The sequence below is a fragment of the Cebidichthys violaceus genome, unplaced genomic scaffold (assembly GCF_023349555.1).
Source record: "Cebidichthys violaceus isolate CVI_PGR_0920_01 unplaced genomic scaffold, fCebVio1.0.p SCAF_8, whole genome shotgun sequence".
Classification (NCBI taxonomy): Eukaryota; Metazoa; Chordata; class Actinopteri; order Perciformes; family Stichaeidae; genus Cebidichthys; species Cebidichthys violaceus.
In genome coordinates, this window is record NW_027176964.1 from 6,978,647 (window position 1) to 7,267,004 (window position 288,358).

The 288,358-nt window shown below is 42.5% G+C and overlaps 11 protein-coding genes across 14 annotated transcripts; 6 read left to right on the top strand and 5 right to left on the bottom strand.

The window, feature by feature from the left end:
* The first annotated feature begins 4,677 nt into the window (after positions 1-4,677).
* LOC137892747 (adenylate cyclase type 1-like) lies at positions 4,678-49,275 on the top strand. 2 transcript variants are annotated; one of them, XM_068738107.1, is made up of 20 exons: positions 4,678-5,798; positions 8,798-8,947; positions 9,227-9,345; positions 19,540-19,651; positions 32,137-32,264; positions 36,300-36,458; positions 38,437-38,578; positions 39,805-39,960; positions 42,972-43,169; positions 43,288-43,385; positions 43,509-43,593; positions 44,119-44,208; positions 44,501-44,763; positions 45,514-45,640; positions 46,093-46,254; positions 46,342-46,488; positions 46,579-46,677; positions 46,787-46,901; positions 47,004-47,128; positions 47,447-49,275. In XM_068738107.1, the coding sequence occupies exons 1-20, from the start codon at positions 5,190-5,192 to the stop codon at positions 47,855-47,857; spliced, it is 3,495 nt and encodes a 1,164-aa protein (XP_068594208.1). In that variant the 5' UTR covers positions 4,678-5,189; the 3' UTR covers positions 47,858-49,275. The 2 variants fall into 2 exon arrangements, with proteins under 2 accessions (XP_068594208.1, XP_068594209.1); XM_068738108.1 differs by having other exon boundaries at positions 46,093-46,209.
* Positions 49,276-51,832: 2,557 nt separating this feature from the next.
* On the top strand, positions 51,833-52,801 carry LOC137866227 (histone H3.v1-like). The gene is made up of 4 exons (XM_068701991.1): positions 51,833-51,857; positions 51,966-52,257; positions 52,429-52,518; positions 52,616-52,801. The coding sequence occupies exons 2-4, from the start codon at positions 51,982-51,984 to the stop codon at positions 52,694-52,696; spliced, it is 447 nt and encodes a 148-aa protein (XP_068558092.1). The 5' UTR covers positions 51,833-51,857; positions 51,966-51,981; the 3' UTR covers positions 52,697-52,801.
* A 2,175-nt stretch (positions 52,802-54,976) lies between these two features.
* Positions 54,977-56,595, top strand: igfbp1b (insulin-like growth factor binding protein 1b). The gene is made up of 4 exons (XM_068701650.1): positions 54,977-55,370; positions 55,543-55,673; positions 55,874-56,002; positions 56,116-56,595. The coding sequence occupies exons 1-4, from the start codon at positions 55,037-55,039 to the stop codon at positions 56,239-56,241; spliced, it is 720 nt and encodes a 239-aa protein (XP_068557751.1). The 5' UTR covers positions 54,977-55,036; the 3' UTR covers positions 56,242-56,595.
* Positions 56,596-58,116: 1,521 nt separating this feature from the next.
* LOC137892842 (insulin-like growth factor-binding protein 3) lies at positions 58,117-62,120 on the bottom strand. 2 transcript variants are annotated; one of them, XM_068738235.1, is made up of 4 exons: positions 61,745-62,120; positions 60,781-61,031; positions 59,884-60,003; positions 58,117-58,242 (listed from the first exon to the last, which is right to left on the bottom strand). In XM_068738235.1, the coding sequence occupies exons 1-4, from the start codon at positions 62,115-62,117 to the stop codon at positions 58,117-58,119; spliced, it is 870 nt and encodes a 289-aa protein (XP_068594336.1). In that variant the 5' UTR covers positions 62,118-62,120. The 2 variants fall into 2 exon arrangements, with proteins under 2 accessions (XP_068594336.1, XP_068594335.1); XM_068738234.1 differs by having other exon boundaries at positions 60,781-61,028; positions 61,745-62,117.
* Positions 62,121-69,248: 7,128 nt separating this feature from the next.
* LOC137892526 (tensin-3-like) lies at positions 69,249-100,745 on the bottom strand. The gene is made up of 27 exons (XM_068737734.1): positions 100,397-100,745; positions 93,832-93,999; positions 93,560-93,610; positions 93,201-93,323; positions 92,842-92,906; positions 91,674-91,757; positions 90,415-90,527; positions 89,865-89,925; positions 89,605-89,680; positions 89,389-89,518; positions 89,073-89,138; positions 88,254-88,355; positions 82,530-83,750; positions 79,538-79,695; positions 78,906-79,038; positions 78,727-78,810; positions 76,186-76,318; positions 74,916-75,475; positions 74,713-74,799; positions 74,475-74,606; positions 72,838-72,933; positions 71,987-72,064; positions 71,763-71,840; positions 71,365-71,533; positions 71,207-71,275; positions 71,070-71,099; positions 69,249-70,950 (listed from the first exon to the last, which is right to left on the bottom strand). The coding sequence occupies exons 2-27, from the start codon at positions 93,979-93,981 to the stop codon at positions 70,806-70,808; spliced, it is 4,194 nt and encodes a 1,397-aa protein (XP_068593835.1). The 5' UTR covers positions 93,982-93,999; positions 100,397-100,745; the 3' UTR covers positions 69,249-70,805.
* A 1,400-nt stretch (positions 100,746-102,145) lies between these two features.
* LOC137892477 (desmoplakin-A-like) lies at positions 102,146-116,262 on the bottom strand. Its single transcript, XM_068737636.1, is given in 25 exon segments — positions 102,146-102,970; positions 102,972-104,590; positions 105,396-105,893; positions 106,028-106,126; positions 106,415-106,522; positions 106,635-106,718; positions 107,069-107,231; positions 107,359-107,552; positions 108,368-108,506; positions 108,647-108,828; positions 108,966-109,243; positions 109,356-109,542; positions 109,725-109,851; positions 110,249-110,403; positions 110,497-110,649; positions 110,835-110,960; positions 111,047-111,142; positions 111,228-111,332; positions 111,503-111,670; positions 111,784-111,843; positions 112,017-112,142; positions 113,620-113,764; positions 114,078-114,196; positions 114,411-114,495; positions 115,890-116,262. Coding segments are annotated over 25 exon segments (5,994 nt in total). The 5' UTR covers positions 116,135-116,262; the 3' UTR covers positions 102,146-102,237.
* A 12,313-nt stretch (positions 116,263-128,575) lies between these two features.
* On the bottom strand, positions 128,576-145,747 carry LOC137892476 (desmoplakin-A-like). Of its 2 annotated transcripts, none has more exons than XM_068737635.1 (24): positions 145,380-145,747; positions 143,921-144,005; positions 143,588-143,706; positions 143,130-143,274; positions 140,812-140,937; positions 140,579-140,638; positions 140,298-140,465; positions 140,023-140,127; positions 139,842-139,937; positions 139,630-139,755; positions 139,278-139,430; positions 139,030-139,184; positions 138,506-138,632; positions 138,137-138,323; positions 137,747-138,024; positions 137,428-137,609; positions 137,146-137,284; positions 136,109-136,302; positions 135,819-135,981; positions 135,385-135,468; positions 135,165-135,272; positions 134,776-134,874; positions 134,144-134,641; positions 128,576-132,317 (listed from the first exon to the last, which is right to left on the bottom strand). In XM_068737635.1, the coding sequence occupies exons 1-24, from the start codon at positions 145,622-145,624 to the stop codon at positions 129,093-129,095; spliced, it is 6,867 nt and encodes a 2,288-aa protein (XP_068593736.1). In that variant the 5' UTR covers positions 145,625-145,747; the 3' UTR covers positions 128,576-129,092. The 2 variants fall into 2 exon arrangements, with proteins under 2 accessions (XP_068593736.1, XP_068593735.1); XM_068737634.1 differs by having other exon boundaries at positions 132,827-134,641.
* Positions 145,748-153,531: 7,784 nt separating this feature from the next.
* Positions 153,532-185,947, top strand: LOC137866211 (solute carrier family 22 member 23-like). Its single transcript, XM_068701963.1, is given in 11 exon segments — positions 153,532-153,824; positions 153,826-154,143; positions 160,593-160,696; positions 160,820-160,974; positions 172,802-172,970; positions 174,552-174,679; positions 176,359-176,461; positions 177,115-177,350; positions 178,652-178,684; positions 180,457-180,580; positions 181,366-185,947. Coding segments are annotated over 11 exon segments (3,051 nt in total). The 5' UTR covers positions 153,532-153,704; the 3' UTR covers positions 182,927-185,947.
* Positions 185,948-189,375: 3,428 nt separating this feature from the next.
* LOC137866212 (tubulin beta-2A chain) lies at positions 189,376-195,096 on the top strand. The gene is made up of 4 exons (XM_068701964.1): positions 189,376-189,574; positions 189,958-190,066; positions 191,337-191,447; positions 193,721-195,096. Exons 1-4 carry the CDS (start codon positions 189,518-189,520, stop codon positions 194,803-194,805), a joined length of 1,362 nt encoding a protein of 453 aa, XP_068558065.1. The 5' UTR covers positions 189,376-189,517; the 3' UTR covers positions 194,806-195,096.
* Positions 195,097-198,306: 3,210 nt separating this feature from the next.
* dsg2l (desmoglein 2 like) lies at positions 198,307-207,349 on the bottom strand. The gene is made up of 14 exons (XM_068737973.1): positions 207,180-207,349; positions 206,383-206,505; positions 205,362-205,517; positions 205,132-205,273; positions 204,870-205,033; positions 204,395-204,529; positions 204,112-204,297; positions 203,708-203,985; positions 203,429-203,571; positions 203,121-203,342; positions 202,270-202,500; positions 201,820-201,947; positions 201,374-201,703; positions 198,307-201,264 (listed from the first exon to the last, which is right to left on the bottom strand). Exons 1-14 carry the CDS (start codon positions 207,231-207,233, stop codon positions 200,101-200,103), a joined length of 3,456 nt encoding a protein of 1,151 aa, XP_068594074.1. The 5' UTR covers positions 207,234-207,349; the 3' UTR covers positions 198,307-200,100.
* Positions 207,350-210,781: 3,432 nt separating this feature from the next.
* On the top strand, positions 210,782-220,023 carry dsc2l (desmocollin 2 like). Its single transcript, XM_068738047.1, has 16 exons — positions 210,782-211,068; positions 211,521-211,611; positions 211,748-211,956; positions 212,046-212,147; positions 212,467-212,619; positions 212,979-213,123; positions 213,216-213,370; positions 213,493-213,627; positions 213,793-213,978; positions 214,099-214,346; positions 214,551-214,693; positions 215,830-216,051; positions 217,268-217,489; positions 217,778-217,893; positions 218,053-218,385; positions 218,769-220,023. The coding sequence occupies exons 1-16, from the start codon at positions 211,030-211,032 to the stop codon at positions 218,964-218,966; spliced, it is 2,697 nt and encodes an 898-aa protein (XP_068594148.1). The 5' UTR covers positions 210,782-211,029; the 3' UTR covers positions 218,967-220,023.
* Positions 220,024-288,358: the final 68,335 nt, after the last annotated feature.

Genomic DNA, 288,358 nt, shown 5'->3' on the forward strand with positions numbered 1-288,358 from the left:
AGAGGTGCGGAGCCTTCTCCTTTGAATTCAAATCTACGGTTCAATACTTTGAAACATCGCCCCGATGGGTCTGTATCACAAGGATTGAACTGTTGGACAGAAAGCGTTTAAACAGTAATCCACACCGTATAAAAAAGAGGAGTAAATACACCAAGAAAAAGAAACTCCTGAGTCACTTTCTTTATACAATCCCAGTATTTCCATCATAGTGTGCAGTTAAAATAAACGGGTCCATAAACACAGTATACTCCAGCTGTTGGGCTTATTAGCATTGCTGATGAGTGGAAGATTAGAGGGGCGGTGTTGTCTGTAAAGGAGGAGACGCTGATCGAGTCCCTCAGATGTGTAGGTTGATAAGCGAAAGGTTGCAATCAGCAAGCTGTCATGTGAGAAAATAGGATATCATGTTTACTGTTTAGGGAGAGGAAGGCGCTGCATCAGGATAACATTAGATGGAAATACTTTGTTATTTCTAACAATCCATACCAAGCAAGCCCTGTTTGATTTATATTTACATTCTGTATAGCCCCCCCCACCCCCCCAAAAAAAGGAAGGAGGTGTTGATTCAAGATGGTGAAGCAAGTATTGTTTTTTACTGAGGCTACTTCAAACATTGTGTTGTATTTCACACAGAATTTGCCTCCAGATCTCTTTAGTCTAACCTCTCACATATAATATCAGAAGGCAACATTGCCAAATATATAGGAAGGAAAAGACATCCGAGATAAACCATATTTTTGCACATTCCATAAATCATCCCTTGACCTCAAAAATAATGTCTTAGTCCACTGTGTGGGGACGAGTGCATTGATTCCAAAATTGAGATTAATTTAGGAAACAATGTCGACCAAAAAATAAAAAAGGACACACACTGCATATTTCCAGTTATGATGGATGCTGTTGTTTATTTCTATACACAAAGCTAAATAGTGATATGGTCTGTTAAAAGGTGCCAAATTTGAAATTCTGAGCATATCAATGCCGTGCGGCTCTCTACATGGTGATGGCTGAGCCAGCATCTAGAAGCTAATGGTGCTAAAAGCGCTAACAGTGCAAACAATGGAAACAGTCCTGAGTGGGAAGCAGAGGATGGGCGCTACGAAATTTCGGGACAGCGTTATCAGCGGTAACCATCATGTGAGTGCAATGCAGAGCGGAAGCACATGAGCTAACCAGTGGGACACGCTCACATGCACTAGCATGTACTAAAAGGCACGCAAGGCCATAATGGCTATGTAAACAAAGCAAGGAGACGGTCCGATAACAACACACACACAGAGGGACTTCATTCTCTGCTCAGGTAGACATTACTCCACTATATCTTTACATAGCAATTAGCTTTTTACTGCTATATTGAGAACCTTTAATGTCATAAACAACTGGTTTAAGCAATACAAACAGCTGAACTCCGTTAGATCAGGCTTTTCTTGTGTGACGTTTTTAAAATATACGGTCCAAACCTGTCCGATGACCTTGTTGACACTGAACTGACAAACAGACACATTATGTTTGAATCATGGATTCTGGTGTTACAAAGCTTTTGCATTTATCTGCTGGAACTGTAGACTGGTTTTGTAGAAGGGGACTAATCATTCTTTTGCTGATTGAAGTATAAGCTTGTGGATCTTTTCCCCGAGTCCAGTTGTGATTTGGTAATTATGTGTGCATTATGTTTTCAGCCCTGACAAATGGAGTTCTGCAGGCTCTTGCTCAAGGCTGGAATGGGACTAGTTTCTTTTAAGTTTATGTGAAAATAGCTTACCTGTGGCCGTATTTGATTTATTCTCTCTGTTCTATTTCATAAGTAAAGGGAGAGAAATGGATACTACATCGCCATGTTCTGAACGTAAAAATCTAATTTATATAAATAAAGCTCTCATTCCTCATATAGAGTTCTCCGTATTTTCTAATCCTTCCAACATAGAGCCGTTTCTCTGAGGAAACCAGGAGCAGCACACCTGACTGACAATCCTGAAAGTGAAAAAAAGGTGTTCTGTTTCTTAGCACGTTTTAATTAAGGCTGACATTAGCTAATTCACAGCATGCATTGCCCGTCCCTCTTGGGTCTGGCTTGGCTGTTTCATTTGCTGGTGTTGAGCCAATGTGTCTGTGATTATAAGACCAGCAATGCCTCAACCGCATCTGGACACTGGTGGGACTTGCCTTCTGCTGGGCTGTCATTACCAATGATCACTTGATGACAGCGAGTGTAAAGCAGTATTTAGACAGAGGTAGCAGCTCTGAAGAATATTTTTGAGACGCTCTGCTTTTTATCCCATTGCCCCCCCCCCCCCCCCACCAAAGCAATTGCTCTGTGTGTGTGGGTGTGAGCGATCCGCTACCAGATACAGAAACCTCCCGCTGGTTGGAGAATTAAAATCTGTGTAAATCTCTTTTCGAGAGGGAAGGAGCCATCTCCCACTGCTCAACCGACAAGAGAAGCCACATATGAGAGTCGACCAAAAGGCCCCAACACGAGACAAATTTGGTAGCAAGCAAAGATCCTTTATGTGCTCTATAGATCAGCTTTTTGGAAAGAAGCTATGCAACTGACATGTTGGCTGAGAAGAATTCAATTGCTCCGGAGAGCTTAGGCTGTTGACTCATCAAGCTGTTATTCAAATAACGATTTTGCGATGTAAATATGTCAGATACATAATCATCTGTTTAGCGCCACTTCGGATGCTCAGCTGTTTCATGTCTTTCAGTCTGAGAGGGGTTGTTTTTTTTCATGTGTAATGAAAGAGCGAGAGACAGAAATAGAAAGTCAGACGCAGAGGTATAGGAGACGTTGTTTTTTAGAAGAGAAGGTACGCAACACGGGAGGCAGGCCGCCGTCTCCTTGTCCGGCGCCCTTGGAGTGCTGCGCTGTGGTGCGAAACTCCCACAAGACCTCTCTTTGTTCTCAGAAGATGAGGGGTGGCGGAGTGTGACCGCGCGCTTACACCTGAAGCCATCAAAAGCGGAGCGAATGACACTTTTATCCCCCCCCCCCCCCCCAATGTTCCTGGTCACAAACAGGTCAAGAGGTCCCCCTGGACATAGCGCACACCTTCACACCAACGCAAAGAAAGCATCTGCCAATCAACTGAAGGCAAAAAATAAAACTCAACAAAAAATAAAAAACGAACACAAACCTGCATGTGCAGATACATAAATGGCAATCTGAATGTCAGATTGTCATCTTGTTTGAATGCACAGTTTGACATTTGATTCAAAGCAATGCGAGATGTCTTACAAAATAGAAACGCGGCAGCGCTGATTACTGAGATTAATTGAGGAGCTGCTACACAAGGAATATTGAAATATTGATCAGGGCGATGGCGGAAGATCAATGCCAGATTAATTACACTCTGGTCGACGGAATATAAATGACGACGCTGTTTTGTTTAATTTGCATATCACCTCCCTGTCACTGACGAACTGTAACAGTGTTTGTGTGTGGCGGCTGATGAAGTCCAGACAGTGACAAGGGTAAAACACTGAAACAGAAGGGTCCTACATCCTGTGTCCCACATGTCTCTGACAGGAGCAGGGACAGAGTGAGAGGGGACGGCACGGACCCCGGTTGTGGACACAACAATGTCCCGACAAATCATTCAGTGTGACGGCAAGCGTTTCTGAAAAGTTTGATTTCAAATAGCACCGGAACTAAAAATTATTTTCATTACAGATTTAAAAGATGATATTTTGAGTCATTGTTTGTCCCAAAATGACATCTTAAATGTCCAAAAAGCGGTCATATCAAACAAATAAAAGCAGCGAATCCTCACATTTGAGAATAATTCATTTTCTGTCAATGGGCTAATCGATACTAATCGTTTCAGGACTGATACGGCATTGACTCGGTTGAGCTTTTTTGTACTTCGATGTGTTCAAATGTCTTACTTTTCTCATAAAGAATGGTCTTTTGTAGAGCACTGTTGTCTCTAAATTTGGTCGGCTGCCAAATATTTTACTTCTGTAGTCAGATTAGTGGAAGTGAAGATACTAACAGCTGAGAGAGAGAGAGAGAGAGAGAGAGAGAGAGAGAGAGAGAGAGAGAGAGAGAGAGAGAGAGAGAGAGAGAGAGAGAGAGAGAGAGAGAGAGAGTGGGGAGCTAAGGAGGGGAGCAGAAGGCATGCGAGTGTCCTGCTTGCACGGTGGAGTACTGGACTTTGGCATGGGCCACCCATCTGTCACTTTCTCACACCCTGCCTGGCACCGACGGGTCATGGCGACGGCAGCAGCCTGTGACGGATGACTAATCTTCCCCTGGTAATGAAAGAGACGCCACCCCGTGAATTCCAAGAGGGTGCTGATGGTGAGGGTGGCTGCCTCGCTGGCAACACAAAAAAATATCATATGATGAATGGCATGCAAGCATGTCATCCCTCATGCATGTGCCAACCAAACACAGTGGCTGCCAGCCCATATTGAGCGCGGAGAATTTTCATGAATCACGGTTGGAAAGCATTGACTATACTACAGTTTTTATTCTGCATCTTTCTCTCCTCCTTGTGTGTGTGTGTGTGTGTGTGTGTGTGTGTGTGTGTGTGTGTGTGTGTGTGTGTGTGTGTGTGTAAGTGGAGGAGACAGGAAAAGGAAGAGCATAAATGGATCAATATATGCAAAAAAAAAGATTGCGCAGGCTTTAATGATGGAAACATGTCCTCATGTGTAGGTGGAATAGAAAAGGACATTATGGATGATGTGTCCACTGCTCTGTCACATTAGTGCGCTCTGCAGCCGCAGCAGTCACATCGTCTTGACTGTGTGTTGAGTAGCTGAGACCTGTCTTATCTTCACTTCATAATGCGCAGGCGTGATCCTATCTGAGCCTTGCAAAAAAAAAAAAAAAAAAAGCTTTAACCATCTGAACTAGACGTCGTGTGCGCTGCTCTTCATGTGGCGCTCAAACGACTGCTAAAAAATATATACATATCATTTTTTTTTTGCAGATCGCGTGGAAAATACAGCCGGGACATGAAGGTTTCACAGGTAGCTGATCTGTCCTCCGAACAACACTATTCAACCTGTGGATAGTGTGGAGCGCGTCTGCGGCCACCGGCCAGTTCTCCGGCTATATCTGGGACGCTCTGCCTCCAGCCGGCTGTCCTGTGCGCGTCTTTCTCTCCCCCTCCCCCGGTCTGCATCGGTGTGGGATCCGCTTTTCCGTTCGACCCGAGCCGTGAGCAGGTATTCAGTTTATGAATGGCACTGACATGGAGGAAATACCGTTTCAGAAAGTCAAAACCAGGCGGAAGAGAAGTCACTGTCCGACGGGCGTCCCCTTGACCACCATCGCGTGCGAGGACGAGTTCGACTGCAAGGAGCTCGAATCCCTCTTCCAGAACTACAACCTGAAGCTGGAGCAGACGTCCACCCTCAAAGCCCTGGCCGTGCTCATCTTCCTGTCCTCGACGCTGGCCGTGGTGGAGTTGCTGTCCGGCCCCAGCCTCACCATCTCCAAGGGGTCCCATCCGGTCCACTGCGTCGTCTTCGTCTCCCTGTTCATCGTGACGAACGTCAAGTACCTGCAGGTGACTCAGCTCCAGCAGATCGTAAACCTGGCGCTGCTCTTTGGCTTCACTTTCTCCTTCCTCTGCTGCCCCTTCTCGCTGGGCGCGATGGGCATGGAGCCCCCGACGTCCCCGGAGCAGGGCGTGTGGCAGCTCATCCTGGTCACCTTCGTCGCCTACGCGCTCCTACCTGTGCGGACGCTCTTGGCGGTCGTGTTTGGAATAATGGTCTCCATCTCGCATTTGATTGTGACCGCCACTTCTGTCACGGTGAAAACGCAGAAGATGTGGAGAACGGTGCGTATATGTGTGCGCTTTACACGCTGTGCTTCAGGCGCCTGTGGGCTGTTTGTATGTTGCGTGTGTGTTGTAGACTCGTGCGGTGTCAACAAACCAAGTTCAGCACCGAGGACAGCTCCCCGTGGCTGCACTTGATGGGGTTTGCTCAGGCTTTTGATCCCATTTGACAAAAGCGTAGTTCTGAAATGTTAAGAGCAACAAAAAATAAAATATAAATAAGTGTAGTTTTTGGATAAAAATAAAACAAAACTAGCTCATGTGAACTCAGCCTCTGAGCCACGAAGAAGACTTGATCAAGACAAACACAAAATGAAACTGTGAATGTCTGCTTGCTCACTTTTCCCACTATCATAACTGTAAGTAAGTCTACATATCATTTACAGAGGTTGGAGAATAGTGATGTACTGTAGGGGCCGTGGCTGTGGTGATGGTGATGCATATGTACCTGTAGGCCCCCGAAAAAAGAAAAACAATGAGCAAAAATGAATGAGCCAAGCATTCTGCTTGTCCATGACTGTTTCCCTGGGGATGTGATTCAGGCCCCAAAAGAGCCGCCCGGGAATCAGAGTGACATCCTGCTAGCACCAGAAGTAGGGCAAACAGCGGGGCAAACACACACACACACACACACACACACACACACACACACACACACACACACACACACACACACACACACACACACACACACCACTATATGCTTCAGTTACGGAAAAAGAGGGCACAGCCATTCATGTCATTTCCAAGCTGAAATAGAAATCAGTGCACCGCTCTCTGTGCGTTTATATCTTTGTAGCTTTTTATTTTTTCCCTCCCCCTATCACAATACTCACACTTCTGACTGACTGTCATCAGGTGTGAGGAGAGAAGATATGTAACATCAGTCAAACCCCTCCGGGGGTGGTGGTGGTGGTGACGGTGGCAATGGAACACGCCTGCCTCCCCCGCGCAGCATACGACGCGAAGATTGTGCATTTTGGTGGGAAGTGAAATTGAGATGTGATCGGTTCATCACGCCCTCGCATGATGACAGCGTGTTTGCGGAGGAGATTGTTTTCCGCCTGTGTGTAGGCTATACGAGATACCTGCATTGCCATGTGAAGGACGGTGCTAGCTTTACTACCAGAGATGGCTAATCCATTAAGCTTAGAGATGAGCCGTGCGGGCATGACCTAGCGCGGCCCTGGGCTTGCACCGGCCACCCACCTGGGTCCCAGGCACTCAGCCTGTGGCTTGGTCTACCTGAAATATCTTATTACTGGAGCAAGCGGAGGATATGAATTTGAAAAATAGGATACTAGTCCCCTATACTCTTCAGCTGTCACTCTTATTCTCTTTCAGTGCCACATTGTATTGGTGCAACAAAGAGTTGGGAGTAATAAAATGTCACATGGCGTTATAGTTTACAACCTTGCATGTCTAAAATAAAACTTGGGTTGGACACTGAACAATCATTGTATTAAATCCACAGCACATTCACGCCATATAGTGTCTGCTATAAACAATGTAACCAGTCCCAGAGAGTTTCTTTTTTTATTCTGCCGCCCATTAACGTTAAGCACAGCAGTGATAGCCTCAATAAAAGCCCTATTGCACAATAGAATGCTACAGATATATGTCAAATCTTTATCTTACATAATCAACGCCAATGTAGATGTTTCCTCACCGTGCAAAACCGTGAATGGATGAAATAGATGTAAGAGTGAGTCCAGCACATTATGGTCAGTTATTGGGGTTTATCGCCGTAGATAGGCGGAGGAGTGCTCGATACCACTCACTTTAGATGTCCACATTTACTTACTGGAGGCTGTGAAGTAACTTGAGCGTTGTTTGAACATGTTGATGTTTGCCAGCGCTGCTGCCAAGCACAAAGACAGACTGTTGCTGCCAAAAACGCCATCCATTATTCATTGGACTGGGAAACAAGCCTGTCTGTGGCAATGGAAGTTTGTTAAATTTGAGGATATATCATGTGAACCTTTAAGATATTTTGTTTTAATAACTGAAGTGTAAAGTCATTTGTAATTTTTTTAAACACTTGTGATGAATGGCCTACAATATGAAGAGTTTGAGTTCCTTTAATATTATCAATATACAACCACTGCCCAGGGTAACAGATTGCTGGTGCACACTGGAGGTAGATCCTGTTCGGTTTGTATACAAAGTCAAAGCCAGCTGAACCCAGTCAAGAAAAAAACAAAACAACAACTCTCTTTTCTTCGTGTCCTGGACAAGGTTGAAGCAGTCATGCTGCTGTGCATCTGCTGTGATGGATGGACCAGAGCGCTGGCTCTCAGACGCTTTAATGTTGCTAACTCCAAAAATACGGCCCCACCACCATAGCAGGATGCCACACAGTGTGTGTGTATTTTAAATGCAACAGTTACTAATGGGATGGATCATAGTGACGTTATTCTATTCAACACAACTTTATTTATCCCTTATCCTTTATTTGTCCTTTGTTTATACGTGTAAAACCTACACACACCTTAGATAAGAAAAGAAAGACACTTATATATTCAAAACAAAACTTAACAACTACATTTAAATAACTATATGTGGAATCAATAATAATAACAATAATATTAACAAATAACAACACATATCTAAATAAAAACAATCCAAAAGGATATACAAGGTAATGAAGAAAAGCATAAAAATATCTATAAGGAATTGAGAGTTCTGATTTAATACCCTCAAAGGCCCATTTCAGGTACCTAATCCCCAGTTATAGGACCTCAAAAATAGGGACACATTTTCACATATGCAAGTGTACATGCGTATGAGCAATTATTTCACTAAATACATACATAAAGCATACTGTGCGCCAAAAACACACACACACAAACTCGCAAACAGAGTACCAATCAAATCATTCTTGCATAAAGCGACGCACATCTCTTGATGATTTCCTAATACCAATGTCTTTAACAACTGTACTAAAGAATTATAAACAGCGTGTTTAATGGTCCTATTTTTTCTTCTTCCGTTTGCAGTTGGTTGCCAACACAGTGCTGTTCACCAGTGTCAACCTGTCAGGGCTGTTTGTGCGCATCCTGACGGAACGAGCCCAGAGGAAGGCCTTCCTGCAGGCTCGCAACTGCATTGAAGAGAGACTCCGCATGGAGGACGAGAATGAGAAACAGGTACATGCACCTGTGCGTTGCTGAAACTGTGGGTAAAATTAGATGTGCATCTGTTTTTTTTCTCTCTCCCCACCCCCTCCTTCTGCCGCGAGTCATTTCAACACATTATTCATTTCGGCTAGATTTCATACCTTTTTGTCTGGCACATTTCTTATCGCTGCTAACACGTTGTCCTATGATAACTTTGCTGTGTTCGACTGTATAAATGTATATTTGAACTTACTTTATCTGCTCTCTCCCTCCCTTTCTGTTCACACACACACACACACTCACACGCAGGAGCGCCTGCTAATGAGTCTGTTGCCCAGGAACGTAGCTATGGAGATGAAAGAGGATTTCCTGAAGCCCCCAGAAAGGATCTTTCACAAAATCTACATCCAGCGCCATGACAATGTCAGGTAGGATCCTCACATCGACAAAACACAGCCGCAGAACAATCCCGGTTGGTAATTAAATCCCTCTTGGATTCACTTAACCAACAGCCCTTTTAACTGTGGTATTTGGGGATACTATATTCTCCTCATGGGAGAATTTCCAGCTGAAATAGTGGAATAAATGCTGTCCCAATGCATTATGGTGCATGCTTAAAAAATAAAAGGAACTGAATAACTTGACCAAACATGTCCTTTGGAAAGAACACTGAGGGCTACGCGATGTAGTGTGATCCGACCCAACAGTGTCCTGAAACATTAACACCGCCCCAGGCTGCAAAACTGAAATATTTAATTCTTCACAGTGAATATGAAGGGTGAGCCCCCGACTCACTTGTTTGTTATCAGCCCTGATAACACGGAATCCAAAGACGCTTTCCATTTGTTTAATATCGGTGGACAATTTTGGTAGAGAAATGATTCATGGGCAACAAGGAACTAACCCAAATACGGTCATATTTTTTGCTGCACTATGGCTAATATGCCAGTGGTGCATATGCCAACTTCTAGGCCATCATATCTTGGCAGCCCCCAGGGGAAACAAAGCTTTTGGAGTTAGGGTGCCTACTGGGGAATATAGAAAGACAGATCAGGCTATGCATAGTGAGGAGGAGATTCCTCTGGCACTTATCCAGGGTGTCTCTTTGAGAAGTTACAGTAACTCTTTTTTTCAGAAGACATCGTCTTTCCTCCCTCCCAGACTTTTTTACTCCGTCCACTTTTGAGTGGACCGGCCCTTCAGCGTTTGAGCACATTTCATGTCTTTGTGTTGTTTGTTGCCATCTATATCTGCAGGGAAGGGTGGCAGTATTCAGATCCTTTACATAGAGCCAGGCGATATGGCCAAAATCCAGTAACATTTGTATCTGCAGTACACCTTCGAGCCACACGAGGGAGCCTGAATGATCGTACTGTTCTGATAATTGTAGCTATACTAATAACATTTAATCTAATATGAAAGGCACGCATACATTCTGATTGTTTGTTGTTAACAAGATGACCTGTATATGTATTCAATACCATATGCATAAAACGAAGTTGAGATTTATCAAACACATATCTCATTACATTACATTACATTACAGTCATTTAGCAGACGCTTTTATCCAAAGCGACTTACAATAAGTGCATCAACATTGGTAATCAAAAGAACTACTAGTCACCAGAAGTCATAAGTACATTTCCTTTTCCAAACAAGCATCTAAGAGCATGAAGCAGAGCATAACTCAGAGCCAAAGTACAGTACAGAAACAAGAAAAACAGTTAGTGCTATAAGTAATACGAATACAATAAGTGCAACAAGCTAGTATGAAAACAATAAGCGATAAGTGGAAGGCTCAGGGAAGCACTTCCTGAAGAGGTGGGTTTTCAGCCTGCGCCGAAAGATGGGCAGCGACTCCGCTGTCCTGACGTCAGTGGGAAGTTCATTCCACCACTGTGGGGCCAGGACAGGAAACAGCCGTGACCGGGTCGATCGGCCGCCAGGACCTCTGAGCGACGGGGCAACCAATCGCCCCGAGGCAGCAGAGCGAAGTGGTCGGGCGGGGGTGTAGGGCTTGACCATGGCCTGGAGATAGGAAGGAGCTGTTCCTTTCACTGCCCTGTAGGCTAGCACCAGAGTCTTAAACTGGATGCGAGCTCTTACAGGTAGCCAGTGTAGAGAACGGAGAAAGGAAGTTGTGTGGGAGAACTTGGGGCGATCTCTTCGAAATGGCTGTTTTACCGATCCATGATGATATATGGTGATGTCGCAATGGCAGTAAAAATGGTCAGAAACGTTCATTTATGGACAGATTCGCTCTCAGGCCTATTGTGAGCTGGCTAGCGATGGTTTGTCATTAACCAAAACTGTTTTTTTTGTCATTTGGGAAACACTGTATATATGAAATAACCTCATGGTAAACACTATTATTCTTCACTCTTGTTTGAAATAAATTCCGGCCAAATGAAAAGGATTTTCTCACTTTATTATTGAAATTATAAAGAAAGAATATTTCCAGCTGTACACATGACTATGTTTTAGGGGTGTATTGAACCGTTCGGTATGGGGCTCGCGGTTCGGTACGTATTATGAACCGAACAATACGTTTGAATAATATTAAATTGCTTTTGAAAAATAAAATATAGCTGAAATTGGTGGAGCCACTGTGCTCAAACATGGCAACCCACCCAATGTAACGCGATGTCCTTCCCTGATTCGCCACAGTTCTATCACGTCACTGGATGTTCACAAACAACAACAGCATTGATTACCGATTGACTACCACGTTAATTCAATATGAACAACTGATTACAGGCGTTGTTGACCGTGTTGTCTTTACTAGCAGCTGTTGTTCAGTTAAAGTCTGCGTTATTACAGAGGAAGCAGCTGTTAATGGAGCGATTAGTGAGCGGCGTGACCAGCGGAGGTATCAGACCTACGGAGCAGACGTCTGAAGAAATGGTTAGCGCAGGGGTCGGCAACCTTTACTATCCAAAGAGCCATTTTTCCCTATTTTCCACCAAATAAATTTCGTCTGGAGCCGCAAAAGCTATTTGATATTACAGCTTATAAAGTTTTAAATATAGTTATATTATATATACAAAAAATATAGTTAGTTGTATTTATGAAAATAGACAAAAAAGACAATTCTTGACATTGTATTGCTATTTTGCCTGTTATAACAATCTCAAACTCTTATGAAGTGAGTTTTTTCGCTCATCTCCAGCGTGATACTTTTCAGCAAATGCGGTGTGTTTGTTCTGGAAGTGTCTTTCTACATTACATTTTTTGCACATATCAAGCATACAGGTAAGCCGGCATCGTTTGCAGTGAAAGCAAATGAATATGTCCACGCAGAATTAAACTCTCTATTTTCCTCGATGACTTTTCTTTTTTTGGATTTATCCATTGATAGTTTACCGAGAGCGGGGGTCTGCAAATCATGATTAGCCACCTGCAGGGAAAGGCGCTTGACAGTGACGAAATAGGATGTGATGCACATTTTAGTTGACAAAATATTAAAACATTTTTTTATTTTCAGTGACACAATAGACGTAGACACCCGCGTTCGTTACTTGATTGGTTCTTAACAGTCACAACGTGTACTTCCCTGTTTCGTCACACCCCTATCACGTGACCCTTACCCGGAAATTCACAAACAACAGCCTTGGTTATCTATCAACTACCAGGTTAATTTAACATGGACAACTGATTACAGGCGTTGCTGACCTTGTTGTCTTTACTAGCAGCTGTTCAGTTAAAGTCTGCATGTCTGCGGAGGAAACAGCTGTTATTGTAGCGATTAGCGAGCGGCGTGTCCAGCGGCGTTATCAGACCTACGAAGCGGCCATCTGAAGTCAGGTTAGCGGCTTTGAGCAACCAATCTACTTCCTGTTTACACTGGCCCCACCCGCGTGCCCAGTGTACGTGAATAGTCACGTGATATTCGTTTTCAGGCGTTGTAGTCTGGACGGAGATCGTCTCGAAAACGATGCTGAAACGTCGCGTGGACGGAGTAATTTTATTATTATTATTTGTATTATTACTACTATAGATGCATTAGCAATAAAGTAGCCTTTATATGCCGTAGCCAGTCGAGAATACATTTATTTTACTGCTTTATAAACACAATTGTGTAATTTAACCTAACGAAACAAATCATATTTCCTAAAATGATTTTATGGTTGTTTTTTAATGTAAAATCTTAATCTGCAGAGTAACTACAGCAGTCAGATAGATGGAGTGAAGTAAAAGTTACAGTAAAGTTCATCCACCTCAGAACAGTAAATGCACTTGTTTACATCCACCAGTGCAAATCTGCAGTCTGCAGTAAAGACTTGCATTTAACTCCCGACTCCTGCAGCTGCAGTTGGCTGTGGTTGACCTTTCAACCCTGCGTCGGCAACATGACGTTCTCCTTTTCCATCACCTCTCTGAAGTCTTCTTAATGCCGCTCCAACATTCCCTTGTTTCCTTTTCTCGTCTCTTCTCCCTCCTGTCCTCTGTGTTCTCAGAGCAGCAGGGAGGCTTGAGGAGAAGAGTTTGCTTAGCCCCAGGATTACGTTGCTACAGGGGATTAAATGCAATGGAGACTAAATTCTTGTTGCATAACGGCGTGTGTGCGCGCGGTGGTTAAATATGGACACATCTCGGTAGAGCTCTGCTGATTGCTTCTGTGCCCTGAACTGCTTCAGATAGCGCCACCCCTGTGAGAGCGATCTAGACTGGATGCGGACATGATTTATGTGATTTGGGCGGACTGCAATTAGAAAGTAAACAGTGTGGCGCACAATGTACTGTTGGTTTTCTTCATTATGCTATGAGACTGCAGTATTTGATCTGATTAAAATCCAGCCATGGGGATATTGCAGTAATCACTCACGAAAAAAAAGAGAAAAGAATACGACTCCAAAGTAACAAACCTGAAGTTTATTTAACACGATGTGTGGGATATTATAGCCCCATGTTGACACACACTTTCATTATTTTGACGGTTGTAGTATAGTAACTGATGTGATAAACAGATATATAAAAATGCTCCTGAGCTGAGAACAACATGAGATTACCGTACGGGAAGATATTTATTTACAGTATTTCATTCTGAATTGTTTCCTAGTTTATCAAGTCACGTCTTATAAATTGCATTTTCCTTATTTATATGATTAATAATGTGAAAATAGAGATGAATGATGAGCATGCACCTTTTAATATCACATCTCTCTTTTAATCAAAGACCTTTCAGTCTTATCATCACTTATATAATTCCATACAACATGCATCTTCACCACTCTTCCTTTTGTAATTTACAAGCATTTCCACCGTGTCTATTTGTAACATTTCATTCCACGCCCGCACATGTAAAGCAAATACGCACAAAATGCTAGTTAGACATTCCCACCAATGAAGACATTCCCATTACAAAATAGATGTATTGTTTGCAAAGAAGTTTCACTTCATCCTTCTAAATTTTGTTGTAAACATCCTGCACACCCGTCTGCGTCGGCCCCTTTATTGGCCCGACGTCAGCACATACACAGCCCACATACTGCAGCTCCAGAGGGGCCCATCCAAAGTTAACCCATGAGTTGGCTCGTGTCTTCTGCTACGTGATTAAATTGAAACCGCGTCTGCCAAAATAGCAACAGTAATGCCTCCCACAGGGAGAAATAGGAGATAATTGAGGGAATAACTTTGAGCGAATATGTGCCATTGGAGAGGAAACAATGGATGAGGGTGTGAGGGAGGTCGAATTAGACAATATTATTAGACAAGCTGTAGTTACCACAGAAAAAATCATGTTTGTATTATGCCGCTTAATCATTTCAACTGTTTTGGCTGCTGTGGATGGTAGAGTTTACGGAGTCAGAAACTTGAGTTGGGGATGAGGTTTTGACACTTACAGTACAGTACAGTAGGTTTGGACTGACTCTTAGCTGTTGCCAAGAGTGCTGCAGCGCTTGTTTTGAAGGTTTTGCCGGAGGACATTGAAAATCAGATACGGGAGCTTCCAGTCTGCGATCCCTCTGCTTCTCAGTGGTCCAACTCACAATACAGAGAGTGCCTTCGAGGTGTGGGATTACTCACTGAAATATATTCTTAATGCATCTGCAAATTCCGTGTCAAATATCTCTGGAAACACATATTTGCATGTGTATATTTTGCATGTGGCTGTTTAAATACAGTTTAAATGATGCTTTGCAGATATATATCAAAACTAATGCAGTGGAGTTGAAAATAAGCCCCAGATGTTTGTGTTATTAACTGAATGCTCAGCACACTTCCCACATTCATATTTATCTTTATGATTTAGTCTGCCTGTCCTCGCACACGTGGACACAGTTCCTTATTACCAAGTAAGCTTATGTGTATTCCTGGATTTATGTACCTGCATGATGTGCTGAGTGGGACAAGTTCCTCATGTTGGCAAGGTATTTCATCATAAACATTTTGAACATGGAGTTACTAACATAATATTCGTGGCTTTTTATAATTTTTCAGCTTCTTTTGAACCATATTCAATATTATTTATATATATAATTGTTGTGCGCTTATTTGCCTTTATCACAGCTACAGACAGACAGGAAAGGTTGAGAGAGACAGCGGGTCGGATTGGAAGCCCCATGACCTTAACTTTGTACTTTGGAACACAGGCGCCACGTGTCGTGCATGTGTCATATAAAAGTGGACACAATAGTATCCATGTGGTTTAAAAGAGGTAAGCATGGCCAAAAATAGCTGAGTGCAGCAAAGTTCACATTGGGTTACGAGAAGAGACCAGGCACTCAATGCGATTTTCCCTGCAGCACGTTAGTGCGGTTTACTTGGGCTGGTGTGAAAGCTGTCAATCGATGCCTGGTGGGGACCAAAGAACCAAACCGAGACCTCCTGGAAAGGTGGGTCTCAGTTTGAGGTTTGAAAGCTAACAAACCAACCACACGGTATATCCATGGTAAATCCATCTACTGATTGTGAAATCTGTTCAGTAAATGATCTCATTTATCTGTATTTAAGGCAATGTATATAAGCATGTCGGCTCGGGTATTTTCCCTGATTAATAGTAGAAAAGCTGTTCTCTATTAAAAACTGTGTGACAACGATAACGCGCCTCATGCACTTGTCCGTGTGTACCCCCCAAACTATCCAATCAACGAGGTACCTGTCAGGCTGTATGACTTCATGTTTACTCTTCTGGTGTGTTTGTAAACCGTCAGTGTGAACAAGAACAGCACCAGAAATAAAATGCAACAACAAATCATTTTTTTTTAACCTTGGTCCGGACCAAATAAACCAAACTGCAGGTGTGAATGTCATACTTTCTTCAAGTTTCTTTCCAGAAAAATACCCAAAACCTTTGTTTGCCTATATGAATATGTCAAACTAAATCCTCCTCCACGAACATAACCACACTATTTACTGAAGGAAAGAAGTTGTAGCCTGTGGCTGAGCTGCAATTACGTATGTTGTCGCATAACTCATTCAATCAACTTCCAGTCCAGTATTAGTATCCAGCCATTATTCAAGTGTTTCTTTTTGCCTTTTTGAGGGACGTGGACTTGAAAGCAGTGAAGCTAGTGGAGAGCCGATTTACACAATAAGGTCTTGGGAAAGAGCACTTGATTTTAAGGCTTGCAGTCATCATGAGAATTGCCAAAACGGCACAGTCTGCTGCCTCTACATGTCGAGTAGCCACGCAGATATGAACCAGACATGAGCAGAGATATGAGGTCACATTGCAGGATTCTGTTAGCAAGCACACCAGGGATCATCCTACAATGTGTGTGCACGGCTTCTATCTTATTTTATCACATGAGAGAGAGAGAGAGAAAGAGAGAGAGAGAGAGAGAGAGAGAGAGAGAGATGCAGTGCTACTGTGCTATTTTTAAAAGCAGAGCCCTGAAATGATTAGCATAGTTCAGTCTACGTAAAGACACTCAGAAATGACTGATGATTGGCTCTCAATATAACAACAGGATTTCATAGTGTAGTTTGCAACCTTCCTCTCTTCACACAACTGCCAAAATAAATAGTCTCCTTTTTGAGAAGACGGCTGGATTTCCATCTGGCTTTGGAACGGTTACTAAAGGTGGGACTGTGAAACGATGATTCATTTAACAATCAGCTTGTCTGACTTTACATTTTTCCAGTCTTTGAAGAGAATAACAGAAGGCTGGAGACATTCAGGTGCAAATTATAATCAGCAGTTCAACTTTTAAGATGGCTCATTCAAGGCAGTATACAAGAAATAGAAATAGCAGACATGAAACAGATATTGTTGTGTTAGTTTGAGGGATTAAATAACTGGGCATCAAAATCAATTTGGTGTTTATCTAGCTCTTTGCTTTATTTTTGGGTAATTCACGGCACACGTTGAAGATGCATCGATTGCATTCGTGCACTATTTCTTCCGCGGGTATGAAATACGCTATAGTATTGGTTCAGTACTTTTCAGAGTTTCAGTGAAGTGTTTACACACTGGCACAGTGTTTACCGGTTCAAATATTTGTCAGCCACAGATGGTTGCCGATTAAAACGTTCACAAAAATGTAATCTATTTCCCCTTGTTACAGTGGCATCTGCGAGGCGACAAAAAAGACATTTAGCAGCTCCCTCCGTTAGAGATCCAGCACTCTGTCACATTGTGAAAACACCAGCCCACATGCAGGAGCCGCAGACATGCAAGTTGGACAGGACGGTCAGAGTTTGATGACTAATCCCCTTAAGAAAGTGAGCTTTCCTCCAGGACCTGTTTTCCAGTTACAATGAAGTATGATGAACAAGATAATCAGCACAAATCAATAATGGCACAGAAAAAAACAAACAGTGAAAATGTATTGTTTAAAGTCAACCTGATGTTTAAATTCTCCACACTTTTTGTGCAAGGGAATATAATCTAAAATGCAACTATTGTGCCTAATTTTCTGTCTTTCGAAAAAAGGATGAAACTGTTTTGCATTTGCAGAAACACTGTTGGAATGCAATGGAGCCTCACTTGCTAACGATAGCCAGGCAGCAACCTCCGGGTCTGAGAAGTGAAACCAATTCTGAAGTGCCTTAAACCTGTATTCTTTCTAATGGCCAGCAGGGAGCAACTCCTCTGGTTGCAAAAATAAGTCTGATTGTATAGAAGTCTATGAGAAAATGACCCAACTTCTCACTTGATTTATTACCTCAGTAAACAAAAAGATGAGTTTATGCTCAAAATCGCTAGTTTCACGTCTTCTTCAACACAGCATGATGTTTATTTAGTTTAGTTTGGTCCCATTTAGAGTCAAATAGACCATAAAGCAGGGTATGCTTTAGGACGCTTGTGATTGACAGGCTGCTAACACTGTGTTGTCCAGTCTGGGAGTTGTCCATGTCTTCAGGTTACAATGTTAACCATTTCAGAGTGTGTTTTCAAATTGCAAAAAAATATTTTTGGTGGCCTGAAAATGGCGTTCGGTTGTGCTTAGCTCCACATTCTCCTGTCACTTCTGATCGCAAAAAGCCAAGATGGCGACGTCCAAAAATGTCAAACTCGAGGCCTTGAAAAGGCAGTCCACAAATCAATGGGTGAAATCACAGTGACTACGTTGACTTCTTATATACAGCGCATAAGCACTGATTCCCACGAGACGTTAGTTTTGGTTTATGTTTCTCCATCAGCAGCTCTCACACACTCTAGCTAGAGTTAGCTGTCATTGCTCTTTCATTGTTTTTTTCATCGTCCAGTTGTGGCGACGGCAAATAATCAGACTGAGTAAACTGACAGCAACAGGTAACCTCAGCTCTCAGTAAGCTACACTGTGATTCCAATTAGAACGCTGAGTAACTAACATGTAGAGTCACTGAGCCACATACGGAGCCCTCAAGTCACAGATGGGACTAACAGCTAAAAGAGGCGGCAAACAACATTAGCCCCCCAGCCGGTTAACTGCTTGTGTGGCTGTTGGAACTGCAGCGATATCAATGACTATTTTAGTGCCCACCCACACAGATACTGGACCAATTGCATTACAGCACCGACAGTCGCAACCAAAGATTCATGCCACCTGGAGAGCATTAATGTAGGAGGTGCTATCACAGCAGAGATGTAAATTAATCGTATCGTTTCTTCTTTTTGGTAATTGCGATCCGGACCAAATCAATACACAAGTAAAAAAAAACGTGCTGATTTCACATACTTTTCAAAACATTTTCTTTTTTTATTTCAGTTCAATTTTAAACCTCAAGCACTCTCAGTTCAATGTAGCAACTGTGAAAAGGGAATACAAGTTCACCTGGTGAGGTGACAGCGCCTTGATGGTTGCAATATATCCCAGAATGGCTGTTCACCAGCTCCTAACAGGACATGTCTCCACCTTGATCCCCCTGAGAATGCTTTTGCTTCTATTTTGAGTCGCTCTGCTTGACTGCCAGTTAGAGAACGGAGCACGCTCCCTCTTGCTTGCTCTTTTTTTTTTCTTTTTGCTGCCGCAGGTCATTAATTTGAATGTTTGATTAGCTTCCTGTGAAAACATTATCAAAAGAGAATGTTCAAATTGACTTGAAGCTCAGGCTTCCTAGATGTCGTTTACAAAAACCCTGAGAGCTAATCTGATCAGGCACCCAATAATCTTTTCTCCTTTTCTCTCCTTCATACATGCTGCTATAAATAACCTGCTTTGACTGAAAAGCTTCTCTTTCTCTCTCCATCACAGCATCCTGTTTGCAGATATAGTCGGTTTCACCAGTCTGGCCTCCCAGTGCACAGCCCAGGAACTGGTTAAGCTGCTAAATGAGCTGTTTGGAAAGTTTGATGAGCTTGCAACGGTGAGTTTGTTTCCCTTCCTTGAACACACATCCCTCAATTAGAGCCACTGTTGGCATGGGAAGCTGCTATTTTGCTGATGCTCTGTCCAAACTTTGACAGGGGAAGGAAGTGTGTGTGTGTGCGTGTGTGTGTGTGTGTGTGTGTGTGTGTGTGTGTGTGTGTGTGTGTGTACTGCGTACTGCTTTGACCACAGGCCGCTGGCACATGCCACTATTGTACCAGCTTAGCATGATGTCACTGTAAATACTGGAAGCCCATATGATGCTTAATATGATTACCCGGTGCTTCATTTGAGGAAGAGTTGACAGACCTCTCTAATCTAGGCCAGATTTACCCGGGGCTCAACCTCGCCTCCGCTCATCACTCGCTGTGTGAACGAACTGAATGGGACTACTGAGTAGTCCTTGTCCCACTCTCTCTTGGGTTTGCATGTAGGAAAAAAAAGATTTCAGCTCTCCCATCTGTCAATATGTCGCTCTTTGTGATTTCCGTGCTGAAAATCTGCTCAACTTTTGCTGTGAGTTTGACTGCTGTGATTAATCTCGTCGCTTACCAATGTGACACTATCAGTGCTGGCGTTACAAAAAAAACCTTTCCTTTAAATTGTGCCAATCAGAATCAAAGCACATCTCCAGGACAGGTAGGGTATCGCTCCTTCTTCGACAATGTGAATTTGTTTGACACATATATTTACTTTGGTGAGAAGGTTGAGCCCCTGAGCACCCGCAGATCGCCCTTCCACAGCCTTATCTACATGTAATCTGGTCTCTATTACTTACACTAGACACACGCCCTTGTCAAATCCATTAATCCACAGGATTACAACTAACCCTTTTTTTGCTTTCATAGAAGGTTTTGCTTGGCCGTGTTGGGAGCTTCTATTTTTAACTTGTTTGTTTACGCGCACAAAATTAGAACCGACTAAAAAGAGAGTGTCTCTCAATTTGACTTGTTATTGTCAAATGATTGTCATTGCCTTTCCAATTAGTCTTGGATCGGTTGCTTTACCCGGCTCTTGCTGTTTTTCTGACAGCTGCAGTCTGTCTTTATCCTGCGGAAAGTTGCGTTCTGGGATTCCGTGCATGCAATAAACACTCACACAGCCAGAGACGCTCTCATTTATAAGTCAAGTGATGTCAACAAGTCGATGCACTTTCATTTTCAAAGATGCTGCAATTCATTTGGCTTTAAATGATACAGTTTCACTTCCATCTCCCGAAGTAGTTTGGCTAGAAGAAATGCAATCTTGAGCTACGTCTGTTTCCTTGCTGTTGTGATTGGATCCGTCTCATTGTTTGGGTTACGACAGAATAGATCGGTCTGATCTCAGCACGGCTTCTAGCTGGGAGCCTTGTGTTGCACTGAAAACGATGTCCCCAGCCATGAAACTTGTCATCAAATGTTCTAGCCTTGCCCTGACCCAAAGCTCCACTCATTCTGATCCACTTTGGCAGGAAGTGGTACTGCCGGTGACTCATGGCTGTGGTCACTGTGGCCACGCAGACACTTTTTGTTCCATACTCAGAGCGGGCGATGCCACATGGCCACCGGGCATCATCTCATAATACTATTCCAGCACCATCCCCACACCACCTGTCCACTCTTTGGACTTGTCAAGCTGCATGGGAAGTGGGCCAGGAACGCAGTGTACTCCTAGAGTGTTGTTGTAGTGGACCAAGTCTCCTTTCCTCTCCTCATCCAGCCAACTTTATATGAACACAAATGAAGATACAGTAAGCCTTTTAACTTCAGGTAGCAGCTTCTGAACTTGACACATTGTCACTTTTACACTTAATCTGAGACTTTAGATAAAATTAGACTTTTTTGCAATTAGGAACAGTTTGTGAGTTTTCAACCTTATCTCCATATCAATCATTACTAATGCTCACAAAAGGAACGCACTATTGTTGTTTCCTATTGTTTACTCATCCTGTGTCTAAGACACAGGCGATCATTTAGTCATTTCAAACTCAAGTAATCTATTACAGTATTTCTCCTTCCCTTATATTTTTAGTTGGATGCAGCTGAAAAAAGGTGTTAACAAAAGACTGATGTGTTATCTTCTTTCGTCGCCATCTTGGCAACGACGACACAGACTAAGTCCCGGCTAATCTAGAAATGGGCAAAGAGGCAGATCTTACGTAGGGTAGGGTGATGCAGCAAAGCAGACAGATAGCGACGAGCCACCTGGGACGACATCCACCTGTCACTCAAAGCTGCCAGGCCCTCAGTTATGCTTTTCAGCATTAATATAATTCAAAAGGGAAGTTAAATAAAACTCACCCCCCGTACAGTTGTCATAAACTAGCTATAGGGACCAAAACCATTTTTTGTTCCAGGCAGTAAACCAGTTTATTTCTGCTGTTAAGTTTGGCATCTTAACATAGGGGTCTTAGGCCGTTTGAGGAACTGTTTTTGACACTATCGCATTAGGTTGCCGCTTGTGTTACATGCAAACATGCAATGCCCAGAGAGAAAGACAGTGTACCCTCCGACTTGTTGCATTAACCTTGCAAGCTAACATTCAGCAATGGATGGAATGAGGCAAAAAGCCTCAGATAAGGTGTCAAGTTTGGTTTTCAAATTTGGTTGCATCAGTATTTATCAAGTGTGTGTCCTTGTCAAACTTTTCCTCATCACAACCTACCACAAGCAAAAGCATGTTTCTAACCAATAAAAATTAGCTAGTAATGTACAGCTGGCTCCCATTGTTGCAAGTGTCGATATGGAGGAAGTGGAAAGGAGCGCTTTGAAATGTTCTACTGTAAGTAGCTAATGGTTTCAAGACTTGAAGTTTGAGCATTCCGTGAGCTAAGCAACTTAGTGAACAGCAGCATCAATGCAGAAGTGCCTTAAATTTACATTTTCTTTAATGGCCAGCAGGGGGCGACTCTTCTGGTTGCAAAAAGAAGTCTGATTGTATAGAAGTCTATGAGAAAATGACTACTTCTCACTTGATTTATTACCTCAGTAAACATTCGCTAACATTCGCTAGCTTTAAATCTTCTTCAATACAGCATGATGCTCATTTAGTAAATTATAGTAACATTTAGAGTAAAATAGACCATAAAGCAGAGTATGCTTTAGGGCGTGGCTACCTTGTTATTGACATGCCGGTACCACGGTATTGTCCGGTCTGGGAACTTTAAGCCTTTTAGAGTTTAACTCTAAAGCCAATGGGAGACGTCCCGGTTAATACGTCCATTTCTTATATACAGTCTATGGTTAAGAGACATAACAAACAATCCCTCTTGGACTGTGACATATGAAGTAGAGGGTAGCTTGAAGATTGAAATGTACCCACACACACTGATCAGTATTTGCGGTTTGATTCCCACCACCCACGAGAACGCAAGCTGGGAGTAATTATAACTCCTCACCACCGGGCTGAGAATCTGCAGACTATGCCGCTGAGAACAAAGACGAGGGGCGCCGACATCGCAGAAAAGCTTTGAAACCGTATCCCTACTCAAACTTGGTCTTTGGTGAATTTGAGAAAATACAACACACAGAGCAGACACAATCATACAGAGTTGGAAAGACAGGAGTTTACCATAGAAGTGGTCTGAACTTGACTATAAGGAGTTGGTATTTTTTAAATACAGGTAACAAAATGTAGATATTCATAACTGCGATGTCAATGTTTGTTTTGTAAGGAAAGTAATAGAAGAAGGAGATTTATTTCGAAGGACGTCAAGAATGTAAATTAGCACACCAACCGGTCACTCTATAAACACTTCCTCTCCCTGGCTGAGTTCGCAACCGTCTGTCCGGCACTCGAAACAACAGCTTCTGTCGTGAGAGGGACTCTGTGGTTAATTTATTGTTGTTGTGATGCTATATAACATTAATAGCTCTGGACTGGTTCTACTTTTGTGTCTGAATGCATGTGTATGTGTGCGCGAGTGTGCATGTCGTCGCCGTTTCCATGGCAGACTTTCACAAAGCTTTTCATTCTTGTGTCTCTTTTCTCTCCTCTCCCAACACCTCCCTGCATCACAGCTAAGACTCCTCCGCTCCTTGTTTCTCAGCTTTTTGATTGACACGCAGCAGCCTACTTCCCTCAACTGTGTCTTTTGTGCCCCGTGGTTCTCTGCACTCTCTTCCTCTCTCGTGTTTCCATTTTTAGGATGGCTCAATGATGTATCTATCTGCTGCCTCTTGCTTCCCTCGACAAGTCAGAGTTCCCTTTCCATTCACACATGTATGACTGTGAAGGGTTAGAGAATAGCCTGCGCCGCGTGTGCAGTGCACGGATTCATGCTGGAGTTGACGAGATTCATTGCTATATTTGCATCCCGGGAATTTTTACTTATTTTCTCCAGTATTTTGAAGAGAATTCACCTGAGCATATCAGAAATGTAATACCCTGTTTATACATTATACTAAACTATATAACAACAAATACTCTAGTCTAGATAGTTGTAACCTGAGATATGGTGCAATTTTAACTGTAATCATTTTGTGAGACACTAAAGATTCCCAATGCAGTGGAAGAAAGTGAATCAAAAACAATTATATTCCCAAGGAAAGCGCAATTCTGCAAAAAGTTAACTTCAAAAAACGGTTCCAACTACTTTGTAGATGTGATCATTTGTACATCTGCCGGTTTATATAACGCAAAATCCTATGCCAAGACAAATTGAACAAAATACAACTGCTCAGGATGCTAATAAAAAAATGTATTCTTAAATTAGGCACAAGGACTGTTCAGTGCCCACACTGTGACAGCTGCCTGCCAGAAACTAAAGTCCGGGTGTAAACACAGCTCCAATAACCCTGTTTGGGTTTGTCTCACGAGCAGGTGCAAGGATCACTCTCAAGTCCTGCAGTTTCCCCTCAAACGCCTGTGTCCTAAAAACTGTGGACTGAAGTAAAACCCAAGCCAAACAAGCCAGCTTGAGATCTTGACTGAAGAGTATGGGCGAAAAAATGCTTCAGTTTGAGAAAAAGAAAAAAAATGATTAGGATGATTGGTTGTCAACATTGAAGCAGCAGAGGCCAAGACATCCAGACTTTTAGTCACTGATACGGGTCAAGCTTCATAAGCACTGGATTCTACACTTTCCAGAATGCATCTATAGCATTTTTTGTTCGCTCTCTGACTAGTACCATCCCCAGTATTTTAAACAACACACCCACAGTTTTTAATTAATGCTGGCTGTCTTGTTAAAAATGTGTATTCACCATGACGTCATCAGGGTTATTTTGTAGACTTGATATAGCATGCGTTATACAACTGTTATAGCCTGTATGTGTAAAATCAGTCAAGTAGCCCTTGGAATTTATATTTGAAAACTATTAATAAGATGCATATTTTTAATTTAAGCGAGCGACTGGTGGCCAGGTTTGCCATGGAGCCCGGCCGGGCACAGCCCGAAGTAGCAACGTGGCACCCCCTTCCTCTCCATCCTGTGGGCTCACCACCTGCGGGAGGAACCGCTGGGGTCGGGTGCGCTGCACCATGGGTGGCAGTGAAGGCCAGGGACCTCGATGGACCAGATCCGAGCGGCAAAGGCTGGCTCTGGGGACGTGGAACGTCACCTCTCTGTGGGGGAAGGAGCCGGTGCTTGTGCGGGAGGTGGAGCGCTACCAGTTAGATCTGGTGGGGCTTACCTCTAGGCACTGCATCGGTTCTAGAACCGTACTCCTGGAAAGGGGTTGGACTCTTTTCTTCTCTGGAGTTGCCCAGGGTGTGAGGCGCCAGGCGGGTGTGGGGATACTCACAAATCCCCAGCTGAGTGCCGCTGCGTCGGAGTTTACCCCGGTGGATGAGAGGGTTGCCTCCCTACGCCTGCGGGTTATGGGGGGGAAAACTCTGACTGTTGTCTGTGCACATGCACCGAACAACAGTTCAGAGTATTCGGCCTTCTTAGAGACTCTGACTGGAGTCCTCTATGGGAGGTGAGGGACTCCATAGTTCTGCTGGGGAATTTCAACGCGCACATGGGCAATGATGGGGATACCTGGAGAGGCATGATTGGGAGGAACGGCCTCCCTGATCTAAATCCGAGCAGTTGTTTGTTGTTGGACTTCTGTGCTAGTCATGGATTGTCCATAACGAACACCATGTTCGAGCATAAGGATGTTCATAAGTGTACGTGGTACCAGAGCACCCTAGGCCGAAGGTCGATGATCGATTTTGTTATCGTATCATCGGATCTGAGGCCGTATGTTTTGGACACTCGGGTGAAGAGAGGGGCGGAGCTGTCAACTGATCACCATCTGGTTGTGAGTTGGGTCAGAGGGTGGGGGAAAACTTTGGACAGACCTGGTAAGCCCAAACGGGTAGTGCGGGCAAACTGGGAACGTCTGGAGGAGGCCCCTGTCTGGGAGATCTTCAAATCACACCTCCGGCGGAGCTTTTCTAGCATCCCTGTGGAGGTTGGGGGCATCGAACAGGAATGGACGATGTTCAAAGCTTCTATTGCCAAAGCTACGGCAGTGAGCTGTGGTCTCAAGGTCTTAGGTGCCTCAAGGGGCGGTAACCCTCGAACACCGTGGTGGACACCGGTGGTCAGGGAAGCCGTCCAGCTGAAGAAAGAGGCCTTCCGGGATATGTTATCTCGGAGGACTCCTGAGGCAGTAGCAAGGTACCGACAGACCCGAAGGGCTACAGCCGCTGCTGTGAAGGAGGCAAAGCAGCGGGTGTGGGAGGAGTTCGGAGTAGCCATGGAGAAGGACTTTCGGTCGGCACCAAGGTGTTTCTGGAAAACCATCCGGAACCTCAGGAGGGGGAAACGGGGAAACATCCAAGCTGTATACAGTAAGGATGGGACTCTGTTGACTTCAACTGAGGGGGTAATCGGGCGGTGGAAGGAGCACTTTGAGGAACTCCTGAATCTGACTAATATGCCCTCTATTGTAGAGGCAGAGCTGAAGGCTGATGGGAGAGCATCATCAATTTCCCTGGTGGAAGTCAAACAACTTGATGAGATCTGTCCAGAAATGCTGAAGGCACTGGGTGTGGAGGGGCTGTCTTGGATGACACGTCTCTTCAACATTGTGTGGAGGTCTGGGACGGTGCCTAGGGAGTGGCAGACCGGGGTGGTGGTTCCCCTGTTCAAAAAGGGGGACCAGAGGGTGTGTGCCAATTACTGCGGTATCACACTACTCAGCCTCCCTGGTAAAGTCTACTCCAAGGTGCTGGAAAGGAGGGTTCGGCCGATAGTCAAACCTCGGATTGAAGAGGAACAATGCGGATTCCGTCCTGGCCGTGGAACAATGGACCAGCTCTTCACTCTCGCAAGGATCCTGGAGGGGGCTTGGGAATACGCCCATCCGGTCTACATGTGTTTTGTGGACCTGGAGAAGGCGTATGACCAGGTCCCCCGGGAGATACCGTGGGAGGTGCTGCAGGAGTATGGGGTGAGGGGGCCACTTCTGGGGGCCATCCAATTCCTGTACGCCCAAAGCGAGAGCTGTGTCCGGGTCCTCGGCAGTAAGTCGGACTCGTTTCCTGTGAGGGTTGGCCTCCGCCAGGGCTGCGCTTTGTCACCAATCCTGTTTGTGGTATTCATGGACAGGATATTGTGGCGTAGTCGTGGGGAGGAGTGTTTACAGTTCGGTGGGCTGAGGATTGCATCGCTGCTGTTTGCAGATGATGTGGTCCTGATGTCTTCATCGGGCTGTGACTTCCAGCACTCACTGGATCGGTTCGCAGCCAAGTGTGAAGCGGTTGGGATGAGGATCAGCACCTCTAAATCTGAGGCCATGGTTCTCAGCAGGAAACCGGTGGATTGCCCACTCCGGGTAGGGAATGAGTCCTTACCCCAAGTGAAGGTGTTCAAGTACCTCAGGGTCTTGTTCGCGAGTGAGGGAACAATGGAACGTGAGATTGGCCGGAGAATCGGAGCAGCTGGGGCGGTATTGCAGTCGCTCTACCGCACCGTTGTGATGAAAAGAGAGCTGAGCCGCAAGGCAAAGCTCTCTATCTATCGGGCAATCTTCGTTCCTACCCTCACCTATGGTCATGTGGACTGGGTCATGACCGAAAGAATTAGATCGCGGGTACAAGTGGACAAAATGGGTTTCCTCAGGAGGGTGGCTGGCATCTCCCTTAGAGATAGGGTGAGAAGTTCGGTCATCTGTGAGGGACTCGGAGTAGAGCCGCTGCTCCTTTGCGTGGAAAGGAGCCAGTTGAGGTGGTTTGGGCATCTGGTAAGGATGCCACCTGGGCGCCTCCCTAGGGAGGTGTTCCAGGCACGACCAGCTGGGAGGAGACCCTGAGGGAGGCCCAGGACCAGGTGGAGGGACTATATCTCCAAACTGGCCTGGGAGCGCCTCGGGATCCCCCAGTCAGAGCTGGCTGATGTGGCCCGGGAAAGGGAAGTTTGGGGTCCCCTGCTGGAGCTGTTGCCCCCGCGACCCGATCCCGGATAAGCGGTTGAAGATGAGAGATGAGATATTTTTAATTTAGGTGAAAATAGCTAGTTATTTTTATTACAGTTCCTAAGCATAGCTCATCTAAATGCTGATTTCCTGGAAAGGCAGTCCAGAGCAATACTATAATTACAGTACTCACAGCAAGTGTTCTTGAGGTGTTTATAACCTCAAGAAACCTGTTTTTAATATTGTGACAGTTTTTCATATTGTGACAGAGAAAAGCTGATTGACAAAAGATTGACAGAAACCATAAAACCGGCAGATTATTTAATGAAATTAATTAAGCTTCACAAATTCCTTTTACCATTTACTTTGATATAGGCTTAATAATCTCATAATGCATGTTAAAACCCAAATATATTTTTTTAATCTTTAATCATCCAAGAAAATAGTGCTCCTCGTTTCCATTTCCAATCAAACGTTCAGAAAAAGCAGTGCCATCTTTGTAAATAAAACACTGTTGGAGCGCCAAACATTTGTTGTTTGTTGTATCCGTCATATCTGTGAAGTAAATCTATATTAATATGTTTGCCTAACGGATCTCCAGCACCCGCTCGTTCCAACCCACCAGTTTGTGGTGGGTGGAAGAAGTGTTGATATATTATTCATTTGTTGCTGCACATAAATTATTGCTTATCAATTCAAATCAATAAAAAGGATCTGGGTGACAAAAAGAGAAATATCCAGTCAGTGCTTGCGTGTAGGCAGAGATGGAAAGAAGTCAGCGGAGCCGAGGAAATGTTGAGAGAACTTCTGTATGCACTCTAAAGATTTTGCAATGGATCACTGTCTGCCTTTATTGATGAAATTACATTAAATAATTCAAGCCAAGGTAGATTGGAAAATGTTTGTTGACTATGTATTGGCCTCATATAAAACAAATAGAATAGTGTGATTGCTTGTAGTAATTAAGAAATGTATTTCAACCGTGTGCCAACAACAATTGGCAAAGGGCAGATTCAGTCAGCTGCAAACACACCTTCCGTTTCCCTGTCTCCGCATCCCTTTTTGTCTCCCTCTTTTTGTCTCCACGTCATTTTTTGTCTCCCTCTTTTTGTCTCTGTGTCCTTTTTTCTCCTCTTTTGTCTCCCTCTCTTTTTTCTGTGCGTACTGAAGTGCTTTCTAGTTTCCATCTCTGAAAGCATATGCGTGCGCTGTATGTAAGGGTGCCTTGTAAAAAAACAACACTGCACTTTTGATGCTGCTGCTGCTCGTGCTCGCAATATATTCCGACCTCACTGAAAACATAAATTATCCAAAGCGGTCATCTTAAAAATGTATTTTGGCTTCCTTTTCTAATCGAAATTGTGAGTAGGTGTCTAAGTCTACCTGTCCCTAATACACACAGTGGCCGTCTTGACCATCCGGATTGCCCACAATGCCTCAGTCACATGACGGTGGTAATCCTTCTTGGGACTGAATCAGCCCCTAAGCCCTCGCAGTGCAGATTAGCACAGGAAAAGTACAGAGTAGGAGACTCTGTAAGTACCAGGGCTTTCCCCCTGCTTCCTGTAGCTTCAACTATGCCTCACTATAGCGCCATCTGTTACTGCTCCACCTTGGCCTCAGTCACCCCGAAGAGACCTCATTGGCTCGGTTACAGTTAAAAAAGGTTTTATTGTCAAATACAAATGAGAAAGAACCAGATCAAGATCCAGTTCACAAAATCTCAAACTTAAAGTCGATACACGCTTTGTCTTTTTCGACCTATGGAGTGAAGATATTTTGCTGTTCATTTTTAGCACTGAGCTCATTCCATTTACCATACAGGTTTGACATTTTTGCATTTTATGAAATGATAAAATAAGATAACACTTTGTTGATCCCCAAGAAACAGTCTCTTTTTGGTCTCTCCATTCCATCTATTCTTGTGAATGCAGATTCTCAGTAACGCCTGGAGGCGTTTCTGAGAATTTGGCACAAATGTCAAATTGACCTCTAGAATTTGGTGGTCAAAGGTCAAAAGTGGTGGTCACTGTGATAGACAGACCTTGGACAGACACCTGCGACGTGACTGATCGGCAGAGGCATACAACCGCGTGGCGGTAACTTTCGAGTTTTGAACCCTCATTTGAGATCAATAATTATTTCAATTTGTGATTCAACATTCGGGACAATATTTCAACCGAAAAGGTTTTTCACAGAGAGCTGCTCAACAGTCAACGCGCTTCTCTCTGTGTTGCCTCATTTCACTGCTACTGAGGGTTTTGAACACAAACAGCACATGTGCCTCCATGCCACTGAGCACTCAGACAGGCATGACCACAGCATGTAAAGCTGCACGAGGCGAATAGTTGCCTCTAGCAAGCCCTTGCTTGTCTCTCTTTTCTGAAAACTCACATGGCTCGCATGTTAAAAATAGAGCGTCCGTCTTGTCTTGTGCCCACCGATGTGCATAATTATGAGGCTTTGTGCTCTTTACATGCATGGCCAGTGATCCCATTACCTCCATGGAAACAATAAAGGGTTATGAGAAGGCGTCCTCTGTAACCCGGTCTCCCTGGTAAAATCTCTGTCTGTTGCTCATATCCTCTAATAATGGGTTGTGTTGGTAAGCCGCCTTTTCATGCCACTGCTTATTGTCCCTAAAGAGAGAGAGAGAGTGACTCACCTTATTCCCTAAAGTGAGACCGATCCTTTGATTTAGCGCTGCATTGTGGGAACCACTTTCGTGTTGGTGGGACTTCAAGGTCTCGAGAGTTTGCATGCTGTACAAATATCAGTCCACGTGGAGATCCACTGCATCGTCATGTTCTGTATGCTGTCTAACTGTTGTTGAATAACTGTCTTATTTGACTTTTTTTAATTTAATTGACTGCCTCTGTCTTCCTGATTGTGTGCCTGTATTTATTAATTTCTCCCTCACATGACGTCTCTGGGTTGGGTACTGTATATCTGTTGCCTTCAACTGTCTCTGTGATTGGTCATTGTTGCCAGTGGCATATCTTTGTGCTGTCAAACATCCTTGGTGGCATAAAACACAATCAATCCAAGAGTGTTGGCTATTTCTGTCAACAGTTCATCCATTAAGCCCCACTTCCTAGCCAGACTGATTTTCTGACTTTCTCATGTTTTTTAAGCTATAAACTAAATGGTACCAATGTACTGTGATGGAACACAGTGCTGGAGTTAATATTGACATTTCTTACCAAACTGTTTCTAATAAGCCCTAATCTCGCAAGGCCAATACTGAGATGGAGTCGACCGTTTGGGACTAATCTACGTCACGAAACAAAACGCCCTCTCCCCACAGAAACCGTTGTTTCCCCTTTTTCCATAACCACTGTGTAGCAATACAATCACTGCACAGCAATAGCATGTTCTCTCCTTTCTGTGTACGGAAAATCAAGCATCATCACATTACAACATCTGGTTAAACTGCGTTAATGACCAATTATCTCGCGAGAGCAATGTGCTGTCCTACGCTGTGACGAGAGTGTTGATGAAGCAGTTGTTACCACCATGTTTTTCTGCTAACGTTACACAGGTTAGAGAAAGGGAGTGGAACAGCGGGCTGTTGGCTCCCCTCCGCTAGGAGACTAGAGCCGGGAGGAGAGCAGACGGCCACTCGGGGTCCGTCTCCGAAACTGCCACCTGCGCTCCTCCCGGCATAGAAGTCTCCCAGTCGTGAGTAGTGAGGGGGAGGAACTGCGGATTGTAATTAGAAATTGACTAATTTGTGGTCTGTTCTGATCCTGGCCAAGAAATAGCACAACACATAACCCCACCGTGTAATCACAAAATGTTTACACTTTGTGTGTGATGAGGTAATGAATAACTCCATAAATTCATTCGACCTTGGAACTTCCAGCAATGGATAGCTTGAAGCTACATGGATCAGTTAAATGGATAAACTATAATTAAATGTCAGAATATTTAAACTGAAACACTGCTGCTCTCGGACACCAATGTTGCAACTTTGATTAAACTGAAAGAGCGATGCCCTTTGGTGCTTTTTATAGTTTTAACCACTCACTGAGCTGACCATGAGGATGCTTGTTTAGGATGAAATGTAGAGGTAAAGATGATGTTGTTTCTGATTGGCTAATCCTTATTTGGGGGAAGACATGGAATCACAATGTCTTTTTGTAATCGCCAGGAGAACCACTGTCGGAGGATTAAGATCCTGGGAGATTGTTACTACTGTGTGTCTGGACTGACCCAACCCAAGGCCGACCATGCCCACTGCTGTGTAGAGATGGGTCTGGACATGATTGACACCATAACGTGAGTGTTCACATTTTTTGTCTTTTATCTAAGTATCATTCCACTTAGTGTACAGGAATGAAATCATTATCTGTCCTTTCGCTTTCTAAAGAGGCGCGGGTGAAGCCAAAGAAATCTTTCCTTTAATCGATATTCTATTCTAAACACGCTGTTTAACTGAGTCCATGTTTAGAGATTTCCTTCGAGTAGAGTAAACTGCAGCCTGATTGGCCATGTGTGCTGTGAGTGAATTCTAACACTGAACATCTGAGTGAGCACAACTACAGTTGGCTGGGAGAGGAAAAAAAAAAAGAGGGCTTTCATGTGCTATACAAATAAACTTGCCTTGCCTTTCATAGAGGGAGAAAATCAGCTATATTATTGAGCTTGTTGTCCTCGCATACCCTGCGTAAGGCCAAAGGAAAGTGAGAGATTGAGATGCAGTGGAAGATTAAATCAGAAACTGTCATGACTTGACTGGAAGCCTGTTAATTAAGATTCAACTTTTTTCCTCAACACTGATTAAACAGAAATGCTCGACCTAGCAGTCTTTTTTGTTCTTTAGTCTATTTCTGTATGTTAGAGCAAAGTAAAGCATTTTGAGCAATGTTTGTTCCCTGTCTGCTTCCTGACAGATCGCCACATCTATTTACAAAGAAGAGTTTTATATTATTCGCCTGTGTCTGACCTCAATCATTATACATAATGTTTGAATTAATAGCAAAAATTAAATCGACAATGTTGTTTGAATTAACTCTGATAATTGATTTCCTTTAAGGTTTGTCCATAAACAAAGATGCAATGATAACAGTAACGGTCCTACCCACGATGGATCACCTGTAAAACATGTTGATCGACGACTGCTCGAGGACCATTCAATATTATGTCTCAATGTTTCAGCATGTGAAAGACATTATTTGTCGAGTTTGCGTCTATAGAGTTTAGTTTGACGGACATATGTTATTAGTATATGTATAAGTACAGTGCTTGTGTACAATAATATATTGTTCAAAGGTGGAAAGAGTACTAGAGTATTGTACTCAAGAAAAATTACTCTTACTTGAGGGAAATTTACCCAATTAAAAGTATTTAAAAACTTCTGGAAAAAGTAGGTAAGTTAATGTTATTGTGTTACGTTTTAAAGGGGGGGGGGGGGGGGGGTCTTAGATACTAATGTTAAATCAAAAAGTAGGCTACAAAATAGACTGCAATAATTGTCAATTTATAGCCTACACAAGTTATAGCTACAAGACCTTGTATGGCCAAACTAACAGACACACATATATATACAGTGGGTACGGAAAGTATTCAGACCCCTTTAAATTTTTCACTCTTTGTTTCATTGCAGCCATTTGCTAAAATCGAAAAAGTTCATTTTATTTCTCATTAATGACATAATTCAGCACCCCATCTTGACAGAAAAAAACAGAAATGTAGAAATTTTTGCAAATTTATTCAAAAAGAAAAACTGAAATATCACATGGTCATAAGTATTCAGACCCTTTGCTCAGTATTGAGTAGAAGCACCCTTTTGAGCTAGTACAGCCATGAGTCCTCTTGGGAATGATGCAACAAGTTTTTCACACCTGGATTTGGGGATCCTCTGCCATTCTTCCTTGCAGATCCTCTCCAGTTCCGTCAGGTTGGATGGTGAATGTTGGTGGACAGCCATTTTCAGGTCTCTCCAGAGATGCTCAATTGGGTTTAGGTCAGGGCTCTGGCTGGGCCAGTCAAGAATGGTCACAGAGTTGTTCCGAAGCCACTCCTTTGTTATTTTAGCTGTGTGCTTAGGGTCATTGTCTTGTTGGAAGGTGAACCTTCGGCCCAGTCTGAGGTCCTGAGCACTCTGGAAGAGGTTTTCTTCCAGGATATCTCTGTACTTGGCGGCATTCATCTTTCCTTCAATTGCAACCAGTCGTCCTGTCCCTGCAGCTGAAAAACACCCCCATAGCATGATGCTGCCACCACCATGTTTCCCTGTTGGGATTGTATTGGGCAGGTGATGAGCAGTGCCTGGTTTTCTCCACACATACCGCTTAGAATTAATGCCAAAAAGTTCAATCTTCGTCTCATCAGACCAGAGAATCTTATTTCTCATAGTCTGGGAGTCCTTCATGTGTTTTTTGGCAAACTCTATGCGGGCTTTCATATGTCTTGCACTGAGGAGAGGCTTCCGTCGGGCCACTCTGCCATAAAGCCCCGACTGGTGGAGGGCTGCAGTGATAGTTGACTTTGTGGAACTTTCTCCTATCTCCCTACTGCATCTCTGGAGCTCAGCCACAGTGATCTTTGGGTTCTTCTTTACCTCTCTCACCAAGTCTCTTCTCCCACGATTGCTCAGTTTGGCTGGACGGCCAGGTCTAGGAAGAGTTCTGGTCATCCCAAACTTCTTCTATTTAAGGATAATGGAGGCCACTGTGCTCTTAGGATAGGAACCTTGAGTGCTGCAGAAATTCTTTTGTAACCTTGGCCAGATCTGTGCCTTGCCACAATCCTTTCTCTGAGCTCCTTGGGCAGTTCCTTCGACCTCATGATTCTCATTTGCTCTGACATGCACTGTGAGCTGTAAGGTCTTATATAGACAGGTGTGTGCCTTTCCTAATCAAGTCCAGTCAGTTTATTTAAACACAGCTGGACTCCAATGAAGGAGTAGAACCATCTCAAGGAGGATCAGAAGAAATGGACAGCATGTGAGTTAAATATGATTGTCACAGCAAAGGGTCTGAATACTTATGACCATGTGATATTTCAGTTTTTCTTTTTGAATAAATTTGCAAAAATTTCTACATTTCTGTTTTTTTCTGTCAAGATGGGGTGCTGAGTGTACATTAATGAGAAATAAAATGAACTTTTTCGATTTTAGCAAATGGCTGCAATGAAACAAAGAGTGAAAATAAAATTTAAAGGGGTCTGAATACTTTCCGTACCCACTGTGTATATATATATATATATATATATATATATATATATATATACATACAACCACACCAGTGTAGCAATCTGTTAGTTCCGTGTACAGGGATATGTATTGTCCATTTAATGTGTCGCTCGCATAGACTGTAATAACTCAGCACGACTTCTTTTTACGTTAAAAAAATCTGTCTGACACATCGCGTAGTGCGCTCATAAGCAACGTTGTTGCAGCCAGAATGTGGTTGTTGAGGTTTTAATTTAGTTAGTGTTACAATGTTCATCAGTGTGTTGTTGTACTCACCTGTCGGAACAGCACAGTGAAGTCCTCCACAGTTCAGGTTCAACTTTTCTGCTTATTCATTCTCGAAGCATGATATAAACCGTCTATTTGGCCTCTACGTCCCAGTATAACCAGTCCTCTCACTCTCTCTGGTTTCACTGCACTCTTCAAATTCAAAAAGTGAATGAGGCTCTGCAGTCACACTGTCGCAAACAGCAGAAAGTCGTCACTGAAGCTAAAGGTTCCTCGGTGAACACAGAAGTCACAGCTGGAGGATGTTAGCATTTAGCATCGCATGATAACCAGACTTAGGGTGCCCCTACTGTTCAGGTCACGAACGTCGTCGGTGTGTCACTTAGCCTGCTCGCAGGATGATTCTTTAACTCACGCATTAATTAAGATATATGTTACAATTTTTTAACCTGCTAACTATGCAACATGCCAATTATATTCACAACCTGAAGTGCCCCCGGCGTCCCGTAAACTCGGCGGCACGTGAACGCAATTAATTTGAACAGTATCATCTCCGTGTCACCTCTCTCCTGCGGTCACAGACACACCTGCAGCTTCTTTGCTGCTGCAGCTGCTGATTCATCTCCTTTACTTCTGTTCCATTTTAACAGCTGCAACTTGAAATGTAGCTAATAATTGTTATAAATAGCAGTAATGGTAAAATTACCGTTTTTTGTGTGTACTTTGTTACAGTAACAATAGTAAATGTAATTCCTTACTTCCACCCCTGGAATTGTTCATGTCACTTTGTGTTATTTTTATAGATCTTCTGCACTGCCCATTTTTTTTAATGCTATTTATAGATATAAATGCAACCTCACCCCAACATTCCATGTGTTCTGTCCCCGCAGGTCAGTAGCAGAGGCCACAGAGGTCAACCTCAACATGCGTGTGGGCTTGCACACGGGTCGGGTGCTGTGTGGAGTGCTTGGCCTCAGGAAATGGCAATATGATGTGTGGTCCAATGATGTGACCCTAGCCAATGTAATGGAGGCTGGAGGACTACCTGGGTCAGTACTGGGCATTTAGAATGAAGACCAGCCTCAACAGCAATGGACACCGCACATGCACACTAATTACAGTTTAAACCAGAAGTTTACATACACTGCAAAAAGACACATAACTAATTTTTTTCTCACTGTCTGAAGCTAAATCAGACTAAACCTCTTCTGTTTCAGGTCAGTTAGGATTACCAAAATTATTTATTTTTGCTAAATGCCACAATAATGAGAGAGAGAATATTTTAGAGAATTTTTTATTACTTTCTTCAAGGTCAAAAGTTTACATACATTTCCTTAGTATTTAGTAGCATTGCCTTTGAACTGCATGACTTGGGTCAAACGTTTTGGGTATCCTTCCACAAGCTTCTTACAGTACTCTGCTGGAATTCTGGCCCATTCCTCCTGACAGAACTGGTGTAACTGAGTCAGGTTTGTTGGCCGCCTCGCTCGCACACGCCTTTTCAGATCTGCCCACAAATTTTTGATGGGATTCAGGTCAGGGCTTTGTGATGGCCACTCCAAGACATTGACTTTGTTGTCCTCAAGCCACTTTTTAACTATTTTGGCAGTATGCTTAGGGTCATTGTCCATTTGGAAGACCCATTTGCGCCCAAGTTTTAGCTTCCTGGCTGATGTCCTGAGACGTTGCCTTAATATTTCCAGGTAATGTTCTTTCTTCATGATGCCGTCTATTTTATGAAGAGCTCCAGTTCCTGCTGCAGCAAAACAGCCCCACAACATGATGCTGCCACCTCCATGCTTCACAGTTGGGATGGTGTTTTCAGGTTTACAAGCTTCCCCCTTTTTCCTCCAAATGTAACGGTGGTCATTATGGCCAAACAGCTCCACTTTAGTTTCATCAGACCACAGGACATGTCTCCAGAAGTTAAGGTCTTTGTCTTGGTGTCTTTTTGCAAACTGTAATCTGGCTTTTTTATGTTTCTTTAGGAGTAATGGCTTCCTTCTTGCTGAGTAGCCTTTCAGCCCATGTCGGTGCAGGACTCGTTTTACTGTGGATAATGACACTTTCTTACCAGCTTCAGCCATCATCTTCACAAGGGATTTAGCTTTTGTTCTGGGGTTGATTTGCACATGTCGGACCAAAACACGTTCATCTCTGGGACACAGAGCCCGTCTCCTTCCTGAGCGGTGTGATGGCTGGACATTCCCATGATGTTTATACTTGCGTATAATTGTTTGCACAGATGAACGTGGCACCTTCAAGCATCTGGAAATTGCACCCAAGGATGAACCAGACTTGTGGAGCTCCACGATTCTCTCCCTGATTTCTTGGCTGATTTCTTTTGACTTTCCCATGATTTCAAACAAGGAAGCAGAGTGTTTGAGGTGTGGCCTTAAAATACATCCCCAGGTGTGCCTTCAATTAACTCACATGTTGTCAGTTAACCTATCAGGAGCTTCAAAAGCCATGACATCATCATCTGGGCTTGCCCACGTTGTTTAAAGACATAGTACTTTTGGTGTATGTAAACTTTTGACCTCAAAGAAAGTAATATAAAATGCTCTAAGAAATTCTCTTTCTCATTATTGTGACATTCAGCAAAAGTTAAATAATTTTGGTAATCCTAACGGACCTGAAACAGAAGAGGTTTAGTCTGATTTAACTTCAGACAGTGAGAAAAAAAGTGTTATGTGTCTTTTTGCACAGTGTATGTAAACTTCTGGTTTCAACTGTATGTGATCTAGAATTGACACATGAAATCATATTGTAAAGCGAGCTGTGACTATTTCCATTATTGTCCTATATATATACATATACATTAATATTATTTTTTTTAACCACAAGTCTTAATGCTAGTGTTTTTGAAATACTGATAATTATTTTAAGATTTAGCCATAAAAAAAACAACCTTTTTGCAGCATTTTCTCCTGTAACACTCTTCTACAGATGACCTGCTTTGGAACTGTTCGTGCCTATGAGGTTGCTTGTGTATTACCCTGTCCCGTCTCCGCATGTGTTCCACAGGAAAGTCCACATCACCAGATCTACGCTGGAGTGCCTAAACGGAGATTATGAGGTGGAGCCTGGAAACGGTCACGAAAGGAACGCCTTCCTCCAAAAACATGAAATTGAAACCTTCTTTATAGTGCCATCTCACCGACGGAAGGTATCGCACTGTAATTCTGTGCTGCTGAATGTGTATTTAGCTTCTTTTTAGCAGAGTAAAATGATCACGATGAAAGCATCAGTTGTTTCTTGAGATGACACTTCCTATAAGACGTCGGCCTTAGTTGAACCTTTTATTTCACAGACAGCGTGGACACACGTATGCTAATCAGTATTAACAGACTTATGTGGTAAGTCCGAGTAGGCTAGGTCAAAAAAGCAGACTTATCTCGACCTGTCTTCACCTCTATGCCAATATGTACAGTCAAACCTTCAAATAGAAATAGGCCTATCGTGTTGACTGAACCGTCCAGCGTCATACGATGGAGCTCTCACACCCTTATTGTTGAGCTGATCTCACCTCCAGCCTGTACTGGATTGGACTGGGGCCATAAAGCTCGTGGCATCTATCATCTCAAGTCTGCACAGTCTTGCAAACTTACAGTTATACATATTAGTGTGTGTGTGTCAGTGCTGACACATAAACATGCACATCTCCCAACAGATGTGCCAGAAGCAGCTGGAGAGGGAATTTCAGTCTTGGTTTCATATTACTCTACTCTCTCTCTACTTCTCCTCTCCTCTCTTGCAGCAGGTTATCTTACGCGATGTACCGCTTGCACGTAGGTTACATGGGGCCTTGTATGAACCCGTAACACCCCAGTTGCGTGCATTTTTCTTCGATATGTGGGACACTTCGCTAATCCTCTTAATAGAGCTGATGGTTCGACTTCATCAAAGGCATGGCTCAGAGAAAGACGTTACCCTGACTAAGCTGTGTTGGATAGGCTGCTACTCACTCTCTGCTATTGTGCCTTTATTTGCTCCTGCTCAGGGAAAACGCCTTCGACGTTGTGTATCGAGCCAAACGAATATGTCTTACTGCAAATGACATCTCCTCAAACGCTTTAACTTGTGCTTAATTTTGATCAATCTTTCTAAAAATAGTTTTATGAAAGAGAAATGAGGGCAGCAAAGTCCTAAAACTATTAAAACCACCTTTGGGATTGACCTTATCTGAACCAGTTTCTAGTGAAATTCCTGAGCCTGATAATAATGATTAAGTGTGTGTGCATGAACATGTGTGCACGTGCATGCTGTCCAATGCCTGTGCATGATTTATAGACCCTTACATAATATATATATATATATATATATATATATATATATATATAACTTTGGGGTATCATGACTAAATCCTTGTTCCCGTTTCTTATCTGGTGACAGATATTCCCAGGATTGATTCTTTCGGATATAAAGCCCGCCAAAAAGATGAAGTTCAAAACTGTGTGCTACTTACTAGTGCAGCTTATGCACTGCAGGAAGATGTTCAAGGCTGAGATTCCCTTCTCCAATGTCATGAACTGCGAGGACGGTGATAAGGTATAAACTCTCAGTGTCTGTGTTGACGTTTCTGTGTTTGTTCGTGCTGTGACTTACATAAATGGAGACAAAGAGATGTACAAGTCTGAATGTCTAGAGTTTTCTGCAATAGTTCAAAAATATATTTGGTAAACGCTTGTTTGACTTACCTGGATTTTCTAAATGCCCTTAAATGTGGGCCTGATCTCTTTATTTACACCACAACCTGAATCTTTGTTGTCTTTTTCCTGGTATTGTCTAAGCATTGGTGATGAAAACTACTTTAGCAACAACACTTTCTGTAGAACTGCACATCAATTAAGAGGCATTTAAAACTTTTCTTCTTCATATTAAAATGTTTAATTTAATATATATACCTGGGTGTCTTGCAAAAAAACTATGATGTTTCAATAATGTGCTTAACACTAGGAGATGGCTGTTCCACACTGTACATTTGTATGGGCTTAAAACATGAGCTTAAGCTCCACAGGACATTATTTCAACAAAACAGAGCTGTGGATCATCCAAGGGGCAAACATTTGAGGAACTACAGCGCATGTTCGTGGATTCCTTCACAATTTACTGGCTTTCTTAATTTGAACTCTTGGATGTAGAGTAGATATTATTAGCATGTGCAAGAGACGCACACATCTACAACGCTGTCATACAAATGTTCTTTGTCACCTCATTGAACATTGTATAGGGCAGTCTTGCAGTGATGTTCGTAGCACAGCCAGTTCCTTCTATCCATCGTCTACGGATCTTTGCTGCAGACTTTAGACTCAAAAATGTATCGTTAACCATTTTGAGTTAGCTGCATATTTTGGGGCGGTTGGACAGAAAGCGAGCGGTTCACCTTGTGCTTTAGGAAGTTGCGGTGGTCACATTTTATAGATACTTATAGATAAGTGATTAAACAAGAAAACAAATGTCAGATTAATTGATTATTAGAATAATTGCCAGGTACGGCCCTTCTCTGAATGGTCTCTCTTAGATGTGACATGGAAATCATGACACCCAATATGTCACTGAATTGATGATGAATGAGCAAGTTAATTGATTCCTGGGAATTAAAAATGCTTCACAAACTCGCTCTAGCAGCTGTACATCTTAGTTAGTAAATAAATATGAGACTGTCACAGAATGTATGCTTTATGTTAAGAAGCTAGGGAATGATGGTAAGTGATGCTCCAATCAAGACCTTAGCATGTCGCTCCTGCCATAGATCAACATACCATGACACCCCCCCCCCCCCCCCCCCCCCCCCCCCCCCCCCACACACACACACACACACACACACACACACACACACACGCAACGCACACACACACACACACACATAAACTGTCAGTCATACTGGCAATCTGGCCAAATGTCAAAGAGCTTACTTGACCTTTTGTGCCTTAACAGAAATCCAGTGGCCTGGCAGCTATGTAATTCTTGCGCCAGCTGTTATAATCCAGATTTTCAGGTGTGTGTGTGTGTGTGTGTGTGTGTTGGGTATATATTTTTTCACATTTTGGGGACTAAACACAGGTCACACCATCATGAATGAGGACTTGCCTCTCCAAAAAAAGTTTCCATTAGTACAATTGTTTGTTTTGGGGTTAAGACTAAGATAAGGGTCAGTGAGGTATGTTACAGTTGTGGTTAAGGTCAGGACAAACATCCAGGGAAGTCATTTATGTCAAAACAAGTATAGCAGTGCAGATTTGTGTTTTAATCATTTTCTATGAAAGTTTGACTAAGCATCATCTTCCTGCTTTTCTAATGTTGCCCTCAGTGGCTGCATGCAGTAAACCTTAACCTCAAACTACATGTCGCCTCTTAGATCTGCATTACTGATAATGACAACACTGTTGCACTGTAGATAGAAGGCATATTAGTGTAAAATGAAAGACAAATGGAAAAGTGGTGTCAGGTTAAGTCATACATGCACCCACTACTGAAAGCTAATTTCATATTCAGACCACAGACACTTGAATTGTGTGAAAAGATATATGCATTCAAGGCACGAAGGGGAGCAATACGGATGAATAGGATTTTTGGTGCAGCAGACATGGCTGCATGATGTGTCCTGTGCTACATTGAGCGCAATATGGAATATAAGGAGAAGTCGGCATCTATGCTGCTGCCTCGTGAATAACAAAACGAGAGCATGAGGGAATCACAGAGAACTAAGGGATGGAAACAGGGAGATAAAGGAAGAAAAAAAGACTAGCTGGGGGGAGGGAAGAATGAACAGAGACAGGGAATGATGTAAGTAAGGAAAGGATGAAGCAGCAATGTGAAGAAGGAAGTAAGCATGAATAGACAAAACCATGGATGACAAGCAGGAAGAAGGGTAGAATAGATCAAAACAGAGAAGGGAAGGCTAGCTAAGGAGGAAGTAAGGAAGAATATACTGAGGCAGGGAAGGATAGAAGACTGCACGGAGCAGGAAAGGAAGGAAGGAAGAATATACAGAAGCGCAGAGAAAAGGACAGAAAGAAAAGGAGGAAAACAAGGAAGTGTCAGGTTATGAACTCATGAACACTCAGGTGATCCTTGCTCACCCTTTGCTCCCCTACTGTTCCACCGAGCCACACAATTCATTCACCATGCTCACTTACATGTACACACACACACACACACACACACACACACACACACACACACACACACACACACACACACACACACACACACACACACACACACACTCACAAACATCCACTCTGCCATGTTAACTCTCTGGCTCTGCTCCAATGCCCAATGTTTTGCAAAGCAGCTCCCTTTGGCTGCTGAAGACACTCAGCCACAGCGGGGTGCATTCAGTAATGAAGTTAAGTGTGAAGGCAATGTCCTAATTTGAAATTATAATCAGCTGCCCGTGTTTATTGTTGACTCCTTTTTTCACCCTTGTTCCTTATATGATAATGCTCCAGTAGTGAGAATACAGGGTGCTGCATTGCAGCCTATTTATCACACTGTTGTTTTTCAAGTTCTACATTTTCAGTTGAAGACTTCTTTTTTTGTATCATCTCCACCAGCGGAGGGCCATGCGGACGGCTCCACAGAAGCTGAGGAACCGTCCCAACGCAAACCAGGCTAATGTGATCCAGAGCAGCCCCAGGACCCGGGTCAACCGCTACATCGGCCGCCTGATCGAGGCCCGTCAGACCGAATCGGACACGGCGGACCTCAACTTCGTCACGCTCATGTACAAGTGCTCGGAGCGCGAGCAGAGGGTAAGGAGCACTTCAGACACTGCAGTTACACACAAACAAAACTTATGCTTGTTGTGCATTCAAGCCTCCGAATGATATTTTGTCACCCACTCTCTATCTGGTCTCTGGCATCACGTAGTACCACCAGCTTCCCGATGAGCACTTCATCAGCGCAGTGGTCCTCTCTCTGATCCTAGCTGCCTTGTTTGGCCTTGTCTATCTTCTCATCATACCACAGTACGTACAACAGAATCTGTCGCCGTCTCTTCTCTCTATTGCGTTCCCTCTCTCCATTTACCTATGTATCTTTTTAACTAACCCCAAGCCATCTTCTTCTCTCCTTTTCTTTTATCCACTCAGGGGCACAGTGGTACTTGTCCTTCTCGTCTTCTGCATCTGTTTCCTAGTCGCTTGTATCATGTACCTGCATATCACTAGAGTACAGGTAAACGCGCCCTTCTTGTCTTCCTTTCTTCAGGCACCTTTTACTCACACCTAAAGAACAGAGCTGTCTGTTTCCTCGTTTAAATTTTTCTCTGCTGTATCTCTTCTTTTTTTCGCTGACTAAAGAGAAACATGTCAATGTGTTTCACATAGGCCCGTAATAACGATTCAGTATTCATTGGCTTCGAGATTACTTTCTAAGCCCCTGTGCTGTGTTTAAACTAGTCTGTTCATTTCAGTTTTTGTTGAGGTTGATGGTCGTCCTCAAAGCTCCTGACCGCGTCAGTTTGAAAGTTGTCTTTATTTTTTTACACTTTCAAGTTCTCCCTCTCTTTCTTTCTTCGCCTTTCTTTCGATACTATTCTCACAGCTGCTAACGCACTTTGTCCCATTGTAGTCTTGCCGTATATTAACATATATAGTGTCATATATGTAGGCCTCGCAATATAAATATTAAAGATGTATCATGTCATTCACAATTCCTCATGGTGTTTTCACCTAACTTGTCTTTGTTGTTGTCTCGCAGTGTTTCCCAGGGTGCCTGACCATTCAGATTCGCACTGCTCTCTGTATTCTCATAGTGCTCTTAATCTACGCTGTGGCCCAGGCCTGTGTGGTAAGTGGGAAAGGCAAATGGTAAAAAATCATCCAGTCATCCACCAAAAATCACCCACCATACCGGGCAACCAGTAAGAAAAAATGTTGCCAAGTCTTGGACTGTAATTGTAGTTTCTCTTTGGTTTAAAAGAAAAAAGGGAGTGCTTGCATGCTAGACTGCACCTATGAGATGATTTAATGTAACAGATTGTATAAATATTGGAACATTTGTGCTTGACATGATGGTAAAGTAAATTAGGAAACCAAAAAAGCTATCATGATTACCTACCATATGTATCTGTCTCGGTCAGGTGGGCTGCATGCCCTGGTTGTGGGGTAGTGCCAATGCCAACAGCTCCATCGTCATCATCGATGTGGACAGCGGCGCCAACCACACCATGGAGGAGCTGCCTTGTGACGGCGCCCGCTACGCCTTTCTGTCCTGTGTGGTGGGCACGCTCACCCTAGCACTTTTCCTGCGGGTCTCCTGGCTGCCAAAGATGGTGCTGATGCTCCTTCTGGGGGTGCTGTATGTCACCGTGTTGGAGCTCAGCGGCTTTCGCAAGTCTGCAGGGTGAGGGGGTTCACGGCACGACATGACATGACCGCAAACATCAGGCATGCACAATCACGCACAACACCGCTTTTTTAAAAATATCGGTCGGTTCCCGGAATCACACGAGGCAACGATTGGCTGTGAACGTCAAGCAACGCTTTTTCTGTGCTTGATCCGCAGAAGGGACGGTTAACCATGAATTTGGAGGAGCATTTACATATATGTTCTGAGATGTATGCGCGTGGAGGAGTCTTTTGCTTGTCTGCAGCCCACACACTCTTACATTTTCCACCCTTTGAAGCAGCACATCTACTCATTAGTTCCAAATCAGAAGCCTGAAAGGACAATGTGGGCTGGATGATGGGAGCGCGTTAGCTGTTTCCCATCACCTCCCCACTCCCCCAGTACCAAAGGGAGCTCGGCCAATTCTATTGGAGCACAGATCATAACTGTGTCCTTGAAAAGTGATCATGTAGAATTTGATAAGGCTATTGAGATAAAGATCTCTTTTGAAAAAAGCTAATTTTATATATATAAAACATAATTTGTATGGTTCAAAGTTTCAAGCACATTTAATCGCTTTCATTTATACCTTTTAATTAATTTAAGATTTTGATTTAAAGTAAAACAAATAAAATAAAAAATATTTTTTATTTATGTAAAAAAACGTTTTGTTCCCGACGCTGTGGGGGTCCATTCAACCCTCATGTGCAGTTTTCTGTGTGGTCCAGTCCGGTGCTGACTTGTGCATTGGTCTCTCTTCCACAGTGGGGGGTCCTTCCACGTCCGGGGCTATGAGCCCATCCTGTCTCTGTTGCTCTTTGTCAGCGCCCTGGCCCTCCACTCCCGGCAACTTGACCTCAAACTACGCTTGGACTTCCTTTGGGCTGTGCAGGTCAGGAAGTGTGTGCATCAGTGTGTCCAGTGTGTCATAATATATATAGTTTGTGTGCTGTAAAAATGCTGCCATTTCAACCTTGATATATGTAAACTATCAGGGTATGAAGGTATGGAGGGTTTTGTATTTATAGGCCGCCAGCTGTCTGTTCTTTGGCAAACATGAGGGTAAGACGCCTGTTTTCGTTTGGCGCCAGGAGGGTGTTTTGCAAAGTGGGACTGCAAAAGCTGAATTTGAAGCTATCTAATCATTTAACTAGCAGCATTAGTCATGTAATGTACCCAAGTCCGTCCAACTATGAGCCACACAGTCCATGTTGTAAGGTTTGTTACTGACCCCATGTGGTGAAAATGTGGGACAAGCTACAATCCTCACGGCTGTATCTGTATATTTGTGTGTGTGTGTTTGTGTGTGTTTGTTTTTGTGTATGTGTTACATTTTGCTGTCAGGCGGAGGAGGATAGAGATGGCATGGAGAAAGTCAAGCTGGACAACAGGAGGATTCTCTTCAATCTTCTGCCCGCACACGTGGCTCAGCACTTCCTGTTGTCGAACCCCAGGAATATGGTGAGCCTCGCTAATAGACAGGCAGACAGACAAACAGACCAACAGGTAGATAAACAGACAGAAAATACCAATCAGAAGACACCAAAGGATGCGCTTGACACAGTTACACTGTATTCCTTCGTTCTGCATTAGGATCTCTACTATCAGTCCTACGCACAAGTCGGTGTCCTGTTCGCCTCCATCCCGAACTTCAACGATTTCTACATCGAGCTGGATGGCAACAACATGGGAGTGGAGTGCCTGAGACTACTGAACGAGATCATCGCGGACTTTGACGAGGTGGGATGCATTTTTTTTTTATTATTATTTTTTTTAACACAAACCTGCGTGGGATTTTAACGGTGGATTTTGTGCTTATTTGAATTGCAGCTCATGGATAAAGAGTGCTACAAAGACATAGAGAAAATCAAAACCATTGGCAGTACATACATGGCAGCCGTGGGCCTTGTCCCCACCATTGGTACCAAGGTGACGTGTCGTTTTGTGTGTAAATGGGCGTAGTGCACCGTAACGAAGACAATAGGTGGGATCGTTTTGTGCATAGACACTAACCACTCCATGTACATCTCCTCTTCAGGCCAAGAAGTCTGTCTACGACCATCTGAGCACGATAGCAGACTACGCCATAGAGATGTTTGACGTTTTGGATGAAATCAACTACCAGTCGTACAACGAGTTTGTGTTGAGAGTGGGTATGTCTACCCTTGTATGAAGCCGTCGGCACGATCGCAAAGTAAATCACAATCGGAAATCTCGGCAATGTTTTGTTTACCATGTTCTTATGTGTTGCGCAGGTATCAATGTGGGTCCAGTGGTTGCAGGGGTGATTGGGGCACGGCGACCTCAGTATGACATCTGGGGGAACACGGTCAATGTGGCCAGCAGGATGGACAGCACCGGAGTACCGGGAAAGATACAGGTATCCAACGCACCTCAGATTACAATATTTATCTAAAAGTAATCAAATAATATAAGGGTTTGCTTTCCACGCAATGCTAATAGGGAAACCTGGACAAAAAACATCAAAACTACAGAAATGAATACATCATACAAACACAAAACTAATAAAAAACAATGCATGCTATATGTCAAAGTAGACCATCATGAACCAGGACTTTAAAGACAAGTAAATAACAATACATAAATATTTTAGTATCCCGTTTTATTCTGTTTCATTTGATTGAACTTGGCTGAAACACAACAGTGTTTTCCTACAGTGGTTTCTGTATGTTTCCAGGTGACCGAAGACGTCTACCGCCTGCTGAACACCAACTACGACCTGGTGTGCCGTGGCAAAGTCAGTGTCAAGGGTAAAGGCGAGATGCTGACCTACTTCCTGGAGGGCAAGGTTCAGTGCGTGGGCACCGTTACCACTTCTTCGGTCGTGCGCTCCGCCAGCCTGGCGCGCCGGATCCACTCCTGCGGCAAGACCAGCGTCCCGACCAACCTGGGCAGCGTCTCCTCCGCCGCCAGCCTGAACGCCCACGCCAGCATGGGCAGCAACATTCAGGTGAACGCCGGCAACAGCCAAGCGACGTGCCTGCCCTCCACCTGCGTGCCCGCCGTGGGCGAGGAGGACGAGGAGGACATTGAGGTGACGGAGATCCAGATTGAGGCCGCCGCAGCTGTTGCAGATGTTGCGGTGTAGGAAGAAAGACAAACTTCACTGCGGAAAAGGAAAGGAAAAAGCCTGGTGGGAGGCCTAGAGAAGACAGGGCTGTCCAGGTGTTTCCTACAAATCCTGAGCTACTGGCACAGCCCAGAATATGCTCATTCAGGGTGTGAACTTCCGGGGAGAAATGATATGGTGATACGGGACAATCATACTCACTCGGGGGGATTTTTTAAAAAACTTCTTGCCACTCTTGGGAGGCAAGAATGCCCAGAATCTCAATTCCTCTGTTTAACATCTCTAATACTAGATGATTAGATTTGTGGCACTCCCGGGTTCCCTTTCAGATCCAGGTATAATGTGCATCTTTGTTTTTTATATCGTGCATAATCCGTGTACAGGGGATATGTGCATTGATATCCAGACAAAGACTGATCACGCTATTGCTTTTGCACTGTCTCTCCGATTATGCCAAGGATACATTGCATTATTTACCACGTAAACCGGTGTTGTTCGTTTTTTTGGCGTGCGTAAGCATGCACGTGCGCGTGTACTTGTGAGCGTGTGTATGCATGCGTGGTTAACTCTGAATTGTAAACGAAACAGCACAAAATACTTCTTTCTTTTATACTCCGAGCTCACTGGATAAAATAGGCTTTTTTGAGTCATATTTACAGTTGATAGCGCATGACTTTTTTTAAAGAGTTGACTCAGCCATAGTAACGGCACTCCTGTTGAAAGAAAACCAAAGTATTGAGCTTTCCATAGATCTTTAGTTTCGCTGCTCATATCGCCTCAACATATATGTAACAACACACAAGAGAGACGGTTGAAAAATATTTGGCATTTGGGGCTCTTTCAGATGTCATGGGAGGACTTTAACTGGAAGTTAAGTTAATGCGCAGACATATATGTAGATATCCAGGAAGGAATTCATACACACAAAGAGAGCACATACAATAAGCACACAACTTCTGCAAATGCACGACCTAGTCCTTTAGCATAAACCTTTCAAATGCTCCGTGCACATCACCAAACTTTTGGTGCAGTGTCTGGCTGCTGTTCTCTCCGAGGCATGCGTCGCCCTATACTCCAGCTTTTTTTTCTCTTGCTATATCAAAGCCACATTTTGAGTTTTCCTCAAAAGAAATATATAAATATAAGCTTTAGCACGTCTCTCAGATACAGTCTCAGAAAAGTGAGGCCCTTTCGAATATCTTTGTAGCCTCTTTATCAGCGTTGGACTTTCACTCGATCCGCAAACGTGTAAATACATGATGTTTCAAGTTTTTTGCCTTACTCAATAAGCTTACAGTGATTGCAACCTGCCTTTTTAGATATATTCACTTTGATATGCAGATCATACTTTTTGTAAATAGCCAAAAGCTGTAAACTATGTTGTATCTTGTACAGTGTAAAGTTGGGTTATTGAATATTTTGTAATAAAGACAATATTGGTGTATAAAATAATCAAACGAGTACGGCTGTGAATGTCAATGAAAGTCGGGCCGCCAAAGATATGAAGCGAATATGTGTAAGGGATTGTGGTTGAGGGAGGAAATGAAGATCTTTTAGTTGATTTTTCAAGCTATATGCGGATTCAATCTATTTACATTTTGTCCCCCCCCTCCCCAAACCTCAAACGCTCATTGGGCAACAAATATAACTTTTTACAGGCAGTCTTCCCTAGTTAGTTGCAGTCTTTAAAACTTAATTTCTCACACCTTAGTTTATGGCTCTAAGAATAACAGCTGTCACTCTACACGGCAGAATGCAGCACACAATGGTTTATTATGCCAAACGGTGGACTCCCACAACCCACAGCCAGATGAGTGTCACCATGTCACAAACACTGAGCGGGGGGGGGCAAAACTGTTTTCCCAGCGTTGACGTAGAATTTGTCTCGGGTTCACACAGTGTAACAGTTAAGTCAACACACGCCTGGCTTGCTCAAACAATTCCAGTACAGTAGCGTTTGAATTGTACCGTTGATGTATTCTGAAGGAGTTCTTGCTCCCTGACTCCAAGCTGAAGTTGACATTAAGCAATGAAGGGAATCTAAGGTGAATGATGGTTCACAAATAACACTGCCACTTGTGTCATCGGGGCTAAAAGGGGTCAAGAGGAGCAAATGAGGTTGAGACATTCGTCAATAACAGAATTTCAACAACCATGAAAACAGTAAAACTTTTCTGACACTGCTTCATTTTATAAATATGCAATTTTTTGATAATTTCAAAGGAAGTCTGCTTTAATTAAGGAACTCTGTATTTTGGAACTCATTTTAGGGGAAATAGAGATGATGTTCTGAGTTTAGTTAGTTATGGAGCAGTTCCAGAGGAATTTTCTTGCAAAAACTGCTGAGATTTAACCCAAGTAATTTATTTTTAAGGATCATGTTTTGTCCTTTTTTGCCTTTATTAGAGCAACTGGAGGATGACAGGGAAGGAGGGAGAAAGAGAGGGGACGGCACACAGGAAAATAGGCTGCAGGTTGGATACGAAACCCCAGGCCGCTATCAAGGACTCAGCGTACATGGGGGCACACCATGTACCAGGTGAGCAGAGGTCGCCCTCCCTAGTTAATATTAACTCATGAATCACTGATTGGCAAAGACTTAAAAGATGTTTCTCGTAAACAAAGAAATGTTATGCTCATATTCAGCGTCAGTTTGCGAAAACACATCATGTTTACCTACTTTATTGCAATGTTTCTTTCATCATCTTCAAGACAATTACTTACGTGAGAGGCCATTGCACTTTGTTACACTTTTTCTAGTGTATAGTTGAATTAATAAATAACAGGAAACAACTAAGAGAAACTAAAAGAACTCAACCAAAACATAACAAAACAATCCTGTTTGTCCTTGAGGTCTTACAATTGCGAATTGCATACTATTTTCCGGTGAAATATTACAGTATGCAAACACTGGAGACTACGCTGGCATAAATATCCCACAATGCAATGCGTGTAGTGACGACCACTTTCATGACAGACAATGACAGACAGCTCTGTCACGTCAAGCACGCTTCAATTTAGGTTTAAGATTCCACTTTGCTATAGCGTCAAATTATTATTTGAATTAGTGCAGACTTCCTGATTCTCACTATCACCATTTGAGATTGGCACGGGTTACCATGGTTACGCGTCTCCAACCAACAAGGAGGCTCTCAAGAAGTGGCGTGGTGATTATAGTTCGGTGCGTCAGAAAAGATTCATACTGTTTATTCACACAAAAGTATTTTGAACGAATGTACACACATTGAGTACTGCTCCATAGCACTAGTAGTCAAAAACTCCATAGGGTGCCTTTAAGTTTCATACACGTCGAATTGTATGATTGCCTGATTGCCTCTTCAGATGACTTAAACACTCTCGAGGTCACACAAGTTAGTTATTCAATTAATTTGTATTTTTTAAATAATTTGTGCCAGCTTACATAGTTTTTTTGAGGAATTTTAATTTGTATCCCCCTCCAGAGCTACAAAGCAAATTATACAACTGTTTTCACTGGAGACTGTGATGAATGTACTGAACTTTTGTGTCAAAAAAAGTGTTGTTAAGTGTGTCTTTAAAATAGTTCAAAATACATACATTGCAGCACTTACCACTTTCTTTTCTTTCTTTTTTGGTGTGCGTAAGCATGCACATGTGGGTGGACGTCACAAGTTAATGCTCCCCTTTGAGGGGTGCAGACATATATATATAAAATTATATATATATATATATATATAAAATTTTATATATATATATATTATATATATATATATATATAAAATTATATATATATATATATATATATATATATATACACACAGTATGGTATATATGGTTTCATATATGTATGTATTGCAAAAAACAGATTTGATTTTATACAACCTTTGGTCCCTGTGTCTAAAAGGACGTCCACCTGTCTGTAATCAAGCTTCCACACCTGATTTCAATAATCAACTAACGACAGCCTGAAACTGCAGGAGCCTTAAATATCAGAAGAGCCCAGTCAGCCAGCTACATAGACATTCAGCAGCAGCAACATGTAAGTTCCAAGACACTGTATTTAATCTTAATATGTGAAATTATTATTTTTATCCTAAAATTCATCACTAAATGGACCTTTTATATTAATTCTGCCCTGTACTTTAAGAATAACATAAACGTAAATGGGGGAACAGAGGCCATGTCTGGAGCCCATACAGGAAGAGTCAGAGAGGGAAGATGAAAGCAAAGGAAGCAAAACCGGAGAAGAAGAGGAGGAGGAGGATGAGGAGACAATGGAGGTGATGGCAGAAGATGAGAGCGAAGACGATGAAGACGCTCCACTGAGGGTTGTGAGACCTGGACGAATGTCTCGTTCCCTCAGCCAAAAGAGTTTTCTTCGCATCCAATCCGTCGACAATAATGGAGAGGAAACTGAGTCAGATCAGAACACTCATACGGTGGGTTTAAGTGAGGAATCTACCCCACCTCAGCAGACAAGGTTGGGAAATGAGAAGGAGGAGTTTGTTTTTCTAGGGGCTCGATTCAAATGAATTATCAGGCAACTCAAATGGGAAAACATGGTTGTTGTTGTTTTGTTTTTTGTTTTTTTGTTTTGTTTTTTTTGAAAGGTCTCCAAATGGAAAAAAAATACAACAGCTGAACTGCCAGTGCAGAAGAAGAGAAACAGTAAAGTGAAGAAGAAGAAGGAGTCTCTGGCTGTGAGTGCTCACTTCAAGCAAAGATGTTTTAACTTTAAAAATACAGATTATGACGTTAGTTTTTTGGTTCACCAATGTCCTCAAAAATATTTCCAAGGAGGAGCTGTTTCCTCGGTGGCTGGTGAACCTGATGGTCAACATTGAAGAGGCAACAACTCACCAACTGGTGGTGGAGTAGCAACACTCTCAACCAGTCCGGCCTCTGCAACGTAGAACAAACGCGTTGCGCCTAGAATGTGCCAATTTGAGGGTAGGCACTGTGCCAATTTGAGGGTAGGCACTGCCAGAGAGCAAAGTTCATGTGCAAGCCACCATTTCTTTGTTGTCATCAGTGAACATAGACAAAAACAGCTAAGCTACAATAATAAGGCATACATGAAGTGTTGACTCCCTGTCAGTGTCAAAATAATAGTTTGTTGTGTTTGTATACTCTTCAATACTGTTTTTCTCTCAAAACTCTTTTTCTAATGTCTTTTTTTTTTTCATGTCATTTTTTTTGACATGTGTGTTTCCCGTCAGAAATACTGTACGGGAAAACTTGTGCAACACAGATTGTATCCGTCTCATGATATGAAACTACAAAGAAAAAGAAACCAAAGGCAATTCTATTTGCACGTCAGTCAAATTTCTCTTTTGGGGTTTCTTTTAGATAACAATAAGAAATGCCACCACTCTAATGCACACTCTAGTTTTTCCAAAGTCTCTTTTCAGGTGGTGGTTGTTTTCAGATCCTTAGTAGAAGAAGGAATACCAAAAAAAAAGTTAAAAAATCCTGCATTAAAATGTTTACCTTAGTGAAAGTATCAAAGGTGTTATGCAGATAAATGGCCCTTGTGAGTACAGTATGCCTATATTAGATTACAGGATTATTTTTACATTAAGCAGTACTTTAATGTACAAGTTGGTCAAAGGGGGGTAATTCTCTCTATTTACTTTTGAGTATTTTGACCTATTAATTTTTATTTATTTTTTTTAATTTTTTTTTTTTTTAATAAATGAGCTCATTATCATTCTTCTAATAACTTTAACAATCAAATACATGTAGTGTAGCAAAAAGTGTAATATTTGTTTCTCACATGTGAAGTAAAAGTACAATAAAACAAAAGTTTGACACTTATTACAAAATCTGTGAGTTTCTATAATCATTGTTACTTACTTGGTCACTCCTGGTTGAAGCATTATAACAGTGCATGAATTTTTTATTTTTTTTTGTAGTTCAGCACATTTTGGGTGAGTTGGTAGTGTTTCATATTGGATAAAACAACCTAAAGCTTGGGGTCAGGTGGAGTACACAGCATGGGTGGTGAGCACGTCAGAGTAAGTCGAGGTATCAGGCCACACAGCAATGACAAATACTACACCAAGGAAACAACCAGTGCAAGTGCCATGTTATAGTGTTCAGTTTTTTTTTTTTTTACTATGTTACATTTTTAAAATGAGGAACATACAATATAATTAAGGTAATTGGTCATGTTGCAAAATATGCTTTAATGTGTGTTTTTGCCCCTATTAAGATGAAAGCTCCTCTAGTCCATCCTGCTCATGGATTATTTTGGGTTGACTCCTTTTTAATTGGGTTTAGTGCAAGTTAAGCTTCAATGGAGCAGGATGTGATCTGACCGCATATTATTGCCAGCAGAAGGTCAGTTTTTGATAGTCCATTATGTGGTATGGATAGATTTTAGTTTTCATGGAATAAACTACTTCTCACGCATTACGAGCCTCATCGTTTGGATAGCTGACCATGGAAAGCACAGCCTGCAGAGGAGCAGTCAGAACCTTTTACATCATGCAGGAAGTGGCGAAAGGTTTTTTTTAACAAGCTGCCACCATGTTACAACCATCTTTGTTCAGACAAACATGTTGTGATTCTAGCAGAGCAATCCATAATGCTGTGGTTATGCAATGCTGAAAGCGGAATGGTCTTGTTTATCTGTCTGCCTGATAACGGGAACCTTCACCAAAAGAGAATAAAGGGACAAATAGGATTTCAGTGTGAAAACGGTGTCAAAGCACAAATCGGTCAGCATTACTTCACGGAATAAGAGTCTGTCAGCAACAGTTTTCATAACCACCAGTCATTATCTCGTGGCCTATAAGCTTATTATCCAGCATTTCTTATGGTGGATGCCATCCATTACGACTTTGTTGCATTTCTTTAAACAGCAGTATCCATGTGGTTGTTTTCATAACCTCAAAAGGAAAAACACAAAGATCTGTAATTTTGTCGTATACGAAAACAGGGTTGTTTTCACTTTGTGTTCCAAAGTCAATATTGACTGCAGACCTGGTGAACCTGGAATCTACGCACGTCACGCAGGGTCATCCACCGTTTAAAGCTGCTTTGTCAAAATATTTTATATCTGAGGCGAGCGGTGTCAATCATTAACTCCTCTGGAGGCCAGACGTCAGTATAAATACTGCTGGTTCGGAGAAATCAGTTTAGAAGGAAAAGTAAAGGCCTATCGGGCAAGATTGCAGAGGCTAAGTCTAAGAAGAGGAGCGCATTTATCTGAAGATGCCCGGATTATATGAGAAGCTGACTCTCGTCGCAGCCGTCTTGGCCTCGGTGAGGTCGTCCCCGGTTGTGGGGCCAGAGCCCATCCGCTGTGCCACCTGTACGCAAGAGACACTCAACGCCTGTCCCGCCGTCCCGGCGGACTGCCCACAGGCGCTGCGGGAGCCCGGATGCAGCTGCTGCATGGCCTGCGCTCTGGAGAGAGGAGCATCCTGTGGGGTTCACACGGCCCACTGTGGTGAGGGCCTCCGCTGCACTCCCAGGCCCGGCGAGGCCAGGCCGCTCCACGCCCTGACCAGAGGACAGGGGGTCTGCACCGAAAACCTGGGCCAAGGTAGTCTCAAGAGTTTCATGTGTGTTTTTTTCTAAGATCTGGAAATCTCACAAAGAGACCTCAAACCAACACAATACATGAAAAAATGATTTAACAAATTTAGATATATTTTGAAAAAATACACAAAACAGAAATCTATTCAACATTAAAGTCAACATTATTTTCCTTACAGAGGAAGCTGTCCCTGACCCCGGATCTCTGCACTATCTGTTGGGCCTCAACCTTCCCTTGGACCCCCGAGACGAGGGCCAAGAGAGTATCAGGACCAAGGTCAACGCCATCCGCAACACGCTGATGCAAGAGGTGTGCAAAGAAAAAAAAATCAACCAGACTCAAGAGGCTGAGAATGTTGCCTTCCTTCCACTAGAGGGAGCTCTCGAGGAGCTGTGGAGATAATTGGGATTAATTTACTTATAAATGTTTTGCATGTCAATACCTAGTGTATTTGTTCACATGTGGGCGTAGTTCTCACATCGTCTGTCTTTCTTTCTCGGGACGCACAGGGCCCCTGTCACATTGAGCTGCACGCAGCAGTGGACATGATATCCAGCTCGCAGCAGAAACTTGGAGATAAGTTCACAACCTTCTACCTCCCCAACTGCGATACACGCGGCTACTACCAGGCCAAGCAGGTGAGGAGTTCAGGATGCGAAATAAACCTTACTCGACCTGTTTAAGAAAAAAAAGAGATTCATCCTAAAGCTGACCGGGCTGATTTATTCATGTGTCTTTGTCCCCCCATCAGTGTGAGTCATCTCTGGTCGGACCGCCCGCTCGCTGCTGGTGCGTCTCCCCCTGGAACGGGATAAAGCTCCCGGGCTCGAGCGACCTGCTGGGTGACTCAGAGTGTCATCAAGAAGTCACGCGCTAGAGGATGGACTCGCTTGAATAATAAACACACTTAGAGGCCCATCTAGTCACAATCAGACATGTTTCACAAAGGGAAAGTGTAAATCTAACTTTCTGATGAACTGACTTCTCTTAAGAAAAAAACCGCACAAAATGTAAAATCCTATTTCGGAAGAGGGAAATTTCTTCTTATATTATTTACATGATGTATATATCAAGTCTTATTTATTCTCACTAGCATTAACCATTTGTCATTTTTAGATTTTTTATATGTTTGCCCGTTTTTTTCTCTCTCACTCTCTTCCCGATTGTAAATAGGGCAACACTGTATACATTTGTGTTTTTCACTAAATAACTCCATTTCTCAAAACCACAAGTCCGCAGCTCTGCCAAGCCCATTTCAGAGGCTTCAGGATCTTTTTTTTTTGTATTCATTCAAAACTGGAGCTGTGCACGGCACGAAACGACACAGCCGCTCATTCATCCAACGTGTTGACATTGTCTGAATGTATCTCCATTGGCGTTTCCTCAATGGGTATTGGGGGAAATACTTAAAGTGCCGCAAGTATGTGCATGGTGGCCAAGCACAAACATATCAGGGCTCATCCCGGCCAGCGTGAGGTTTGGGATGGGCTGTTCTGCATTTGTCTACCTCTACCAGTCTCTGCAGGTCCACAGGTTTAGCCGAGGATTTCTGAGGGCTCTTCTCAGCTAAGCCTTTTTATTTTTTCGGCCTATTCTTGCATCTATTCTATTTATTATGATCTACTTGTGTGAATTCTGTTTTTGTGTCTGTTGTTGAGAGCTCACGTGTGGTGGACCAAAAGTGTTTGTAAAAGCTGCTATCCAATTATTGGTTTTGTTGAAACAATGTGTATATTCTTCTAATCTAGATGTGCGTCCCATTAAAACGTTATTTAATCATGATGGGGTGGTGTTTGAATGTGTTTTTTCAACAACAACAAAAAGTCCTGTTTCATACACAAAGCGAGAGGGCAAGATGAGGACACAAAAAAATGAAAATGCAAAACCTGGATATTTTTATACTGCCTATATTAAGTAAAAAATAGACCTCTGAGGGCTGCATTTCACATGGAAACAGCGTATTCACTTAAACCAAGCCAGGTGATGGAGATGATCACCGGCTACACAGAGATCAGAGATAACGGTTTGTGACCTTTATCCCCAAAAATTCAGCTTATGCAAAGTGACAACAAAACATTAACAACCACAGTACAGACTTAAGGAAATGTCCCTCTTCTTGTGGCTTCAGATCCAGCATCATTTTTTTCTTTTTTTAAAGTATACGCACTGTAGTATTTGAGCTGCACAGTCCAGTCCAACTTCCTGAGGAGCAGAAAGCAACCGGAAAAAAAGAAGAAATTCATAGAAAAGTAAGGCACTGCATGCTTACTCTGAAAGACATATTCATATACATACACAACGTCTTTACAACAAATCACGAGCATACAAATTATGACAAGCATGTACACATGTGCAATGCCACTCAATTGTGCGTAAATGAAGAGCACTCTCATCAATGTTGCGTGACAAACGTCTCTGTTTTTTCAGAACGAGGCCTCTGAGATGAATCACATCCTCTTCTCAGAAGTTGTCCTGGCTGAGTCAGAGACAAAAAAAAGCTTATGAGGAGTCCATCCATCGCAGAAAAGTACAGTATCTGTGAAACAGAGGCCTTTTTCTTCTTCTTCCTCTGTTCCCCTTGCTCTGCCTCATAAAAAAAGGTCCCACAGGCAACAGATAGAAACAGCAAACATCCAATCTATCGGCTGAGCAATCTCTTGACATCTCTCCCAATATCCTCAGTGTCTCCATTTGTTTACAATTCTTCTTGCTCTCACAAACCCTCCCTCCCTCCCTCCGTCCTGCCCCGCTCCTATTGGCTCTCGGAGTTGTAGTGCTGGGCGTCTCCTCGCTCCTTCCCATCGAAACCTGGCAAGGGCTGCCCGTATTTGTCCACACACCAACAGAAGCCTCGCTTTCTGCCTTTGGATGGACGGCACTGAAAGTGAAAGAAAGGGACAAGGTGAAGGGAGGGAGGAGAAATAAGGAGAGGAGGGGTGGAGGTGGAGGTGGGGGGGCGCTAAATGTGTAAATCCAGTTGAATATGCAGCATTATGAGAAGCCACTTTACTCTATGAAGTAGAACAGCCATAGTTAAGAGGCATTAATGGTCAGATTCTGCTGAGTTGACGCAGCCTTGGTCATCCGACGCAGCCTTGTGGTATTTTGAGCTGCTTTTTATGGTCTACCTCCTGTTACACACACATATAGAGAGACCTTTAAGGTAAACAGAAACCTGGTAAAATATTTGCTTAGTCCCGTTTGTGAACAACTGAGAACCAAGATCTATTTTCAGAAGCTGGTGGCCAGTGCGAATCATCTGTTGCTGATTATACCCCACAGCTCCAAATTATGGGTACTACAAATGACTTACAGAGTCTGCGGAGCTACCCAAGGGCTGTTATTTTACTGCCAATTTTACTAAAGGTCAACCTCCACTCTAGTAAAACATGCAGCCATTCTTTTCGAGGGCGCAAGCAACGGCGTTGCCGCTCCACAAACGAGTCGTAGCCGATCGGGAGGGAAGGCATCCGCATTTAGTTCAATATGTCGGCGGGATTCGACTGAGAGGACTCAGATCACTGTTTCATAGGAAGTACGAGGGGGGTTTCAACTGTAGTTGCAAGATGAACGTATCACAAATTGCATGTTAAAAATACCACAGAAATCAAAATTATATTTGCAGATTACTGGGGGGGAAAAGTGCATCTGCTTCCAGAATAACATCTGACCTGACATTTACTGTTATTAAGAGCTGTAATAAGGGACGTTCTTGCTTCAAATCATGCAAACGTCCAAATTAAACTGACCAACATGAAACGTCTGCTACGCCCTCAGCACCTCAGGGCTCCGTTCTACATAAACAAAGACAATGAGCCCGGCGTTGTGAGGCTGGTTATGAGATGATTGCAGGCCGAGGCGAACACTTCCATTAAGCAGGAGGGACTGCTATGTTATAAGAAGGGCTGCCTCGGCGGTGATGCAGGGGCGCCGGGAGCCCTAAGTGCCTCCATATGAATGCGTCAGAACCACTCATTTATTACAAGCCAATCGTGGGTTGAACCACGTGAGCGCGGGGATGGCTGCGTTCTATTTCTGTGCGCACTTCTCAAAAGTCCAGCAATTATGGGGGGAGCGCGTCGGGTGCCGGCGGCCACCTTGACGTCTGTCTCCCTGGGAGGGTTCCCGTTAAACGGCCATCGTCCCAGCCGTCAACCCCGCTGGGGTTTGGCCCCTGTGGCTCCTGTCTCCAGAGCCAGTGGCTCGGGTCTACCTCACTGGTGTGGTGGTGCAATGATGAGGCTCTAATGACTACCAATGAATGCAGGAAGACAGCTACGCATCTGTAATTGGGCTACAGGAGCCCGAAAGTTTGAGTCACTCGACTACAGCATTGGATCTTTATTAATGCAGCAAGTAAAAAAAGGAAATGTGGGTTTCCCGACCTTTCAAAGTTGTAAACAGCGTTTATCAGGTAGATGTTCGAATGATGAGTAGCTTCTCGGGAAATCAATGCACAAACCTGTGTTTCAGCGTACAGTCAATATCAAATGCTGGTTCTGTGAATGTTTTTTTTTACCTGTTTTTTCTTATAGAAGCCCTTCTTGTCACAGTTTGGTATGCGGAAACCTCTGGGGTTGAGAATGTCTGTAATCTTGAGGCTGGTGAGAATGCTCTCAATCTCTCTCCGACAGGGACCCTGCAGATGAGGGAATACATAAACAGTGACTACACTTCAACATCTCCAGCTCCAAATTCAAGAGTGCGGCTGATGCCATTAGCACAAGCTAACATTTCATTTTGCAGTGTGGTTTGGACATGCATTCTTTGTTTTTGTAAGGGGGGGGGGGATAAGGATGTTAACAAATCTGACTCAGGCTGTATCACACACTGCTCCGCGGTAATACCTAAACAATGGCTGCTGCAATATGAAAGAGGTGACGCACGAGAAATCAATTCATCCGACCGAACTGTGGCGGCTTAACGGTTTGCTAAAGCTGCTTAACACTTTACACAAGGATGGGGGAAGAAAGTGAGTTTGGACGAGCTCAAAGAGGGAGCCAAAAGACTTGTCCTCAAGTCCAAGTACTCCAGTCACTAATCAAAGCAGCCAGTCAAAGCCCATTACTGGTGTGTGTGTGCTCACTTCTCTGGCCAAAGAGAAGATCAAAATAGCAGCAGGGCTTCCCAACAGGCACTCACACAGGCCAATCCATCATCCGCTGGCTCCCAGTACGCCCGGCACGCGGACGCCTTGTGGCCAAACAACCGCCTGACCCAGGTCAGCCGCAGGGCCGTCGTACCCGCTCGCTGCCATGCCGTTCTACTGCCAACCATCGGCACCGCGACCCAAAAACATTTCATCACCCGCAATGGGAGAAAAACACCAAAACACAGAAGAAGAGGAGAAAAACATTCCTCCAGTGTGCTCTGAAAAGAGGAAAAACAAGAAAAAAAAGCTGGTTGTGGTACTTACATACTCTGGCTCCTGTTTGGTCTCTAGAGAGAAGTTTTGCTGGTCCATGATGAGGGGTCCCGGGAGCTCCTCCATTTTAAAGCTCAGGGTTCTCTTCTGCTGCTCCCGTCGGAGGACCTCTGACTTGGCAGAGGGGAATAAAGGGTGAAGCAGAGGTCTCGGGGGTCCCGTGGGCCTGTGGGTGCTGTATGAGGTCTGGAGGCCCGACCCGGTGGAATTTCGCTCCTCGTAGGAAGTCTCAATATTCTCTGCTAAAGTTTGAGGACAACACGTGTTAAATTGCAAAAGCGGTACACAAGCTTCCATTTGAGGGAGGGATTTTTAATGCTGATCGAGACAAGGAAGGAGGAGACAAGGAATCTATTACATCGTTCAATCGGTTGGGAAAACGACCACAAATGTGCAAAAACGACCACCACTACTTGATTCCAAATGTGTTAAACCTTGACTAGCTGTAATCCCAGTACCTCTCCTTTAAGAGCCCAAGATAAACAGTTACATTATCACCTTTAAAGTCAACATTTAATCTGATTCAGGGAGGCTCAGGTCTTCACACTGACTTTAAAAAAAAAATGGAAACAACTTCCTGATATTGAGTTGCACCTCTCCTCTCTTCCACCATCAACTTCTTACTAAGGCTCAACAAATCTTTCCTCCTGCTTCAACCCGTCTCACTGTCCAGCTTCTCTTTGCATGAATGAAGATAACTCACTGAGTGAATGTGGCTTTGAGCTGGATGTCTGCTCTCATTGTATGCGATGCAACTGAGATTTGATTAACACTTGTAACTACTCTCTTCTCGTCACATCTTCCTTTGGCATTTAGAAGCTCGCAGATTCAACGAGGGAAACAAGTTTTAAAAAAAGTCTGCACCGCGAATTTCACGTTGCATACAACTAATTTCAAGACCGTTCTTGGCGGTGAATAAAAACATATTGGAAAAAGATGCACGCGCAACAGTTACCTGGCAGCTCGTTGACCGGAGGGGTCGGTCTGACGGAGAGTCGTTTGTTAGAGGCGTTTGCACAGATCCCGCGTCCCTCCAGCAGCGCCTGCAGAGGTCTCGTCTCACCGGGCTGATGCTGACACGTGAGCCCGGAGCCGCATCTCCCGGAGTACACGCCGCACGGCTGGCCAAAGCTCAGCGCGCAAGTCATGCAGCAGCCGCAGCCCGGCTCGCGGACTCTCTCGGCGCAGTCCCGGGGCAGAGGCTTGCACAGAAGCCGCGCGCCCACGTCGCACGGCTCGCATCTGATGACCGGTCCGACCGCACCTGACCTCCGCGTGAACGACGCCAGGAGAAAAGTCATGCAAAGTGCGCGAAAACGGGAGTCCATTGCGGCGTCTGGGGAGCGTGTACTGGGGGAGGGGGAGGGGGGGTTGGGTGTCAAAGTGAGGAAGCAGAGCTGTCCCGCTGCGGTGACTTTCCACGCGGTAGCTTCTCTCTAATTCACATAAAGCCACCGGACAAAACATCGCAATATATAGAGCCCGGGGACTGTAGGCACACCCCCGAAGAGCTCGCGGTCTGCCGATGAATTGCCTCGACTCCGTTATTCCTGTAAAACCATCCGAGCACTACAATGGCATTTTGAAGATTGATTTTGAATAAAATAATATTAAGAGTAAATTAAAAAAAAATATTTAGCAACCCTTTGCTTTAGTTGAGGGATTTAGTTGAGGTCTTAATAGCCTGAATACATTTCAAAATGTGATGCATTTGACAAGTGATTAGACACACGCTCAAGGATAGTCATATTAATATACAGCAATGTGTTAATGTGCATCAACTCTGTTTGAAGGGCACACACACACTTGAGTCCAGACATCTGCTATGCACAGAGTCCTTCATAGGAGGCGCCAATAGAGAGAGAGAGAGAGAGAGAGAGAGAGAGAGAGAGAGAGAGAGAGTGTGTGTGTGTGTGTGTGTGTGTGTGTGTGTGTGTGTGTGTGTGTCAAGCATTGCAGCTTCCTCAACTGTGATGCAGCTCTAATTTGTCAATGATTCAGTGACACTTGTGGTGAACTTAAGAGGCCAAAGTGATTTCATGTGCACGATGAGTATATGAGTATGTTATGGCGTGTGTGTGTGTGTGTGTGTGTGTGTGTGTGTGTGTGTGCACTGATCTGCAGCCCTAGAAGCTATACCGCACATGACCCTGCATGACCTGTATACTGTAAACAGTCATAAACTGTGACCGTTCCATGCATTAGATGATGACTTCAAGCTTCGGTACAGTGTATAAGCCACAACAGATGACATGTTGAAGAATAGACTAAGTACATTTACTGAAGCAGTTGTGAGAACAATTTTGTGATACTTGTATGCCTTCCTTACCTTTTACTCTATTCTTTTTCTCACTTTATTTAAGAACTATATTTACTAGTTATCCTGCAGCATAATACTTTAAATACAAAACAAATGGTTATTGAATATTGTGCATTTTTATAGATGAAATAATCCAACAGTATGTGGAAATCTCAAACTTGTCCATTTTGAATATTAAGAGGAGACACTACAGGTGAGTATATTAAAAAAGATGAACCGATATGGACATCGCCATGAAACTTCCCAAGTTGATTACTTACATTGAGACAATTGTTTTTTATGATACAAGTTTTCTGAAAATATATGTTTGACGAGACAGCATCTTATGAAATGTGTGCTAATTTTGGCATCCATTTCCAGACCAGAAATCTGAACATTGGATAAAGCCAGGTTCAAAATTCTTGTTTAATTTTGTTGACATATTTGAGTCAAAGGTTTTTACAGAGGGGATTTCAGATACCTCATGTTTATCACTCCGTGAATCCCAAAATACTAAATAAAATACTTTAAAAAATGTTTTTTAAATGGGACGAAGACGATCCAAGAGAGGAGGTTTTACAGTAAACAGGTTCCATGTACGCCAGAGGAAAGTCGCAATACAATTCAGACACGAGATCCGTTGTGGCCGTGCAGTCTACACGATAAATGTTGGCCAAAAGATGGAAAAATACCCACAGAGGAACATAAGTCAAGGTGACCTGCCCTCCCAAAAAACACCTTGTGTATCTGTTCCTCACACACGCAGTGCAGCAGTGGTCTTCTGAACTAGTTGTTAGGACATGTGACATAGCTGGGGCTGCTCTGGCTGCTCTTCAGTGCCACAAAGCAGATATCTTAAAATAAGGACGCATACCACACATGTGAGTGAGAAAAAATTCCTGAGTAATTACATCTAAGGCGTTTTTTAAGGTCCACTATAAATGGGTTACAGATGAGAGAGGCAATACACCGACACGAAATGTCCAGAATGCCTCAAAAGAATAACAGCAGGAGAGGCGAGGTGTAGGCTCTACGGTTCCTCTTTGCTTGGAAGCCGATGTCAAATCAGTTGCCAACAACAAGCCCTGGCGTAATGCCGCCTGTTAAGAGACAGGTCTACAGCAGAGCATTGCTCAGTGGAATGCCAAACATTTGTTTCATAAGCTGAAGAAAAAAAAAGCCTGCTGATTTTGCTCCGTCTCCTTCGCTCAGAGCTCTTCGGAAGGGGGTCACTCAGCCACCTGTGCATATTCAGCATAGCAGAGCAGAGCGCCGGGCACGGGGAGCAATGCACCGGAGGAATGTCGTCCCGCGGAGCAGCCCGCACAATAAAGAGGGACTGTGAAGAATTTGCTTTTGCACACACAGGATATTACTGCACATGTGTTTTACGTGACCCGCTGTCAAAAAAAGAGGCTACACTGGGCCAACCGCAGCTGCTTGTCAAATCCTAATCCGGAGCAATTTTCCACTGTTTTATGGTGATTTGGGATGAATCAGATACGGTGGCTCGAAGCTCCGAGAGTGGTCTCGCAATGGCTTTTTTCGGCCAGTATTGCGCTGTGGCTCATTGTGCGGAATGGTGACGGTGTTAAGAATCTGCAGCGAGGGGCCAATGCTCACAGATTGAAAAAGCACATAGTCTAATCAGCTGGAGGTCTGCAGAACAATTCTGGGTTAACCCAGGAGAAGGCTCTCTGTGTGTGTGTGTGTGTGTGTGTGTGTGTGTGTGTGTGTGTGTGTGTGTGTGTGTGTGTGTGTGCCCCTCATTCTCAAACACCAACTAACTCTTTCCCCATTTTTACATGGAATTTGGGTTGGCAGTTGGCAGTGGTCAGTGTGTGCGTGTGTGTGGATACATATCGTAAGTGGGTGTGTTGGAGTACGTCGGGAATGTTTGGGAGTGCTGCTGCTGTAGCTCACATGATGAGTCTGGTACGGTCACTGTTACCCCCCCCCCCCATCCATAGTCTCACGACCGTCTCTCATATAATTGCCCCTGTCTGAGAGCTTTCTGGAGCAGACTCATCACAGATGAATTGGACGCAACGGGCCCTCTGTTATGATTCATGTGATCATCTTTTCCCTTTTGATTCCGCTCCGACTGGCACCCATGCCGAGCTTCGACAGCCATCCGACTATTAGATGTGGTTTTGAATGGTGGACAAAATCAAGAGCCAAAAGGGGGGTGGGGGGGGGGGGGGGGGGGGGGGGGGGGGGGGGCAAAGGCCACCTTTCATCTAATTCCAGGGTCGGTTAATTCTTTTTTTTTTTTGGAGTGGTCTGTTCGTGGACCTGTCATGGTCCCCATTTCTGGAGGCTTGGCCCCGAGGCAGTCCAAGGCTGTAATTAGGCCAGAGCGAAGTGGAGGACGGAGAGAGAGAGAGGAGCTCCACACTCTCAGCCTGACGGATTGCAGAGCTCAGAAGTGGAACTTTGGGCCCCGAATTCCCCCCCCCCCAGACTGTATCACTTCTTATGTCTAGGTTTCTCTGTGTCTCATATAGATGCATTAGGACTTGTGAACATACATTCACACATGCATGTATACATCTGCTCACATGTGCTAAATACTAATTCTCTCACTCTTTCACTGGGTCATGTTATATATGAACTATAGCAACTGAATTCCATGGTAATGAATAAAATATCTGATTGAGTATTTTTTTTGGGGGGCCTTTGAGTGTTTCTGAACCACAACAACGGCATCAAAGGACTTAAATACAAATGAAAATTAGAAGACATATTCTTGCACTATCATGTTAAATTTTCTGACAGACACCAACACAGCATTACTCATCGTAAACAAAGACAAAATTATAGCTGGTGGAGGAGGGACTATCCCTTGCAGATACCGGCCCTACAATGCTCCATTGATTTTATAAGTGCTGGTGGTCTGCGGTTGCGAGATGTGGTTTGATGCCGACATGAAAAGAACAGACTATAAAATGTTCTAGCTGTTTCTTACAGGTCCACCCAGCTAATCTAATTTACTTTCTTCAGTAGCCATACGCAACAATGATTCACCTATATTTCACTTGATTCTTATAGATTTCCCTTTTGTTGTTGAATCTCTTTCATGCAGCTGCATGAAACTGCTGAGGTGCAGTTTATTTCTGGTGTAGTGTATTTTGTTGGTCTGTTTGAATAAGGATAAGCCAATGGGGTGGGGAAGCATTTGACCAGTTGGGAGCCAAAAAGCATGATGAATCGGTGTGACGTTTATTTATTGTCACAACAAACAATAAACCTTCCACCCAGCAGGTGTGCCAGTAGAACCATGAGATGTGATTGACACCCACGACCCGCAAGTGGTTGACAAAAGCCTACATCAAAGCTTGTCTTAAATCAAAGAAAATACCATTTCAATATCCACTTTTATGTTGTTAACAGTGTCAAATAACACTTTAAAGTCTATTAAAATGAACACAGTTGGGGCATGATCAATGGTGGTATTGATGAAGGACTTGAGGTCAAATTCACATAAGTTCACGTCACAAAGGCAGCACTTGACCTCACTGCGTGTTCTTTCCAGTTCAGTGACCACGACTACGGCCAATTGGGACCCGTCCCTAGCCATAGCCAGTGACGTGTACATATACCTACATATAGGAGTACACAGGGAGTCACTGAGCACCCGTTAGCGCCGTAGCTTGCAACCTTCCAGTTAATGGGTTACCTTTCAGTGCGTGATTTTAGTTTCTCTCCATCTATGCCACAGAAATGTGCAGCTTTGACAATTAACATACATTTCAAAATTATTCCGAAACAACAACAAAATACTCACACGGCATTACTCAATAACAACTAATGATGCATTGATGATGTTGGGCATCATCTTGACCCGACCCGTACTATTCCGGGGCCTGATATGAAAGCCCCACAATTAATCTCACTGCGTTTTTGAGGTTTCGGCGTCTGCTAAAAACAAAATTGAGGGGCCTCAAATTGTGCAGCCATGCCAGACATGCACTTTCTATTTTTGCTACTGTAGGTGACAGGCTTAATCAGCGTCTGTTACGGGTCCACGCTCAGGTCAGGAATGTCACCACAATAGTGATTATATTACAGAGGCTCATCAGTGGTCCCCCATGTGTGGGTTGACAGTTGGAAAATAAGCCGTCGGGCAATTTCTTGCCTTGTTTTTCTTTTAAAGTACATTCTCACGTACCAATAATCAGTGAGCAAATAGCAAGACATATAAATCAAGTTTGATGGGCCTTTATTGCAGGATCAAGTTGGGCCTACATAGCTGTGTCACGCTCACACACACTGTTATTACCTGTGTGAAATATCGTCTCCTGACAGGGTTCCTCTGCGGTCTAATAATGTTACTTGGTTTTCTGGACTTTCCCCGGCTTCTTTTTATTTCGAGGCCACTCCGGCGCCAAATAACAGAGGAACACTGGGCTCTCCGCAGCCACCACACCTGGGCCTTCGCTTCCTTCCTGTCCTCCCCGGGAATTCTTCACTTTCACCACCTGCAAAGGGACAGTAGTGAGGGGGGGGGGGGCTACTCCATTACACCTCTTTCCTCCCTCTTTGGCTAGGCAATGCAATTGTATTCCCCCTGAGCATCATTAGAGCAACCTGTCCAGGCTTGTGTGGAGGTAAAATCCTCCTTTTTATGGCGCTTCGTAAAAGAGACAGTGGACATGTGTGTGCATGTGTACCGAGAGAGACAGACACTGACGAACAGCCTTGTTAAAAGATGTCATGGTGATCCAATTAGGCCCGTCACCATTACCGTGTTTCACCTTTAAGTTACACTTCAGACTGGGGAAATGAGCCACGTCTCAAAACCACTGGACCTGACTCTACATGCTCAGGTTCAAAAGTGTTGTTAGCGCCTTCTGTTGGCTACAAGTTCAACTGACTATATCTACCTCTCTATAAGGACACTGAATCTGTTTCCAGCCAAGTTTTCTTGTTACTGACCCTTGGACAGTGGTATCTTGGTCTGCTTGGTTCTCAAATCCTCCATTGCATCATGAGACTAGCCACAGAAGACACGGCCCGCGGCTGGTACTCAAGCTGCTGTGGCTGAGACTTGAGAGAGGAAAGACCAGGTGTGTCTGGTTCAGCGGTGTGCTAACAGCAGCGTACCAACTTCATTAAAAATTATATTGCCGACCCAAACGTTTACCAATTATGAGTATGTTGACGAAAAAGTTCGACATTTAGATAAATGTGCTTACCCGCTGTCTTGTTAAAATAAGCTAGCTCTGTAACAACATGCACCCAACTTCTCTAAATAACACGGGGTATCTATGGAGCCAAATCCAGGCCAATAGTTTTGATCATTTGACAATAAAAACTTGAAACTGAAAGTTCAGATTTTGGTCTTGAACTGTAAAAAATGTGTTCAAACTAAAAAGAAGTGAAGAGAAAGTTTTTTGTGTTTGAATATAACTTTGTTTTGAATTGGTAGCTGGTTCTCTCTAAATGTTTCTTCAGGATAGCTGGCGCTCAGTCTCTTAGGTTTTTTTCACTGCATTCAGTGAATATTGTGTATAGAAAGTATTGAGTCATAAAGTTCGCGGTACCTACATTTCCTGAAGGCAGCGTGGTTGACGAAGTTCCTCAGCCTCTTGATTTCACGCCCCTATCAGGTGATGCCACGCCCCCCACGCCAGATCAAGGCCATAAGTCTGAAACTGACAAAATACGATCTGAAAGTGAAAAAAACGATTTTAAACTGTAAAAAAATATTATCTGAATCTGAAAATATTAAATCTGCAACTGAAAAATATAAGACCTCAAATATTAAAATATATATATATATGAAAGAGAAAAATGAAAATAAATATATTCAAAACAATTCCAGAACTGAATCAAAGTTATATTTAACCCAAAAAACTTTTCCTTCACTTATTTTTTGTTTGAATACATTGTTGTTTTTCAAAAGTTCAAGACCCAAATTTTAACTTTCATTTAAAACATTTTTTTTCAAATGATCGAAACTATTAGCCTGGATTTGGCTCCATACATTTCATTTGGTAAATCTTTGCAAAAACCAAAGTCTAAATCACCAACAAATCACTGTTTGTCCATACCATTGTAGTCTTAGCCTGTGGCCTGGCCACTGGTCCCAGCTATGTCAATGCATGTGGTTTCATTTCAGGGGTTAATTGATCACAGACATTAAGTACATGTTTAATTTTGTTTATTTACAGAACACATCAAACAATCCATTGTCAATATACAAACAAACTGTTCACATGTGGCATGTTATACACAGAGGCAGAGTATTGTATGAGATAAGTATGAGGTACAGATAATAGATAAGATAACAAATGTGTACATAATCAATGTAAGAATACCAACAGAGCTGTATTGTGGCCGTAGGTCCCAAAAAGTTGAAGGAATACACTTTAATGGTCACCATCGCATATACAATGTCAACGAGCTATCAACTGGGGTAATAAACAGCTTTAGCAGAATTTCATCTTGGTCCCAGAGGAAGTTATATTGTAAATGTCACTGACAGATGACTAACAAAGTGTATGTCAAATCCTAAATTTATTTGTGCAATTCAAAGAGTGCTTTCTTTCTTCAAAGAACTTTTAAAACACGAACACAATTGCAGCAGTTCTTCTCTCCATGTAGCAGCCTATGCTCTTTTTTAAAAATCAACAATACTGATTTATTTTTGATGCTGAAGTACTGCGGTGCTGTTAATGGCCATGAGCCCCCCCCCGCCCCCAAAAGAGGGCAAAATAAAGTGTGGCTACTTTGAGTGGAATGCCACTTGTACTATCTCCTACGCAAAGTACTGATGTGTTTTTAACCAACTCATGTCAAATCAATATATATTAGGGTTTCATTAAAATATTTTTCTATGGTTTCTCTCGCACAGCACACAACACAACACAACACACACACACACACACACACACACACACACACACACACACACACACACACACACACACACACACACACACACACACACACACACACACACACACACACTGGTCATATTCACATAAATCTGAAGAAGAAAATTATTTAACAGATTCAGAGAAGCCACATACATGCTGTGCATGTACAAAAGTCTGTGGTTTAAAAAAATAAACATTTACATTGCATAGATAAAATAGGATAATCCTGTACGAGATGTAACCTGTCCTTAAATCATAGTTTTACATATTGGATGCGCTGTTTTTCTGCATTTTAAACTCCACAACAAATACCTCACGGTGGACAGATGCAGCACAGAGGCGCGTCTACATCGGCTACAACTTTACAGAATGTTAATAGCTTAAATGAAGTTTGTTTTGGTTAAATATTAGAAAATGATAACATGCAACAAGGTACGGTTTTCTTGATTTGCTCATAAAAATGCAGCCTATGTGTTATGTGTCATGGTCTTAAAATATCTTAAAAGAATATATCTAACAGTATAAGACATTAGATTTGTATTGGTTTTATTATTATACTTTTGTTGTTTTCTTACTTTGATACTTTACAGTTCATTTTACAGGAAAGAAAAAATAACAACAGAGAAGTTATTTACATGTTTCTACTGAAAGATGTAATTAAATGTCCTGGTGCTGGTAAGTGATCATTATGTACGTAATATCCAGTTAATATCCAGGGATAACGTCACCATCTTCAGTCCTTACGTTGTGTCCTTTGTTCAGCCTCTCAGTCTTTATTTCTTGTTTCTACTGGTAAAAGTCTGCCCAGGCGATTGGCTCTGTCCGAGTCAGACCTACTTAGTCTTCTGCGAGCCAATCATCACCTTGGAAACAAAGTTGACGATGGCACTTGCTGGCTGCTCAGGGTCATGCTCTGCAAACAGGTGACACACATTGTCCATGGAAGTGCCAGTTTTCCTCGCCACAAAGCCAAAGATCCTGCAGAGGTGGAGAAAAACACTGTCATCTGCCTCAAAGTGACCATGTTCCCTTTAAAAAGAACTGCTTTAATGCTGCTCTGGTTGCACCAATGTGAAAAATAATCATCATTTACTTACTTTGCTGAAGGGCAGCCATCTTTTTTCCACCTGTGAGCAGTGAAAGGAGGACGGTTATTGGCTTTGCAGAACTTTCCAACTGCACATTAAAAATTAGTAGTGACAATTTGTAAAATACTTAAATCAGCAATACTCACTTTCTTTCTTGAGGGTCCAATGCACAAAATATGACAGTATTGACATTGTAATGCCTCCTGAAGAACAGCCTAAAAGAAGATGAGATGTGATTATTGTGAGGAGAAAAAAAGATCTCTGCATGTGTGTATGGTGTGAATATGCCTTGCGTGGCACTCACTTCCTCTGGTTGTCAGTGAGGGTGATCCCCTGGGAGGACACCTTGAAGTGAACTACGGTGGAGGTCGGTGAAGGGCTGGAGCTCAGAGACATACTGGTGGCTTTCTGCACCGCCTGGACGCCTGTTAGCGACTCCATCTCCACGGAGCCCAGGTACCACACGTTACAGGCTGCGGGAACAAATCAGCAGATTCAAAATACACTCGGATCACGACTGCTCAAGTGCAAATAACGGTAGAGCAAGTGCATTCAGTGGCGAGGTCCGTAATAACAGGACAAGGACAAAATGTGTGGATCCGTGCCACAGAACACTGTTTTTGTGTCGGTGTTTATGGACAGCGCGATCATTGCTCTGTCATGAAGTCTATTCAGAGCGAGTGATCTTAGACGCCTGATTACCTGCGCCCTGTTTTAGCAACTCAGCCGCGGAGTTGGTGACCGACTGTGAGGTAGTCTCCACAACATCTTCAAGAGGATCTATGAACACAGAAAAGCAAAAAAACGTCTCCGTGAACAAAGAAAGTGACTAAACAGGCCAGACAAGCCAAACATATGGGAGGCCACAAAACCTAAATAATGTTTATTTTTTAAATTAGGTCTGTGACTGCGTGTTGAGCACTGACCTCTGTCAGGTATGATGAGTTTGCAGGGCAGGGCCAAGGGCGTGATTGAATGTTGGCAGACCAGCGAGGTTAAGCTTCCTGCAAAACAACAAGATATCAAATCAATATTACAGTGAGATGTGAGGCTTTATTGTCACATCTCACATTTCTGATTGCTTACATTGCATAATTTCTGAAACTGTCACACACATCGTTACTGACAATTTTTAAATGTCTTTTGTGCTTTTAGGTTGTAAGAAGTCCACTTTACGATTTTGTAAGGTGGGTTTAGCATTAAAATGTGTGTAGATTTAAATAGGAACAGCTTCCTGTTTCAGTGTTAAGTGCACACTGAATTGTTTAAAACAGTATTCTCCCCTGGCATGTAACACTGTGGAGAAATCGACTAAATGTAGGTTTTAATAATTTAATTCTTGATCATTTGGGGACAAAACTATTTCAAATGTAAATAAAATATTAGGTGTCAGAATAATACTTTGTCTCTGTTAAAAATAGTCAAAATTAAGGGAAAGGAGAAGAGCATCAATAAAAAAAGAACATACGATGCAAAGCTATTACCAATAAAAGCATAAACCAACCATGCAACTACAGGTGAAGGGATGATGAAAATACCATTAATCTGGTTAAGATGAAAACATGAAACAGCAGGCCGTGGACAAAATGCTAGGTGCATTCCTGTGTCATGCTAAGATGCAGACAATCAGCAGACTGTGGTACAACGCGCTGCACACCAACAGAGGGCAGTGTGGTGTGTGAAGTCCTTCACTTCGAGCAGTGCAGTCAAACAGCCAGGAGGTGGCCCTGTTGTCAACCAGCTGTGAAAGGAGAAGTCTTAAGGAGTGGGTACTCACCAAAATAGGGCTCATTGGGGCAACCCTTCAACCGCACTCCTTTCTGTGTGCACTCAATCAGGAAGTGACGCACCAATTCATTGGCTAGATCGCCCCCTGCTTGCACAAAAAGACAGAGAGAAGAGATAACGACAGATGATCAATTCCTCTCAATAGTCTGTTTGAGCAAAACTGTCCTCCGTCGTACACCCTAGATTTACTCTGACCTAAATAACGGCCCCGAGCATTTATCTCAGTGCAGCATGTAATTTCCCCAGCCCATGAGAGTAACCCAAAACATGTTAAATCGCTACATTCAGCCTCCCTGGAGATTAATGGGATTAGGATTCAACAGAAGCGCCTGCGAGGGGGCAGGAGGAGTCTATGTGAGGAATGTCTCGACACAAAGGCTTGGAGAAAGCCCCGCTCCTTAAGGTGGGTTGGGTTTCACACTTCTGAGGAGCCACAATGCTCTAAGCCGAAAGTGTGGAGAAGGGCCGCGTCGCGACGTCAACGCACAGGTGCCTTTGGACTGCGTAGGGGTGAAGGCGAACAAAAGGACAGGTGTGAGTGGGCGGTGAAATTAAAGGCTTGGACACCGGGGCGGGCAGGTCCAGGAAGGGCACCCTCGATGGAATATAGTACAAATTTCCAACTGGTTTCTGACACACACAGATTTAATGTCCTCTGGCCCCTTTTCTGAAGAACAAAAAAATGATTTGTGAATCATCACTCAGTCAGCCTTTGTTTTCATGTTGAAACGTGGCCAGAGAATGTTTGGCCAGATTCCTAGAGATACTTTGTTTTCTTTCTAAAAAAATTAAAAATCCTTCCCTGTATTTCCTGAATATGCTAAACAAACACACTACCGTTTTGACCCCAGTCCCTGGATGTGTTACATCCATATCAGACAGAGTTTTGTGGGGCAGACCGCTTCCCAGGAGAAGGCCCTGGGATCAGAGTTGGCTTATGGACCCGGAACATCTTTTGTTAGGGGCTGAAACATTAGCTGAACAACAGGCTATCAGGGCAAAATGAGGTCTGTTCGGCTTCGTCGCGACGATGCCCAGGAGAGAAACGCGGCGACGAGCTCTCACACACACACACACACACACACACACACACACACACACACACACACACACACACACACACACACACACACACACACACACACACACACACACACACACTCTCATATTCCAGCATGAAGGCGAGCACAGCGGGGCTGTAACTGTAGACGGCTTTGTGTGCAATTGTGTGATGGCTGATTCCCAGGGAATCTGTATTACCGGACCAATCTGTGACGATCTTCTTCATAATAACAGAGAGAGTGATTTAACTCGTTGTTTTCTGTCTCTCTGCAGACTCTCCAGGCATGTAGATATTTTAGAATTTTGTCAGAGAAAGGTTAGCCGCTTCTCCCTAGCTTACAGTCTTTATGCTAAGCTAGGCTAACCGCATCCTGACTTCAGCTCTATACTTAACACACACTGGTTTCTATCTTCTCAATGGAAGCCAGCAAATACGTGTATTTTTCAAAGTGAAAAGAAATTCAGAAAAGATATGCAAACAATGAACCTGGGTCTTATTTTCAAACTAAATTTGTATAAATCAACCATTCCCATCAAAAGGTTAGTCCTCCACATCTACCGTACCTTTCTTGGTTTGTTGGAGAACTGAGGGCGGGGGAGTGGCTACCTTCATCGCCAGCCCATAAGCCCCCCTGAAGGAATGGCTGTCCCGCACAATGAAGCAACCAGGCTCCTTGTCCTTCAGGACCAAAATGGCTGAGTGAAGAGAAACATCATTGTGAATCGGCTCTGTAGCTCTGTGAAAAGTTTTCCTTTTTTTCATTACTTTAGCATAAAAGTGGACACTGGAAGCGATTCGTACCTTGATCCCTTGAGATATCTGGCTTGTACCAGAATTTTGATGTGTCCTGCACAAATTTTACAGTAACCTGTTTGCAAGCCAGCACATCTGGAAAACAGAATTATTAGCAAAATAATCAGCACATGCTTCATTTGTGTGGGGGATATCAAGCCATGTGGCAGCAGTGATGGTGTTAGCTTCGTAAGAGGGGGCCGGAGGCTCACCTGGCAGAGGTGAGGCTGTGCCCAGCGTCTGGGCTGAGAGGTCAGGCAAAACGTTGGGGAACGGAATACTCAGGGAGCTCCCACTGTGGGGACTCGAGAACCCGCTGAGGGCTGGAGACGCCGTTCCCAGTGAATGCTCCCCATCGGACGCCCTCTTCTTCTCAGGCAGAAGCGGGGGCTGCACCTGGAGCAGCTGTGACTGGCTCCGCCCTTCCACGGAGGTCAAAAGTTCCCTGTCCGTGCCCCCGTTTGCCAGCAGATTGGAGGCAGCGTTTGGACAGTCCGTGCCGTACCCGAGACCCGGGTCGTCCTGCTCGTTGAAGCTTTGGGCCGGACTGCGGCTGAGAGCGTAGCGGGCCATGCGGTTCCGCTGGCTGCTTCGGGGAGAGCTGTGGGCGTTGGGGGCCGGGTGGATATGGGGGTGGTGCAAGGGAGGAGAGTGGTGGCCATAGTCCAGTGGCATGGAGTGCGGCGGCGGTTGTCTGGCCGAGGGATAGCTGCTCAGAGACGAGTGGCGGGTCAGGACGGGATGCTCTGGCCAGGACTGGCTCGTGGAGGAGCTTAGAATAACAGAAAAAAATAAAAAGGTAATAAACATACAGTATAAGTCAAGTTTGTCAAAATGCAAATTAATGCGTGTTTCCATCCACTATTGTTTTTGCGAATATTAGGAGCTGGGCGAATCAAGATAAAGATAAAGTTGGTGGCACTAGTTCTTTCATCAGGTGCCATCAAAGAGGAAAGAGGAAGAGCGCCAGTCAAATCTCAAATTAAAACCTGAAAAAGAAATATTGCATTTATGTTTATTTCATGTATTCCTTTGAGGAACATTACAGTCTTCTCTCCACACAGATCGGATGTCCCAATCTGCCGTCTCTTTGTTGTCGGGTGACCTTTAAGTCACATGCTTCGTTATTCATTCGCTAGGTCTGTTTCCACTGCACATTTTGTTTTTATTAATACACAAACTGTTCCACCTCAGCCACGTGTAAAAACTTGCAATATTTCCCCCAAATTGCTAACGTTTCCACTGGTCTTAAAAACGTGAACATTTTTGCATGAAAACATGCGAATAGGTTTGGCCTCATTGTTTACATCACTGGGGTTAGCGCTGAAGCAGATGACTTGTAGATTGTACAGTAATTAAAAAATACTCTCGATCCCACTGGAAATCAACACCAGTCTGAAGTTTCTTTTGGAAATTCTATCCTCTGGCACTAAAAACAATGTTCAGTGAAGCTTAAAGGTTCTGCGTAGGGCAGATCTGTACCTGTCTGTCCACTGAAGGGTCCCAACAATAGAGGCAGAGTGTGTAGCACTTAGCGTCCTGTGGCAGTTGATGGAGGAGTCTGGTAAACCGTCGCCTCCAACATGACTGATCATCTCTGAATATCCTCGGGGTTCTGTGTGCGAGAGCAAGAAAACAAATCAGAAATACAAATTCAAGCACATTTACAGATCACATTCACATTGTCAAGCGCTGGTTTTGTTTTCATAATGCTGAATTCAATGAAAAGGAACACAAATACATTGAATCTAAAACAAAAATCAACCCAAAACAAACTTAAAAAGCGAAAACAAGCTGGCTGTAACGAGAAGAACTGTGCGATATGTCAACGAGTCCCTTGGGGAGAGCTCTGGGTTATTTCCAGTAACAAACAATCAATATTGGAGTTGAAATGAAATAAAAACTGTCCTCATGGCCATCAATCTACATAAAACCACTCACCAATTACCCTCTGCCACAACCCACCGAGTCAACAAATCAGACTCCGTTGCAGCTAGAAATTAAAAGCCCTCTGACATAATTATCTAAAAGCTTTTATTTCAATCAGCCATAGCCAGGAGCCACCGACAGCTCCGCATCTAAAAGCTCATGTTCCAACTCCGGCTTTACAGCAAACTTCTCTCTGGGTTACTTTCACAGGAATGAGAGGTGCAATGCGGAAAGAGTTGCTTCTTTCTTCTTGTCCCCATTTCCCTTCTGTGTGCACGGAGACACTTTCACAGGGGAAGAAAAGTGGGGTTTTTTTGTGTTGCCTCCTGACCCACAGTAACCATGGAGATGTGGAAAGACTGAATGTGGCGATTCTTTCCTGGGTGTCTGAGGTAGCAAGAGGCACAGCAGGGGCACCAGTCTGCTCCCAGACCCCCCAGCCTTTAAGACTAACTGTAGATCTATGAAAACAAGACCATAGCAGGTCAAAGTAGAGTACAAAATTAAACTATGTGGGTTGTTCCTGACATGTGCAATCTTGTCCTTCTGTGACAACACTGATCCCAAAAACATGCCAAATAAAGCACAGTTAACTTAAAAAGTGTTTAATACGAGATTGGGAGCATTTCTATTTCCTCTCAAAGGTTCTCAACATGACCGCTCCGCTCAATGGATATTCGGAGCATTACGGTCCGCTGTGTCACTACCTGATCGGCCCCGTAACAGGAATGTAATATCTAAACTAAAAGTCAAAATCGATCAATAAGCACAACAAGTAACCATCGGTCGCGACTGTCGTCCGAGCTTTCACGAAAGCTGGAATCATCACTGAACAGCCAAGTACCGATAACAGCAACAAGACTGACTCGGAAAATGACGAGAGGGATTCGGGCATTCTTGATATCGAAATCGCACAGCTGTTTAACTCAGACACTGAAGATGAAGAATTCGATGGATTTGTGGAAGATGAATGAATCGATAAGTGAGTGTATTTTTCTGTACCGGTATTTGTTGTTACAACTGAGTTGAATAAAGTTTGATTTACCGGACTGTGTTGTTTTGCTTAATGCGCCTTATAATTCGGTGCGGTTTATGTGTGAACATAGACACGTTAATTCACAGTGCGCCTTATAATCCGGTGCACCTTATAGTCCGAAAAATACGGTACTTCAGTTTTCTCTGCTACTTCTATGATCCAAAAATTCCTAAACAATAAAAAAACATGAAAGAATTTGGGGAGTCCAAAAATGCCGATGCTACAAAGTGCTATGAATGCACAACTCTTCCGACTTCTGACAATCTTATAGCCAGGGTGTGTTCGACCTCAGATAAACACCACCAAAAAAACATCCATACAAAAAGAAATAAAAAAGGCTCAGTTTTAATCTTTAGAGCAACACTGTTATGTCTAAAAAAAAAAAATCCCTTCAGACCGTGACCACACAGACATCCTCCAAAAAACCAAACATGAAGGGCACAGACTGGTTAGGAATCTCCCTCCTTTCACATTTATGAGACGTCTTTGTTTTTGGGCCTCAAGTCTCAAAACCTCTAAAATTCCACAAACAACAATGTCACTACTATTAGGTAAAGCCAGAGGGACCTGAAACAGCCCCGCTCTAATGAGATAGTGGATCCACACATGCAGTTGCAGGGCAGACATGAAAGAAGACTCTCGCAATTAGCTCCCACTCACTGACTGCATTTTTGTCACTGACTATCTTTAATTGGTTGAATGGAAAAACACAAGCTAATGTTAAGAGCGTTTGCACAAAGAAAAACAGTCTTAATGGGTTGTGTTTAGTTCTTTGCAGCAACGTGGTGAACTGTTTAACTTCCTACGATAAAGTGCCTCAAATCCATAGGCTTAGAAAAAGGTCAAAAGATCCACATTTTTAGATCACAATGGACTGACATTTATGCATTTTAAATATATACCATCAAATTATATGGGGAATTGTTTTCTATACCACAGTTCCGTTTTCCTGCATCTATTCTTGAACACTGACCACTTTTCTTCCCTCAGCTTGAAGAACATCCATAATAGATTCATACGTTGCGCTCAGTTGGCATTTTGTGGAGATTTGCACCCACCGTGGTCCGTTCTGTAGCCTCCATAAGACTGCATGCTGGGAGATGGCGTTTGCCTGAGGTGAGTCAATTCAGACATACTTTTCACTGTAAAACAAAGACAAAGGAGACGAGGACGGGAACATTTAATTAAACGTGACAAAGAAAGCTGGTCGCAAGCACCTGCAAACTCCGTCACTTACCATAAGGTGTTGGCGGAGAGATGGGGAAGGCGGGAGTGGGCGGAGTCATGTCACTCCCAGGGTCGACCCTGCTGTCCATCTCCGGGCCCTGGGCCCTGTAGTCCGCACTGTCAGTCCTGTACAACATGGGGTGCTGCAGGCAAACAACACACACTTAAAATCCATGTAACCAAACATACAGGACAGAACGATCCATGAGGTGGGAAAGGTCCTGGCCCCAAAGTGGTGGAATGAACTTCCCACTGACGTCAGGACAGCGGAGTCGCTGCCCATCTTTCAGCACAGGCTGAAAACCCACCTCTTCAGGAAGTGCTACACTGAGCCTTCCACTTAGCACTTATTGTTTTCATACTAGCTTGTTGCACTTATTGTATTCATATTACTTATAGCACTAACTGTTTTTCTTGTTTCTGTACTGTACTTTGGCTCTGAGTTATGCTCTGCTTCATGCTCTTAGATGCTTGTTTGGAAAAGGAAATGTACTTATGACTTCTGGTGACTAGTAGTTCTTTTGATTACCAATGTTGATGCACTTATTGTAAGTCGCTTTGGATAAAAGCGTCTGCTAAATGACTGTAATGTAATGTAATGTAAAGGGCCCGTTGCACACTGTGCTCACGTGCTGCACTTACCTGGGACTGTGGCACGCAGGGGGAGTACGTCCGCTGGCCCCTGTACTCCTCCGTCACACCCCACCCTGAGGAACAGAAGCCCGGTTGATCCATGACATCACTTCCTTGGCGACTCAGGCTACGTGTGACGACTGCCCGTCCGTCACTGGACTGGACAGCTGGATACACACAGGTAGACAGCAGCAACCAGATCATTAATATGAGCAGATGAACAGGCATCACTGATTTCAGGGAAGCGAAGTACATTTTAAAGAAATAACACTGACGTAAAAAAATACCAGCGCTTCATCTTTTCCAACTCTGCATTTTCCTCTAGTCAGTACTATTGAATACCGACTTTGACGGCTACTCTCTGTAAAAAGTTTGGGAATGATGACATTTGAATTAAGCTCGTCCATAAAGTGACCATGGGGGTACTGCTTACAACCATGTTTTGAGAGGACAGCTGAGGAATGTCTGGCTGGTGGGCTGGAGGGAGTGTGAGTGTGGTGGGGGGTCAATGTTGTGACAACTCTGAAGAGTGTTGCCACTCAGCACCAGGGTGTTAATTTGAGCCCTCCCAGCGAGCTCCGACCTCTCAGCCCTAAAGAATGCTAATGGTGCAGAGGGGCTAATGTCGGGGATCATTACTCACCGAGTCTGGGTGACACTGACATACATACTTGTCCATGTTCTTTTTTTTCCTTCTCTTTCATTAAATATATCAGCGTACTAGAGGTATGAGAAACATTTGAGTAATGGGTCTCCAATGACACAATTCACTGCCATCATTTCTGTCACCTAACATACCCTCAAGAGTAGGGTCGGGCAATATGAGGATAAACACAGTATTGTGAGACATCAGAGATTTGGCTCCTTTAAGGTCCCTAGTTGTGTCGAGTTGTTGCAAATCAAAAAACATTCCCATATGGTTACCTTACCTAGACATTATTTCTCACTTGAATTTTCTATAAATGTACTTTACCATAATATGGTGTTATGAAAGTACATACACTCTAACAGACGAATCGATCCATAACGCTCAGCCATACTAAAGAGGAATCTTACACTGCGACATTCAAGTGAATGGAAATCCCATTGGCTCTTTAGAGAGGAAACCAGTGCAATGCTCTGGGGTTGGCCGACAAAAATACGACGTCCCTGCAGCACTCTATTTGATCCAACATCATAAAAAAAGCACAATAATTCATCAAGTGAATACTGACATTAACATATAAGATATAGAGAAGATGAAGAACTTTGCGATGCACCAAATTCTCCTTCAAGCTTTACTTTTAGAGCATGAGTTTGTCCCTTCTCATCATTTGCTCGATGTCAGTCCCACCCCCCTTTACACATCATAAATACTGTCGCCTTCCTCCTCTATCTCTATCTCCATCTTCTCTGATTTTTTCCTTCTTTATAGTAAAAACAATAACAAGATGGAGGTGTGGTGCAATGACGAGACGGGCAGGAAAAGCGGGACTGGTCTAGTTACACGGATACAGTAACTTGCGGCAAAAAGCTCCATTACAGCTGGCATTGCTTTGAACAGTCAACATGAATCATTCATAAAATCAACATAATCCAACCAGCCTTCCCTTATGATAAATAACTTTTGCTCTAACTTCATGCTACAACACAGCCAGGCAGAGTGGCTCTGAGCAAACGGATAAAAGCCGACATTAACAACAATCCCGTACTTCCTGCCGGTTATCTGCCAATGAGCAAAAGAAAGTTATTGCCATTGGCGTTTGTTTCTTGGAATGACGCTTCTCTGTACTTGATATGCACAGACAGGTATGCCTTTGGATTCCAATGGAAAAAACATTGCCTCCGGCCTCACTTGTTCCTCTCTTGGAAATTCCTCAGGCCTCCCCATCTTGTGCCCCTCTGCAACCACATGCACAGTGCGACTCAAACACTGCTACAGCATCCACACAGCTTTGTGCACTGTCTCTGCTTCGCTGGTTCTCAGCCAAAGAAAGAAAAAGACCGTTTCATTGCATCTAGCGTGAATATTCAAGCCAATAGCGCCAAACTTGATAACCTATAGGAGTGAGCCAAATCTAATGTAAAAAAAAAAAGGGTCTATTCTTTGTAGCATCGGAGATAGAGGAATTTTTTAATCTTGCTATTTCTACGAAATTGTACAGCTTGTTGGTAGAAGCGCACACGCAGTGACTGAAACAGTGTTTTAAGATCATAGACTGCATCCTTGAATAGCCTCCCGGGATCTGTCCGGGAATCAGTTTCAACATGAACAAAGTGGAAACTATTACTTGGTGGATATTTACTGTGGCCTCACTACATTGCATAACCTTGTGTCTGCGCAACAGACACAACAACAGTCAAATGAGAAAACGTATATAGGAACGAGTCATCGGTAAGAGCTGGACAGACGGAAGTGTGACGAACGTGGGACGACGAAACGGAGAGCATCTATTAGAGATGACTAGCGTCTTAATGAAAGAACTGTGTGTGGGACAGTCTGAGGGAATCACTTTGATTTAGTAAATACCCGTACGCCTCAGAATGCAGTCATCTACTAATCAAACACAGAGAGAGGGCGATGTTCAGAGGGGTCGATGACAGCTGCTCTCCCTCTCTCCATGTACCGTACTGATCCTCCACTCAGATAGCTGCACAGACAAGTCTGGACGGCGCTCCCCCCCCCCCTCCAAGATTCACACTGAAAACATCTGAAAAGCTGGCAACAGCCCAGCTATTTCTGCCACTAAAACACGCCAGGTGGGAGAGGGAGAGGAGGAGTGCTTCTGTGAACTTAACTCTGTCATGAAGAGAGGAAAATGGCTGATTCTGTTGGAAAGGGCCGTTTGGAGATGCTCCAAGCACGTTAATTAAAGCTGTTGATTATGTTTATTAGATGGTTCTAGCAAAAACATCCCCTCTGGTTTCATAATGGCCCAGCACACATTTATTTTTCACGACTGCGCTTCCACACCACTTCATCACCACCACCACCACACCCGGACTTGTCTGACTGTCTTACCTGTCTGCTGTGTGTTTTTCAGGACTGTTGCAGCGTTATCGCTGAATCGGAGATCGATGCCGTTCGGGCACTTGGAGACCGAGCCGTTTGTGCGCGTCCCGCCGTTCCTCTTGAGGGAGCCGCTGTGGCTGGGAACCGGCACAAATGTGGGATCCAGGTCCATGATCAGTTGGTTGAGTTGGTCGATGGAGTTGTCGATGTCCATCGTCAGGGACTTGAACTCCTCGTCGCGCTGGTTGTTGTTGTTGTTGTTGACCGTTGCCTGCTTCTTGTGCGGCACCGCCATGTCCCTTGCGGGGCCCTGGGGCTCAGTGGGCAGGCCAGCCTTGGGTGAACTGCTCCCTTGCTTGTTCCCTGGGTACCTCTCTGCATCGTTCCCGTCCTCGGGCATGTAGATAAACTGCTGCGCGGCGACCATCTGCTGCTGGCGGACCCAGGACTGCGTGGAATAGCTGCCCTGCCTGTAGACGTGCTGCTTGGTCGTGGGAGCACTGCTGGGATTAGCGGAGGCCACGGAGTTGCTCCTGGAGCTCAGGCAGCCCCTTCCGGCCTCAGCGTAGGCCCTCTCGTACTCCTCCGTGGGAGGGGGTGCCGGGTGGTGAAGGTGGTGCTGGTTTTGGCTCTGCTGCTGCTGCTGTTGCTGCTCTTCTCCTCCGGGACTCCCGAAGCCGTCTGACAGCAGGGAGTTCTGGCTGCTCTTGTGGCAGGAGGACGACAAGGTCCCTAAGCTGTCCACACTGTGCAGATCGTGACCCGTGATGACCTCATCGTCCAGGATGTCCGTTTCCCTCTCTCGGGGTCTGGGGTCCCCGTTGATGTGCACTTGCACCGGGACTATCTGCTGGATGACCACTCTGGGCCCTTGATCACCCATCTCCCCCAGTAAGGGGTCCTCAAGACCGAAGCCACTTAAAAGGCGTTTCAGCTGGACCTTTTCCTGCTGGCTGGGGCCCTGGTTAGGCCGAATGGTGGTGGTGTTGGTGGTGGTGGAGGTGGTGGTAGCGGTGGTGATGTTGGTGGCAGGGGCAGGTGCGGGTCTGTCTGCCCACAGAGACGTGCTGGACAGGCCCGAGTCACTGCTGACAGAGAGGGCGTGGTCGCTGTGGTCGGGGCTGGAGGTGGCGGAGGTGGTGCGGGCCCCTCTGCCCAGCGTCGCCTCTCCTCCGCCGGGGCTTCTCTTGTTTGCCGCTTTGTCCCGGGTTAGGCCTTGAGAGCGGGGCGCTGCAAAAATAGAAGAGACGCAAGCGCTTCATACGGTCAGCTGACATGGGCACACAAACACACAAAAGACACACAGACAGCAGCGGGAGGCACAATTGGCACAAAAACCACACTCCGTCAGCATGCACGGTCCGGTCACCCCACAAAAACTCCGTCATTCAGAATCTGTTCTGGATAAAACTCAATCACACCCCTCACCTGACGAAGACAACATTCCACACAATACAGAGCAAACATCAAGACTGCAAATAACTAGGATAATAACACATTGACAGAGAAAAAAACATGTGAATCAACGTGTGGAGCAGATCACCAAATTAGGATGTGTCAGAAATCACCCAAAATGTGTATAACCCTCTTTTTAAGACTCTAATCAGAGTTTATTCCAAAGACATTGCACTCATCCTGCCCTGACAACTCCCACCAGTCTTCGAGGTGAACTGCCGCGGTGCTGGTGTATGCAGCGCGCGCCGCAAACAAAAGGGTTTTTTCTCATGCTCGGGTTATATAATAGATGTTAACTTCTTCAGGCGGCTGTGGATCCTCAGCGTCTGACCCCTTGCATTCCTCACCCTGCCGTGATCGAGCCACCCTACTCACTCTCACCTGCCCCTTGACCCCCTCCAGCACATGTCCAAACAACCTCCTTAATCACTTTTGCAAGTAAGAGTCGAATCCATCACAAAAGAAAAACAACAAAATCAAGTCGAGCCTTTTACTTACGCAAAACGAGGGCTGGAGTAGAAGTGTGCGCAAGCGGCGTTCCCAAGTGAGTGAGACTTCGCTGTCACTCTCTCCTCAACAATAGAGAGCTAGAACATGACTCCTGCGATTCTCCCTCAATCTGCCGCCTTAAGTACTTGCCTTTCAGTCAAACCATGACTGGAGGATCTGAATACCAGACACGCATGATAAAAGCTCCCCCCTCCTCCTCTCCAAAAGCTGCTGTATGTATGTATGGCTTGCCCCCCCTTCCCTTGCTCACACGCACACGCTAGTTGAACCTGCATCCGGCCTTGAGCAGCCTCGGCTCAGGCCTCCATGCAGGTCAGTTCCGCCTGGGAGTTTTCTCCAACAAATCCCTCTCGTAACATTCCTACTGGCAAGGTGCAAGCAGGTTTCGGGACAGATGTTTCCCCCTTTTCCCCCCTCAATGCAGGCCCCTCTTCATCTCACTCTGTCACCCCTGTCATCATGCTGCCTCCCTTTTTCCTTTCCCTCCCCCTCACAGCCACCCATCTGTCTCAAGAAGCAGGAGAAAATAGATTAAAAATCTCTTACCTCCGCTTCCACTGCCAGGTAAGCACACAAGACAATCCCAGTCTCGGGGAAAACATAACTCGCAGAGGAGAAGAGGCAACGCAGGCACACGAGAGCGGACATGGCTTTTAACCAGCAGATAATGGTAAGGGGTCAAATCAAGACAGCACCAAGAAGTTAGCCCCTTGCTTTCTTCCTCTGCTGAGAAGGTGAGAGTGCTTGCGCTCCACGCAATGGAGGGGGGGGTGGGGGCCTTGAGATCCCCAAATAAGGGCAGAGGAATGTAAACAAGTGAGGCGGGGCTTAGGTGTGGAGGCGGGCTGGAGGAGCGCCGTAACCTGACCTCTTGCCCTGCATTAGGGGACTACCCCACTGGGGAGAGAAGGAGGGGGGGAGAAAAGAAAGAAAGAAAGAAAGAAAAGACAGCCTGGAGAGGATCAGAGAGAGAAAACCACATTCCTGCAGCTTCAGACTTTTCTTTACTCTGTAAAAAGACACTTTTTAATTAAAGCAATCCTTGCCTTCTACTTGAAGCTCGGAGAAGCAGAAGCCGAGTTGTTTTTCCTCTCCCTCTTTGTGTGTCATGAAATTGCACGCCTGCCGTTCTCATGAACAATATCGGCGAGAAACAGATGTGCCCGAAACTCAATTGTGGGATTCGGCGATTGTTAAAAAAAACAACTGTTTCACCTATCAGGATTACACTCCCGTTGAATGGTTAACCAAATGTGTTCCCGACTTAAGAAAATCATTCAAACCCTTTATATCTAGCATTCATCATGTTGGCTGTTGCGGTGTGGCCAGTCCCTGAATAATCCACCAATTACAGTGCAGAGAGCGCTGAAACCAGAACCGTTCCTCAAGCTGCTCTCGCAGGAGGAGGTCTGGTTGTGTATGGATATGCAATTACCCAACCCAGTCCCATTCCTTCTCAGTTACTACCTACTATCCCGTGCCTCCTGAATGCCAAAACCATGAGTCGAAAAGCATAATGATGATCATCCGCCCAGAGCTTCTACATGTGCCTCTAATGCGTAGATTGCAGAATAAACACTCATATGGAGGGAAAACTCCACTGTGGAGTATTTAAACGTTTTCTCACATACCCCTGGTGGTGTCTTGCCATGCAGACAGTTTGGAGATACTTCAATACCACAAAGGCGAATAAACCGCATTGTTTTAAAAAGGTTAACAGCAGCATTTCCTTGCAGAAACAACATCTCAGTTAATCTAGGTAATCCAAAGATTTTTGTGTGTGTGGTATGACACGGGGAGCACAATACTTGTACAGGAGCAGGGTTGCAGCTAATCAGTTGCTCGGTACATTTTTTTTCATTGACGTCAGCAGCAGTACAGTTGTCCTCGGTTGGAGGGTTTTCTTGCCGCCATTCCACTGTAGTGTTAAAGAGGCAGTCACCCTGTGCCATGAACTCATCAGGAATTTTGCTCAGTTGTAATGTGACAAAAGAACAATTCAAATCTATTCTAAATATTTTCCTAATTTCTTTAATGATCTCTTGAAAAAGGAAATGGCCATTTTTCTATTGTATGATTGAGATATTAGATTAGTTTGTGGCTGTGAACAGTCTTCATTGGAGCTACATTCTACCAGAGAAGCGACCACTATGAAAACCGATGAGAGCACGGTCCGAGAATGATCCGGACCTGGTTCTGGAAAGAAGACGCGATGCCGCCCACCTACATTGCATTGAGGTGGCAGCAGAAAGCCGAGAACCAGATATCACAAGCTATCTGCATGGCTACACACTGCCAGAGGTAGGAAGAAAAACAAAAAATTCACATGAGCAATTACCATTTAGCACTTCTCGGATGTTTATTTCCGCAGACGAGCAGCTGTGTGGCCGAGCTACACAAAGACGTCAACCTACAGTAAACTTAAGTAAACAAGCTTTCTGGAAAAGCAATCGTTTAAAACTCAACTCTTCATTTACATGTGGGGATAAGCACACACGCGGTGGTTGAAGGGAAGCCATTGAAGTAAATGAGGTTGTCTTTTCACAACCTTAGCACTGCAGTGGCAAGCGTCCTTCAGACTTCCTCCTCCCGACCGGCCTCTGAGTGACAGCCTCTCGGAGTCAAACTGGGCCTGCTGGAGGACTGCTGGTAAGGAGATGCAGAATTCCAACAAAGCTCCCAGTCTCCCGTCTCAGATGTAGTGTTTACATGAGAAAGCAAGGCTGTAAATATCCCACATGAATGCTTCGGAATTAAGGAGAGAAGAGGGGGGGGAATCCTCCTTTGTTAATATCTGTGCTCGGCTTTGATGATTTCTTAAATGTGAGTGTTTAGCTCTTTCATTGCATTCCCAGAGGTGTGCATAAAATTATGTATGTGTTGGGGTATTTTAAATGAAAAAAAAAAAAAAAGCCAGCTCATTTTCATCAAGTTGAAAGTCGCTTATAAAAACACTCAATGAATCCTGGGAAAGGGCGGATCTGTGTTATAAAGCTACCACCACGTCGCTCTATTCTGGGAGGTTGTTGTGAATTCTGTGGTTGAGTGGAGAGCAACAACCGCAGCCAGGACAGGACGTCCCAACAGGGTGGCTCTGAGTGCGAGTCTATGTGTGTGTCTGTGCAGACGCTACTAAGAGTGTGTATATGTGTGCGTGTGTGTGTGTGTGTGTGAGTGTGTGTGTGTGTGTGTGTGTGTGTGGGATGGTTAAAGCATGCCTATTCATTTGATGAAACAACAAAAAAGAACTTGAGAACTGATTGCTCTTCCTCCGAACCCAGTATTCCCTACATATAACACTCCTCCCTATCCCTCACGCAGAAACAACACTGCTTGTCGTTGCCCATCGCACAGCAACCTGAAGGTAAAGTTCAGTTTCCTGTCCTTCCCTCGCTACAATAAAAGTCTCGTCTCCACAGGGCCCACCCGCCTGGGTTGCAAGTCCCACTCGTGAGCAATAACTCCCACTAGCGACGCTTGCAACGCAAACTAAGTTAGTGGTGACTGTGCGCGCATGTTAATGCAATCACACTGCAGCACAGGACCTGTCACAGGACCCGTCCCTGAGAGGAAAAGAGAGCTTGTGTGTGTGTGTGTGTGTGTGTGTGTGTGTACAGTGGAAAAGTAATATTTAATGTCTAACCAACACCCTTTACATACTTCTTCCCTTCATAAGACAGCCATTGATATTTTGATTCATTAGACAGACCATAGCTTTGTCATAGTCTTGTGAGTCATGTGGTGACTGATGCAGCGTTATAACTGTACCTTCACCGTCACAGATGTTCTGGTAGGAGTCCCAGCGGATAAGAGGGTTTGCTGTGTTGTAGTCCACGATAACATCTGCCCCGTTTTGCCACCTGTCGGCACCTGGACCCAAAAAAAAAAAAATGTGTTTATACTGCATCTAGATGTTGAAAGGAGAGTAGCATTTATAAAATAGTACTTGTCATTATATTTTTTTTAACATATGTATGGATTAAACAAACCACACATATTGTATTAATTTGTGAGCTGTGGTTTCCCACAGCGTTTTCTACTAAGCTAAGCTAGCCCCTGCAGCTTCATATTTACCGTACAGACGTGATGTTTTCATCTAATTTTCAGCAAGAAAGCTAACCAGCAAAACTATTCCTTTAAAAATAGCCTTAGCACATCATGGGACAATGGGTTTATTCTTCCACCCCTAATGCTGTAGAGTGAAATCATATCTACATCACACTTTTGACCAAAAGACCCCCCCAATCACCCTATATGAAGTATACAGGTACTGTATTTGATAAACACTCAAGCAGATGCATACAACACATGCTGCACATACACAGACCCACACAACATAGTTTCCCTCCTGTGGGGCTCTGCGGCAGCACATGCTGTGCTTCTTTACCTCTCTGTCAGCACACACTTCACACTACATTTCCCCTCTGCAGCATTCCACGTCCCTTCTCACCAGGGGGCCGAGGGGGAGGCCCGGAGCACAGGAAACCGCGAAGGGGAACACGGAGAAAAGCTCTGTGTCTGCTTTTCCTACTACCTCTCCCTGTCGCAACTTCTGAGAATAAAACCCACAAAGAGTTGGGAACCTACCTGGGATCTTCTCCGGTCCCTCGGAGAACACCAGCTCCACTTTACCATAATCTGCAAATCTGGGATCTGGAACGTAAGCACACAGGAATGCCGTTAGTGTGGCCATTCTTTCAGAAGCGGAAGGATGAGTGGTGTTGTCTGCCAATAGGATTCTCTCACGTAACATGTTTGGGAAAACAAGATTATTGGTCTCAAAGAGCAACGTCTAAATTAAGTCCAGACCGAGCCCTGCAGATGCTGCGTGGAGCAGAGGGGTCGCTGTAAACTAGCGGCAGCACGTTGAGACCTGCTCTCTGTTTTGTTTTGTTTTTTCTACCTTTGTTGGCAGTCTCCATGTCCTCTTTTTCAAACATCAGGTTGTAGCCCTGCACTGCTCCCGTGTGGAACTGCAGCCGGAAAACAACTTCCCGCTCTGAAGTTACATCACTCTTGTGATAGCATTTAACCTGCAAAAAGAAAATACAAAATTAACATTGTGATTGCTACAATAAATACTGATGGCAGAAACTCTGAAAGTTATTTTTCCCCCTACCATGATGTCTCCTTTCAGAAGCTGGGCAGGCTCCAGGGTGATGCACACACGGCCTCTGTGGCCTGGACCAATGTGACTGGAACAAAAACATCGAGCGAGTCAAGTGAGCCAGAGTTGGGAAGCAATCACAGATATTTACAGAAAGCAGTAGCTCTGAACGAAAGTCAGCATTAAAGTCAGTTAAATAGACGGTTGCTTTGATGTGCTCCAATATTCTCTGAAGTAAACAAATTACCGTACCCCATGTGTAAGCTACTTACTAGATCCCGGATGAATACACCGTTTGCATTCCCTGGTAAACCTTGATGTACGGACGACATACTGCAACCAAACAAAAAGATACTTAAAGTTACAAGTGCACTGATAGCGTGACCTTAAGTAGCATGTTAGACAAGATACTCATGAGTACCTTCTCAGATTGTTTTGCTCACAGCAAGTGCGATAAGCTGCTGTTGTGAGAAAGGGGTTTCAGCTACACAACGTGACGTAAAAAAAACCCTGTTGTTTCAGTGAAATTAGTAAAAACAGCAATTTACACGCATACGCCGCTGTGAGTTCCCATGGGTTTACTGGGAACACATAAAGAAGTTCTTCTCCTCAGCTCTGTTTATGCAAGCGCCTCTTCCTGTCTGAGCATGCACGTGTGTTGGAAAAAGAGAACGATATAAAGAAGAGATAAGTCTCCGTCTTGTTTACTGCTCCAGCTCTGATGTGGTCATGTCTGGGTTCTTTTACGCCGCCATGGTGGCAGCGACTGCATTTTCATAGGGAGTTGCAGCTGTGTGTAGTGGTAAACAATGCGATTTTAACCTCCGGTGGCGTCAAAGTTTGGGATCCCGTGAAGGATGACGCAGTGCAGGAACAGGGGCGAGGCGTTGATCTTCATGGATCCACTCAGAAGGCTGTTGAGGATCCAAACATACCTGACATGAAAGGACAAAGAGGTGGACGTAAATAATACACAAGTCTATTGTAGCTATTCCAATGAAAAAACATGCTAAACATTCCAAATTTGCTATTATATAGACAGTCCAAAATGTGTCAAATAGTCTTTAAAATCCCACATTTACTGACCACAACTTGGTGTTGACTACTTGTGTTAAGGGGACCTCCAAAGCTAAAAGATTGCTCATAATTATGGCATCACAGGGCCGAGATATACAGGCTTTTAATCCCTACAGTGGGTCAACAAACACTGGATCCTACACTTCCCATAATGGAACTTGAGGACGTTTTATTTTTTATTTAATTTTCTTTATTTGTCCCTGCCTGGCAAATTCCCATGTCTTTTAAAAAACTAACCCTGGTGACATCACTATGACAGTAGGGGTTATTTTCGCATACTTCACAATAGTTCAACATTTTGGAAAACACACTCGTCTTAAGGTTGAATATGAAGTTAAACAGCAGTCGGTTAGCTTCATATTCTAGCAGCTAGCTGCTCCCCCTCTTTTCCCCAGTCTTTATGCGGAACTAAACTAATCTGCTGCTGGCTGTAGCTTCATATTTAACGTACAGACATGAGAGAGGTAGCGATCTTCTCATCCAGCTCTTGGCAAGAAAGCGAATAAGCCTATTCCCCAAAATGTCTATCATTACTTTAACTATTCCTTTAAGAAAACATTTAACGTTTGAGAAGTTCGGCTTCTTTTGTTTAAATAATGTTTATATTCCTCAGAACAAAATAATGCAAAAGTATCATCATGGTTTAAGACATTTTATAGGATATCCAGCCATAATGATATGGGCTCATCTGGCCATGTTGTTAGACACTAGTTGAGCCATCAGTTTGAGTGTTGATGATTCACAGTGGTACACAGGGCTAGAGTTACATTAAGTCCCCATGGGGTTCCATTCTCATTACAATGATCCACAATGACGGGCTTTTCAGTAAAAAAAAAAAATATAGACCAAACAGCACCGGGACATGCAAAGTTGAATCAGTTGGGTCTGGGGGCATGAATGTGTTTGGATGTGGGTCAACAAAGCACCAACTCAAACAACACGCAGATAGATGCCTGCTGCTTATGTAGAAAGGGCGTGTTCGGGTTGTTTTTTTTGGGTCTTACCGTTTCTGCGAAGGCGTCATAAGAGCCGAGACCTTATCATCGTAGTATTTCCTCATGGCGAAGCGGTCCAACGCCTGATCAGCACTTTGAGGGAGACAGTGAGGCACATTAAACACTTTAGGTAATTATGACTCAGGAGAGAGATTACACTCTGCTGCTCTGTAATTGAACGACATTAACCCCGACTTAAATTGGGACGACACACAAACAAACACACACACACGCACACACACGCACACACACACACACACACACACACACACACACACACACACACACTGGACAAGAGTGAAAGTAAGCGGAGAGACAGGGGATTCCAGCAGAGAGGAAGAGAATGCCAGCCTTAAGTAAACACGGAGGGGGAGAGGAGGACAGAGAGAGGCCAGAGTGTGTGCACAGCTCTGCTATTCAGACGGACCTAAAACCAACAAGCTCCGGAGCCTTTTCACCACAGCTCTGTTTCTCTCTCGTCGGCCCTCTCCCTCTCCCTCTGCCTCCCCCCCATGCATGTATTCCATTGTAAATCTGCCTCATTGTTTTCCTATCTCTTCCTCTACCTCTTTTTGCCCTCCGTCTTTCACATTCGCCCTACCAACCGGTTCTTCCCCAGCAGGACACAAACGCAGAGGCTAAATCGAAGGCCGATGTGTGCTCTTGCCACAATGACTGCTGTGAGCAGAGAGGATCTACATAGCGGTGTAACAGCAGGCCGCCTCTCCTAATGTTTGCTGCATTCTTTCACTTCAGGGCTTGGACAATAACAATGGCTTAAAAAGAAAAAATCGGAATCAGTTTTCCTCGTGATGAATAGAATTTCATGAAGCCGACACTGTGGCCAGAAGCTATTACAGTAACCAACAAGCTTCCAAGTTGAATCATGGAATTCAACACGGGGGTGATTCATGGCTTTAATTGTGAGGTTTCCTTTTTTGAATTCGAGAGATGTGACTTTTCTTTTGACTCACTCTCTGAATCACCTTGACTATAAAATCAAAGCAGGTAAATAAATCAGCCGCGGTTAGGCAATGACATTTCTTGTGGTCTTTGGGAGCTATTGTGGGTTGTTCACTGCGACAGCGAGTGGGCGCACTCATATTGGGATCAATCCTGACTTCAACGAAATTCATAGTAACCCAGCATGAACAATGTGACACACAGTGGGGGTTACCTGGCTGACACGTCGGTAAAATGCACAAAGGATGAAATGACAACGCCGATTCGACCCTTGCCGCCCTGAAGAAACAAGAGAGGACGGGAACAGATTCACTACACATGCAGCACTTTTCTCGGTCTCCATCCTACATAAACAAACCATTTTCTGTCAAATGTATTGGTTATCTCACATGACACAAATACGTATCTCTGCGTGTTCGAAGTGGGCATGGCTAATTTAGAAAAAGGCAGTCAAATACTTCCATCCACCAATCAGGATTTAGCAATTTCTGAACCAGAATATGATGGCATGAGAAATACTTAATGCATTTTAAGGGGTTTTAACACTTAAAAAAAGAAAGATTGGATGCTCACCCTGCAGTGTATAACCGCCACGTGTAGGGGGTCGGCATTGAGCCAGCTCTCCATGGCCTTACAGATGGTGCAGATCTTATCCAGAGGTGGAGCATGCATGTCCGGCCACCCCGTATCTAGAGTCTGAAAACACATCCCTCACTGTAAACAGACACAGTAGCGCTCTATACAGCTAGCATTACCAATCAATAGTATACCGTTTATTGTGGCTGGTTAGACACAGCCGATCAAAGAGGATGAACAGAGAGCTATTTTTCCATTAAAATAAATTATTTTCCAAGCTGATGGATATACTCATCCTAGGATATTATAAACTATATATTTATATTTTACAGATGACACAGTAAATGTGAACTCACCTTCGGGTTCATTTTTGTGAGATCATGTCTTTTCTCCGACAGGTTGATAATCTAAAGAGAACACACAACACAGCCTTATCATGTTGTCTCTTAGATCACTGCATTCTGCCTACATAAGCATGAGTGAAAGACGCACTATGCGCTCTGAGATCAATACGCTCGCATCAATAGCCCATGAGAGCCCATCGGCCTCGACATCAATACTGTTTGCACTTTGACACCTGGGCTCACTTCAAGGTGAAGCGGCGAGCGGCACGCGGGTGAGCACTGACCAGGTAATTGTCTGCATGCTTAGACTTGAGCATTCGCGTGACATCCTTCAGGTTGTGGGAGTAGATCTCCTCCGTGCACCCCCGGGGGAAGGACACGGCGATGATGCGCTCCGTGATGTATGTCAGGTCGAGTTCGTATCCCTCCTCCATGCTGAATCTCGAGACTTCCTGTTCAAAATACCCAAGCAGAGACACGGGTGACTCAGACCCTGCAGTAAGCGTTCCCACTTAAAAGCAGGTGACTTTGCTCCAGTCAATATTTGGCGGTCAAAGTCCTCAGCTTTAGTCATTGTGTCCGCAGATATCTTTAGAAATCGACCTCAATTCCAGATTGCATGACAGAGGGTGTCTTGTTTGCACAGAAACGGTCAACAGTGTGAGTCACAATCACTTTACTGGTTGAAACAAAACAACATAAATCAAGAGCTTTTTTTTAACATGTGAGAGAATAGTGCCACTTATCTCCACTGCAAAAATATATACAGTGCAGTGGTAGCCCCCCCCCCCACCAATGTCAGTCAGTCGGCGCAACAGCGACAAAGACGGAAAAAAACAACTTTCAAACAATTCCGGATAGAACCAGTTGCTGTAAATCCCTGGGTGATGGCGTGTCCCTGTGACCTCATGGCACTTCCTGCACTGGTGGTCTGGAGGGAGAGCCTGTCTCACCCCACCACAACCACAGACACATCCCTTATTCCCTTATCTAGTCATCTCTGTATGCTCTGTGCTGGTTGTCAGCCCAAGAATAGCAAAGTGTTGCCTGCGGCTGTCACTAGTGCCGACGCCATTCGTCGATTCAACTATAGATCAAACAAACTAATTGTATAGTTCTTTTTTTTTATTTTATGTACTTATTTTTTACTTAACTTTTACTTTTCTCTTTTTATCTGTACTTAATATTGTACTTTATAAATATAATAGATTATTGCCAATAAAACAAACCAAATCCTACCTTTTGAGAGAGCCATAATTCGGCCAAATGTCGATGACTTATAAAAACTACGAATCAATATTTGTGTGTAGCATTTGTAAGAGATAACTGATCAAAAGCGCTTGATAAATGTTTCAGATTTCACACAAACACTCTCACAAACAGAAACATTCTTAAAACTGCCAAAGATGTCATCATCCTTCTTGAATAACTCCAATTGTTTGTTGTGATTGAACGATCCACAGTCAAGAATGTGTCCGTCAATTAAGTCTGCAATGACTGCAGGCTACAGCCCAACACTTTGAAGGGGGCCAGAGCGGGAGCCATAAACCAGGAACAGTGCAGCCACGGCTTATACCAACACTCAGAGCGGAATGAAAGAGGCCATGTGTATGAAGAGGTCATCACTCGGGGAAACAGGGCTGGGTGTGTGTGTGTGTGTGTTGGTGGAGGGAGCGTTCCTCAGGGATTGTTGTAACTAATGGCGGGGTTAGTCTATTTCCCCTGAGACTCTAACTGTTGACTAATGGGAAATTAATGAACAGGCTGGCCAGTACTTCGGTTCTGTGCGTCTCTCCAGGGCACGGGCTTGGGAAGAGGCATTGTCATGAAGGTGTCAAAGTACTGCACCAACTAGAAATGGGGAAGGTAGCCTATCTAACAAGCACTTGCCGACAAAAACTTTACTTACTTATTTAATTTGGTGTATTAAGATCCGTTTTAAAGTATTTAAAGTTTGACATTTGGGGAAAATATGCTTTCTTGTTGAGAGTTACGTGAAAGGATTGATACCACTCTCACGCCTGTGCGGTAAAAAAATAAGCTAACGTTGTTGCTAGTAGCTGGTTAGCTTGGTTTAGCATAAAGACTGGAAGCAGGGACACAGCTAGCCGGGCTCTGTCCATACGAGGCAACAAAATCTGCCAAGAAACACACAGCATCATGTATCTCACAAGTTTATAAAAAAAAACAAAGTGTGAAAAATTACACAGAGGGTTATGTGCCGGGCTCTTAGCTTCCTACTGACTTGCTTACGCTAAGATATAGTCAGGCCCATAACCACCCCCTAAAACCGCAACACGTTTTTTTTTTTTTTTGGGATGTGCTGTTGGCAGACTTTATGGCCGAGTATGGACAGAGCCAGTCCCTGTTTCCAGTCTTCATACTAAACCAAGCTAACCAGCTACTAGCAGTAACATTGGCTTAATTTTTACAAGCTTAAAAACTGTTAAATATCTGATTACATTACTAATTTCAGGGTAACTGAACTAAGAGAAATCAAGGTTTCAACCAAGTTAAATAAAATGCCTAAAAAAGTAGTTAAATCACATTATAAAATAATTAAATTTTTTCTAAATATCACTTTGAATGATTAATTTCTCATGAAATGTTTACATGCAATGTTGCAGTTGCCAACATCCTCCTCCTACTACTACTAGACCTCTCACTTCTCCCACTCATCATCCGAGCAAACATGTGCGACTTGCCCCAGCACGCACTAAAGATAATTGGTCTTTAATTTGCACCGACTGCTTTTGTTCCCGGTTTGAGGTGCAGCATTAGTTCAGAAAGGCAGAATAAGCAGTGCCAAGGAACTCAAAACCCAGAGCCCACCCATGGCACTGGGAGAGCAAGGCTGGCAGAGGAACCGGGTAGGCAGAGAGATTTGAGTAAACGGGTTGCCAGGTCTACCGTGAACAAGCAGCGACAGGTTTACCGAGGTCAGGATGTTGAGGGATTAGGGTGTGTCTGGCTCCCCGAGCTCCAACCCCTGCAGGTAAGAGCTTGACTAGGCTGCGTGGGTGCTGTCAGCCACATTCACACATGCATAACCATCACTTGGGATGGGCTCAAAATGCAACGCTGAAAATAAATGAATCAAACATTCCATTTATGCGTGAAAGAAATGCAGGGAAGACGGAATGGGGAGGCATATCAAAGTGCTGGGATGAAGCCCGTTTCTATTTCAGGAGCCACACCCTTCACCTGGCCTGCACCGTATGGAATCCTCCATTTTGTGGGAGCAGGTGAACCACGGGATGAAAGAAGACAGCATCATAAACTGCAGAGAGAACTGTCTCAAAATCCAGACATCACTTAGTCAGACCCTGTGGGTAAATTCACGGCCTCATCGTGTGAACAGTGATCTCATAGTTGTTTTCATTTTTGAGTCCACTGTGGTGACAACAGTTGGCAAAAACTTTGCTCGTCTCAACACAAATAATAAAGACTCTCTCGAGCCTGGGGTTTGAGCCACAGCAACCGAATCCATTTACTCAAAAGTATGTTTGTATGCGATTAGGCTGGTTGCTACATGTCTACATTAGCGATTTCAGTGCGGCCATCAGTGTGTAGATTGCTTTTACATATTTGTACAAACCAGTGGAAGAGGAAATACAGCGTAGAGAGACTTGGTTAAGTTCATGCTCTGGTCATTTTTGAGATTTGGGTCCACTTTGCTTTCATAACATGTCTTCTCTCAGACTAGAAGAAAGAAAACATCCAAAAATACACATTTAGGTGTTAAAGTTAGCGTTAGACGATGCCTCATTTGCAGTGTTGTCGTGAAGGGTATACGCAGGTATACCCAACTCTTTTTCAGGCGGTGTACATTATACCTACCTATCAGCCATAAAGCCACTGGAATATATGTCTGACTCATATATGTCAACATTTGCTTTATCCAATTTATGCACATCTTTAAGATTAAGACATAATGTATCAGTTGCATAGCTAAACATAACACTTTCAGAAAACTTGCAATATCAAAATGAAGTGTCCAAATGTAAGTAATCAACTGGGGAAGTTTCACGCTGAGCAACTTTTATTTTTGCAATCAATCTATATATGTCTTTTTTGATTCTATGTAAAATATAAAAATGCAAATTCTCATCACAAGAAGCAGAAGTGCATTCAACCGTAATATTATAGAAGCTGCAGCAACCCAACTTTAGTCTAGTTTAACCAAACTTAAATCTACCTAATCGACATTTAAATGGTTAGGCTGCAAATTGGAAACATATGGCAAGTGTTTTTTAGTCAATTATAGAAAACTAAAAGGTCCACAAACATTACGCCTGCGCACATATGAAAGCAATCATGGTATCCCTTCCCCCCATTCACACTCCAAAATCAGACCGAGTTGCTTCAGTCGGCTCCAGCTTCTAGTTTATGATTGACATGCTGTGGCAATGGCCTCCATTTTGTGACAATTTAGTCCATTAAACTGAAATGAGGTGTCTGAAATTAAAAAAAATTAAAAAATAGTTGCACTGGTATCCTCAATAATAGGAGAATAAAAAGAAGACCAAAACCCAGACTCAACACAAACTTTCTCTGGTTCAGACTGCAGTGCTGCAGTCAAATCCAAGTCCCGGTGATGAAGCTCATCAAACCCAGCATGTAGGAGCTGGCTCTGTTGTGCACCTATGGAAAGAAAACAGCTGCACTTACAGTCTCTTTGGGAGACTCTGGACAGATTAATGATCTCCGAAGCCGTTTGTCTGCAAACCTGAGTAACACCTAAAGTGTAATAAATGCTTCAGGAAGTCTGGGGGCCTGCAGGGGGGGACTTCTTGATGGAATTTCTTTTTTACATTTTACTAAATTTATTACATTGACTTTCTTTCTTTGTTTCTTTGATTGCCCAGCACATGGAAATAACTATTCACGCCCGTTTACCACTCCATCAGATGACGTTGTACAACCAGAACAGATTAGTTACTTGCCATTATCCTCCGGCTGTAACCCCCAGTTGGTATTTAGCATTCACATCTAATAGCCCCTTAACCTTGATACCATCAGCTTCACTGTTCCAAACTGCCTTGTATTCATACTTGGCACGAGTGGGCGCCTCATACTGCGGGATAACATGTCCCCAGTGTCACTACAGGCTGGTTGAAGGGCCCCGGAGAGGGACAAGGCCACAGTTTGTTAGGGACTCTAAATGTTTACGCTGTGACTTTGACACTCATTCACTGCTGAAGAACTGAAATAAACAAAACCATGAGAACTATTGAAAATGGAGATGGGGAGCTGGGTATTTTTTGAACGTTTATTTAGCAACCCTGGAACTCTAACGTGTATTTGTCCCGCATTTTCATGAGATATTTTGTAGGGAATAAAAATGACAGCCCTGGGCAAAAACTGCGCACCCTTAAGGCTCCTAAAGTACTCCCTAATTATCGTGTTCTATCCCAAGGTCATAGTGGAATACGTTCCAAAATGGATTACGTTCCTGGTCTCGCTCTCTCATTCCCTCCATCTCTCTTTTTCTTTCCCCTTTATTGCTTCCATTCTCCTTCCTTCTGCAGGTCTCCTTCCCTCCGTTTAATGGCTTACACATGTCAGCTGAGTGGCCGCGGCACCGCTGCGACACAGTGAAATGCCCCAGTGCTCCGTCCCCTGCTGTTCCTCCCAGGGTTAGAGCATAGTGTTCTGCTTACAGTACACAACCCCAACCCTCACGCCAACCCCACCTGTCCAAACCACACCATCAGGATGCCCATTCATCTGTCGCCCTAGCCCGGGCCTTTGCGAGCACCGCCTGACACTTTGGGTTTCTGTCACATTTCTTTCACCTTGAGGGGCCAGATATTGTTCATAGGAGCAACCTCAAAATAGAACCACCAACAAAAGCGGTAATTGCCGGTTGAAAAATGTTTCTCCTCTCTTGCCGGGCCTGTAATTAAAGCTAATCTTGAAAGAGTTTAGCCTGCAAAATATTCAGAACAACCTGCATGGTTTATGTTGGGTGAAAGAGAGGTGTGCAAGAGGGTGTAAATGCAGGTGCGTGTGTGTGATTTCCAAGAAAGGGAGGGATGCAATATTCAGGTGAAGAGGGCTGTAGCTGTTGTGATGCAAGGACGCTTGTACATGTCATCAACAATGGCTGCCTGAGAAGCATAGCCCTAGGGCCGCAAATACAACGCAGCAGCTGTAGCTCAAAGGAAGAAGAAGAAAAAAAAGCCATACTCTGATTGTCTCCATCATTTATCCACCGACTGAGGAGTCCAGACAGTCTCCAAAGGGCTTCTCGGTGGAGCTCTATTGGACTACTGGGAGCAAGAATGACCCCATGTGTTTCACATTACAAAAGGTCTCCAGTACACCCGAGCCCACAACAGCAAGGAACCCCAAATAATTATAGCCATTGCAAAACACAGTTCATTGAGGAAGACGTTTAAAGGCTAAAACAGACCTAAAGAGTTCAAGCCAAGCTTTTTAAGGAGTTTAATTCAAAGGCTCTAAATAATACTCATTTACATTGAACCACCCCCCTCCAAAAAAAAAATAAAAAATCACAAGATCAGTGCTGGGTCCGTTTGAATGAGTCCCTTCTCTGTCTTCAGGGTGCTGGAGGAAGGAGCTGGGGCACCAACACACACCGCTGGTTTTAGTAGGAGCCAAAGTAAATACAGAGAGCAGTGCCCTGTTTTGCACTTTAAATAACTGAGCAGACTCAATGAAATGGGTCTGCGCAAAGGGCTAAAGAGAAGGGGGAGAAAAGAGTACTACAGTGTGTGCAAGTCTAATCCTACTCTTTTTTTTTGAAGCACTGACCAGCCCGACTTTAAGAAACCCTCCGTGCAAAACAATTGACCGTGGAAAAGCTCAGACACCGTGCCTTACCTTTTCAAATTGAAGGCGAGTACTTTGATTCTTCTTCTTCTTTCTCTTTTTTTTTGGGGGGGGGGGGGTTCTGCTCTGTGTCCTCTTTGTCAGTCAGAGCTGCAGACAGAGAACGAGTCGGGTAAAGTCCTGATCAAAGAGCCCTCAGCCCGTCATACAGGCTTAGTGCAGACTGGAAGGCTCATTTTCCTCTGCTGGAATTTGCTCTCCTCGGCCTTCTGCTGTGGCTGCCTTGGATAAAGTTGATGCCCTTGCTCGGTTCCTGAACTGCTTCTGTTTCTGCTCTGCGCCCCCCCCCCCCCTCCCCGAGCACAATTCCTCCAGTCGGTGCTGCCGCTGCAGCCGCCACAAGTCCTGGCATGGGATAGTCCTCCTCCCACTGTGCCGCTAGGCCTGTCTCCCTTGTTCCCTCCCCTTCCACCTACCTCCCCTCTGTAGGGCCTCCTCCTCCTCTGCCTGTCTCCATTTGTTCACACCCTCACTCCTCACACGCAGACGGAGACTTCCTCCCTCGTCCTCCCACTGGACCCCCCAAAAACCCACCACATGTAAGGGGGTACAGGGACGATGACAGAGGTAACGTTAGCTGGAGTGGTTGTAATGAAGTGAGCTTTTTTGATGCGCGTATCGTCTGTTATATCATAAGATAACATATTGTTTGACATTCAATCAGCTAGTGTAAGTATGATTCTAGAAGTTGAACATACAGGTAGTAGCTCAAACCGGCGCAGAAATGTGCTGTGAATATGTCCAATTGATTTATTCAGTGTGTTTCATTGGCACAGTGATCAATAGAAGTGGTACGTTCCGTATTTATGTTAGAAATAAAGGATTTGGGTTGACCTGTTTGGGCTAAATGCACCATCCAAGAATGACTTAGTAAATAAATACATAATTGTTTAATCCATTATGTTGTATATGCAGTTTGATCACCTTTAGGCCAAGGGAGAAACTTGCCAGATCATTTCTATTTAATGACTAATTAATTGGTTATTAATACCAATATGTGTTAATAGTGAGACCATGATTATTAAATTAAAAAATAACAGCATGCATTGCTGTTGAAATTACCTTCCACACCGTAAATATTTACAACACTACAGTCCTGCTTGTATTATACCATAAAATATACAATTTTGTTTCCCACCTCTCTGGTGTGCTTAGAGGGATACAGGCTTGCAATTGTAGTTTTAGCATGACAATTAGCGCCATCCACAGGTAACAATGGATACTGCTCTCTCCTCATGCAGTGAACATGTTCAGCTTTTAATGCACAGACGTCCAGCTAGTAAATGAATGAATCAAAATTGTGGTGACAACTTTATTTTCAATCACGTGAGAATAACATTTTAGTGGCAAGGAATTTTCATTGTTGATCATTACATTGTCAAGTCAGTATTTTAACAAAACATTTTTTTTTAAAAACATGAATAAAAACGACCTAAGTCAAGGTGCAAAAAAATTAGGAATAAACAATAGGAAACTTAATTTTGACAGCATGCTGAAGCTGAGGTGAACAAGCATATTTTCTAAAAACAAATTGTTAAATTCCCAAAAAATCACTATATTAAAATGAGCTATGACAAATATATTCATTCAGCATATATGCTTTAGAAGTATTAATCATACTCTGTATTAAGTTGAATATTGAAACACTAAAACACCAAAAACTGCACTCAAGCAAACAGAAAAGCAAACAAAAGAAAAAAAACAAAAGAAACTGCTGGTAATAACTAGTCTAGTTTTTTTATGGTGTGTATTAAAAGTGATCATTGGAGCTATAGCTGGTACTGTTGGAGGAGAAGTTATAGCTGACAGTTGAGGAATAATCCACACTGCCTCTACGAGACATTGTAAGGGCTGATGATTCCCTTGGAGGAGATTGAAGTGGCCTGCAGCATCTTCATACCATTGCTTTCTTCCACCATGCAGCTGTCCATGGCCTCCTTGTAGGTGATCTTCAGTTTGGTCTTGGGACAGGTCAAGTTCTTCAGGTGGTTCTGTGTATTCTGAAGTTTCTGGGCCCCTTGACCATTCAGCCAACCTCTGCGGATAGCTTCTTCGATAGTGACATGACGTCCAGTGCCAGGCTCTATCAGGCCTCCAGTCAGGTACTGAAACTCCAAAAATCTCTGGCCAGCTTCATAGGGCAACCATGTCTCCTTCACTGCCTCTGCTACCGACATCTTTCTCTTAGTCTTCACATCCTCAACACCAACAAAGGCTTTCTGGGCAGGTTTCAGCTTAGCGCCCATGCTGTCATCGATGATACTTCGATGGAAAGCATCCTGCAGCGACAGTCTCTCACCGGTGGCAGGGTTGATGATACCACCTGTGCATGTCTGGGCCTCCAGTAGCCTCTGTGCTGTAATAGTGTCAACGATGCCTCTTCGGAGCCCTTCAGACAAAGTGATTTTCTCCAAGGTCTCTGTGTCAAATATAGCCGCCGCAGGGCTGTGGTCATCGAACATCTCAGGGGGGGAAACAGTAATCGAAATACTGTTGAAGCGTTTATGAACGATAGGAGAAGAAGGCGCGAGCTGGGTGGGACTGCTGCAGGTGACCATGTCATCAACATGTCATCTTTGTGCTGCTGGTTCTGCTGGTAATTTGGTCAGCTAACTGGGTCAATGTTAGTTTTCCGGCACGATACTGATCCAAAGCCTTGTGGTCAATGACACCGCGTTTAATGCAGTCCTGGATGTCATACTGGGTTCCTGTTTTCCTGTCCACTATCACCAAACGTGCAGAGCCATCAGACCCCGTGATAGTTATTTCCTCCCACTCGCCCTCCTGCTCCGATAACTCCAGGAAAGTGTCGTAGTCAATTACCTCCCGGTGATAGGCCTCTCGCACTGACATCTCCAGCCCAGTGTCTGGGTCAACGATCACAACTCGCCTCTTGCGAAGGACATTGCTGCGGGTCTCCTGTGACTTCTGGAGCTTCTTCTTGTCTTTTAGCGGAAGGAGTATTAGGCCTGTCTTGCGATCTGTCATGCACCTGTCCTTAAGTTGAAGATATGTCAGGTTCTCTTTAGTATTAGGGTCAAAGAACCCTTTTGTGTCATCTCCTTCATAAGTTAGGATCTCATTCATCTCCTCATCAAAATATCCCCTTTTATAGGCAACAGCAACATCAATACGGTGGCTCTCTTTGGGGTCAATAATCCCACCACTGGCAATTTGGGCCTCCAGAAGGCGGATTCCATGACCTTTCTCAATAAGATCTTTCTCAATAGCCTGGAAGAGGGAGATTGTCTTTCCTGTGGATGGGTCTTTGTATCCAGTTACTGCCCTCTCTGCCGACAACAGCTTATTCTTAAACTCTTTTCCTATCAGGCCTCTCTTTGTGGCCTCCTCTACTGTCAAGAACACATTGTTGACTGGATCGACAATGAAGCCAGAAGCAGCTTGGGCCTCAAGAAGCTCCAGGGTGGTTCCTCTCATGAGCAGGCCTTCCTTCATTGCCTGATAGAAGGGCATTATTTGGTCTTTGGCTTCATCATAGATCCCCGCAATGCAGGTAGAGCCATAGAGATAGGACTTTAGTTTGTCTTCAATTTCTCTGCTGGTGAGCTTTCCCTCGTTGAGCTTCACCAAATCAGTTTTATCCAGCAGTTCAGATTTGATGAGCTCTGCCACAGAGACGTCGCCACGGAGACCCTTCACTGTCAAGGGCTTTTCTGGATTGATTGTTGGGACCTTTTCATCTGTCTGGGTCTGCCGGGTGAGAGTGTTGGGTCTCTCCTGCAGCCTCTGTATCTCTCTCTCCAGGGCATCTCTCTTGAGAGCCAGGTCTGAAGCCTCCTTTTCAGAGATCGACAAGCGACTCTTGTACCTCTCCTCAACACTCTTAAGCTCCCTCATGAGCCTCTCGATCTCGTTCTTCAGGGAGAGCCTGTCTCGATCAGCCTCGTCTCTTTCCGATTCAAACCTCTTGATGTCGCTGTCTCTCAGCTCATACTGGGTCTTAAAATAGTTGAAATCCTTGAGGACGGCATTCTTTTCATCCTGCAGCCGCTGTTTGTTGCGGAGCTCGGTCTCTAGAGTGAGCTTGATGCGAGTGAGCTCCTCCTCTATGCGCAGCTGACGAGTCTTGTCCTGCTCCAGCAGTTTCAGCTTGGAAAGCAAACGGTCCCTCTCCAGCAGCACCTCGCTGTATTGGCTTTGGGAATCATGCATCCTCATGGATGTCTGGGGAGAGACAAGAAAACACATTATTATACCTGCAAAGAAATGTAACCGGGCCACTTTGAAAACATGCTCAGTCTTAATACATCTATAGCCATTGCATGCAAAAGCAGAAAAAAATGGGTTGAGTTATGTGGAGATGATCATTCTGTGCACGTGAACTCCTCCTGGGTTGCCTTCTTTTGCTTCTCCAACTCAGCTTCCGTTCCATCCAGAGAGCACTGAAATTCCCGGATACGGCTCTGCAGCCTGACAGAACTCTGCTCAACCTTGGTTTTCTCGCTGGTCTGCTTCTCCAGCTCCACACGGGTGAAGCGGATCTCCTGCTCGGACACTTTAAGCTTGTTAATGGACTCCAGATATGAGGCGTTCTTTGCCTTCAGATCTGCCTCAGCCTGGGGATTGATCTCCAGTTCCAGAGATCTCCTCTTCTTCCCCTCCCAGGTTAAATGTTAGCATGCTGATCTGCCTGGACATTTCCTGAGTGTTTTTGATGGATGAGTGTTCTCAGCTGAACCTCCAACTCACTGCGTATCCTTGTTTCTTGTACCACCGAGGCCCTCTGCTGGCTGGCCTCCTGCTCTGCTCTGCTTTTCTGCTCTTCTGTGTGAGCAATGGACTGCCTCAGTCTCCTCAGCTCCTCCTCGAGGTCTCTCTTCTCAGAGGTGAGTCTGTCAACTTGCAGTCTCAGCTCTGCCGTGTCTTCTTTCTGTTGTGAGGCTTTCAGGATCGTGGTCTTGGTGACGTGGATCTCCGTCTCGTATGTCTGCTTAAGTTGATTAACCTCCTGGGTGCACTGTGTTCTTACCTTTGAGATATCTGATTCAGCATTTCGTCGACGTGCCGCTTCCTCATCTAGCAGTATCTTCATCCTCTCCAGTTCACGTTCCTTGTCCTTCACAGACTTCTCCAGGTCAATCTTGGTCCAGTTGAGTTCTTCCAGTTCTTTCTGTCTGCGGCGAACAACTGCCTCATACTCTTCTTGCTGGCTGGTGTAGCGCTCCTCTGCCAACCTTCTTTTCCTCTTTTCTTCATCCAGTTGGTTCTTAATTTTGGTCAGCTGGTCGTTGAGCTCTTGAAGCTGGCTGTGTGTGCTAGCCAGGCTGTCCTTGGTAGTGTTAACTTGTATTGCCGTGGTTCTCTTGACTTCTTCAACAGAAATGAGCTCATTTTGTGATTGACTGAGCTCCAGCTTGTAGCGGGCCAAAGCATCCTCCAGAGACTTGTTTTTCTGGTTGCGATCCTGGACGTCGTCCTTCAGACGCCTCAGTTCCTCCTCCAACATCTCGATCTTGGTGTTTCTGATCTGAAGAGAGCATTGACAAAAAACAGAAAGAGCCTCAGTCACCTACTTTCATATTATAGAACAAACCTATATGCTATTTTTTATCATACTATTCATTTTACCAACACAATATCCTTGACAAATGCGATCCCTACCTTCAGCTCTTCCATGTTCTTCAGCAGCTCCCCTAGGAACCTGTAGTAGTCACTAGAGCGGGAGAGTAGCTCTATGTAGTGAGACTGGAGGTCAGCCGCCTGAAGGGAGTTAAAATGTGGATGAATACAGATGTTAAATATTCTCGTGTTAATTACATGCCAGTGAGAACGTTAACAGACAGATGCATTTAAGGAATTGATCGTTAAATTGGTTGTATCACATAATACAAAGGACGTAACCATTGTTTAATTTATATTTAAGATAAGATAGTCATTTATTAGTCCCACAGCATGGATAAACAAGTAAATAGTAGTAATAACTAAGGTGTACCAATAATTAACAGCAAATTGGTTTAATGTGGCTTAATGGAGAGGCACTCCTCATACCTCTTGTCTAACCGCAGAAGCGGGCGACTGCAGCATCGTTCTCTTGATAGGAATATTAAGCAGAGTTTCCAGGCCTGCATTGTAGGAAGCCAGCTGCAGCTCGTAGTCCTGAAAACCCACAACACAACATGGACTTCATTATTTTGCACCACGCATGTTTGGGCTCATCCGCTTGTTGACGCGTGTGAAATGGTTTTATGCACATGAACTGATGACTTACCTTAATGGAGACAGCGCAGGTGTCTGCGTTTTTCTGCACAACTTCTACTTTCTCTTGCTTTCCTTTAATTTCAGTGTGAAGCGCCTGTGCAGTCAGCAAAAAGGGGGCATTAAATTCACCGATTAAATCGGACATGACACTGTTCAGTCTTTGCTTCTTCTGAGACATCCATCATTTTGTTATACAAGAATTTTAATGATATTATTATAAGTGATTACTCAACAAATGCATTTGCTTGGTCTTAAGGGTTGAGGAACAAAGAACATGTTTGCACACTTTTCACTTATGCTGCTGTATAATGTATGAAATCCACACACCTACACCAATGCTCACAGTGTCTCAATTTGAGTGTAAATGGCGGATATTTCCAATTCAAAATCAAATCAAATCCGTTATTGATTACAATCTGTTGACGTAAACAAGGAGAGACGTGCCTTCTGCTGGTTGAGGTGGTCCATTAGAGTCTGAATGTCGCTGAGTTTAACCGTCTGGAGTGTGTCCTGGCGCTTCCTGGCATTGTCTATCCACTGTTGTAGGAGAGTGCTGCTCTGCTTATAATGACTCAGCTGTTTCTCCTGCTTCTCCAAGTCCCACACTCTGTGGAGGAAAGAGTGGGAGGAAGAGGAAGGGACGAACAGATATTTTTAATGTCAATGTTGAACGGAGGATGTGGAGAACTATTCACGGGTATTGAAGGAATGTGCACATGAACAGATGATTCCACCTGCTGTCAATCTGGGTTTGGATGCGGCGCCAGCGGTCAGACATCTGACCCACCAGGTCTGAGTACTTGGACAAGTCCCCGTCACACTTGTGGAAGGTCTCTGAGATTTGACCATTCCAGTGCACCGCTTTAGCCAGGTCAGACTCCATAGCGGTCAGCAGGTCTCTTTTTTGCTCCAGATCACTCTTCATTTGCTTTAATAGACAATCACAAAATAGATTCAAATTCTTCATTTTATGACCACGCATCCTATTTAAGCCTTATTTACATCTAGAGGTGGCCGCTATGACAATAAGTACATGATATGATTGTTTGTTTTTTTGTCAGAAAATGGCTATGGTTATGTCAGTAGTGGAAGAAGTATTCAGTTCCTTTACTGAAGTAAAAAATAGCAATACTCCAATATTAAAATACTCCATTAGAAGTTTATGTCCTGCATTGGAAATGTTACTTAAAGGCGCAGTGTGCAGGATTAAGTAAAAGGGTTATCAGCAAAATGTCCCAAAAGTATCAAAAGTAAAAGTCTTCATAATGCAGAAAGATGGCCTTTGTAAGTGTTATGCTTTACTATATTAGATTATTATTATTCATTTTAAGTAGCATTAAATGGAAATACTCAAGTAGTCACAGTCACACCACTGGGTTTTGTCATGTGACCCAAGTGTGGAACCTAAGTTTGTGATAACAAGTTGTTGCACACGGGAGTGTGGATTAGAACCCATTCCAGTCGCTGTGGACTGAAGAGACATAAAGACTGTGAGATGCGGTTGAAAGCTCAGGAAAAAAAAGTTGATAAGTAAACCTTTGAGTTACTATTATTTTTTTCACAAACGCTGTTTCCAAGGGCAAGAATGATCTTCTGTGTAGGAGATGGTTTACTACTAAGTGTGGTCTTTGTAGGACAAAGAGGATTCAGTAAGCGCTACTAATTAATGTAATTTGTCCTGAAGTCCTGAAACTGGAACGCAAGAGACTGCAGTTCAAACTAGATATAGAAAATGTGTCAAACCTTTAGGGTGCTCCGATAGTTTTCCACCTCCCGAAGGTCCAGAGAGGTGGTCTCCTTCTCTGTCAGCCGGGCTTCGTGGACTTTAATGATATCTTCAGCCTGGAGAAGGCTCTGGAGCAAGCCCTTAAGAGCTGACAGCCTGTTAACGACACAAAGCCATCACATTAAATACACTCCTTGTAAATTGCTGTTATTTACATTTCATTTTGTTTGTGCAGTATTTTCTAAATAATTGTGGAATGGGTAAAAAGGTGATGCGATCAGACTACAATAATGCACCTTTGATGGTAGGCCGGGTAGAGACCCTGCAGGCCTCCCAGTTTCTGGTTGATGATTTCCAGTTCAGAGCGGAGGAACTTGGCTTGCTCGGAGTCGGCAGGTATCCCTTCTAGCTGCTTTATAATCTGTTCTCTTAGTCGCAGGTACTCATCATGAATGGAGTCCAAGTCTTGGTGCACAGTCTGGATACCAATGTTTAAAAAACAAGTTACATTTGGCATTATCACTTGTTTCCTATCTATATTTTGCACATTTTCAAAGGTAGCCAAGAAGAACCTAACTTTTATTTGGATAGAACAATAAAAGAAAAGTTACACACCTGCAGCTTCTGGATGTGCACTGAGCACTCGTGCACACTGTTGTCCCCCAGGGGAACGTGGAGATGACTGGTGAGACCGGACTCCGCCAGCTCCAGCCTGCGTCGAAGTTCTTGCAGACTACTGAGCAGGGTAAGGCTGAGGGTGGAGCTGGCTGGGGGAGGCTGAGAAGTGACCTTGATGACAGTGGTTTTGGGGATCTTGGGGATCTTGGGAGACGCAGGCTTGGCGGTGTTTGGTTTTGGGGGTTCAGGCTTCACCACTTCATCCCCTTTATTGTCTGGTGGAACATTAGAATAACATTAATGTATAGTGAGGGGGAAAAAAGCAGTAGTTTTGCAAATGTAGTGGACTGGCAATTTAAGGATTAGTTAAAAACATTAAACACTCACTGTAAGCAGGCAGCTGGACAATCAGGGTATCGTAGTGGTTCTGGGCTTTATCAAAGTGGCCCTGGATAGTTTTCTTCTCCTCTTCCCCAAACATATCAGAACCTTGGCTGGTACGCAGGAACTCTTGGTAGTGAGTCTCCAGTCTTTTGATGATACTGCGGTACTCCTCAGGACGCATCTTAGACAGCTGAGAGACAATGGAGAGGAGTCAGGTTAAGTAAGAGTCACAGGAGGTAAGCAAATACAGAGTTTCGAGTTAAGCCAGAAACAAAATCGAATTCGACTTTTCTTGGTTTTAAAAATAGTGAGTTATTGTAGCAGCAAAACTCAGAATTGGCTACGTTTGTTGCAGTCTTTGCGATATCTTACCATGCTGACAGTGAGGGAGCTGATATAATTCATGTCTTTGAGGCAGTATTGCCAGGAGATGAGGCTCTTGATGTTGATGTAGAGCTGATTCCAGATGCTCATGATGGCTTCATAATACTGCTCATTCCTAGGGGAAGCACAAGCCATGAATATGCAGACACTACATGATAAACATTATGAAATATTTATCAAAATGTTTCCCACGTTTTCATTTTAACGGAAAAACTACTTGCTCCTTTTTGGTATCAGCTTATTTTCTGATCGCTTAAGGCCTTTGAAACAGTTACACAGTAAAGGACTTGAGGCTTGTAAAAACCTTTTAGAATCTATTGGACAATGTCAACAAAATAAATATGACTTTCCCAAAAGGAATGCTGTTTTTTCTATCTAGCTCCGGGAAATGTGATGTATCCAATATATTCATTACATGATAAATCCCCTTGAGCTGACACATTTTGAACCGCCCCGACCAAAAGGATTTGCCGCAGATCTACACCGGTCTACATTGACTGAACGGTTCTTACTTGTTGGCGAGGCCGATGCTGAGCGGGTTCGGTGGGGGGATCTTCAGGCACACAGAGGGAATCAACATGTCCATGCCTCCGGGTCCGGTCACCAGCCACTTGCTGCGCTGCGAGTTATCCTTCAGGATGCCTTCATTCCCTTTTAGAATTCCTTTCTGAAGCACAAAGCAGAAGAGACGCTGAGTTACACTTTGAACATTCCACTTCATACTCATGTGTGTGAGTGTGAGAGAGAGCATGCACCCCACCTGGTCTTGTTTAAAGTCACATATGGCCTGGACCATGACGGGGCTGCTGCTCTTCTCCTCGGGGTTGCGAGGCTTCAGCCTGACAATGGTCTTAGACTTGTTGACCAGACTTTGGACCTGCCTCTTATTCTCCATCACACGCTCCTTCTCTCTCTGTGAACATGCAGATATCAGACACTCAGCCACTATGCACTGCAACTATACAACATGAATGCAGACATTCAGAAGCCTTCCACTTAGTCTCTGGAAAAGAAAAAGAAACCAGTTCACCAGACTTTTAAATGATTTAAACCTGTCACTCGACAGAACAAATTGTTTGAGCATGAGCGTGATGATACCTCCAGGTTTCTCAGGAGTTCAGTGAGGTTATCCAGCGGGGTGTTCTTGTCACACGTGAACTTGTTTCGGATGGACTCGTGCTCTCTCTGCAGCTTTGCGTAGGTCTCGTTGGCCTCCTTGAAAAACTGAAAGAGGCAGCAAAAGGCTTTGATCAGCGTTCATGCGTCAAAACATACAGGGCACTACTTTCACCGCAGGGCCGAGCGCTTACTTGGCTGTAGGCCGCATTGTCCTTCAGGTGGATGTCGATACACTTGGTGATCTGGAGCAGCCAGCTCCACTGGGTCTGTAAGGTGTCCATGTAGGCCTGTGGGCACACACACAGTCGTCAATGCAAAGCCAAATGAATAGCTGGCTGTTTAGGTTAGCAAGAACACCCAGAAACACCTTACCTCAATCTTATCAGAGGCGGGGTGGTTGTTGTTCAGGAGTCCATCTGCTTTCACCTTCAGCTTGTTTAGCTCCTTCTCTTTCTCCTCCAGGTCTCTCATCATTCCCTGTCAGGAGAACGGAATGTAAGGGAAGCTTTTGTCTCTTGAGCGCTAACATAATTCTAAATAAGATTCGAACGGTATATGAAATAAAACACATCAGCTATTGAGGGTATGATCACGTCCATAAACTAAGACAGAAACCATCAACCCAGCAGAAAAGAGGAGGTCCTTACTGAGTAGCTCTCCTGCTTCCTGGGGATGTACTGGTCAATGTTCTTGTCTCCCCAGTCGAACATGAGCTCTTCCTCCTCTCTCTCATTCACCCACATGATGGCTCGGGAGATCTCGTTGATGATGCCCTGGAGCGCACGCAGCTGTTGCACACGGCTGTCCGACATTTTCTGAGACAGACACAAGGTAACGTATAATTATGATAGAAAGTAACAGTAGAGCAGCTGATATTGACAAAGTAAAAAAAGTATTTTTTTTTTTTCATAAAAGGGTTCGGTTCTACCTGCAGGCTTTCCCATTCTTGTTCCAGCATGGACAGGTTGTACTTGTCGCCCCTCATGTTCTAAAAAAAAAGTAGAGATTTTGTTTTTTTGCTTGCTTTTTAATAAGATTACAACGCTTTTGTGCACATCATGCATAGATAACCTTAACAAACAAGACGTATAAAGAAACCAGTCCAAAGTAAAAAAAAAAAAAAGCCACTAAGAAGAACTTCAAAACAGGATGACCACTCACCAGTTCATCTCTGGCACGGTCTACTTCCTGACTCCTCTGGACAGAGCTGTGGTTTTTGTTGTGGCTTTGGATTTGCTTTTCTATAGTTTCAGAGTCATCTCCCCATGGAGCCGTCTCAATCATGCGCTACAAGATGCAAAATCGCAGTTTATTACCTTTTAAAATGCAATAAGCCCTAAACACAATTACAATATCAAAATCAACCTCAGTTGAGGCAAAATAACATGCTTAGTGGAACATTATTGTATAGTGTTTCATGAAATAACATATAATGTATGTATACAGATTAAAGATAATAAGGCTGGCATTATTACTTGTTGTTTTATATACAACAAACAATGCATAATCCGTCTCTCAATGGTTTCTAACCTCCCTAACGTGTCTGAGGCGCTGTAACTTATGCCTGTTCATTCCTCCTTTCAAAATAGGTCACAAATACATTGTTTCATTTTTAAGCGCTCAGTACTTCCTTAAATACCTGGGCACTGTTGTTTCAGCAAATGCAACTCAAACAAGAGTAAATCGTGAATTTGTCGGGGACTATTTTCAGCTGCGAAATAACAGACATTTGGTACCGTAGTGAATATTACGACAGCAGGGTATGAGGAAATAACTCAAAATATACTATCCCACTGCATCGATGTGGCTCATCGATGGGGATTTAATAGGTTTACAGTGAAGCTGGGGGCACAGAGGACTAAGCTCGATTTAAAAACAATAAAGAATACACAGAGAGCACTCCTTGTTCTTTAAGGCAACATTATTTTAACTCTCAACAGATACACTATGAATTCCCTGATGTCTTTCCCCTCTTTGTCCTCTAGGTGTCAGCATATAATCATTAAGTCCGTCGTTAAGCAGGAAACAATCTCAACTATTCCCCCCCTTGTTAGCAGCCCTGAGCTTTGATAAGTGCTCTGCCAGCAAACCGACCTCAGCCAGTCACTGCTCTCTACTCACATTTTTTTCTCTCTCTCTCAAGGCTTTTGTTCTCTCACCACTCCCTTTTCCTTCATGACAGACTTGGCTGAAGCTGTTTAGGGACTGTCTTTAGTAAAAGTTTTATGTTGGACTGTATGTTGGACTAAAAGCAACGTCCGGCAGTAAATAGAGCCGCTAGGTACAGATGGCAGCAGTAAAGGTCATCCGTTTCCCTTAAAAAAAAGTCAATACCAAAAGAACTAAGACTGAGACAGAGAAATATGTTTTGAAAAAAAAGCACACTAACCCGCCCAGGCATACAGGCATGCACGGACACGCAGGTGCAACTATTCATACTGCTCAAACAGGTTGGGAAACTATTGGGCACTGAGTTTTACCAAGACGTTTCGTGGGCAATGCCGTCACAGAATGTGCCATCGTTTAATGACCGTCCAAAATAGTAATTACAAGTAAAATGGAAGTTGAAAAGATAACGTATGATCAAAGTTTTTCATTTAATGTGTGTGAAGAGTTTTGCCCATGGCCCATGTCCAAATAAAACCCTTTAACGGGGAGAAGTATCGAAACATTATTGTTATTATATTGATTTCAACCTCATCACCCATATTTATATATTTTCTTTTATCATGTTTTAAATGTCTCTGACGTATGAAGAGCTCACCTTCTGTTGAGTGATCCAGGCCATGGCATCATTATAGATCCTCCCCTCTTCAAGGGAACCCACGCTGCCTCTGTTCCGTCTTATGGTCATACTACCGACTAGTTGCTGTTGCATCGCAGCATGCATGTGCTGGAACTGGTCGACGCTGTAGAGTTGCAGAAAAGAGGGAAAACACTTTGTGAATCTTCCGAGGGCCCACTGACAGCACCACATCAAAGAGCTCAGCTGGGCAAGGAGAGCTGAGAGGAATGTTCAGCGAGCATGAAACTCCTCAGAATGACTTTGTCTTTACATGGTTTGGTTCAACTACAAAAGGAAATCCAAACACTGGCACGTTTGTCCAGTGTACATACACGGTCATGAGTAGACACATGCAAATGCTAACACACAAAGGCGGCCAAACAAACTCACACTGCAATTTGCAAAAGCAAACAAACACACAATGCATCTTGCCTCACCTTCTGAAGATCTCATTGGGAATACGCATCTGCTGCAGCTCTCTGCCACAGAGCGTCATCTGCTCCATGCTTTCTGCAGCCATGTTCAACAGTTTGTCTGCCTCCCCAGCTGGACCCCCCTATAAAAGTCACACAGTACAGACACCGGCCTTTTGCAAAACTATGCTTCACTTTAACTGTGGCTGATGATATCGTCTTGAATCATATCTGATAATGGATGAATGTAAAACATTAGAACAATAAAGTCAACATTATTCTAGAGTGTATCAGTGCTCAGTGAAGACAAACACTTGAGATAAATGATGTTCATTGTAACGTGTGTGCTGCACTTACACCCTGGAGAATCATCTTTGCTCTCTGCAGGTATTCCTGGCACTGGCCTGTCAGGTACAACCCTTTTTGATGGATTGCCTGTGCACTACACATGGGGAAAAAAACAACAACAATACGTTTTCAGAGGTTGTAATGTAGCTTTAATTAATACCAATGTGTAAGGTGTTATCAAAGAATACGGTCTAAGACATATGCTGTTAGTATAGTTAATATAGTTACTAGATTGGTATAAATGCTCATAAATGATCATTGAATTTCATGGAAATTGAAATGAAAACATAAAATACCCTTTCTAGAATTTTAACAGTAGCTGCACGTAAACAAATAAGAAAAAAACCAGAGGCGCCACAACTAAGCAACCTGCAGGACACAATTAACAATCTATAAAATGGAGGTAATAAATCACAGAATTGGGAACCTAGCTAAGCACAGGAAACAAACATTATACAAAAACAGAAGATATTCCTTCCACCAAAAATCAAAGATATAACTACTGTTATTGTTATTACTATTTTTTTTTCAAGATGTTGGGATCATGGGGAGGGATAAACATTAGCTATTATAAAGTTATTTTGATACTTCTCCTTCTTTTCCAAAAGCTACTGCATGAGGGTCACAATTCAATAAATAAAGAGTAAAAAAAAACATGTATGTAAAACATGTGATAACAACTACAATATTATGCGTGAAAATCAATAAAAGAACAAAGTATTTCCCGGTAGAATAATCCTTTAAAAATGATCAACTTGTATTTCAATCCAACAAAAACTCATTCATTGTTTTTAGCCTGTCTATAGGTTGTGGGTTGGAAACAGGTCAACAAGGGGTCATCGATACAAAAACAAACCAACTCTTGACTTTCTCTCTCGTAACTCCCCCATACACACACATCATGTTTTGTTTTTTTTGTTTGTTTTTTAGTTTAACCTCTGTTCACCACGAGTTGAGCATTTAGAAAGACATTTTAAAAATGAAATAATTTAAAACGCTCTGAGACAGACGTCACTGTTGTAACATTAACATGTTATCATTAGACACCGACATCACGGTGACAGTGGGAGGCCTTCCAAAGGGTGTGTGTGCGCACGCATTCCCTTTATTGCACCTCAGAATATTGGGCAACAGATCAGAAGGGATTCAAATAGGATTACTAAAGAAAAGCAAATTAGAAAATGACATTTTTAGCCAAGAGGTCAACCCCTGGGATGCGATTGTTTGTGAAAGAACAGTTTCACCGGAAGTACAACAGAATACGTTGTGTTATTGTAGACAATTAGCTCTCCAGCGTTCATTAACCTGCCTAGGGTATCTAGTGGCCTTGCTGGCATTTTTCTTATTTTCCCAAATAGGTTTCATGGCTTTGTTAGCCTGAAAGAACAACATGATATCTATGCTTTATTTTTTACATTAACATTTAATGGAAAATTCAAACACTCTCGTGCTGTAAAACGAATTTCGAAGCAGCAGGTAATACCTTACCTCAATCCGCCACCTCCACCCGCGCCCCCCATGCTCATAGCCATTTTCGGTGCGCCCCCTCCGTGCATGGAGCTCCTGGAGAAGGAGGTGTAGGAGTGCACGACGTCCCCTCCTTGGTAGTCTCCATGGAATCCGTTTCCATCGGCGAACACGTCGTTTCTAAAACTTGCACTCGCAAAATCCGGTCGCGAGTTGCTTCTCTGGCCCATGGTGGCCAGCCTCGAATTGGAGCCGTACAAACTCATGTCTGCCGAGTAGTTGTTGTTGTTGTTTTTTTTGTTGTTTTTTAACGTTTTGCGAAAGTCTTAAATTCGTTCCGCTCCGCTGTCCAGACAGAGGACACAACGCGCACCTCTCCCCTCCCCGTCTCCTGGCTGTTACGCAGATAATGCTCTGCTGTGATTAGATGGAATCTGGCCACTTTTGGATAGAAACCACACCTTGCTGTGTTTACGAAACTCCCCCAATGACACATGCAGTTGACAGTAATTAATTAAAGAACACATCAGCCAACACATTTAATCTCCAGCAGAGGAGTGGAGACAGTGGTTGCTCAAAGAAAGGAGTCAGTTTGAGAGTTCAGAGTTTGTAGCTTGCTTGACGCTGACAACCAAGTGACACCAAGTTCACCAAGTATATTCTTCTTTATTTTGTCTCCATTTTAATACTGTCCCTTTGACCTTACGTGTCTGTTTCTCCGTTCCTCTGCACAGACCACACCCCACACGTAGATGTGCAGGAGCTTTGAAAAGTGAAAGGCAGCGAGAAAAATGGAAAAAACATAAAATGTACAGCCACAACAATAACCATACAATGCATGAGGTGCCTTTAGGCTCATAATAAAGTCTTACAGCCTTTATAATCAATGGGGGACAAAATAGTTTACAGACACTGTGCACACACACACTAAACAATTTCACGTAAAAATCTACTGTTTTTGTACGGTGAAGCTACCGTAATTTACTTTTACGGTATCTTACCTTATACTGGATTATGGTATGTGATAGTAGGATAACTGGGTTTTACCGTGATTTTACAGTATAAGCCAGAATGTTACCGTTTATTTACAAAGGGTAATACAACCCAATACTTTTGCATTTAATTGTCAACACATAAAAGAATAACAACAGACATTCAATACATAATTGTTGCAGTTTAATACATATTCTCAAGACAAATAATAAAGGGACGTTTGTATTACATCACAAAACTCACAATGTACTACATGTTTAGAAGAAAACAAATAAAATCCTAAAATCTTTAATGGCCGGTTTAACTGAACTCAGCGGTTGGTACCTATCCCTAGAGTGGTATGCTACTGTGGTTCAGTGGTATGTACCTATCCCTAGAGTGGTATGTTGTTCAGCGGTGGTATGCCAGTACTTTCCCAACGGCACACTGTTTGCTGAAGGCAGGTCCCGCCTGAAAGTGGTAGTCCACTGCGGGCCCGCAACCGTTTAAGACAGTATATATGTGTCAGCTGTGGGCTGACACACATATGCATATATGTATGGCATATAGATGGGTACAACAAATTAAAGCCTTATGAAATATCAGTGGTTGCATAGATGGCTTCTCGAGAAAAATGATATGGCTAGAAGCATAGAAAACCAACAATGACCCTCGTATTATCGCAGGTTACTTCATAGATGCCTTGACAGAAAACAATGGATGTCCGCAAAAAATCAGGTTAGATCACGATACGGAGAATACCCACTTTGCAATAATGCAAAAGTTTTTGCACACCAGTGAGGATGAGAATGGTACTGAGTGTGACACTTTAGGTCCAAGTACTGGAAATCGAAGGATTGAACGTTGGTGGTGCACCTTGAGAAGTGAATGCGTCCAGTTTTGGATGGACCATTTCAATCAGCTGAAAGCAGATGGCTATTTTGTTGACAGCTTCATTGACAAATCACTGATCCAGTTTTGCTTCCAAAATACCATACAGGTACAGTATCCTAAAAACCTATTGATACAGTATACAGATGTAGGGGAGACAGGAGACAATTGCAACACTTTTTGGCCAAGCACCTATAACGCGTCAAATTCTTCTATTAGAACTCTCAAATTTTGACACAAAGTGCCTTTATTTGTCTACTACAAATAGAAATATTTCAGCTATGTAGTGAACAAAAAATATATAAGTGTGTAGTTGTCAAATTAGAGTTAATTAGATTAAAAGAGTGTTACATCCATCCCCACCCCTGTCAGCCATGTCTAGCTGTAGCAGCATGGTGGTTTAAAATAAGCATAGATGAAAAGTGTCACATCTTACCTTAAGTGACTATTCTCTAATCTTAAACAATTCTAACTTCAACAGTATCAATACTATTCAAAAATATAGACTTAATTTCACGTCCAACAAATCTCTTTGTGTCAAATCAGTGTCGTGGCTGTAAAATCTGCATACTTCTTCACACAGATATGAAATTTAATTTGCAAAGTCAGGAAAGAAGAAGTCATACGTTAAATTGATCACATGACTCTTTGGTCATCCCTTATTGGTGAAAGTGGTGCTGTTAAAACTATAACTAATACGCATAAAACGCCAATTATTTTCTAACAAAAAGTTTCACTCTTTTTCTGTCCATTATAAAGGAGGAGCTTGATGAAGTTGTAACTGCCTGGAAGGACCATCGCATGAGAACAACAAACAATCCTCGGGCTCCTAATGGTCGTCCCTCCATAATGTATGTGGTTCCCAACCTTTATGGGGCTCAGAATTTCTTGCAACCAGCTGAGGAAATGAAAATAGAAAGGACTGTTGTTTTAAGGACTATCCTTGTGATGAGGACGTGTTTCACCTGTGTATGGAACTTATGGCAGAACTCAACCTGGCAATGTCTGATGATGTTTATGAAATTAAAGAACCTTATCTAAGACAACTTCCTCAATTACTGATGGGCTGGGGGAATGAAGTAAGTGCTATGAGAAAGTGTTAGCTAGGCCTACTATTGTATATATCTATGTCTTGAATTGTTTATTGTAAATGCCCTCTGAAATACAAGCCCGTGGAAATTAGATATTTTTGTTGCCCCATGTCTATGAAGCCTTATAGCCGCTTCGTACACTACTGTGAAAGTGACACTAAAAGCCGCTCTCAATGGTCACAAGCTGTTGTGCTTACAAATGTATGTCGTTATACATTTTTTTCAAATAGCTGAGCATCTCAAACTCCCTGTACTACAAATACATAACACAACTGGCAACCTGGAAACAATGGAATTGGTTTTTTTCTAATAGGGAAATTGGAGCTACAGATCTCTTTTTTGTGACTGTGCAGCTTGATCATCAGCGCACAATTTCACAAGCTTAACTACCTCAAGGTCTAAAGAGTTACAACTGTAATGGAATGTGTAATGTTGCTATGGTGTCAATATACCTATCAAAAGATCATTTTCACTGTCTCTATTTTTGCTACAGTTTCAATGTCTATCTGTAGAATATATCACAGAAGTGAAATGAAAAAAATAAATAATTCATTTTTTTAACTTAACACTCCCTGTCTCGGTTTTAAATTATACCTAGCGTTTCTGTGGATGGAATCCCTTCATTTGTTAACAATGTTTTTATTGATGGCCTTTATCAAAGACAGTGTTTAAAGATAGGGCTGGCAGCAGCAGTGCTGTCTGTGTGAACAGCACACGAGCGTCCGAGTTGCACCAGTTCAGCGAGGTAGCCAACGCACAGGTAGAGGTATAGGCAGTGTGGCCCAGGCGTCTATCAGCACCATGGACAGCACTACGTGTATGAATGACACACACGGAGGAGAATAAAAATGTTTCAACTTCTTTTCCAAACGTGATTTTGAAATTCTTGCAATGCTGACATGTAAAGAACAAATTAACGCAGGTGGATGATGTAAATTGTTAATAACTAAATGTAATTAATTTCTAATTGTGACTAGATGAGTCTATCGGCAGATTCATTCTAAACGCACTTCAAGTATAGTGCGCAGGCCTGTCCATAGTGCTAAATGATTTACACCACAGGCTCTATTCTAATTCTTTCCAAATGACAGATATGGGGAGCCAAGCAGACACACAAACACACACCAGCAGCTGATGATTTTGTTACTTTTGATATATTTAACCAGATCAAAAGTGAAGACCTGAGAACCAGTGCTGCCTCCTCCTTCTTAATTGAAGCAGGAGGCAGTACTAAATTTTTTTAAACTTTGACAATAAAAGAACATGACTTAACAGTACCAGCCAAAGTTTTTTTGTAAATAAAGGAAAATGACTACACAGTGGCTAAAGATGCATCTGTAAAAGTTGGCACCATATACATTGTAACAGTACAGTAATACATTTTTCAAAACTTTGACAATAAAAGAACATGACTTAACAGTACCAGCCAAATATATTTTTGTAAAGATTCTTACACATATTACTATCTTCCCTTTATGCCTGTATGTGTCAACAAAACATATTATTCAGCATCTAAACTGTGTATGAACAAATGTACTGTATATTCTAATGACAAAATTATGAGGATGCTGCTGTAGGTGTGTAACTGGATATTTCTGACGATTTAGCCAAAGACATAAATTTGTTGTTTTGAGTGACCAACCCTGAGAGTTGAACAGATACTCACGAGCCCCCGGCTGAGCGCCGCTGTGTTGGAGTTCTCCTCAGAGAACGAGAGGGTCGCTTCCATGTGCCTATGGATTGCGGGGAGCAAGGCTCTGACTGTTGTTTGTGCTTATGCACCAAACAGCAGTTCGGAGTATCCGGCCTTCTTGGAGTCAGTGGGAGGGTTCCTTGTCCACGTGGGCAATGACCTGGCGGGGGGTGATTGGGAGGAACGGCTTGCCCGATCTGAACCCGAGTGGTGTCTCTTTATTGGACTTCTGTGCTAGCCACGGTTTGGCCATAATGAACACCATGTTCGAACATAAGGTGGCTCATAAGTGTACCTGGTACCAGAACACCTTAGGCCGGAGATCTATGATCGACTTTGTAATTGTATCATCTGATCTGCGGCCGTATGTCTTGGACACTCGGGTGAAGAGAGACTGATCACCACCTGGTAACTGCTGACCCGGACAGGGGACATCGTTGGACAGTGGAAAGAGCACTTTGAGGAACTCCTAAACCCGACCAACATGTCCTCTGGAGAGGAGGCAGTGCCTGAAGACTTGGGAGGGGGGCACACCCATATCCCTGGCGGAGGCCGCTAAGGCAGTCAAAAAGCTCCTTGGTGGCAAGGCGCCGGGGGTGGATGAGATTCGCCCTGAGATGCTGAAGGTGCTGGACACTGTTGGGCTGTCTTGGCTGACACGCCTCTTCAATGTCGCATGGGGGTAGGGATCAGTGCCCATGGACTGGCAGACTGGGGTGGTGGTTCCCATCTTCAAAAAGGGGGACCGGAGAGTGTGCTCAAATTACCGGGGTATCACACTACTCAGCCTCCCGGGGAAGGCCTATGCCAGGGTGCTGGAAAGGAGGCTCTGACCGTTTGTCGAACCTCGGATTCAAGATGAACAGTGCGGATTCTGTCCCAGCCGTGGAACAGTGGACCAGCTCTTTACCCTCGCAAGACTACTGGAGGGATTCTGGGAGTTTGCCCAACCAGTCTATATGTGCTTTGTGGACTTAGAGAAGGCTTTCAACCGGGTCCCTCGGGGGTTCTTGTGGGGGGTGCTGCGGGAGTATGGGGTGCCGGACCTGTTACAACGGGCCATCCGGTCTCTGTACGACTGCAGTAGGAGCTGTGTCCGCATTCTCTGCAATAAGTCAGACATGTTCCCGGTGGGTGTTGGCCTCTGCCATGCAGGGCTGCCCTTTGTCATCGGTCCTGTTCGTGACTTTCATGGACAGGATATGTAGGCGCAGCTGGGGAGTGGAGAACGTCAGGTTCGGAGGCCTCGAGATTGCCTCTCTGCTGTTTGCAAATGGTGTGGTCCTGTTGGCCTCCTCGGATCGTGACCTCCAGCATTCACTGGTTTGGTTTGCAGCTGAGTGTGAAGCGGTGGGTATGAGAAATAGCACCTCCAAATCTGAGGCCATGGTGCTCCCACACGCTGGAGGGATTATATCTCCCAACTGGCCTGGGAACGCCTCGGGATCCCCCAGTATGAGCTGGAAAATGTTGCGGGGAGAGGGAAGTCTGGGTCAGCCTGCTTGGCCTGCTGCCATCGCGACCTGACCCCAGATAAGCGGAGGAAAATGGATGGACTTTAGGCATGTATTAGTTGAAAAAATTGTCAATGGTCAGTCTGCCATAGATGTCCTTCACAATTGGATTACGCCTTAAATTTAAGTGACATGAACTAATGCCAGCCAAAATGTTACTTTTGTAGTATTAATACATAGCAATTGCTTAGCTCAAAAACAAAACAAAAAAAAAGCTAAAAGCATTGTTTCCATAGATTTTGATACCTAAAAGTGCCAACAAAAGATACTTAAACATACTAACTAAAAAGAACTAAAAAAGATTTTACATTGTATGTGTGTGAATACCATAAACACACACATACTCCCTGGACTAGATTAGATTATGAATTTGTTCATCGCAGCTGTGGTTATCTAGGATCTCAATTAATTCTTCTTGGTCGACGCTGTTAAAATCTGATCTCCATGATTCAAACACTGTACGCTCAGACTCAGGCATGTATTTGAGGAAATTCTCCACTACATCGCTCTTCACATATCCAAAGGCAGCTTGCTTTAATATGACAGGCGTGATCTTCACAGGAAGATATTTCTCCCTCGCCCATCCAAAAGCAATTATTCGACCTACACTCTCCCACTGCTGCTTCCCAAAATCATGCCTTAGAGAAGGTACTTTTTAAGAGCATTTCCCGTTGCGCATTGGTCGTAGAATTCACTCCAGAATTCTAAAAGATAATCTCTCACAAATTCTCCATCATCATAACCCATCTCAGGTGTTCCATCTGGCAGTACCTGCTCATTTTCTACTCTCAAAAACATTGTCACTCCCACCTGGTGTGGAATATATGCCTCCATCCTAGTTCTATTTTTCTAATTGTCTTCAGAGCATTTCTTTTCTGAGATGGTTGTGAGTGCTCCCCTTAGTTTTTGCTGCTGCCTCCTTCATCACAAGGTTTTCTTTTGGCCAATTTGTGTTTCAGGTGCTGAAAAAGCTTTGATTTTTGAGTGTTGTGATTGATTTCCTTCCGCTTACAAAATCCTAACACTGGAGGCGATCACCATATGATGGCAAATAAGTCTTTAGTTCTTTATCTGTTATCAGCTGTATGGTGCTGGCATCAATCTAAACAAGGACAATGGAATTGTTTAAAAAACAGCTGATTAGATAACTTAATCATTTTTGATATTTAGTTATCTACAGTTTAATGAAACAGCAAAACAACAAAGCTCATGTTTATTTTCAGAAACAATAATTTAGAAGCAATAACAAGTGTCGATGAAAAGTACAGTTGTCAGTTGATAGTTGCAGTAAAGTACCTTCTCGTGCTCCAGAGTCTCTATTGTTTCTTCAGGAACATTTCTCTGTCTCAGGAAGACACTTAGAGAGAGCATCTATCCTGTGAGCATGCATTACAAGGAAAGATACATATCTCATTATTATGAGATAGTAAGTCATGATTATGAGATAGTAAGTCATTATTATGAGAAACTAAGTGATCATTATGAGATGCTAAGTCATAATTATGAGGTGCTAAGTCATTATTTTGGGATAGTATCTCATTATAATAACTTACAGGATCTTTATTTTTTCCTCACAGTGGCGTAAATGGGCTTCCATAGATTTGCTGTACCTGTTTGCTTTTTAATACACCTACGTCCTCAAAAGACACTGCAAGACTGAACATGAACAATTATCCAAACTTGCGGCTAACAACAGATCTTGTGCCAAGAGACACGAAGGGAACAGTTGAACAGTGAATCTTGCAGTATAATGGGGAAATAACTTAACCACTTAAGCAAATCATTAATTATAAGCTCCCCAACAAAGAAAAAAAGGGTTTGGCCCTATTAAACCAAAAACGCACAACTGACTTAGATTTATTGTGTAAGTTTTCTGACTAAAGTGTCTGGGAAGTGAAATATGATTAATCAAAAACAAGTTGAGGGTGACACCAGGTTAACTCCCAGAGATGTCTGCTGATTCACAGTGAGAGTGTGACCTCCTGACACCAGGAGACACACACGCGATGTCATTTCCAGACACTGGCTCTGACATCATTCACTGAGTATAAAAGGAAATTTAAAATAAAACAACGCTGACAGCTGGTTTATTAAATCACATACACAATTGACATTGTCTCACTTGTTAACACTGTGATCTGAGTTTCCCCAGAAGCTTGTTAACACACTGATGGTTCCTCAGACTTTCCACTGCTTCATAAACTCATAAAACTATCTGGAGAAGAGACATGTCTTCTGTGTTTCTTTACAGGACCACTGGTGGATAGAGCCATTCACTTTCACTAAATAAGGAATTTGACAAAAACAAAAAGAGGGTAATAACTAGGATTTTATAAATACTGAGATCATGAGTCCAAAAACCACAGCCTTTAAGAAATGTTTGACTTGACCAAAAAAAACACTTTTCTGATCTTTTTTTCACATTTTATTTTAGGTGACTATGTTAAACAATTCAACAAAGAGATATCACCATATTAATATCATACATTAAGACAGTTATGCTTTGTAATACAAGTTGCAAAATAGTCCAAAATCTCTGTTTCAAAGGTGTCTAATCCTGGAAAAGAATATTTAATTCTAATATATATACAGTACCAGTCAAAAGTTTGGACACACCTTCTCATTCAATGTTTTTTCTTTATTTTTCTCTCTTTCTTTCTTTTTACATTGCAGATTAATATTAAACACATCAAAACGATGAAGGAATACATATGGAATGATGTGGTAAAGACATTTTTTTTCAAGAACTTTTAATGTATCTTCAAGTGCAGTAGCCAAAACCATCAAATGCTATGATGAAACTGGCTCTCATGAGGACCACCCCAGAACAGGAAGACCAAGAGTTACCTCTGCTGGATAAGTTCATTAGTTACCAGCCTCAGAAACTGCAAATTAGCAGCACCTCAGATTAGAGCCCACATAAATGCTTCGCAGAGTTCAAGTAGCAGACACATCTCAACATCAACTGTTCAGAGGAGACTGTGTGAATCAGGCCTTCATGGTCGAATTGCTGCAAAGAAGACACTGAGGAAGAACAACAAGAAGAAGAGACTTATTGGACCAAGAAACAAGGAATGGACATTAAAGCAGTAGAAATCTGTGCTTTGGTCTGAGTCCAAATTTGAGATTTTTGGTTCCACCCGTCATGTCTTTGTAAGATGCAGAAAAGGTGAGGGGATGGTCTCTACATGTGTGGTTCCCACCATGAAGCATGGAGGAGGAGGTGTGATGGTGCGGGGATGCTTTGCTGGTGACACTGTTGGTGATTTATTCAAAATGCAAGGCATACTTAACCAGCATGGCTACCACAGCATTCTGCAGCGACGTGCCATCCCATCTGGTTTGCGCTTAGTGAGACCATTATTTGTATTTCAACAGGACAATGAGCCCAAACACACCTCCAGGCTATGTAAAGGATATTTGACCGAGAAGGAGAGTGATGGAGTGCTGCGTCAGATGACCTGGCCTCCACAATCACCCGACCTAAACCCAATTGAGATGGTCTGGGATGAGTTGGACCGCAGAGTGAAGGCAAAGCAGCCAAGGTGATGACCTCATGAAGCTGATTGAAAGAATGCCAAACTGTCATCAAAGCAAAAGGTGGCTACTTTGAAGAATCTAAAATATAAAACATATTCTGGTTTGTGGAGCATTTTTTTGTTTACCACATAATTCCATATGTGTTCCTTCATAGTTTGGATGTCTTCAATATTAATCTACAATGTAGAAAAAAATTTAAATAAAGAAAAACCATTGAATGAGAAGGTGTGTCCAAACTTTTGACTGGTACTGTATAAGCACCTCAATATAAAAAGAAATCACCAGAATCAGCCTTAAAATGCATATTTTTGTAATTGTAGAATGTAAACTCCTCAGGTCATTAAACCATCCCAAATCATCCAGGATATTGGCCTCAGTTTTCAACTGGGAAACAAATCAACAACATTAGAGGCAATTCCTCTGTGATTTAGAGCTAAAAAACAAACCTTTCAGTTAACCGCCTTTTCTTTTACAATATTTGCTTATCAGCTGGAAGATTACCTGAAGGCTCTTTACAGTGTGTGTATCATACTATGCAACAGTGTGTGCCAGTCTTTATTCACACTGGCCATGAGTTTAGTGTTTTACTAAATTGATACTAAATCACACAACAGTGGACTCTTGGACTTTGGAGCCAACATGAACTAAAAAGCATATATTTATATGTGGCGACAGCGAGAAAGGATTCATTGCTGTGTTTTTAAATCACAATACGTTGTGATACAGTCTATATCTATGAGTCTTTCATACATACAAACACTGTCATCTGACTGTTGTCTGAGTTCAGTTGTCTTTGCAGCGGAACAGATGAATCACTCAGTGCAGAGTGAAAGCTCAGTTACACCTCTGGAATTTTTTTTTGTGAAGCCGATTTATTAGACACAGACACACACACACACACACACACACACACACACACACACACACACACACACACACACACACACACACACACACACACACACACACACACACTCACTCACACACCCCTAAACTCAGACATTGCCTGGGGCGGACTGATCCGGGACACACCTGAATTAGTTGCTAGGGAGGGACAAACAGGTTTGAATGATAACAATCAGCACAGTGAGATAATGTGAAGGTACAACGGTCGACTGGTTTCTGTTGGCTTGCAGCCAAGCGATATCTTCTGCACACACTGCAGAAAGCACTGTCTGAGTGACAGATTTGTAAAGGATGCAGATAAATAGATCCGGTCATTCATGTTTTATTTTTTATTCTTACTTTTCAGACAATAGAGAAGCAGGAGAAATAAGAAAAGTTAATTTATAATTCATTAGCTGTTGCACATGTGCAATAATTAATAATTATAAATTAACAAAAGCTAAATAATTTGCACCTAGCAGCTTTATTTAACACACATATTTATTTTGCAATAATTTTAAACCTGTTTTCAACACTAAAAGGAAATTCCCACTTAACCTTCACTAATATAAAAGAAAAAAAAAAGTGGTGCTGTTGCTCCAGTCTGCCTACAGGGGTCATCGGTTTGTAACCAGACACAGGATTTAGCAATTTCTGAATCAGAATATGATGTCATCAGAAAAACTTAAAATATGAAACGTAATTTCAGGGGTTTTAACACTTTAAAAGAAAAAGGCTTGCCCTGCAGTGTATAACCGCCAGGTGGAGGGTGTACGCATTGAGCCAACTCTCCATGCCCTTACAGATGGTGCAGATCTTATCCAGAGGTGGAGCATACATATCAATATCAATCAATAGTATACCTTTATTGTGGCTGGTTAGACAGAGCCGATCAAAGAGGATGAACAGAGAGCTATTGTGCCATTGAAATAAATTGTACCGGTTCTTTCCAAGCTGATGGATATTGATATACTCATCCTGCTAGGATATTCTAAACTGTATTTTACAGATGCCACAGTAAATGTGAATTCACCTTCGGGTTCATTTTAGTGAGATCATGTTTTTTCAACCAGACAGGTTAATAATCTAAAGAGAACACACAACACAGCCAGTGACTTTTGTTGTCTCTTAGATCACTGCATTCTGCCTACATAAGCATGAGTGAAAGACGCACTATGCGCTCTGAGATCAATACTCTCGCATCAATATCCCATGAGAGCCCATCGGCCCTGACATCAATACTGTTTGCACTTTGACACCTGGGCTCACTTCAAGATGAGACGGCGAGCGACACTGACCAGGTAATTGCCTGCTGCTGTGGCTGCCGGGGATAAAGTTGAAGCCCTTGCTCCGGGCTTCTGCTTCTGCTCTGCGCCCCTAGATTCTAGAAGTTGAACATTCCGGTAGTAGTTCAAACAGACCGGCGCAAAAAGGTGCGCAGCCGTAAAATGTATTTTTTAAAACGGTTCAAGCATATACTTTTAGCTGTACATCAAAACAAAGATTACCATATAGGCTCATATATCAAGTCAGTTTGTCGTTCAAAATACTGTGAATATGTCCAATTGTTTTATTCAGTGTGTTTCATTGGCACAGTGATCAATAGAAGTGGTACGTTCAGTTTATATGTTAGCAACAAAGGATTTGGGTTGACCTGTTTGGGCTTAATGCACCATCCAAGGATTGACTTAGTAAATAAATACATAATTGTTTAAATTATTATATTATATACGCAGTTTAATTACCATTAGGCTACAGGAGAAACTTGCTGGATCATTTATATTTAATGACTAATTAATTGGTTATCAATACCAATGTTTGTTAATATATATAGGTGATGATTATTAAATTAAAAAATAACAGCATGTATTGCTGTTGAAATTACCTTTCACTCCATAAATATTTACAACACTACAGTCCTGCTTGTATTATACTATAAAATATACAATTTTGTTTCCCACCTCTCTGGTGTGCTTAGAGGGCTACAGGCTTGCAATTGTAGTTTTAGCATGACAATTAGCGCCATCCACAGGTAACAATGGATACTGCTCTCTCCTCATGCAGTGAACATGTTCAGCTTTTAATGCACAGACGTCCAGCTAGTAAATGAATGAATCAAAATTGTGGTGACAACTTTATTTTCAATTATGTGAGAATAACATTTTAGTGGCAAGGAATTTTCATTGTTGATCATTACATTGTCAAGTCAGTATTTTAAGCTAAACTTCAGCATTTGCAATTAACAAAACATTTTTTTCAAAAACATGAATGAAAAACAACATAAATCAAGGTGCAAAATTTGGAATAAACAATAGGAAACTTAATTTTGACTGCATGCTGAAGCTGAGGTGAACAAGCATATTTTCTAAAAACAAATTGTTAAATTCCCCCCAAAAATCGCTATATTAAAATGAGCTATGACAAATATATTCATTCAGCATATATGCTTTAGAAGTATTAATCATACTCTGTATTAAGTTGAATATTGAAACACTAAAACACCAAAAACTGCACTCAAGCAAAATAATTCAGGTATTCAGTATTTTAACAAACCTCCCAAAATCTCATAGGTAGCAGAAAAACATTTAGAAAAGCAAACTGCTGGTAATAACTAGTCTAGTTTTTTTTACGGTGTGTATTAAAAGTGATCGTTGGTGCTATAGCTGGTACTGTTGGAGGAGAAGTTATAGGTGACAGTTGAGGAATAATCCACACTGCCTCTACGAGATCCACTCCTGGAGCCGGCTAGGGAACCAGCCCTGGACCCAGAGCGAGATCCCGGGTTAGAGACATTGTAAGGGCTGCTGATTCCCTTGGAGGAGATTGAAGTGGCCTGCAGCATCTTCATACCATTGCTTTCTTCCACCATGCAGCTGTCCATGGCCTCCTTGTAGGAGATCTTCAGTTTGGTCTTGGGACAGGTCAAGTTCTTCAGGTGGTTCCGTGTATTCTGAAGCTTCTGGGCCCCTTGACCATCCAGCCAGCCTCTGCGGATAGCTTCTTCGATAGTGACACGACGTCCAGTGCCAGGCTCTATCAGGCCTCCAGTCAGGTACTGAAACTCCAAAAATCTCTGGCCAGCTTCATAGGGCAACCATGTCTCCTTCACTGCCTCTGCTACCGACATCTTTCTCTTAGTCTTCACATCCTCAAAACCAACAAAGGCTTTCTGGGCAGGTTTCAGCTTAGCACCCATGCTGTCATCGATGATACTCTGATGGACAGCATCCTGCAGCGACAGTCTCTCACCGGTGGCAGGGTTGATGATACCACCTGTGCATGTCTGGGCCTCCAGTAGCCTTTGTGCTGTAATAGTGTCAACGATGCCTCTTCGGAGCCCTTCAGACAAAGTGATTTTCTCCAAGGTCTCTGTGTCAAATATAGCCGCCACAGGGCTGTGGTCATCGAACATCTCAGGGGGGGAAACAGTAATCGAAATACTGTTGAAGCGTTTACGAACGGTAGGAGAAGAAGGCGCAAGCTGGGTGGGACTGCTGCAGGTGACCATGTCATCAACATTGCTGGCCGCAATGGTCATCTCTGTGCTGCTGGTTCTGCTGGTAATTTGGTCAGCGAACTGGGTCAATGTTAGTGTTCCGGCACGATACTGATCCAAAGCCTTGTGGTCAATGACACCGCGTTTAATGCAGTCCTGGATGTCATACTGGGTTCCTGTTTTCCTGTCCACTATCACCAAACGTGCAGAGCCATCAGACCCCGTGATAGTTATTTCCTCCCACTCGCCCTCCTGCTCCGATAACTCCAGGAAAGTGTCGTAGTCAATTAGCTCCCGGTGATAGGCCTCTCGCACTGACATCTCCAGCCCAGAGTCTGGGTCAACGATCACAACTCGCCTCTTGCGAAGGACATTGCTGCGGCTCTCCTGTGACTTCTGGAGCTTCTTCTTGTCTTTTAGCTGCAGGAGTATTAGGCCTGTCTTGCGATCTGTCATGCACCTGTCCTTAAGTTGAAGATATGTCAGGTTCTCTTTAGTATTAGGGTCAAAGAACCCTTTTGTGTCATCTCCTTCATAAGTTAGGATCTCATTCATCTCCTCATCAAAATATCCCCTTTTATAGGCAACAGCAACATCAATACGGTGGCTCTCTTTGGGGTCAATAATCCCACCACTGGCAATTTGGGCCTCCAGAAGACGGATTCCATGACCTTTCTCAATAAGATCTTTCTCAATAGCCTGGAAGAGGGAGATTGTCTTTCCTGTGGATGGGTCTTTGTATCCAGTTACTGCCCTCTCTGCCGACAACAGCTTATTCTTAAACTCTTTTCCTATCAGGCCTCTCTTTGTGGCCTCCTCTACTGTCAAGAACACATTGTTGACTGGATCGACAATGAAGCCAGAAGCAGCTTGGGCCTCAAGAAGCTCCAGGGTGGTTCCTCTCATGAGCAGGCCTTCCTTCATTGCCTGATAAAAGGGCATTATTTGGTCATTGGCTTCATCATAGATCCCCGCAATGCAGGTAGAGCCATAGAGATAGGACTTTAGTTTGTCTTCAATTTCTCTGCTGGTGAGCTTGCCCTCGCTGAGCTTCACCAAATCAGTTTCATCCAGCAGTTCAGATTTGATGAGCTCTGCCACAGAGACTTCGCCACGGAGACCCTTCACTGTCATGGGCTTTTCCGGACCACAGAGCAGAAGCAGGCCAGAAACAGGTTCCACTGTGCACTTCTTCCTGAGGTCATTATAGGTTATCTCTTCTCCAGTCACTGGCTCCAGGTAGCAGGTGGGTTTTTTGCCCAAAGCCCTGTAGAGATCCTCATCAATAAGATTGCGATCCAAGGCCAGGTCTTTTGGAAGGAATACACTCAGGACAGGGTCCAATATACCTCCCACAGACTCCTGAGCCTGGAGCAAGCGGATGGCTGTGTTTTTGTTCACGCGGCCCTGTTTACAAGCCTGACCCACAGATAACACTTTGCCAGTGTATGGATCTTTGAAGCCTGTGCTAGCTGCTTCAGCTGTCAGCAGGGTGTCTCTGTCTTCGGTGTCTACAATCCCTCTTGAGCAGGCAGTATCAACAGGCATCTTTTCATTAAGTGTGGGGTCAACTATGTAGCCTGTTGCAGCTTGAGCTTCCAGGAGCATGATGGTGCTCTCTTTGCTGAGGAGCTCCTTGTTTTTTGCTTCAGTGAATGGCATTTTCCCTTGGGAACCTGTTGTCATGCCAGCAATGATGCCGGTACCCTTTAGACTAAGCTGGATGTCCACAGCTACCTCATCCACGCTCTTTTTTCCATTTAGGAGCTGGTCTAGTGTGGCTTTACTGATTATGCCACAGTCGCAAAGCTGGTGGGCTGTGACTTTGCGACGCACCCCGTCAAATATCAGCTTGGATGGATCGATTGTTGGGACCTTTGCATCCGTCTGGGTCTGCCGGGTCAGAGTGTTGGGTTTCTGCTGCAGCCTCTGTATCTCTCTCTCCAGGGCATCTCTCTTGAGAGCCAGGTCTGAAGCCTCCTTTTCTGAGATCGACAAGCGACTCTTGTACCTCTCCTCAACACTCTTAAGCTCCCTCATGAGCCTCTCGATCTCGTTCTTCAGGGAGAGCCTGTCTTGATCAGCCTTGTCTCTTTCCGATTCAAACCTCTTGATGTCGCTGTCTCGGAGCTCATACTGGCTCTTAAAATAGTTGAAATCCTTGAGGACGGCATTCTTTTCATCCTGCAGCCGCTGTTTGTTGCGGAGCTCGGTCTCTAGAGTGAGCTTGATGCGAGTGAGCTCCTCCTCTATGCGCAGCTGACGAGTCTTGTCCTGCTCCAGCAGTTTCAGCTTGGACAGCAAACTGTCCCTCTCCAGCAGCACCTCGCTGTATTGGCTTTGGGAATCATGCATCCTCATGGATGTCTAGGGAGAGACAAGAAAACACATTATTATACCTATAAAGAAATGCCAATAAAACCATTTTGCCAAGACCCACAATTCTAATGCATTAATTACATGTGGCATTCCTTTACAGCATTATAAGGGCTTATCAACATATTTTTCATCAATATCTATTTAAATTGTGATGTCACCAATCACTAATTGAATGTTTAGAAATCATTCAGCTGTACTGTCTGAACCAATTTATAATCTAAAAAGATGTGTACATTATGTTCATTATTTTAATAAGTATGCATTAATTAAATGATTGTTCAGTACCACAATGTGGAATGTTAAAGGTTGAAAAGATAAAGCATTTGTAAGTAAGTGCATTTCATGCAAAACACCTAAAATAAGCAATGTGCCACTAATGCAACCGGGCCACTTTTAAAACATGCTCAGTGTTAATACATCTATAGCCGTTGCATGCAAAAGCAGAAAAAAATGGGTTGAGTTATGTGGAGATGATCCTTCAGTGCAATCAAAAATACCTCAATAGATTGTTTTTGGAATTTGTCTATTTCCAGTTTAAGCTTTTCTCTCTCCCTGGTCAGGTCACTGAGGACAGTCTGGAGCTCCGTGGTCCTCTTGGTGCTACTCTGAAGTTGGACATGCAAGGCTGAGATCTGGGTGGCACTCTCTCCGTCGATACTGTCCTTGCTAAGCTTCAGCTCATCCCTCTCCTGTTTAACTGCCCTCAGCTCCTCCTCCAGCCTCAGTCTCTCCTTCGTCAGGTTCTGCGTCAGAGTCTTCAGCTTTTCGATCTCTGCAGTGTATTCGTTAAGCTGCCGGCTCTTCTCCTCAATAGTTTTATACAGGCTCTCATTCCGTTGGTTGAGCTCACAAATTCGAGCCTGTTCCTGCTGGAGCTTCTGTTTGAGTGTCTTCAGCTCGGCTGAGACAGCTGCCAGCTCCTGCTTGGTGACTTTATGCTCCCTCAGACTCTTGTCCAGAGCCTCCTGGAGAGCGCTGAGGTCCTGCTCATACTTCCTTCCATAGTTGGACGTCTCCAGCTGGATAGATTTCAGTGTGGTAATTGTGGTGGTGTGCTCTCTGCAGGTATGTGTCATCCTCTCTAACTCTGCCTCCATTCTCTTCCTACGCGTGAACTCCTCCTGGGTTGCCTTCTTTTGCTTCTCCAACTCAGCTTCCGTTCCATCCAGAGAGCACTGAAGTTCCCGGATACGGCTCTGCAGCCTGACAGAACTCTGCTCAACCTTGGTTTTCTCGCTGGTCTGCTTCTCCAGCTCCACACGGGTGATGCGGATTTCCTGCTCGGACACTTTAAGCTTGTTAATGGACTCCAGATACGAGGCGTTCTTTGCCTTCAGATCTGCCTCAGCCTGTTTCAGGTGATTGATCTCCAGTTCCAGAGATCTCCTCTTCTTCCCCTCCTCCTCCAGGTTAAATGTTAGCATGCTGATCTGCCTGGACTTTTCCTGAGTGTTTTTGATGGCCTCCTTTAGTTTGAGCTCAGCATCTCCTCCCTGCTGCATGAGTGTTCTCAGCTGAACCTCCAACTCACTGCGTATCCTTGTTTCTTGTACCACCGAGGCCCTCTGCTGGCTGGCCTCCTGCTCTGCTCTGCTTTTCTGCTCTTCTGTGTGAGCAATGGACTGCCTCAGTCTCCTCAGCTCCTCCTCGAGGTCTCTCTTCTCAGAGGTGAGTCTGTCAACTTGCAGTCTCAGCTCTGCCGTGTCTTCTTCTTTCTGTTGTGATGCTTTCAGGATCGTCGTCTTGGTGACGTGGATCTCCGTCTCGTATGTCTGCTTAAGTTGATTAACCTCCTGGGTGCACTGTGTTCTTACCTTTGAGATATCTGATTCAGCATTTCGTCGACGTGCCGCTTCCTCATCTAGCAGTATCTTCATCCTCTCCAGTTCACGTTCCTTGTCCTTCACAGACTTTTCCAGGTCAATCTTGGTCCAGTTGAGTTCTTCCAGTTCTTTCTGTCTGCGGCGAACAGCCGCCTCATACTCTTCTTGCTGGCTGGTGTAGCGCTCCTCTGCCAACCTTCTTTTCCTCTTTTCTTCATCCAGTTGGTACTTAATTTGGGTCAGCTGGTCATTGAGCTCTTGAAGCTGGCTGTGTGTGCTAGCCAGGCTGTCCTTGGTAGCGTTAACTTGTATTGCCGTGGTTCTCTTGACTTCTTCAACAGAAATGAGCTCGTTTTGTGATTGACTGAGCTCCAGCTTGTAGCGGGCCAAAGCATCCTCCAGAGACTTGTTTTTCTGGTTGCGATCCTGGACGTCGTCCTTCAGACGCCTCAGTTCCTCCTCCAACATCTCGATCTTGGTGTTTCTGATCTGAAGAGAGCATTGACAAAAAACAGAAAGAGCCTCAGTCACCTACTTTCATATTATAGAACAAACCTATATGCTATTTTTTATCATACTATTCATTTTACCAACACAATATCCTTGACAAATGCGATCCCTACCTTCAGCTCTTCCATGTTCTTCAGCAGCTCCCCTAGGAACCTGTAGTAGTCACTAGAGCGGGTGAGTAGCTCTATGTAGTGAGACTGGAGGTCAGCCGCCTGAAGGGAGTTAAAATGAGTGGATGAATACAGATGTTAAATATTCTCGTGTTAATTACATGCCAGTGAGAACGTTAACAGACAGATGCATTTAAGGAATTGATCGTTAAATTGGTTGTATCACATAATACAAAGGACGTAACCATTGTTTAATTTATATTTAAGATAAGATAGTAATTTATTAGTCCCACATCATGGATAAACAAGTAAATAGTAGTAATAACTAAGGTATACCAATAATTAACAGCAAATTGGTTTAATGTGGCTTAATGGAGAGGCACTCCTCATACCTCTTGTCTAACCGCAGAAGCGGGCGACTGCAGCATCGTTCTCTTGATAGGAATATTAAGCAGAGTTTCCAGGCCTGCACTGTAGGAAGCCAGCTGCAGCTCGTAGTCCTGAAAACCCACAACACAACATGGACTTCATTATTTTGCACCACGCATGTTTGGGCTCATCCGCTTGTTGACGCGTGTGAAATGGTTTTATGCACATGAACTGATGACTTACCTTAATGGAGACAGCGCAGGTGTCTGCGTTTTTCTGCACAACTTCTACTTTCTCTTGCTTTCCTTTAATTTCAGTGTGAAGCGCCTGTGCAGTCAGCAAAAAGGGGGCATTAAATTCACCGATTAAATCGGACATGACACTGTTCAGTCTTTGCTTCTTCTGAGACATCCATCATTTTGTTATACAAGAATTTTAATGAAATTATTATAAGCGACTACTCAACAAATGTATTTGCTTGGTCTTAAGGGTTGAGGAACAAAGAACATGTTTGCACACTTTTCACTTATGCTGCTGTATAATGTATGAAATCCACACACCTACACCAATGCTCACAATGTCTCAATTTGAGTGTAAATGGCGGATATTTCCAATTCAAAATCAAATCAAATCCGTGATTGATTACAATCTGTTGACGTAAACAAGGAGAGACGTGCCTTCTGCTGGTTGAGGTGGTCCATTAGAGTCTGAATGTCGCTGAGTTTAACCGTCTGGAGTGTGTCCTGGCGCTTCCTGGCATTGTCTATCCACTGTTGTAGGAGAGTGCTGCTCTGCTGATAATGACTCAGCTGTTTCTCCTGCTTCTCCAAGTCCCACACTCTGTGGAGGAAAGAGTGGGAGGAAGAGGAAGGGACGAACAGATGTTTTTAATGTCAATGTTGAACGGAGGATGTGGAGAACTATTCACGGGTATTGAAGGAATGTGCACATGAACAGATGATCCCACCTGCTGTCAATCTGGGTTTGGATGCGGCGCCAGCGGTCAGACATCTGACCCACCAGGTCTGAGTACTTGGACAAGTCCCCGTCACACTTGTGGAAGGTCTCTGAGATTTGACCATTCCAGTGCACCGCTTTAGCCAGGTCAGAATCCATAGCGGTCAGCAGGTCTCTTTTTTGCTCCAGATCACTCTTCATTTGCTTTAATAGACAATCACAAAATAGATTCAAATTCTTCATTTTATGACCACGCATCCTATTTAAGCCTTATTTATATCTAGAGGTGGGCGCTATGACAATAAGTATGTGATATGATTGTTTTTTTGTCAGAGAATGGCTATGGTTATGTCAGTGGTGAAGAAGTATTCAGATCCTTTACTGAAGTAAAAAATAGCAATACTCTAGTTCATGTCCTGCATTGGAAATGTTACTTAAAGGCGCAGTGTGCAGGATTAAGTAAAAGGGTTATCAGCAAAATGTCCCGAAAGTATCAAAAGTAAAAGCCCTCATAATGCAGAAAGAAGTGTTATGCTTCAATATATTGGATTATTATTATTTCTTTTATTTTTAACTGAATTGTAGTGGAGTACAAGTAGCATTAAATGGAAATACTCAAGTACCACAAATTTGCACTCAAGTACTTGAGTAAATGTACTTTGTCAGAGTCACACCACTGGGTTTTGTCATGTGACCCAAGTGTGGAACCTAAGTTTGTGATAACAAGTTGTTGCACACGGGAGTGTGGATTAGAACCCATTCCAGTCGCTGTGGACTGAAGAGACATAAAGACTGTGAGATGCGGTTGAAAGCTCAGGAAAAAAAAGTTGATAAGTAAACCTTTGAGTTACTATTATTTTTTTCACAAACGCTGTTTCCAAGGGCAAGAATGATCTTCTGTGTAGGAGATGGTTTACTACTAAGTGTGGTCTTTGTAGGACAAAGAGGATTCAGTAAGCGCTACTAATTAATGTAATTTGTCCTAAAGTCCTGAAACTGGAACGCAAGAGACTGCAGTTCAAACTAGATATAGAAAATGTGTCAAACCTTTAGGGTGCTCCGATAGTTTTCCACCTCCCGAAGGTCCAGAGAGGCGGTCTCCTTCTCTGTCAGCCGGGCTTCGTGGACTTTAATGATATCTTCAGCCTGGAGAAGGCTCTGGAGCAAGTCCTTAAGAGCTGACAGCCTGTTAACGACACAAAGCCATCACATTAAATGGACTCTTTCTTGTAAATTGCTTTCATTTACATTTAATTTTGTTTGTGCAGTATTTTCTAAATAATTGTGGAATGGATAAAAAGGTGATGCGATCAGACTACAATAATGCACCTTTGATGGTAGGCCGGGTAGAGACCCTGCAGGCCTCCCAGTTTCTGGTTGATGATTTCCAGTTCAGAGCGGAGGAACTTGGCTTGCTCGGAGTCGGCAGGTATCCCTTCTAGCTGCTTTATAATCTGTTCTCTTAGTCGCAGGTACTCATCATGAATGGAGTCCAAGTCTTGGTGCACAGTCTGGATACCAATGTTTAAAAAACAAGTTACATTTGGCATTATCACTTGTTTCCTATCTATATTTTGCACATTTTCAAAGGTAGCCAAGAAGAACCTAACTTTTATTTGGATAGAACAATAAAAGAAAAGTTACACACCTGCAGCTTCTGGATGTGCACTGAGCACTCGTGCACACTGTTGTCCCCCAGGGGAACGTGGAGATGACTGGTGAGACCGGACTCCGCCAGCTCCAGCCTGCGTCGAAGTTCTTGCAGACTACTGAGCAGGGTAAGGCTGAGGGTGGAGCTGGCTGGGGGAGGCTGAGAAGTGACCTTGATGACAGTGGTCTTGGGGATCTTGGGGATCTTGGGAGACGCAGGCTTGGCGGTGTTTGGTTTTGGGGGTTCAGGCTTCACCACTTCATCCCCTTTATTGTCTGGTGGAACATTAGAATAACATTAATGTATAGTGAGGGGGAAAAAAGCAGTAGTTTTGCAAATGTAGTGGACTGGCAATTTAAGGATTAGTTAAAAACATTAAACACTCACTGTAAGCAGGCAGCTGGACAATCAGGGTATCGTAGTGGTTCTGGGCTTTATCAAAGTGGCCCTGGATAGTTTTCTTCTCCTCTTCCCCAAACATATCAGAACCTTGGCTGGTACGCAGGAACTCTTGGTAGTGAGTCTCCAGTCTTTTGATGATAGTGCGGTACTCCTCAGGACGCATCTTAGACAGCTGAGAGACAATGGAGAGGAGTCAGGTTAAGTAAGAGTCACAGGAGGTAAGCAAATACAGAGTTTCGAGTTAAGCCAGAAACAAAATCGAATTCGACTTTTCTTGGTTTTAAAAATAGTGAGTTATTGTAGCAGCAAAACTCAGAATTGGCTACGTTTGTTGCAGTCTTTGCGATATCTTACCATGCTGACAGTGAGGGAGCTGATATAATTCATGTCTTTGAGGCAGTATTGCCAGGAGATGAGGCTCTTGATGTTGATGTAGAGCTGATTCCAGATGCTCATGATGGCTTCATAATACTGCTCATTCCTAGGGGAAGCACAAGCCATGAATATGCAGACACTACATGATAAACATTATGAAATATTTATCAAAATGTTTCCCACGTTTTCATTTTAACGGAAAAACTACTTGCTCCTTTTTGGTATCAGCTTATTTTCTGACCGCTTAAGGCCTTTGAAACAGTTACACAGTAAAGGACTTGAGGCTTGTAAAAACCTTTTAGAATCTATTGGACAATGTCAACAAAATAAATATGACTTTCCCAAAAGGAATGCTGTTTTTTCTATCTAGCTCCGGGAAATGTGATGTATCCAATATATTCATTACATGATAAATCCCCTTGAGCTGACACATTTTGAACCGCCCCGACCAAAAGGATTTGCCGCAGATCTACACCGGTCTACATTGACTGAACGGTTCTTACTTGTTGGCGAGGCCGATGCTGAGCGGGTTCGGTGGGGGGATCTTCAGGCACACAGAGGGAATCAACATGTCCATGCCTCCGGGTCCGGTCACCAGCCACTTGCTGCGCTGCGAGTTATCCTTCAGGATGCCTTCATTCCCTTTTAGAATTCCTTTCTGAAGCACAAAGCAGAAGAGACGCTGAGTTACACTTTGAACATTCCACTTCATACTCATGTGTGTGAGTGTGAGAGAGAGCATGCACCCCACCTGGTCTTGTTTAAAGTCACATATGGCCTGGACCATGACGGGGCTGCTGCTCTTCTCCTCGGGGTTGCGAGGCTTCAGCCTGACAATGGTCTTAGACTTGTTGACCAGACTTTGGACCTGCCTCTTATTCTCCATCACACGCTCCTTCTCTCTCTGTGAACATGCAGATATCAGACACTCAGCCACTATGCACTGCAACTATACAACATGAATGCAGACATTCAGAAGCCTTCCACTTAGTCTCTGGAAAGAAAAAGAAAAAAAAAATGGCGGAACCAGTTCACCAGACTTTTAAATGATTTAAACCTGTCACTCGACAGAACAAATTGTTTGAGCATGAGCGTGATGATACCTCCAGGTTTCTCAGGAGTTCAGTGAGGTTATCCAGCGGGGTGTTCTTGTCACACGTGAACTTGTTTCGGATGGACTCGTGCTCTCTCTGCAGCTTTGCGTAGGTCTCGTTGGCCTCCTTGAAAAACTGAAAGAGGCAGCAAAAGGCTTTGATCAGCGTTCATGCGTCAAAACATACAGGGCACTACTTTCACCGCAGGGCCGAGCGCTTACTTGGCTGTAGGCCGCATTGTCCTTCAGGTGGATGTCGATACACTTGGTGATCTGGAGCAGCCAGCTCCACTGGGTCTGTAAGGTGTCCATGTAGGCCTGTGGGCACACACACAGTCGTCAATGCAAAGCCAAATGAATAGCTGGCTGTTTAGGTTAGCAAGAACACCCAGAAACACCTTACCTCAATCTTATCAGAGGCGGGGTGGTTGTTGTTCAGGAGTCCATCTGCTTTCACCTTCAGCTTGTTTAGCTCCTTCTCTTTCTCCTCCAGGTCTCTCATCATTCCCTGTCAGGAGAACGGAATGTAAGGGAAGCTTTTGTCTCTTGAGCGCTAACATAATTCTAAATAAGATTCGAACGGTATAGGAAATAAAACACATCAGATATTGAGGGTATGATCACGTCCATAAACTAAGACAGAAACCATCAACCCAGGAGAAAAGAGGAGGTCCTTACTGAGTAGCTCTCCTGCTTCCTGGGGATGTACTGGTCAATGTTCTTGTCTCCCCAGTCGAACATGAGCTCTTCCTCCTCTCTCTCATTCACCCACATGATGGCTCGGGAGATCTCGTTGATGATGCCCTGGAGCGCACGCAGCTGTTGCACACGGCTGTCCGACATTTTCTGAGACAGACACAAGGTAACGTATAATTATGATAGAAAGTAACAGTAGAGCAGCTGATATTGACAAAGTAAAAAAAGTATTTTTTTTTTTTCATAAAAGGGTTCGGTTCTACCTGCAGGCTTTCCCATTCTTGTTCCAGCATGGACAGGTTGTACTTGTCGCCCCTCATGTTCTAAAAAAAAAGTAGAGATTTTGTTTTTTTGCTTGCTTTTTAATAAGATTACAACGCTTTTGTGCACATCATGCATAGATAACCTTAACAAACAAGACGTATAAAGAAACCAGTCCAAAGTAAAAAAAAAAAAAAGCCACTAAGAAGAACTTCAAAACAGGATGACCACTCACCAGTTCATCTCTGGCACGGTCTACTTCCTGACTCCTCTGGACAGAGCTGTGGTTTTTGTTGTGGCTTTGGATTTGCTTTTCTATAGTTTCAGAGTCATCTCCCCATGGAGCCGTCTCAATCATGCGCTACAAGATGCAAAATCGCAGTTTATTACCTTTTAAAATGCAATAAGCCCTAAACACAATTACAATATCAAAATCAACCTCAGTTGAGGCAAAATAACATGCTTAGTGGAACATTATTGTATAGTGTTTCATGAAATAACATATAATGTATGTATACAGATTAAAGATAATAAGGCTGGCATTATTACTTGTTGTTTTATATACAACAAACAATGCATAATCCGTCTCTCAATGGTTTCTAACCTCCCTAACGTGTCTGAGGCGCTGTAACTTATGCCTGTTCATTCCTCCTTTCAAAATAGGTCACAAATACATTGTTTCATTTTTAAGCGCTCAGTACTTCCTTAAATACCTGGGCACTGTTGTTTCAGCAAATGCAACTCAAACAAGAGTAAATCGTGAATTTGTCGGGGACTATTTTCAGCTGCGAAATAACAGACATTTGGTACCGTAGTGAATATTACGACAGCAGGGTATGAGGAAATAACTCAAAATATACTATCCCACTGCATCGATGTGGCTCATCGATGGGGATTTAATAGGTTTACAGTGAAGCTGGGGGCACAGAGGACTAAGCTCGATTTAAAAACAATAAAGAATACACAGAGAGCACTCCTTGTTCTTTAAGGCAACATTATTTTAACTCTCAACAGATACACTATGAATTCCCTGATGTCTTTCCCCTCTTTGTCCTCTAGGTGTCAGCATATAATCATTAAGTCCGTCGTTAAGCAGGAAACAATCTCAACTATTCCCCCCCTTGTTAGCAGCCCTGAGCTTTGATAAGTGCTCTGCCAGCAAACCGACCTCAGCCAGTCACTGCTCTCTACTCGCATTTTTTTCTCTCTCTCTCAAGGCTTTTGTTCTCTCACCACTCCCTTTTCCTTCATGACAGACTTGGCTGAAACTGTTTAGAGACTGTCTTTAGTAAAAGTTTTATGTTGGACTGTCGGCACAATGGCTAAAAGCAACGTCCGGCAGTAAATAGAGCCGCTAGGTACAGATGGCAGCAGTAAAGGTCATCCATTTCCCTTACAAAAAAAACCTCAATACCAAAAGAACAAAAACTGAGAATTTTTTTTTTGAAGTTTCTTTATCTGATGACGGGGGGGATGATTGATGAAACATAGTTTGAAGGGTGAGGCTTGAAGCGATGACAGAATGACAGGGTGTGTTTTTGGTCGGGTGGGGGGGCTGAGGAGGTAGAGAGGAGAAGGGCGTTTTCCCATGAGTGTGTTACAGTTCTGCTGAAATTCCCTGTCCCATAACAACTGAGTCAGTGGAGAGCGTCAGATTTCACACACCTTTACTTCTACTTTTCTTTTTGCTGCCACAGCTTCTTTATCGGCCTCCCTCTCTATCTCTCCGCTCGCCTCTCTCACCGTCTCTTTCTCAAATGGCAGAGCTCTTTCCTCTTCTTTGTTTCAATCCGTCTTCAACCCACCTCCCCTGGCCTCTTTCACTCGCGGATCAGGTTTTGGCAGCGTATCCAGATGGTTTCAGTTACAGGAGGTCAGAATAAGCGATAGGGTAAGTGCGTGCGTCCCCCCAACCCTCCACCCCTCGCTTCACGTAAAAAAAACGGAGAGCACACTAACCCGCCCAGGCATTCAGGCATGCACGGACACGCAGGTGCAACTATTCGTACTGCTCAAACAAGTTGGAAAACTATTGGGCACTGAGTTTTTTGTGGGCGATGCCGTCACAGAATGTGCCATCGTTTAATGACCATACAAAATAGTAATTACAAGTGAAATGTAAGTTAAAAAGATAACGTAAGTTTAAGTTTTTCATTTCACGTGAGTGAAGAGTTTTGTCAGTGAAGCAAATTACTCATACATTGGATTATTTCATATGTGATTCTACATATATTTATTATATTGTGCTGATGTATTCAATTCAATTCAATTTATTTTGTATTTCCCAAAATCACAAATTTGCCTCAGAGGGCTTTACAATCTGTACACATGCGACATCCTCTGTCCCGGGACCCTTACATCGGTACAGGAAAAACTCCCCCCAAAAAAACCTTTAACAGGGAGAAGTATCGAAACATTATTGTTATAATGTTGATTTCAACCTCATCACCTATATATATATATATATATATATATATATATATATATATATATATATATATATATATATCATATATTTTTTTCTTGTTTTTTTCTGACGTATGAAGAGCTCACCTTCTGTTGAGTGATCCAGGCCATGGCATCATTATAGATCCTCCCCCCTTCAAGGGAACCCACGCTGCCTCTGTTCCGTCTTATGGTCATACTACCGACTAGTTGCTGTTGCATCGCAGCATGCATGTGCTGGAACTGGTCGACGCTGTAGAGTTGCAGAAAAGAGGGAAAACACTTTGTGAATCTTCCGAGGGCCCACTGACAGCACCACATCAAAGAGCTCAGCTGGGCAAGGAGAGCTGAGAGGAATGTTCAGCGAGCATGAAACTCCTCAGAATGACTTTGTCTTTACATGGTTTGGTTCAACTACAAAAGGAAATCCAAACACTGGCACGTTTGTCCAGTGTACATACACGGTCATGAGTAGACACATGCAAATGCTAACACACAAAGGCGGCCAAACAAACTCACACTGCAATTTGCAAAAGCAAACAAACACACAATGCATCTTGCCTCACCTTCTGAAGATCTCATTGGGAATACGCATCTGCTGCAGCTCTCTGCCACAGAGCGTCATCTGCTCCATGCTTTCTGCAGCCATGTTCAACAGTTTGTCTGCCTCCCCAGCTGGACCCCCCTATAAAAGTCACACAGTACAGACACCGGCCTTTTGCAAAACTATGCTTCACTTTAACTGTGGCTGATGATATCGTCTTGAATCATATCTGATAATGGATGAATGTAAAACATTAGAACAATAAAGTCAACATTATTCTAGAGTGTATCAGTGCTCAGTGAAGACAAACACTTGAGATAAATGATGTTCATTGTAACGTGTGTGCTGCACTTACACCCTGGAGAATCATCTTTGCTCTCTGCAGGTATTCCTGGCACTGGCCTGTCAGGTACAACCCTTTTTGATGGACTGCCTGTGCACTACACATGGGGAAAAAAACAACAACAATACGTTTTCAGAGGTTGTAATGTAGCTTTAATTAATACCAATGTGTAAGGTGTTATCAAAGAATACGGTCTAAGACATATGCTGTTAGTATAGTTAATATAGTTACTAGATTGGTATAAATGCTCATAAATGATCATTGAATTTCATGGAAATTGAAATGAAAACATAAAATACCCTTTCTAGAATTTTAACAGTAGCTGCACGTAAACAAATAAGAAAAAAACCAGAGGCGCCACAACTAAGCAACCTGCAGGACACAATTAACAATCTATAAAATGGAGGTAATAAATCACAGAATTGGGAACCTAGCTAAGCACAGGAAACAAACATTATACAAAAACAGAAGATATTCCTTCCACCAAAAATCAAAGATATAACTACTGTTATTGTTATTACTATTTTTTTTTCAAGATGTTGGGATCATGGGGAGGGATAAACATTAGCTATTATAAAGTTATTTTGATACTTCTCCTTCTTTTCCAAAAGCTACTGCATGAGGGTCACAATTCAATAAATAAAGAGCAAAAAAAAACATGTATGTAAAACATGTGATAACAACTACAATATTATGCGTGAAAATCAATAAAAGAACAAAGTATTTCCCGGTAGAATAATCCTTTAAAAATGATCAACTTGTATTTCAATCCAACAAAAACTCATTCATTGTTTTTAGCCTGTCTATAGGTTGTGGGTTGGAAACAGGTCAACAAGGGGTCATCGATACAAAAACAAACCAACTCTTGACTTTCTCTCTCGTAACTCCCCCATACACACACATCATGTTTTGTTTTTTTTGTTTGTTTTTTAGTTTAACCTCTGTTCACCACGAGTTGAGCATTTAGAAAGACATTTTAAAAATGAAATAATTTAAAACGCTCTGAGACAGACGTCACTGTTGTAACATTAACATGTTATCATTAGACACCGACATCACGGTGACAGTGGGAGGCCTTCCAAAGGGTGTGTGTGCGCACGCATTCCCTTTATTGTACCTCAGAATATTGGGCAACAGATCAGAAGGGATTCAAATAGGATTACTAAAGAAAAGCAAATTAGAAAATGACATTTTTAGCCAAGAGGTCAACCCCTGGGATGCGATTGTTTGTGAAAGAACAGTTTCACCGGAAGTACAACAGAATACGTTGTGTTATTGTAGACAATTAGCTCTCCAGCGTTCATTAACCTGCCTAGGGTATCTAGTGGCCTTGCTGGCATTTTTCTTATTTTCCCAAATAGGTTTCATGGCTTTGTTAGCCTGAAAGAACAACATGATATCTATGCTTTATTTTTTACAAATACACTCTCGTGCTCTAAAACAAATTTCGAAGCAACAGGTAATACCTTACCTCAATCCGCCACCTCCACCCGCGCCCCCCATGCTCATAGCCATTTTCGGTGCGCCCCCTCCGTGCATGGAGCTCCTGGAGAAGGAGGTGTAGGAGTGCACGGCGTCGCCTCCTTGGTAGTCTCCATGGAATCCGTTTCCACCGGCGAACACGTCGTTTCTAAAACTTGCACTCGCCAAATCCGGTCGCGAGTTGCTTCTCTGGCCCATGGTGGGCAGCCTCGAATTGGAGCCGTACAAACTCATGTCTGCCGAGTAGTTGTTGTTTTTTAACGTTTTGCGAAAGTCTTAAGTTCGTTCCGCTCCGCTGTCCAGACAGAGGACACAACGCGCACCTCTCCCCTCCCCGTCTCCTGGCTGTTGCGCAGATAATGCTCTGCTGTGAATAGACGGAAGCTGGCCGCTTTTGGATAGAAACCACACCTTGCTGTGTTTACGAAACACTCCTGCACCCTCTGGCCTGTGTGGGAAGCTCGGGGCTTGGGCTGTCATTTCATTCTGCTGAAAAGTTATGCCGCAATCACAACTTGGATTCGTAAGTTGAATTATTATGAATTACAACATGTGTTTAACCATATGTAATAGGCGTAGTCCTGGGGAAAGTGACTTAAAAGGACAGCTCACACCAAAATCAAAAAAATGTATTTTGTCTCTTACCTGTAGAGCTATTTATCAATCTAGTTTGTTTTTTGGTGTGAGTTGCCCAGTTTTGGAGAAATCGTCCGTAGAGATGTCTGCCTTCAAAAATACACTTGATACACTCAAAAGCAACGTCTCGTTCCAGAATAAATACATAATAAATAGCACCACAGGCTAGAGAAGAAAAAAAGTATTTTTAACTGTTCCTTTAAAGCTTGTTAGATGGGTTACTTTACCACTCCTCTTGGTTATTAATAAGTAGGCCTGTCTTTTTACAAACAAGGGCTGTTGTTTGCCATCATCAAAACATGTTGTAGTTTATACATTTGAGATCAGCTGTCTCATTGTATTAGATTAGTTGGAATAAATTGACTTTTACATTTAGTGTTTGGAATATCATCTATCATGACAGCAAAAAAAAGAAGATAAATCTGCTTTTCCTGTTATGATTTTACATGATTTTTGCTTTATTGTTATTTCAATGGATAATGAAACATTTGGCAAAAGGGTTGGAAATTAGTATTTTGGCTAAGACTAACACATCCATAGTCACATTGATCACTGTTCATTTTCCCTATAATAAATCAAAATATGAATATAAAATACATTTTTGATTTCATACAGGACTCCCATGTCCTTCCCTGGATCCGTAGGGCTCACTGAACCTCACTTATACGCCCTCTGAAGAATTATCTTAAACTCATGATATGATTTATTCTCAGATCTTTGTTCCCACTTGCTCCTTTCCCCCTCTGTTTTAGCTTCATGGTCAATGTTGACTATGTACACATGCAGTTGACAGTAATTAAAGAACACAGCAGCCAACACATTTAATCTCCAGTGGAGGAGTAGAGATAGTGGTTGCGCAAAGAATTTCCCATCCCGGGTTCAACATTCTTGAGGTCAAAAGGAGTCAGTTTGAGAGTTCAGAGTTTGTAGCTTGCTTGACGCTGAAAACCAAGTGACACCAAGTTCACCAAGTATATTCTTCTTTATTTTGTCTCCATTTTAATACTGTCCCTTTGACCTTACGTGTCTGTCTCTCCGTTCCTCTGCACAGACAACACCCCACACGTAGATGTGCAGGAGCTTTGAAAAGTGAAAGACAGTGAAAGAAATGGAAAAAACATAAAACGTACAGCCACAACAATAACCCTACAATGCATGAGGTGCCTTTAGGTCATAATAAAGTCTTACAGCCTTTATAACCAATGGGGGACAAAATAGTTTACAGACACATTGTGCCCTCTGGTGTTGTAGGCCTTAGCTTTACCCACTGTGCAAGCACAATCACACACACACACACACACACACACACACACACACACACACACACACACACACACACACACACACACACACACACACACACACACACACCACATCACGTAGAAGTGTGAGGACAGACAGACTGAGAGAGAGAGATAGCAGGACAGTGTGGCATGTCCACGGAAACCAACGCCCTTAAATGGAATTTTTTTAAACAATTCAAGAATTGCTATCCTTCTCTTTTTCACATACAAACTTTTTGTACGCACATATTTTGAAAAAAATTGGCATAACTTGTCTGTGCTGGATATTACACATCGTAATTAAAACGCATGATGACATTTACTACAATGATAAATGCCTGATAGGCCAGCCTCAGACGTTTAACACACCCATCAAAAGAGACACACCCTACATTTTTTTTCTCCCACTATAGGCTCAGGTGGGTTCGCTGTAACTGTTTGCTTTTTAATACATGTACTCTAAACAAAAGACACTGCAAGTCTGAACATGGACAATTTTCCAAACTTGCGGCTAACAACAGCTCTCGTGCCAAGAGACACGAAGGGAACAGTTGGACAGTGAACTTTGCCGTATAAGAAGGAAATAACTGGAAGAAAACCATTAATTATAAACTCAACTGAAAGGGTTTGGCCTTATAAACCAAAGACGCACAACTGACCTAGCTTTATTTCCTTGTTGTGCACAGCATTTGCACATTTTTTGTCATAATAAGATGTGAATCTTTCTGAGAGATTTAAGGGTCACGACTGACACGGTGAGGTGTGCCAAACAGTGCAGGGATGGTTCATTTTGTCGGGTTAAGTCATACCTGTCTGTCATGCACTGGAGCCACCCTCTGGATTATCCTCCTTTATCTTTACTGTCTGTATTTAAACCTATACTTGCTGTCTGCATTGTCCATTCAGTCATGCACAGGGCCTATTGAGGAGAAAGTAAAAGCTTTGCTGACTGTCTCTTCAGATTTGGAGTAAATCTTTAACTCAATGTTTGCTTTCTACACTAAAAAAACAGTGCAGGTCACTGTTTCCTGGTTGTGATGAGGAGATTTCTTGCAAATGGGAATTTGTCAATCATGCATGTGTAACCCCTACTAAACTGACATCTGGAATTTAAAACCAAACAGACGCACACCAAAGTGTCTGACTTAAGGGAAGTGAAATATGATTAATCAAAACAAGTTGAGGGTGACACCAGGTTAACTCCCAGAGATGTCTGCTGATTCACAGTGAGAGTGTGACCTCCTGACACCAGGAGACACACACATGATGTCATTTCCAGACACTGGCTCTGACATCATTCACTGAGTATAAAAGGAAATTTAAAATAAAACAACGCTGACAGCTGGTTTATTAAATCACATACACAATTGACAATTGTCTCACTTGTTAACACTGTGATCTGAGTTTCCCCAGCAGCTTGTTAACACACTGATGGTTCCTCAGACTTTCCACTGCTTCATAAACTCATAAAACTATCTGGAGAAGAGACATGTCTTCTGTGTTTCTTTACAGGACCACTGGTGGATAGAGCCATTCACTTTCACTAAATAAGGAATTTGACAAAAACAAAAAGAGGGTAATAACTAGGATTTTATAAATACTGAGATCATGAGTCCAAAAACCACAGCCTTTAAGAAATGTTTGACTTGACCAAAAAAAACACATTTTTCACATTTTATTTTAGGTGACTATGTTAAACAATTCAACAAGAGATATCACCATGTTAATATCATACATTAAGACAGTTATGCTTTGTAATACAAGTTGTCTGAGATTTTGTGCTTAAATATGAAAACGAGGCATTGTCTAAACTTATAATGAATTAAGGAGAAATCTACAGACACAAATAGACAAATATGTAAAAAGTTTTTTTTTTTTCCACTAGTCTGAAAGAAGACTATATATGGGTGTATATACTTATATATATATATAATATATATATATATATATATATATATATATATATAATATAAGCAACTCAATATAAAAGGAAATCACCAGAATCAGCCTTAAAATGCATATTTTTGTAATTGTAGAATGTAAACTCCTCAGGTCATTAAACCATCCCAAATCATCCAGGATATTGGCCTCAGTTTTTCAACTGGGAAACAAATCAACAACATTAGAGGCAATTCCTCTGTGATTTAGAGCTAAAAAACAAACCTTTCAGTTAACCGCCTTTTCTTTTACAATATTTGCTTATCAGCTGGAAGATTACCTGAAGGCTCTTTACAGTGTGTGTATCATACTATGCAACAGGTGTGTGCCAGTCTTTATTCACACTGGCCATGAGTTTAATGTTTTACTAAATTGATACTAAATCACACAACAGTGGACTCTTGGACTTTGGAGCCAACATGAACTAAAAAGCATATATTTATATGTGGCGACAGCGAGAAAGGATTCATTGCTGTGTTTTTAAATCACAATACGTTGTGATACAGTCTATATCTATGAGTCTTTCATACATACAAACACTGTCAGCTGACTGTTGTCTGAGTTTCAGTTGTCTTTTCACAGAGGAACAGATGAATCACTCAGTGCAGAGTGAAAGCTCAGTTACACTTCTGGAATTTTTTTTCTTTTCAGTTTTACACCTCATGTTTAGCCAGCCGGTTTATTAGACACAGACAGACACATAGAATACAATACACACACACACACACACACACACACACACACACACACACACACACACACACACACACACACACACAAAAACACACACACACACACACACACACACACACACACACACAAAAACACACACACACACACACACACACACACACACACACACACACACACACAACACACACACACACACACACACCCCTAAACTCACACAGCATTGCCTGGGGCGGGTCTTGGACACACCTGAATTAGTTGCTAGGGAGGGACAAACAGGTTTGAATGATAACAAACAGCACAGTGAGATAATGTGAAGGTACAACGGTCGACTGGTTTCTGTTGGCTTGCAGCCAAGCGATATCTTCTGCACACACTGCAGAAAGCACTGTCTTGAGTGACAGATTTGTAAAGGATGCAGATAAAATACATCTGGTCATTCATGTTTTTTATTTTATTTTTTATTGTTACCTTTCAGACAATAGAGAAGCGGGAGAAAGTAGAAAAGTGAATGTATAATTCATTAGCTGTTGCACAACACACTGAAAGCTAAATCATTTGAATCTAGCAGCTTCATTTAACATATATACTGTATTTATTTTGTGGTTATTTAAAACCTGTTTTCAACACTGAAAGAAAATCCCCACTTTAACTTCACAAATATGAAAGAATAAACACAATTAAAAAAAAAAAAAAAAAAATAGTCTACAAATGCTGCAATGACAAGAAAGTGATGCTGTTTCTCCAGTCTGCCTGCAGGGGTCATCAGTGTGTAAGCAGACGCAAGACACTGCAGGACATTCAGGCGTCTCACGCCTCCTTCCTGGGGCCTTTCAGGATCCAATATTTTAACATGTTCACAATGCACACATTGTTAGCTGCGCAGTAATGGCTGTGTGTTGATTAAATGTCACATAAAACGTCTACTCCAATGTAATGTGTCACAATTGTGTGTGTGTCTTTAAAAAAAAAAAATCATTAAAAAAAGAAAAAATATTCCAGTGTCAAATAGTCAAAATCAAATGTCTTCACTGGCAGATCTTCGAGAAAGTAATACAAATGAAATGCGTATGCCTTGACATGACCTGAGTGAATAAAACACATATGTAATAGCACGTTAAGGGCCAGGAGGGTGAAGCACTGCTAAACAAGTAGGAGTCAGATAAATATAGGCTCAAGCCATGTGGGTGTAAATCAAACCTGACCAAAACTGAACTCTTTGTTTTCATAAATATCGACCAGTTTATCCCACGAGGCTTCCTTAAATCATTCACAATGAGTATTACAGCACAACAAAACTAATGTTCATGATCCAAGACGTCTGTCTTCAGGTCAAATCAGAGTGATATTAATAATAGAGAAAAATCTATGTGAGACTGTGATGAAGTGTAAAGTTGAGTTTTTGCGACCAAATGTCTTATTATATTCACAAAAATCCACTAATTTTAATTGTGTCTGGCGAAACCAGTGGTGGAATTTCAGTAAAATGAGGGCAAATATTAAAATAAATAATAATCCTATTTGATACGGATTAAATCAAATGTGTTGATGAAAATGCGAATCACAGCAGATAATGTAAACCTAATGTGTTGTCATGAAGAATGGGTCCCACTTTCCTACAGGGCACACTTTATAAAACGTTAATAAGTTATGGCTTTATTGATAAGTTATACATTATTTATTAATGCTTTATAGATTACTAAGGGAAAGCTGTGGGTTGCCAGTTGTGATAAAAAAAGATCAGTCGACTGGTGTTTGTCCTTCTCCAGTATAACTTTGCCTTTTATTTCTTCACTTCATCAGACCTCTCAACGTTAGTTCAACCGCTCAGCTGAAGACCATCTGGAACAAAATCCATTTAGTAAGTACAAATTAACATTTACAACTCCAGACTTGGTAGTAGAAGAACCTCATCATTAATGACTTCGGCCCACTGATATTTATAACTGCAGACCTGTTGGCTCATTATTATAAAGTGAGAAAGGGATTAGGTTTTTTATTACCACCAGGAAGTGGTGGAGTAAAGATCTTTTTCTTAAGTAAAAAAATACTGCACTCAAGATGTTACTGAAGTAAAAGTACAAACATATTAGCGTTTGTATTTTTTATGAGAATATATAAAAGTAAACATACTGATTATGGAGAATGATCCATTTCATGTTTGCATATATTATATAATTGTATTATAATTACAGATTATAATTATTGATGCATTAATGTCTACATCACTGCAATGTTGCAGCTGGTAAAAGTAGAACTAATTTGAATTACTTTATAGCTGCAAAGTAGCTTAACCTATATTGATATATCAGATTGTATTAGTTGATTTATGTTTTGTTTTAATAATCTGAATCCGTAAAGTAACCAAAGCTTAGTGGAGTATAGATTAGCATAAAATGGGAATGCACAAGTAAAGTACAAGTACCTCAAAATTGTACTTGAGTAAATAGTGACTAACACCACTGCCACCAGGCTAAAAAATCATGAGGAAGTAGAAATGATCAACAAGCTAAAATGCATGAGCAACAAAGAACACAATGAAGCCTGCAATCAAAGACAAGAAAATACAATGTTGATACTCTGTCAAGACCGTACTCCTTTCAATGCTGCTGCACTGTACTATCCCTATACTACAGATGCTAGTCATTATGCTCTGTTCTAAAAGTTTCTGCTCAATTCTGTGATTACAAGTTAAATAAAGAGTCGTTATCTTTTTTTATTATTCACCTTTGCTGGCAGCTAAAGTAGAAGTGGCATGTTTTTTTTGTTTGCTACAGAACTGGGCGGAGACAGAGCTAGTTCCCTCCTCCTCCTCCTCCTCCTCCTACCCCCCGTGATAGGACATCTGTAGTCTACTGTGCATTTAGAATCTTTGTATTACTTACTTATCTTTTCATCTACAACAATATGTTTGGGTCAGTGTCCCTTGCAAGAAGCCAAAATACTGGATCTTGTGACTTTCTTGCAAAATGTTTGGAATTCATATTTCTCTACAAGAATAACAACCACACAAATAAAAGAGTGTGGAATAACGTTCTATGGTTTGGTTTGATTGTATTCGGTTATAAAATAGCATACATATTATGGTTGCAAAATACATGTGGCCTACTATGAGAACACGGGTCCAACAGTGTATTGGTTGAAACAAATGTGCAAAAAAAAAGTAGGCTACTGGTTTATTTACCGAATAACATTTTTTTTAATATTATAAGGAACTTTATTGTCAGTAGCTGACTTGCTCTACTGAGTGAGCATTTTGATTGTTAAAGTGGTCACCAGTGATTACAGGTGGCCATGTTGGGGTAGAGTCAGCAGCGCGCAGCCTTATGGGCAGGTGTGTCTACCTGTGGCTCCCTCGGGAACCACTTCCATAGGGCTCTGCTGCCACAGCTGACCGACAGAGACACCGGTGACTGGGACGACGGAAAACACCATGAGATAGTTTTCCTCACCATCACCATCGCTTTGTTTTTAACTCACTGCGGTTCCGCCTTTTGTTTCGGAGCGTGAGTCCGCACCGAGTCCCGCACGGGGGGGGGGGGGGGGGGGGGGGGGGGGTGGTTTGGTGGCAGACGGAGGGAAGTGCTTCCTGATAATAAAGAGGGTGCGTCTTATTTCCACTCCGGTGATTGACTGCGCACGGCTTTCACCGCCGGAGCTGGGGGCATTGACGCATTGTGGAGTCGACAGTGGGTGGGTGGGGGGGATAGCGCCACTGCAAACCCCGGCTTCACAACACTACGGAGGCATCTATCGGTGGAACCGCGATGGCCGTGGTGCAGCTCGACACGGTGGACCATCAACCCGAGAACGGCTTCGTGTCCCCCGACACCGCGTCGCAGGAGCTGCTGACACGCATCGACGGCTCCGTTCTGCGTCGTTTCTCGGGGATTTGGGAAGTACCAGAAACAGCTGATCGTGCTGACATGGATCCCGGCGTTGTTTATCGGATTCAGCCAGTACTCTAGTAATTTCCTCCTGGCCCAGCCGAACACCACATGCGTCCAGCCGCTGGCGAACCTGACTGATCGCACCGCGAGCCGCCCCTCGTTGTCAGGCGGTCCGAGAAACATCAGCGCGCGGCCGGCTTACATTTATGACAATGGAAGTGACGGCCCACACAATGACACGGGCAGCATGCAGTGCAACTGCAGCGAGTGGACGTTCGAGCTGCACACTGGACTTGCACAGAACGTGGTCACCAAGGTAAGCGGGGTGGACGTCCTTTCCATCATTTGTACGTGTTATGCATGCGTGATACCTTGATACCCGCCCTAATCCCGTAAGGATCGATTTACGTTAGACGGAGAAATGATGGCACTTATCAACACGAGAATAAAATAAATCGAGCAAGCAAGCACCAGTCTGTATAAAATGATGTCGGCATAATTTGACAGCTTCTGGATAAGTGGTTGTGCCTCCGTTGAGCCGTGCATTTCTCCACAGTGGGCCGTCTGGAGTCATTTCTGTTCTGTAGAGATTCGCAGATCTGGCTCACGTTGGACCTGGAAGTAGTAGGACTGTTTATGTGAGAGTGTGCATGGTGCTGACAGTGAGTGATTGAGTGAAGTGAGTGAGTCATCGCAGCAGCTGACACAAAGTGTGACCTATGGCAGAGAGACGCCACCACTGGCACATAGGGCAAAAAAAAAAAAAGTGCCAGGTACTGGTGAAATTTTGTCGTAATGGACATAATAGACGTGGAGCCTCTTTTTTTATTTGGAGCAAAGGTCATTAGTGTACTACAATAATGCAACCCCATCCCTGGCCAAACATTCACCCGCCCCATCGCTGCCCTAACCAAACATCGGTGACATGTGCTTACAGCTTTTCATTCTGGGCACTTTAAGTCTTTACCTCTACACACACCGCCACCGCCGTTGTGTCGTAATGTGTTCTTATCAGAGCGAGCCAGGCTGATGAAACAGCATGCAGTAGGCCCGCAGTCATCATAGTGGGTCTGCTAGCTGGAGGAGGAAGGTTTTTTATTTATTTATTTTTTATCTCATTATGCATATCAGCTCTTCTCCAATTGCCGATGCTGCCTGCATGCTTATATTAAGTTTAATTTTTTTTTGGAAAAGCATAAAACCTGATCCATGGGGCTCTGAGTAAACCTGCCGTCATTATTGATATTTAGAGAACACTAAATTGCACATTAATCTGCAACATCGTCACCTCTGAAGAGTTTGGCACGCATGCCATAATCAAAAGGCTTATCAGGAAGAGTTTGATCTGAGGCTGGCCCTCCAAAGCGCCTCTGTGCTGCGGGAGGGGGTTGTGGCACCCTGAGCTTGTGTCCACTCTGATGCCAACAGCCCATCTGTTTATCACTGATAATGTCTCAGTTTGCATAAAGCAAGTTAAATGCAACTGTGGCATTCTAATTCAGCCAGGGGGTCAGTTTAAGTCTTGATTTCATTTACTGGCCTCTGGGTAATTTGGGGGGGCGGGGATGCATGAACTAAAGCCAGGCCGATAAACAGTTTTTATGGACGGGGGCGGTCAAAATATTCTCAACCTGCAGCTGATTATGAAGTCATATGTTGGGGAAATCGATTGGGTGGATCCGTGTTACTAACAGTCAAAAAAATGTCAGTTCTCTCACGGGTAAAAAACAAACAAAGGGAAGTGTCCGATTTGCAGGGTTTGGCTCTACTCTCATACTATTTGTGTTGCCTTTGCACGCATACGGAGAATGTCATGTTGACACTATCACCACTGCAGATCAGTGACAGGACTGAGCAGTTGGTAAACGTGTCTCGTCTTCCCTGACCAATGCAGTCCACACTTTGACAAAGTCAAAGTCAGGAGAAACTGAACCGGATGGCACAGGGATAAACTTGGAATCGGAGCCAAAACCGAAGCAGATTCGACGACCCCCTCCTTGTTATCGGCCCCGCCTCTTTTGACAACCTGTCCCTCACACTTCCAAGGCCCTTTTTCCCCTGACTAGCAGCACAGAAACCAGGCTGTGACACTACAGCAGGAAGTGATGACTTGGCATTTCTCCTCATGTTTGCATTGCATAGGCATAACTGCACATGACTAGGCTCGGCTAACTGTGACACTCGATCCCCGAAAAGCAGTGCAGAGTGCCAACACCGTTGAAATGCGGTAGCGTCGCTGTCAAAATGTGCCAACGCATTCTAACCCCGTTAGAATCATGCGAGGAAAACGTGTTCGTCATGTTTTCATCTTGTGCCACATAGGTTTGGCCTCCAGAATCAGTAGCACATTACTGCTCATTGCTTTTTCTCAGGGCGTCAGAGAAGGAAGGCCTTTGATGGAGGCAGAGGAGGTTGAGGTGGTGGTGAAGGAGCCAAAGTGGTTAATGTGGAGACCCATACTAATTGAGTCAAAGCTCTCCTCAGGGTCTGTCTTAATTGGACCGAGCCTTATAATTGAGAATGTATCATTACTCAGAGACAGACAGAGTCTCTCTGCAACCTATCCTACTCGTCTCCCATTCAGCTGTGCAGCAGCTGCACACGCCTGCCCGAAATAGTGGCCAGAGAACAGCTTTAGAGCAAAGGGTAACTTCCAAACTAATTCCCTGTTTAAGTGTGCGTCTTGTGTATTATTCAGAGTCACTTGCTATTGAGGGATTGATGATAACTTTAACATTGTGTAAAACTTGACGGCACTCTGGCCAATACATTTTAAGCCATTATTCATCTACAACACAGAATTATTTTACATATTTTAGTGTAAAAGATGAAAATGATTATAAATAAGCCAGTTGCAATTTTAGCAGCCAGTATTTGTAATTTTTGCTTAATAAATGACCAGAAATGATCAATCCATTGTCAAAATTGTTAATTTTGTAAATTGTAATTTTCTGTTGAAATTGTGAAGATCTGCTGCTTTTCTTTGTCATATGTGATAGTAAACTCTTTTGGTTTTTGAACTGTTGTTGGACTTTGAGAAATGGGGATGTACATTTTAAAGTATTTTCTTACACTTTATAGACCCAACAAGTTATTGAATAATCAGGAAAAATAATTGGCGGATTGGCTGATCGATAATGAAAATAATCTGTAGTTTCAGCCCTAGTTTAGTGACTAATCAAGTACTTCAGTATGTCAGTGCCAGCTTTCTATTATTGTTCTTGTAGGTTAGAGTATTGTTTCAGAGTGATAAGGAACATCTGTTGTAACAGCACATTGGTGGGTACACCCAGACCCCGTATCACTGTACTGGAGGTTGCACACCCATAGATCTGGAAGATGATACCGTAGTTGAACACCCATGCAGGCCTCTCTGCTCTGTGTCCCTTCATACTGTTTACCCAGCTGGTTGGCTCTGTCCACAGACCCTGGATCAGTGTGGGACACTTTGAAACGGTCTCAGCTGTCGAAAGGCAATGACCCCACTACAGATAGTCAGCACACAATGACAGCCACTCACAACGTCAGCTGGGAGGAGAGACGCTTGTGCGACCCAAAGATAAAGCTCTGTTGTGTGTGTGTGTGTGTGTGTGTGTGTGTGTGTGTGTCTGTGTGTGTGTGTGTGTGTGTGTGTGTGTGTGTGAGAGAGAGAGACAAGACAGTGTGCCGCTGGCTTGTTTCTGATAAGTTTTCTAAAAGGGAGGGGTGAGCATTGTGGGGTGTCTGACCCCTCGACTGTAGTGCAAGTTTGTTTTGAGGGCTGTGTGATGGAATTCAGGTTGTCGGAGTGTTGCTCAGTTAAAAGGTCTCTTTGTTGACAGAGATGTGCACTTATGGTTCTTAACTGTCAACAAAAGGAGGCGATGAATGATAGACTGACGGAAAAAAAGTTTGCTGTTTCATCATCTGTCACTGTTAGTAGCAGTAAAACATAACTGTCAGCTAACTTGCCAAACATGCTAGTGTTTTTTCATTTGTTCGGATGCTATGGCAGTGACACAGAGATTACATTACATTCCGGTCATTTAAAAAAAATTTTTTTTAGAGATAATGTAAACTTGCTCCCACAGTGTAAGTCACTCGGGCTACGTCACCAATGTGAGATATGTGTGTATTGTGGTTCACTTCTTTTAAATACAAAACTGCCACGAAGAGAGATCGTAGATTTGTCCTTTTTGCTCTTCCTTTTTAGTGTTTCTCTACCAACGCATTACAGGATTTCCACCCTTAAGTGCGGCAGTGGGGCTAAAACTTGAACTTGGAGGCAGAAAGAGTCTGATAACCACGCTGATGGTCTGTTGCTAGGCAGTAACTATGCAGCAGTCTCTCCATGTGTTTCTCCTCACAGCTGCTTTAAAGCATCTCTATCCCTCTCTCTTTAGCCTGTTATCCTCAATGGCTGTGTTTCTCTCCTCTTTATATGTTCTGTTTCTACGTTGTATCATCTTTATTCCTCCCTCCTCCTGTGCTTTCCTTCACCCCCCCCCACCCCCACCCCCACCCACCCACCCACCCACCGCTCTGTAGTTCAGCGAGTGCAGAGAATTGTGCAGCTGTAGTTGAGAGCATCTTCATCTGAGCTAATGAGCCTCAGCGGTGTAGACTGATCATTGGCGGCCGCTCATTTGAGAGAGGTCGACAGGCACCCTTGGGGATTTTAACTGATCGGCTTTCGGCCCTTCATTGTTCTGCAGTTTCTGTCAGCTTTCAGATTAGTATGCATATAACCTCACTCTATACACTGACTTCTTGTCATTACTCCCCAATGAGCAAGACAATAGCAGGGGAGCAACCGACCGAGATAATAGGGGCATAGCAGACGAACTGCAAGGATTTGACTCGCGCTTAGACTGGATCGCATTCCTTTGCTATATAGCTGAAAGTCTGTCCATATTTTTTTTTCCCACTTCTTCCTAAAGTGTAGATGAATGTCCATTAGTGATTGTGCATGAGCGCGGTCAGAGTGTTGGCCTGGAGAGAATCCTGGTTAACAATACGTACTAATTTGCAGATGCTGAAATAAAACACATTAATAATGCGTTACTCATTAAAACCTTGCATGCTCTGCCCACGTCACTACACATTTCAACATCACTTGGTGCTTTGTCGCTGGCATGTGACTTGGGATATGTTGGTATTTTGCAAAGCTGGTCATCTGTCTGTGGTCACCCACAGATGTCGGTTCTCTACGGTCATCAAACTTGCAGTCATCCAGTCCCTGCGTGAATGCAGACTCAGAATTTTATGAACAGTATGTGCCGGTTTGTCACAGTCACAGCTTCAGTTTTTTTTTTTTAAAGCACAGTTGGTCGTGCAGTGATTGCGCAACGGGAACTTGTTTGCCTCCCTCTGTCTTCTTCTCTGGTGACATCGATACTGAAACCATGAATGAGTGGCATGCCTGGATCATGTGATGGCCGGGTGGCTGTTGGTAATCCTGGAGCCTTCCATTCGGAGCAGGTCACTATGGTGGAGGTTATGAGAGGTTAGAGTGCCTCAGAGAAAAATTTAAGAACAAACTACACTTTGTATTTTACAACAAGGTTGAGCTGCTGGATGTAATGAATATGATTTGTTTGTGACATGGCAATATATGTTCCCATAGTCTCTGTAGTGGTAGTGTTTTGGTGAATAGATTAGAGGCAGAATGGCACCAGCTATGGCCACCACGCCCCTAACTGTTTCTTCCATGCCGGGCACAGACAGCTGGGCGGCATATGTTGTCTAAAAGACCCCGAATATCCACTTCCTCTCTGAAATTCAGGTTCGGGTAGATTTGTTTCTCCACTGGGCTTCACATTTGCTGCTGCACCTCTCTACGTTACTCGTGCTATGTACAAAGTATGTTTGTCACAACTTGTCGCTACTGCGCGGAGAAAGGGGAAATCAGGGTGTGCTTGATTCATGCAAAAGCAGGCTCACTGCATTGTTTACACTGTAGGAATCCCTCTGCTGAGAGCTTCAGTTGGCAAAGGAAATGAGGAGACTCGGAGTTGCTTTTAATAATATACATTTTGACACAGAGGAGGCGCACATAAAAAGTACAATAAGTCAGTGTGCATAAATCAGCTTATGTACACTCAGTGATTGTTGACTGAGGAAATTATCGGCATAAATATAGATGATTTAATCCCTGATGTTGCTCTCTGGTGGCACTTTATGTCAAATATTGGATGTGCGCTTTGCTTTTCAAGACCACTATTATTTTTGTGCTAAATTAGCTAATAACCAAGTGAGTTGTTACATTAGAGAAGTATGTCTAGAAATGTGCTATTTTTGTGCACCGTTGAGCCTACAGACTAATAGTTAAGGAATAAATTGACACAAAAAAGTGCTTGCACTAAAGTCTGGGATGATGATTTCAACATCTAGCTCTTTAGTGAAACTTGACTGTAGAATGCCGTTCTGGCTGGCACAAAAGTACGACATTGCCTTGCTTTTAAACTATTTTTTATTTAAAAGAAATAATTATTTCTCTTTGGTCTGTAAATGGTAAAAAAGCCAGTTGCAATTTGAAATATTATGTCAATGCCCATATTGGATGAAATACAAGGAAACCCTGTTACAGAGTGTACCCTTCTCACATTTCAGTGTGTTTTGAGTGGTGATAATGCCACATAAATCAGACAGACTTGGTGTAGGGTCAGAGTCAATACATAAAAAAGTCTCATCCTCAAAAGAAATATAGTTGTTCCCTTCACTTCCATTCCATTCAACATACATTTCTTGTAACTAATGCCGGTATTTATTTATTTGTTTCTACAGTGGAGTCTGGTGTGTGACTCAGCATGGAAAGTCCACATCGCCAAGTTTTCTCTCCTGGTGGGATCCATCTTTGGATACCTGACGTTTGGAATCCTTGCTGACTGGTAAGACTTTTGAAACAAAGTTCTTGCAGAACATAAGGTTTATATTTCTTCATATATTACAGTTGTATGAAAAACATATTCACGTTGAAGGTGTCCAATAGTAATTTTTACCTTGCTCCGTAGGTTTGGCCGCCACCCGGTGCTGATAATATCGGTGCTGTTCATGCTGGTGTTTGGTCTGACTGTGGCCTTCTCTGTCAACGTCCCCATGTTCAGCACTATGCGCTTCTTTGAGGGCTTCTGCCTGGCAGGGCTCACACTTTCTCTCTACGTCCTCAGTAAGTCTTCATCTCTCAACTAAAAGCTCATTACTAACTTACCCATTGCCAAGCCACGTCCTTTTTATTGCTTTATTGCTACGCCTGTCAAGTTAGCACAGCAAAAATTTAGTTTAACAATTGTTCAGAAGTACAGTTTTCAAGCACACACAGACACACAGTTTAATCCATTAAATTTTGCTCTTGTGTTTTGTGTTTTGGAAAGGTTGTTATAAAAAATACATGACTATCTTCCAAACTTATTGAATACTGAATATCTCTCTGGAGTCTCATGCACACAACCGTAGCATGTTGACAAATGCAAATCTTGACAGGCCTGGTTATGGCTGTAAGCTATTATTGAACAATCACTGTTCCTGGGATGAGACAAATGTGAGTGCTTATCTGTGTTTACCATGAATATTTTTTGCTGACTCATTTTGCTCGAGGCCTCTTTAGGAGTGCCATAATAAAGAATACATCTGTAAAAGAATAAGAAAATGAATGTGGAAATATAAAAAGGATTAAATAAAAGAATGTATATATATATATATATATATATATATATATATATATATATATATGGAACTATAAAAGAATGATTATAAACATTTATTTTTTTTCACATTTATTTGTTAATTTATCTCTGTATGTATTTATTTGTGTATTTATCAAATAAATATATAATATACTGTATATTGGTTTGTACTAAAATATGTATGTGAATCATCATAGAAGCTATCACAGAAGGAGTGACGTGTTGTAAAGTGGGCGTGTTGTGTAGGCTGTCAGACTGCAGATAGACCAAAGCATCTGTTCATGTGTGCAGGAATTGACTACTCAGGCTGGGCAGGAAGGCCCGCCCAAACCTAGTTGATTGACAGCGTGGCCCTTCAAGGAATAGCAAGAGCTATATAAAAATATAAAAATTAATTAAAAGAAATACATACAGAACAAATAGATATGTTATTTTATTTATATATATATATATATACACAGAAATAAATTATAATTGTCATCATTTTCTTACATATTCTTTTATTTATTACTCTTCATGTTTCCACATTTGTTATTCTTTTACAGATGTATTCTTTTATGGCACTCCTATGACTCCATTCTCAGGGGCCACTTGAAACCTTTGAAAACTAGCTGCTTTGGTTCAAGTTTGTAGAAAATCCTTGCATTTCAGTTTTGTTCTAAACAAAAGCACAGAGGAAGAATAGCAGCAGTAATTTAGCAATAATACCTGACAAACGAGGCCTTTTCCATTGAAACTTGATGTGTTGGCCAAACTGGTTTGTTTGGGACTTGGCTCTATGTTATGGAACTAGGAGCAGCTTTTGTTGCACTGCAAGTTTTAAGCAACATTTTTGCTTGTTGGGGCTGAGTAAATATTACAACATCATGACTAAAGAAATCTAATTTCTCCTCATACCCAATATCTCATACCTCCTAAAGGAAAAAGATTTAAAATGTTTATCAAATCTGGCACAGCATGACATTTTACATACTTAAAGTCAGTGGTGTTGTAGAACTTTAAACCAGACAAGATGGAGATCTTCAAAGTTGTCTTGAGACCAGTCTGGAGATCAAGACCGATCTCAAGACTCTGGTTTTTATTTCAAGACCGGTCAAGACCACAGCTGCAGAGATGTAACTAAATTGCCTGTGCATTGTCTGATTTAATTGTTAACATGGAAAAGGAAAATTGCCACACTTAAATTCACCTCTGCAATGCATTTTGATTGTTTTGTCAAAACATTTCTCATGGCACACGTACACCCACACAAACAGTATTATATGGCAATAAAAGATGTGAATGAAGAAGAATCTTCATTTGTTTTTTATGAGTGTCTTTATAGGATTGTGGATCTATCTGATCGATTTTCAAGAGTGCCCTTGGTGTGCATGTTCTGTATTTTATCGTAAATGTGTTATGCAGGTCAGGACTTGGTCTTGACTCAGTCTTGCTCTGACTCGGTCCTGGTCTCAACTTGGTCTCAACTCCTCAAGATCTTGGTCCTGTCTCAGTGTCGATACACTCTGATCTTGCTCAGACTTGGTGTCGGTTTAGGTGGTCTTGACGACAATGCTTGAAATTCTTCTTTAATTTAAGATTCTGGCCCACTAACATACACACACACATACTTAATACTGTAACATATTAGTATTGTGATAATGCTGTGATCATGTTTGCAATATTAATTTAATCCATACCGCACCACTCTTAATACTTAGTAGCCTCCCACTGATGCTGATCTCTTTCCGACCATGCAGATACACCTCATCAAAAGCCTATTCTACTTTTATTCCAGTCTCTTGCTGAGGGTATTATTCAGATGAAAGAAGAGTAATTGTGTTGCAGTGACCTCCTAACATTTATTAATTGAATGCCATTGTCGGGATAAATTCTCATTAAAGAACAACAACCAGTACCAGCCTCCTTACCCTTGAAGTGAACTCGTACATTTTCAGGCAGAAGGGGTTGTGGGGGCGGTGTGGTAACTTTCACCCATCACTGCAGGAGGAGATTGAAATTTTCCCTCATTTTGTCGCTAGTTTTTTTTTTTTTTTTTTTTGATAGCATCCTGATAATTTGCTATGCATCTTATGCACTCTCTGGTCTCAGCAATGTATCCTTAAAAGCCTCTTGGGCTGCCGTAATTGACCAGTGCAGAGGGAGGTGGCAAAAGTGGAGGGAAGGGAAGGATGAGAGGGAAGGAGCAAGGGCAGGATGATGAAGGAAGGGGCCCTTAATGTCCTTGTCATTCTAATTTACTCCACAATGTATGCCTTGAAAAGCTTCGCCCCGCTCCCAAAATAGAAGGACCGTTTAGTCTGCTCCCGGGACAGAGGGAGGCAAAATGGTGGAGTTAAGCTGTTCAGTATGGTGTCCTATCAATTTTAAATGAACTTGACATCTGCATCCATTGTTTTCACATCAGCCTACAGTTTATGGTCCAGTAAATCAGAGGTTCTCAACCTTGTGGTTGGAACATAATGGGAGTTATTGGGGGAATACTTCTCTACATCTCTAGAAGCTTATATACAGTAATGCCTGTTTTTTGTATAATCTTGCATTTATCTTGTGAAATGTGCACACAAATCACAGAGAAAAATCATTAATTGGTTGAATTAGTAAATTGTAAATAGGTATAGCCTCATTTAAAAGGTACACTGCAAAATTGCACTATTCAGACTTGATACTGCAGTTCTTAGTCCGTATTTTTTCATCTTGTCATATACAAATATGCGTCAGTTTATATGTGTTGGCCATCGTAAAAAAATAAGATTCGTCTGACATCTGTTCTGCATAGTGGTGCAGTGCAAGTGCTCAACTTGAGCAAAGCTTCGCTGGACAGATGTTTATTTGAGCTTATAGGTTTTGTGTTGCTGTATCGCCGCCCTTATTTCTGCTTATGTGTGGCCTCTGTCACATGATATTTACCCTGCAGCCTCTCTGTATTGACTAAACTCCACGAGAGCGGCTCCAAGAGGAGGAGCACAGTTGTTAAATAACACATTACTGAGGAGAAGCTTTGTTTTTTACGTGTTCTGTTTAGGATGTGTTTTGCATTTGCATGTCAGTTGGCCTCATGCTAAGAGTGTAGCAAAAGCTAATTTTCCTTATAGTCCTGACACTGTGTCAGTTATATGACATCTTTGCATGTAACATAGTGAACCACACGACCCTCCTTTTGGGGCCTTACTTTGTTTGAGTCTGCTTACAAAGGAAAGTCAGAGCCAAGTCCCAGCTTCGGCTGTGTTTGCACCGGAGACATTACACTAATCCCCCTTTTCTCATCAATCCATACGCAATTAAGTCAAAGTTCATGGATCTTGAAAGCCGGGTGCCATTGAATGCTGCAATTTACGATCTAGAAAATAGCAATGCAATGATTACAAACCTTGTGTTTGGTTGGAAAGAATGGTATCCTTGTGAATGTATGTTTCTAGAGATGACAACACCTTCCTGCCACCCCCCCTGTATATGACCTCCTTGTGCCCTGGAGCTATCATTGAGAAAATCCATTGGGTTTTCATGGGCGAGCCTCTTTTTAAGAGTGTAGAGCAATTTGTGCGCGGCTACTATCCGTTCCGCCAGGATGGCCTGTCCAGTGCAGCGTCCAACATGGCTGAAATGATGTGACACTTACACGTTAACTGCCAAAAAGAGACAGAACAAAAAGGGAAAAGAGAATTAGTGGCCGGCTGGTTTCAGACAAAAGGAGAGAATAGCGACCAGCAACTAATATGAGTAGATAAAGTGGTAACTTAAAGACTGAGAGGATATTGAAACTCCATAAGGGATGGAGAAAGCAAGATTTACTACCTCTGATTTTGAAGAATGCTCGACTAAGAGGCAAGATACAATTACATCACCGCCGCAAGTGTTTCTGTACATTCACATTGAGCTCTTTCACAAACTAGGCTAATGCGTAGTAGATTGATCTATAACATTGTGACAAAGTATAACGGCACAATAGCAAAGCCGATAGCTATAGAAAGTCATCTGATGCAGTGCTGCTATTTTTACCCCAGTGTTCCATCAATGTGTGCTAGCCTTTTTAGCATCCCAGCACCAGGCAGAGGCAAGGCTCACAGTGCCTTTAGCTTAACATCGTGCAACTCACTAATGTTAAATGTTTTTACAGTAAACACCCTCACCTTTCCACCCCCGACCCTCGCCCGCCATCCCCTCACATACAACCACATTGCTGCACATCAGCTAGCTGAGTCATGCTAGCTGGCTGCACCTGGTGTTTTGTGAGTGAATTTAGTGATCCATTTGAGACGGGTGATCAGATACTTTTCAAGACATAAATTGCTTTTCTTTCTCCCTGAAGTACTTATTAACACCAAAAATCAGTTAAGCAGTATTATTACAGCGACAAAAGTACACATACTGTCTTTTCTTTTGGAAAAAATTGTGGGCTAGTGTGCGATTTCTGTCTACAAGAAGGCCAGTACGTATTCACAATGTAATGGTTTTCATCTCACACCTTTTATTTTCCTGAAAGCAACTATTAAATGTTAATAAGAGGCAGGATGTTTACTTTGAGAAGTCTGTATAATGGCCTTACGGTAAAGAGCAAATTCATTTTGAGTGTTGAGAGTTCTCCTTCACTTTCCTGTCTGGAGGAGATGAGGCAAGCCTCTACATGTCATGGGTGTGTGTTTGTGTGTGTGAGAGAGGCCTTGTAGAGTGAGATACAGTAGACAAAGAGAGTGAGCTTCAGATGCAGAAAGACTACAGAAAGACAACATGACTCGTGTATCATAAAGAGCTTTATAACTTCCCTGTCAGTACCCTTTGCCATATATACTCATGACTGCTCTGTGTGTGATGATCTACAGGGAAAAAGCATTTTTTATGGAGGATGTCCTGGGACAAACTCAAGATAACGATTAAGGTTTGGAGAAATGGCCAGCTCAAAAAGTCACTCACTATATTTTGATATGGGATGGTGTATTCTTTTTGATTCGCTTTCTCACACATTCCTGATTTCTGAGCTGTTGCTTAATCTAGCCAAGGGAGATTTCCCAATAGTATTTGATGTTTTGAACTTCCAGATTTGGTTTCTAGTCATCAAGATAATTCAACATTTAAAGTATAGTTTAGGCATCAATGTAGAATTAATTTGGAAAACCTCACCTGTTGCAATGCCACAAAATGGCAATAATGGAACTACTCCATGTGAATAAATGACCTTGGTGTCCAGGCCGATTTAGTTCTGTGGTTTCGTATCGAGCCTTCGCAAAAATGCGCACTGCATATATATTATTTTTGTTGTCCCAAGTTGTTTGGATTTTGTTCATATTTACGGTCTCCGTTCGTGGAAACTTGTCACGTCTGGGAGAGAAGATGGAGAACAAGGAGAGAGAAATTAACAAAATAAGCATGAGAGAAACAGGCTGTTTGACAGAAATGTATCACATTTACGTCTAGTCCATGAATGTTATATCATCTCATTTTAGCAAATGTAAATTCTAAGCGAAAAAAAGTCTTTATTCATTCCTTCATTTCATTCATGTCCACACGGTAATATTGCTGCTGACACACCCCGACACTCAGACGGTATTGATTCTGAGGGTGGTGTTTGCGCTCACTCCTTTTGTACATGAACTGGACGAGTATGAGTGGTGATCACACATGCACACAGATGGATAGCATTTTACCAGAAACACAAGGAAGTACATGTCATATGAAGATGGATGGCATTCTGGCACTCTGCTAGACTTTTCCATAACTGCTTGTATTAATGATTTTGTAAAGTGTGTTAGAGTTATGATTTGTCCACCCTTAGTGTATGTGTGTTAGCTATTACCTTAGTTCAGTAAGGACGTTCCCTTCAAGGCTTTAATCGTTTATTGCAACCATGATATGCGTTTCAGTCTGCCGGTTTTGCTCCACTCATGTGATGCTTCAGAACAAATCTGTTCGAGCTTGACACGGACTGTCCCTGAGCTTGCGACCCCCTCCGGCACAGCCTGAGATTAAGTGATGTGTATGTGGACCGTGTAGGAATAGGTCACGGTCATATATGATAGGGTATATAAAGCATGCAGCTATAAAAGGACTTCTGTGCCATACGCAGCAGTACTCAGGTTTTAAATTGTGTCTAATGTTTTTAGAATGTGCGTGTAAGCGAAAATGTTAGAGAAATAGAGCACAGTAAAGGGCATTCGAATATTTCCTGTTTTTAGGAATCATATTCAGCATTCAAGTGCAAATGAATGATAATGTGACAACACTCCTATATATCCTCTCATTTGATCTGTTCACCGTGAGATTTTATGTAGTCACGTATTTTCCCCAGCTATCTATATGTTCTTGCTTATGACGGTGGACTAGTGCTCCTCTATTCAGACAGGATGATCTGTCATGCATGCTTCCTGATGCAGTGCTATGCTGCGTTTTGTCAGGCCAGGCCAGTCAAGCCTTGTCCGCCTCACTGTTCCTGTGTTGCCTGTTATCAGGAGCTTTTTTTCTGTGTGGTGCCCTCCTGTTCTCTCTGTGCACAGATGAGGCGCAAGGGGCTGCATGGAAAGATGGAGGCTCTATGTCTATTTATTTATCTGTGTAAACAGCTTCCTTTCTGGCAATGTCTGATTCCGGTTTGTTGGTACAGTCTGAGAGACGGCATGCTTTGTTTGCCCTCCTTCCTCTCCTTACCTGTCTTGCTCTCTGTGTTTAAACTGCTTGTGTGGATATTGCTCAGACTGGCCTGACCTGAGTAGTGCGTGCCAGATCTGGACTCTGAAGAGACAAGCTTTTCATTACCCATCATAGGGCTATGCCTCCCTGAGGACAGCAGCCAGGTCCAGAGGTGCAGAGATACCGGGCTGCCATCAGATTTACCTTACCTTCTAGTCATTTTGTATGTTAAGAGATGTCTGAAAAGGATGATAAAGGTTATACAGAGAGGCGGGGTGGGGCATATATGTGGACTGTGTTCGGACAGCAAATTCATTTTGGCCAAAGAAAGGTATTTTCCATGATACACTGTCCTCATCCTTCAACACACTCAGCTCTAGCTGTCGTCTGATAAATGGGTTAAGGTGCAAACTCTGTTTTTCCCCTGTAAGCAGGGTTAAAGTTCCCATTCGTGCAGAGTTTGCTTTTTTGGTTGCTTAACATACTTCCTCATCTCACACATTAGGCTACATGTATATCCAACAGCTGTTTTTTTTATTTATTTGTACTTTTAGGACTTCATTTTAGAAAACTGCTTCCCTGTTTTTAAAGACACACTGGGTCACCTAATACTTGTGGTCTAATTCTCAACCCCTGTTATTTGTGAGAGACATTGCATGACATAACCTCAAGCTATCTCATGTCACACATTCCTGAGTGAAGTCCAGTGATTGTCAAAGTCAGCAAGGGCAACCTTTGCACTTTTCTTTGATGAGTGTAAAATGCATGCTGTTTCAGTTTTGCGTCAGGCGGATGAATCTGTTGTGTTCGGGCAACTCAGGACTTGGTCTTATATTTGTGTTAAAGTGCAAGCTGTATATCAGTCACTGTGTTCTGTATCTCCGGGGGAGCCAATAGCTTTGTTTTTGTGCTGATCTTTCTGTGTGTGTGGGAGGAAAGGGGGTGGCAGTGGTGAGGTGGTGGGTAAGTTAGGACACACAAACCCACGCATGCACATTTCCAAGGGAAATTATTCTCCTGGTGGTGATTTACTCATGGTTTGATTGCTGAGATTTCCACCACACGCAGATCAAAGGGAAGTGCCTGTGGCTAGTTGTGGATAGTTGGCATTCTTTGCACTACTAGATAAGGAAATAATCAATGGGGATTGCCTTATTCTAAGTCAATAGCCCATTTTCAGTGCTTGGAACAAAAGAGAAACCCTCTGGATATTTGTGCGCTAACACAATCACTTTATATAAGTGAGAAACAATACTGAGTAGTCTCACTTGGAGCATTATTTGGAAGATATTTAATTGTACATAAACTGCAGTTTACCCATGTGTATCCAGAATCTCAATGATCTTCCATAAGCAATGCTGTCTTTCTGCTATGGCTTTTTGAATGATTATGTCCTCGTAAAATGTGAAGGGTACCTTAAGACAAGGGTGTCCTATTTTCAGGGACTGTCCCGGTTTACTGTGGGTTAAATAGTGCGGTGCTCACGCCCCCACACTGTTTGATTTCTTCTCCTGTGTGGTCGCTATGTTCCACTGAGGATGCAATTTGCCTTCACACAAAAACCTCTTTGATCTGCAGTAACTCCAGACCAAGGATCATTGGGCCCTAATCAGGGAAGTACCGTTTGCTGACAATGCTGCACGGGCCTGTCACTCACAGGAGGCACTCCAAAAACTCATCAGCAGCTTTGCACATGCCTGGATTGAGTTTGCTCTCGCCAAGCATTTCCATCTTTTACCACAGCTTTGAAGGTTTGGAGCTTTAGCAATGCATAGATAAAGCTGCACACGTACCCAGTAAGGTCTGGATGAGCCCCATGCAGCACACTCAGACATATGAGCTCACTGAGCACATTATTATGTGTAAAAAAAGACTTGGGCCGTCTTTTGAAGACGGGTGACAAATTATTGGCCTGAATACGTTTGTGGGGAAACATAACAAATGCAGATGCTATACAGGGCACAAGAGGGCCTTGGTTTCAGGAGTCTGAAAGTGATGAAAAGGGTGTGAATCATTGGCCTTTACAGTCACCAGATGTCACTACAATGGGAGACTGTACGGTAGTCGTTTTGTTTCGTGGTCATTTTTCTATCACTATTTTTAATGGGTGTGTCTAGGTCGATAGTTTCTCTAACTGTAAAGAGGCTTAAAAGAGGAGATGTCACAAAGAGTCATATATTATTAAGATAATAGATTTGTTTCACTGAAGCAGGGAAGCTGTAATACTTACCTATTTCATGGAAGAGAATTGCAATTATTACATTTTTTAAATAAACTACCATAAACAAATCCTTCCTATTTAAAAACATGATTCAGTATATCGGCAGCCATCAATTTGAGCGTACCCAAAAAGTTCTGTAAGGTCGAGCGCTCCCAAATAGCAAATGAGCGGACACCATCCCTTTATTTCGAGCGCCGTCTGCTGTAACCCTCCGACATGGCAGCTCCAGTTACATGTGTCATCATGCCCCATAGCTCAAGACGTGTCCCAACCTTCATTCAAACGCCTTGTCCAACTGGAGGAGACAGCGGTTAATGAGCACAAAACCAGACTTATGATTGTGATTCAGAGGTCTGGAACCATCTGGTGTCATTCACCCTGAGGCGTGAGAATTTACAGTAGGCAAGGTAAACAACGTAAAAGGTGTAGAGGGAACAAAGCTGCATGATGGCAGCTGTGACACCTGCAAGAAGGCATGCAGCTCCAGACTTGAGAATTAGTCATAATTATGCCATAGAAATGCATCACAGCAAACAAACCCCTGTTATCTTTCAGTACAGAGAAATGCGTCAGAGTCTCCTTATCATTAAGTCATACTTAACAGATTGAGTGGCCAGGATTAGGCAGTGAAATCCTGGCACTGGGCCATATGGACCTCATGTGACCAGTAGAAGGTCATGACATTAGCCTGTGGGTACAGGGAGTGGCTGCACTGAGTGCATTTAGTGGTCAAGCAATCTCTTTCACTTGTAAAACAATGGTTCTCCTTGACTAAGCTGCGTACTTTACAGAAGGCTAGTGAGCCACTGTGGCGTGAACCAGAGAGTGTGATTCATTTTCTTGTTTTGCCAAAGTCAGCAAACCAGCCAAAGCCTCTTTGGGGATTATCATCCTTATTAATTGGCTATTGGCTTGATCATTGATGATGTCATTTACACTTTGTACAGTATGTGTCTAAACACATAGGGTTCTACTTCTCAACAGATTGTATGTCCCACTTTTTTTGTCTCACCAGAGATCCTCAGTTAGCATCTGAGGTGAGTTTCTTGTACGTGTCATCAGATTAGTTGGTGGTAGATTAATGTCACTAGAACACAGGCTACATAAGGGCATTGTGGGAGTGCTGATGTAGTGGGTTGTGGAGGATTAAGGTCAGCAGTTGTAAGGAGCTCAGGACTCTGTTCCTCATTCTGCAGCTCTATCTACAGATCATGTGGCATATTTTTATATATATATATATATATACGCCTATTTTGGTACCTTTTACATTATTGATATAGTTTGTACTGTCATGTGTCTGTGCGCATGAGCACTTTTCCATAGCTCACCACAGGATGTACTTTTCCGGTCACGTTGCAGTGGCCTGTGCGCAGGACGCCTTGTAAGAATTCAAATCCCATGCAGTCCGTAGCCAGTGAACCGTCACTTTTCTCCCGGCAGTGCACAGATGAGGGGTCTTGAGGTTAGTTGGTTCAAACTCAGCAGGTCTTGCACCCATCGCCCTGCTCTCAGCTCACTGGCTTTGTCATTCCAGCTGCGATAGTGTCTGTGAACAGAGAGCATTATTCATGTCCTCAGAAGGGGGCAAGTCCTAATTGAAATTCCGGTCTCTTCCGCTGGAATGAAGAGAGGGGCCGCGACACCCACTGTATTATGCTGGCCCTGTCACCTTGAAAGACCCATCTGGAGACTGTTCACATTCTTGCGCAGCAGAAAAGACCCATTAGAAGAAGTATAACAAAAAGGGATGAATGAAGCAGGACAAACGATTTGGGCATTGCAAGAGTAGCAGCATTACAGCACTGCTCACTGTGCTATGGTTTGATGTGAAGCCACCCTCTACGCTGCAGTAACTAAAGGGCTGGACTGTCTGTGGTTGCTGGCTGCCAGTGTGGTGTGCATGCTAATGACTGGGTGAATGAATCAGTGCCATTCTGACAGAGGAGAATTGAGTACAAGGAACCTCTTTCTAGTTAGTTCACTCTCACAGCAGCCTACTGTCTTGGTTGGTCTACTGTCTCTCAACAACAACAACAACTGTACATGGGGATTTTAGCCTTTATTTAATGACACAGCATATATCATGCACCGTAGATCTAAAGGTGAAAATATTTGTTTGGGCACATTGATGACTTTTTGATTAATCAGTTAATCATGTAGTCTATAAAATGACAGAATTTTAAAAAAGGTTTTCAGGAGCCCACGGTAAATTGCCTTATATACAGTATAGGCCAAAGAGATTCAATTTATACCGATACAAAACAATAAAGGTCCTCGCATTTGACAATTTTAAACCAGCAATGTGTGGCATTCTTGCTGGTAAAATGACGGAATTTTTCATAACATTTTTTTTTAAATGGGGTAATTGCCTTGTTGTCGTACATGCCCATTTTGTGTCTTTGTCTGTTGCAAAAAAAAAACTACTAACACTGGCACTCTTTTTTTTACTCCTTTGTTCTCTCTGCCAGGGATCGAGCTGTGTCTGCCGGGATGGCGCTTTTCCATGACCATGGTGGCTAGTTTTGTGATGTTGGGCGGTCAGCTGCTGATGCCAGGGGTGGCATACCTCTGTTACGACTGGCAGGTACTCCAAGTTGTCATCATCTGCCCCTTGCTACTGATGCTGTCCTACATTTGGTAAGGAAAAGACCAGAGCATCTGCTTGCACTTTGGCACCAACACATCTTTTGTTATTCGGCTTAAGTTCTACACAAGACTGAAATATGCGTTGTCGGCTGCAGTCAAATCCTACGTGTGTTGGATTCCAAGCAACTCTTTTAATCGTGTAAATAAAACCTTACCTAGCCAAAGATGCTTTAGCAGATTTACATGGTTCAAACAAATAAGGAGAAATTCCCCTCAAGGACATTTCTTTTCACCAGTGTATTCCCAGCTGAATTAAATGTAATGTCTTTTCATTAACTCATTTGCAATGACCTCTACAGTGACTGCAGTATCTCTTGCTAAAGCTCGGGCAATAAATAACTGTGCCGTCACCTCCATTTATTCTAGCGTGATGTACAGAGCTGCACAACACTACTGATATGCACAAAGCCAGTAGAAGAAAATCCAAGAATATAGTTTAGTTTTTTATAGCAGCAAAGGCCTTGGCTTTTTAAAATGGTGTGTGTGAAGAATCAATGCTGGTGATGTGATACACTTCAATCAGTGTAGGACACAGAGAGCTGGACCGTGATACAGGCTGGAGTTCGTAATCTTAGGCCACACCGGGGTAGTCACTGTTATCCTGACGAATGAGTGAAAACAAGCAATAGCTCAGCAGCCTGGTGGCAACACTGTGGAAGACAAACAGTTGTCTGCTTTGATGCGATCATGGCCTTGCGGGCTGAAAAAGACTCAAGGACATGAAGCTGGTTGTTAAATTGATACTTCTATAGTAGATAGCACTGGACGTTGGATTGTGAACTCGACCTGCAAGGTGTAGGGAAAGCTTTTATTGGAAAACCAGCCAACACTGTAGCCTCTTTCTACACATGTAATAGAGCCACAATAGGATTCTGGGAAAGTATTGGCATTGGTATTTTCTTGATTAAACCAGAGACTATGGGCACAAATTGGATCCATCACTGACAGTGGCTGAATCTGTATAGAAATACAGCTGATTTTAGAGTTCGGCACTGCAGGTGATCTCAGTTTGCTGATTTGGGAAAACAATTTAAAACCACACCAGTGGAAGATCATTAATCCTGCACTGTTCCTCTTGTAGACATCTGTTCCATAGAAAGGCAACCGACTGAGGTAAATGTAGCCTTGTTTTTTCTGACGCTCTTCAAATCAACATACATCTGCGAGGAGAAACTTCACCGCTCACAGGAATGTGTGCACTGCTGCCACATAACTCGATACAACTACCAGATACTACAGCATGACAAACGGGTGCAACAGTGGCTGGCAGCTGTGTATTTATTACACTTTAAAGACATCTGCTTTGGCTAATTTGAGGCCTTGCAACCTGTAAATTATATGCAAGTGTTTGCGTGTGAAGTTGGATTTTCTGTTCAGGATAACTTTGAATCTTAATTTATCATTACAGATTTCTTTTCTGTGTTTAATTTGAAATGTGTTAAAATGGCACACTGGTTAACAAAAAACGAGATTTGATACTTCTAACCCTGATTAAGAGAGATTTCAGTCAGCCTTTTGAAAGCTGGATCCATTTCATTTTATTAACAAGGACATCCCCTGTCTCTTTGACAGGATCTTCCCTGAGTCACTGCGTTGGCTGCTGGCCACTCAGCAGTACTGCCGCTCCAAATGGATCATGGGACACATAGCAAACAAAAATCGAGTGAACTTGGAGCTTGACACCGATAATATCCTCACAGGTAATAAATACATTGGCAAGTTTGCATTATAAAGGCTGCTTTTTACATTTTGATGTTGTGATTACTGTATGTAATATCACTTATTTCTGCTTCCTGTCTGGTTACCATAGCAACAGACCATTTCAGACGTAGCAGTCGGTGTAGAACATTACATTAAGACACTCTAGAACGTTCATTTATTTCATTACAGCCTGGGTTGATGGACCCACCGGTGTACAGATGGCAGCTGGTCATGCACTTTGACCCAGAGTTAACTGGATCTGTACTTAGAAGACACTGCAGAGCTGAGCTAACTATGTTGTTGTTAAATGTCATATCAGATTACACATTTGTATTAACCTTTAACGGCACTGTTTACCTGGTATACTTTTTCCAATTTTGTCCTGCTGTTGCTCACCGTACTGCATTTATCTATCCATTTAGAAAACGAGTACCACTGCTGGGAAAAGGTTCAAAGAGGAACCACTCAGTGTGAAATTGACTGCACTTTTTTTTTTTCTTAACTCTGAGACTGTGTGCTGATGTCAGCATTGAGAAAAGTACATTGCCACAGACATTAAATTATCCACTCTTGTTTTTATAGTAACTGGCTATCCCCAACCCTTACAGTAATATTTCCCACTTTTAACTGCTTGGCACTAAATACAATATTGAGCACTGCATGTGCTAACTGCCGCAATAGCAGAACAGTTGAGCAACTCTTTCAAGTATTCAGACATGACGGATGCAGTTGCATGTGTAACTATACGCATTATGTTTGGAAAGTGAGCAGAATGATTTGCATCTTAATCATAGTAGGGATGTTGTTACTCAGAGTTTTGTAGCCTGGCTGGGGGATCACTGGAAAGTGTTAGTGGTACAGATCGAGATAACCTTGACGTGGTGGTGTGTAACGCTGTCACATGCCTGAGTTGACATCAGCGCACAGTACCACAAAAGCAGAGGCGTGTTTCTGTGGCAACCTGCGAGTCTGATATGAAAACATCCACTGTTTGCCGTGTCACACATCCCCTGCGGGTTAGGGGTGTTGCCCTCTCACGTACTGTTCCTGTTCTACTGTGAGAATTGTCATACCTGTCTCACAAAAACCTGCTCATTAAAATGAAATGTGGAATTTTCTGTGGTTGCAATGAATCGGGGGTGCCCTTGTTTGACTCTTTAGACAACCCAGACTGCTGTTGAACTTTTCCTTTGACCTGAAAACTCACTTTGACATGATAATAAAAATAATTAAAGCCTGATGGATATACAGTATAAGCAGGCGGATATTGTTTTTAATTCAGATATATTGGAATCAGTGTTGGCTCGTATGCAACAGATATCAGAGTACATCGATACTTAATTTTTATTTACTGAATACATGTGTAAGATATGTATTGTGGGAAAAACCGATACCCATAAAAATATATTTATTTATTTATTAAAAGTTATATTTTGGTACACAGAAATAATTATATGCAGTGATGCTACAACTTTGTAATAATAAATAACAATAGTAATGCATTTATGGAGTGACTAATGTCCAAGAGAAACTGAGGCTGAAACCTTGCACTTAAGACTATTCAAAATGACCATCCTTTGCAATAACTTAAAATAACATTTCTGCTTAAATATTGATGTGGACCTCAAAGGTCAGATATTGGTATGGCTCCAAGATTAACATGTTTGCTTGTTTCCAGAACTGCAGAGAGCTCTTCAAAAGAAACCCAAGAAGACGTGCATCGTGAAAATGGTCGGGACGAGAAACCTGTGGAAGAATATTGTTGTGCTCTGCGTCAACTCGTAAGTGTTTGTCTTTCGTATAGGTACTTGGAAACAGTTTGGACCTTTACACGTCACAGTGCTGAATACCAGAAAGAGAAAGAGAGGGAGAAAAAAAAGGGAATGCGTGTGTGTGCTTGTATGTCTGTGTGGGGAGAGGCAATGCCAGTCAGGTGCGCCATTTTGTGCAGTCGAGATGGCTCGATACAGCATTGATCAGTAGTCCTCAATGCTTTTGCCCTTCCATATTTGCGCTGCTCTCTCTTTCCATCTCCGATGGGATCTCTCCTCTCCTCCCCATCTGAGACCTCATATCTAGCTAGGCTGACCCAGCTTTAGCTCTGCTTCAGTGCACGATATGCCTAGCTCCCCAAGTCGGCATGAATTTTACATGAGCTGTGTCCTTATGAAACATTACACAACCAGGAGAAAGGGTGCGTGGGGCTGGTTGTGTGTCAGTAAGTCAGTGTTTACATGTGTTTCGTTGAGATACAGTAAGTTGAGATGAAAGAAAGTGTGATAAACCTTGAATTATCTCACATCCTCTTCATCTGTTAGATCTATTTTCTGTATCTTCCCCTCTTGTCCCTTCTTTTCACCATTCACTTATTTCTCTCCTACTTTAACTCTCACTCCTAGTGTCCTCTAACCTGCTGTGTATGTTCTTCACCCAGGCTAACAGGCTACGGGATCCACCACTGCTTTGCTCGCAGCATGATGGACCCTGAAGCTCAGGAGACGACCATGTTCCATAACTTCTATGCAGATTATTACACCATGGCGGGCATTGCGGTGGCGTCCTGCATGGCGCTTTGCCCGGCGGTGGGCCTCATGGGTCGGAGGGGCGGCCTTCTCATGTTCATGATCATCACTGCCCTGGCCTCACTGCTGCAGCTGGGCCTGCTCAATTGTGAGTATGAGGAATGAGGGACACATGTCCACCTAGGATGACACCACGGCCGTGATGTTTATTGACTTTGAGTATCTGAAGCATCTTTGGCAATAATAGAGAATGAAACAATAAGGCTGGTACTATTCTTTGTTTGTGGGATTTGTTGACAATAAGAAAAATAGAGGAAAGTAAACAAAGAACTGATTCTAGTACCAAATACTGTCTGTGTACCCAAAGCCACATATATCTTATTCCTCTGTGCAATAGAGCCCCATTGTTGTCCAAGAACTAATAAAAAAATATCAATGAGCCTCAGTTTTTCACTGGTTTACATGGTTCTGCATGGGCTCTGATGATTTGGGTCAGCATACATACAAGTCCTGCTGCTTGAAATGCTCACTAGGGCCCCAAATGTTTGTTCATTCATGGCAGAAAAAAGTCCCCAACATTAAAGGAAGTGTTAAGGCTTTTTTTTTTTTTTTTAGAAATGAAACAATTATGTGACACATTTTATAAAAGTATATATCTTAGGGAAGTTGGAAAGTATTGAAAATTCAATTGACTACACAATAATATGAAAACTTGCATTTGAAAAATAAATAACAAACAGTTTTGATAAAGCTAAAGCCAGAACCTTCATAGCGGAGATAATTCATCAGTATTGTTTATTGACTTTCATTGCAATCATTTCATGAGGATATTATCATATCTCATCGCATCGCACAAAATTCTGTCCAACTGAATGATTCCAAGCAAATTTAAAAGTAATGGAATAAGTTATTGGGAATGTGTTACACATATGTGAATATGTTTTGTACTCCATTCATTGCATTAAATAACAATATAACCCTCTAATATGTTTTTATATTATTACATTTTCCATGTAATGATGCATGTTCGACTGTCTTGCTTGTGTCTCCTACAACACATGCTGTAAATACTGCCGCTCAGCGTGGTGGGTGCACTGTACAAGAGCTTGGTTTTCTGTAGTTGTTTCTAATGGAGTCGTCGAACATGATTGTAAACTGACAATTTTGTCAATGTGTACCAAAAAAGTGCTCCAGGTGATCAAAATTGTGCACAGGTCCGTTTATTCAGTTACAAATGAGTGAGCCTTAATGTTTAACCTGAGTCAACACATCAAGGTTATGCTCATGTGTCATGCTCTCCTTTTGAACTGTATTTGTTGTAACAGTGTACGTTGACAAGCTTTGCTCAACATTTTTTTTGTTTTTAATGTTTGACGCACATTTGAACGATTGCTCTGCTTTGTGTCTCTCGCTGATACATATCTGTTAATCTCTCTCATTCTCCTCTAGTGCTGGGGAAGTACAGTGGCCATCTGAATATAGGTAGGATAATCTCTATATTTCTATTCTTCCACCATTTTTATCAGCTTCGCATTTTTTTCGTGGATGCAATCGTCTTGCGCCACTCATCACTTAGGTTGCTGCATTATCTTGATGAGGTTTGTTGAGAATGTGCTGCATACAGACATCCTGCAGCACTTCATCAGGCGTATACAAGGCCTGCAGAGACGCATAATGAAGTCCAAGATGTAATTATGGCTAGCTTTTCACTTATTTGTCCCCTTTGTGTTGAAGAGGGTTAGCCTCTTTGTAACAGAGCTGTGAATCTCACAACAAGCCTTCCTTCACCGTTCCCTTCTGTTCATCAATGTCTTTACAGTATTCTCTTCTCACTAAAACGGAAGGTAAGAGTTGATCACAGAGTAGTCTCCACTGATCCTCTTTATGCCATCTTCCAACATGTCTCATCCATAAAAAAAACACTTTATTCAAACCATCTTTAGTCTAAATGGGCTCTTTGTATGCAAGCCAATTCCTCAATAACTCATCAAAATAAACCTAAGCGTTGGGAAGCTGTAACATTTTATGTCGCCAATGTTTATTGGAACCGTTTCTCTAGGTTTTCTAAATGTACTGTTTGAAAAATCGTTGCAGTGATACATTCTGAAATGCTCTGGTCTTATTTGATTCACTTTTAGTAACTCATGTGCTTGACTGTTCTCTTTAACTGAAGTGATACAGTTTGTGGTAGGAAGCAGAGAAATAATTTGAATTTTAGATTTAACCACTTCATCTACTTCATATTGAAATTTAAAATACCCCTGGATTTTGTAGCATTTCAATATTTGACCTTGAAATATTTTTTTTCTATGTGATTTGAGTGCTTTGAAGTTGTCTTTTTTCTATATACAAAAATTCAATTCGATTTACGCACGTCAGGGGTGCCAGGCATTTCCGTGAACATCGGACATGCACAAGTTAGACAGTAATTCCTGTGTGGAGTACAACATGTGACTCGTGTGGTTATCAAATTTCTTAGGAGGGGCTATGGAGCACCACAACCATATCAGATGACAAAATTTAGCACTTTTAATGTGTGTTTTGCTCATTTTCGAGCATCTGTAACCACTCAAAAAAGGCTTTGTTTCTCCTTGGTAATAATGTTTCACAAAGACGCAAATGCTTCACAGTTTTGCACATAAAGGTCTTGACATTTGGCTGACCAAATTTACCAAAAGAGTAGCAAGCCAAAGTATAGAAACTTTGACTTCCTGTTGCCTGCAGGTGGCGCTATCACTGTTTTACTTGGCATGTAGATGTTTTCAGGTCAGGACTTGCATCAGTTGTGTGAAATTTGGAAAAGATCTGACCACGTGAAGTAGAGCTCCAGCAGTTTGTTTTTTCATGGCGAAGCAACAAAATTTGCAGCGCCGCCCTTCAGCGAAAAAGTCACAATCTTCACCATGACATATCATGGGCTTAAGGCTTTTCTTACAACATTTCATAAAGATCTCATTGATCTGCCAGTCTGCAGACTGTAACTTCCTGTTGTCAGCGCTATGACTATGATTCAAAATTGGCCTGTATTTGTTCTCATGCCGGGACACTAATAAGTGATGCAACCTTTTGAGCAGATTGGACAATGTCCGCCCAAGTTACAACAACTGCCTGTATCATGGCGAAAAGCTCTCTTCCGTCGCTACGGCAACGTCAAAATGATAAATATAAAGCACCTTATTTACTTATGCCTTTTACAGATTACAGATTACTGAATATAAATTGCCATACGTGTGTGTCTCCTGCTTTGGCTGCAGAAAACTCAGGTACACTGAATAAGAACTTCTCCATCGCCTTCTCCATCATCGGCATGTTCTCCTCCCACGCAGTCAGCAACCTGAGCATCTTCTTCTGTGCTGAGATCACGCCCACTGTGATCAGGTAGGCCCACTGAAACACTGGCACCTGTGGCATTTAGAGGTGGACAACGTCCTTTTACTCCTGAGGAGTGAAACATCTGTGTTTTGAATGTGTAGGATATTGTTCATCATTAAACCGGTGATTAGTCCACAGTGTGTTCATGTTTGGTCTAATTTGTGTATTAGCAGAAACGATCGGCGTACTTTCTACCTATCTACACCTATTTTAATGTCCTGATTAGTTTATAACTCAGTTAACACAGTGGTTGGTGTCCATAGCGTCACATCTTCCTGCAGATGGATTAGCTGCTCCACCTCCTGTTTAAGGAGGGTATGAAATCATCGAACAGACTCTCACGGTTCAGTGTCAAATGTAATCCTCATCTTGTACGAATTAGCCACCCCCTTTGAGAATATATGACACAGCACTGGATGTTCATTATCTAGGGTTATGTAAGGGGTGTTGTTTGGCTGACGGTGTTCCACAAGCGACCTCTGGTGGTGAAGTTAGGCAATTTCAGAAGAGGAAAGGGACTGCATGTGGAGGAGGGCGTTTGGTGGTACTGCAGCTCTCTCTGCTGCTGTTTGCTAAAATGGCATTGCTATGTCAACAGAAAAGGGAAGGAAAATGGATGCTCCCTTTTATATAAATGAATTAGGTTATAATTCAGTACATGTAGATAATGATTTACTTTAATTGTAGTCAACCGTCTTCTCATTTGAGTGGCTTATACAAGGTTTATGAGGTTTTTAGATATGTGTGATCATAAATCCAACCATGTGATAACATTTTCCATCTCATCACAGGGGTGGTGGGCTGGGCCTGGTTCTAGCCAGTGCCGGCTTCGGCATGCTGACTGCACCCATCATGGAGCTCCACAATCAGAAGGGCTATTTCCTCCATCACATTATCTTTGCCTGCTGCACTCTCATCTGCATCATCTGCATTCTCCTGCTGCCCGAGACGCGCTACCAGCCCCTCCCCGAGACCCTTGCCGATGGCGAGAGCTACACCCGTCAACCTCTCCTTCCTCCGCGGAAACCTGGAGAACAGCGCCTCTTGCTGCCTCAATCTGAGAGCAGCAGGGACTACACCAGGGTGCACGACACGCCGCTCCACGAAGCAGCCGCCACCGCGTTGTCCACTATGGACTCCACCGCCTCTTCGGCTGTTGATCTGACTGCTCCGTCTGTCGGGGATGTGTCCGCTCCCGCGTTCATGGAGGTGCACCCCGGCAAGCCTCCGCCAAAAGACCCCAACGGCCACTCTGTTTCATCTTTATCCACAACCCCCATCACAGCCCTGGGTAAAGGTGTCGTCATACATGCCAGTAAAGAGCACCTGCTGTCTTCCACCCCTTTACACAAACTCCCATGCATCACAGACCCGCTTTTAGCCGATGCCGAAGAACCTCCAGCAATAGCCCCGGAATCTGCTGAGCCACTGACGGATTCTGTTGTTCTTGAGATGAGTAAGATTTGCCCTTCCACTACACAAGAGTCAGCCGCTTCCCCTTCCCCCTCATTAGACCGTTTCACTCCCCTCGTCTCTCAAACTGTGCCCGCCTCCTTATTGATCTGCACCACACCCATCATCGAACCACCGCCTAGCTCCACGTTAGAATCCCCCGACCTGGAGGGAAATGAGATAGACGATATTGGCCTGAAATTCGACCCACCTTTGTTAGAGGTCACAGAAACCACTTTAGCAGACTCCCCTACTCCATCCATGCATGACAGCCCCCCTCCATCCCCAAGCCCCTCTCCTGTTCCGATGACTGATAACAACCTTTCCACTGATCCACCACCCTCTGTTAGCGTACACTTGGACAATCCCAACCAGTTAGAAATAGTAGAAGAATCTACATCTACTCCTTCCCCTAGAGACTCCCCCATACCTCCTGTGATAGAACCTCAACCGCCACAGATGGACCCTACCTCTCCCTGTGTTGATGATATAGCTCCTTGTTTCCCTACTCCCCCTAGCCCAGTCACTGTTTCCCCTTCCCCCACCCCTCCTCCACCCGTTGACTCAGGCCATACGTCCTCAGCGGCCTCTTCCACTTCCCCTATCATAGATGCTGTCAACGTAACTGAACTTGTTCCTACCATTCTCCCCGTCACAGACATTGTGCACACCTCCTCTCCTGAAGCTACCACTCTGACTGTTCAGCCCACGCAGGATTCAGCTGCTTCCCTTGCCATAGTTTCAGCACCAACTTCCATCACAGATTCAGGCTCTACAGAAGCAACTCCCTCCTCTCTAATGGACTGCACTGTCTCCTCCCCCATAGACTCTGGTGTCCTTTATATCAGTGACAGTGCCATCACAGAAAACAACACTGTCAATGGCGTGGAATCGTTATGATCCACAGCTGCAGCCAGGAGAAGAAGCTTTATGGTTGCACGAGGAAGCAGCCCATGCCACATCAATAACCGACAAAGGGGCGAGGAAGGGGGGCACCAACTGTCCTACTCAGACTTCAGGCCCTTACTGAAGATTGTCCCCACCTGGAGTTGAGTAGACACGTCTTACAGAGATACCGTATGTTTCTCAATGCCCCCCCCCTCCCTTTATTTAGCCAATAAACGAGACCACGCAAGTGAGAGAGTGCCAGAGGCTGTTTTGTGACAATGTGGCAGTGTCCTCTGCTCTTTTTGAATGTCACTGAAAATCACCAGCCTTCAAACTACTTTAATGTAAATGAATGGAAAATCACTGTCTGTCATTTTCAAGAGTCTTGCAACTGTACCCACAATCACTAAGAGGACTGGTGAGACATAAAATGATGCTAAAAAACAAACAAACAAAAAAATCACTGGTACTTTTGCTCTAATGAAATGTCCGTCTAACACATTTGCATAAAATATTGCCTTATTTGTATGAACAAAAAAATCTGAATGTTGCAACGTATTTTTTTTGCAGTTACAGAGGTAAAAATTGAAATTGGAGGGATTTTTCTGAATACAACGCCAAAAACTACTCTGACCAAAATTAAATGTAGATATAGTGCCAAAAAAGTAGTATAAATACAGTATTTGCCTGCTTAGGGAAATACTGTTAAGTGCAGTCCCCTGCCATAGACTGTATGTGGATTTAAGTGAATCAGATGAACCCTTTTTCAAAGTTCAGAAATATAATAGAAGTACGTTGTTAATCAAATGAATAAAAGACTGAAAGCTATATCATCGTTTGATAAATTGGAATTGAGAGATGAGATTGAGATTGCGAAATAGCTTTCATCCACACGTTGTTGATTGTATGATCAGCGATAGTAGAGAGAAGAATGACCCATATTTTGTCGGCTTGAAGAAACTTATTTTTCCAATCGTGATGGAATTTAGGGGATGCAAATGCTTTTATCTGTAAATGTGATATTGTAAGTAAATGCATAATTAGTTGTTGAGCTTGATTCAGTCTTTTCTTTTTAATTCAAAGTATTTTGAATAATCTCCCATGGCGTGCCCTTATTGTACAAAGCTATACTACATTCTTACAGTATTTGTGGTACCTCATTGTGGTGCCACCTTATTCTTTGCAGTTGGGACAAAGCATGAAAATAATTGTGAACGTGTCAGTAAAACAAACCTTTAAAAGCGAACCTTAAAAAGACACAAAAGCTATTTTTGAAATAAAACCGACGGATGACGAAATGTTTGATATGACTGCCAACTGTCACAGCATCGCAAACTTTCAGTGTTTTCTAAATCATGTTTTGGCATTTACATAGTTTATGTATGTCAATGTGTTCATGTATTCACATGCACAACTAAGTTTACTTTAAAAAAAAAAAAAAAGCAAAACTATTCAATGCAGGTCAAATCTTTATTTATAGTTAGATAAACCTCATAATCTTAAAATGACAAACACTGTCCAGCTGTGGATAGCATTATACTTGACTTGTGTGTAACTTCACAGTTGTAGCTACACACTTCATGCTTTTCAGGTTGTAATATTTGTCAGAGGAAGATGTATGCTTACGGATAGATCACTGTTTACAACAACAACAATAATAATAATAATAATAATAATAATAATAACACTTTACTGTAAAACTCAAGAGCCAACTGAATGATGTCTTGTCATTTCAAATGTGATGAAACACTCGATAACATTTATACAGGGAGTATTCTTGATCTATTAAGGTGTCATTCAGGAGTCCAAGGCTTGTGCTATCTACACAATCTTGTGGTACACTTATGAAGAACCTTAAAGGTACATTACTCACCAATATCCTCTTTTGCTTTCATCTAAGTCGAATGTACACTGGCAAAGGCGCTACATATTTTTAGGTATCGGAATGATGGAGAAACCTGCTTGTGTTTCTTTCATTTTCTTTTTTTCCACAAATGCAGCTTGAATCAACATATGGAAGCTCTTTTTTTTTTTCAACTGATTTATTGGTCTTTTAATAGATCATCAAGTCAACAAACTTCCATTTAGTGAACGATTCATATGAACATTTAAAGCCTAACATGCCATGCTGCTAAGCCTCAAAGCACAATGCCCTGCAATCATGTGATGTCAAATTTGGTGGAGCTTGGCTTCTTGTCAGTAAAGAAAAAGGGAAATGGGATTTTGAATACATAAATTACAAATAACACATTCACTTTTGCAATAGACCCACGTGTAATCTACTCTGTGGAAGAGGGTGTTGACCCTGGTTTTCATTATGAATTTTTGGCATCTGCAGTAAATAGTGGGTTGACTGCAGTGGTCAGTAGCTACACATTACTCTGAGTCCTCGTTGTCTGTGAGTGTTGGTCTCTCTGTCTCAGTGTGCGTATTGCAGAAATGAATCTGTGTATTGCCATTACCCCATGCAACACCAGTGTAAAGACACTGACACGGCACAGACCAGTGTCTTCGCTAAGATCAGTTGTTTCCATTTTCACAACTCCCAGCTATTTCAGGTTGCTGATGGGAGTATTTTATTGGAGTAAAGTTAAGGTAAAAAAATCAGTAAAAGCAATCCAAAGCAACGTTAGCACTAGCTATACGGTGGACTAGGAGACAGTGATCGCCCCGGAGGAAAAGCAAAAAAAGACGAATGGGTTATGCCTTTGTAAATAGTAAATGTGTGGAAACTCCCGGCGTCGATAAGATGAAGGATCATAGGTCGTAACATGGACTGATGAATCATTTTGAACTTAGATAAAACTCTCAGAGACGTGAAGTCCCTAGAGTACACAGTTCAGGTTTTGCTTCTCTCAACCGTGCGACTCAGAATCTCCTGATGGGAGATTTGAATGAATGTAAAAACCATGGATTGTACCATTTATAATTTCTGATTGTTTGGTTTTATTTTGTTTTTGTTTTAACAGACATAAATGCACTTGTATATAAGCCATACCTGTTGTTAAAATAAACCACTATTTATTGATCAAATATTGATATCAGTGAGTGCTTGATTTTATAACATTTCATGATTTTATTGAAAGTAGATCCCATGCAAAACAACAGTCAAATACTTTTCACTTGTATATAAAAAAATAAAAATAAAAAAAGAAGTAACTTTGTAAAAAACAAAAAAACACGGGACATTTCCATTCACTTTTTCAGAAGGCTGTATTGGATACACCTCCCCTCCTCTCTCCTCGTGCTGTCATGCAAAAAGTTTCAGATTCAAACAGCCTGCCTGCAGCTCAGCAGAAAGAAGATTGAGGCAGGAACAGCTGCACCATGAACCTGCTTCTGAAGCATGTATGGAGGAAAATAAAAGAACTGGAGTTTCTTGTGAATTATGGGGTCAATCGGAAGCTGAACAACCACACAAACGAACACAAACTGATGGTTGCTGCATCTGTTACTAGCTAGCTTACAGTTAACACAAGGTAACATCTTTGGCAGTTTGGAGCAAATAAACAAACAACCCAACGGTGAAATTTACCCCAATGATGCAAGGCAAAAATTTGAAGAACATAATGTTTCATTTGCATATGTTGTCCTTTTCCTGATGTTATTGTCAGAGGAAGTCAACAGCACCTGTAAATGAGATAAAGCAACAAGTGTACAGGCTCATGAACAAAGAAAGAAAAAATATAGTGGCGGATCGACAGGAGTGCAAAAGCTGATCAAAGTTAAGTATTTTGATAAAAAGTCATGAAAAGGGCATAGTATAAGTCATAGTATATTATATACAAAAATGATATTGTATAATTGTATATTTGTTGTATGATATATATATATATATATATATATATATATATATATATATATATACTGTATAATATAATACAATGTTCAGGATTACGCTATGCTGTCATGCAATAGATCCACAAAAAAACACAGAGATGCTGGAAAAAGAAACAATGGCAACCTTCACACTACAAGCCTAAGTGAATATGATTTATTGCTCAGATCTGATTTTGACCTTATTTTTGAAACATGGCTTATATCAGATTCCAGTGTGAACTGGTCACAGTGCTGAAGGGACTCGCATGTGCACAAGAACAATAACAAAGACAGGACAGCCAGCAAGCTTTTGTATGGATGTAAACATGGAGGCACTGAAGCCAATGTTTACGGTATCATTATAAGTTCATATCAGAACCAGGAGTGGTGGGGTCGTGACGTGAAAGGCTTCACTGACACAGAATTCAAGGACTACTTTTAGTAATCTAAAGTTTAATGTCATTGGAAAAAATCTGATTGTGTCTAATTTAGGACTACATATGAAAGTGGCCCAAATCAGAATAGAAAAGAACAGATTCCATGTGATCCTGTGCTGTTCACAGTGTTCTAAAAAGAACAGATCTCAGTCACATATGCACACAAAAAAAAGTGATTTGGGCCATTTGCCTGCAGCCTGAACGTTGGCAAAGAGAGCCTGCAGGGATTTATGTTTGAGCAGCCAGGGAGAAAGACTTTTTATTTCCATCCAAAGCAAACAAACTACAACAATCTATGGTAAGTTAATTATGTAACTTTAGCTAGCTGGCATGTTTAATTTGTAGCCTATCATGCTCACCTTCCTCTAGTTATGTTGTCAATTGAAACACACTTATAAAAAGGATTTTGCAGGCAAGTGACTACCGCAAGGGGGAAACTGGGTAGTAGATGAATGTGGTTGTAATACAACTGCAACGTGATGAGATGTTATTTTTCTTTCTCCTAACGTTGTGTAGAGATCTCATGGGGGTGAACGTCCTTGGCTCCATTTTGCCACAAATTTTTAAAGCTGCCGGCACCACTACAACCTACACCAACCACTGCTTGTCAAGCACTACTGTTCAAAAAACCTTCTGATGCTAGCCTAGACATCTGAAAATAAACCTTATGATACTAACAAAGTTATTACTTCCATGCTTTTCTCATAAAATGCACAATTATAATCTGAGACCTTATCCGCTGTACTAATTGTTCTATAAATAAACAGTCATGAAGCAGGTTGTCCCACTACTGGTAGAAGATCTTATTTGAGATGAGTGGATGTGACTTTGTTTTGATAGTTTTTGTTTGCTTGTTTTTTAGACTTTGGCATCTGCACACACCCAGACACACATATGTATGTCCACAAACATTGCATGTTGTTGTGTAATAAAGTCCAGAATTATTCCAGTAACCACAATGCTATGATGAAATGGGTTACAGACCAAACAGGGGTTAGTTATCCATTAATGTAACTATTGATGTATGTCCACAAATCAAAGGGCACAGGATTCATGTGAGAAGTGTATGATACTGTATGAAAAAGCAGCTGGTCTCTGGAAATGTAACAGACACCTCATTCATGGTTTAAACTATGAACAAGCACAAAAATGAGCATCTCCATTGGCTTTAATGAGGACGAGAGCCACAGAGACGAGACGTTCAACTATGGTCAAGGGTAAGAAATGGTTGCTTGCATTTGTATAGCGTCCTCCTAGTCTTCTGACCACTGAAAGCGCTTCTACACTACATGTCAGCATTCGCCCATTCATCACTGATGGCAGGGGCTAACATGCAAGGTGTGACCTGCCCATCAGCACTTAATTAACTCCCATGGGAAATGATGCTGGCGCTATATGAAAAATTAAGAATGCACCAAAGTTACTATTCATAAGCAGAACATGCTTATCTGTACAACATTTCATGACAATGCATTTGATAATCAAAATGCTTCATTCTGTATCAAAGTGGTGGACCAACTGTTTGACCAAAACGGCCTTCCCTATAGAGCCACACTAAAGGGCCCTATCCAAGGTGGCTCCTGCTTTTTACCCACTCTTGAGGACTGGTTTTATAGAGGGGCGCTGTGTCAGAATGAAGTTTAGATATATTTGATATTTTAGTTGATAATTTGCTAACGTACACGTTATCACAACTGACATATATAAAATCTAGCAGCGTTAAAAATAGTTTGGTTTCTCCCACTCCGACACCCACAGCTCAGTCATCTTTGCCCCCAGGGTCCCCAAGCGAGTTAATCCAGTCCTGGCTGTAACGTTTGTCAACTCATAAGAGCATCTGCATCATTCAAACCACAACATGAAAATATACATTTTTCATGTTTTTTCAACTTTAATGGTCGGGGTCTGAATATCAAAAAGAAACGACAGTCTTTTTTTAAATACAGGTAGCTCACAGCTGCTCCTGAACCTTATATTCACACACTCTGCACATGTAGAACCGCAGCCTTCAGTATCATGAAGGTTGACATTTCCTGGCAGAGAAAACCAGCAAAGCATGGCAACGTTTTCCCTGTATGGGACCGGGTGATGTCAGAGGGGTATGATGCAGCATGATCCTCTAGCCCACTGCATCAAACTGGGGCGCTCCTATTGGCTGACCGGGGTATTGAGATGCTGCGCCGTGTGTCGCGTCATCTGACCAGCAGCACGTTTGTCTATCTCGCCGGCTTAACACTCGCCCTAAATGAGACAGTGCAGATTTTGAGAAACGCAGCGGCAAGAGACCGAAGACTGGACGCCGGTGAAATCGAGACAGAACGCACTCTGCCCACATCCGCAGCACACCATGAGGGAAATTGTTCATCTCCAGGCTGGACAGTGTGGAAATCAGATTGGAGCGAAGGTATGAATATTACAATCCAATTAAGGAAGGGGAATATTCCCGTAATTGGATTTTAATACGGAAAGCGCCATTTGTTATTGTTTTGAATAATTTATAGAGTCAATTAAATAATACGATTGGCGTCTCCTTGGCATATGTAAATAACTATGTATATATTTATTTTGTTAAGTTTGGGATGGATTATTTATTGTTTATATATGTGCAGGGTGCGGTCCAGCTGGGCTGTGCAGTGATGTGGCCCCCTCTGCTGCGTGTCATTTTGTCATGCGCACTTAGTGGCCTGATGCGCGCGCCTAACTCGTTTTCACACCATGTTATGTCGCTTATTGAGTCCCACATATTGTGGTATTGAAGCTCATATGATCATGTTTGTCCCGTCTTAGTTCTGGGAGGTGATAAGTGATGAGCATGGCATCGATCCCACCGGTAGTTACCAAGGTGACAGTGACCTGCAGCTGGAGAGGATAAACGTCTACTACAACGAGGCTTCAGGTAAAAATAAAAAAGTGTTAGGGTTTGTTTTAAAGTAACCAAATGTCTACATCTGAATCATTTACATTGCTAATTGCTCTTGCATGACCTTATGCTACACAGACCTCATTTGAATACCACAGTTGATTTTGCACGTCACTAATTTAGCTGCAAGGGGAAAGTAGGTCCCACTATGAGTGCAGGGAAAATTAGGACAGTGAATCTGCTAAAATATCTCTCTCTCTCTCTCTCTCTCTCTCTCTCTCTCTCTCTCTCTCTCTCTCTCTCTCTCTCTCTCTCTCTCTCTTTCTCTATAGGGAGCACAGGTATCTGCAGTCTCTGTATAGCTGACCCCGAGCCCATTGTGCCTCGGTCTCATCTCAGTATCTGATTTTTATATTTTATATTGAAGGTCGTTCCAAATGCATTACATGTCATTCCTCACAGCTGCCGTGCGTTTAACAAACAAATCATGCAGCTCTGTGTCCAGCGATATGGTCTTTGAACTGACGCATGTCAGAGAAGGACAAGTCAGTGCAGATCACAATCTATGTGTACACAGGATTGAAATCGCTCATGCGCTTTGCCTAATTGAAAGGCGCCTATAGGCCTAAACAGCATACACTATTAACATCTACCACTAATCTATTTCCTAGCAGCGAGCATTATTGATCCTTTGTTTCCATGTTGCATGCTGGCATCAGTGTCACCTACTGGGTCACTACTGAATGTGTATCGACTGAGCATCTCATAAATATATGTATCCTTAGACGTTAAGAGAATATAATGGCAGATGTGCAGAGGCAAGCAACATTAAGACTTTCCCAGGCCATATAAGAAAAGAAAAAAGAGGTAAGGGTCGAATGCTTTGTTTAAATGCACACTGCAGAGCTTGCAATTTCTAAAGCCCCACTGGTCTAGAATAAGCGGTGCAGCATACTGCAGCAGTTTGCTTACAAGAAGGGTTACAGACGAAGAAAGAGGAACAAAGTAAGGTGCATGAAAAAAACAATAGAAGGCACCAATTCGGTCTTTAATAACCAGCTTGATGGACAGGTTGTAGTGTCCTATAAACAAAAGACTGTTTACCTAAAAGATTACATTAGCAAACAGCTCTGCTGTATTTAAACCCATTTAAACCCAGTATTACATTTTTTTTAAATAATTTCTTCCGTGGTTGACTACACATGTTCTGACACCATGTACACTGAGACTGGCGATATCTTACTCCACCCTTCCATCCATCACCTCTCTCTGTCCCTCTATCTTCTGCTCTTTTTTTGGTCCAAAGGCAGCAAATATGTCCCTCGTGCCATTCTGGTCGACCTGGAACCAGGAACCATGGATTCGGTACGCTCGGGCCCATTCGGACAACTGTTCAGGCCTGACAACTTTGTCTTTGGTGAGTGGACAATTAATCACAATGTCACCCCTCACCCTGAAGCAACTTCACATACAGTGTAAATTGTGTGTCAGCAGCCGCTGTCATATCCTATGGAGCTGTGCTTAATTTCAACTGAGGGCTTGACAGCACTGCGTATTTCCAGCATGAAGCTTCTGCAGCCTCTCAGCGATGTGCCAGTAGTGTGAGGCATTGTCCATGTGCAGCTGAGTCAGTATGAGACAGCTCTCGTGATGACTCAGCGAAAAATAAATCTACAAGGAGGTGATGCTGCAGTGCTGCTCACAAATTAGGATTCAGGGGCCAATAAACTCTACAGGATGACTCTCCGTTATAGAATTATCGTTTACCAGGGATTTCATTTACATGTCTCGATCATTAAAGAGCTAAAGAACTAATGTACATTTACTAAAAAATTACACATGCTTCATTTTCAGAATTTCTCATTTATAATAAATAACTTAAGGTATTTCAGTGAGAACTTTACAAAGGTTGTCATAAATATGTTGTAACAAATGGCTTCATTAATGGTTACTACATGATTTATTAATGCGTTACAGATCATAATAATTAATTAAAGTGTAACTTCACCTCAAGATCTGAGCCACAGCCCACCCAATGCATATTTTTTTTAAATAAGGTAGATGGGTCAAACAAAGAAGCTGCTGTTTGTGTCCCGTGCAAAACTAAAAGTAAACGTTGACATTTTGTCACATTGTTAGTCAAGTTAATGTCGACCAGACTCTTTTTCTTAACCTGACTAAGTGGTTTTGTTGCCTGAACCTAACTTTCTGTGAATACAGAAGTTTACTTTGAAAATACGCAGTATGTATGTAAGGAGTAGAAATATACACACTGTCCCTGACACGTCCAAATTGCTAGAGGGCTACCTAGAGGGTCATAGTATGAAGCTTAGGGCCACTGACAAGCATTGGTATTTGACTTGTTAGGAGTGAGAATGTGTTGAAAAAATGGGCAAGCAGCTGAGAGATGAAACTACGCCCACTTCCAAATGACAAAAGCCTCAATGACAGCTACAGTAGCTTGGAAAATAGTGACATGGCATGGTGCACTGAATTTGATGAATTTACTGTTTATCAGACCACAAATGAGACAGGTATTACACCCCCGTTCCCTCCACCTCACTCTCAACTGCTGGGAGGCTAATGTTACTTGGCCTGGAGAAGGTTGGGTGCCAGTTAAAGAGAGACCCTCATGGCTGTAGCCGCTCGAGTGGCGGTCTGTTCTCCTCCTGTAGTCAGCTAATGGCGAACAGCCACCAGCCCGCTGTTTCGCTCTTTTTCTGTTACCACTGTAACGTTAGCATTAAAATATGGTCGAACTAGCAAGCTAACATTAGCTAGCTAACTAGCAACCTGCTGAACGGGTATAATTAAACAAATTAATGTTTCATCTACGCACCATTGTCACAGTTTAGGAAAGCACATTGCTGTCGCCAGAGTGTCGGGCATTAACGCTTCTCCACCAGATTTTGTAATGTGCTGACAGTTTAATTTCCAATCCTCAGAAAGGAGAGAACAGGCTTGTGCTGTGAAAGATTAGGGCTGATTTCAAAAAGTAGATCATGTTTTAAGCCATTTTCAACCATGAATTGAGTAAGAAATGTCATAGTGAATTCAGCATTGAGGTGTTTCGCCAAAGTATGGTCATATCAATTAGTTTATAGTTTAAAAATCACGTTTAAGTACAAAGTTACCAATGGAAGAAAAGCATTACGGTTGCCAGTTTGTTAACGTTAAGAGTATACAGCCATAATAGCGGCTCTGTCAGGCTGTACCTAGGAACAGTAGTACTTTGAGATAAATGCTAATGTCAGCATTGCAACATGCTAACAATAACAATGTTGATGTTTAGTAGCTGTTTTCCATGTTCACCATTTAATTCAGCATTTTAACATTGTAACATTTCCTACAATAATTGGGACTTAATACAGAGTACAGCTGGGGCTTCTGGGAGTTGTTAGAATTAATGAATGTCCATAAAAAAATTCATGGCAATTCATTTAAAAGTTTTTGAGACATTTCACTCAAAAACACAAATGTCAATCTCATGGTGGCATTAGAGGTAAAGTTATGGGATCACCAAATTGATTAGGATCATCCTCTGAGGACTATGGATGTCTATACAAAATATTATGGCAACCTATCAATGAAAAAATGTGTTACAATACACCCGTAAAGTATGCCTTGCAGGAAGTGGCACCATTATTTGTCCAACATTATTTGTCTTTCAACATTATATGCATCATACAGGTCAAAGTGGAGCAGGAAATAACTGGGCCAAGGGTCACTACACCGAGGGAGCTGAGCTGGTGGACTCGGTAATGGACGTGGTGAGGAAAGAGTCTGAGAACTGCGACTGCCTCCAGGGCTTTCAGCTCACCCATTCACTGGGGGGAGGCACAGGTTCAGGAATGGGTACGCTGCTCATCAGCAAGATCCGCGAGGAGTACCCTGACCGCATCATGAACACCTTCAGTGTCATGCCTTCCCCAAAGGTGTCTGACACTGTGGTGGAGCCTTACAACGCCACTCTCTCTGTCCACCAGCTAGTGGAGAACACAGATGAGACCTTCAGCATTGACAATGAGGCCCTGTACGATATTTGCTTCCGCACCCTGAAGTTGACCACACCTACCTACGGAGACCTTAACCACCTGGTGTCAGCCACCATGAGTGGGGTAACCACCTGTCTCCGCTTCCCTGGCCAACTCAACGCTGACCTCCGTAAGCTGGCTGTCAACATGGTGCCCTTCCCCCGCTTGCATTTCTTCATGCCGGGCTTTGCGCCCCTCACCAGCAGGGGCAGTCAGCAGTATCGCGCCCTCTCTGTGCCAGAGCTCACACAGCAAATGTTCGATGCCAAGAACATGATGGCCGCCTGTGACCCTCGCCACGGACGCTACCTCACCGTGGCAGCCATCTTCCGCGGCCGTATGTCAATGAAGGAAGTGGATGAGCAGATGTTGAACGTACAGAACAAGAACAGCAGCTACTTTGTTGAATGGATTCCCAACAATGTCAAGACCGCCGTTTGCGACATCCCTCCCCGTGGCCTCAAAATGTCCGCCACCTTCATTGGCAACAGCACGGCCATCCAGGAGCTGTTCAGAAGGATCTCTGAGCAGTTCACGGCCATGTTCCGCCGAAAGGCCTTCCTCCACTGGTACACGGGCGAGGGAATGGATGAGATGGAGTTCACTGAGGCTGAGAGCAACATGAATGACCTGGTGTCTGAGTATCAGCAGTACCAGGATGCCACTGTTGATGAGATGGGCGAATATGAAGAAGATGAAATAGAGGATGAGGAAGAGGTCCGTCACGATGTTCGCCACTGATTGTAAAACACTGACACGACACTCTGAGTGAAACAGTCCTTCAAAAATATTTATTGTTGTAAACATAGCTGTTTAGCTGATCTTATTTTGCATATAGATATAGCTTATACTGACAAAGATCATGATCATAGGTGTTACAACCTAAAAATATGCAACAATAGTAATTGGTTTTCCAAGTCATGCTTTGCCAGTGTCAAAAATAAGTACAGTCTTGTTCTAAACACAGTTTTGTAAAAATGTTCTTCAACATGCATTCACTGTCTCAAGTCTCCAATAAAAGTTCTGTCAATACTTCATGTCATGTTTTTATTTGGTAGTTACACAGGTGTCAAGGTTAATAATAATATAGGTCCTTTCGCTGTGAGGTGTTATATATTTACACAATTCTATATGCCATGAATGAGAAATCCTTTTGTTAAGGTGTGATGATACCCCACGAACACCCACAAGCAACACAAAACGACTTGCTACCTGTACCTGTACCTTGATAGCAAGGGCTGTATGTGTAGCTAAAGCCTGACATAGCTTATTTCTTTGTGACATAGACCTCCATTGTTGTCCAGAAACTGTTATCAACACATCAGTGAAGCACACTGCTGCACTGTGTGCATTGTTCCTTATTTGCAATGAACAAGGGCATTGTAGTTTATTTTGAGTCATACACAGTCCTAGTGCAGTACATACTAAATAGCACAGCTGTTTTAGGAAGATATTTTGCAAGATTTACATTTTCAATAGGATAGAAGGGGCTTGGGGCCACAGACAGGGGCAAAGACAAGGTGGGGAAGTCAGAAAGTATTAACGTCCAGTCAACTGCGTTGTAGTTTTTGGTCTTTTCATTTGTTGACAGTATATATTAAATATATAGTTTGCCAACCTTATCCTGTAGTGTACTGACGCACGCATTTAGCCCTTTTATAGCCAAACATACTTTTGACTAATGCAGTACCCAGTAAGATGACAAATAGCAACATCTGATCAGATACATTTTGCAATATATAGAGTGAAGTAACCACAAGACTTATAACTTGACTTAAAGGAGTCTGTTTGGTTTGAATTTCGTAAAAGTGCGGAAGTCACTTTGAAATATTGATCTTGTAATGGAGTGAGACCTCTGCTCGCAGGAGGCCGCGGACCTCTCGCTCTTTCGTTGTTGTTTGAGCAACGAAGTCACGCTAAGAAAAATCAGCTGGATCCGGCTTACAATGAAAAAGTATTTATAATTCACAAATGCTAAAAAGACAATTACAAACTGAATTACACTGTCGACAGTAAGGAATCGCGAAACCGAGTTCAAAGACTCTTCCCCCCTACCGGCCCACAAACGCCAGTTTACAGTAAAGAAGATCGCCAAGAACTGAACAACATCTCTCCGAACAATGTTTTTATACCCAAAAGTCAGTAGTTTACTTTCAAAAGTCCATTATCAGCTTTGTGATTGGCTGGAATCCGATTGTCTCCTCCTGTCCTCGGACAATGCTCTCCATTGGTCTAAGTGATCCGCATAATGTCTGAATAGTGTCCTCTGGTCCGACCTGTCCTCCTCCTCATAAAACTGCGTTTACCCGACCCCCATGTTTTCTTAGGGCTGTCTTCATCTACATCTCTGTTTGATCAATACATCTCCTTCCCCCACTGTTAACACCCCACATTCCTGAAGTCAGCTCACCAAACTCATCACATTATCATACAGTTGTTTTCGGATCTGAAAAGCCTGTCTCAAAGGTCTCTCTCTTTCCCTCAAAACATTCAGTAACTGTATTTATAGTTTGATACATAGAATGATTATACTTTTATGATTTAACACTTTTCCAAACAAACATGTTATAACATTATATCCACCACTAGGAGTGATTATTAAACACATTAACATTGCTTTTTAACTTTAAATTCTTCACAATCTATAGCCTTTTTTTGCAGATAAGCTGACAGATTGTGACACGTACGAGCAACCAGGGAGGAGCCCAGCGACAGTAAATAAATAAATCTTTTCAGAACATGCAGGCAGATAAGCAATAGCAGAATGTCAAACATGCATTAATCACTGCCAATCTAACAATGTAAAGCACACCATGATGGCAGCATGATGAAACTTGCTGATATGAGACTCGGGCACATGCTTAGACAAGAGCAGAAATTGGCTGTTAACTTAGTCTCTTAGGGTTTTACGTTTGAAATATGTTACACTTCTGGCCACACCCCATATTAACTGTCAAACCAAGAATTTTCCATTTGAAAGCTGATGAGAAACATCTGCTTTGACATGACGAATGGCCATAAGAGCAAAACCAAGAATAAAACACACAACCCAGAAAGAGAAGTAGAGCAGCAATTTTTATCCCTGAGCCAGATGGAAAAATGCAGGCTTTTCGATATGTCTTTTGCGGTGATTTAGAAGTAAATCATTTAAACCAATAATCCCAGAAGAATGACAAGAACACTCTGTGTTTACCCACAAGGATTCCTACTTTAGTGAGAGTACAATTACAAACTATCTCTTTTTACAGTACCTGCTCTGATAAAATACTGAGCAGTCTCAATGACACAGATTCACTCAAGCGCGTGAATTAAAACTGTAATTTTTCTTACTGCATATTATAAAGAAGATGCATTAGTTTTTTTTACATTCAGCGCACATGTTGACAGCATGACTGATGGTTTGATCTGATCTAAGATGGTGGTGGAACATGTGCTTTGACGTTTGTGCATCTTCCTTCTGATTACATTGCAACACTCAGAAGCCTGTGGTGTTGACTTCATCCTTGAGTGCAAAAACAATAATTTGAAAAGATGAGCTGCTTCTCAGCTCTGGTTAGAAAGATGAACACTAAGCTTTTGAGCGGCCACATCTAATTTCAAATCCCTCTTTGGCTGTTTTCAAACTTTACCTGCATGGTAATGATCTGTGCACTACTCCATGAGGGAAACCTGATTTTCTACATTCTCTTCTTTGTTTATGTTAAGCATGTCTGAACCCCACTGAATGAAGCGTGTCTCAACTGACAGAAATATGCTGTCGGTTTAAAGTTCAGGAATGGATTTTATGTTTTTCACTTGTGAAACTCTACAGTCAGCACTTTTGCATGGTTTCCATATGTGCATTTGAGAGTTAGCACCAAAACTAATTTTCAATTTACATTCCAATGATTGTTCACATCAAAGACTATTTACAGGAGTACTCTTAACATGTTATCTCGGTCTTTACAGAATGTGTTGTAGTTGTAGTAAAACATTTGACAGTGAATGGGTGAAACACTCAGTAAAAAAGTATAAATGTATCACTCTTTTAGAAAGAGTACAATACAGGGTAATGATATATTTGTTTACACCTGATTTGCAGTGCAAAACAAATACACAGTTTGTTTCTGTTGAAAGCTAGATGGCCAGTTAAAATTATCTATTTAAACTAAGACACTATGTGGAGTGTCATCCAAACATGTATGGCTTTCCATGCACTTGTTACAATACTTGTAACCAGACAAAAAGCATCAACACAATAGCTCTTTTCCATTTGATTTTATTACGACAGGAGGTGCGAAACTTTGAAAAATGAAACATCCTCATTATCATATCCAATACTGCTTTAGTGCAGCCCTGTTCTAAAGCAATATACAGTTTTCAATATTCACACAGCATGTTAGAAACTACAGATGGAAACACAAACACATCAATAGCAAGTAGAGCAATATCAGAGTCCTTCTGCTAAATGTTTTCAGTGCTTGGCAAGCTCGTCCTTGATTACTCTGCCTATCCCCATACCCAGTTTATGTTACCTTTACACACGCACACACATACATACACACAAACACACACGGCGAGAGATGGAGAAACACACAATAAAAACGACACATTAAAAGCCTATCTGATAATTACGGCACAGTATATATTTGTAAAAATAGGGTCGTCAGCTTTAATGTACATCTTTTTTTTTTTTTACAGAATTGGCACTTAGATCTTTTGGAGTTAACACTTGTCTTATTAGAAAATCACAATTTAGAAACACACACATATTCAGTAGAAACAATAAAAACAATAAGAGAGCAACAATAAAATAGAGCTTTTTTTTCTTTAGTTTACAGTCTGTGGTGACTATGTTATCTTTTCTTGGTACACTATATCATTCAAACACATTGGCTTTGGTTATTCATCATATCTACCGTACAAACAGCGTTTACACATGTTCCAAGCAGTAGCCTCCTATTTAACATCTCCTGATTAGTTACAGTATAACCAAGTTCAACAATATAAAGGTTGCAGAACGGCTTATGGCACGGCTAAAGCTAGTACTATAAAACACAACCGAAGCCATAGAATCACACCGCACTATGAAAATATAGTAGTCAGAGCACTGAATCTTGTGTTCAAAGCCTGCAACATTATTGTAGCTACCTCTGCTATAGCCACTTTCAAACTAATTGAATGTGTCAAGCCTAGCGACTTACGGTATAATTATAGACATTAAAACATAACTTTTGTCAAGGGAAAAAATATTAGGATTCTATGAGCGCCATGCTATGTGTTGAGCAAAAAGTAAGATTTGAATCCGTACCAATGACATGACTATTTGCCAGGTTCTGGGGTGTGTTATTTTTCACACCCTTGTGGGACTTTAGTTGTACAATCGAAGATGTAGGGCGGGTAAACTTTTTGTTTGCTTTTTCCACTTTCCCGTTGGTTGGGAGATCAGAGGTCAGAGGTTTTAAGTTTTTGTTTACTCAAGTTCTAGCTATGTTTACTTTAGCTGTTACTGGAGCCATTTGAGTTTTGTACCTGAAATAAATACAGTGGTTTTAGGGCTGTCATTTGGTGTAGAACGAGGGAACTCACACTTGCCAAGGTTTTCAGTCGGCAGCGGTGTAACAAGAGAAATCATGTAATGCCTCTTAAAATCAGTTGCTTTGTCCCAATTCTGTTCTTGACACTAATACTGCGTAGTGTGCGCTTTCAACTAATGTTCGTATTAGCAGGTAGCATACAAGAAATGCATGCACTTTTTCGTATCAACAAATGTCATCATTTTACTAAACAGCATTAGTATGGCAATCCAATGCTTTCTATGGCCACAATAGTCACATAGTCAATACCACGTGTTAACTACTTTAAGCAGTAGTGACATTACTAGATGAGGACATGCAGAATTGCACTTTTGGTCCAACAGACTAAACTATCCTTTTACCAGTTTTACCACAATTTATCACAATCTGTTGAAAATACATGTATTAATATACAGTATTACATTTTACATATATCAAAAAAAGTGTGACATTAGTGAATATGCTAAACAAAAGGGCTGCTTTACGCTCTTGTACTGGATTCAATATTTCTCTCAGTGACTGAGACCTTCTTACGTTGCACAACAACTCTCTGGCTTCCTTGCAATTTGGGTGTGGCTTTCAGAGCAAAGTTGTCATTTGAACCTGTAGAGCCGTGGGAAGCCAGTAAAAAACTCTGAGTTTGAACCTGAAAACCTTGACCTCTGATCTCTGAACCCTGCTCTGCAGACCCATGTCCTGTCTGACCAATGCCCTGTGCTAAGCTCGCACCTTGCTCTCCACCTGAGGAGCCATTCTCCACCAACAACACTTGCCTGGACCTGGAGAGGGTCCCTTGTGAAAGGCCTTGTGCTACCTGCCCCGTCACTCCACCCATTCCTACTTGCCTATCTACAAGGACCACACCCTGACTACCTTGCAGGCCACCAACCTGCACCAGACCCTGAGTTCCTTGCAGACCACCAACTTGCACCAGACCCTGACCACCTTGCAGACCACCAACCTGCACCAGACCCTGACCACCTTGCAGACCACCAACCTGCACCAGCCCCTGACTACCTTGCAGGCCACCAACCTGCACCAGTCCCTGACTTAGCCCAACTTGGCCTACTTGACCTACTGCCTGCTGGGTCCCCCCTGCCACAAGCACCACTTGGGGATTGGGCTCGACTACATACATGGGAGTGGCAGCATAGTACATAGTGGGCTGCTGTATGAGCAGCGTCTGACTGGGAATCACAATGTTGTCTTGGACATGCACTGTGGAAGCAGTGGCTGAACCCTGGGCTCTCTCAGTGATTCTCTCCTCCTGCACAATGGTGGAGGATCCAGACGCTACGTTGGAGGTGTTGAGGGTGTTGATGTTCATGTGGTCCCTGTCCCTGGTGGTCTCCGTGTGAGTACCGACATGTGTGTTGGTGGACATGGAGGGCCAGACAGGAGACACTGGTCTGGGTGGAGAGAATGAAACCTGTGCATCCACGGATTCTGTCACCAAGGTTGACCCCTGACAGATCTCAGCCAGGGTTTTGAATTTAGGCCCAAGATCATCGAGGAAGGCGAGGTCATTATCATTGTCTAGAAGGCTGCAGCAACCTACAGAACCTGCCAGGGACTCCTGACCTTCATAGTCATAGACCAGAAGACTGTCCTTCTGCTGAGATTGGTGAGCAGCGTGGTCGGATTTCTGCAAATAAAAAGAACCAGAATGTATTTTTGTTATAAAAACAAACTTATGATTAAAAGTTCTAAGATTTTGTTAAAAACCATTGGACTTGGGTGTTTTATGTACTCACACTTGAATAATACTCCCCCAGGAACTGATTAGATAGAGCCATCCCATCAAAGGCCCCAGCCCCGTATCGGGAGAAGCGTTGTCCTTGTCCTGTCTTCATACCAGCATCCATGTAGTCCATCCCCACCTGCCCACTGGAATGGTGATATTGGTTGTACATGTCCATGTTCTCGGCTGTCAATATGGAAGTGTTTAGGCCACCGCCTCCACCTGCTGCGCCTCCTAATTCAGTCAGTCCTCCTAGGTATCCCTTTCTTTCATAGGTGTTGATGTTCCTGGCATTCACTGTGCCAAGATCAACTTCCCCTGGCGCATGTAGAAGAGGCACTTCCTGTGAGAAAAATGTAAGATCCACGTCAGAGAAGCAGCATTTTAGGCAAATGTGTTTGACAAATGTATTTAAAACTAAATATATCCAAACATTTTATAAGTGTTGTATCAAAGTACCCTGTCTTCTCCCTGTCCCTCGGTGTGATATGAGATGAGCTGTTGTTTTGTATCAAATGGAATGGCCTTGAAATCTCCAATAGCTGCGGCACCTCCACACAGGCAGAACAGCAGCAGCAGGGGCAGCACTGAAAAATAGTATCAGACTATGTGAACAGAAATTCTTAGAAAACTATACTGGTCAGGTCAAATAAAGTCAAACCATTAATCAGTTAATTATTTTGACTAACAAGAGGGATCAAACTCATGGGAAAACATAACAAATAATTGTGTATACATGCATGAGTCATCAACTGCTGCTTTCAAAAAGTGTAGGTGATTAGTACTTTGTTTTAATCTCTCCCAGCACGCTACAACATGTCTGGTTAGGCAACCTTGTAGGGGAAAGTTGATGATTCTTATAAAATAACCAACCCGTGGGAGAAATCAAGTAGGTAATGCTCTACTCACACAGCAGAAGCAGCAGTCCCAGGAGCAGAAGCAGGATACCTGAAGCTCCAAAACCTGCAGTCTTTGTAGTGCGTGACCTACAGCTTTTAGTGCTGCCATCGCAATTACACACAATTACATCCATCATCTGAACATCAGCACATGATTTCCCCTGCTGGTCTTTGACCTCCACTGCCACTTTGTATGTGCCTGGCCACAAGTTGGCTTGGTCTCGCAGAATGGCCGTGGTCTCTAAAGAAAGATGAGAGTCACATTTTAAAAAGGGGTGCACAATTTTATAAATAAGTTAGTTTGTTTGTGTCTTACTATAGATGGCAATGATTACGTTCTCTAAACAGATATGATTAAACCAAGAATGACCTCTTTCACGACAAACATATACTTCTCATGGCAGAAAAAGCACAGATAAGGCTGCAAAAATGAACAATAGTTCCATTTGATTTTAGTGTCTCAGTAATCCATGCCAGTGATACAATATGGACAATAGCAGTGCCCTGAAACTAATGCACCTATATGTGGAATGCAGTAAAAAAGAAAGTGCTTTCCAATTATTGTTGCAATTATTATGTGAGCAAACCACCCCTGGCTAGGTGATTTTGGAGCTTAAAATATGTTGAATTTGTAGCAACATAACTTGTTTGTGTTATTCACACAAAGTTGTACCACCTGACGCCAATGAAATGACAAATTAAAACAACTATACAGCACTGAAATGATCACAATCTGCTTGCAAGTCTTACTGGATTTGTCTTAAAAATGTTCTTTAATGTAATCCTCGAAGAGTACTTAGGCCGAAAGCCCACTAAACGCTGATTTGCAGGAAATTTGCCAAGGCGTAATTGTAATCTTACCATTAAGATGCTCCACTGTCCATTTCTCCTTTTTGCTCCCCTGAATCACAGTGAACTCAAATGGTGTAGAATTTGGGAACTCGTCTTCGTCTACGGCTGTGGCGTAGATCACGTTATCCTCGAGGCACATGGTGTGACTAGTAGCGGTCAGTTTCGGACAGTGGTCATTAAAGTCCTCCACCTGGATGGCTATGGTCCCTGTGGCAGTTTTTGAGGGAGTCTCTGAAAGCCAATCAAAAGAGAGATTAATGTTTAACCTCCACCGTATCTGTGCACAAGAGAAGAATGATCATCTTTACAGAACTCACCGTTGGTGATGCAGATAATTTTGGCATAATATGTTCCATTGATCAAGAACTTGGACTCTCTGTCAGGTAGTTTATTCAGCTTGATATCTGCTGTCTTTTCATCAATAATCAACCAGTTGTCATCATCTTTGATTTTAGCATACCTATAAATATGACAATACATATATGTGAGGACAAAAAAACAACAAGCGATTCATGTTCAATACATCGATTCAAAGTCGCAAAGAGAGCCATGTATACAACTGCTGTTTAGCGACATCTATCACTATGTGGCCGTACCTTACGTCGGTGGCTGTCTTTAGCGTGTCACTGTCAATGGCAGCGTAGTTGGCGATGACTTTTTTGATGGAGATGGTAGTGTGGTCCTCAGAGAGAGTCACCACTTTGACACTTGGTTGGAATCGGGGGCCTTCCTTCTGATTGATCACATTGACATTGACATTGTAGGCTTTTTGGGTTGTGGCCGAAGTTGAAGCCCCACTGCCAAAACTGTACGCTGCTTTGTTGGAAACAGCCACTTGCAAGTTGACCAACTTTTGTTCCTCATAGTCCAAGGCCTGCAGATTCAAGGATAATGCACAGGATATGCCGTTCACATTAGCCTTCGTAGTAATGTTTACTCTGCTCGTTGAATCACACGGTTTACAATTTCAGTCTGTGAAAATGTAACTACACTTTTTTACCTTGTGTATCATGATAATTCCTTCATTGGTCTTAGAATCAGTAGTGATGTTGAAATAGCCAGCCTCATTCCCCGAGATAATTTCGAACACAGCCAGCCAGTTGTCAGTGTGAATCATATCCATGTCAATGGCTTTGATCCTCATCACTTCCACATTGACAGTGTTCTCCTGCACACTCCCTTCATACTGCAAATAATGCACACAGTTGCTTTAGAACAGCATTATTATAAAAGCCAATTTAAAAAAAGTAAAGTGTTGGTTGTGGTAATTGCGTCACACCTACCGATTCTTTCTCCAGGGTTGGAACATTGTCATTTATGTCCAGAATTTTTATCGCAATATCTCCGGTTCCTGAGTTTCCTCCACTTTGTCCATTCAAGTCTGAGGCTTTAATAGTCAACGTATATGTATCCTGTCTCTAAAGAATAGATAAGATATACAATGCACTGATTAATACATTATACTTTTTAAGTTTCCAGCAAAACCTGTTGACTCATATGTGAATAATTGTGTCTTAATATTTGGTTAAAAATTGCTAGGAAATGCACAAAATGCCTCTCTCTCACTGACTGTGAATCTACAGATAATAGGGAACTATGTTTTTGATGGAAAACAGCAGCTTTACATAGTGCGATGACTCTAAATGGACTCACCACTGTGTGATACTGATCCGACTACTGTGCTACAAGTTAAGAAACCTTCCAATGAAAATAATTGGTTGCACAAGAGAAGAATTTCCGGTCAGTTAAGTGCCTCACCTCCCTATCGAGGGTGTTCTGTTGAACCTGGACCTCCCCAGTCTGAGAGTTGATGAAGAACATCCCAGCGGTGTTACTCTGCTCCACAATGCTGTAGTACATCTGGGAGTTTAGTGTGTTCTCTTCATCATCATCAGTAGCTATAACTTTCATCACAACAGTACCTAGGAACCACCAAAGGAATTGAATAATATATCAGTTTCTTGAGTACAGGTAAAAATAACTTAGCCTTCACAATTGTGTTGTAGATGTCTTGAAATACCTGCTGCACTTGATTCATTGACGGATCCAACTTGCTGTACTTTAATGACTGGTGGGCAGTCATTCACATCCAAAACTTTGATGTTAAGTTCGATATCCTTTTCAGCTTTGGTCCAATTGGCGAACTTTGCAATACCTTTTAACTACAAAAAGAGATATCAGAACAACTTCACCATCTTCTCCCTGTGCAACTTGAGGGCTTGACTGCAATGAATGTTTTAGTGCTCTCACGTTATAGAAAGGGATCTTCTCTCGGTCCAGAATGGAATAGATTTTCACAAAGCCAGTATTTTCGTCGATACGAAATACACCTTGAGGGGACTGGTCAACACCAGGCCCTGACAGATAATACAATATCTTTGTATAGTTGGCCTTATCAGAGTGAATCTGAAAAATAAATACACAAACTGAAAATGAATCCACTTGATCTGGAAATCTGACATCTTTATTCTTTATTTACTGTACATTTTTAATATAACATCATTATTTTTTTAAACTGTATTCTATGAGGCATTCAGTTTATGTGAATGCAAGCATGTACCATGATAAGCAGTGGTGGAAAGTAACTAAATACATTTACTCAAGTACTTGTACTGTACTTGACAATATACCTCTACCTCACTACATTTCAGAGGAGAATGGTTAACATTTCACCTAACTCCATTTATTCAAAAGCTATAATCATATAATCAGTTAAGATTGTACATATAAAACAAATGATCTGTTTAAAACTAAATTATCTGTTTAAAATAAAAAAAAGAATATTACTATTACACTGACAGGAGCCCCTCTTCATTGACTACTAATCATTTTGATACTTCTGTGCTTTTACTTTAAGAAAATTCTGGCTGCAGGACTTTAACTTGTAATGGAGTATTTTATACTGTGATACTTTCATAATATGGCATCCAAATAACAAGATCTAGTTGACATGAACTAGAGTAGCAGACAGGTGAGTGTCTGTCTAAACATCAGACAATGACACATTTATTGTCTCGTTGTGTGCCTGAACTGACTCACTATAAACAGCTTGGGGAACTGAACTTACACATACTCGGTAATAAAACCAGTGAGGTGTTGCATTTTGTGTGACAAATCATTGTCATCCTTATCATTGTAAGGAAGGACAAATTGATGTACCTACAATTAATTAATACCACCATGGCTGCGAAAACATTCAAATCAAGAGTTAAGATATTCTGTATTAAAAGGATTCTTTAGAAAGAAAGGTAGAAAGAAAACAAGTACACACCTTAGCAATATACTCCAAGCCGGTGTAATCATTGTTCTCATACAGCTGTCTGGGAGCTACGATCCATTCTCTTTTCTGTCTTCGTAACACTGGCCCTTTTCCTTCTGCCCCAACAGGAACAAGCTGCAGGTAAACAATCAGGGAGGAAAACACGTGATCATCACTATTAATGTGTAATAGCTTCATTCACAACATCAAACGGCCCGTTATTGTTGCTCCTGGCTCTTAAACAATTTTACATATTTTTAAAAAAGAGCTTAGTAAATATGTGCACACAGCAAATTAATTGTTTTATTGTCAATAAACTATGGCCTAATGAACATATTTTAAATAAATGTGAAGACCGTCACCCTCTCTTTTACTTTGCAAAGTCTACATAACTTCACACAACATAACTGAAACCTGTTCACCATCCGTTGTTACAAAGCGTACCATCTCCCCTTATTTGACGTGAAATATTCATCAAGGGAAATCGACATGTGATACGTATGTATGACTTATTTATGACTTTTTTGTTCCAGTATTAAAGGAGATAAAGATGGAAAGCTGCTTTAACTGGAGAGGAAATACAAAAAGAGCCGTTCCGTGACAGTAAACATGGAAACTGCGCTTTTATTGTTCCTTTCGCATCTTTGGCCGCAAACCCGATTGTTTGTTACTTAAAACTGCACGCGCTAATTAATCCGGTGAGTTTGGAGCGCCACCAGATAAAAGCCACACCTGTGATAGTCCCGTTGTCCTAGCCACGATACCGGCCATGTAACAATGTGAAGCAACATAATGAAACGTTTACTCACAGTTAGGAAGATCGCCAGCAGAATAAACGGGCTGCATTCCAGCAGTGGAGCCATCGGCTTGAACAAAAAAAATGTTTTAAATAAACTTTGTGAAATTCTCCTCTAGAAATAAAAATCGCGACAATTTGACTCCGTCTGTAGTTCGGCGCTGGTTTCGTACAGACTTTGACCCTTCGGAGGGGAGGAGGAAGAACTTTTACAGCGATAGGCGGTTCCCTCTCTCTCTCCGTCCGATCGCTCACCCGCTGCTGCTGATAACAGGCGGAGAGAGAAGGGCGTCATGTCCATTGTGTGCATAGCACACTGCAATATTTGTGTGCAGCCTATTGTCTTTGGTCGGAAGAAGAAAAAAAAGTAGCCTGGAGTGAGAGGAAATCACTCCAGAACAGGCAACAACATGTGTCCAAACCAGACGAACATGCATCATCACTTTTATTTATGATAAAAAACAATGCGTTCAGTCTTGACTTTGCAGTGCGTGATCAAGTCTGCTTTTGAATTCTGATTGTGATATTCAGTTAAAGTGTTTTTTATTTTTCATTATTAGAGTATTGGAGTCCTTTTAGGGCCAACTTTCACAGTCATCTGTAAAACTTCAACTGTGCCTGTGAAATTCCCAAAGAGTGCAACACGCACAAACATTGATCTGCACGCTGACTGTGGACGAGTGGGTGCATGTAAAGCTTGGCGAGTTTGTTTAACAGAGAAAAAAAAAAGGGAGGGGAAAAAACGTTTGCGTTGCTAGGATACGAGAAACTTTTACTCCCCATGGTCAAAGATGTGTGTGTGTGTGTGTGTGTGTGTGTGTGTGTGTGTGTGTGTGTGTGTGGGAGAGGAATATCCAGTATCAGCTTTATCTTGCATGATAAGGCCATCAGTTACTGAAAGTTCATTGTGACGCATGTGTCTGACAGTAAAGCTCACATTTCACTGGGATTCTGCAGCCCCAGTGTTATTTCTTACTCACGGTGAGAGTGATTGCTTTGTGAGCAATCACTTATTCTTCATCGGTTTACTCAATCAGCATCTAACAGCAATATGAGCGCAAAAGTGAAAGGGCGGTTTCGACGGTACCACAAACACACAGCATATGCTGCACAGAAAAATAAATACTGCATACATTCAGGGTTTTCAATCTTTGTTTGTGAAAATGAAGCAGTGAGTTGTGTCACATGAGCCGGGCGTGGCGTGTCCATCCGGTTTGAGTGATCAAACTGCATTTCAGTGTCCTGTAAAAACACACACTCTTGTGTATGTGTGTAATGGCTGTTTGGACAGACAAATAACTGTACCTTATAGTATATTAGTACAGATATTATTGTAGGCATTAGATGCAATCATATGCAACAGTGTGGTACAACTTTTCAGTGGACACATGCACATCTTGAGAGCTGAATTAAAATATAATAGCCCATCCAGATTTCTATATGCTTTAGATAAGTACACCTCCCCTAAAAGGAATGCAGTCTAACATGACAGCTCTGCATTGAACAGTTGTAGAAACTCTTTTAGTGAGGTGTTGATTCAACTTCATGGTTGGATCGTGTTGTTATACACTGAGGTTTCGTCTAATGTCCACTCCGTTTATATCGATGAGGTCAAACTGTAGAAACACCTCTCAGTAGTTTTAACACACACCGTCAATCAGTGACGTGTTTGGGGTCTTCAGACCCCGTCGCCTCGTGTGGTCCAATGATCACCCCGCTTGGTCCAGAGCCATGTCGACCCTGTGATCTGATGGCTCTACTGCTGCACAATTCCATAGAAAGATATTACCATGAAGCCAACGCCTCTCTAAAAACAGTTTTGACAAAACCGGAATACATAAGCTTCTCTTGGGTAGTATTTATTGCAGGGCAGTCCTAGTAGCTGTTTCAGATAGGTGTGCCTGGCTAGAATGAACTGGTAAGTTTACTGGTAACTGGCAAGGACACATTTTGTGACGTTTGATCACATGGGCTTACATGTGACCGGCATTACAAATGACGCCCTAAGGATCAGTCATCTATTAGTCACATCATTCTCTGGTCTAGAAACGCCACAGAGCAACTTGTCTCACCCGAATACTAGCCAACTTGACTTGACCCTGCCTCCCACTAGCACTCACACAGGCGTATGTCGCTACAATGAAAGGAACAGTCTGAATGGTCTCAATCTTAACAAATTTTAAACACATTATCAGAAAACATCGTGTATGAGCCCTGATGTTGCATCCTGGCAGCACACGCAATTTGGAGTCATCATGCAGGCGGTCTGCTTCAAACGAGATTTTGCAACATTGAATTGATATGCCCAGTGTTATACCTGGGAAGACAACAACAATACTAAACAGATGTGTTCCAAACACACCTTGCTACAACCGATGAATTGTACTGTACATTGCACAAGGATGACGCAAAGGCACTTTTATGACTTTACGTCATTTTAATGTCAAAACTGAGTTTTCCTGAGGACTGAATCATGTCTGGCCTTCTCCAAACTGTACTATTCAGCAGAAAAGTCATGAAGTAATGCTTTGGAGATTCATAGAACATGAAGCACCTGTTGACTGATCTTAGTGTGTCAGTCACAATGAGTAGAAAGTGTGGGAGGGAGAGGTCAGACATCGTGTCAACAGCAGAATAAGCGGACAAATAATGTGTTTATCCGTTCAAACATTATTCTGTGTGCTCCATACTCACACTGAAGCCTGAGCACGAGCATAATTCACTTTCATTTTAACTTGGGGGTGACACAGGAGGGGTATTTCGCTGAGTCTGTTTCGTATTTACTCTGAAGACTCCCAGCAAACCGAGCCCTTTCATTATGTCCACGCCCATGACTCACAGCGGCGCAGCCTTCCTGACATTTTTCTCACCTTTCCTGCTGCAGCTCCACGCAGTCTGACTTCCCCACCCCACCCCACCCCAGTCCATCCATCTGGGACGTGTCGTATAAGGACAGGGGCCCAGTGTTGCTGCCACCAACCACTCTCACTTTTATCAGCAGTTTATAGAGATAGTGAGCGCTTTCGCTGTGGGAGCAGAGAGCCTCCCCCACACCAGGCTTTCGTTCGGCATCACATTCCTGTGGCGTTAAGTGAGGAGCCCAATTCTGCTCCTCCTACCAGAATGCTTCAGTGGAGCTGAGGAGAGAGGAGGGAGCATGCAGGGGTCAATTTCTGGTCTGAGAAAAACAAGCAGAGACACAAACAAGTAATTATACCAAAGAACATGAAAAAAAACAACAACAACACAGACACGTATACTTTTCCTCTGTAGCTTAAACAACTAAAAGCACCTGCTCAGCATTAATAGAAATCAATGTAATATACCTGCAAGACATTGTAGTGCTTCTACAGGCTCATATGGCACAACAATAATAAAGATCCATGGGGAATCATAATCTTTAGCTTTGTCTTGCAACACTCTGAAATGTTACAGAATTACATTAAATGGCACATTAATGCAATGTTTCCCCCTGCTGGCCGAAGAAGGAAAACAAAAATATATAAATGCAAAGGTTTTTTTTATGAGTTGACGTGTTCAGCACAATGGCAAAACAACAGTGAGAACAGCCCCAGGGTGCTTTGGCCAGCGGATCTCAACAGGGAGGCTCAGAGAGTCTGGGTGTGGCAGCCAAAGGTGTGTCTGTCTGTTGACTCAGTGCCAGCAGCGACAGATACCGCGCGCGGCTCAGAGGACAGTCAGCCCAGCCCCCATGACGGCACCGAGCGCTCAAACAGACGGGTGTCTTCTTTAGAGCTTTTTTAAACACACACACTAATCCACCCGTCGCTCTTTTCGGACGATTCACCGTCGGTTGAGTTCGGCTTCCTCCTTCGGACAAAGTCCATCAAAAGTGTTCAACAATGGCGAATGTTTTACTTTTCAACCTCTGCTCGCTGTTGGTAAGTTTTTTTCTTCTTTTGTATACACATCCTCTCGCCTGCTAAGGTATTTTTCGATACGATTGTAACGTTAGACCACCGCGTTAAGCTGAAAGAGATACATTTTTAGTGTTTCTTTAGCAGGAAAAATGTTGGTTGTGGTAATTGTGTCGCACCTACCTATTCATTTCTCCAGGGTTAGAATATTGTCATTTATGTGCAGAATTTTGTCCACAATTTCTCCGGTTCCTGAGTTTCCTCCACCTTGTCCATTCAAGTCTGAGGCTTTTATAGTCAACGTATATGTATCCTGTCTCTAACTAATAGATAAGATATACAATGCACTGATTAATACATTATACTTTTTAAGTTTCCAACTAAACCTGTGACTCATATTCAAATGATTGCTAGGAAATGCACACAATGTCTCTATCTCATTTGAAACTCACTGTGAGATCTACTCTCTACCTCAGATCCTGTCTTGTGTGGAGTCGTGTAAAATCCCGACCTCTCTGTACATAGTTGTGCCAAACGCACTTCTACCTGGATCCAAAATCACGACAGGTGGGCCACCTCACTCAGCAGTCTGTTCGTTCGTTCTTTATCGAACAGTAGTCTCCATTTTCACCGCATGAATTGTCCCGTGCACTGGTTTTGTAGCCGCCTTTTAACCACTATCTCTTCCTCTCTCGGTTCTCAGTTAAAGTGTCCGACTGCGACATCGAATCGATGCGCTTAACTTCGAGCGACCCGAGCTTTACAGTGAGGAGCAGCGGGGTGATAGAAACCGTAACGTTGGTGTCGGTGGCAGCGGCGGGGCGGACATTTTCTGTCCTGGCTCAGGACAACAGTGGACCGGACAGGGAGATGGTCGTTCACCTTGTTCACAGTACAACGGGGGGAAAACAGGTGAGGTTACGCCGAGGCTGTAAGCTATTATAGCAGGTTTATACATGTCAGAATCTCTAAACAACTCTGACCCTGTTTGTGTTTCCCAGGAGCCCACAGGCTTCCTGAAACGCTTCAAGAGACGCTGGAGTCCCCACCCCTTCAACATACTGGAGAACAGTCAAGGACTGTATCCAAGAGCCATTGACATGGTAATTATAGCTGATCCTAATCCTGAAAATATAAGCTTTTTCTTTTCTTTTTACATTTGATCTTTATCGCATTATTTGCAATACAAATCCACACATTTTACCCCCCCCCCCCCCCCCCCCCCCCCCCACAAACACACACGCACACACACACAGATTATGTGATTACGCCTCTTAAATACATTACTTTCCACTGAGTTCATGCAGTGATTAATTCCTTTTTTTCTTCTTTTTTTATACCTGCACCACCAGATTGTCTATTGAAATCTGTGTTTAATGGTGTTGGCTTGAATATGTTTGAATTTGTTGATTTCCGTTGTAGATTGTGTCGGACTCGGAAGTCAAGCATAAAGTGTTCTACACCATCAGTGGGCCTGGCGTCGATCAGCCTCCAATGAATGTGTTCAGTCTCAACACAACTGGGATGTTGTTTGTGCATAAGGCAGTTGATCGCGAGGAGTTCCCGAGGTTTATAGTGAGTGTGAAACACCATTAGAACCAATGATTATTTTCCTTACCAATTAATCTGATGATTCTTTTCTCAAAGAAGCGATCTTGGTCTATAAAATGTCATGAAACTGTAAAAAATGCCCCCTCCGAATTTCCTAAGGCCAACAGAGAAGTTGGGTACAGCAATGTTTGGCTTTTTTTGTCTAAAAAACAATTTAAACAATTAATCGACAACTGTAGTGTCGAGCCAAACTGTTTATTATGTTGATTCAACCCTTAAGTGGAATAATTCAGGTTTGACATTGCTGCACGTTGGCTGAAAGGCCCTTTAACTAATCTGTCATTGAAATTTAAATAGTAAAATTGACTTTTTTTTCATTACAGTTAACAGTCAGAGCCTTCGACATAACTACCAAGCAGGAGACAGACAAATCTTTGGACATCATAATAGATGTGGACGATGTGAATGACAACGCTCCGACATTCCGAGACTCAATGCAATACACTGTGCTCGAGCAGAGCGCTGCAGGTGAGGAACACGAAATATACACCAGTAATCTTGCGCTATTAGATCTTCAGTTTGAGGGATAATAAACTCGTTGTTCATGTTCTACACCACAGGGACAGTGGTGGGTAGGGTGAATGCTACAGACAGGGACCAAGCAAAAACCCTCCACGTCAAGATCAGGTATTCTCTCAAGACAGGATTAGACCTGTTTGCCATCAACCCTGATACCGGTATCATCTCAACGGCAACCAACACCTTGGACAGAGAGGTGAGTACCAGCGCCACTGTATTATCGAGTTCTGAATTATGCCAATTAGATCATACAAATCTTCGTCTTGTGCCTCATCTTCACCCTTTTTATCGTATCACTTTGTCACACTTTTTCTTTAGGTAAAAGACAAGCATGTGGTGGTAGTAGAAATCAGAGATATGGGCGGTGCAGTAACTGGTCTGTTCAACACAGCAACGGCAACCATTACTGTGGGTGATATCAACGACAACCCACCGACTTTCACAAAAACATCTGTAAGTGATAAGTGGTTACTTTAAAAAAAGAAAAAATGTAATATATATATATATATATATTTCACATCTCAAAATTATGTCTTAATGTTTTTGGACAGTCAAGTATTTGGTGTCAGTGTTTTGAGTTTTAATTGATTTAAGTAACACACTTTTTGTGTCCTTTAGTTTGCAGCCAGTGTCAAAGAAAACGAAAATGAAAAACTTGTCCTTCGAATTCCCGTTGAAGATAAGGATTTAATAAAAACACCGAACTGGGTTTCCAAATTTCTCATCACGAAAGGAAATGAAAATGGACATTTCAGAATCGATACTGACCCCAAAACCAACGAGGGGCTTCTGTATGTCTCAAAGGTGAGTGAGATTTAATATTATTATTAATAAACTAGTAGCTATTTAATATGATATAGAGACTCACATGTTATGGCCTGTAACACAGCATTAAATTAGATTTGTATTTCCCTGTTTTTCCAGCCCTTAGATCATGAGCAGAACAAAAATGTAAATCTTGAGATTATGGCACGTAATGAAGCCGACCTGGTTGGCACCACGGCCAAATGGCTGTCCATCCCCGTGGATGTCACTGTCCTCGATGAAGATGAGGGTCCAGCGTTCTCAGCCCCTACCATCCGCTTCATCGTCAAAGAGAACACGCCAAACGACACGGTGATAGGAAGTTACACAGCTCTGGATCCTGAGACCAAGAGCAGCAACGGCATCAAGTAAGCCATCCTGCTTTATGGTCGTCTTGAAGCAATTAGCTTTCCTGTGGCACAGTATAGCTGACAGCAGAAACAGTTGCAGCTAATGCTCAAGACCCCAACTCAAGTTCATTTTACTTCTCTTTAACACTGGAGGGCAGACTTTAACTGCAGAATTGGAGAAGGTGTTCCTAATAAACAAGTACGTTTTCCCTCCTTTCTCAGGTATTACAAGATCACAGACCCAGCCTCCTGGATCAATGTGGACAAAGACAGCGGGGAACTGAAGGTGGCAAACACAATTGACAGAGAGTCGCAGTTTGTCCAGAATGGAATCTACAACATCACCATGAGGGCTGTTGATGCTAGTAAGTTCCTTGTAAATGCTGAACATTTCCTCTTCTGTGACTTGTGTAAGCCACGCACTCCACGCAGAACCAAGCTGTTATTATAACGGCAAAAACACACTGATGCATAGTGGTGCAGGGACGGCGTATTTTTGTAGGCCAACCCCGGAAGTTAGTGTCGCACTGGGGATGTTTTATTTTTTGGATCGTTGCAGAAAATAAGCTCCGCGGCAAACACAAGTTTATAATACTTACACGACTTCTTCATAAAGGAACACCACTTTTATGATTTTTGAGGAGTGAATTCAATCGGTGGAAGTCAAAAGCTAACATTATACGCTATAAATGAAGTACAACACGGTCGCGTGAGTGCGAGTATACACAACGATTCTGTAAATGCGGACTAGTCGGTGTCATTTAGCCCCTTACAGCCTTTTCTAAGACACGTAAAAGCTTCACAAGAGGGGTATTCACTGACGTATTTAATATCGTAGAATAAAACCGTTACCTGTCTTGAGCTTCTGTCAACCACAGACCTTATTTCTTGCATTTAATTTCAAATTCCATGTAAAAAAAAAAAAGGGAACAGGAAGTGCAAAAATGCGAACTCATTTCATGGTTTTAGGACTGCAGCGTTCTACTACTCAGATAATTACATACGCTCCAGTACATCTCCTGTACTTCCATAATTCTGCTGAACCGTAGAACCACTTGACTGATAAAGAAATGTAATTCTTTAAATCACATCACATTACCTGTTTTATAAACTCACTCCGTCTTCGTTAGGTTTGGTAAATTTCCAAACCAAGAACTTTGCTTTGGGAAAGTGAGTCGTCTTCATGTCTAATCAACACAGACGTCACCGTCAGGCATCTTTGTGGCATTGTTACACCATATGAAAGTTGTTCACAAACACCAGCTCCACCCTCGCCGGTATCTGTCTGAACAAACAGCAGGTCTCGCCAGAGAGAAACTGTTGACACATCGTGTTTTGTGACTTACAATGACTCACGCTTCTCTGATGTGAAAATTGGGCTCACACCCAGCTGCTTGTCGGAATTAGAAAATTCCTGATTATTCACACTCACTTTTTTTTCTGCCTCAACATGCCCTCTTTTATCAGGTATAAATACTAATGTAACTCTCATGTATTTTAGGCGCCAAGACAGGAACAGGAACAGTCATCATCGTGGTGGAGGATGTCAACGACAACATCCCAACTATCCCCACCACCGACTTGGTGTCCTGTGAGAAGGATGGGGAGCTCGGCTCGGTTCTGCTTGTGGCCGAAGACAAAGACCAGAGCCCCTTTTCCTCCCCGTTCAGCTTTAGTTTGCCAACTGATCATGATGGCAAATGGTCTGTGACAAGATTTAATGGTAGGTGGTTGTATTCATTTTTTTCTGTTAGAAGAGTGTCTTTTAGACAAAATAAACATGCATAACAGCAGCAATGCATTATCGAAACATCTGTTAAAGCTCTGTAAGGAAAAAAAATGTATTCATTGAAATATTTACTATCTCCAAAACACGTTATCAAAATAACCCAGAAACACAATGGCTAGTGAATGAGCCAGAGTCAGGCATAAAGTAGATTTCTAATAGCTTGACTGATAATACATTTTTGAGGCTTAAGACCTGCATTCAAAGTCTTACTTAAGTAAAACTACAGAAGAATCATCACCAAATATACTTAAAGTTTCAAAAGAATGAGAACAGAATGACCTGCTATATATATTTTACATTATTAGATCATTATCATTTCTACAGGTATTTTACTTCATATCATATTTTAAGAGCGCATTTTATGTTTTGTAACTAAAAATCAAAATAAAAGTAGTGGAGTATAACCGTCAAAATCTGCAGAAAGTGAAAAGTGCAGTACTTGTGTAAATATAACTAGTTACTTTCCAGCACTGAAACGATACAAACAGCTGTTTAAAGTCTGATAACAATATATTAGCCAATATATTTTTTACCACTTAACATTTTTGATGAAAATCCCTGAGATTATTTTTTTTTTAATGAAGCGCATCCATAATATGTACAGTGGAACATTTTAGAGTTGTAAAAAAAAGAAAACATTGCTCCCTGGTGGACAAACAAGGTAATGCTGACACTGTTCAAAAGTGCTGCAAACATCTATTGTCCTGAAATTTCTCATTAGGCGACTTGTATTCTAATACGAAACTGTACATTTATGATGAGCCTACGTTAGACAGTGATATTTACTGGCCGATTCATCACTCGGCTTTCCTAATGTGGTTGGGACATAAAGAGTATACGTGTTGATTTGTGAAACAAAGAATTTGCAGCATGGGCAATGCATAGTCACTAAAACGAAGACTGTTTTGATATTGTTTTGCGGTTGTTTTAGTGGGGGATGGCAACCAATTTTGTAAGCTGCGTTCCACCGCCTATGTTACAGAGGGTGAACTTTTTTTAAATATGAAATGACATCTTTTGGTGAAGTATTTAAAACACTTGCTTGAATCCGTCCTGAAAAAAATTAACTTTTTCTAACATTAACGTGTTCTGCACATTTCTCTGAAAACCCTGGAGAGTAATCTCTTTTTGACACGTGCTTCCTCCTCAGATACAGCAGCTACGTTGCAGCAGATGAAAGAGCTTCCTACTGGAAAACACAATGTTCTCTTGGACGTTAAAGATCTGCAGGGCTTTGGTAAAACGCAGACGGCAACAGTGAGGATCTGCCGCTGCAGGAATGGAGACTGCGTTACCAAACCAACCTCTGTGTCATTTGGGCCAATGGGTATACTGGCTTTGCTGTTGCCTCTGCTCCTCCTCCTACTGCTCGGTGAGTTCCCCAGCTGCTATACCCTCGCCAGCAGAATTGTGAGGCTGTGTAGATAGTGAAACAGGAGTTTTGTGCTCACGCATGTGTAAAAGCGCAAGGAGAGTGATAGAAAGTTAGAGGTTGTGCCACTGAATTATGGATCGTATATTAGGCACAGAGCAATGATATGTGGTAGTATCATTATACAGTGTATAATGTCTTAATGCTCACTCTTGTGATGCCTTCCACACTGTTATAAAATGCACTCCTTGTGCATTCATTGCTAACATACTTGCTTTGTTATTGTAGCCCTTCTGCTCGGACTTTTCTGCACAACAGCGAAAGAGCATCTGAAATTTGACGATGGAGGAGACAGTGGTGGAATCCTGCTCAAATCAAACACAGAGGCCCCGGGGGAAGAAGTGGTAAGGACATCATAATCAAAGCATTGCTTCGGCCCATTGCCTTGTAAAGAAACCTCATTCTTTTATCTTCGCTTTTTTTCCTCTCTCTTTTGCTGCATTTATTTAATTGATACTTGATTGCCTGTTTTTGATTTGTTTGTTTTTTTTGTTTCTCCGCAGGATTCCAGTCTCATCATTGTTCCCACTACAGGGGCTGAATCAGCAGTGAAAGGCTCCGTTCAGGGTTTTGGGACGAATGCATGGATGGCAAACAACGGCTCCGGCACAATGGGAGCCAAAAGCACCCACGTGAATGGGATGTATAATTCCGATGTTGTCGCATCCGATTTCGACCAGTACTATACTAATAGTGCTGGCAAGTATAACCAATATGGTGCTCAATCGGTAGGAGGAAATTACATAGGTAGCGTTGAAGGCTTTGACAACAGATACCTCGCCCAGGACTCGACTCTTCTTCGCAACTGGCAAACGAACGGCCGCTATCTACAACAGGTAACAAAAAGTTCAGATTTTTTATATATTTATAGTATAACAAAAAAAGAGGGAGGGCTAAGAGTGGAAGGAAGCACAAAAAGTGGCCGAATTAAATGTGTCCAGATGTGTACACCTTTCATTCTCTGAGGTTTAATAACTTCTTTGTTATCTGTAAGGGCTCAGGTAACTCTCCGGTGTAATATAATCGTGTTCTCTAAGCCGTGATGGCAAACGTTATTATTTCTCAACTTCTTGGTAAGAGATATTATTTCTCTGTGTAATATCTGACTGCCAGTCATATCCTGAGCAGACATGGTGTAGTATCTCCCCTCCTATCGCTCAGGCTTGGTCCACGCCGAGTAATAACGCGCTTCCTCTCCCCTTCCGCTTTCGTCTTGCAGAAGCTGGTCTACTTCAAAACAGAGGACGACGGGCGGTACGCGGACGACCACCTCCGCTCCTACGGGTTCGAGGGGGTGGGCTCCGCAGCCGGCTCCGTGGGATGCTGCAGTGACATCGGCGACGACGAAAACCTTGACTTCCTGAACACGCTCGGACCAAAGTTCAAAACTCTTGGAGACGTGTGCAGAAAGACATGAACGATGGAGCTAAAAAATAACGGTGCTCACTCCTAACTGTGCCGGATGCAGAGACGGGCCTGGGATCTGAATGTTTTTGGCGTGCCCCTGAACATGAATGAGAAAAAGAACAAGTAGGTGGCGTCAGCGCACCTCTCTGCTGTCGCTTTTTGTCGTTATTTTTTTTCTTTGCTGCTTTTTTTGGCAAAAGTCTTTTACACTGAAAACTATGCAAATGCAGTCAGTCGTACATGCGTTGAGTCATGTGTTTTTTTTTGCCTTTAGAGTCATCCACCATTATCTACACCTGCTTCTCCATGTAGAATGAGATTTGCAGGTGAAGGCTTGCGGGGTTTTCGGTCTACTGTATGAGTGTTTGGGTATTTTGGTTATTGTTAATCATCAGTGTTTATAGTAAGTAAGATACAATTTTGCAGTTTTGTGGCTGAGTTTAAATTGCTTGCTCAATTTTTATAGTTTTTATATGTTTTTTAAAGAAAAGAAAAAAAGAAATGCCTAAATGAAATAAGACAATAGAACTGCCGTCTTTAATATTTCACATAAACTAACTTCCTCTAAAATGACATGTTTTGAATTATTTATGAATTTTAAACAATAATGTTGATTGCGTTCACTGGTTTTCAAATTCATACAGTAATATATTTGTGCAGACACATTCCTCCGCAGCTCTCGGCCGTTAAATGGGTGTAGCTTCAGCCCTGTGTGTCATTGAGGTTGTTCCAACATACTGACAGTAGTCCTGTGAAAGCCAGCATGAGGGTGTGAATGTGATGAGTGAGGTGCTGCTGACACTGCCTGCAACTGTTTGAATACCAGACTTACCAGAAACAAGAATGGCTTAACAGATGAGAAAAAAAATGTCCTTGAACCTGAAAATTAAAAGGGAATATTCTAAGTCCAATTTGTGTATGCTGGGTTGTTGACGTTGTAATTGTGCATGGCCATTAAAGAATGTTTCTTTTGGTGAACTTGTGCTGCTGTGCCAGATGTAGTTTTTGTTCCCATGTTGCAATACGATTCAAATAGCATCAATATCAAATAAAAAGCCTTCCTTGTACTTTAACTGAGTTTTTTGGCAGAACGATAGAACAGAATGTGAGAGCTAAATAGTTGTTCATTGTGCCCAGTGTCTGTGTGTACTCTGGTGAATGATTTACTGGGTGTGGCACTCCGAGCTTGCACAATGTGAAGGGCACGGTGTTACTGCCAAGCTCCACGCCTCCTGGCTAATATTTACCTCCAGGCTTCTGCAGATCGAGTTGGTGCATTTAAACAATATTGTTTTGCCTTTTCTGTAATTTATTCCATGCTAAAGGTGCTGCTAAGTTGCCCCAAAGTTAAGCTCCACCACGATGTGATCTATTTTATTTTTTTAACAGAAAAATATCCTCATCTTTGAGAAAGATTTTCCAGTGAAAGGAAATTCACTGTAGGGTCCAATCAATGTTGCTTTTAGTCCATTATTGATAGCTTGTTTAAAAAGGCAACATTCTGTAGATAACAAGCTTAGATACATTATGCACAGAGTTCCATGAATAAATAATACAGTATAGTAAATGTATTGAAACCCAAATTGAAATCCCCCCATGAGTTCTTGAGGTTATCGCGCTTTGGCCGATTACAGATTATTAATGTATAGAGAATTGGTTTTTTTGTATTATGTAAAAGCATCGGTGCTCGTAAACAATTCACTAAGTTTTGTTTCGATGACATGCAGATCATGAATCAGTGTGATGAATTACAAATCTAAAGCTGGAAATATAATTAGAGGGTCCAGAAAGGACCATCTGTCATGTGATTGTGCTGAGGTGTATCAAAGATGACAACAGAGAGCAGGACAAAAAAAATAAAAAAATAGGGAAATTAGATATTGGAATGAAACTGGTTTCTCGCTAAGATCAAACACTGGAATCTCGTTTAAAAATACAACAATATTATCTGCACAAATTACAATAATACTGTCACAGTTATGGGAGGATGTGAACGAGATGAGAACATCAAGGGTTTTTGCTCAAAATCCCACCGGGGCCAATTAGGAGAATCTTGAAAAGTCACTTAACTCAAAATAATGGAAATAAGCAGTTAACCCAAATATCTGAAGAAGGCACTCCAAGCACATACGGCAGTTCTATTAACCCTATTTTACCAATAAACACTCTTTATTTCTTTTTAATTACCATCCTCTGCAGAAATAAAAGCTTTTGTGTGTAACTGGAATTCCGAGGAATTTTTCGGGACACATTTCCACGCAATGTATTCACCATGGCAACCCTGAGTTCATCCTCTGTGTTGGGTTTGTTACTAACAAACTGGTGATGACACAGAATTAAGACCTTCGGAGTTACTGTTGGGACAGCAAAATTCATTAGACAGTTTATTTATAGACGAATACCATTCAACGGGTGTGAAATGTATCGTGGAAGTCCAAATCTGGAAGGAAAGAGTTTGACATGCCCGTAGCAGATCTTAAATGATAAGGTGCCTCACCTCGCACGCTCACTGCTGCACACTGCCTTCATTTTCACACAAGACACAGTTAGCACAAAAGAAAACATTTCCACAAAGCCCAACTGCTCGAAACAACGTGCTCAGCTGTCCTAACATATGGTGTGCGTGCGCCATGGGAGCTGCATGACAAAAATACCTTCGCAGCAATTAAAGCGACAACAAACGAGAGCTTTAGATCGTTTCTTTGAGCGTTGTCAAGCGCACCCTTATGTTAAGCAACGGCACTGATAAGCCACGTAATTCAATGGACCACTTTGTGTGTGTCCACCCTTATCAGAGCTGCTTGAGCCATCACTTCCAGTCACTTCTGTAAAGATGCAATTAATTCTAAAGCAGCAGCGTGAAATTAATTTATTGCTTGTAATTAGTTTTCGGCATACTGTGAAAACAATCTCTCCAGATAGGGTGTTTTCACCCTCCACCAGAGAGTCTGAGGACACTTGGCTCCATCCGAGTTCAATATGGAGTGGAGCCTTCAGCTGCCAAGAACTCGGAGCACAGCAACTTCTTAACCCCCTGCTGACTTTGGCCTCAGGATTTATGGCTTTAAATGACATGTGCGAGATATTCCAGTTGCTGTGAATGCACAATGCAAAGTCATTTCTTCACTGTGTGCCTTGGGAAAGCACAAACCAGGTCATGTATATATGGAATTTAGGTTATTTTGTGATTAATTAAGATGCAGAATGTGTGTGTTCCTACAACAGGCCCTATTCAAATGAGGATGTATAGTGATGTATTCATGACGATGTATTGTTAACAATTATTTACGTGTCACTAATCGCGTATGACTCATTTGCATTTATGAAGACAAGACATTATGACTTTTAGTGCCACTAGGTGTCACACTTACATCTCATCTGAGTTGTGGCGATGGCTCTGGTGTAATATTTCTCCTAGAAGGTGACTGATTTCTGTCAAGACACTTCCTCTTTCCATCTCATGTGTAACCAAACACCTGATATCACTCCAATTAAGCTGTAAAGTCACGACAGCAATGCTAAAGTGAAGTAATGAGACCATTTGTGCCTTCCCGTGCTCCGACGTGCTGTATGCCAGACTTTACAGTTATCCCGTGCTCTTCGTCACCGTCACTGATATTTGGTGTCACTTATCTAACAAGGCTTCTCATTGCACCTCCATGCTCATTAGAAGTGAAGTAAGAGTGGAGCATGCCACCACCTCTCAAGGATAGGGTGCTGATTGATGGGGCAGAAACTGCAAAAAAGTGGTGATAGTTAATTTAAAAGTCACACTTTTAATGATTTAAATATTTGCCCGTCTCTGAATGATTAACCTTGTCAAATACCAAAGGACAATTATGTTGTATACGTAATTTAAATGATGTAGTGTATTATTTACAGTAACCAAATATTGGATAACAAGAGTAGAATTTAATTTCCAAGCTTATTACCATTTTCTTCCCACTTATATATTTGAGCATCTACTGTCTTTTTAATGTCTGATTGTAGTGTCTTTCATCCCTTATTTGAAGGTGTTGCATTTTATTTAATTTTTTAGCACTTTGAGCTACTTGTATGAAAAGTGCTCTTTAAATAAAGTTATTATTATGAAGGTATTTCTGGTCTACTCTTACGAAAGATAGAATGTATTAAAGAGACTGATTTGACTAATTCTTATTGTGCCAGCTATCATCATAACACCTACTCTTAACGTACCATTTGGCAGGATGTGCTTTACATTAACTATGCAAGAGCTTAAATGACTTGTTAAATTGTTTGTCTGAGCTATTGTGCTTCTTCCCAGGGTCGCCCGCCATATCTTTCACACTCAATTTAAATGTGCAGCTCACATATTAATTAAATAAATCAGTTTGGCAGCTGAAAGCCTCAGTGATACATCTGGGTCTTAATTAGTCGAAAGGATTCAAGTGATAAACAGCCTAAAAAATATGTGTATAAATGCTAAATTAACTCATCCATGGTACCTTCATACAGTCTAAATATTAATTTGCCATTCATTTCCTTTTCCCCTTCCATTTGTATTGTGAGATGCAGATAGAGTTTTTATTTTATTGATTGCTTTCTATAATCATGATTTTTTTTCCAACATGGACATCTGAACGCTATCTCATTGATCAGAGATATAATTGTATCTCCATAAGGCTAATGAGTGGACTGCCCCTGGTAAACACTGTCTGAAAAAATATGTCATTATTCTCCCTGGATTTAAATGATGTGGCCATGTGGATGTTACCGAACAGAAGTAATTTTCTAAGACAATGAGCACAAGGACGTGAGTGACGCACACGATAAAAGCATAGACGGGGAAATGAGAGTATAAAGTTACTGGTGATTTATTTTTTATTACAATTAGATAAGAATATGCTTTCCTTTGACCCATTTCCCTCCAGTTAATGGAAAAAAATATAGAATAGAGTAACAAACATCGCAAGATGAAAGCTAAGCTTAGCTTTCATCTTGTTTCTCCCATTGAGAATGTAACATCGGAGGAGGACCGAGCGGCTGTATTCATCTAACTTGAGTTTCACCACCAAGTGTACACCACAGTAACAGACCTCAGACTCATTACTGCATCGAATGAATGGCTGAGGTTGACCACTATTGAGCGCATTCATCTCCGTAGTCACACCTCTGAACCACATCAAAAGACTGTTTAGTTGTGTGGTCGAAATATCTGCTTGTGTTTGTCTCTATTGAGCGGAAGTATTGAAGTGCAATGAACTGAAGGCCAGGGTGCAGCAGCAGACACAGTACACGCAAAAAAAAAATCCAAAAGGACGGCTCCCATTCATTATTGTTCATCCAGCTGAGGCTTACAATATAGATGGCACTCTGGGTGAGGTGGTTAGGCTTTGAAGAAGAAGTTCTGAGACATTCACAGCTTGTCTTGGCAGTGCTGGTGTGAGGTTGAAATGGCGTCTGCAACTACTGTACGTCAAGTACCGCACTCGTATAAAACAGGAATAAAAGAACAGCCGCAAACAAAACCAAAAAAATTTGAGATTGCTGCAATCTGAAAAGGGCGGCGCTGGTGCCAGAAAACCTTCAGAGAAAGGCTTGTTCCGAGAGTTTCTGTCTGACTAAGAGGCTCAGTGTGACGTTGCCGCTCGTCAGAAGCGTCAACATATTAGCACAGTGGCCTTGTTACATTCATCTGACAGAAACAGAGAAAAAAAAAAAGGAGGACCTGACAAAGTGTTTTCCTCTGTAGGAGTCACAATCAAAGCGAGCCCTCCCTAAAATCTTACTGTCATGTTTCACAAACTGCTAGAATTTAACAGCTGAACACGCAAGGATCAGCAGAGTGAGAGTTGCCAGAGTAGAAAGGAGGAAATAGACGGGGTTAGACAAGCTGAGGAGGGAGGGGGAGGGGGTAAACAGGTAGATTAAGAGCATAAAGAAGAGAGGCCTGTGATTTTGATGACTGATGTTGAGCATCGAGTCGGCGCAAAGACAGGAGGCTCACTCCGGCTATTAGTGTGTAACCCCTGTGGTGAAGATCTATAAGGCTGATCACCTTCTGTGTGAGCTGCTGCTCTTGCCTCGTTGCCAGGCTCCTGGCAGGGCGCAGAGAGAGAGAGACTTCGGCTGACTACAAAACGCAGTCTCACACACACACACACACACACACACACACACACACACAGGGGCTATGCCCTGATAACCACACAGTGTTAGTGAGGAACTTAATTGGCCCGCTGCACATTTGACTTCAGGGAATGTTTTGAGACTGTAGGTGTCAAAACAACACACGCTAAAGGTTGAAGCTGTAGATATAAAGCGTGCAAGCAAATCTCTGCCCCCTCAGTCCTCTGAGCTCAATGGCCATAACAACATATTTGCATATTGATGAGGATACTTGGAAAGTTTTTAAGCCACGAGTAAACATTCAAATTAAAAAAAAAAAAGAAAAAAAAAGGATTATTGGACTGAACGTAAACATCACCATTTTGGGGGAAGCACTATTTTCTGCTCTATTTTTGGAGCGAATGTGTGCTCATTCCATATTATTCTACAAGTAATATGGCAAAGCAGAGCTGTATATCAGTCACAGAGGATCTGCATCGGCAAGTGAGAGAAAATACATGCAACATGCACACACTGCATGCGTAACAGGGCACATAAGAATACGACTTCATTATCTTTGAGTAAATGTAAACACGGTGGTAGCAACAAAAACCAATACTGCACAGGAGCAAATCTCCTACTAAGCCCTGTGACCACTTTGTTGTTTATTTATACCAAAGTCTGGAGAAGTTAAGCCACACTGACACTCCTCACATGTCGATCCCTTTCATGTTCTTAGACTGATCTCATAAGACATGTTTTATACCCACCAACACTGATGCTGAGGGAATAGAATTTATTGATTTGCTGTCAGACTTGGATCAACACGGTCCTATCAGGAGGCTCGGTACATAGCAACACAGCCGGTGGACGGCAAGCAGAGCACAAATAGACCAGCAAATGATGATGTGGGCCAGGGAAAACACAGGGTTCACCCCATATCACATGCAGCAGGCTCAAAACAAGTAGCATCACACAAATCTGCGGCGCTCCGTTGAGCTCGCTTGCATTCCCAGACAATTGGCAGCCGGGTGATAGATATCAGTGTAGACCTGATTTGACTGAGTTGATAATCAATACAGAAATAATGAATCGCAGCAGCACACTGTTCTATCCCAATCGTAAAGCTGCAGATTCTGAAATCTTAGCAGGCAGCCAACAGTTACCACACACAAATATGCTTATTCACTTTCTGGAGTCAAGAAATAGTTAAACGAGACATAATGTGACATGACAATCTGTAAAACAATTTTTATTTTAAAAATGTAAATTATTAAACAAACGCAAAGATATAATGTGTTTATTAAGCTTCTGGGTAGATTTTGTAACTGTTGGACTGAGCAAAGCTAGCTGTTCACCCCCGTTTTGTGCTAAGCTAAGCACAAATAAATTGCATTTGGACATGATGCATACATTGGTGTGTGCATTTATTTATGGGTTCTGGTAAAAAGATAAAATACAACCCAGGTTAGTCAATTCATCCTTTGTCTCAATGATTGCAACGTCAACAGTGCTCATGTTACAAAGTACTCCACCAGAAAAGTGCTCTCGTAATGACTTGATTGGTCAATGCAGTGCATTGTCACAAAATGTTGCATTGTGGGGCATGGGTTGAGTCGGATTCATCATTGGTTTTCATTGAAATAGACACAAGGGCTGTGTGTTTGTCGCAGGGCTATTATCAGTTGGAACACTGCCCATTTTGAACACCTGCTCACAACACACATCTCGTTCAGCAAACAGGCCACCTTGACCTTGGCTATTTGCTGTACTTGCAGGGTTACCCGTCCCTTTAAACAAGGGAAAGGTACCCCCCCCCCCCCCCCCCCCCACACACACACACACACACACACATACACGCACACACCAAAACATCCTCTTCTTCTCTCTTTGATTGCCACCCCAACATCCCAGAAATCACTCACATCTATTGTGAGGGACAGGTAAAGGAATGATGGAGGAGGATAAATCGATGCCAGTACATTTGGCAGTCATTCCTTTTCTCTAACCTTTCATCCTCTCCACCAAGAGGTCAAATCAAAGCCCCATCATCAGCCATTCCAACGATGCGGAATGAATTGTTGCATGATTTGAAAAAAAAAAAAATCTGCTCAACAGAATGAAATGTGTCTAGACAATACACCGGATCTCTGTATGTGGCCATTTTGAAGAATTGAAAAACCACACATTCCTTTTTTTAAGGAGCTCTTCATGTATTTCCAGTTATCCGATACTGACATCCTTCTTGCCAATGTATCTATACTGCTGTAATGTCTCATTAAAATATTTCACATATTGAGTTTTCTTATTAATTGCGATGTACATACATATGTTTTTAAGAGACGATATTTACATTAAAGCTCGGCACTGACTCACTTATTATGTGCATAGAGATTGGAGAGTATGGAAGAGCCCCTATGCATCCTGCAAACACAGGAATGACCAAAACCAGCTGGGTTTGACTTTTCGAGGGTCACTGTCCGGTGCGATGAATCCCTCCAGGATCAAATGAATGCATTACCAGGCGCCTGTGATTAATTACTAACAGGGCCCACAGGGCAAATTGCTGCCACAGATGACAGCTTGTGTGATAACATTTCTTATCAGCCACCTCCATCACCCCTTCCATAACTCACACACATCACAGCCTGATTTAGACCTTTTTTCAAGGAAGGTATTGATGGAGCCATTTCTGCCAAATGATTGAATCCTTGGGAAGAATTGCAACCTTTATGTTTTAGTGCATATTAAACAGGTAAAGGTAGAGAATGGATAAAAAACTAAAAGATATAATTTTAAAAAAGGCATTTACGGACACAGACGCTTGTAGGGGAAGCATCCAGAGTCCTTATTCTTAACCTAAATTGAAGTTGCTTTAAAGTTTAAAGATTATGTTTAAACCTAAGATAATTTTGTGCATCAAATGGAAGATATTTCAAAAACATGCATTCTCAAACAATCCTTGAGGGTTTTTACTCATCTGCCTCCCTAAAGTATGGTGTTTTGGCAAATAATAGTAGACCCACTTGTTTCAGATTAGGAAAAGATTGTGGCCATGACAAAATAATGTGAAGTTCAGGTTGAGGTTCGGCAACTAAAATAAGTTTATAGAAAAATTACCATCAAGTTAAAAGAAAAAGTGTTGAAGTGAAATGCTTTATACGCTCATGCATCCAGCTCAACACTATAAGTATTTCCTTTCTTCCTGCTTTGGAATGCAAACATTAAACCATATTAAAATCTATGGTTGTATTTCTGGTGAGGACGGTATCTCTGCACACTAGAATTTAAAATGCTGTTGTATGGGTTTGGGCAAAGTTTGTCCACTCAACATGAATTTAGAATGACAGAGCCAGCGGCAGGTCCGTGGAGGTGAAGAGGGTGAGTAATGCAAACAATACATAAATACAAAAATCCATACTATCCATAGTGTCCAAATTAAATCATTTTCAGTCTAATTTTTGCTGTTATTTCCAACATAACTAAACATGGCTCTCTCTCTCTATGTATATATATATATATATATATATATATATATATATATATGGCTCAAAATCTAGTCAATTTAGCATCCACAAAACCTCAATCACAGGTAAAGCTAGTTCATTACTAACATTACATTGGAACTGCTTCTATTTATATGGCTCGAGGATTATGGTGAAAAAACACAACATTGTATTCCCAGCTGCGGACAGTATATTTATGAGGTAAAACATTTTCCATTAATAACGTGGAAACTAATGGCCACAGATAAAGCCCTGCAGAGCTCCCATGCTTTCAGCCCTCAGATAGCATGTGTGTTTTAAAGATCAAACCTACATTATATACCTGAATACAACATTCCAGTGTATGTAATTAGAAGAACAAATAATGAACAACCTCATCCTCTGGATAGTCACACTTGGAAATGTTGCTCATCTAAAAAAACACAAGACAACCTTAATAATTCATCTGAATAATTATTTCATAACTTGCCATTATCAAGCCACGTGAAGAGGCCTTAATGTGAGCTTATACACAATTCCATGAAATAGTAAATGGAAAATTAAGGCAGCACGCCAGCCTGCACATGCATCTCTTTAGAACTTTATAAATTATGTTTGTGTCTCTGTGGAATTATCTAGCTAATGGATTGAAAAGTCCCTGGGTGACAGCGGCATAGGCACACAGTGCCTCAGTCCATAGGCAGCAAGTAGCCATAACAATAGAGAATAGGGCAGATGAAGGTTGCATGTAATTACACCTACCCTCAGGCTTAATTAGGTCACCCTTAAGTGAGTATTGTGTGATAGCGTGCGTGCGTGTGTGTGTGTGTGTTCGCCCGCGAGTGAATGTGTGTGTGAATGCTGTCTCCAAACAAACCAGGGGGTTCACGTCCGTGTACTGTGGGCTGCTGAAAAGTGCCTCTCGACTCAGTTAAGAGCTTTTGGTGACACACACTTGTGTTTGCATGCACACTCCTGGTAATGAGTCATATACAGTTTTGGGATATGATGTTTACATGGTAAAACAGGTTATTTATAGGCCTGTATACATGATTATGCAGGATTTTGATTGTTTGTTGTCTGGGCAGAGGTGTATTTGACTCCATCGCAGTCAGTCTCTGTCACTTCTATAGGCCTCGTAAAGTTATTATCTCAACAGCAGAGCATAGAGCCACTCTAGTCTACGGCCGCTGAGACGCTGCTGCATTCATCGCAATGCGGCGTAGTGGATTTGACTTTTTCCATCTTATCGCTAGTAATGGAAGATTAGAGCTTATTGTCTTACTGTTTGTTCCTCTGACAAACTCCTGTGTGACTCCAGTGAAGAACAATCCGTGCAGATAACAGATGGCGATCAGATACCTGAATACAAGTTTACAAGCTTGAGTATCGGGGGTTTCTTTTATAATAGTCCAGCTCACTAGTTTCTGCAAGTGCTTATCCAGGCTTCTGTAAACAGTATTCTGTATGTACTGCATCCACATTTGTATGGCAGCTGTGGCAAAATGAAGCTGTAGTGTAGGAAGTGTCAGGAAGTACTTTTGCATGCTTACTTTATTTCAGTGGTGGGCCGTCAGGGCCAGCTAAGCCTTCTCTGCTGGCATAAACAGAATCACAAAGTTATAGCTATTTTATAATTTAATAATTTTTCACAAATACACTACAAGTATTATAATTTTTTTCCCATAGCTTATTTTCTCATTACACAGCTCCAGTCTTCCTCAGTTGCTCTGCTTCCAGTGTGCAGCGCTGCTTCCAGTGCAGCTTGTTTTAAGGAGATCTCTTATCCAATCAGATTCAGCCTCTATGTCTCTATGTAAGGAGAGAGGCCCGAAGTCCTCTAGGTAGACTTTGCAGATTAAAGTATATGGGGACAATATTGTTGATTGTCATCGTCTTCAACCAATCAGATCTTTAGTTTGACATGTTGGGCGTATTCTTTGACGTGCCAGCGGTACCCAGGTAGCCTGCTAAGTATGTCAGCATGGACCAGTGGGCTAGCGTGACTTTTGTCAAACAGAAAGCTAGCTAGCAGATCTTAGTGTTTAGTAAGAGTTCAAGTTGAAACATATGTAAGAAGTTATGACATTGACATGACATTTTTAGCATTTTTAAATGGATTTCTGGAGAAGGATTTGTACGAACGGTATTTCTGGCTGACAGCGGTGGAGAAGTGTTGCACATTTTATGGCTAAGAATGCGTTTAATTTGCAACTGAGCTCTTGGTGTTTGGAGCTGTTTGGAGCTATGCTACGCTAACCAAGGCAGCTACACGACAGGACACGTGCTTTTGAAAACTTTTGGAGAGACCTGAGTGGACTTTGTCTGTAAGTGAAGAGCAGCTGTGGTAAGTTAACTGATTTTGCGTCTTTACATCTGCAGTAGCGTTTCCACTGTGTTCATTTGTCTATCGTGTTGTTTTTATGAATAATATGAATGGTTCGTGCTCTAGTGCTGCAGTATTGCTGGATTGATTTGTTGCTTTGTTGTCATATAAATATATGTGACTGGTTCTTGTGAGTTTTTCTTGTCATTGTGTTAATTACATTGATTTGGACTATATGCATTGTCTGTTAATTACAAAGCATCCCATCATGGTGAGGTTATTGTCTGGACAATTGAATCCGTTCGGGCTGTTGTTTCCCCGCTAAGCTAGTTAGCTTAGCCCCCCTGAAGATACGTGCGGTGCTGCAGCCTCAGCTGTTTTTTGTTATTGTTCCGGGTTCAGAGGTCACAAAGCCTGTTGTCTGTTATGTGAGCGCAGTCCACCGAAAACATTATATTTCCCTCAATTTAAGCTTCCGCATTTTCCAAATGCACTAGTATTATTCAAACGTATTGTTCGGTTCTTAAGCCTCGTACCGAACGGTTTAATATGAATACATGTATTATTACACCCCTAGAAACAAATAACCATAGCTGTGGCGTCCGAATGAGCTTATTAGGACATGGCTCAAGTCTAATAGGACAGCACAGAAGGCCCAGGTATAAAATGCACGGTCCGCCACTGCTTTATTTCTCATATATCCTGCCATAGAGACAGAGCGCAACTAAGTCCCACCCACACCGGAGGGGGAAACAATCCATTGATCTTCATTGACTTTGTATTGCGTGAAGGTGCCTTCTTGTGACTTTCGTCTGCTAGCGAACAACAAAACAATTCCTAAAAGCTGCTGTCGTGGGATGCACTACCAGCAGGGTAAAGAACTCAAAACCACTTTTTTTAATAAGCGACTAAAACAAAAAAAATAGCCTTTAAGAAGAAAAAAGCAAGCATTTTGTCAAAATGTCAGTTTTAGGCTAACTACATTGTGGTAAAATCAGAACGCTAAGCAGTATTATGTTTGCAAGTGTCTTTGATAACTACAATAACTTGCAATCACACGGCTAACATTAGCTTGCTAACAGCTAACTTGTCCCATCCTATCGTTAATTTAGTTATCAACTGCAACCCTGGTAGACATAGGGTGCTGCAATAACCCGTTTACATGCTGTATTGTTACGTTTTTAGCTTGTTACAGGCATTTTGTGAGTGTTTCAGTCTTTGGTTGCATATTGTGGTGCCGATTGTTTTCCCCTCCAATGGCCACGGTTTTCAGAGTTTGACACGTTGTCCCTTTTCACTTGTCTCACGCATGCTCACTCAAATATCCTTGTTGTCATTGTTTGGGGCTGTCAATCCTGCTATCAGCTGTTCTCACAGCTGGTCACAACTGTCCAATAGCACAGCAACACCCCTACATTGTTAACCAATCATCTTGTCTCCGTCTTTAAAAAAAAAAGAAAAAAAAAAAAGATTGTTTCTCTGCCTCTAGTCAAAGATGCTCTATAATAACGATGACGCATTACAAGCTCCGGCAATGGTTTGAAATGACACAGACTTCTTGTCTCCCACTGTAAGTCATGGCGTGGAAGCTGGCACGCCGTCCAAGCCACGTTCAAAGCTGATACTAGTGGGGTACATAGTTTTAAGCTCATCGCCACTTACCAAGCGTACTTACCAGTGAGAGTGGCTTTAGGACGTTGTTATGCGTGACCCTCCACCTCCCCATCGCCGCCCAGTCCTCGCAGATTCATCAGCCTCATCAGCCGACCAGTCTAAGAAGAAGCAACAGCCACCACCACTACAAGCGTCTGGACTCTGTGAGGGGATTTATCTTTCTGCTGCTCAGGGCAGTCGCCTGTGACGACCCGTCCCAGGATGCCTGCCTGTTTGCTGCAGCTTTTGCAGATACAGGGAGTAACTGATAGGTGGAGCTGGGAGGTTCATCTGCTTGTACCTGCACATCTGGGCTGGGCTTTTAAAAAGGCATAAAGGACTGTCCTTCATGGGAGTCTCACTCTCTCTGTTGGGCCTGCTGCATCCACCTCAGTGTTCTTCCTCGGTTTGGTTTGCTAAACCATGTTTTCACTCATCCACACACACTTCTAACTTGTCTCTCTTACTTACACACCCCACCAGTTAGATCAGGGGTCGGCAACCCGCGGCTCCGGAGACGCATGCGGCTCCCTGAGTCTACATCCACACTAATACGTTTTCGTTTAAAAACGGAGTTTTAACAAACAAAAACAATCTCCGTCCACACTGTGCTTCAGCATAATTTTTGAGATGATCTCCGTCCAGACTACAACGCCTGAAAACGAATATCACGTGACTATTCACATACACTGGGCATGCGGGTGGGGCCAGTGTAAACAGGAAGTAGCTTGGTTGCTCAAAGCCGCTCATGACTTCAGATGGCAGAGCCTCCCCTGTCATCATGAAAAGTAAAAAACAAATAATGATGAAATAAAATAAAAATGTATATTTATCTACTGATCTGTGCTATAAATGTAATTTCTGTATGATTCCAATCATTTCAAGCATTTTTATAATCAAAATCGCAGCGACGAGTTGTGCCTCACCTCAGATTGTAACTGGGTTGAGCGCGTGTCTTTTGCGTTCTCATTGTTTGTCACCACTGTAATATTTGTAGACACTTTTATTATATGTCCTTTCTTTACATAGAATATGTAATGTATTTCACGTCTGTGTAAAACATATTTAGTGTTGCTGATCTGACATTAAACCGCAGTGAAAAAGCACAGAGGGGAGGCAAACACTACTCTGCCTCAAAGAAGAGGGCGTGTGAGAGCCCACGGGTCGGGTTCATGCTTGTTCTGTCGTTGCTCTTCTTCTACACTTCTCTACTTCTTATATTTTTGCTTTGACCGCAAAAATGTAAGATTCAATATCTAAGCTTAAAAATGTCTCAAAAAACAGGGAAATATGACCAAATCAACAGCAATTCAACGCCGGACAAGTAAAGTAACCTTTTATGTGTTTGTTGTTCTCTTTATACATCCGTGGTTGTTACGCAGATTATCGCGGAATCTCACGATTTTTGCGGGTGGCTCCGCTTCTGAAACGCTCCCGGTGGAATCAAATATGTACCTTACCTATGTGTGTGTAAAGAATGCTGATATGAAATATGAAAAACAACCAGTAGTCAATGTGCAAGCTGCCAATTGAATGGTGATTTAAGCTACTCTATTGGGTTCATATATTTGTAAATCTGACTTATGTAGTGTGCAGTCAGTGCCTCACCAGCCATGAACCTCACCGCACGTCAAGAACAAGCACACAGCATCTCCTCTTCATAAGAGTTTGATATTGTTATAACAGGTGAAATAGCAACATGTCAAGAATTGTCTTTATTCTTGTTCTATAATTTCCTAAATACAACAAACTATAGTTTTTGCATATATAATATAACTATACATTTTTATAAGATGTAATATCAAATAGCTTTTCAACGAAATTTATTTGGTGGAAAATAGGGAAAAATGGCTCTTTCGATACTAAAGGTTGCCGACCCCTGAGTTAGATGAAGTGTTTGTGAATTCCAGTTTAATAAAGTACGTTTTGTGTGCGGCCACCCTTTTTATCGCCAGCCTTGAAGCCAGGTGGTAACACGCCCTTTGTACTTATATGTTGTGATAAACAATGCTCTTTTTCTTCATTCACTTGTCTCTCCTGATTGAAACATAATGTTTACACAAGTCTGAGGGCTAAACTTTTTAGTCTTGTCTTGCATGTTGGACGGACTAAAACTTCACACCCACCCACTTGGAATTCAGTTGTATTGACGCTTTTCAGATACCGTCATCACAGAAGAATGGCTGGAGCTACTCATTTAATCAAACTGAAATTATTCCAAGGTGACATTACTGTCTGCATTCCACATGTTATGCTGTTTTTTTCTTCCACTGCTTCCATTTTTCATTGTCATTTAAACTGTCAACCTTTTGTCCTGTGTGCTCTCTCTCTCTCTCTCTCTCTCTCTCTCTCTCTCTCTCTCTCTCTCTCTCTCTCTCTCTCTTGCTGTGTCCTTGATATAAGTACCCACTGCTTCTGTCTGAGAACACCATTATTACCATGCATGGCTGTTTGCTGAAAAAAAAAAAAAAGCTAATGATGTTGGCTTGAGCTCAGAGCTAATTAAAATTCTATAAATATGGTGCAGGTAGGTGGCGTGATGGATGTAGTGTGTCAGAAGTCTGGTGAGCAGGGAGGTGCGTGGAGATGTCCGGACGATCAATACCAGCATAGTGAATGCATGACACTGCAAATGCATTTAATGAACCAACAGTTTTATCTGTTAATTACACACCAGGACACACCTTAGCATTCCTCACACTGTGCTAAACCTTGCTGGCTGCCCAGATAATGACCGGCTATTTCACACAACAAATCTGCAAACAGTGGGCACATTCCTCTATTTTTACCCGCCCACTTTATCTCTCCCTCTCCTGCCTGCTTTCATTTATTGCAGGTAATTCTCCATGCAACACACTCCACGCTATATCGGTAAATGTAATTCTTCTTTTGTCCCTTGACCGCCTAGTTTAGAGTAGCATTGGTATTCATTCTGCAAACATTGAGTCTCTGAAGATGCCAGCGGTTTCTCAATGTGCTGTGGAAATTGTGCAGGCAGGCGGAGGGGGTGCGAGTTAATTGGCCTAACAGGTACTGTTGGTAAATTGAGAAATAAAGGTCTCACGTTGAAGCCTACATAGAATTTATTTATTTTTTTTTTTTTCAAAACTCTGTTGGGAGTGCTTCTGTAAAGCTAGAACAAAGCAATATTTTAGTGCCCCTCTTTGCACGTCTAAGCCACGATCACAATTAGATCATTGCTGATAGTGGAGTAGTAAAATATCTATCTATCAATGCTTCCATTACACCATAGTAATTATTTTTTCGGGGGAACTTTGTGCCATTTCAGCTTATGGCTTTAAAAATCCTGTAGAGTAAGCTGTGGTATAATCCCTTATTACAGGAGGAATTCGTCTGTGATGGTGAATTATTTTGAGGGTTAAGCTTTGAATATTGTCACGCACAAAGTAGTTTGTTGTGGGGTGAAGAGGTAATACTGGACTCCGACGGTTATGTAATTTACTGTGAAATACGAATGACGAATAGAGGTGGATAGGACATAATAGATAAAAGAGTTAACCTTTGCTCCAGTTGAGCTGCCAATCATGGGTCTAACGCCAACAATTTGATGTCATCTTTTCAGAGGTAAAGCTACCGTATACTTAGGAAGAGCAGGCAGTATTTAAATCAGCTTTTCCTCTTAAGTCACTTAACATTTACAGAGCTGTCCATCAATATCAAAACAGTTTTATTTGGTTGACTGTATACTGCAGCACATTGGACTTGAAAGGAGATGAAGATGAGGTGAAGACAATCATGAATACATTTTTATGTCTTTATCACCCAATAAAGATTTAAAAACCTCCAAAAAAAACTAAAGCTGGAAGTGTTTCAAAACAGCTTACAATGCGAGATTGAGTATCAGCCAGTACGCAAATATGCCTCGATTTGATATCCTGTTATCATATAATTTACCAGCTCATTTTCCCTACACAGCAACAAGAAAAAAAAACATGTGGCACTGACCTGATTGCGTGATCTGTACTGCATATGTGCAAACCAAGGTTATTATAGTTTTGAATTTTTCACTAGTTTTTATTTTTATTTCGTTTTGACTTTTTGTTTTCAATTTCAGTTTAGTTTTAATTAGTTTTTAAAGCGGGTTTGCTAGTTTAGTTTTTATTTCTTGAAAATGCTTAGTTTGAGTTCAGTTTTTATTAGTTTCAGTATTAGTTTTAGTCTTTACTGTGGAATGCAACAGACCAAGTAAATCTGCGTTTTCTGACAAACAGCATACGATGTACATGACTTTTACACTATGTGGTTTGCACTTGATATAGAGCAACATAACGCATGTTTGGGCGTGTTCTGTAGCGCCACACAGAGGATACAGAAAGCGGTGGAGTACAGTGACGTGCGGTGAGGTTCGTGCCTGGTGAGGCACTGACACTACATAAATCAGATTTACAAATATATGAACCCAATAGAGTAGCTTAAATCACCATTCAATTGGCAGCTTGCACATTGACTACTGGTTGTTTTTCACATTTCATATCAGTGTTCAGCATTTACACACACATAGGTAAGGTACATATTTGATTCCACCAGGAGCGTTTCAGAAGTGGATCGCTCGCGGGCACCACCCGCGAAAATCGTGAGATTTTGCGATAATCTGCGTAACAACCATGGATGTATAAAGAGAACAACAAACACATAAAAGGTTACTTTACCTGTCCAACGTTGAATTGCTGTTGATTTGGTCATATTTCCCTGTTTTTTGAGACATTTTTAAGCTTGGATATAGAATCTTACATTTTGTGGTCAAAGCAAAATAGAAGAAGAAGAAGAAGAAGAAGAAGAAGAAGAAGAGAAGTGTAGAAGAAGAGCAACGACAGAACAAGCATAAACCCGACCCGTGGGCTCTCACTCGCCCTCTTCTCTGAGGCAGAGTAGTGTTTGCCTCCCCTCTGTGCTTTTTCACTGCGGTTTAATGTCAGATCAGCAACACTAAATATGTTCTACGCAAACATGAAATACATTACCTATTCTATGGAAAGAAAGGACATATAATAAAAGTGTCTACAGATATTACAGTGGTGACAAACAATGAGAAAGCAAAAGGCACGCGCTCAACCCAGTTAGTGAGGGATTCACAATCTGAGGTGAGGCACAGCTCGTCGCTGCCTCACCTCACGTGTCTCCTCTCTGTTTGAACAGGACATGCGCTAATTCAGTGATTTTGATAATAAAAACGCTTGAAATGATTGGAATCATACAGAAATTACATTTATAGGACAGATCAGTAGAGAAATATTAATATTTATTTTATTTTCGCATTATTTGTTTTTTACTTTTCATGATGACAGGGGAGGCTCTGCCTCCCCTGTCATCCCTCCATGTCCCTGGTGGAGTATTTGCAAAGCGTAACTTCCAGTGGCAGGCAGTCCACATAGGAAAAAAATGCCAAACTTGCAGACGCGTTGTCCGACGGTCGCAGACCTTCCCGGCCGCGCTGGCCGGAGTCCCGCCGGCACCCCCTATGAAATACATTGACAGAGACGATGATTTTCTCTATAATTCTATTTTATTTTAGTTTGTTTTGTAAAGACACAATACAGTTTCAGTTAGTTATCGTTTTTTTTATAAAGCCTTGTTTCTATTTTTATTTCAGTTAACGAAAAAAAAATTCACACCTAGTTTTTGTTTTTTCGTCAATGATAATAACCTTGGTGCAAACTAGTACTACACACCTGTGGTTAAACGTTCTCATGCACCCTGTTTTTCCCAGATTATGCTACAGTGTGAACAACAAATCTGTGTTAAAATTGTCAGAAGGAGAGCTAGTTAACGTTAGCTGTTAGCACAGTCCTTTTTGACTAATTAACGGAGCTAAGGGCTAACAGCTAACGGAAAGCGTTTTTTCATTGAGTCACATTATGTGTTATTATGAGCTCAATTCAATACAACTGAGTGTTGGTCAAAGGTAAAGTTTAACCGAAAGATATCATGAAGTGTTGAAATGTAATCTTGTGAAATGCAGATTTAGATGGGAAACTTGAATAAATGCGGTTTACAGGAATATAAAACAGATCTTAGAAAAGGAATTATGACCTCTAAAACATCCTCACACTAAGTATAAGCAGCTTTTAATACATAATTTTAAATACTAAAGCCAAGATATTTAATTTCCTAATCATTTAAACTTTGTATATATATTATATATATATATATATATATATATATATATATATATATATATATATATATATACACTGCATATGCAAGACTGTACTGTAAATTATCCATGACATACTGTAACTGGCGCAACACACACACACACACACACACACACACACACACACACACAAGGTACTGGATGAGTTCAGGTTTCTTAAGCTGAAAGAGGTAAAGTAGAGAGCACAGGGACACTTGGACACTGACTCGGCTGTGTGCTGTGAAAGCCTTGGCTGTAGTCAAGGAGCTGGTGATAAGTGACTATTCTTACTGCAATTCTTTCAGCATATCTGCTTTATCTCTTACATTATCAGAGGAGTATCTTGACAGCTGCCAGAATTCCCTCTTGTATGACATGAAAGCTTTTTTTGGGGAGGTTTGACATCAGCATGTAGTGTGCTGCAGCACAGTCTTAATTAAGACTAGATAAAGACATTTTCCTTTATCATCGAATCTTAGTTGGTATATTGGGACTGGTCCCACACAATCCTGTGAATAGGGATAAGAATGGATAAATGTAAGAATGACTGAATGCTGTTATTTTCTTCTTCTTTTTTTGAAGAAGCCTAATCTCAGCCTAAGCTAAATTTAAATCTATTATATCATCTATTTCATTCACTTATATCTTTAGTCGTCTTTTGTATTGAAAAAGTTTGTTCAGGACTTGCACAATTCTCGGGGAGACTTTCCAAATCAACTCTCCCTGTAAGTCTCTTTCTCTTCCTTTCTGACAAACAGAGTACCATCACCTCTGGACCATGATGTCGGCCTCTCGAAGCTGTCTCTAAAGCTCTCACCAACTCTCTTCCTCTAAGTGCAGTTTCTGTTTATTTTTAACTCAAGCAGCTGCATCTTGTCTTTTCCTTTGCTCTTTTTTCAAACCCGGGCCTATGTTCAGATGGGCTCAGATGGAGGAGGCAAAGCAAACATTGCTCAGCGTAATGCACTCCTCTCCCGAAAGAGCAGTGAAAGAAAATACAGTAAAATATAATCGTCTTGTGTTTGTGTGTGTGGTGGTGGTGGTGTAGGTTGTTACTTACAATAAAAGCTTTGTATCTTATGTGACTACCACTTATTTCTACACAGTAGGGGAGCTGTTTTCTGCTTATCTAGAGACTTGAGTCACAAAAAAGACCAACGTGAGACTCCTGTGGAAATCATGCATGCATGGTGTGGAGTCATGGTTTTACCATGGACAGTATAAAGGAAGTGGACGTATAGTCACTGGGATGTCACCCTTGGTTTGTGGACTGGTGTTTTGAAGCCTCGAGCTCGCCATTTTGGCTGTTGCCATCTTGGTTTTTTGCAACCAGAAGTGACAAGAGAGCAGGGAACTAAATACAACTGAACGCTGCATAAGACATTTTAAGGCGACCAAAATAGCTACAATTAACTTGAACTGATGACACACTGTAAAAGGGTTAAAGTTGTATCACCAAAACAACACAAAACAACTCACAGACCAGACAATGTGTTGGTGGCGACCTGTCAATCACAAGGTAGTCACGCCCTAAAACATACCCTGCTTTATGGTCTATTTTACTCTAAATGGACCATAATTTACTAAAAGAACATCATGCTGTGTTAAAGAAGATGGAAAACGAGTGATTGAGACCATGAACTCATATTTACAATGTTTCCTGAGGTAATAAATCAAGTGAGAAGTTGGGTAATTTTCTCATCTCTCACTTTCATCTTCAACCGCTTATCCGGGATCGGGTTGCGGGGGTAACAGCTCCAGCAGGGGACCCCAAACTTCCCTTTCCCGGGCCACATTAGCAAGCTCTGACTGGGGGATCCCGAGGCGCTCCCAGGCCAGTTTGGAGATATAGTCCCTCCACCTGGTCCTGGGCCTCCCTCAGGGTCTCCTCCCAGCTGGTCGTGCCTGGAACACCTCCCTAGGGAGGCGCCCAGGTGGCATCCTTACCAGATGCCCGAACCACCTCAACTGGCTCCTTTCCACGCAAAGGAGCAGCGGCTCTACTCCGAGTCCCTCACGGATGACCGAACTTCTCACCCTATCTCTAAGGGAGATGCCAGCCACCCTCCTGAGGAAACCCATTTCGGCCGTTTGTACCACGTTCCATTGTTCCCTCAGTCGCGAGCAAGACACCAATGTATTTGAACTCCTTTACTTGGGGTAAGGACTCATTCCCTACTCGGAGTGGGCAATCCACCGGTTTCCTGCTGAGAACCATGGCCTCAGATTTAGAGGTGCTGATCCTCATCCCAACTGCCTCACACTCGGCTGCGAACTGATCCAGTGAGTGCTGGAGGTCACAGTCGATGAAGACATCAGGACCACATCATCTGCAAACATCAGCGATGCAATCCTCAGCCCACCGAACTGTAAACACTCCTCCCCACGACTACGCTTTGATATCCTGTCCATGAATACCACAAACAGGATTGGTGACAAAGCGCAGCCCTGGCGGAGGCCAACCCTCACCGGAAACGAGTCCGACTTACTGCCGAGAAGCCGGACACAGCTCTCGCTTTGGGCATACAGGGATTGGATGGCCCCCAGAAGTGGCCCCCTCACCCCATACTCCTGCAGCACCTCCCACAGTATCTCCCGGGAGACCCGGTCATACGCCTTCTCCAGGTCCACAAAACACATGTAGACCTGATGGGCGTATTCCCAAGCCCCCTCCAGGATCCTTGCGAGAGTGAAGAGCTGGTCCGTTGTTCCACGGCCAGGACGGAATCCGCATTGTTCCTCTTCAATCCGAGGTTCGACTATCGGCTGAACCCTCCTTTCCAGCACCTTGGAGTAGACTTTACCAGGGAGGCTGAGTAGTGTGATACCGCAATAGTTGGCACACACCCTCTGGTCCCCCTTTTTGAACAGGGGAACCACCACCCCAGTCTGCCACTCCCTAGGCACCGTCCCTGACCTCCACACAATGTTGAAGAGACGTGTTATCCAAGACAGCCCCTCCACACCCAGTGCCTTCAGCATTTCTGGACGGATCTCATCATCTCATAGACTTCTATACAACTAGGCTTCTTTTAACAACCAGAGGAATCGCCCCCTGCTGGCCATTCGAGAGAATACAAGTTTAAGGCACTTCCATAATGGCTTCACCTGGAGGTTTAACTTAAGCACAACGGAAGATGAACAAATGTAAAAGGTATACCGTACAACAAACAATAAGTTAAACAATAGATGAAATAATGACTACAAACTTACACTAACATATTCCCCTATAGTACAGCAGGGGTCGGCAACCTTTGTGACATGGAGTGCCAGTTTGAAATTTTCTTCTCATCTAGTGTGCCATTATCAACAATAACGCAAAGTTAAATTATGACACAAAATACAAAAACATTTCCAATATACCTGGAATTTTATTCCATCCATAGAGCACATCTCAAAACAATAACAGTATATCTGTATTCTTAACAAAATAGCCACATCAACATTTCAAAGACATGAACAAACAGCTACACATTTAAACTAAAACTAAGTGTAGGCTGAGGCAACATCAAATGATCAAATGCCTACCAGACAGTCAGTGTGATCCCTGGCCCTGCTTTTCTTGACTGAGCTCTGTGATCTGGGGCTTGTAGTTAGTTACTTTGAGATGCGAACATGCCTCAGAGTGCTTCGTTGTTAACCGACTGCGGGTGGGGCTGAGCACATGTTTCATGTGTGAGAACACCTGCTGACTTCTAGCTGACGTGGGAATGTCCTTTATTCGTGACTTGATCGTTTTTTTATTTGGCAAGCTTTCAAAAAGAGCATCTGACTAACTGAGACAAGCCTCCTTAATAAATTCGCCATCCGTAAACGGCTTCCCATGCTTTGCAATGCAATGTGCAATGCGATAGCTTGCTTCTGTCCCGTGATTTTTAGCAGTGGTAAAAACCTTGAAGGAGCTAGCTTGTTTTTCATACCTGGACACAGCACGTTTAATTGACTCTGCTTTGTCTGCTTGGTCTTTGAAGGTCTTCTTGTGCTTCGTATCAAAATGACGCTTAACACTTGACGTTCGGCACACAACATTCTCACAGCATAAAGTACACACAGCATGGTCCTTCAAAAATATAAAACCAAACTCTTGTGTCCAGCAGGACTGGAATGCCCTAGCTTTACCCTTTTCAGCAGCCGGCGTTGCCATTGTTCACAATATCATGCTCTGTCATTCATTCATATGTCAGCACGAAGACAGCGGACAGCGTGCTTGGTCACTCACTTTGATCTGAAATTCGCGCGCCAGCAACCTAACTGACCAATGGCCACACTCCAACATCAAATGCAATACCAATAAAGAAGCAGGACAGAGTCACACATACAGGCAGTCAAACGCTCACAGACACAGAGGCAGATACTTTTATTTTGAAAACGGGACAGATAAAGTGAGGATCATAATAACACTGAGGTGCCAGCGTGCCAGTGTTTATGCCGCGGCGTGCCACCCGTGGCTAACCCTGGTATACAGTCTGGATATGGAGAGTATATTTTAGAAATAAAAGCTTATTCTTTCTGACGCACATGAGCTGCTAGGAGTTCAACTTTTTGTATGTAATTCAACAGTTTGTTTTGTAATGTTGTTTGTTGGTATGGTGTGGTTTACATAAAGTTATTAAAAAAATAAAAGCCTTTTTAATCACCTCATGGTGGCACAGCGACTCATTCTGGGAAAGTGTTGCCACATGTCACGATGTTTCTACAGCATTGTTATTAAGTGGTAGTACTAACTAAAGTGGTAAAAACTTAAAATTGACAAATGGCAAAATTGTCCTGCGAATATTAACCCAGACGCCCCCTCTCTGGCAGTACAACCCGTCAATGAGGTAGAATTCTTTGCTTGGCTGAAATCTCACCCCACCAGTCTGCCTACTTGGTAAGGAGAAAAGTGGAAAGATCGGTTTTCTAGATGGTCTAGCCAGAGGCAGGGCCACATTGCCCTGGTTGGCAGTTCATTTTGCAAAGAGACAGGGCTATATTTTTGGCATGCAGGGCAATGATACCTGGTAGGCAGGTTGGTAAACCAGATGCCATATTTCTACCCTGCTGGGGGATTCTGCCTGGTTGGTACGCTCTTTTTCCAGAGGTAGGGAATATTTCTGCCATGCAAGGCAACTGGTCAGCAGATCGGTCTTCCAGAGGCAGAGCAACAGAGCATGAAGGCTGATTCTTTTACAGTCCTAGTAAATAAGATAAGAGCTTGGACACAAAAAAGTTGTTCTGCTTTGACACTTACTGTAGCTGTCTTGACGACACGTTCCTGCCTCACAAGCAATCTCACTTAAAATGGTGGTCAGTGGAGTTGATAATGAATACAGCAGGCGACCTGCAGAAAGAAAGAAAGCCATAGGCAATTAGACCTATGGCTTACTACACTCCACTTATGTGTGAGTGTGATCCAAATTAAAATCTAATTTAAGGTAGCACCAAGATTTAAAAAAAAGGAAAATAAAAAAAGTGTTTCATTTATTCAATTTGCACAACTATTTCATTCCATTAGACATGTAATTTCTCCTCAACAGACACAGAGTGAAATAGGTGCCCCAAAGGAGAGCTTTTTTCACTTAGTCTTGGAGAACAGGGATGAGCAAGCATGCATGCATGTGTGCATTTCACTACATGTGGGCAAGTGGAGGAAGATAGGGAGAGCAAAAGAGAGAGAAAAGAGCTGGGGGAAATTGCAATAAGGAGGCACATGCTATGTAGTGATTGAGTTTTGTATTGATTCCAGTGTAGCATCTTTGAAAATATTGGACAACACAAGTCAAAAGTCTCTTGACGATTGATTCATCCTTTTCTATCCAAAGCATTGTATTCAGCTGACTAGATGAGCAAGACAATGCAAAATAACCAATGTTTTCCTCTCTTTTTCCAAGTTTATACACCTCTCACCTGCCTTTATTGTTCTAAATAACCAGTTCTAATCTCTCCAACAGCCCCTTCAGGTGGCACCGTCAGTGTCCCCAGAGAAACACACGGATGAAAAGGTGCTGGATTGTAGAGCTAAAGAAGTGAGATCCTGCTGAGACGACCTGACTGCTGCCTACTCACTTACAAAGCCTATTAGTCTGACTCACGATGTGGATGACCACGCTCATGCCCATTTACCAGCATCCAGAGGATATCTAGTCAGGGAGACCATGGTGGGTGGTGGTGCTGTGATTTTCGTCTTTGTACTCAACCCACCAGCTTCTGATTCTGATTGGAATGATTGTGTTCTACCCCGTATGAGGTTCCACTGATCCGGCCCTGTGACTCATGATCTAAGCAGGAAGAAACAAGTTAAATCCAACTTAAAGCTCATCGCGAAAAGAATGGCGAAAGAAAACGGTCAGAGACCACCAAACTGCACAACATTAAAACGGTACGCTTAAAGCTACAATCTGTAACTTGTATACAAATAACTTGTAGCCATATTTGCTCAAACTGTCACTAAATCCTGACAGCAGTGCATGAGACACATAATCTGTGGAAAACATCAGGTTCCTAGCGCTCCTCGTGGCATTTGAAAGAATCAAACCTGCCCGAATAAAAACAACCAATCAGAGCAGAGGAGTCTGTTACGCAGCTGTTAATCTGCTGCTTGTGAGCTTGTGAACTCCGATCAAACTGTCAAAATAGGCAGCGTTGGTCCTCTATGAATTAAGATTGTGTTACCGCGTGGCCTATTTCTTGCCTCAAATGTTTTCCAATACATATTTTAGTATAATATGTGACCTAGCCGCCATGTTGAAAACAGAACTCATGACATTCAACCAGGACACCGGTGTTAATGTCCAAAAGTGATTTTTGTGACTACTTTTCCGTACTTATGTTACGTTATGTTTACGCTTTACTTAGTTGTACTCAGGACAAGTACTGATTTCAAGCCCAATCATGATGTTTTTTTGTCGAAACCTAACTGTAAAGGATTTGTTGCCTCAACTTAAGCAAGTGCTTTTGTTTGATTTCACCACCATTTAACCTAATTTTTAGCTGCGACCATGCGTGTGGCTACCCAGAATGTTAGAACGTGACGCCATGGGGTCTGGCAAAGTGTCAGCATGTGAGCAGTTGGTATGAGAACGTGTTGACACTAAAACATGTTTCTGAAAACTTTTGAGGCAGGAAATAGTATCGCAACTACACAAAGTAGAGGGTAACACATTTTTGCACCATGATGTCAACACAAACTCCTTTGACCATGGCATTCACGGAAAAAACAGGCGGTGAGAAAAAAAGAGTCTGCAACTTCTGGGATCTATTGAAACGGCTTTCAAAATCTAATTTACTTTTTTTCCCCAAAAAAGATTGTTCAAAGGGTCAAACTAATAAATGTATTTATTGTCAAAGTCCCAATTCTGATTCTATTTCTATTGTATTTGTTATTTTGGATCTGGATCAGAGCTCCCATCAAAACATACATTTGTGGTTTCTATAACTGTGAGGGACAGCAGCATCCCTTTTATTGTGCAGTTTGCTGCACAATAAAAGGAAAGGAAGAGGAGAAACTGTATGTACACCTACATCCAGGAACAAACCAGCATGGTTACACTGAGCCAAGTCTCATCCTGCTTCCTTGCTAGTTTACCACACAGACTATTGCTGCATTTATACACAGCAGTTTCAAAAGTTAAGTCAGACTAAGGCTACATAACTTAAAAGAAAACTTTTCCCACACACATTCCACAGTTCAAAAGGCAAAAAGAAACTGTATTCTCTTACATTCTGAGATGTTTTTTGTTCTGTAGGTTTGGCAAGGTCAAACACGGAGATCTGCAATTAGAGAACAGGGCGTGAAAGACTACATGTACTGAAATGGTAGGTGAAGAATATAGATTTTTTTCTTGTTAAATTCTTTTCATTCTAGAGATTTTTTCTCCCACTTTGGCACGTCCAATCCCCTACGCACTGCAGTGTTTGTCCCTGCTATTGGCCTCGGCCTCGGCTGCCTCCGTGACACACGGTGTTGCTGGCCGCCTCCTATAACCTGCCAGCGATGAGCTTCACCATGGGGGTCGTGCATGCAAGCTCCCGCGGTAAATGGTAAATGGACTGTACTTGTATAGTGCTTTTCTAGTCTTCCGACCACTCAAAGCGCTTTAACACTACATGTCATCGTTCACCCATTCATACCCATACTGATACACCGTAGGCACCGCTACAGGAGCAATTTGGGGTTAAGTGTCTTGCCCCCACATCAACATTGACTAACGGAGCCGGGGATCGAACTGCCGACCCTCTGATTGCAGGGCAACCCCTGCTCTGCCACTGAGCCACAGGCGCCAAGTGCAGCAACAAGGACGCCCACCTGCAAACACGGTCGAATGTTTCCGTTGGAATGCACGAGAAGCTGCAGGTAATGCCAGCAGGAACTATGTCATTTTAATATACAAAATGGTATTGGCAGCTATGAAACCATTGTCTACACAGCCAAACAGATGAATCGGATGAAATAATCCAGCAATCAACAGATGATCAGTTAATTCAAGATCCTCAGGGTCTTTGTGCTCTTGGGGGGCACAGGAGTGGGGTGCTAGCTGGGATTGATGCACCTGCAAAACACGAAACAATCGGTCACTGACCGACTCCCATGTGGAGGGAAGCAGAGAGTGGGACGGCCAGCCGCAGAGAGCAATGTGCTCATACAGCGCGCCCTGTCAGTGCAGGCCCTGCCAGTTTGATTAAACTATGTACATCAACAGGCCAGCACCCCAGAGGCCCCCGGGTAACAGAAGGGCATGGCTCGATGGAGTGGGTAAAGGGTGTACACGGCTGCCTTTTGCCATCACTTTTCACTACTGGTTTGTGTCAGACGAAAAAAAAAAAAACACAGACACAGGTAGGGACAAGTGGTGAGATCTCAAGTGGAATACTGTGGCATCAGAGCTGTGAGAGCAGGCACCAGCTGGCCTGTGAATGTTTTAGACCCGCTGTGCTGCCGATGAATCTCTGCTCAGCTGTCTCTTACCGTGAAGTGTTTTATCTACCATGCCACACCCGCGGAACAAGATATTCTCTAAACCCATCTCCTTCTCGTCCATGTTGGCGTTAAAGAGCACTACCTGGGGAATCTCGCATGCCGCCTGAACCGGGTTGCGAGGCCTGACCCAGATATGGCGTCCCGACATCGCACACAGCAGCCAGTGGTATCAGCAAAGCTCGACACCTCTCTCTCTCTCTCTCTCTTTCTTTTTCCCGTTTCTTCTACCCAGTTTCCATCTACAATTTCTTTTCTTTTTTTTCGACAAAGAAAAATATCTCCAGGGGTCCAAGAACGAGAGGCTTGCTAAAAGACGTCTGAAGAAAAATGTGCAAGCATACACTAAATAGTGAGGCAGTGGAGATATTGCTCCAGTTCAGCAAATTTGTTTTTTAGGGTATATATAATTATGGTTATTATAGTAATGTTTGGGGAAAAACCACTGGGAGAATAATAATGTTCATTTGCATAAATGGCAATGCGCTAAAGACTTTAAGTCTCCTAGGTAAAAATTAGCAGCTCCAGCGTTCCTCACTAAATGCAATATGCACCTCCAGTACTTTTCCTTTGAACATTTCAGAAGGTTTTCTGCAGACAGCAAACAGTTTACATGAAATTAAATACCACCAGCACATGAAATACACAAAACATTTCTGAATTTCCTATTGGGCGTGAGTAAAAACATAAATAAAAGTGCCACCTTTGGATGTGCAGACTGAAATGTTAGTTACACGGTGAATGACCTTCACTAAAATTGCACTGCCAGGAGCTTTTTGTCCTTTTAACAGATTCCACAAAAGAAGCAAAAAACAGAGAAATATACTGTGAAGTAAGCGTCCAGAAAATCCAGACGGGCCACTCAGAATGAGAAATGCTGTGGATGAGAACGGGCTAATTTATCAGCATTAAGTCAAATAAGGAAGATGTAGAGAGAAGTGGTTATTGTGGGGGGGGGGGGGGGGGGGGGGGGGGGGGCAGTGTGGGCTGAGCACACACCAGTAGGACTGAAGCATTTAAAAGAGACGTCAGTAGATAATAACTTCATCCCCTCTCATCTTCACTAAGTGTACAGCTGTTTGTGGCACCCTGATAGGTCTACATTTACAGTACATGGAAGTATGATAGACCTTTTTGGCAAACACATGCTTCTTTCAGTCCTTTTCCTTTCATCAAATCGCCCGCATTTTAAAAATCAGATTCAATTCAGGCAATCAAAATAGCAAAGAGGATTTATTGTGTTATGCTAACACAGATGCATTGCTCTTTCTACCTCTCTTTCACACACACACACACACACACACACACACACACACACACACACACTCTCAGATAGATACAGGCTTATTGCCTCTTTCACAGGCGCACACGCACTACTTGTCCTCCGCCATGGCGAAGGGATCAACGCTGACAGCGGTCGTGACAGATTCGTCAGTGGGCGGTGCGCGTGGGTGAGTTGATGTAGTGCACGTGGGCAAACATGATTTAATACACACTGAAGCTAACCGCAGTGAGACGCGATGGCACTGCTGGTGGTACAAAATTGTTTAGGTCTAGTCAAAGTCAGTATGAGATTATGGCTCTTCATCCTCAACTGGTCTTTATTCTTGCATTTGGAATGCTGTTATTTAGCCCACTGCAGCTCTTCATGACTTCTTGAATCTTTAAAAAAAAAATTAAAAAGGGGTTTTATAGCGCCATGTTCTTCTTTTGCTTTGTATATTTCTTTGTTACTTCTTGATAATGCCCCAAATGAATGCATTTTTTTCTCAGTGTCCTGTGTTTGCTATTAAAGAGGTATTGATGTTCTTTTGTGTAAATGTCGGCTTTTCAAGAACAGAGAAAGTATTCCAAGAATCCCTCAGGACAAAATAACTGTTCACATAGGATATCTCAATAATCTGTGGTCGACAACAAGATTAGATTTTGTTGTTGATTGTCAGACTGTTTATGTTAAGTGATACTTAAGCTCTTTACATTACCTTTTGCGTCTGTTATGTGAATAAAGTTGCCTTGCCTCAGTAAATATAGAACAATTACTGCAAGAGTTTCTTGAAGAGGTATGTATGTTATTAAGGCAACTATTGTTTACCATTCATAATGTTAGGACAGGGGGGGAAAAAAAGGGAAAAAAAAAAGTTAAGTCACAAAATAAAAATCAGCAGAATTGGAGTTACGAGGTGTTCATATGACAGCTGTGATATGTATAGCTTTGCTTTGATTAAAGGTCATCACTCCTTTGTGCCTTTGATAGGAGTTTGCTCTGGGCTCCAGCTGGGCTTCCTGACACCATCATGCCACGGTTTATTCCCCCGCTCAGGAGGACAATCATCTTTCGACCCTGCGGTGCTCCTTGTAGTGAGGACACAGAGAATAAATCACCGGTGCCCAGCCCAGAGACGAGGGGAAGGCTGTTACCAAGTTCAAGAGGAGCCCGGGGTGCTGTCCAGAGAGGGTCAAGGGTCAAAGCTTCACTGCTGGGTTAGTAGGTCAGGTCCTGACCAGATAGGCGGGCATTTGCTTGTGCACTGTCTGGTTGAACTTAATCCTGAGAGCAAAATACCAGGACGAGTAAACAGACCAGTACAGACAAAATTACAACACTACCATGTTTCCTAACAGGCTAGTCTGCGTTAGCAATTAGCTCACCGGCCGCAGTGAGCCACCAAGCATCAAGAACCAATTCTGAGTTTTGCTGTGTCACTTTGTGATGGAACCAAGCCTTAAAGGGGAACTGTGACCATTTTCAAAATTGTTACATGTTATTAACATGTTACAGTTACAGTTACAGATGTGAGGTAGCAGTGACGATGTGAGGTAACTGTTACGGATGTGAGGTAACAGTGACGGATGTGAGGTAACAGTGACTTTTAACCCTCTAAATCAGGGGTGGGCAAACTTTTTAGCTCAGGGGCCACATTGACTTTTAAAATTTGACAGACGGGCCGGGCCAGTATCAGATGGATAGAGAGTGTTTGTGTGAACCAATATAAATTATAAGTAAAAGCCAATAACTAAAAAGTAAAGAGAACTTACATTTCAGTGGGAACAGTGTTGTTGGTCCCCCTTTTTTGCCAGTGCATCAAAGTTTGGTGTCAGCTTTGTTGTGGCAATTCTCAGGACAGATCTGAGGTGTTCATCCATTAACTGGGATCTGGACACAAGAGACCTGCTGTCTCTACCATGCATTCTTTCAAAAACTCCCCTTCAGAGAAAGGCTTGCTGGCTTTTGCTAATTTAAATGCTAGCAAATAACTTGCCTTGGTGCTTGATTCTTGACTAGCAGTTTGTCTAAAAAAAACATTTTGCTGTGTCTTTAAATTGGCTGCCAACCTCTGAGCGGTAGCCGCCCGTTCTGGCATTGACTGTTGGCTAGCATAGTTAGCATGCTTGGCGGAAAAGTGGCGGCTTATATTGTATTCTTTCAATACTGCAACGGATTCTTGACAAATAAGACATACAGCCTTTGATCTTACTTCGGTGAAAAAATATTTATCAGTCCACTCCTCTTTAAAAACTCAGCACTCACTGTCAACTTTTCTTATCTTTGGTCCACTCATTGTTGCAGAGGGGCTCAATGCAGGAAGCTGGCAGGAGGCTGGCAGGCAGAACCCTATATGTCACATGAGCGCGCAGGGCGGCGCAGTCCCGTGGGTCTGATGTGCGTTCGTTATGCCATATAAAACGGACCATGTCTCCGTGGCGCGCTTGCCTGTTGGGGAGGGGTGGAGGTGAGCAGCGCTGACAGCAGCAGCTGGACTCGCAGTCTGATGCGCTGCAGAAAGCACGGCACAGCTGTCCTCTGCTGCACGGCACGTAAAGACCCCTGTAACGCTTCTCCGTTCCCGACTTGAGTTAAGAAACATCGATGCTGGTCTTTTGCCGTCATCGTGCTTCGGGAAACTCAAGTCGGCGGGCCGGATCAAAACGCCCAACGGGCCGAATCCGGCCCGCGGGCCGTAGTTTGCCCACCCTTGCTCTAAATTCTGATCAGTTCATCATTGAGTCCAGGTGGACATTTGTGAAGAAAGTCTCCCCAGGCATTCTTGAGATATGGCGTTTACAAGAATGAAATGGTCATACGGACGCACAACCTCAAAACAAAATGCCTCTGTCGCTGGCACAGAAGCATAAAAACTAGAGTGTTAAAACTGAAGTTTGTGATGTCATCAAGTATGAAATGTGGAATGATGACTTAGGAAAGATGTTATGACACAGAGAGCAGTATTTGGGTTCATTTTCTATTTCAGAATTGAGAACACAACAGTAGAATAAAGCTCATCTGTCGCTCCACAAAACCAGTCTCCCATTGATTGTCTATGGAGTGGCGCACAAGTTTGAGACTTACTGGCTTTGAGAGAGCGTAACTCACGTTCACAAATACTGATTGAACTTTCCTAGCCCATGGAAATATTGGAATACTTAATTTCGATGTTCGCCTTTAACAAAGACATCATGACTTTAGTTTGGCTGTCATACAACGTTTGTAGAAATTTTGTCAACCATAAGACCAGGTAAACCTATGAGAAAATAAAACTTTTTACAGCAGACTTTTCAACTTGTAGTAAAAATACATAAAACACAGGAGTTACTAATAACAGTAATATTCTATTGAAGAGTGGCAGTGGGTAATGACCGAACAGTCAAACAAAGCAGTTGAATTTAGGCATCAAAATGTGTAAAACTACTTTGTCAAAATACCATTAGTGGAGAATGCCTATGAAGACTTTCATTCAACAACTATGTGTTTGGCCTCTCTCATACTTTTTGTAAAATGCTAATTTGGTAAAAAATACCCACACGCAGAAAAAAGAAATAATTATAAATATATTAATTTGTTTACACATACAGTATACTGCGTAGGGAGGGAATGAAATAGTTTTCAGCCTAACAGAATTAAATTCCTGCATGGTGAGCGCTTTCCTGCACTTTAGCTTTGTCAGTGTTTTATTTCTTTGTTAGGCGAAGCACTTTGTGTTGCCTCATGTTGCCTAATTCTTCAAATTACTGTAAAAAAAATGATTAACAGTGATAGCACAAAAGCGGTGTTACGGCTTTATTTAGAAAAATATAAATCTGTGGATTAGTGCTTCCAGTTTCATTTGACCATCACATTCTACATTTGGACAATAGCTTAAAAGCTTTCACAGATAACAGCCACATTTCCACAGATATTCCAATGATAGTAATCACCAAGGCCTGTTGTATATTTATATATATATACATATATATATATATATATACATATATATATATATATATATATATATATATATACGTATATATATATATATATATATATATATATATATATATACGTATATATATATATATATATATATATATATATATATACGTATATATATATATATATATATATATATATATATATATATATACGTATATATATATATATATATACAGTTGTGGTCAAAAGTTTACATACACTTGTAAAGAACATAATGTCATGGCTCTCTTGAGTTTCCAGTTATTTCTACAACTCTGATTTTTCCCTGATAGAGTGATTGGAACAGATACTTCTTTGTCACAAAAAACATTTATGAAGTTTGGTTCTTTCATGACTTTATTATGGGTTAACAGAAAAAGTGACAAAATCTGCTGGGTCAAAAATATACATACAGCAACATGAATTAGCAATTTTGGTGACTTAGAAAGTTGTGTCAATGAAATGAGCTTCATAGCATGGCCTCTTAACTTCTTATGAGTGACTACAGCCGGTGACTTCTCTGAGGCCATTTAAATAGGGCTCATTGGATACAAACGCCCACAAACGCTACAATGGGAAAGTCAAAGGAGCTCAGCATGGATCTGAAAAAGCGAATCATTGACTTGAACAAGTCAGGAAAGTCACTTGGAGCCGTTTCAAAGCAGCTGCAGGTCCCAAGAGCAACAGTGCAAACAATTGTTTGTAAGTATAAAGTGCATGGCACTGTTTTGTCACTGCCACGATCAGGAAGAAAACGCAAGCTATCACCTGCTGCTGAGAGAAAATTGGTCAGGAGGGTGAAGAGTCAACCGAGAACCACCAAAAAGCAGATCTGCCAAGAATTAGAAGCTGCTGGAACACAGGTGTCAGTGTCCACAGTCAAGCGTGTTTTGCATCTCCATGGACTGAGAGGCTGCCGTGCAAGAAGGAAGCCCTTGCTCCAAAAGCGGCACCTTAAGGCTCGACTGAAGTTTGCTGCTGATCACATGGACAAAGATAAGACCTTCTGGAGGAAAGTTCTGTGGTCAGACGAAACAAAAATCGAGCTGTTTGGCCACAATGCCCAGCAATATGTTTGGAGGAGAAAAGGTGAGGCCTTTAACCCCAAGAACACCATGCCTACCGTCAAGCACGGTGGTGGTAGTATTATGCTGTGGGGCTGTTTTGCTGCCAATGGAACTGGTGCTTTACAGAGAGTAAATGGGATAATGAAGAAGGAGGATTACCTTCAAATTCTTCAGGATAACCTAAAATCATCAGCCCGAAGGTTGGGTCTTGGGCGCAGTTGGGTGTTCCAACAGGACAATGACCCCAAACACACATCAAAAGTGGTAATGGAATGGCTAAATCAGGCTAGAATTAGGGTTTTAGAATGGCCTTCCCAAAGTCCTGACTTAAATCCCATTGAGAACATGTGGACAATGCTGAAGAAACAAGTCCATGTCAGAAAGCCATCAAGTTTAACTGAACTGCACCAATTCTGTCAAGAGGAGTGGTCAAAGATTCAACGAGAAGCTTGCCAGAAGCTTGTGGATGGCTACCAAAAGCGCCTAATTGAAGTGAAAATGGCCAAGGGACATGTAACCAAATATTAGCACTGCTGTATGTATATTTTTGACCCAGCAGATTTGATCACTTTTTCTGTTAACCCATAATAAAGTCATGAAAGAACCAAACTTCATGAATGTTTTTTGTGACAAAGAAGTATCTGTTCCAATCACTCTATCAGAGAAAAATCAGAGTTGTAGAAATAACGGGGAAACTCGAGAGAGCCATGACATTATGTTCTTTACAAGTGTATGTAAACTTTTGACCACAACTGTATATATATATTTAAAAAAGCTGCACTTATCATTTGCAGTCTGAACAAGTTTCAGCCACTGTGTAGTTACAGTACAAACTCTCATTTGTTATTAAAGAAGAGAGAAAATCTCCGAACACCTTTTCACCCAAAGAAGTTATTTCAGTTGCAGGGCTCTAATGACAGCATTTGAAAAATAATTCCCAGACATGCATCTCTCCTATTGTCTAATACCGGGATTAACCATTTTTAGACGTGGCATATTTTTTTCCCCCATGTAAACATAACACAGTAGGAGATGATTACATGCCATAACACTCCATTGCCTGCACAAAACACGTCTTCTGGTACTTGTTTCAATATCAGTTATGTAGAGATGGATAAATAATTTGCCTGTTTAGAAAATAGGGAGAGCTTCATGGGTGTTACAGCAGGTGGAAACACTATTCATTCCAAAATGTTTAATGAAAACACAGTGGTATGTCTTAATATCAAGAACACCAGGAACATTTTTACCACAACAGTATGTTAATAAGTATGAACTATGAATCTCTCTGTATATATATAAATCTATGAATATGTATGCACACAGATATAGATGAGAATGTTTGCTTCAGAAAACCCACGGAAAGATTTATCCAAATAAAAATATATATATATATTTTAACGTATCCGGACCTTTCTGGTCTGTCTCCTCCTTAACCTTTGGCCTTCTGACCGGCTGTCTCTCTGGTTTTTGTTCGTCGGGAGCCGTCGCTAACTCTTCTGATTCTGAACACATGTTGTCTGATCCTGCTAATACCTTCAGACTCGAGCGTAGGACTTTTTGATTAGTAGTGACCTTATTAATTCATGATCAATTTGTTATCTCGCAGCGCGTCTGAACCTGCCGAGACAACTCAATATCACCTCTCCTCAAAAAGCAATAAAGAGGATGTCAAAGTAGTAAAACATTTTACTTGAAGCCCGGCCAAAGCACATCTCATCACCTGAACATGAGCCTGTCGCTGATGCGCCGGAGAACGCGTTGGATGTGCAGCACGCTAATGAATAGTGATGCAAACGCCTCATCTTTCATAGATTCATTTCATCAGCTTTTGTCACTTGTGACATTGAAGTATTATATTTTTTTTACTTGCAACTTCTTCTAGTGATTTCTTTTGTAAAGATGCTAGGTGGGAATTTAGTGTTTTTGGTGTTATTATTTGTTGGTATTGTATCATTTTATCACAAATCCATTCATTGCCCCGATATATTTCCAAGTGCTCCTCAGAATGTGGTTAAAGGCTTGTCTCGTTGAACACCACACCATATTAAACCGAAAATATGCCTAGAGCCAAGAGTATTACATATACTCATGTACACAGGCTGTGATGTAGCTCCTCTTAAGGTCATAATCTCCTGTTCCCATTTCAATTTAACTGACCGACTGCTTCGATGGATGGCACAAATTGAAATATTTAGATCAGCAAGAGCTTAATTTTAAAATGGTATTCTTATCTAGTACTTATTAAGACCCGCCTTTGTCTACTGTACAAAACTTGTAATCCTTCCTGGCCTTCATTTCACAAGATAGTTGTGGTTCTCTGTTGGCTGGAGATTGTGGGCTGTGTAGACCATGGGAGTAAAGAAAAGTCACCGTGGTGGCTCTGCACATATGTTTAAGTTACGCTTTTTTCACGACATCGAAGATAGTATCCATCTGCCAATGGATCCACTCCGTTAACCTGACCCACCAGATGGTTTGTTACACAGAACCATCTGAGAAGCAGTCATTGGGAAATGTTTGGAAAAGGGTAGGCGCTTTCAAAAATTACGTGGCAGGTGATTGTCAATCAAACTCATGCCAAAGGCAGTCGAAAAAAAAAAATTCCATGGAGAAAAGCCTTCAGTGCTGTTTTTTGCTCTTCTTTCCATGAAGAAACACTCTCCAGTTCTGATACCACTGACGGTATCGCAGCATCTCAGCTAAACTCTTCGGGAGCCGCCGCCGTTGTTTTGAATTCACAGTCACTCCTCGCGATTGGTCGGTACTCTGGCTTACCGGACGCAAACCCATTACTTAAAGTCTGACGAGAAGGATTTTTGTGTGATGTTCTATCTCCGCTAATCTCGCACGATCTTGTGATGTCGCGAGAATCCAGCTGAAGCGCGAGCTAACCACTCTGTCAAATGATGCTCGTGGTTGTATCCTGGTTTCAGACCTCTGAACTTCCCTGTTGCATTCAGTTGCAGTCTGCTGTCTACTGGCGGCCTACATTTAGCTGGAATGACTCTTGTCGTTCTCCTCTGACTTCTCTCGCAACAAAGCAGGGCCGCTGCCGACTGGATGTGTCTCTGTAAACATCCGAGGAGCATAAGGCCGGAAAATCCCAGGGGTGCTCGTGGTCACAAGGTTTCTGAGATGCTGGAGGCATATCAGACGCCAGTCAACACGCCAACTTCGTATCACTTACAGTGGATCACATCTTGCCTATTTTAACATTTAGTCAAGCAGTAAATGTGCTGGTCAAACCTGTCTGCAAGCTTTATACGTTATTCATAAGGAACTGACTGACTGGAGGAGTGAGCGCTTTGTGTTGAGAGGAGACCAAAACCAAATTGTAGCCAACTTTCATCACTTCAAAGTCATTTTCATTGCTTAAGACATTAAATTACCTCCATCCAAAGCCTGTGAACACAAACATTTTCAATTGCCCATCATAAGGCAGTTACCATCTCCTGTCTTGTCCTTGGATGTTCTTATTTTCTGAAATGAATAAATGATGTATTGGATTTGTCACAAGACTGAATATGAATATCAAATGTGATGAAATTGCAATCAAGTACAAACCTTGCCGGGGAAACACACACACACACACACACACACACACACACACACACACACACACACACACACACAGTCACAGAGACCACATCTTCATTCAGAGTGGGTATCAAATTATTCAACTGTTTTCTGAGAATACTAAATAGGAGCAGAGCATCTGTGGGTATCCAATGTTAGAAGAACACCTTATATCACCAAATCATCCATGTCTCATCAAGCCGTTCTCCACAGAAGAAACCCTGAAATCCAAATACTTTCCTAGTTTTATTGACAGATGTAGAGTGTTCTTCTAAAATATTGCAAGCAAACAAAAAAGTACAAGTTGGACAAAAAAATGTGCACAAAGACCATTAGTTCTAATAGCATGTTGTTGGCACAGGTTTCTACAACTTCAAAATGAGTTTCTGTAAAATTAAACCTGGAGGCAGGCGCACGGCAAGATGAATGTGAGTTTAACCCGCGAGACAAGTGCCATGGTCTCCGTACACTGCAGTACTAAGTTTGGAAATTCACAACAGATTGTTCAGATATTCAAGACTTCTGCAAATCAGAGTAGCAATGCACCCATGACCAAGAAATGGAAAGCAGAAGTAGTCTGCCAAAGCCCCTTCAGTCCAAAAACACACGCTGCCTTGGTATGGCAAAGCTATTACCATAAACACTGATAATGACTTCTCACTGAGAAACAGGGGCCCACGACGTGTTTTCCACAATAGCTACACCATCCAATTATCTGCAGATGTTAACTTCACAGAATGCTGGTTCACCACATCTGTTTGTTGGTGGGGGATCTCATTAGAACGAGCCTCTTTTAAACCCCAGCATCAAGCACCACTTGGTACATTTTATTGCAGCATGTTGAGCATTTACAACAAACATTCCTCACTGTTGTAAAGGTTTGCATGTTACACTCGATGACTTCCAACAGTCAGTTAAATTCTCCTCATCGCTGCCGATTACGGTTGACAGTTTCCATGTAGACCCTTCCTCCGTGTTGTATCACTCAGTCACAAAGAGTCGCAATGGTTCTTTGTTTACACTGTTTTTCAATGTATTTAGTATTTTGTGTGAAAGATATCCAACACTGCATCTGCAAACTTGTTGTGCAACTATTATAATTATTATAATTATGGATGATTTTATCTTTCTTTAAAATGTCCAATTATTTTGTTCTCAAATTGGACAAGCTGGAACCACAGAATATTTGGCAGTTTTGGCTAACAGTCAATCAATTATTAAGGAATTAATTTATTATCCAACCAATCATTTCAGCTCTAAAATAAACCAACTTCCATTAAACAGTCTACAGTACAACTACGCCAACGCATTGTGGTATGTGAGAAACTGAAACTCGTTTTGTCAAGCTTTTAAAACTGAAAATGTGCAGAGGTTCCTCAAAGTCAGTCACACGTAACGTCGTATGGAACCGGGAACCGGAACAATGAGCTGGAAGCGGCTAAAAGCTGCAGGCTGCTTAAGATCAACTCTGGTTTGTTACAACTACATGGCAGTAATTGCTGCTATGTGGGAACACAGAAAACTTTTTTTTTTGGAGATACAAAAGGAAGTGGGCGTACTGCAAATGTTGGTAAAAAAAAAACAACCTCACTGCACGGGAAAGCTGTGTGCACAAAACATACTCTAAGTATAGGTCAACATTGAACCAGGAAGCTGGCCTGTTAACAGTGATGGATGGTTATAACAAGATAACATTTTGATTTCCACCTTCATTCTCTCTTTCAAATATTACTTGCAGACTTTCTTTTTAGCGATGTTTCCAGACTCACTTAGGGGGATAAATTGCTGTTATTTTTAACAATAGGGTTGATGAACAAATCTCAGAAAATATGACCCGTGACATGTGATACATAAACTCTAATTATCCTTTAGTATGTGGGATCACCAGTATTGGTATTCCTCTCACAATGCAGCTATTCTTTTGATACATAGAATCAAATACGTCCAAACGGCGCTTTAGCTGTTATTCGGGTCAACCTGAGCAAGTTTCACATTGTAGAACAACCGATTGCAACACTGTTTCCCTTAAAAGACTCACCCGTTGAAAGGGGAGGATGGGGTTGCCTGTCCCCTGTGGAGAACGTTCAACACCATGGTATCTTTGAAAATATACCTCTCACCCAAATTGCAGAAATTGCAAAGTAGACATTCTCGCAGGCCAAGGACACAGTGGGAGCACGTGTGTGAAACCTCTTTTATTTCATTATGCCATCAGGACAAGCTATGTCAAGCGGAGGTCCCATGCCGATAATATAATTGGCTCCTTGTATGGCAGAAAGCAAAAGCTTCTGACACCGGGCTCCCCATGAGAAAGACGGGGAAATTGAGAGGGAGTAGCAAAACCTTGTTGCCGTGCACACTCGCATACGTTTGTGACAAGTTACAGTGTCGGCGAGTAATTACTAACACAAAAAGAAGCAAGAGTAAACAGCACAAACAAGATTTTTCAGGTTACTTGCAGGTACTCAATTACTCCAAAACATTTCTGATACTTGTAATGTTGGCTTAAGAGATCTCTCAACTTTTTAGAGTGCAGATACTACAAACAGGGCTACAAACAGGGACCACGCTGCATTCTACACTTCAATGTTGAGCCAGTACTGAGGTCCCTCAGGTTCACAGCATAAATCACTGTGGAGTTGGAGGTTTGTGATGAATTTACATACACTGTTTGGCGCTCGCTATACGGATCGTGTAGGCACGGAGGCAGCAGAAAACATGACCTTTAAAAGCTGCTTTGTTGAGCAATCCATTGTTGCACGCTCTGCAGTACCCAGCCTCCGTGTCCCCTGTAGAATTAGGTAGATTGAGCATGGCCTAAATTGGATCAACTATATCTTGCATGCCGGAACCCGGGGCTCGTTAAATCGCCTGGACTGTAAGGCGGCCAAATACTCGGCTGTTTAGTTGATGGGACGGTCTCCAACCCAAACGCCTGAGAGAGTTATAAACCCAATGGTCTCTGCTGTCAAACCGCATCGCTTATTTGCTCGAGAACTCGGTCTCTACCAAACTCATCGTCATTGTTTGATATTACTGTGAACGTCATCAAACTTGCAAAGTATTATAATTATATTATTATAATGACAAAGTGGCTATATTTTAAATTGACTGTATTTTGGCCACTCGTCGAACAAATAGTTCCACACACCAGCAGAATTAGCTTGACTTTGTGTCTGTTTTTGAGATTCAAGGAATCGCTCATCTCATTAGTATTGGTCGTCCACAGGGCAAGTGTATCAAAAGCTCTCAGGCTAACCACCCTTTAGAGTCGCATTACATGAAAGAGAGACAAATTTACAGCCTCACTTGGTGCCGCACTAACAAGTGTCTGCACCAATAAAAAAAGACTCTTACCCTCCCTAAATGTAACCGCTGTAGGAGCCATTAGCATCAATCAGATCTCAGCGGAGAAGGCCATTTCAGAGAAAATGAGGCTCAAATCAGCTCTGCATAATAAAATTGATGTGAAATATCAGGATTTATTGCAACTCTTAACGCCCCGGCCCCACCCTCAAACACACACACCTCCTTCTCTCTGTCACTTTCTCGTTACGCTCTCTCTCTCTCTCTCTCTCTCTCTCTCTCTCTCTCTCCTTTCCCAAGTGTGCCCCTGCACTGCCTGCTGGTGCCTGGGCTGGGTAGACAGTCGCACAGCTGGAGGCTGGTGCAGAGAGGGGTGGCTGATGATCCGGGCTGCAGATGGAGATGTGCCATGGGAGATTAATCCCCCGCACAGTCAGAGGGCTCCTGAGATTTTAATTATGCCACAAAAAAAAGGAGAGAAACAAGAAAAAGAAATGTGAGGAACGCTGTCACATGAATTATTTATGAGCAACAACAGATAGATGTATTTTTTTTTCTCAGCTGAGGGACTGTCGTTTCCCAACTGCATGGGACTTCTGTCAGACCTGTCCTCTCTGTGAGGGTTGCCTGGTGGAGGGTTATGGTGTAATGGTTGCATTCAGCATATTAATGGGGGGGGGGGGGGGGGGCAGAACATCACAGGAGAAAGTGATTTGGCGTGTTAGGGGGTAATGGCTTTCCCTCGATATTACCACTGCCTCTCAATGGCTGTCTGGGTTGCTAAAAAAATGACCCATTTTGTAACCTGCCGACAGTAGAGACGGACAATTACGTATCGTGATTTACTGAAGACTTCAAGAGATTTTGAAAGAGAATATTAATGCTGACCATGTTTGATCCCGCTTTGTGTGAGTGTTCGGATCGGTAGGGAACTACTGAGCCCCCGGGCAGGTGTGCCGGCTACTTGTTTAGATCACTTGTGGTTAATAATGGTGAAAAAACCTTCACAAGAAAAAAATGGAAAAAAAAACGTTTGCCTTTAGCTGACTGATTACTATTCAAATTGTCACGTAGAGATAAAGAGAAGGATAACTTTTGAGACTTATGTTTGGAGAAAAAAACAATAAGTACGTAATGATGTTCGGCAAATGGCAAAGATCTGAACTTAATGGCGCATAATATGATTTGCAATGCAAAATTCCATATTACGACTGTACACAAGCAGCTGATGATAGTCAAACTAATTGTTTCCAATATATGGTGGCTGATTACATTTCATTATAATAAAATGCTAAATCATTTAAATTGGAAAACACGACATGCCGCGCATCTCATCCCCTTTCCCACTCTGCCGTTTGGGAAAGGTTTGTGAAAGTAAACTGCCTCTCGATGAGGGGTAAATGCATGAATAAGTGCTATTTTTACTCCAGCAATTTGTAATATTGGAGAGAGGCTTTCAAGTACAAATGAGCTCATTTGTTTTCCCATTGAAAAGTCACTAAAACTGCTGCTCATAGAAATAATCTTAGCATGCCTCCAGTCTTTGTGAAGCTATTTGAACCTATTTAGTTGTATCTATTTGGTCAATTACCGATAACAATTATCTTTATTGCGTTAATAAACCATCACAATTTAGCCGTTACGTATCGAGGATATTCCTCATTGTACAGTATGCGGGTTGACTGCTGAGCAGCCTTCTGCATGATGTATTCCAAAGGGCAATCATGGCAATAATGCTGTAATGGACTGAAGACAAATAGACAAATAATGAGACAAAAAAAATCAATAAATAAGAAACGGGCATGAAATGAGCACATAAACGCACAATTAGGGAAACACACACACACACACACACACACACACACACACACACACACACACACACAAACACTGGATAAAGAAAACCAGGACTTTGGAGTTAGAGCTGGCAGATTGTCCTGACCTGTATTCAGCAGAGTGACGCGCATCCTAACAAAAAAGAAGCTGTTTAGCGCATCTGACTCATGCAATTACGCATGTCTGACTAATGAGGGCCACTATTATTCTACATGAAAGGAGGGTGAGACAAAAGAGCCAGTGTTGGCTTTTAAGATACCATGTGAACAAGTCATCCTCACCGTCATCCTCTAACACAACACTTCTCTGTTTTCAATCTCGGGCAAAAAGAAACATCACTTTTGACACTGAAAAAAAAAAGGTTCAAATGTGTACCGTGAGGGTTTGGAGGTGTTGTGCCTCTAAAAGAAAGTGTGGATGGCAAAGTGGCTTGAGATAATACCATTTTTGTTCTTCTATCTTCTAAAGTTTTGTCTTTGTTACTTGATTCCAAAATATTGAGAATTCAAACATACAACAGAGCAAATTCAACTTAACCGTACAGCGGCTTATGAACTCTTATTTGGTTCATTTCAGCTTGTTAGCGCAAGTGCGCAGCATCAGGCATGTGTGAAAAAGGGATGAACAAGCAATTCAAGTTTTAATGAACATAATGTGATACTTAGGTCCACAGAGAAGAGGTGTTTTCTTCCCATTTATTTACTCCGCTGCTGACACAAGAGTCAAGTGGCGTAGCTAGTTTGCGTAGCGATATTAAAGCGAAGCAGCGGGAGGCATGTCTTTGTCCCTCTTGCCTCGCCGATCCCTCCAATGCTCTACGTGTAAAAGGTAGTGGCTATTAATTTGACTGGTTGGGATGATGAAAGGGCAAAAGGACTTTGACTTGGTTAAAGTGAGGCTCCAGAATTTAAATTGGCTGAGGGGACAGGATCAGGAGCAAAGCGGTCGGTTGGGGAGATAAGGTAAAGGACCGCTAGATTGGATAGGATGAGGAGTCTGCAGTCCAGGCTGACGGAGGTGATGGAGTGCTGTGCTGCGTATGATGGGGGTGGATATGTCACCTTCCCCGGCTTCCCTCTCCACAGGGGAAAAGCCATTACCGTGATCGATTCCTCCTCGGTGGTGGTGCTCTTATTTTTCCGGTCTCCGAAACGACGGCCACCAATTGGCTGGGAGGTGGTGAAGGAAGTTGCTGCTTGGCCAGCTGAGGACCACCGCTCAGCGCTCTCTTGTGTAAAAGATACATTTGCTACGAGAACAGCGACGGGACTATTACGCCGTCTCCGTTTAATCATCATCAGACATCAGCGCTGTCGTCATTATCACCCTCTTCATCGGTACCATCAAATTCAAAGTCAGCTCATTGTGAAATATCATCGGTGAGCATTGTGGTTTTTTTAATGCTGATCACACCATATTGTGCTATACTTTCCACAGCTAAAAAAAAACATTCCTACTTAAGAACAGTTGAATCTTGAATTGGTGAAGGATAAAAGCTGCTGCGCCTTATTGTTGGTGTGTCTCACGGATACCAATGCAGCACTGAATGGTGCCAAGGACCATGTAAAAGCCTTCAAGGCGAGGTATTGTGCGGGAGTATCAGTCAAGGGCAGCATATTGTTCAGCTGAAAGGAAAAAAGGGAAACAAAGCATTCCTACAACTGTGCTGCCCACCGGCTGCTAACGCTAACTTTAACCACATCGATTTGAGATTGAATTAGCATGGTGGCTCGAATAGCCTCACCCGGCTCTTGGCCCCTTACAAAAGCACCAAACGTTACACTTCCCTCTTTATTTCCTGCTGCTATCTTTCATTATTGCCTCAATCAAAACACAAAATAATGGCTTCGCCTCGGTATTCAAGCACCACCTATCCTTTTCATTCTCTACTGGGAGCTGTGCATCAAATAGCGGGTGCTCTCGGGAGGGTTACATGAACAGATGAAACCCTTACGTTTTGGTGTAACCCCCCCCCCCCCCCCCCGCTCATTATCTCTTCTCTTCAGAATCCCAGCACCACTGTCCTGCCTCTGAGGAATGGATGGAAGCAATCCGCGCAGCCCACAAAGACCCGGAGAGATGGGTCTGAACAATAACCCAGTGCTCTCTGTGAGGCCCAGAGAGCTTTGGGTGTGGATGTTTAACACTCCATGTTACACAGCAGCCCACAGGCAGCTCCTTTGAACTGTCAGAAATGTACAGTGCATCATTGCAGTGTGTAGGCTGTTTGTCTTCTTTTTGTGTTGCCTTTACATTCCCGTCAAAAAGCATTTTGACTTTGGCTTCGCTCAAAGTAGTTAATTTGTCTAATATATAAATGCGAAGAAGATGGATGGATCGTTATTGCTTGTGCTTTTTCCCCCCGGGTGGAGGAAGGTGGACTCTCCGCACATGGCTCCAGCGACAGGTCGGGACCAATTACTAATTTCTCTTTGCTTAATGAAATTTACAAGCACTGTGTGAGATAATTGCCACAAATGATCTTAAATCACTTCTGCGTGCCACTCCAAAACAAATCCGTTCGGATGAGTGGTTTCGCTTGAGGTCCATTGTCTCTCTAGTTGAGAGATTTTCTCTGCTTATGTGCACCACTGTTTTCACATTCTTTCATCACAGCATGTGGATTCCAGTGGGGCCTCTCTGCTTTATTTTTCTTGGATAAAAAACACAGGTTCGCTGTTTATCTGTACTATCAGCATCTGGCACTTATTATAGAAGGGATGAGAGTGCAAGCTTGGATTATTAGGATTACTGGTGGATTGGTGGAAGGACGGGATTCATGGCAAGGTTAATAATAGCAAACTCTCCTTTTACCAACAGCAGATAGAGCCGGCCTGCAGGCTTTCCCTGCATTACAAACGTCTGGGCCTGCCCCCACTCTTGGAATACAGCCCATGAGAAAAATCCTCTTGAGGGCTGCTTCGCTACTCGAGCGAAGGCCAACGCACAATCAAAGATACACACGAGCATGGGAACACAAAGAAAACGCAGGTGTGTGTGTGTGTGTGTGTATATATATATATATATATATATATATATATATATATATATATATATATATATATATATATATATGTTTTTACATAAACATGAAGATGACTCAATTCACAGCAATTCCCTTTAAAACAGAACACCTCGCCGTTTGTTAAGCGCATTTACAGCTTCAACATTCCACGGTTACGTTCTCAGCATTTTGCTATGCTGTCAGCACGTTTTTCAGTGTGTCCACCATGGTGTGTGTGTGTCTGTGTTTAAGGGTGTGTATTATATGCGCTATTCCTCAAGGCAGATATGAAAGGACCACTAATCCAGACCGACAGAGGAATAAACACAATCCCTAATCTCATTGATCCCTCGCAAAATCATTCAATTATACTCCACTACGGAGTGTGGCACCGAGCACACAGAGGGAGAGGTAATAAAGGTAACAATCTCCTTCTGTCATTACCCAACGAGAGAGTCGGGACTCGAAGAAGCATGATAATGAAATGCCACACACGAGCAGAAATCCTGCCATGCTGCTTTACGACCGTGCGAACACGGCAGTCCGACAATGCGCTGCATAACCACCGGCAGTAAGACTCGGTGGTATATCACTGGAGAGGAATGTAGTCACCGTTATCAGGAGTGGGGGATAGTGGGTGGTAGTTCCACAGAGGAGTACTGGGGGCGTCGGTGCTCTGCTAGAGGATGAGCCTTTTAAAAAAAAAAAGAAGATCTATATGAGGAGTGAGAACGAGAGAAGAAAAGAGACAAAGGATGTAAGAGTAGAGGAGGAAGAATTTAGAGAGCTCCACAGATACATGCACCACTAAGTGACCCAGTTTAACAGCCAAAAGCCTGCTACCTATTATCACAGGGGAAGCCAGTTTTTCTCCCGCAGTTTTCAGCATCGAGGGCAGACCTGCTCGGATATCAGTGTGACAGCTACAGGGTTGCTGCCGCCTGCTCATTGATTCAGGGGTTGTGTTTTTTTTTTTTTTATCCCGTTCATTAGAGCTCTCTAAGCGACTCGAGTGCTTGTAGGTTTGTGACATTTCAGCTAGTCACATCAAAGGCTTTGGCACGCGGGGATGCGTGGAGCAGTTCGGGGTTATGAGGGCTGTGAGCCTTAGGTTGGAACTGGTTTCATACACACACACACACACACACACACACACACACACACACAAATGGATGAACAAGCATTCCTAAGCACTCTTTTCCCCTTGTACTATGTTTCCCCTAAAAGCAAAAAGTTTAGGGTTGGGAGATAGTTTTTTACTTATATCGCTCAATCATGGTTACTGGGGGCGTAGCAAAGGCTCCACATCTGATGTAGCTTTAAAATTATAGAACCTTTAAGACTTTTGCAAGAAATACCAGGAAAGTTCATTAATAAACATTTACAAAACACTTAACATGTTAATTAGAATATCTCAACATAAAAATTTGATGTCTTGAATGTCTTTTTTGTTATAAGAGTCTCCGCTTGATGCAACAATATCGCAGCATGATGTTCGTTTAACATTAGGCCATTATCTTATCTTATGTATCACAATCCAAATCACATCCAAAGCTAGGGCTGTACCAAATAGTGTGAAGCTTCATTCAAAACGTTAACCGTTACATTATTATTATAAACTTACAGAAACATTGCATGCAATAGTCCACCTTATCTTCCCCTCTCTCTCTCTCTCTCTCTCTCTCTCTCTCTCTCTCTCCAACACACACAGTGAGCATCGTGGCGCTCCTCGTCTCTGTAATTGTCTGTCCTACGTCCAAAAGTCAAAATTTATTGACAAAGAATATATGTAATCATTTTAAAAATTCACATGTTTAAAAAAAAAATTCACTCGTTACTCGTGGATTCTATAGATCATTTTCATAACATCTTAGTTCTGAAAATGAGTTAAAATCCCCTTCATATTGGTGTAGGGAAAAACGTCGTTGATCACCCCTTCAATAGGTTTTATACGATCCGATGGCCTAGTACCGTTCCACTTATTGGACTGGCAGCGACCTTTGGAAAAACAGGTACAAGAACCTGTTCTGCCCCTGGACCTCAGAGTCCCCCCCCCCTGTAAAGCAAATGTTAGTTTTAGAAGTTAGTTTGATCATTCTATCATTCAGTGTGTGGGGCGTGGAACGTGGAGGAGCTAGTTTGATGTATGGCACCAGATGCCCGCTGCCAGATGTTGTACAGGCTGACATGCAGGTCTGGCACGAGGCTACTTTTCATTGCTGGCCCTGAACTAATTAATCTACTCCCGCCCTGGTTTCACAGAAGGTCACACTAAAAATACGTGAGCTTGTGAATATCTGAATGTCTGAGTATGTGTGTGTGTGAGTGTGTGTGTGTGTGTGTGTGTGTGTGTGTGTGTGTGTGTAGGAGTCTAGTATGAAATGCATATTTTAGCAAAAAAAGGTTTTGTGTCTGAGAATGCGCCCAGCACGGCTCGCTAATAATACGCGATTGTGCGAGCATATGCCGAGTATCCTCTTTGTGGGAGTATATTATGGCCAAAGAGCATGTCTGCCAGTGAGAGGATAAATTGAAACAAGATGTGCTGGCCCCTCGCTCCTTTGAAGGTGTTCCACATCATACCTCTGATTCTGTGGAGGGTAGGAGTACTACCATAAAAGGACATTCTGTTTACCTTAACCTGCCAGCATCTGCTTGCCAGATGTTCCCAAAGTTTTTCTTTCATCTCTTCACACGAACCTTATTTTCTTTTTCCTACAGCTAGTTTGTTACTCTACATTTTGCACCGATGAGAAAAAAGAAAAGTCAACGTTCTCCTGCTGGAGGGAGGAGAGGCTAAACTTGAACATTGTTTGGTTTGCCTCAGAGGGCTCGCTGAGATTGAAGGATTTGGCTTGAGAGGCAGAGAGGGTCTGTTCTTCAGCCTCCGTGTACTGATGAGGACACCGATAGCACGGAGACGAGAGTCCGGGACCTATAAACATCCTCCATTAAGTCCTCTGCTTTGGCGAACTCATTTACACATGTCAGACTTTCTCTCAAAGTCCCTGCTATTCTAACAGAGGTGTTTCCTTTGGATCGCTCACTAGCTGATTGCTGAGGACTGCTAATAGCTATTTAAAAGTAATTTTCTTTTCATTTAGCACAAGGACCTATTTCAAAAAGGAAGTGGAAGATGAATGGAAATATATAGTATCAGTTGACCCAACCTTGAGTACGTTCTGCTTTAAAATCATAATTTGTTTCGGAGTGGAAAGAGTAATAGAAAACAGCTTAAAACAGTATCTCTTCAGTAAATGACTTAGTGAGGACCAATGAGCCTATAAATAAAACGTGGAGTAGATTAACCTTGCCTTTGGTGTTATTCTCCTCTAAAAGATTGCATGCTGTCGGCTCTTATTTTACAGCATCTCACAGAGCTGATAGTTTATGTTATGATGCGAGACCAACGTTATAAAGAGGGGAGTGACGTCTTGATTCAAAACGTACAAAGATTTCTTTTGAAATGAAGAAACATGTGGTTTGAGGTACGGCGCCCTCAATATTTTCCATATACAGAAACACTGGCACAACCCAGTAGGAAAAGACAGACGTTGTTTGTTAGCATGTTATTTTACATGTTGGACAGAACCACTATGGCAGAAGACACTCAATCGTAACATAAAACGGACATATACCGTAAAGCATGTATTGGTCAAAGACGCAACATTTCTACTCTTATCAGGATGTTTAAATACTTTCAACAAATTCCCTCCGTTTTAATGTAATCAAGAGGAACACTTTTCATGGAAAGGGTTTTAATGTAATTATTTATAATTAATTCTTAACCTTGAACCTCCAGTTATTTCGATTTGAAAGAGAGCCATTGAAATGCAGCGGCAGTTAAGAGCAGTAATTACGGGGCCCTTAACTGAATCGTTAAAAAAAAAAGAGTAGAAGGTCATTTACTCTCTCTGCCTCTCTGCCATCAAAAACACGGTCGGAATAAATGTTTGCATGAATGAAGGTCTGACCAGAGAACTTAATCTAAATAGTATAGAGCATATGTTCATTAGATGTTATGGATTATGATGTAGCCTTGAGGATGAATTCTCACCACATAGATTCTACACAGTATGTTAAGATGGTAAGTCCATCCTAACTGAGCTACTCACCAGTGTTTTTCCATTGCCAAGGTCTGACAGAGACGCGTGTTAATTACCTGCTATTCAGAACTTTAAAGAATTTTAAATAAAGGCTCTGATTAAATGAAAATGGCCTGTGTTGACTCGGTATCGCTTCTGCTGCATTTCCACTGCACGGCCCGACTCTACTCTACTCAACTCGTTTTGGGTGGATAGTACCTGGTACTTGTTTTGGAACCACCACGGTTGAAGTTGATGCCAAATTGTATACATTTTCAAGTTAAATGCATCAACCTTGGGCACTTTCACAGCAAAATTACGAGGCCAGATCTATATATGGAACTGTGTGTTCTTGCAGTGGTGGAATGTAACTAAGTACATTTAGGCTACTCTTCTCTACTTTACGGATTCAGATTCTTAATATAAAATATACATCAGCTAAGAATCTATAATGTATTATTAAGTAGCATATAGCCTGACCTACAAGTCCATGCATCAATAATTATAATCCAATGATATAGGCCTAAAGTAAATATATTTTTTGTAAAGGGCCATTCTGCATAATGAGTATACTTTTATTTTTGGCACTTTAAGCTTTTTTTTCTTTTTTAATTTGACTTAAGTAACATTGTGTAGGAAGTGCACCACGAGAAGGACAGCCAGCCCACTGGCTGACAAGTGGAAAAAAATGTTTTGTTTCATTATGAAACTGTGGCTGGACATTTTGGCGGGCCGCCACAGTCTCGGTAATGTATAATAACTGAGATGATGTCACGACTTCGCTTTGGTGACCAGCTGAGGGGCTACCATCTGTAGTGGAGTACCAAATAGAGAAAAGGAAATTGTGCCAAAAATGACTTGAATTCAAGTTGAGCCGAACCATGCCGTGGAAAAGAGGCATTAGTGGTTCCTTTGATGCTCACAGTAATTAATCAAGTCCATTATTCTGCAAGACAGCCTGCACCCCTGCTTCCTACGCACTACTGTATTTCATTCCTCCGCTCCATCCTTTTGCACAACACCTGAAGAGAGGCTCCCTCTTCTTCTTCAAAAAATAAAATAAAATGCAAAATCCTACTCTCCTTTTGTCTTCCTATTGTTTCGGATGCCACCTGAAACCCCCCTCTCACCCTCCTCTTTTTGCCGGGATAAAAGTGACAACGCTTTCAAAAGGCTGCTTGATTAGGCGGAGTGCAGCAGTCGCTGGGCCCTGCGGCTGTTGTCAGGCTCGTCTCTGCTCCGCTGCCTCTGCTGGTGAGATTTATCCTGTTTGTTTTGGTACAGTAGCAACATGTTTCTCTTTCCGTGCAGATATGCACCTTCGCTCCCTCGAAAGAAAAACAACATTTTCACAGGAGAAGAAGAGAGGCTGTGAGGCGGGTACCCACGCTGCTTCCAGGAAGGATTTCTCACTCGGCAGATACAGTGCACAACACATTAGGTGTTCCTTTATCTGCTCGGCTTTGAAGGCGCTTCCACACCTTTATTTATGTGAACACTGATTCACACAGTAACACCTGCCGTAGGATTGTACAGCACGAGCACAAAACGCTACTGCACATATAAATCCTGCTCAGGGGTCGCAGGGAAGACGGCGCCACGGGAAGTTATTATGTTGTTATGTTGTCAGTGTGTGTTTGTGTCAGGGGCATTCACACACACACACACACACATACATATACAAGTTGTGACCGAACACGCTGTACATGCGTGCGAGTGTACGACTGTATCGGTGCTTGTTTACCCTGATGTTCATTCGTGTTCACACAGAATGTCATTATAAAATATTTTGCTCCCTGAATAAAGCAGGACGTGCCGTTAAAGCGTGAATCCAGAGCGCCATGCCTGTCATCTTCTCCAGTGACGACGGGTGATTAAAACAGTGTTTGCATTGTTCGCCGTCACTCGTTGTGGATGGTTGTGTGGAAGCCTTCTGTTTATTTAAATCAGCCATTACAAAAAAATAATATAAAGAAAATGAAAAGAAAAAAACACACCAGCTAGCAAAGCGTGATGTTACTGTTCTCATGCAGCTTTTTTTGATGCAGTAGAAAAGAAACGTGGTTTGAAAGGTGTCACTTCACTGCTCTGAGCGGAGTGTTGTCAACCCAACAAGCCGATTACAATGTCTTAAAAAAACATCTCAAACCACTTTAAAACATTAAAATTGATATAACAATGTAATAATTGAATTATATCAATATTAAAGGGACTAGCTTTAAGAAGGACATAATTGGCAAAAAAAAAAAGGACAAGACATAACCGAGAGAGGTAGTGACCCTGGAGGGCCACAGGATTGGACAGATCATGCATTACCTCAGTCTGTCTGCTTTCTAAATGGATCCACATTCCTCAGAAGAACGACAGATTTAATAAAAGGTTATAGCATGAGGAGCATTTATCTCCCCATCCGCCATTCTGTGAATTTTTTATAATGACGACGTTTTTTGGGGGCGATGGAGAAGAACAGATAACTTAAGGTAAAACGGTTTCACTTGTGACAGTTGCTCCTAAACAGGGAAATGCCCTCAAGAGAAACCGTCTGTCCAGGGCTTCTCTCGCTTTCCCTAAGAATCATTAAAAAAAAAACACGCCTTGAACAGCATGGGAACGCTCCAGCCCTCTCTGTGGTTCACATCACACGCAGCTAGCGTCTCTCATTAACAGTGCCACCGCGGCCATTGATGTTGCACTGGCCCCGGGGTCACCTGTAGGCCAGCGCCTGCCCGTTCACTGCGGGGGGTCAACGAGCAGTTGAAAATGAAGTACTGTTTCTTTCCAACGGCCCATTGATGATGAATATAAATGAGAGTCACTGTAATAGCCGGCTTGCTTCAGGAAGGACGGGTGTTAGCGTTAGCGTGACAGTAGTGCGTGCGTTCACCGATCCAGGACAAAGTGTGAGAGACCGAGACCGGGAAGGAGAGGCGGCAGGCTCTGTGGGGCCGGCCGTCTGTGTCCACAGAGTGTGAATTGTTGTGGCACGGAGCGATCGGCAGCTGCTCGACGCTAATTGCGGGCCTCAGGTGAGTTGGCAGCTGACGCCGCCTCAGACATCTGAACAACACAAGCCAAAGTAAAGTCATCATCAGAGTACTGGAGCGGAACTGAGAAACCCGCTACGAATGCAAACACGTATCGGTCGACATCATACTTATGACTCGTGTGAACGAGTTAAGATATGACCTTAAAGCAGAGAGAATCGCTATTTCACACCTGTTGTTTTAGCGCCACACACTCAAAAATACATTAAAACTACTAGTAGGGAAATACTAAACAACAGAGCTCAGAAATAGCATTAAAATAACAAATGTGACAGCAAACCGTGTAAAAATATGTGCCAAAACTCAATCTGTCTGCTCATCAGTCACACCACAGGCGTAAGGTAGCAAATATATGCAGGTGTATCCTCGTGTCCCACACAAACATCATTCACTGACTACCATTTTAAACCATTTTGTCAACTAATGTTCTGTTGCTGCGAAATAAATGGAATCTGACAGCGGTGTATGCGAGCAGGAGGCAAAATATACAATAGTTTTGTTTTTTCAAATAACAGAGTCAAATAAATGACATATGCTAAAGACAGTAATGAGCTTTCTAATCGAGTATGACCTCTCCTGTGTGGGTGTGAGTGTGTTTTTTGTCTGCGCGAGAAAAAGAAAAGTGAAACAGAGGGAGGGAGAGGAGGAGGAGGAAGAAGGAGTTATACTGTTTTGTATCCGCTACCCTGTTGCCCCGGGGCGATGACATGGTCTGTAGGAGTTTCTCCATTAGTACGCGCTGACCTAATGTAATAAACATCCAGGGCTGATTCCTCCCAGACCAGGGGTACTTTATCACAGATGATAAACCCTGTTCTGGTAAGGCTTGAGGGAGGAGTATTTGGGGAGGGGGGACTGGGGGGATTCTTAAAGGGTGAGCACGGCCATTACAAAGGGCAGAGACGGACTGTCATGCTTCTGCGTCAGCCCCTAAACCCCCTTTCTCTCTCTCTCTCTCTCTCTCTCTCTCTCTCTCTCTCTCTCTCTCTCTCTCTCTCTCTCTCTCTCCGTCTGCTTCAGTTGTCAGGAAAATTGGCAAGCGGTGGGAATAAAAAAAAAAAGCGGATCAAGTTGAGCAAGCTCCCAACTTAGAGGCCTGCTCGGGCATTGAAAAAAAAAGAAGAAAAAAAGTAAAGTGTCCTCCCACTTGACAAAGCAAGAGGAGGCAAAATGAGAGAGGGGGCTATTTTTAGACCAGCCTTTACAGCTGTGAACATTTTATACCGCAACAACAAGTTGCCTGTTTTGACGGTGCTGAGTCTCAGCATCTGAGAACCATATGAAAGATGATCAGGGCCCAGATTAGTTAAACCGCCTTGTTAACATCACCGTATTTTCCAGCAGAGTTGTATTCAGATGGAAAAGTATTGGCCAGCGGTGGGTGGTGCTGTTATGTCCCCGAAGCGGCTAAACTTCAGAGTAAACCGTCCTTTCTATGAATGCTAAATGAGCTGTTAAACACTATCGCGCTGCTCATCGCTCCCTAGAAACTCTCACTTTAAGAACTGCAGGTGCGTTGCAGAATGTGTGGTATCTGTCAGGAAGGAAGGTGTTTATCTTACTAGGGATTTTGCCAGTATGTGCACAAAGAGGAAAAAAAAATAAAAGGTTTAAACTCACAAACCTGAGGCACAGCCTGAACTTTACACACACACACACACACACACACACACACACACACACACACACACACACACACACACAAACATCTGCGCTCATCCTTTGAGCACTGCATCAATAAAAAAAACACTCTTGCCTTGTGTTACTCAAGACTGACCCTTAGTCCTGTAAAAAAAACTAGCCAGGTGGGCTCAGTATAAAAGCAAAGGAGGATTTTGTGTCCCTGTGTTGCTACAGCAACTCTGAGCTTTGGTGATTAATATACCTCCCACGGTGTGCTCTCATTTACCAGACAGCTAGTGAGAACCGTGGGAACCTCTGCAATTGGGTCAAGTACTGGTCTCTTACTCGTGTATTTTCACTCTTACTGTGTTAACTTACCTTGAACCCACTCTCGAGAAGACAGTAAATATCAGACTGTTGGAACTGTGTCACACAAAGCACATTGACTGTTTAAATTCGTAAGGCTCAGTGTCATTCCACTGTTTTGTTTTGTTGCAGCTTCGTTTCAATGCTGACAGTTAACTAAAATAAACCCACGGAAAGCAATGGAAACCAATTCAAACCACTGCAATGTGGTGATACGCACAACTGGTCAGAGACAAAGGTGATTACATTGGTGGGATTGGTCTAAAGAGCGGTCTACTCTTCTATAAAACTTGGAGCACACCTACAGTGGTGCTGCTGTGTACGGTGACGTTGCGGCGAAACGGGAAAACACTTGCAGGAGGTCCGCCTGGCAGTGATCCAGCTGACATCTGCTGACAAAGAGACTGGTGCTGACAATGAACCACCACACGTTACACAGCAACACTTAGTGATGCAGCACCTGATGACTGCCCAGGAGTTTTTCCTTCCTCACTTTTAGCTGTCCAAAGAAAACAGCTGTGGTTTGTATTTTTGTGGGTATTTGGTGGGTAACTAGAGTCGGGATAATACATTGTGGTGAACCCATTAGGAGCCATTGTCTGATAGGGGGGCAATACCCTGGAGGAGTTCACTCCTAATGGGATTGGCTGAGTTTTCTCTACCACCCATGTGTGTGTGTGTGTGTGTGTGTGTGTGTGTGTGTGTGTGTGTGTGTGTGTGTGTGTGTGTGTGTGTGTGTGTGTGTGCAGCCAACACGACACAGACAAAGGACAACCATGGACTTATACTCCCTAAAATACCCGGCCAGTTGGAGGGAGATTCTGGAGAGGGAGACATACAATTTAATAGGCTACTATAGATCCAAAACGTAAAGATATGTTCCTCCAGTAGGTCCGGGAGGAGTTATAGTAATGGTGGAGGTGGCCAAGGTTTGATCCACCTCCATCCTCACCATGAATGCCTGTGTTTGCACATTAAAGACTTGCTTATGTGTCAGAAACCTACGTTTCCTAAACCCCAGGTGCCGGTCAGAGAAGAGGATACCTGTGTTCGGTGCTGCGTCTGGGGAAAGTGGCCTCCTCCTTCCATCGCCATTGAATCTGCTCCATAGCAGTCACTTGGGAAGCCTGCTTTGCTGCCGACTCAAAAGGCAGCAGCATTCCAGGTGGACTTCCCTAGCGGTGATGTATTTCTGCCCACTCATAAACACAGTGGCACATTCAAAGGGGTGTGTGCTGTGAAAAACTCTTTAAGCAGACTCCACCGGTCGGCTTTTTAGGTCAAGGCACCGTCTGCCCCTCTGTGTGACAGTTGAGGCTTGAGCTTGAAGTTGCAAGGTGCGGCTAGCGCAGCGGGGGGAAAAAGGACCACCCATGCTTCACCAGCATTTTTTGCCGCAGCCGCAATATTGTCATGCACAATGGGGATGAATCTGCTCGGAGGAATTTCAAACCTGGCTGCTGCCTCCTCTAACCACTCTGTCCTCCTGTGGCATGGTGGTGAGGCAGATTGACTCCATGTTCCAATCATGTCCAATGTAATGGCACATAATGCCGAGGTGGGCTTCAGCGGCTACGATTTCGCTGTCGGTGGCTTTCATGGCACTCCTTGTGCTTTCTCTCCATCACCTCTCTCCATTACCTACTTACATTCCTAAATTACATCAGTTTGGTGGAAAACGGTCCTTCAGGGAGGAGCATAACTAGGGCTGAGGATGTGATTCATTTTTCGGAACCCTTCATCCTCCACCATTGATAGCGGCCTCATGTCAGATGCATAGCACCCACCCTCCGGTTCCCCCCTCAGGTAAACACATAACTAAAAGCAAAACATAAAGCAGAGGACGTTAAACAGTAAAACACAACGACAGATATATCTCAATTCTATAAGGTGCATTAATAATTCAACGTCTCCTTGCGGAAATCCAGTCCGTATTTTCCACTACAATAAATCCCCAAATCCAAATAATATTCAGTAGCAAATTCACAATCAGTTCAGTTCATCTGTGAAACTATATTTTCCGTTCAGTTCAACAGTGTCTCAAAAAAGAATACATCACTGCACAGACCATAATAATCGATGATGACATTTGTTGCCACCTTATTTTTAACTATTTAATCGATGAGTTGTTGCAGCCCCATCATTCACACTAAAGTATGCTGAACGATAGTTCACACATTGAGTAAGTAGTGCATGGTTTGTGATTTCGGACACCGCGAAGAGAAGAATTCAGCTCAAAAGGGCATGTCGTTGTTAGCAGCCAGTCATAGACATAACGGTGCCAAAATAGACATTTAAATTGTTCCAAACCTATGTGTTTTTTGAACTATTGAAATGTAATTTTCGCCCAATTTTGACAGCCCTGCATAGTAGACATGAAAAGCCAATTGAAACGCAGGTAAGTTTGGAAAAATCACAGAAATGCATTCACTGCATAATCGGTGTGTGTTAAATCCAGCCTCCATTAATAGTAAAAAGTATATCAAAAAAGTGAGAGTGTAAATGCAAAAAAAAAGTGTTACATACGGGTTGAAATCCACTTCTGGTGGTGGTCTGAGACACATTCTAGCCAGATGTTTAAAAGCTGTAAATGTGACCCACATGTAATTATTTTACCACTTTCAAGTGTGAGTACAGTGCAGTAGGTCAGTGAGCAGCCTGAGGAAGGTCCACACAGGTCTGTCCCAGAGGAAGCAACACTGGAGAGTAAATGGGGTCAGAGTTAGCAGGGATCCGTCCTCACATTGGGTATTTCTGGATTACATTACGATCAAATTCAATTATTATACGAGTCAAAACATTTTGATGGCGTTATTACATTATTACTTTGTTATTACACTGTTTTACAGCTGTAAGTACATTTGACTATCTTATAAGATGTTATACATCCATAATGCTTTCAAATTCCATCTATACTTGAAGTATATGTTTGACAGTGTACGTGAAGCCTGCCATGATTCTGATTCTCAAAAACAAATTAAGAATTGTCATATCAGAGCAGTTACAAACAGGAGTAAATGTTGCATTGTACGTGACCTTATTAACCAAATGGCGCTTTCTAAAAACATTCGGAATGTTTAATTTCTGCCCTTGTCAGTGTTTGACAGTGTTGTGGCAGCCGTATGCACGCCCCTTCAAATGAAGTGTTGCCCCGTATTTCAGCGCTTCAGACCCGCTAAAGGCTCCCCACTTTGAGCCAATACCACAATACTTTCAGACCTCTCTCCATGACAAGACAGCTGGGCGCACGTCCTGCTAATATATTTGCATTTTCATACATCTTCTGACAAATCCTGGGGGATACAGGCCATTAGGATCCCAGGCTAAAAGGTACTATACAAGAATGCTAAATGAGCTGTTAAATAAAATCACCCTCCTCATATTTCCTGTCCGCGGCGCTTGGCAAGCCCCCGTCCTACTGCTATAGCGGTGACGTATCGCTACGAATGTGAGTGAGCGGAACAAATGTCTCACTTTCTGCAGAGCAGGGAAGGCATAGCTTGTCGTTTATTGCCAATGCATTATCTCTTAATGTTATTGTGATCAATGTATATTAAGCGAGCATGCTTTGTGTTTTTAAAGTAATAAAATGCTTTTTTATTATCTCTGTTAAGGGCTGTATTTATTTTTTAAGGAGGATCCATGAATTCTCTGAGTCCTGATAGTTGGCCGAAGCATTTGAGAATATCTTGAACTGCATATTGCTCATTTAATATTTCCACTTAAGCGTTGTATGTTGATAAAAGAAACGTTATTCCTGTTCATGACGATTTTTTTAAATACATTCCCAAGAAGTCAGTGAATCACAGGGGAAACATCTGAACAAGCACAGAGAAGAACCGGGTCTGATGCCTCCCTGTGTGCTTTACATTTGCAAAAAAACTGCAAGGCTGCCCTCGTCTTCTGTTTTCATTGTGTTCAGTGTTGGTTGCCGAACATCAATAATTAAAGGTTTATGAAAACGACCTTTGGGGGACTCTCAAGACTCTCACTGTTGATTTGTTCTCCAGCGGCTTTTCTTTGATTGCAGCTCTCGACTTTGAAAGGCTGTTCTAGAGCTTGAAAGCGTTAATTCAAAACTTACTTGGCCTTAAACTTTATCCTTGCTTGCTCTCTCTCTCTCTCTCTCTCTCTCTCTCTCCGTCTACCCATCTAACCACACATCAAAGCGCAGGCTGTTAAAGCCTTGTGATGAGCGCTCTAGAGGCCCAGCAGAGTCCGCGTCCGCTGAGGTGTCTGCATGTGAGGGAAGTTTAAAGAATCACCAGGACTCTCAACAACTTAAAATCTTGTAAAAGTGGGATTATGATTTCTCATTCTCTTTTATATCCCTGAGTCTGACAGCGCTGTTGGCCTAATACCAATCAAAACAACCCATTGTTGAGTTCAACGGATAACTTCAGTCTCCGTGCGGTATTGTGGCCTACTAAGGAAACTGGATTTAACAGAATTTCCACAGAATAAAGCTATTTGGACACCGCCGCCAGGCCTTGCAGGTAAATAGCAACCGAGTTTATATCATATTTGTCAAGGAAGTTCATAAAATGTTTTGTCCATCCCTTCACGTCGGCAGCAGCTTGTATTTTGTTGATGAACTGCAGACATTCTGCAAAGGCTAGTGCAGGGTTGCTCATTGAGAGGTCTGGAATGCACTAGAAGTAAAGCCCAAAGAAAGATATACATCATATAAGTGCATTTCAAGGACATGTCAAACCCATCGCAGTTGGATTTTATTGAAAAAGTGCTTCGGGTAAAGGGACTGTAAGACATCAGAACACAGTGTAAGAACCGTACGGTCATCAGGGAATGCGTGATGATGGGATATTTTCTCCTTGCGACACATTTAAGCCTGTAACGAGTGGGCTTACCTATACACTAATGCGGAATGTGTTACGCTCTCCATTACACGGATTGCTGACCATTACCATACGGCGCACACTGCACAAATGGCAGTGTAATGTGTTAATTTTCCATGTACTTATTGTAATTATCTTGACATGGTGGATATGAAAACATATGCGGGTAAAACAAGGGAAAAGAGGGGGAGTATTGAAGCTCCTCGTGTGTGCGCCTCGAGGCGCGCATAATTTCCATCACTTTAAAAATATTCTCCTAATTGTGTTTCATAACCACTATTCTGCCAACCACACACTGGCAAGAGACAAGAGAAGATTAAATGTCTTCCATGTGATAACATTTCTGTTTATGACACATTTGATGAATGTAAAACATGACCATATGGACACATAAAGCCACCTACGTTATGTGTCCTTTTGCTACTACTGTATAAGTACTGCATCATGGTTGTTTAAAAGCAGCCACAACTGTGTGCTCTGGATTGAAGTTATGATTCTATAGAGGAAAATTCCAGAAACTTTGGTGATTGACACAATGAATATTGGGCATCATACGTACTGTATATGTAACACCATGTGCTCTAAAAAAAAGAAAAAGGTTGTGCTCGCTAACCTAAGCGTCTCAAGTTGTTTTGCTGGATTTGTCAGTCAGTTGACTGCATTTGCCTGTATTTTTAGACGGATGAAAATAGCCAAAAAAAAAGAGCCAGCATAAAATCTTCAGAATGCCTTTCAGACCTTGAAAAAGCCCCTGGGAGTGGATTATATTTTTAGTAACATAAAGAAATGTTTTCTCTCTAGGGGAAATTCTGAGAAGCAACAAAAAGGTAAATTATCTCAAAGACGCCCCGGTCGGCTCGTATATTTTTCATCTCGTTATCTAAGGCTCACGTCTTGGTGCTGCTCTTGTAGTGACCAGCAGCAGGTCTTTTCGTGTCGGCCCGTGTGTTTTACTGCCGTGTCTTTTGTGTTATTGATGTTTTGCTTGCTTCCTGCTGTAAGATAACTTTCCCTTCAAGGGACAATAATAGCAGGGCCAAGTGAGAAGAAGTACACAACGGTCTGTCGTTATCTTGACAGTTCGATATTAACCTTTGTAAAATAATACCGTTAATGGTGTGATGATAAGATGGCTTCTGTCAGACCAAAAACACAATTAAGTCACAACTAAAATATTATTCAACTCAATCATTTACACTTCAAAATCAAGCTCGATATCAGAAGGACATCTGTCTACTAACATTTTGTGTCAAACGAAACATTTTTGACTTGACAAGTGTGTGGTGGTTTGTTGTTGCTCATGTAGTTTATTAGTTTAGTCTGTGTGACATCAGTTTCCTTACATTGTTACACAGTTTTGTTATCCACCTTACAAATTGTAAGTATTTAGGCCACATTATGCAACATGTTCTCAATGTCCCTGCAGGGATTGTTAAAGTTTAATCTAATTTAGTCGGAGACGGTTGGGAGAAATTTGCAAGATGTTGTACATAATGAGAAAACAGTTTTTCACCTTCCTTCATCAATATGTATAAACCTGGGCTTTTTAATTTTAGCAGTTACACTCACAATATGTTGACTGTTTAATGTCCTACTATTAAAATTAACATTTTATGTCCATACACCACACTGGACGCAGCAAATAAATGCCTAAGTTGAAGAAGAAAAACAACCACAAAGCACAGATGTAAACATCGTTGTGCATCGTGGCAAAAAAAAAATCCATCACAGAGCAGATTGCTGAAAAAGACAGAATAGTTTATAATCACTGCTCATTAATTCATTACATTAAGACTTTCCACAAGCCAAAAGTATCACCTCTGAAGCTTTCCAGCTGAGAATAAGATCTATTTTTTCCCCCGATGCTCACACGCTAAATGAAGACAGACGGATTCATTTATTTGCATAATTTATTTCCTATATTAATTTGTTATTCATAGGATACAGCAAATTGATAAGAGTGTTTCTTCCTTCGTCTTCTCCAGATATCAGCACTTACAGCTCAAGAGCTGCAGATGTGTTTCACTGCTTGATTGAATGACAGTTCTTATTATCATTTCTCTGAAATTGCCTGGTCTGTCACCACATTTGTCCACTCCTACCAGCATTTATGAAACAATCTTGCCTGATTTTTAGGTGCGTCCTGCTCCCAGGTCAATGGCCGTGGTGCTACGGTTGGGTCACATCTGCATAATAACCATTCAGGGCTCGGCCAAGGAATCTCAGGTGATTTCTTTTCTCCTTCTCTCTTTGTTTCCTGGGATTGGTTAGAGGAAACACGTTCTCACACCAATGCGTCAAATGACACAGCTCGTTCAGCTTCAAACTATGACGCTCTAGGTGCCATTCTAGTTTTGCACGTGTCAGTGACTGCGTGTCAATCAATATAAACTCGTTACATGCAAATTGTTTTTTCAAAAGAAACTACCGCTTTAGTTTTAGGCAACAAACGCACGTAGGTCTTGAGAAGAGCCTGGCTGACGTTATTTTAATGGACTAGCCAGTGGCAAACAAGTCATGTGACTCACAACTCACGTGAGCTCATGACACAAGACTAACGGCTGACGTGAGAAACGACTGAATTGACAAAATGTCAAATTTAATGGCGGTAATGCACAATCACAGACCTTGACTATAAGTCTCTGGCAGCTATATTTCTGGGGTTCCCGTGTAGCAAGCAGATATCCAAACCAAGACTTTCCTTTTCCGTGCGTTGCTCACTATTTACAGTCCGATTAGCAACTCCAGACTGGAGTTGAGAGACGACGTGTACGACCGGATTGTTTCACAAGTCGGCAGTTTATCATTTTAGACCAATACAAAGCTACATCATCATCAGACGCTAGCAGGGGGTTTCTGAGATTGCATTCCTTGTCCTGTTGTCGGAGATTAGCACAGCGCGTAGAACTGACCGAGCAGCAATATTTGATGCAGGTTGACGGAGGGAAACGATAGCTTTTAGCACAAAAAAAAAAGATTTGACTGTGGATGTCCTTGTCATGACTCAGCAGCAGGAGAAATCACTGTGCTCAGAGGTGTCAACCTCCTCGACGAAATCATTGTGACACAGCGGAAAATGTGTTCAGCAGTGTTCACATGCAACAAATGATCTTTTGCCTCGAGAAAAAAACCCCTCTCATTTACTTGAGAGGTAATAGCCTCTAAAGTTTCATCAGACCCACCTGGTTTAAACATAACGCAAGACTATATTTGCACTGTAGCATTATTACATAGATGTTCCAAAGGGGATATAATCAATAAAGGTGTGAAAACATATGCAGAATCATCTCAGCCTCCGCACGAGCTTATTGCGTCGGTAAGACTGGTGTTCACATCCACTTCAATATTTGTGAATAGGCGTGAAACATTGCTTTACGTGAGAAGGACAATTCAGTCTTCCTTTTTTCTTTTTTTATTCTTGCCGTTTTTCTTCTTCTAATACAGATAAATACCACCACAATATAAAAAAGCAATAAAACCCAGGTACAGTAGGCAGGCGGGTGCCCATCTTTTCCCACAGTGATAATTCTTCACTTCATCCACATCAGAGCACTGCCTCAGGAGACGGAGATGTGAAACACGGATAGAGCCTGTGTGCTTCTTTCAGTGAGAGAGAAGCTGAAAACTGGCAAATCAATCACGGCTTGTGTTTGGTGCAGCGGCATAAAGCAGTGAATCACACACTTATGTCACCTTCTCATGAGAGTCTCGTAAGTGGCGACTTCAAATAGTATGCATTGTAATACATGTCATCTACATGCAAAGAGCAATATCATCACCGTACAAGGTACATTCAGTAATTCATCATCAGGGGTCGTCAGTCTGATGTAAACATATTGTCAAGAGGACACAAACACAGGCCCAGGATTCAATAATTGCAATCAGTGTTTGTCTGAAAAAAAAAATAATGGAATCACACATTTTCCTCAAAATGTTCAGCCCTAATTATAACCGTCTACCACCCGAATAAGCAACAGCTCTCAGTTCCTTTTATTCTCTCAAAAGAAACATTCTGGTGCAGGAGACAGACAACTTAAGAATATTATATAATAGGAACTGCATTGCTTTCATTTTTAAGCTGAAGCGTTCACTCTTTTGTGCTGCATACATATGGTGGAACATATTCATTAAACTACAGGGGCCGAATTCACAGAGCTTCCTATAGGACAGAGAGTCGCTGAAAGTCTGATAAAATTCCAAGAACTATGACGTTTTCTAAGAACGTCCCCTTAAAAGTTATTACAGAATCCTGGGAAAGGTCAAAGCTATTCACAAAACATCTCGGAAAGACAAAGACATGGAATGAAAAATGTTCTCCAAACGCCCAATGCGAGTGAGTGAGGGACAATGTTGAGATGATCTCCCTCACCCAACGCAATGACGCCAGAAAAGAAGGCGATCGCGACGCAAAAAACAGCGTGTTCCCTGGTTTACGTTTACATGCCAGAACTTGTATAGACTGACCAGCGATCACAGAAACTGATGAAAGCTCTTTTCCCTTTAAATATCAAATATATTGAGTACTAAATTTACCAGCGAAATAGTAAATAAACGTACATAAATAAACATAAAAACTATCAGCATGTGAACAGGCTGCTGTGAAAGTAGGTCTGTGTGTTCAAACATTTTGTAGGTTACTTTTAAAGGTTTACAGTTCATTCAACAGAGATGTTCATTACAGAAAACAGTAATGTCTGAATAGAGACTAAATTATATGATTATGTCTATGGATTTCACTCTTAGTTCTATTCCTAAGATACAGTAGATGCTTCATACATTGTCAATGCTCTCATTTCCCAAAAGAACGAGTATTGCATTATGCAATCCTATCTTGAGGTCAATGCCCGAGCATCTTGTAATCATCATTTTAAATGTGAATGAAGATTTTCAAGGAGTGGATCATCCACTACACTGCTGCGTCACTGTTCTCGTGGATTAGCCGGGAGTAAAAGATTCAACAAGCTCTTTGTTGCTTACTTAGATTTCCATCCATGTCCCAATCACAGCAACTGATTCAGGGATAATTGCTCCACACAGTCATCTGTGAGTACTGCTTCTACAGACCACTGGTTTAATATCAAATCAATCTGAATGAATCATGAGCTCCTTTTGGCTCTATTAGAAATACAGACTTGACCATTACATTTTTAATTAACCTCTAGTACAACATATTGGAGAGCTGTCCCAGATGTCACCATGTATAAGTCTGGCTAATAGAATGAAATGGCTTCACGTATTTCACACGCGCAGATATTAAATAATATTGGAAAGTGAATGTCTGGCCAGACTAGAGCAGAGTTTGTACTACTTATCAAGTGATTAAGGCGATCTCTTTATTCCACTCTAGTTTCCATGGAGACGCGGCTTGATTTGACGAGCACAATGTGTGTGTGTGTGTGTGTGTGTGTGTGTGTGTGTGTGTGTGTGTGCCTTTTTGCCCAAAAGTCTGAAGCAGGAAGGAGATACAGCTGGAAGTAGACTCCATTTCTTTCTTATCATAAAATGCACATACTGTAAGACTTTAGAATCCCGGTAACCACGATGACCAGAAGCATATAAGGAAGACATCCATAATATGCTTTTAATATTAAAGGCAGTGCGTCGTTCAACTACTTACCTAAAACACTGATTGATTGAAAGTAAAGCCAGTCTGAATCAGACCCATGGCGACACACAGGGTCTGGACAGCCAGATGTGACTTTAAATGATCCGAGGTCTTTAGTGCAAAAAACCCCAAAAAAACAACTTTGAGAGCTGCAGGGTGGAGAGCGCTACCAGAGGCGAGCTTGTTTGATGAATAATGCAGTCGTCTATGATCAACAAAGTTGCAGCAATCCTTACAGCACACGTTGGCACATATGTTTCTCATGCTCGCCTTTAACGTCCACAGCGTTTCTAACACGGTGCGCTTTGTTATTTTCACACAAAAGGGAAAAATACTGGAAACACAATGCAACACCATATTAGCCTCCAGCCTCAAAGAGAAGTAAAACAAAAGATGGATTTAAGTGGTTTTATTATATTGCATTGCATGAGGTTTGGAGAGGAAAAGAGGATATTCGTGTTGGTTGAGGATAATTACTTTTTGAAATAGTTTATCAAAAACATTCCAAATGTCTTTTTGTCACTAATGAAAGGTCAGTTAACCCACCTAAAACAGGGCTGTGTAAATAATTGAATTTCTATTTCAGTTACAATTTTGGCTGCTAGTGATTATGAAAACAAGGTAATGGTCATAAACAAAATGATTGTGCTGCATTCGGTGTTGCTCTCATTTTGTCTTGTGTTATAAATCCAGCACACCCCTTTCCTTTTACAGCGGTTGGTTTTTGCCCTGCTCGGCGGGTCAGGAATGAGCACTCAGCTCGGATCGATATTCAGTCGGGAGAACAGCATTTTTCTGGTTGCTGATCCCTGATAATGCTACTTTGTGAACAACAAAACTTGTTAGCAGCGCCGGAGCTACCAGCCAACGTACGAAAGTTCCATTCAGTGCCGTCATGATGTGTTCATGCTCTTTTCCTTAAAAATTTGTGTTCAAATGTAAAATGTAGTTTTTGGTAAGAAACTTGAATGAATCCAGTTGTTTGAAGGAGATGTTTTCACAGCAGTAGAAAAACAGATATTAGAGAGGAAATTATGACCTGTTTAACTTACTAACACCGGCTCTAAGCAGCTTATGATACATTGTTAAAACTCAATCTTTTATTTCCTAATCATTTGAATACTGTGTTTTTATGCAAATGGTGTATAGATAACAAAGTAAAAGGATTTACAATTTTTGACAGTTTACACTAATTTCAGAGTCAAAATCAGCTGAAACCAGCTTGCTAAATATTTTTGAAAAGAAAGCTAATAACATTTCACTAGCTATGACTTTCCTGATATAGGCCTGAAACAAATACGGGTATGCATTTTAATATTCTAAACTTTTTTTCTCATTATTGTTAACAGTGGTTGGTAGATTTGGATGCAAAGACTGTGGTGTGTGTTCTGAGAAACCCCACAGCGCTCCACTGAGTTTTTTTTCCGGGGCAGTTTTCTGGCAGCACCCGACACAGATAAGACCTGCGGTGAGGGAGGACGCTCTGAGACATGTGGTTAATTTGAGTCCAGCGGGAAACTGGCAGGGTCTGTGTTTGCTTCTGGCCCCCCGACGCCTGGGTACCGAATATTAATTGTGCACAAGACTTCAAACTTTTGGAGTTTAGGATAGTTTCCAATTTTCTCCATTGAATGTTCTTTTAATGTATACATTTTTTAATTCTATATCTATCTTCCTTTATTGTGAAGCACTTTGTGCTGCATCTCTTGTATGAAAGGTGCAATACAAATAAAGTGTTATTAATATTATTACTACTATTACTTAAAACATAGACCCAATCTTGTTTCCATGCTTTGTAGCAGTGACTCTTTTTTTTTGCCATGTAAACGCATGATATTTCCAAAGTCTACGAGCAATCGTGTTAAACTATCGCGATCTTGACGTTGACCAAAATAATGGTGATTGTGACTTTTGCCGTAATCGAGCAGCCCTAAAAGTAAAGCATGTTATGTTATATACACGGTAGCACAGACTCTCTCTCTCTCTCTCTCTCTCTCTATCACACTCACACAAACATACTGTACATCTGCTCACACGCACCGGCTTGGCCAATAGACTGAGATAGAGAGAGAGAGAGAGAGAGAGAGAGAGAGAGAGAGAGAGAGAGACAGAGAGAGAGAGAGAGAGAGAGAGAGAGAGAGAGAGAGAGAGAGAGAGAGAGAGAGAGAGAGAGAGAGAGAAGGGTTTTGTGCACTGCCTGAGGAGATACTGAATTTGCTTGATCCTAATTGCAGTGTCCTGCTGGGGAGAAAATACACGTCATTATAGCCATTAGTTATAATCATAGCCAATTAAGGCCAGAGCCGGCATGCACCAACACATATCAAATGACATGGGCTCATGCACCGGAGCTGGCAATGCAGAAATCCTTGCACGTGACGAGTCACTTTCCTCGGCCGCTTTCCCAGGGCGATGTGGCAGCCTACTCCGATTTCCTCGCTCCCCTGTGGCACCGCATTGTAAGGTGTGGAAATGCTATTGTTTCATGGGACAAAGTGATTTATGGCAACGGATGATTGGTAGATGGTTGCCATGTGTCACGGGTTAATGGCCATGTATGATGGATGGTGACAAAAGCTGGGACACATTTCCACCGCTTAGAATGCCTTTGAAGAGTTAGGCTTTTGTGGCCTTAACTTCTCCTCTGCACTGACGGGACACAACCTCAACAAGTGGGCAAGCGTTATCTTCAAGAATCACACGCCGCCTTGAGTAGCCACGAGAGAGCCCGGCGTAATCCTCGGAGCGCCTCCTTTTCTTCTTGGTGCATCCATTACACTCCACTCTCAGGATATCCACACTGCAGCAGCGGAGCAGCGGAGGTCATCCGCAGTTCAGTCTGCAATTAACTCTGTGCAATTAATTGGCGATATCAGAGGAATAAACTGTTTTGAAAAATAAGGCGCACTGTGGAATTTCGGAGGCTATGGTTTGATTGGCTTTCATGGCGGCTTAAGCTGAAACGGTTCATGCATAATGGCTAACACTGAGCATTAGCATGCCATTAGGTCGCCTTTTTTTGCATACGGGGACGAGTGTGCGTTTGGCAGGAATATACAATTAAATACGCCTTGTGTGTTTGAAAAGCTGTAGAATATAATTGCATTATTTGTGCGGGCTGCCCATTAGTTATCCTTGACTTTCATACAAATCAATTTAGCCTT

Excerpts from the sequence above, each read along its gene's own strand:
- LOC137866227 (XM_068701991.1), top strand. The coding sequence starts at position 51,982 with ATGGGGGAACAGAGGCCATGTCTGGAGCCCATACAGGAAGAGTCAGAG. Across the intron at positions 52,258-52,428 it reads CAGATCAGAACACTCATACG|GTCTCCAAATGGAAAAAAAA; the intron begins GTGGGTTTAAGT and ends TTTTTTTGAAAG. Across the intron at positions 52,519-52,615 it reads AGAAGAAGGAGTCTCTGGCT|GAGGAGCTGTTTCCTCGGTG; the intron begins GTGAGTGCTCAC and ends AATATTTCCAAG.
- LOC137892747 (XM_068738107.1), top strand. The coding sequence starts at position 5,190 with ATGAATGGCACTGACATGGAGGAAATACCGTTTCAGAAAGTCAAAACC. Across the intron at positions 44,764-45,513 it reads GGCTTTCGCAAGTCTGCAGG|TGGGGGGTCCTTCCACGTCC; the intron begins GTGAGGGGGTTC and ends TCTCTTCCACAG. Across the intron at positions 46,255-46,341 it reads ACAGACAAACAGACCAACAG|GATCTCTACTATCAGTCCTA; the intron begins GTAGATAAACAG and ends GTTCTGCATTAG.
- LOC137892476 (XM_068737634.1), bottom strand. The coding sequence starts at position 145,624 with ATGAGTTTGTACGGCTCCAATTCGAGGCTGCCCACCATGGGCCAGAGA. Across the intron at positions 138,025-138,136 it reads TGTCCAGCTGCCTGCTTACA|ACAATAAAGGGGATGAAGTG; the intron begins GTGAGTGTTTAA and ends ATGTTCCACCAG. Across the intron at positions 134,642-134,775 it reads AGAACATGGAAGAGCTGAAG|ATCAGAAACACCAAGATCGA; the intron begins GTAGGGATCGCA and ends TGCTCTCTTCAG.
- dsc2l (XM_068738047.1), top strand. The coding sequence starts at position 211,030 with ATGGCGAATGTTTTACTTTTCAACCTCTGCTCGCTGTTG. Across the intron at positions 213,979-214,098 it reads GGCTTCTGTATGTCTCAAAG|CCCTTAGATCATGAGCAGAA; the intron begins GTGAGTGAGATT and ends CTGTTTTTCCAG. Across the intron at positions 217,490-217,777 it reads GCTCCTCCTCCTACTGCTCG|CCCTTCTGCTCGGACTTTTC; the intron begins GTGAGTTCCCCA and ends TTGTTATTGTAG.
- dsg2l (XM_068737973.1), bottom strand. The coding sequence starts at position 207,233 with ATGGCTCCACTGCTGGAATGCAGCCCGTTTATTCTGCTGGCGATCTTC. Across the intron at positions 203,572-203,707 it reads AAGACAGCCACCGACGTAAG|GTATGCTAAAATCAAAGATG; the intron begins GTACGGCCACAT and ends TCATATTTATAG. Across the intron at positions 203,343-203,428 it reads AATTATCTGCATCACCAACG|AGACTCCCTCAAAAACTGCC; the intron begins GTGAGTTCTGTA and ends ATTGGCTTTCAG.
- LOC137866212 (XM_068701964.1), top strand. The coding sequence starts at position 189,518 with ATGAGGGAAATTGTTCATCTCCAGGCTGGACAGTGTGGAAATCAGATT. Across the intron at positions 190,067-191,336 it reads CTACTACAACGAGGCTTCAG|GCAGCAAATATGTCCCTCGT; the intron begins GTAAAAATAAAA and ends TTTGGTCCAAAG. Across the intron at positions 191,448-193,720 it reads GCCTGACAACTTTGTCTTTG|GTCAAAGTGGAGCAGGAAAT; the intron begins GTGAGTGGACAA and ends TGCATCATACAG.
- LOC137892842 (XM_068738235.1), bottom strand. The coding sequence starts at position 62,117 with ATGGACTCCCGTTTTCGCGCACTTTGCATGACTTTTCTCCTGGCGTCG. Across the intron at positions 60,004-60,780 it reads CCAAACAGGAGCCAGAGTAT|GGTCCCTGTCGGAGAGAGAT; the intron begins GTAAGTACCACA and ends CCTCATCTGCAG. Across the intron at positions 58,243-59,883 it reads GCTTCTATAAGAAAAAACAG|TGCCGTCCATCCAAAGGCAG; the intron begins GTAAAAAAAAAC and ends TTTCACTTTCAG.
- LOC137892526 (XM_068737734.1), bottom strand. The coding sequence starts at position 93,981 with ATGGAGGAGGGATACGAACTCGACCTGACATACATCACGGAGCGCATC. Across the intron at positions 92,907-93,200 it reads TGGCGGTTATACACTGCAGG|GGCGGCAAGGGTCGAATCGG; the intron begins GTGAGCATCCAA and ends TTGTTTCTTCAG. Across the intron at positions 88,356-89,072 it reads GGGACCGGAGAAGATCCCAG|GTGCCGACAGGTGGCAAAAC; the intron begins GTAGGTTCCCAA and ends TTTTGGGTCCAG.
- igfbp1b (XM_068701650.1), top strand. The coding sequence starts at position 55,037 with ATGCCCGGATTATATGAGAAGCTGACTCTCGTCGCAGCCGTCTTGGCC. Across the intron at positions 55,674-55,873 it reads GCAACACGCTGATGCAAGAG|GGCCCCTGTCACATTGAGCT; the intron begins GTGTGCAAAGAA and ends CGGGACGCACAG. Across the intron at positions 56,003-56,115 it reads GCTACTACCAGGCCAAGCAG|TGTGAGTCATCTCTGGTCGG; the intron begins GTGAGGAGTTCA and ends TCCCCCCATCAG.